Source organism: Cervus canadensis, chromosome 5 (genome assembly GCF_019320065.1).
Source record: "Cervus canadensis isolate Bull #8, Minnesota chromosome 5, ASM1932006v1, whole genome shotgun sequence".
NCBI lineage: Eukaryota > Metazoa > Chordata > Mammalia > Artiodactyla > Cervidae > Cervus > Cervus canadensis.
Window position 1 is genome coordinate 3742013 of NC_057390.1, and position 239459 is coordinate 3981471.

Below are 239459 nucleotides of genomic sequence, written 5' to 3' on the forward strand. Positions count from 1 at the left end.
TCATGGCAAAGTGAAGAGGAAAAAGTGGAAACAGTGACAGACTTTTATTTTCTTGGGCTCCAAAATCACTGTGGATGGTGACTGCAGCCATGAAATTAAAAGATACTTTAAAAAAGAAAAGATGCTTGCTCCTTGGAAGGAAAGCTATGATAAACCTTGACAGTGTATTAAAAACCAGAGGCAGGCATCACTTGGCCAACAAAGGTCTGTCAAAGCTATGGTTTTTCCAGTAGACACGTACAGATGTGAGAGTTGGACCATAAAGAAGCCTGAGTGCTAAAAAATTGATGCTTTCAAGGTGTGGTGTTGGAGAATCCCTTGGACTGCAAGGAGATCAAAACAATCAATCCTAAAGGAAACCATCCTGAATATTCATTGAAAGGACTGAAGCTGAAGCTCCAATACTTTGGTCACTGGATGTGAAAAGCTAACTCACTGGAAAAGACCCTGATGCTGGAAAAGACAAGGCAAAAGGAGAAGGAGACAGCAAAGGATGAGATGGTTAGATAGCATCACTGACTCGATGGACATGAATCTGAGCAAATTCCAGGAGATAGTGGACAGGGGAGCCTGGCATGCTGCAGTCCATGGGGTCACAAAGAGATACAACTTAGTGACTGAACAACTGCAGCAAGACTCACCAGGAATAAAAGGAGAGGATTCAAATCAATAAAATTAGAAATGAAAAAGAAGTTACAACAGATACCACATAAATACAAAGCATTTTAAGAGAGAATACAAGCAACTACAGGCCAATAAAATTGACAACCTAGAAGAAATGGACAAATTCTTAGAAAGTTACAAATTTTAAAGACTAAGCCAAGGAAAAAAGAGAAAATACAAACAGACCAATCACAAGTACTGAAATTGAAACTGATTAAAAATCTTCCAACAAACAAATAATCCAGGATCAGGTGACTTCACAGGCAAATTCTATCCAACATGCAGAGAAGAGTTAACAGCTACCCTTCTGAAACTCTTCCAAAAAAATTTCAGAGAAAGGAACATTCCCAAGCGCATTCTACCAATACAAGGCCACCATCATACTGAAATCAAAATCAGACCAAGATATCAAAAAAAAATCATAGGCCAATATCACTGATGAACATAGAAGCAAAAGTCCTCAACAGAACATGATCATATTGAATCTAAAAACACATTAAAAGGATCAGACACTATGATCAAGTGGAATTTATACCAGTGATGCAAAGAGTTTTCAATATCTGGAAATCAATCAGTGAGATACAACATCGAGAAATTGAAGAATAAAAACCATATGGTCATCTCAATAGGTTCAGAAAAAGCTTTTGACAGAATTCAACACCTATTTATGATAAAAATTCTCTAGAAAGGGAGCACAGAGGGAACCTGCTGCTGCTGCTAAGTCACTTCAGTTGTGTCCGACTCTGTGTGACCCCATAGACGGCAGCCCACCAGGCTCCCCTGTCCCTGGGATTCTCCAGGCAAGAACACTGGAGTGGGTTGCCATTTCCTTCTCCAAGGCATGAAAGGGAAAAGGGAAAGTGAAGTCGCTCAGTCATGTCCAACTCTTCACGACCCCATGGACTGCAGCCTACCAGGCTCCTCCATCCATGGGATTTTCCAGGCAAGAGTACTGGAGTGGGTTGCCATTGCTTTCTCCGATAGAGGGAACCTACCGCAACATAATAAAGGCCATATACAACAAACCCACAGCAAACATCATTCTCAACAGTGAAAAACTGAAAGCATCTCTTCTATGATCAGGAACAAGGCAAGGATGTCCACTCTTAACACTTTTATTCAACATAATTTTGGAAGTCCTAGCCATGGCAATCAGAGAAGAAAAATAAATAAAAGGAATCCAAATTGGAAAAGAAGAAGTAAAATTCACTCTTTCCAGATAACATGATACTATACACAGAAAATCCTAAAGATGCTACCAGAAAACCACTAGAGCTCTTCAGTGAATTTGGTAAACTGGGAGGATACAAGATTAATTAACAGAAATATCTGGCATCCCCATACACTAATAACAAAAGACCTGAAAGAGAAATCAAGGAAACAATCCGATTTACCATCACATCAAAAAGAATAAAACACCTATGTAAGGAGGCAGAGGATCTGTACTCAGAAAACTGTAAGATACTGATGAAAGAAATGAAAGATGATACAAACAGATGGAGAGATATACCATGTTCTTGGACTGGAAGAATCAATATTATGAAAATGATGACACTACCCAAAGCAATCTACAGATTCCATGTAAACCCTATCAAATTAACAATGGCATTTTCCACAGAATTACAAAATATTTTACAATTTGTATGGAAACATGAAAGACCATGAATAACCAAAGTAATCTTGAGAAAGAAAAACGGAGCTGGAGCAATCAGGCCCCTGACTTAGGATTACAAAGCTAGAGCAGTCAAAATAGTATGGTACTGGCACAGAAACAGTATAGGTCAATGGAACAGGTAGAAAGTCCAGGGATAAACCCATATACCTACGGCTACCTAATCTATGACAAAGGAGGCAACAATATACAATGGAGAAAAGACAGTCTCTTCACTAAGTGGTTCTGGGAAAACTGGATAGCAAATGTAAAAGAATGAACACCACAGACAAAAATACTCAAAATGGGTTAAAGACCTAAATGCAAGGCCAGATACTAAAAAACTCCTAGAGAAAAACATAGGCAGAACACCCTGACATTAATTACAGTAAGATCTTTTTCAATCCACCTCCTAGAGTAATGAAAATAAAAATAAAGAAAGGGGACCTAGTTAAAAGTTTTTGTATAGCAAATGAAACCATAAACAAAATGAAAAGATAACCCTCAAAATGGAAGAAAATATTTGCAAATGAAGGAACCAACAAGAGATTAATCTCCAAAATGTACAAATAGCTCAATATCAAAAAAGAAAGCAACTCAGTTAAAAAAAAAAAGCACATAAGATCTAAATAAACATTTCTTTAAAGAAGACAGATGGCTAAAAAGCACATGAAAAGATGCTTAACACATCACTAATTATTAGAGAAATGAAATCAAAACTACAAAGAGGTATCACCTAATACCAGTCAAAATGACCATCCAGAAACAATAAATGCTGGAGGAGGTGTGAAAAAAAGGGAACCCTCCTACACTGTTGATGGGAAAGTAAATTGGTACAGCTACTATGGAGATTCCTTAAAAAACTGAAAATAGCAGGGCTTCCCTCATAGCTCAGTTGGTAAAGAATCTGCCTGTGATGCAGGAGACCTGGGTTCTATTTCTGGGTCAGGAAGAACCCCTGGAGAAGGAAATGGCAACCCACTCCAGTATTCTTGCCTGGAGAATCCCATGGACAGAGGGTAAGCAAGAGTTGGACACGACTTAGGAACTAAACCACCACCAGCAACCATATAACCTAGCAATCCCACTCCTGGGCATATATCTGGAGAAAATCATAATTCAAAAATATACAAGCACCCCAATATTCACTGCAATGCTATTTACAATAGGCAAGACATGGAAGTGTCCTAAATGTCCAGCAACAGAGAGTGGATAAAGATGCGATACATATATACAATAGAATATTACTCAGCCAAAGAAAAAGAACAGAATTATGCCATTTGCAGCAACATGGATGGTCCTAGAAATTGTCATACTGAGTGAAGTGAGACAAACAGCACTGTAACACATACATGCGGTATCTTACATGATACAAATGAACCTATCTTTAAAAAAAGGAAGTTGTAGATGTAGAAAACAAATTTAAGGTCAGCAGGGAGTAAGTGGGGAGGGGAGACACTGGGAGATGAGGACGCACATACACACACTACTATAATGAAACAAATACGCAGGACCTACCGCACAGCACAGGGAACTCAGTACTCTGTAATGGCATGTATGGAAAAAGAAACCTACAGAGGGAAATACACACACACACACACAGCGGATTCATTTTATTGCACACCTGAAACTAACACCACATTGTAAATCAACTATACTCCAAAACAATTTTCAAAAAACAAAAATGACTTAAAAATAGTTATAATATAAAAAACAAACAAAAATATGAAAAATAACAACTGTTGGTGATATGGAGAAGCTGCAATCCTCATACATTGCTGGTGGGGATGTAAAATGATGTAGCCACTGTGGTGGAAAGTTTGGCAGTTCATCAGTTAAAGCTGGAGTTATCATATGACACAGAAATAAAACATGTCCACGTAAAATTCATTCATGAATGTTCATATCATTAGTCATAATAGCCCCAAAGTACAAACAACCCAAAAATTCATCAACTGATAAATGGTTAAATAAAATGTGGTATATTTATACTATGGAATATTATTCAGCAATAAAAAGAAATGAAGTACAGATGGATGCTACATATAGATGAACCTTGAAAACCTGGAGAAGGAATCCAGTCACAAAAGGTCACATATTACATAATTCTAAGTTTATGAAATGTCTAGAATAAGTGACTCTATAGACAGAAAATGTATAAGTGATTGCTAGGAACTGGGGTACCCAAGGAGAGAAGGGAATACCTGCTAATGGAGATAGGGCTTCTCTCTGGAGTGATATAAATGCTCTGGAATTGGACAGTGGTGATGGCTTCATGACTCTGTGACTACTAAGAGAAAAAAACTGAATTTTTACTTTAAGAGTGAATTTTAAGGTATTTGAATTTCTCCCAATGAAGCTCTCAAAAAAGCTGTAACTAAGAAAAGATAGGGCTCTATAACATAATTTGAGTTTCTTAACAAACTTAACTTTTAATAAAAGTTGTGGCACTTAATATACAAGTTATTGAAAAAAATCTATCATTTTCTCTTTCCCAATGAATAATATATAAAATAGACCTCAGTGATGTTCTGCAACAAGGACCAGTGCAGATGTAGAATTTTCACTTTAGGTGAACCTTTAAGAAAGCAAAGGGCTACAGAATACCTTGATTGCTCTAACTCCAGTGAACTGCAGACCTATGAAGAAGCAATGGCTCTTCCATCATTCTTCAATCCTGAAAATAAAACTGGAAACTCAGATTCATATCTGGCTCTACTGTATTATGTGACTGGAATAAAATCACTGTGATTCTAAACTTTTTCAAGTATTTCATAATTTTCAGTCTTGCCTTCTGAAGTCAACACCTACTGTTTCAGTTTGCTCTGAATCCTTTCCTTTTAGGATAAGGCCCACCACTCAACCAAGGTGATTCTGCCATGAATCACCAAATACAGTGCATAAGACCCAGCCCTGGCCAAGACCATGGGGTCCTGCCCCTTTTCCCACAGGGACTGGTCCAATTCAAGGGCAGGTGTTCCAGAGAAGACGAGTCCTTTTGTGGGATCTGATTAGTGGACCCCAGAAAAGGAGGTTATCTTTCTTCTTTTTGGATAGGAGACTTTAAGGATGTGTGCTTTGGCGGGGTGGGGGGGCGGGGGGAGGGCGGCAGCGGGGGACGGGACACTGGCCTCTTCCCCATTTTGGAGAGAGGGCCAGCCTGAAAATGAGGTCAGGAAACAGAAAAAAACTCAGGAGAGGGAGGCCAGAAGGCCTGGCTGCATAGTCCCAGCTTTGCCTAATGAGTGACATTAACGTTTCGAGGTTGTTACTGAATGAATCAGTGCAGGGGAAGCATTTCTTCACCAAGTAGTCAAACACAATTTATTTTGGAACTAAATAGTACAATCTGAATAAAAGAAAGTTTTAGCCTACACCTTCCAGACGGATATTTTCTCATCAGGCTGCATGCTGATTCTCACGGTCCCACCCCTGGCCTCCACAGTACTGAAAAAGGATGCACAAATTGTGTCATCTGGTTGAGAAGTCAGTGGAAACTAACAATCTTTCCGTTCCCTGTGCTTCAGAACAGTTCTTAAAACACATCTATTATGTTCTCAGCTCACAACTATTCAATTAAATTTTTATTCTAAGAATAACTTAGAGCAAGAGAATCATTTATACCTACTGGAAACCAGAACTCATCCATTTTCTTGTTTCATGGAGGAAAAAACTGGTCCACCTGAACAGATGTAACAAAAAGTATGTTTCTTATTTTGGCTTCTCTGGTTTAATGACCAGAGTCCTTTGTTGTTTTCATCTTGGTTTCAACATAGTAGTATCAATATCCTTTTCTTCCCCTGAATCTTGATCTGGCATCCAACTGAAAATAAATACACAAGTAAATCATAATTTGGACACCATAATCAAACACAGTTTTGGTAACAGGTGTTACTACATGAGAGGAGTAAACCAGCTTCCAGCATATCAAAAAGGCAACTGTCACAGCTCAGGGCAGGAAAAAAAATAAATAACAGAGGGAAAGATGGCATTAAAAACAAAAATTCCATTTATGGTCACAGGAAGAATTTTCTTCTTGAGTCCAACTTACATTCATCTTTTTTTCTGGAGTACACTCAATATACATTATTCTTCTAACAAAGCTGACTTTCTAATTAAGCTTTATTTCGGTTAATATTCAAGTGTTTTTAGCGTCTTTAAATAGTAACTGAGGAAAGAGCCGTGAGATATACGTAACACACAGCCATTCTGAGATGACAAGTCCTTAAATTGCTACCCGTCGGCCAGCTGCACGCTCTCTGGCGTAAGCCTCGCGGCACAGCCACTTCTCAGGTGGCGCCACGGGGTGGAGGCCCAGTCAGCACAGAAGGCAAGACGGCACAGTCAGTGCCACCCCACAGATCCCGAGGACTGGATCAGCTTAGAGCTAAACTCCATTAATGAGGGCAACACAGCCAGGTGGGGCAGGCCACTACTTCTTCATCTGAGCACTAGATACAGTGGCTAAGAGCCACATTTTCAAAAAGTAAGTAATCTTCAAACAGGGGGATCATGATCAGGATGATGAGATGCTATTTATTAAGAGGGCACAGCCAATTCAAACCTACCATCTCACCTTCACTGAGTTACATACCCATTGTTTGAAATATTAAGCAAAATTACCAGCACAATTTAAATCATTTTTATTTCAGGTTTTTGCCAACTGAAGTTGCAACAGTTAGTTCCTTACACTGGAGGACTAACAGTAAGTCCTAGTCTTGAAGAAAGGTGGCAAGATCTCTTAAATCTGCTAAAAAGTTCCCAATGCTGCTCTTTCTGAAGTCAAAGTGTGAGTGAAGTTCTGCCTTGTACTGATATTTAGAAATGGTCAGAAGCATGTTTACTTTTTACTCAAGATTATTACAAATGTCTGCAGAAGGCAGATAAACTGTGGAAAAGTTTTACATGTTCTGATTTCTTAATGTTCTTTGGAGATCAAAGCCTGAGCTTCAGGATGGGAATTAACAGGGAGTTTATTACAAATCCAGTCATTGTGATTAATAAGGACACCTCATCGCCTCCTACACTAACTGTTCTTTATGACTTCTCAATTATATAAACATGATTTAACATTCTTGAAAGGTCTAAAGGCTTGCATTTTACAAGGGTAACAAAACTGTGTGGGAGAAAGCAAGAAAATCCTCTTTTACTACATTAAATGACAGGAAAATATGGCAAAGAACTGTATCACTTGAGAAAGCATTGCCAAATTTAATCTCACTTTACACCTCCCTGGATCTGATTAGTTAGCAAAGTTTTTCTCCAGCCTCCCAGATTATAATATCCTATGTGCTCTGCTTCTCCTATCAACAAAAGGAAAGGGATTTAAGTGCTGCTGACCAATCAAGAGCATGTTCAAGTTAAAGTTGCTGCTGTTTTTAAAGGAATGTTCATTTTTGTGATTTCTTATTTTCTTTTCACAAAGACAAAGCTCCTGGTTCTATTCCAAAGACCTTTGTAGATCTTTGAATCAAAGAACACTAGAGTAGAAACCATGGGATTTGTGATGTCCTTGAGGCTGTTTCTCCACAGTTCATCACTACAGACTCAAACACAGGTGCCAACCTTCTAGTCACATCCACATGTAAGGCACAGGGCACACACTCTAGACCCCCACATTGTGGCTGTGTAACTGTCAAATGACCCAAATACACAGGGACCAACATCAATTTTTTTCCATTTGTACTTGCCAAGACCATGGTCTTAACTCTTTTTTAGAAATTTATGAAGTTCAGCTGCTGTGGTCAGCATAACAGAGCAATCAGCAGTGGGTTTCCATGAACCTCACATTAATTCACTGGGTGAGAAAAAATACATCTTTTTTTCCAAATGACATCACTGCAACCTATTTATAATTACTAAGTCACTCACATATTTAAATCCACAGAGCTAATTTTGAGCATAAGCTTTTAAAAATCTTTAGGCACTTACCATTGACCTCTTACACTCAAAAAACGAGTATTTCAAAGCCTTGCAGTTTCCTTCCTTCAGACACTGCCGGGGGGATTTTCCTTCCTGTGACACAAAAACAATATAAATACATGGGAAATTCTCTCACAAAGTACCAAAGTAACTGTCCAGTTTTGTTTTTTTTTAAGCTAAGCAAAAGGAGAAAACAGTAATTTATATAAGAAATAACTCATAAAAAAAAAGAAATAATTCATAAATCATTTTAACTGTCAGTACCTAAGGAGAAAAGGATAAAATAAAAAATGTGTAAAATAATTTGGGGGCACTTTAAGGATACCCTTGAATTCTTGAAAACACTGGTTTCCATGAGGCACTTTTCTTTAAAATGTTTATATAAAAATCTAGAAACTGAAATCTCTAGCTCCTTATGTGTAAGAAAGGAAAAGAGTGGAGGTGAAAGTAGTACTGGGGTTTCTTCAGTGTTTTTCAAACTTACACACTCAAGGAGTCCTAAAGACAGGGGAGATAGTGTGTGAGGCGGAGACGGAGGCGGGAGAGAGAGGGCATGCAGGTGAGAGCTCAGGAACACTGGGAGCGAAGGGGAGGGCCTTGTCCTGGAAGCCAGGATCAGCTTGCTTTAGAGTCTCCAGTTACATTATCCTTTTACACAAGCAAGTCTACCGGGAACACATCTTTGCATTTTCCCACCCCTTACCTTCACAGTCAAGTTCTCTATTCTGAGAAGCTCACTGAGTAAGAATTGGAAAAGGAAAGTGAAATTTTTAACAGAATTTATATATACTGGTGAGGGAAGATCTTGGGCTCAATGTGTAATTAACTTGTCTTTAAGCAGTGAAAGCTCATAAGAGCTTAAGAAAATTGGATTGAACCATTCCCTTTCTGCCAACAAGACAGGATATTGTTGAAGTTCACTAGCTGGTACTGCTATAAGATTAGTGCTATTTCTGACTCTTAACAAATAATAAGACTTTAAAAATCACACTTGATAAAGTAACTGTGAAAGCAGATAACAGCTAAAATTTAGTAGTATTTTAGTAGGTAAATCCCAGACAACCATTGGTTTTTCAGACAACCACTTGCAGCAGGTGGTGGCTGCGCAGAGCTGGAGTAGCCGTGAGGAGCTACCCCACGTCCAAGGTAAGAGAAGCCCCAGTAAGACGGCAGGCGCTGAGAGAGGGCATCAGAGGGTAGAGAGACTGAAACCACGACCACAGACAACTAGCCAATCTGATCACATGGACCACAGTCTTGCCTAACTCACTGAAACTAAGCCATGCTGTGTAGGGCCACCCAAGACGGAGCTGACTGTGGGTCAGATCATGAACTCCTTATTGCCAAATTCAGACTTAAATTGAAGAAAGGCAATGCAAAGAATACTCAAACTACTGCACAACTGCACTTATCTCACATGCTAGTAAAGTAATGCTCAAAATTCTCCAAGCCAGGCTTCAGCAATATGTGAACCGTGAAATTCCAGATGTTCAAGCTGGTTTTAGGAAAGGCAGAGGAACCAGAGATCAAATTGCCAACATCCGTTGGATCATCGAAAAAGCAAGAGAGTTACAGAAAAACATCTATTTCTGCTTTATTGACTATGCCAAAGCCTTTGACTGTGTGGATCACAATAAACTGTGGAAAATTCTGAAAGAGATGGGAATACCAGACCACCTGACCTGCCTCTTGAGAAACCTGTATGCAGGTCAGGGAAGCAACAGTTAGAACTAGACATGGAACAACAGACTGGTTCCAAATCGGGAAAGGAGTACGTCAAGGCTGTATATTGTCACCCTGCTTATTTAACTTATATGCAGAGTACATCATGAGAAACGCTGGGCTGAATGAAGCACAAGCTGGAATCAAGATTGCTGGGAGAAATATCAATAACCTCAGATATGCAGATGACACCACCCTGATGGCAGAAAGTGAAGAAGAACTAAACAGCCTCTTGAAAGTGAGAGCAGAGTGAAAAAGTTGGCTTAAAGCTCAACATTCAGAAAACTAAGATCATGGCATCCGGTCTCATCACTTCATGGCAAACAGATGGGGAAACAGTGGCTGACTTTATTTTTGGGGGCTCCAAAATCACTGCAGATGGTGACTGCAGCCATGAAATTAAAAGACGCTTGCTCCTTAGAAGAAAAGTTATGACCAACCTAGACAGCATATTAAAAAGCAGAGATGTTACTTTGCCAACAAAGGTCCGTCTAGTCAAGGCTACGGTTTTTCCAGTGGTCATGTATGGATGTGAGAGTTGGACTATAAAGAAAGCTGAGTGCCGAAGAATTGATGCTTTTTGAACTCTGGTGTTGGAGAAGACTCTTGAGAGTCCCTTGGACTACAAGGAGATCCAACCAGTCCATCCTAAAGATCAGTCCTGAGTGTTCATTGGAAGAACTGATGCTGAAACTGATAATCCAATACTTTGGCCATCTGATGCAGAGCTGACTCATTTGAGAAGACCTTAATGCTGGCAAAGACTGTAGACAGGGGGAAAACGGGACGACAGAGGATGAGATGGCTGGATGGCATCACCGACTCGATGGACATGAGTTTGAGTAAACCCCGGGAGTTGGTGATGGACAGGGAGGCCTGGCGTGCTGCAGTCCATGGAGTCACAGAGTTGGACACAACTGAGCGACTGAACTGAACTGAACTTTTCCTTTCTGGCATTATTTTTTCTTTTGGATGGTTTTGGTCACTGCCTCCTATAAAACGTTACAGTAACAATTTAACAGAAGCAGAAGAGATTAAGAAAGGGTAGAAAGAACACGTGGAAGAACTATACAAAAAAGGTCATTATGACCCAGATAACCACAGTGGTGTGATCACTCACTTAGAGCCAGACATCTTGGAGTGTGAAGTGGGTCTTAAGAAGCATTACTATGAACAAAGTTAGTGGAGGTAACAGAATGTTTACCTACTGAAATACTACTAAATTTTAGCTCTTACCTAGCTCACATCATAAGCTCCTTACTGGAAAATTCAGGCTTAAACTAAAGAAAGTAGGGAAAAACACTAGACCATTCAGGTATTACCTAAATCAAATCCCTTATGATTATACAGTGGAGGTGACAAATAGATTCAAGGGATTAGATCTGCCTACTAGATTCTTAAATGAATGATGCAAAGAAAGAGAGGAAAATAACAGAATGGGAAAGACTAGGGATCTCATTGATGAAATTGGAGATATCGAGAGAAGATTTCATGCAAGGATGGGCACAATAAAGGACAGAAATGCTAAAGACCTAACAGAAGCAGAAGAGATTAAGAGGAGGTAGCAAGAATACACAGCAGGACTGTACCAAAAATGTGCTAATGACCCAGAAAACCATGGTGGTGTAGTCACTCACTAAGAGCCAGATATCCCCGAGTGTGAAGTCAGTGGGCCTTAGGAAGCATCACTACAAAGCTGGGGGGGGGAGTGGTTCCAAGATGGCAGAGGAACAGGAGGGGGAGACCACTTTCTCCCCGACAGACACATTAAAAGATCACCTGCGTGTGGAGCAACCTCCACAAAACAACTTCTGAACGCTGGCAGAGGACCCCAGATACCAATTTCTCTGAAATTACATGGCACAAAGGATAAAGACGAAAAGGGAGACAAAGGATTTCAGGATGGAGACTTGTCCTGGGGAGGAATTTGAGAAGTTTCCACACAATAGGAAGACATCTCATAGGTGGAATCAGTGGGGAGCTTTGGAATCTCAGAGGCAGCATAAAAAAATCGCCACAGAAATCCTTCCGAAAGGCAATTACCAGCCAAGAAGCAGCTCCCATGCTTGCAATCCCACAGTGAGTGGGGCTGGGTACAGAGGTGCGTGCTGCACGGTCGGGCCTTGGGGAAAAGACCGGGGTTGAACGCCATGAGGACTCAGTGAGGGGACCAGCGTGACAGAGCACAGACAGAATGGGGAACCCCAAACAGAGGGACAAAGAAAAACAGGACCTTTCCCTCCGGAAGGCTCCAGTGCCGCACCGTGACCCCTGGCGCACTCAGAACAAAGGGTCACACCCTCACAAATAGCAAAGGAGAGCTGCTGTTTGTGGCTCTCCCTGGAGGCAGAGAGACAGGCGCAGGACAGCCAGAGGCGAAAGGCAAAGGGCCACTGCAATCTCAGCCCCAGGGACCATACTTCCCACCAAGCACTGAGCAGGCTGCCAACCGCTCACCACGTCTTCCTGGGGTCCTGGATGGTTCACATCTGCCGGTGGTGTCATAGCCTGAGACTAGCTCCCCTGAGGAAATGCACAGCCCACGAGGGACTGTGCCCTCGCAGTGCCCCCGGGAGCCTGAGCAGCTTGGACTTGGGAGGTGCATGCTGCCTGGGGCTGTGGCGACCCCAATGTGGTCCATCCCCTGCAAGTGCTCCAGGCCAGTGTGTTTTGTTTGTAGCGTCCCTCCCCCTCCAAAGCACAGCTGAGCAAGTGAGCCCACATTAGTGGCCACTTTCACCCTCTCATCAGAGCAGAAAGCGGGAACTGAAGAGGGACCTGCAAACAGAGGAGGCCAGCCTAAGCAATGAAAAGCAGGGGGAACCGCTCCAGAGCTGGCAGGTCCAACAGATTAAAATCCTGCAGCTAAGCTGTGACGGTACATCTGAGGGGCAACCGCAGACTTTGAGAACAAGTACAAGCTGAATATCTGACACTGAACTGACCCCACACTACCCACAACAGCTCCAGAGACATTTCCAGATATGTTTTTCTTGTTATTATTTTTTAAGTTTTTATTATTTTTTAAATCCCTTTCTTATTATTATTTTATCTTTTTTCCCCTCTTTTCCCCCGTTCCTTTGCTTTTTCTTTTTTCCCTCATACTGTCCTAATATGCTTCTTTAGTACTCCTTTAACTTTTTTTTTAATAGCCTACTTATATCTTTCTTTAAAAAAACTTACTTTTTAAATAAATTCCACATTCTTTATTTTTATGTTTGACTCTGGCTTTTTGTATATTGTACTTTTGGGAGCCTAATTTTTACTTTAGGTTTTTAACTTTTGCTTTTTGAGCTTTTGTTATTAATTTTGTATCTTTGAGAGTCTAATTTTCAATATGCATTTTCACTTAGGGATTACTGGCTTGATTGGTCCCTTCCCTTTTGACTCCCCCTTTTCTCCTTCTGATCACCTATATCTCCTTTCTCCCTCTTCTCTTTCCTGTATAACTCTGTGAATCTCTTTGTTTCTGGCTGTGGAGAGTTGTTTCATCATTAACCTAGTGGTTTTGTCTTCTGTGCTGTGTGGCTGAAGTCTTGATGCTACTGTAAAAGGTGGGGACCAAAACCCAGAGGCAGGAGGCTCAACTCCAGAACTTTGGACCATAACAAAACTCCTGACCCCAGGGAACATTAATAGATAAGGGCCTACCCCAAAACCTCCATACTACACTGAGATCAAGCTCCACCCAAAAACCAGCAACCTCCAGTGTTAGACACCCCACACTAATCCTCCAGCAAAGCAGGAACATGACACTGAACATGAAGAAAAAAAAGGCCGCCCAAAGGTATACCAAACCATAAACTCACTACTGGACACTGCACTGCCCTCCAGAGAGGCAAAATCCAGCTCCATTCACCAGGAGACAGACACAAGTCACTGGGCCAACCCAACCCACAGGGAGCAGACTCCACAATTAAGAGGAACTATGACCCTCCAGCCTGCAGAAAGCAGATCGTAAACACAGAACACTAAATAAAATGAAAAGGCAAAGAAATACCCAGCAGGTGAAAGAATATGAAAAATACCACCAAACCAAACCAAAGATGAAGAAATAGGGATTCTACCTGAAAAAGAATTCAGAATGATGATAGTAAAGATGATACAAAATCTTGAAAACAAAATGGAGATACAGAAATGTAGACTAGAGACACAGATTGAGAAGACATAAGAAATGTTTAACAAGGACCTAGAAGGAATAAAGAACAGCCAATCAGTAATGAGCAATGTAATAACTGAGATGAAAAATACTCTGGAGGGAACAGTAAAGTAATTGAGGCAGAAGAAAGGATAAGTGAGCTGGATGATAGAGTGGTATAAATAAATGAAACAGAGTGCAAAAAAAGAACAAAGAATAGAAAGAAATGAGGACAGCCTTATACAGGATACAGGATAAACCCAAGGAGAAACACACCAAGACACATATTAATCAAACTAACAAAAATTAAACACAAAGAATAAATATTAAAAGCAGCAAGGGAAAAGCAACAAATAACACACAAGGGGCTCCTCATAAGGATAACAGTTAATCTTTCAACAGAAACTCTGCAGGCCAGAAACAAATGGCAGGATATATTTAAGTGATGAAAGGAAAAAGCAACCAAGATTACTCAACCCAACAAAGATCTCAGTCAGATTTAAAGAAGAAATCAAAAGCTTTACAGACAAGCAAAAGCTAACCAAATTCAGCACCACCAAATCAGCACTTCAACAAATTCTAAAGGATTTTCTCTTGACAGGAAACACAGAAAAGGTTTATGAAACAATAAAGTAAATGGTAATGGGATCATACTTATCAATAATTACCTTAAACATAAGTAGCTTAAATGCTCCAACCAAAGACAAAGACTGGCTGAATGGATACTAAAAAAACAAGACCCCTATATAATGCTGCCTACAAGAGACCCGCCTCAAACCAAGGGACACATACAAACTGAAAGTGAGGATGGAAAAAAGTGAGAAAAAAGTGAAATCCATTGTTTTGGGGCGAAATGCCCTGCAGATATCGATTAGGTCTGTGTGGCCCAATGTATCATTTAAAGCTTGTTAATTTTCTGTCTGGATGATCTGTCTGCTGGTATGAGTGGGATATTAAGGTCCCCCAATATTTTTGTGTTACTGTCAAGATGGAAAAGATATTTCATGCAAATGGAGACCAAAAGAAAGCTGGAGTAGCAATACTCATATCAGATAAAATGCTTAAAAAAAAGGAACTGTTATAAGAGACAAAGAAGGATACTACATAATGATCAAGGGGTTAATCCAAGAAAAAGATGTAACAATTATAAATATATATGCACCCAACATAGGAACATCTCAACACATAAGGCAAATTCTAACAACTATTAAAGGGGAAACTGATAGTAACACAAAAATATTGGGGGACTTTAATATCCCACTCACATCAATGGACAGATCATCCAGACGGAAAATTAACAAGCTTTAAATGATACATTGGAACACACAGACCTAATCAATATCTGCAGGGCATTTCACCCCAAAACAATGGATTTCACTTTTTTCTCAAATGTGCATGGAACATTCTCCAGGATAGATCACATCTTGGGCCACAAATCAAGCCTTGGTGAGTTTTAAAAAACTGAAATCATTTCAAGAGTTTTTTCTGATCACAATACTGTAAGATTAGATAACTACAGGAAAAGGAAACCGTAAGAACACACAAACACATGGAGGCCGAACAGCACGCTTCTGAGTAACCAGCAGACCACTGAGGAAATAAAAAAGAAGTCAAAACATGCATAGGGACAAATGATACTGAAAACATGGCAACCCAAAACCTATGGAATTCAGTGAAGCAGTGTAAGAGGCAAGTTCACAGCAATATAAGCCTACCTCAAGAAACAAAAGAAAAATCAAATCAACAACCTAGCCTTATACCTAAAGCAACTAGAAAAAGAACAATAAAAACCCAAAGTTAGTAGAAGGAAAGAAATCATAAAAATCAGCAGAAATAAATGAAAAAGATATCAAGAGGATAAACCAAACAGACAAACTGTTAGCCAAACTCATCAAGATAAAAAAGAGGGAGATTACTCAAATCAATAAAATTAGAAATGAAAATGGAGAAATTACAACAGACAACACACAAATACAAACAAACATAAACTACTATGAGCAACCATATGCCAATAAAATGGACAACTTGGAAGAAATGGACAAATTCTTAGAAAAGCATAACCTTCCAAAACTGAACCAGGAAGAAGTAGAAATTCACAAGCATGGAAAACAGAACTATAATCAAAAATCTTCCAACCAACAAAAGCCCAGGACCAGATGGCTTCACAGGTGAACTTTACCAAAAATTTCAAGAAGAGCTAATACCTATCCTACTCAAAATCTTCTGGAAAATCACAGAGGAAGGAAAACTTCCAAACTCATCCTACAAGGCCATAATCACTCTGATAGCAAAACCAGATGAAGATGCCACACACAAAAAAAGTAAACTATAGGCCAATATCACTGATGAACATAGATGCAAAAATCCTCAACAAATTCTGGCAAACAGAATCCAATGACATATTAAAAAGATCATACATCATGATCAAGTGGGCTTTAGTCCAAGGAAGTAAGAACTCCTCCATATTCACAAATCAATCAATGTGATACACCATATCAACAAATTGAAAGATAAAAACCATATGATTATTCCCATAGATGCAGAGAAAGCCTTTAATAAAATTCAAAACTCATTATGAAAAATATTCTCCAGAAAGTAGGCACAGAAGGGACATACCTCAAGATAATAAAAGCCATATACAACAAACCCACAGCAAACATTATCCTCAATGGCTAAAACTTGAAAGCATTTCCTCGAAAATCAGGAACAAGACAAGGGTGCCCACTCTCACTACTGCTACTCAACATAGTTTTGGAAATCCTAGCCACAGCAATCAGAGAAGAAAAAGAAGAAAAAGGAATCCAGGATGGAAAAACAGAAGTAAATCTCTCACAGTTTGCAGATGACATGATTCTCTACATAGAAAACCCTGAAGATGCCAGCAGAAAATAACTAGAGCTAATCAATGAAAGTAGTAAATTCAAAGGATATAAAATGAATACACAGAAATCCCTTGCATTCCTATACACCAACAATGAAATGAGAGAGAAAAATTAAGGAAACAATCCCATTCACCATTGCAATGAAAAGAATAAAATATTTAGACATACAGACACTGTAAAACACTGATGAAAAAAATCAAAGATAACACAAATAGATGGAGAAATACCATGTTCTTGGATTGGAAGAATCAATATAGTGAAAATGAATATACTACCCAAAGCAATCTATAGATTCAATGCAATCCCTATCAAACTACCAATGGTATTTTTCACAGAATTAAAGCCAATAATTTCACAATATGTATGAGCCACAAAAGATCCAAAATAGCCAAGCAATCTTGAGAAAGAAGAATGGAACTAGAATCAACTTTCCCAACTTTATACTACAAAACTACAGTCATCAAGACAGTACTGGCACAAAGACAGAAGTAAGATCAATGGAACAAAATAGAAAGTTTGAAGATAAATCCACACCTATGGACACCTTATCTTTGACAAAGGAAGCAAAAATATGGAGGAAAGACAGTCTCTTCAACAAGTGGTACTGGGAAAATTGGTCAGCTATGTTTAAAAGAATGAAACTAGGACAGTTGCTAACACCACACACAAAAATAAACTCAAAATGGATTAAAGACCTAGATGTAAGACCAGAAACTATAAAACTCTCAGACAAAAACAGACAGAACACTCTCTGACTCACCTCCCAGAGTAACGGAAATTAAAAAATAAACAAATGGGACCTAATTAAATGTAAAACCTTTTGCACAATGAAGGAAACTATAAACAAGGTGAAAAGACAGCCCTCAGAATGGGAGAAAGCAATAGCAAATGAAACAACTGACACAGGACTAATCTCCAAAATATATTTAGCAGCTCAATTCGAGAAAAATGAACAACCCAATCAAAAAGTGGGCAAAAGACCTAAACAGACATTTCTCCAAGAAGACATACGGATGGCTAGTAAACACATGAAAAGATGCTTGACATTTCTCATTATTAGAGAATTGCAAATCAAAACCACAATGAAGTATTATCTCACACAGACTGGAATGGTCATCATCAAAAAGTCTACAAACAATAAATGCTGTAGAGGATATGGAGAAAAGGGGACCCTCTTACACTGTTGGTGGAGAACAGTGTGGAGATTCCTCAAAAAACCAGGAACAGAATTGCCATGCAACCCAGCAATCTCACTGCTGGGCATAAACCCCAAGGAAACCAGAAATGAAAGAGACACAAGTACCTCAATGTTCACTGCAGCACTATTTACAATAGCTAAGACATGGAAGCAACCTAGATGTCCACTGGCAGATGAATGGATAAGGAAGCTGTAGTACATATACACAATGGACTATTACTCAGTTATAAAAACTAATGCATTTGAGTCAGTTCGAATGAGGTAGATGTACCTGGAGTTGATTACACAGAACGAAGCATATCAGAAAGAGAAGGACAAATACTGTATATTAACACATACATATGGAATTTAGAAAGATGGTACCAACAATCCTACATGCAGGGCAACAAAGGAGACACAGATGTAAAGAACAGACTTTTGGACTCAGTGGGAGAAGGCAAGGATGGGATAACTTGAGAGAATAGCATTGAAACATATATATTACCATATGTAAAACAGATGACTCATGCAAGTTTGATGCAAGAAGCAAAGCACCCAAAGCTGGCGCTCTGGGACAACCTAGAGGGATAGGGTGGGGAGGGAGGTGGGAAGGGGATTCAGGATGGAGGGGACACATGTATGTCTATGGCCGATTCATGTTGATGTATGGCAAAAATCATCACAATACTGTAATTATCCTCCAATTAAAATAAATTAATTTTTTAAAAATAAAAATAAAAACATAAGCAAAGAACAAACAAACAAACAAAAGCTAGAGAAGGTGATGGAATTCCAGCTGAGCTATTTAAAATCTTAAAAGATGATGCTATTAAAGTGCTGCACTCAATATGTCAGCAAACTTGGAAAACTCAGCAATGGGCAAAGGACCAGAAAAGATCAGTTTTCATTCCAATCCCAAAGAAAGGCAATGCCAAAAAATGTTCAAACTACCATACAATTGCACTCAATTCACTAGCTAGTAAAGTTATGCTCAAAATCCTTCAAGCAAGGCTTCAGCACTACATGAACCGAGAACTTCAAGATATACTAGCTGGGTTTAGAAAAGGAATCAGAGATCAAATTGCCAACATTCATTGGATCATAAAGCAAAGGGATTTCAGAAAAACATCTACTTTTTTGCCCTGGGATTTGCCCTGATAAACCTTTGACTGTGTGGCTCACAACAAACTGTGGAAAAGTATTAAAGAGATGGGAATACCAAATCCCCTTACCTGTCTTCTGCTGTCTCCTAAGAAACCTGTATGCAGGTCAGGAAGCAACAGTTAGAACCAGACAAGGGGAGAAAAAGATGGCAGAGGAGTAAGTGGATGTGGAAGTACATCTCTCTCCACGGATTCATCAGGAATACACCTTCAGACACAGAAGTGCTTGCAGAACACCAGCTGAGAGCAGGCAGAAGTACCTGACCACTGGGAAGGAATATATAGAACCACACAAAATTCGGTAGGACGAAGGAAGTAGGGGGAAAGACAGGAGAGTTAGGAGAGTTAGTAGGACTGGACCTGCCCTCAGTGGGTGGGGGAACTGAAGCAAGGGTCTGATCCCCACATCGGGCAACTCTTTGGGTGAGAGGAGAAACATCTGATGCTGAGAGTGAAGCAGCTGATCTGTGACAGTCTGACAGTCTAAATGGAATGAGAATCACACAGACAATCCTGGCTGTAGCCATACATACCCCAGACAGGTCCCCTAGAAGGCACAGTGGCTGGGAGCTAGAGTGCAGGGATTGTAGAGCAATCCCAGGGCGAGGATTTCTGTTGACTGTGGGGAGACAGCCCAAGGGGAAGTGAGGAGACTGTGGTGGAAAACCAGCCACTGAGGGAAAGCAATAAGCTCAGTCATGTGTAGGGGATGGAACCATCACCGTAGCATCTCTCTCGCCACACGCCGACACCAGCAGCTGAACAGTAGAGAGACTGGCCCTTCAAGCTCTCGGCTCAGGAAACAAGAGGAGGACTCCAGCCAGGGGGGTCCCTTTATATGTCTGACTTGAGGAGCTACAGAAAAGGACCCAAGCCAGAGAGCCCTCTAAGACGACCCACATGTAGAGGTGGAGGTAAAACCCAACTGACACCCAGGGCAGTGTGGCTAAGCAAAAAGACCCAAAACCTTCCCACTAGCTGTACAAACTGTGGACTAAATCCATACCATCGACTGCACAGACTCTGTATCCGTGGAATATATAAAAGGATGTTTGAGAATTCTCATAAAAGAAAATACACTAGTTCTGACAGCTGTGGACACTGGAGGTAAGAACACACAGGAGTAGGACCAGATTAGAGTCCGAGCTGCCCCCACAGCAGATCCAGACACCAGCCCAGCGCTGGAGTGCATCCTAGGGAGGCAAGGTGGACTGTGACTCCCAACGAGGGAAAGGATGCTGACAGCAGAGACTCAAGAAAGACATTTATTATTCTTATATGTTGACTGTTCTGTGGTTGCTTCTGGATTTTTTTTTTTCTTTTTCATCTGCTGTTGTAGCTTTTGACTTTATTAGCACTATTAATCTATTTAAGCTTTTTAGAACTTTTCTTAATCACAATTTTAATTTCTGTTACATACTTCTGCCTGTACATTGGCCTTTCATGGTTCTGTGGGGTTTTCTTTTTTTCTTCTTTTTTTCCCCTATCCTTTTCCTTTCTTTAACTTCAGCTTTTAAATTTTAAAATATTACTATTTCTTTCTATACTTATTACTTTGCTTTCTTTTCCTACTGTCTTTTCCCACTGCAGTTAATCTTTAATATGTCTTCTCCGCCTGCCTCTATTTAACACTGCATTTCTATTCTCTTTCTTTTTCTCACCATATTTGTTAGTTTGTTTTGTTTTTGTTGCTTCATTCCCCAGTTGGCACCTTGCTTTAGTTTTGTTTTCAAGTTTGTGCTTTAGGTTAGTTTTGTTCTTAACTGGTGGATATTATTTTTGGTTTCCTTTGTTCACGGGTCAATCCATTGTGCTTTTTTTTTTTTGGACCGTTTGGTTTTGTTTATGGGTGTATATTTGCGTATGTATATTCCATTATTTTAGTTATCAATTGCCTGATTTTGTAACTGACATTTGTCTGTGGTGTGTCTTTTGTTTCTCATTTTTGTGATATTTGTTTTAATCCCATTAAATGTCATACTATCTGTGGAATCTCCATTCCCAGCAAGTGATCAAGCCCTGAGCCTTTGAAGTGGGAGCACTGACTCCAAGACCCTAGACTACCAGAGAACTCATGACCCTAGGGAGTATCAAATAGTGAGAACTCTCACAAAGCCAACCACGTGTATACAAGACCCAGCATCACCCAACTGCCAATAGAACCCTGTGCAGGACGCCTCATCCAAACAACAAACAAGACAAAAATACAACCCAATCATCAGTAGACAGAATTATCACCTCACTCAGCCCTGCCATTGGGGTGGGGTAACAACTTACCTCCCTCTACCAGAACACAAGCACATGTCACACCCTACACAAAACTTACAAACCACTGGACAAACCTCAGGAGGGCAGAAACCAAAAGGAAGAAAGAATTCAACCTCAAGTCTCAGAAACAGATACCTCAAACACAATAAGTTAAAAGAAAAGAAAAATGAAAAGAAAGAGAAATACTGTGCAAGTGAAGAAACAACCTAGAAACACACAAGCCCAAATAAAGGAAGAGGAAGTAGGCAAACTACCTGAAAAAGAATCCAGGATAATGGCAGTAAAGATGATCCAAAACCTCGAAAGTACAATGGAGAAAATGCAAGAATCAATTAACAAAGACCTAGAAGAAATAAAGAATGAACATACAGAGACAAACAACACAATTACTGAAATCAAAAATACTCCAGAAGGAATCAATAGCAGAATACCTGAGCCAGAAGGACAGCCAAGTGACCTGGAAGATAGAATGGTGGAAATAATTGCCAAAGAGCAGAATAATGTAAAAGGAATGAAAATAATTGAGGATAGTCTCAGAGACCTCTGGGACAATATTAAACACACCAACATTCAAATTACAGGGCTTCCAGAAGAAGAAAAGAAAAAGGAAGGGTATGAGAAAATTTCTGAAGAGCGTCTAGATGAAAATTTCCCTAACATGGAAAACAAAATAGTCAATCAGGTCCAAGAAATGCAAAGAGTTCCACACAGGATAAACCCAAGGAGAAACACACCAAGACACATACTAATCAAACTAACAAAGATTAAACACAAAGAAAGAATGTTTAAAACAGCAAGGGAAAAGCAACAAGTAACATACAAAGGAAATCCCACATTTAACACCTGATCTTTCAGCAGAAAATCCGCAGTCCAGAAGTGATATACTTAAAGTACTGAAAGGGAAAAATCTACAACCAAGATTACTCTACCCAACAAGGATCTCATTAAAAATTGATAGCAAAATAAAAAACCTTACAGACGAGGAAAAGTTAAGATAATTCAGTACCACCAAACCAACATCACAACAAATGTTAAAAGGACTTAGACAGACAGGAGGTACAAGAGAAGAAAAAGATCTATAAAAACAAACCCCAAACAATTAAGAAAATGCCAAAAGGAATGTATATATCAATAATTACTTTGAATGTAAATGGACTAAATGATCCTACCAAAAGGCACAGACCGGCTGAATGGATACACTCAAGACCCATATATATGCTATCTGCAAGAAACCCACTTCAGACCTAAACACACATACACACTGAAAGTAAGAGAATGGAAAAGTATACTCCATGCAAATGGAAATCAAAAGAAAGCTAGGGAAGCAATCCTCCTATCAGACAAAACAGACCTAAAAGTAAAGAATATTATAAGAGATAAGAAAGGACACTACGTAACGATCAAGGGATCAATCCAAGAGGAAGACATAACAACTGTAAATATCTATGCACCCAATATAGGAGCACCTCAATCCATAAGACAAATACTAACAGACATAAAAGGAGAAATTGACAGTAACACAATAATAGGAGGAGACTTTAACACCCCACTTACACCAATGGACAGATCATTAAAACAGAAAATTAAAAAGGAAACACAAGCCTTAATTGACATATTAGACCAGATGGATCTCATTGATATCTTCAGGACATTCCATTCAAATGCATGAGAATACGCTTTCTTCTCAAGTGCACATGGAACATTCTCCAGGATAGACCACATCTTGGGTCACAAGTCAAACCTCAGTAAATTTAAGACTAGATATCAATTACAAGAAAATAACTAAACACACAAACACATGGAGATGAAACAATGTTTCTAAATCATGAACAGGTTACTGAAGAAAACAAAGGGAAATAAAACATTCCTAGAAACAAATGACAATGAAAACATGGTAACTCAAAACCTCTGCTGCTGCTGCTGCTGCTAAGTCGCTTCAGTCGTGTCTGACTCTGTGCGACCCCATAGACGGCAGCCCACCAGGCTCTGCCGTCCCTGGGATTCTCCAGGCAAGAACACTGGAGTGGGTTGCTATCTCCTTCTCCAATGCATGACAGTGAAAGTGAAGTCGCTCAGTCGTGTCCGATTCTTCGCGGTCCCATGGACTGCAGCCTACCAGGATCCTCTGTCCATGGGATTTTCCAGGCAAGAGTACTGGAGTGGGGTGCCACTGTCTTCTCTCAAAACCTATGGGATGCAGCAAAAGCAGTTCTAAGATGGAAGTTTATACAATACCCCCTACCTCAAGAAACAAAAAAAATATTGAATAGACAACTTAACTTTACACCTAAAACAACTGGAAAAAGAAGAAGAACAACAACAAAAAAACAAAGTTAGCAGAAGGAAAGAAATCATAAAGATCAGAGCAGAAATAAATGAAAAAGAAATTTAAGAAGCAAAAGTAAAGATTATTAAAACTAAAAGCTGGTTCTTTGAGAAGATAAACAAAATTGACAAACCTTCAGTCAGACTCATCAAGAAAAAAAGAGAAGAATCAAACCAACAAAATCAGAAAAGAAAAAGGAGAGGTTACAACAGACAATGCAGAAATACAAAGGATTATAAGACACTATTATGAATAACTATATGGCAATAAAATGGACAACGTGGAAGAAATGGATAGGTTTTTAAAAAAGTTTAAGCTTACAAGACTGAACCAGGAAGAAATAGAAATTATGAACCACCCAATTACAAGCACTGAAATAAAAACTGTGATCAAAAACCTCTCAAAAAACAAAACCCACGGCCAGATGGCTTCACAGGTGAATTCTATCAAACATTTAGACAAGAGCTAATGCCTATCCTTCTAAAACTCTTTCAAAAAATTGCAGAGGAAGGAACACATCCAAATACAATCTACAAAGCCACCATCACCCTGATACTAAAACCAGGCAAAGACAACATAAAAAAAGAAAATTACAGGCCAATATAACTGACAAACATAGATACAAAAATCCTCAACAAATCTCTAGGAAACAGAATTCAATAACACATTAAAAAGCTCATACACCATGATCAAGTCGGGTTTATTCCAGGGATGTAAGGATTCTTCAATATATGCAAATCAACCAATGTGATACACCACACTAACAAACTGAAAGATAAACCATATGATAATCTCAATAGATGCAGAAAAGGTCTTTGATAAAATTCAGCACCCATTTATGATAAAAACTCTTCAAAAAATGGGCAAAGAACCTACTTCAACTTAGTAAAGGCCATATATGATAAGCCCACAGCAAACATTATTCTCAATGGTGAAACATGGAAAGCATTCCCAATGGTGAAACATGGAAAGCATTCCCTCTAAGATCAGAAACAAGACAAGGGGTTCCACTCTTACCACTGTTATTCAATATAGTTTTAGAAGTCTGAGCTATGACAATCAGAGAGAAAAAAGAAATAAAGGGAGTCCAGACCAGAAGAGAAGAAATAAAATTCACTGTTTGCAGATGACATGATACTATACATAGAAAACCCTGAAGATACTATCAGAAAATTACTAGAGCTAATCAGTGAATTTAGCAGAGTCACAGGATACAAAATCAATATACAGAAATCACTTGCATTCCCCTATACTAACAACAACAACAACAACAAATCAGAAAGAGAAATTAAGGAATCAATCTCATTCACCACTACAATAAAAAGAATAAAATATCTAGGAATAAACCTACCTAAAGAGACAAAAGAACTGCATACAGAAAATTATAAGACACTGATGAAAGAAATAAGATGACATAAACAGATGGAGAGATATTCCATGTTCCTGCGTTAGAAATCAATACTGTGAAAATGATTATACTACCAAATGCAGTCTACAGATTCAATGTGATCCCTATCAAATTACCAATGGCATTTTTCACAGAACTAGAACAAAAAATTTCACAATTCATGTGGAAACACAAAAGACCCCAAATAGTCAAAGCAGTCTTAAGAAAGATGAAAGGAGCTGGAGGAATCAACCTTCCTGACTTCAGAATATACTACAAAGCTACAGTCATCAAGACAGTATGGTACTGGCACAAAAACAGAAATATAGACAAATGAAACAAGACAGAGAGCCCAGAGATTAAACCCATGCACCTATGGGTACCTTATTTTTGACAAAGGAGGCAAGAATATACAATGGGGCAAAGACAGCCTCTTCAATAAATGGTGCTGGGAAAACTGGACAGCTACATGTAAAAGAATGAAATCAGAACACTTCCTAACACCAAACACAAAGATAAACTCAAAATGGATTAAAGACCTAAATGTAAGACCATTACATTAAATCTCTTAGAGGAAAACATAGGCAGAACACTCAATGACATAAACCAAAACAAGATCCTCTGACCCACCTCCTAGAGTAACGGAAATAAAAACCAAAACAAACAAGTGGGATCTAATTAAACTTAAAAGCTTTTGCACAGCAAAGGAAACTATAAACAAGGTGAAAAGACAACCCTTAGAAAGGGAGAAAACAATAGCAAATGAAACAACTGACAAAGGATTAATTTCCAAAATATACAAGCAGCTCATACAACCTAATGCCAGAAAAACAAACAACCCAATCAAAAAGTGGGAAAAAGACCTAAACAGACATTTCTCCAAAGACATACAGATGACTAACAAATACATGAAAAGATGCTCAACATCACTCATTATTAGAGAAATGCAAATCAAAACTACAATAAGATATGACCTGACACTAGTCAGAATGGCCATTATCCAAAAGTCTATAAACAATAAATGCTGGAGAGGGTGTGGAGAAAAGGGAACCCTCTTGCACTGTTGGTGGGAATGTAAATTGATACAGCCACTATCTAAGATGGTATAGAGTCCTTAAAAAACTAGGAATAGAACCAACGTATGACCCAGCAACCCCACTACTAGGCATATACTCTGACGAAACCAAAACTGAAAAAGACACGTGTGTGTACCCCAATGTTCCCTGCAGCACTATTTACTAAAGTTAGAACATGGAAGCAACTTAGATGTCCATAGACAGATTAATGGGTAAAGAAGCTGTGGCACATATATACAATGGAATATTAGCCATAAAAACGAACACATCTGAGTCAGTTCTGAGGTGGATGAAACTAGAGCCTGTTACACAGAGTGAAGTTAAGTCAGAAACACAAAGATAAATATTGTACACTAATGCATATATATGGAATCTGGAAAGATGGTACCGATTAATTTATTCACAGGGCAGCAATGGAGAAACAGACAGAGAGAACAGACTTATGGAAACAAGGGGTGGGGAGAGGAAGGAGAGGGTGAGATGTGTGGACAGAGTACCATGGAAACTTACAGTACCATATGTACAACAGAATGCCAACGGGGATTTGCCATATGACTCAGGGAACTCAAACAGGGGTTCTGTAACAACCTAGAGGGGTGGGATGGGGAGGGAGATGGGAGGAAGGTTCAAGAGGGAGGGGACATATGTATACCTATGGCTGATTCATTTTGATACTTGGCAGAAAACAACAAAATTCTGTAAAGCAACTATGCTTCAATTAAAAAATAAATTAATTAAAAACAAAACAAAACAGAACCAGACACGGAACAACACACTGGTTCAAAATTGGTTAAGGAATACAACAAGGCTGTATATTGTCACCCTGCTTGTTTAACTTCTATGCACAGTATATCATGCAAAATGCCAGGCAGAATGAAGCACAAGCTGGAATCAAGATTGCTAGGAGAAATATCAACAATCTCAGATATACAGATGATACCACTCTAATGACAGAAAGTGAAGAGGAACTAAAGAGTCTTTTGATGAGGGTGAAAGAGGAGAATGAAAAAGATGGCTTAAAACTCAGCATTCAAAAAACTAAGATCATGGCATCCAGTCCCATTACTTCAAGGCAAGTAGAAGGGGGAAAAGTGGAAGCAGTGACAGACTTTATTTTCTTGGGCTCCAAAACCACTGTGGACAGTGACTGCTGCCATGAAGATGCTTGCTCCTTGGAAGAAATGCTATGCCAAACCTAGATTAAAAAGTAGAGATACCACTTTGCCGACAAAGGTCCATATAGCCAAAGCTATGGTTTTTCTAGTAATGTACAGATGTGAGAGTTAGACCATAAAAGGCTGAGCACCGAAGAACTGATCCTTTCAAACTGTGATGCTAGAGAGACTCTTGAGAGCCCTTGGACTGCAAGATCAAACCAGTCAATCCTAAAGAAAATCAACCCTGAATATTCATTGGAAGGACTGGTGCTGAAGCTGAACCTCTAATACTTTGGCCACCTGATGTGAACAGCCAATTCACTGGAAAGGACCCTGATGCTGGGAAAGACTGAAGGCCAAAGGAGACGGGAACAGCAGAGGATGAGATGTTTGGATGGCATCACCAACTCAATGGACATGAATCTGAGCAAAATCTGCGAGATGGGAAGAGAGTAGAGCCTGGCATGCTGCAATCCATGGAGTCAGAAAGGACTCAGTGACTGAACAGCAACAAATGTGGACATAAATTCTAATACTACATGCTCATTATCTTAAAATATTTTGAACAAATATACAGCCATTGAACTTATCACAAAGGCACTTAAAACAAATGGGACACATGGAAGCACCTACAGAAAGTATATTTTACAATTTAGAGAGGCAAGACTAAAATTTAACTACTTTAAAATTTCTTTTTGAACATCATACCCTCTAATTTGTCTAGTAACTAAACACCCATAAGGACTACTCCATTTAAAAAAAAAAAAATCAGAACTGCCCCAGATCAGTTCATCAGGAGATTAAAAGTAAACATAAGATATTCCTGCTAGGGTTTCCCTGGTGCCAGTGTAGGAGACAAGGGTTCCACCCCTGGTCCAGGAAGAGCCCACATGCCGAGAGGCAGCTAAGCCGTGCACAGCTTCTGAGGCCCAGACGCTCTAAGGCTGCTGCGTCTGGAGAGCAGCCCTGCTCGCCACAGCCAGAGAAGCCCGCGTGGCAGCGGAGGCTCAGCACGGCCGAAAATGAACACATAAAATGACTTTCAAACGAGACAGTCCTGTCTACACGGGCCTCCGACAGCAGGCAGGAGGTGTGCCCGTGCCAGTGTTCCCTGGCCTGTGAGCAAGTCACACCACGTGGTGGGGGTGACAGAGGGGAGCCGGGGGTGGTGCTGAGGGGCTCCACTTCCCAGGAACGTGAATGTACACACCGCCACCTGGGCAAGGAGACTGAACTTGGATTCTCTGAATCACGAGGTTTAATGACATTAAACTGTCAATACATGAGGGGGAAAAAACCAAAACCTTACATCTTGTTACTATTAAAGAAATAACAAATAAATAAAACATATACTGCTTATAAACATTAGCTTCACAAATCACTTGACAATATAAAGGAAGATCATGGAATCTTCCTAATCAAAGAGAGTTCCAATACAAAATGAATTAAGCACATGTGTCTGAGAATAAAAATGATTCTGTTCTATGTTAACTTTAAAAGCCCAAACAGCTATAATTAGGTGCTCTAAAATCTGAACAGCTTTAGTGCCAGTTCTCAACACTTCAGAAAAATGTTGATGAGGCTGGCTGGAGTACTACTTAAGAAGAAACACCTGGTGTTTAAATTTTGCCTGCTCGTCCATCATCAGGGACCTCCCCTTTAGCAGCTCTTGCACCACAACCCCACCAGTATAGTCACTCCCCAAAGCCTTTATTTTGCAAGCTCCAGTCACACTTCTAGTTTTCTCTGTGAAAAAAGTTACAGGGTACATCTACGGCATTCCTGATCCCAGGAGTCTTGGCCCCATTCCAGTTGTCATGTCTGCTTGGGCCCTAGATTTGAATGGTCATTTACTGGGTTGGCCAAAAAGTTCATTCAGGTTTTGCAATGGAATGATATGGAAAAACCTGGACCAAGCTCTTGGCCAACTCAGTAAGTACCACAGTGAACCTCAAAAGTGAACAGAGCAGAAAGCTTCTCTACACTATTCCTCTGTAATGAGGCTGCCAACAAGAACAATGTGGAGAGAGATAAAGGACTACAATTATACAAAAGACTGTAATCTATAAACTGATGCTTCCTTAAAATATATTTAAGATGCCATCTTTTTCACAAGCTTTCAACCCATACTGCCAACTGCCTAGTGGGAAGATCCATCTAGATAAAACACATATGAGAGAAATGTTACTTCATCTTCCTCCAACCCCTTAACAATCACTCTTTTATGGCTGAGCTGGATTAACCAGCCATTTTGCAGCTGGTTCTAAGTTGCAGCTGTGACTAAGTTCTAGCCAATGAAATATGTAGGGCACTGGAAAGTAAAACTTCCAAGTTGGTCCTTCAGGGAAAGTGGCTTGCCCACTCTCCCACTCCCTCCACCATGTTACCAGGCTTGATGACGTGGCAGCATGGCATTCTCAGACCATGAGTGTGAGTAACATCCTCTCTCTCATCATAGCACCTAACCCCACAGATCAACAGTGTTCAGATCCATGAAAGACAGGCTCAAGCTAGATCCCAATTACAGGCACAAGTGCAAAAGAGAGAATTCTCAATGGTATTTTAAGCCAGTGTTATTCCCGTCTCTGTAACATTTACCTGAATCTATAAACTAATTAATACACTCCCACGCTTATTTGCCTTCTGAGGTCAAGATTGGTGACTCCCAAACATGGCTGTGTCCAAAAGCCAAGCTGGGACACTTTTAATTTATAAGGGAGACAGGAGAGCAGTGGAATCTGTACTTTTAAGGGCTCCATCCCCAACGCCAGATGATTCTGATAAAAAGCCATCAATCAGGAAGCTGTTAATAGAGACACAAGGGAGATAACTTGTAGTTGAGTTTCCTGGGCACGGTTTTCAACCTTTTTGATCTCCCAGGAATCATAAAATCTTAAGAAGTTTATCTGAAAGACGCCTTCTGAATCTGCTTTTTCCTTGTGTCTCTTCTCCAGCCCCACTGGAGTTTACATCCTTATCACCATTACCTGGCATTTCTCTGAGCCCCTGCAGTTGCTGGACTCTCACTGCAGCCCCCAAACTAAATATTTTATGCTGAATTCTTCCCTAAAGTGAGGTCCAGCAGCTTTTCAGGTGGGCTCACTATCTGTCAAAAGACTGGGTTAACTTCCTTACTCAAGGAGCAGAGAAATCAAGAACCTTATCACGAATGTGGTTACCACACAGAGCAGGCACAGACTCGGCAGAATTTCCCTTGGTTCTGAGTCCCATGGGGAGGGGTGGGCTGGAGCTGCCAGTGACCCCATGGGAGAAGGGAGGATAACCTCCTGGATTTGCATAACTCAACGTTTTGCCTCACTACTGCCCCTTTACAGTGCAGTTGAAGTGACCATTCAGGATGAATTTAACGCAAACTATAAATGCACTTCCATTTAAGAGACTTTATAAATATAATACCACATTCTCCTAGTTGACCACATTCAGCAACAAAAAGGCCATGTACTCAATGGGGCCGAGGAACGTCTGTCCCTCATGTCCTGGTCATTATCTCTGCCTTCAGTTTTCCAGCTCCCCAGAGATCATTTATCTCGACGTCCCTGCAACCAGACTTGGCACTCAACTGTTTCCTAAGCCAACCCACCACTGCAAAAAAAAAAACAATTCAGTGTTCTCGTTATCACTAGTGTCCTCTTCCATTTCCAGAGTTTCTTTCCTCAGTCCTACTCTGTGCCCAAGCTCCTCACTCTGACACACCAGGGCCATCATTCATGGCAACCTTTCTCCCCTCCTCCAGCCCAGATTCTGGGTGGCCCTCCCACATCTCCCTGATTTTTCTGCACATGCTGTTCTTTCAGAGTCTCCCAACAACCACCAAAGCCTCCACTCCTTTACTCCATCAACTACTACTCAACCTTTAAGACTCACAGCAAAGGTCACCTCCTCTGATGAGAAGTTTCCAAACTCTCAAGCAAAATAAGCTGCTCTCCCTTGGGCACCTAAGACACTTTGCTCCTCTACTCATTAAACAAGTATTTACTGAAGCTTACACAGCCCTTCCCTTGTAGCTCAGCTGGTAAAGAATCTGCCTGCAACATGGGAGACCTGGGTTTGACCCCTGGGTTGGGAATGTCCCCTGGAGAAGGGAAAGGTTCCGGTTTTCTAGCCTGGAGAATTCCATGGACTATATAGTCAGACGACTCAGCGACTTTCACTTCACACAGACCCTGCCAACACCAGTGAACCAAATGTAAATCATGAATCAGCAGAAACACCAATATCATTGATGTCCAAATTTGGGTAGTTGTCTTTCCTTTGAAATAAAGGCAACTTTCTGAAATTACATCTCCAAATGCAAAAATAACCGCAAGCAACCTGCTGCATGGTGGGGGCACTGAGTGCAGCAGTGCATGGGACCTTCTGAAGGAGGTCTCCATCATCTTCATTACCTCCACCATAGTTTGGCCTCCGGTCAAACAGCAGGGAGGGAACACAGACCCGATCAGCAACAGAAAACTAGATTAAAGATTTACTGAGCAAGGCTCCACCCATCAGAACAAGACCTGGTTTCCCCCTCAGTCAGTCTCTCCCATCAGGAAGCTTCCATAAGCCTTTTATCCTTCTCTATCAGAGGGCAGACAGACTGAAAACCACAATCACAGAAAACTAACCAATCTGATCACATGGACCACAGCCCTGTCTAACTCAATGAAACTATGAGCCATGCCGTGTAGGACCACCCAATACGGATGGGTCATGGTGGAGAGTTCTGACAAAATGTGGTCCACTGGAGAAGGGAATGGCAAACCACTTCAGTGTTCTTGCCTTGAGAACCCCATGAACAGTAGGAAAAGGCAAAAAGATAGGATACTGAAAGATGAACTTCCCAGGTCAGCAGGTGCCTAATATGCTACTGGAGATCAGTGGAGAAATAACTCCAGAAAGAATGAAGAGATGGAGCCAAAGCAAAAACACCCCCCAGTTGTGAATGGGACTGGTGATAGAAGCAAGGTCTAATGCTGTAAAGAGCAATACTGCATAGGAACTGGAATGTTAGGTCCATGAATCAAGGCAAATTGGAAGTGGTTAAACAGGAGATGGCAAGAGTGAACACTGACATTTTAGGAATCAGCAAACTAAAATGGACTGGGATGGTTGAATTTAACTCAGATGACCATTATATATATTACTGCGGGCAAGAATCCCTTAGAAGAAATGGAGTAGCCATCATAGTCAACAAGAGTCCAAAATGCAGTACTTGGATGTAATGTCAAAAACGACAGAATGATCTCTGTTCCTTTCCAAGGCAAACCATTCAATATCACAGTAATCCAAGTCTATGCCCTGACCAGTTGCCTTCAGCTGAAAAAGCTGAAGTTGAACGGTTCTATGAAGACCTACAAGACCTTCTAGAACTAACAGCCAAAAAAGATGTCCTTTTCATTAAAGGGGATTGGAATGCAAAAGTAGCAAGTCAAGAAACACCTGGAGTAACAGGCAAATTTGGCCTTGGAGAACAGAATGAAGAAGGCAAAGGCTAATAAAGTTTTGCCAAGAGAATGCACTGGTCATAGCAAACACCCTCTTCCAACAACACAAGACAAGACTCTACACATGGACATCACCAGATGGTCAACACCAAAATCATATTGATTATCTTCTTTGCAGCCAAAAATGGAGAAGCTCTACACAGTCAGCAAAAACAAGACTGGGAGCTGACTGCGGGTCAGATCATTAACTCCTTATTGCCAAATTCAGACTTAAATTGAAAGTAGGGAAAACCACTAGACCATTCAGGTACGACCTTAATCAAATCCCTAACGATTATACAGTGGAAGTGACATATAGATTCAAGGGATTTGATCTGATAGAGTGCCTGAAGAACTATGGGTGGAGGTTCGTGACACTGTACAGAAGGCAGTGATCAAGACCATCCCCAAGAAAAAGAAATGCAAAAAGGCAAAATGGTTGTCTGAGGAGGGCTTAAAAATAGCTGTGAAAAGAAGAGAAGTGAAAGGCAAAGGAGAAAAGGAAAGACATATCCATTTGAATGCAGAGTTCCAAAGAATATTAAGGAGAGATAAGAAAGCCTTCCTCAGTGATCAATGCAAAGAAATAGAAGAAAACAACAGAATGGGAAAGACTAGAGATCTCTTCAAGAAACTTAGAGATTCCAAGGGAACATTTCAAGCAAAGATGGGCACAATAAAGGACAGAAATGGTATGGATCTAAGAGAAGCAGAAGATATTAAGAAGAGGTGGCAAGAATACACAGAACTATACAAAAAAGATCTTCACAATCCAGATAATCACGATGGTGTGATCCCTCACCTAGAGCCAGACATCCTAAAATGTGAAGTCAAGTGGGCCTTACGAAGCATCACTACGAACAAAGCTAGTGGAGGGGATGGAATTCCAGTTGAGCCATTTCAAATCCTAAAAGATGATGCTGTGAAAGTGCTGCACTCAATATGCCAGCAAAATTAGAAAACTCAACAGTGGCCATAGGACTGGAAAAGGTCAGATTTTATTCCAATCCCATAGAAAGACAATGCCAAAGAATGCTGAAATTATAATCAATTTCCACACAATTATACTCATCTCACACGCTAGCAAAGTAATGCTCAAAATTCTCCAAGCCAGGCTTCAACAGTACAAGAACCGTGAATTTCCTGATGTTCAAGCTGGATTTAGAAAACACAGAGGAACCAGAGATCAAATTGCCAACATCTGTTCGATCATAGAAAAATTAGAGTTCCAGAAAAACATCTACTTCTGCTTTATTGACTATGCCAAAGCCTTTGACGGTGTGGATCACAATAAACTGTGGAAAAAGAGATGGGAACACCAGACCATCTAACTTGCCTCCTGAGACACCTGTATGTAGGTCAAGAACAACAGTTAGAACTGGACATGGAGCAACAGACTGGTTCCAAATCAAGAAAGGAGTACATCAAGACTGTATATTGTCATCCTGCTTATTTAACTTCTATGCAGAGTATATCAGGAGAAACGCTGGACTGGATGAAGCACAAGCTGGAATCAAGATGGCTGGGAGAAACAGCAATAACCTTAGATATGCAGATGACACCACATTTACGGAAGAAAGCAAAGAACCAATGAGCCTCTTGATGAAAGTGAAAGAGGAGAGTGAAAACGTTGGCTTAAAGCTCAACAGTCAGAAAACTAAGATCATGGCATCTACTCCCATCACTTCATGGCAAATAGATGGGGAAACAATGGAAACAGTGACAGACTTTATTTTGGAGGGGCTCCAAAATCACTGCAGATGGTGACTGCAGCAATGAAATTAAAAGACGCTTGCTCCTTGGAAGTAAAGTTATGATCAAATTAGGCAGCATATTAAAAAGCAGAGACATTACTTTGCCAACAAAGCTCCGTCTAGTCAAGGCTATGGTTTTTCCAGTGGTCATGTATGGATGTGAGAGTTGGACTATAAAGAAAGCTGAGCACCGAATAATTGATGCTTTTGAACTATAGTGTTGGAGAAGACTCTTGAGAGTCCTTTGGACAGCAAGAAGATCCAACCAGTCCATCCTGAAGGCTATCAGTCCTGAATATTCATGAAGGACTGATGCTGAAGCTTTTAATCCAATACTTTGGCCACCTGATGCGAAGAACTGGCTCACTGGAAAAGACCCTGATGCTGGGAATGATTGAAGGCAGGAGGAGAAGGGGACGACAGTGGTTGAGATGGTTGGATGGCATCACCGACTCAATGGACATGGGTTTGAGTAAACTCCGGCAGCTGGTGATGGACAGGGAGGCCTGAAGGGCTTCAGTCCATAGGGTCGCAAAGAGTTGGACAGACTGAGCAACTGAACTGAACTGAACGGCATAATCCAGGTTTGCCAGTCGACTTTGAACCTCACTATGCTTCCCAGGTGGCGCTAGTGGTAAAGAACCCACTTGCCAACGCAGGAGACACAAAAGACATGGGTTCGATCCCAGGTCGGGAAGATCCCCTGGAGGCGGGCACGACAAGCCACTTCAGTATTCTTGCCTGGACCACCCCACGGACAGAGAAGCCTAGAGGGCTAGGGTCTACGGGGGGTCGCAAAAAGTAGGAAACGACTTACGGTATGCATGCTATCAGACTGGCTCCAGAAAAGACCTGTGGCTGTATTGAGGGAAAGAAAGCAAATTCTCGTCTCCCATCACAGCACCTAAAACCACAAGTTCAACGGTAGGGGGCGCAAGATACAAAGTGGTGAAAATAAAAAAGCTGTCTCTTCTACAGCATATCCTGGAACACACAGAACTCAGCCAACAAGTTCAGACCAGCACAAAGCAAATACAGCATCTATTCAGCCACAACTGAACTCAATAAGGAGGTTTCACGAGCCAACACAGTATGCCAGGTTCATGTAATTATCTGCTAATTTACTGGTTCTCATTTTCCAGGGCTCCAGAAACCTGTGATACTCTCCTATAAGCCTTCAGAACCCAGCAGAGCAGCAGCATTCCGTGTTTCAAGACCCGAGATGGTTTAAACTTTACAAAAACCCAACGGGGCAGCACCGTTTTCTCCAATTTCACCATTGGGAAGTCAGGTTCCGACAGTTGACTCGCCCAAGTTCATTAAGTTGGTGGACACCTAGGACCGGGAACTCGGAGGCACGACTCAGCCACCACTGGGGCCCGCCAGGGACTCTCCGCCAGCCTCGCTCCCCGCTTCGGGCCTCGGTCTTCCGAGCGCCCGGCCGCGCTACCTTGAGCACGCAATCAGACTGCAGCAGACACACGCCCAGATCCTCCTTCACGCCAGCGCACGCGCCGCCCTCCGGTTTGTCCTCGTAATACCGGGGCATGACTGCGCCTCCAGCTGGCCGCGGCCTCCACCCTCTCCTTCCGAGACGGCCCAGACTCGGGATGCCAGTCACGCCGCGGCGGGCGGAACCGGAAAAAGACCGGTAGCAACCACTTCCGGTGGGCGCGCTGCGAGAGACGTAACGCGAGAGGTATCGCTCGCGGCGTTTGTGGGTCACGTGACGCTACGCGCCCCCTACGCGGTTAACGTAGCGGGGAGGGAAGTTGGCCCAGCGGCTGCTTGGTCGGCTGCTGGGCGGTGGTGGCGGCCGTGTGTGAGTCCAGTGGACGCCGCCGCGGGTCTCCAGGTGAGGCCTGCCGACGGTCCCTTCTGCGCGCTACTCGGGCTCGCCGGCAAGTTTCCTCCGGCAACTTGCGGCCCCACATCACCCGGCCCTGGAGTGACCGCGCCCGGGTCCGGCTGCTCGGTCTGCGGTGGGGCTGCCAGACACCATCGCGGAGGCTGGTTACAGCCGAATTTCAGATAACAGCGAATGATGTCTGTATAGGTGTGGGTCTCACGCAGTGTTTCGGACCTGCTTGTATTACAAATTACTGTTGTATCTGCGATGCAGTTGTAACTGGACGTCCTGTGTTTTTATGCTCAATCTGGCCGCCTTACCGGAGGCCCCGAGCCGACGGGGAGCAGTTGGCGTCCTGGAGGCCTAGGGAGTGGAGCCCGACACTGGGCTGCCGGGGCGGGACATGGAGGCCGGCCGATGACCAGCGCCTTCCTGGCTTCAGACTGGTTGGACTGGACTCCCACGCTGTCGTTGCCCTGATGAACTATTCAGGAAGTAAAACACTATACGTTTCAGTTTTGCCTTGTTTTTACATCCCATGCTAATGAACGAGTTGCTTGTTGGTGAGGCGCTGATGGGACTTGCATGATAAGCCGTTTACTTTATCTCGTCGGGAACATCGTTTATGTTCGGCTTCAGCAAAGGCTTTTCCTTCAAGTCTTGATTGTTAGCACAGATGACAGGTGGACTTTTTGATTCAGACTGCCTGAGTTGGTTCCATCACTATCTGCTTCTGGAGAAGGGGTGGGAGGGGGTGGGGAGAGGTGGAGCAGGTCTGAAGATTGACAGATGTGAAGTGCAGAGAATGGGTGGACCTTGTGAAAGCGTTATTATGAAGGTTCAGAAGGCCCACGGGGCAGCCCTCTCCTGAAGTGCAGTGGGCAGTTCTCCAGCTCCCAAATCAGCCTCAAAACCAACTTTACTCTCTTTAGAGTCCTGCCTCTTCTCAGGGATTGGGTCCAAAATGTAAGGTGACTTCTCTCCTAAATAACTCACAAGAGGGGTGGTAGAGGCTGGCAGTTTCTTCTGATGATTTGTATTAATAATATAATCCCCCCCTCTTCTATCTAGGAAGATGTTACCAAGTACTTCGGTGAATTCCCCAGTGCAGGGGAACGGAGTGTTGAGTTCCAGGGATGCAGCCAGACACACAGCCGGAGCAAAACGCTACAAATACCTGAGGAGGCTATTCCGTTTCCGGCAGATGGACTTTGAGTTTGCTGCCTGGCAGATGCTCTACCTATTCACTTCCCCACAGAGAGTTTATAGAAACTTTCACTATAGGAAGCAGACGAAAGATCAGTGGGCCAGGGATGACCCGGCTTTCTTGGTCCTGTTAAGTATCTGGCTCTGTGGTAAGTGTTCATCTGCAGGAGAGTTGAGAAATCAGTTGAGTGTTTCAGGTTGGACTTGTCATTTGGAGAATCCTGTTGTCAGCATGCTATGGGTCATAATTTGGGGTTCTCTGAAGCCGTTGTCTTCCTTTCTGAAGTCTCCAAAATCTCACAGGAAAGAGAGTGATATTCCTCCTGACTTTAAAGGTCCCAAGCAGATGCCAGAGTAAACTGGTTCCTTGGAACTTTGAAAAGCACAGGACAGAGTCACTCCGTGTCTTTCAACCGCCGTGATAAATACATGGGGCTTCCCTCGTGGTTCAGACAGTAAAGAATCTGCCTGCAATGTGGAGACCCGAGTTCGATCCCTGGGTCAGGAAGATCCCCTGGAGAAGGAAATGGCTACCCACTCCAGTATTCTTGCCTGGAGAATCCCATGGACAGAGGAGCCTGGTGGGCTACAGTCCACGGGGTCGCAAAAGAATCAGATGCAACCAAGCGATTAACACTTTCACATTTTTCATAAATTCACTGATACCCAAATGCAATCTTACTGTGAAAAAGGACTGCTGAGATTGGAAATTACATTTCACCCTCAGTCTGATGCAGGGCTTCCCTGGAGACTCAGTTGGTAAATAACCTGCCTGCAATGCCGGAGAGCCAGAGTTTGATCCCTGGGTCAGGAAGATCCCTTGGAGAAGGGAATGGCAACCCACTCCAGTATTCTTGCCTGGAGAATTCCATGGACAGAGGAGCCTGGTGGGCTACAGTCCATGGGATCGCAGAGTCAGACATGACTGAGGGACTAACACTTTCACTTCTCACTTTCATCAGGCCCATCCAGAGTAAGGGTTCTGAAAGTACTAATGTGATCTTGAGAAACTGCTTTAAGTTCTCCAATAGTGCACTGAAAGGGTCTGAACCACTTTTAGTGTCTCAGTCGTGTCTGACTTTTTGTGACCCCTTGGACTGTAGCCTTCCAGTCTCCTCTCTCCGTGAAATTCACCAGGCAAGAATACGGGAGTGGGTAGCCATTTCCTTCTCCAGAGGATCTTCCTGAGCCAGGAGTCGAACCTGGGTCTCCTGCATTGCAGGCAGATTCTTTACAATCTAGGCCACCAGCGAAGCCCACCTTTAACTGGGTTTAAACATCTGAGTGCCTTCTCAGTAGTGGTTGTATTCTGAATGCTGGGGCTACCTGGGTGAATCACAGATACACAGGGGCCTCCTCAGTAAACATCAGGTATCTCAGTGGTAGTTATGTGTTCCAGGGCGATCTGTATTTCTTAATCAATTACATCCATTAATAAGATAGCTTAGGGGTTTTTGCATACCTGCATCCCATTCTGGAGTGGGCATCTGAAAGGCAGAAACCGACCTATATGCTTAGAATCTAGCAAAGTGTCTGAATGCATCTTGTAAATCTTTCTTGCAGTGTCCACGATAGGATTTGGCTTTGTACTGGACATGGGGTTTTTTGAGACGATAAAGCTGCTCCTTTGGGTAGTATTCATAGACTGTGTAGGCGTCGGTCTTCTCATATCAACCTTAATGTGGTAAGTACGGAAGCTTTGGTTTTTCAGATGCTACTGTAGAGCCTCCCTCTGTTTGCTTCAGAGAGTAGCTGATGGAAACTATATGAATTGAAAGCACTGATTGTGTCCGCCAGGATTACCATAACTCATTCTCCTGTGCTGGCACCTAGAGCAGAAAATACTCTTCAGGGGATGGTCCGCTTTGTCAAACTGCACCAAATAAGTGAACTGACGTCATGATTATGTTGTATTAACAAAATCCCTGATTTTGCAAAAATGTTTCACAGCCAATTCTGCTGAACTTGTCTGGATGATGGCACAGTATTCTGCTGCCTTGGTCAGCAGGTCATTTCTCGATGGGTAAAATGTGGAGGGTTATGTCATGAAATCTTTGAATCTTTGACATGAGATGAAGCACATGAAAAAGGATAGTTTTGGTTAAGCTTCCTTCCTGCTGAGACACACGAGTGGGTTTTATTTGACTGAGTTCTCAATCTGACTCTCTCTGGGTTTCCTGTACCAGCAATAGTGTGCTGAGTATCAATTTGGCATTTGATTTTTTCACGGGTGCTCTTGTGTGGTTAGTGGAAGAGGTGGACATGCAGGTGAGCTCAGCAGGGGGCTGGTGGTTGCTGTTGTGTATCAGAGAAAACACTGGAACCTGAGTTGCAGAGAGACCTGGGTTCAAATGCCAGCTCAGCCATTTACCCTGTTCTTCTTGGGAGATGGAAGTTAATTATCTAATTGTGAGGTATTTGAAAAACTTGTGCTGTGAAAAGCACCTGGCATACAGTCTGTGCTCAATAAATGATAGCTGTTAACATTTTGAGCAAGATTGTGAGATGCTAACTTCTGATGATACCAACCTGTTATTTTGCTTTGTAACTTCTGACCAGTCCAGTAGGTTTTGTATGTGCTGGGTAGTCAGAAAATGGAATGCACCCGTAATCTAAAATTCTAAGTGAAAATCACACAGGCATGTCTGACTCTTTGTGACCCCACAGTCTGTGGAATTCTCCAGGCCAGAATACGGGAGTAGGTAGCCTTTTCCTTCTCCAGGGGATCTTTCCAACCCAGGGATTGAACCCAGGTCTCCTGGATTGCAGGCGGATTCTTTACCAGCTGAGCCACAAGGGAAGCCCCTAAAATTCTAAAATCTGGCTTAAAAAGGATACTACCAACTAAGATGGCAGATAGATGGGGAAACAGTGGAAACAGTGGCTGACTTTATTCTGGGGGTTCCAAAACCACTGCAGATGGTGATTGTAGCCATGAAATTAAAAGACGCTTACTCCTTGAAAGTTATGACCAACCTAGACAGCATACTAAAAAGCAGAGATAGTACTTTGCCAACAAAAGTCCATCTAGTCAAGGCTATGGTTTTTCCAGTAGTCATGTATGGATGTGAGAATTGGACTATAAAGAAAGCTGAGTGCCGAATAATTGATGCTTTTGAACTGTGGGTGTTGGAGAAGGCTCTTGAGAGTCGCTTAGACTGCAAGGAGATCCAACCAGTCCATCCTAAAGGAGATCAATCCTGGGTGTTCATTGGAAGGACTGATGTTGAAGCTGAAACTCCAGTATTTTGGCCACTTGATGCGAAGAGCTGACTCATTTGAAAAGACCCTGATGCTGGGAAAGATTGAGGGCAGGAGGAGGAGGGGACGACAGAGGATGAGATGGTTGGATGGCATCACTGACTCAATGGACATGAGTTTGAGTAATCTCCGGGAGTTGGTGATGGACAGGGAGGCCTGGTGTGCTGCAGTTCATGGGGTCCCGAAGAGTTGGACACAACTGAACAACTGAACTAATGAAAAGTCTTCTGACTGGAGGAGGAGAAGCTGGAAAGAGTGGTGAGGCTGGGTGCAATTGTGTGGTCTGCGTTTGAGCAGAGGAAGCCCAGACTAGTGTGGTGATTCCAGAAGTAGAGGATGGTGGGAAAGAGGGGGAGCCCAGGGCCTCTAGGGTGGCCTGCAGGCTGTAGGCTTAGGAGTGCCCATGTGGGCTTTGGGTGCAGGTGCATTCCATGTGGTTCGTGCTGAGTTCAGGAGACTTGATGATAATGAAATAAAGGTACATTAGACACTGGGGGAGGGAACTTGGAAGCTGCAGCAGTCTGGCCAACATGAGGATGTGACTGGCATTCTTAATCTGAAGGTGAGAGAGGAGGACTCAGCTGTCTTTGAGCTCTCCCGGGAGGAGTGTCAGTGTTCTAGAGATGAGACCTGGATGAAGGCCAGAAGCCTGGGAAGTACCTGTTTAAGGGCTAAGCAGAGGGGTGGGGGCAGCAGCAGGACTATTGAATGGGAGCCCTTGGATGGTGAGCTAAACTCTTCTTACCCCATTCATTCTATAGCACAGTCTTGGCTCAAGTGGAAGGTGTTTTGGTAAGTTCCAGTTTGTTCTAGCAAAGCACTCGGATCTTGACATTTTCAGACAATTGAGTATAGGACTGTTTTATTAGTACTATAACACCTCTAGTTTCTTTTTCTATTTCCACTGTAGGCATAGCATTTTTCTTAACAGTATCTTTGAAATCACATGTAGAAGCAACCATCGAATTTCTGTAACTGTTTTACAAATCCTTTTTGTTCTTTTCCTTTGAAGACCTGTCTTTCTGTTACCTGGACATCTGTCTTTTCATTTATTCATCATTTAAAGGAACCATGCGACCATGCTGTGGAACAGAGGCATGAGCTTGAGTGATTGTTCTTGTGGCTGGAGATGTCGCTGGCCACTCTTTCCTTACTGGTTCCTCCAGTACTGAACTTTCCACAGTGGGGCGGGGGTTGGCGGGGTGTATGTGACCCCAGTCTTAGGCCGCAGACCTGTTCTCTATTTGTGTTCACTCTCTGGGTGATCTCATTCAAGTTCATGGCTTTTAATACCATCTGCAGACATGAATCTGTATATCCCCTGTGTGGACTGCTCCTCTAAGCTTCTAGACCTTCTCTCTATGCAGGTCCAAGCTCCTGTACTCACCCCTTCCTGCACCCAGATCACTCCTGGTGCAGCCACTCCTACCTCAGTGGCACCTCCGTCTTTCACTTGTTTTAGGGCAGAAGTCGCAGTTGTCCTTGACTAATCTTTTTCTCTGGTTCCCGCTGTCTAGTACTCAACTCTTGTTCCCACCTCCAGCTCCAGTCGTCCCCAGGCCAGCACCTCCGCTGCTGCCACCCTCTTCATCTCCTCCTCACAGTAACCTCCCTCTTGCCTCTTTGCTTCCATTCTTGTCCCCAGGGTCTGTTCTCAGACCGCAGCCAGAGGAACCCCATCAAAACAGTAAGTCAAACGTCCTTTTGGGAACTCCACAGTGACTTATTCCACCAAGAGTAAAAGCCAAACGTCTGACAGAAGCCACAGGGTCTATAAGATGCTCCTTATTCTTTTCCCATTTCATTCCCTGCTGTCTTCTCACCAGTTGCAGGTGCTCTGAGCCCCTACCCCATTCCTCAAGCAGGCCAAGCCCTCCCCCACCTCTGTGCTCAAGACTCCTCTCTGCTTGGAAGGCTCTGCCCCAGGGGTTCCCATCACTGCCCCTGGTTCTTTGCCCAGATGTCACTCTCATGACTCTCGTCATAGTTAACATTTCACCTGTTCAGTTTTTCTCCATAGGGCCATCTGACTGTATTGTTATCAATCCACTCCCACTAGATTGAAGGCAGAAATTTGTTTACCACCATATCTCCAGTGTCTGGAATAATGCTTGAGCTATAGGAGATAGTCAGTAAATATGCATGGGGTTAATTTTATTGTATTATAAAAGAAATGTTATCTTTTTCTTCAGGTTTATCTCCAATAAGTATTTAGTGAAACGGCAGAGCAGAGACTATGATGTGGAGTGGGGCTATGCCTTCGATGTGCATCTGAATGCTTTTTATCCTCTCCTGGTCATTCTGCATTTTATACAGCTTTTTTTCATCAACCGTAAGTAGCAGTTACTTCTAAACTTGTTATCAGAAAGTCTTCATTGTACCCACTGAAAAAAGATTCATTGTCCGTGTCTCTTCTGCAGATGTCATCCTAACAGACACATTTATTGGATATTTAGTTGGAAATACCTTATGGTTGGTTGCTGTTGGCTACTATATCTATGTAACTTTCTTAGGATACAGTGGTAAGTAATTGATTTTTTTTGGTTGACAACACTACAGGGAGGGAAGTTGTAACAGTAATACAATGAGCTTTTATGGAGCTGGCACTGTCCCTGGTGTTTTACATAAATTCTCCCAGTTAATCTTTAGTTATATAATACAGGTTTACTATTCCCCATTTTTCAAATGAGGAGACAAGCCCAGAGAGATTAAGTAATTTATCCATGGTCCCGTCTCTCCAAAGTGGCATAGCTGGTATATAACAAACTTTATAATTTCAAGGAACCATGTTAAACCATACTGATGCTCTCCAGGTTTCTTACAGGAACCCATGACAAGTTTCTTTTCTCCCAGGCTTTTGGGTTCTGGGTTACCAGCAGTCAGTCAGATGAGGAAAGGGTTGGGTCCAGTGTATGGGCATGTTTAAAACCTTTGCCATATTTTCTGTTTTATGATTGGGGGACGATTCTGAAATATTCTTCATTTTGTAAACATCTGTGTTGGTCCCGGGCCACCTGCTGGACTGGAGAAGCCTAGGGGTGAGAGGTACTGTGGATAATCACAGAAGATCAAGCCCAGCTTCTGCTGAGCTCAGGATATATTTATAAATTCATTATTCAATCCTGCTATCAGTTCATCTTTCATAGTATGAATGAGAACCATATTTATTTTTCTTCACATATGTTAAGAAATGACTGCTCTTAAGAGTTAAATTTAGAGATCTTATGACTTGTCAGTGTCATGTATTTTGGCCCTTTCCTTTATTGTCCCTCTAGATGATTAGGATCTTACTGTAAACCTAAGTCACTTGAACTCACATGTGACTCATTCCACTGGTCAGAGTGTCCCCTTGACTTTGTTAAGAACCCCCCACCCCCAAATTGTAACACCTTCTTGTTTTGGGCATTGGGGCAGTTCTGTCTCTAGTTCGGGGGAGATGGAAGTGGATTTGGATCACTGTCCTGGTAACTCCCTACAATTTAGAAGATTGTTTGGGCACGCTCAGTTTCAGTTTGGGGAGTACTTGTATGAGAAATACTTAGCTTTGAATGCATGGGCCATGAACCCACTAATAGGAAACCACAAGTGAGAGAGAAAGAAACACAGATATCTGGGGGTGGGTTTTATATTTGAGAGCTTCATTTCTTTCCTAAAGTCTGGGATACTAGTTGAGATCTCACCTTCTCAAAGTGGAGGTGTGACACTCCCTTAGTTGGGAAATCTCAAACAGCTGAAAGTTGGTTTTTTCCTATAACGTCACCCATCTCTGCTGGTACATTAAGATGGGAAGCTTCTGAAGCATCACAGGTTTAAACTCAGCACTTCATCCATTACTAACTGGCGATGCTGACTCTCACCCTAACCTGAATCCTGGTCCTTCTCCAGCACTGCCATTTTTGAAAAACACGGTGACTCTTCTCTACCCGTTCGCACCGCTCATCCTGCTCTACGGACTGTCTCTAGCACTGGGCTGGAACTTCACCCACGCACTGTGCTCCTTCTACAAGTACAGAGTGAAGTGAGCCGGGGGCCCCGGCGTCTGAGCAGCAGCAAAGTGTTGGTGAGGTGGTGATGTCTCATGAAACCTGTAAATAAACTATCACTGTAGATATCTTAAAGGTATGAAGTTTGCAAATTTGAAGAAGTGTAAATGTTAATACTTAGTACATTCCTTAAAACTAATTAAATGTACATTTCTACAATAAATATTTTTTAAACTAAAGTGTTACCTTTTATTCATAGTATTTGCACACAGAATGATACACAAAGTACTAAGGCTATGAGGAAAATAAAAAGGTAAAACTTTTTAACATAAATTATTTTTGAATGCCTGTCCACATGATAATAGTCATATGTGTCCCATCCCCTCCCCAACTGTTACTGACAAGGTACAGAGCCACCCCCATTTCTAACAGGCTGCATATTAAACTTTTATATAAGCCACAGGGTCTTAGTTTAAGCTTTAAAAGTCTCCTTAGGAATCACTGAACTACAGGCAGTAAATGTCACTAATAGCCATTATATATGCCAAAAAAAAAAAAACCCAACCAACAAAATGTAGTAGATTGAAGAGGCCCCCAGAAGCTATTCTTACTCCGGGAACTGTATAGCCACATAAGATATGAGTGAACCTCTGTTGTAACACTGATAATCAGGGTTTTAACAACTAAGGCTTTTTTTTTTCTTTCTTTCTTTAAAGACTTTCCAAAACACACAAATCTACTATTGTTTTCTAACTGAAAATAGTCCCGGTAAGCTATTATTATATATCAGTGTTAAAACTATAATAATAAAAAAGCTTGGTACTCATGAAGTTTTACCTGTTTTTTATTAGAAGGAGTCTTGAATTCAACATGGCTTTTTAAATTCTTTATTTCAAATACACATGAGCGGTTGTGGCACAGAGAAACAGTGATGAAGGCACAGTCGACGGGACCAGTTATCAGCTTCTCAGTTTTAGCAGCAAATTAGAAAATAAATAATCCTCCTTTGAAAATCCAACAGGACCTAAAATATTACTACAGTTATTACCAATCTGACCAATGAAGATGTTATAAGGAAAATATGTACAGTATATTTCAGGGGAGAAAAAATCTTGGTACAAGCTGGAAAAGCAGTCCTTCAGGCAGCGTCTCCCAGGGGTGCTTCCAGAGACACCCCAACTGCCAAGACAGCCTTTCCAAATGGAGTTTGTTCTCAAGGAGAAATGCTTTAGTCTTTCATCCCATAAATGAAACAGTGGTTACATTTAATCAGCTGATTTCTAAAATCTTTCTTAGAAAACACGACCGACTACACGGAAAATGTCAAATCTGCTGGCAGTGCGTCTTACAGTACTGTCGATGCCGGCCATCATTAAGGCTCTGAGACTGTGTCTTCAAAAGGTATTTCCACCCAAATTTCGGCAAACTGAGCATTTCGAACAAATAATGGAATGCTTATCAAACTCAAGTACCAAATCTTTTGACTCCAGGGCAATTTGCTAATCACTAATGCTCTGAATTAAATAGCCTTCCTCGTGTCCAAGAGTATGGAATGTTCCCCACAACAGACCATCCTTTTTCTAGAACAGTTTTAGCACCACAGTTCCTAACGTTTTTCCACACAGAGTGTTTCCAGTCCAACACTCAGTTTACATTTTTTTGAATACCATCTAAATTCTCCACTCACATACTCTGAAGCTCCAGCCCCTTCTGGTTTGTTCCTCTGGAAATGCTCTAGCTAGCACCCTAACAGGTGAAGCGAGTGTTTCAGGTAAGAAGAGTCAAGTTCCTGTATAGATATTGATGATATGGGTAAATAAATATAAAAAAGGCTTTTTTTTTTTAGTAATACTCTTGTAGTGGTCTCTTCAGCACTGTAGTTTCACATGCATTGAAGAAATAAAGGAAGCATATTAGTTAAGCCATATATATGTTAAGATTAATAATTAAAGATATACAATTCTCAAACTAAATCTCACACATTATAAACACTGCTCCATAGCTTAGAAATGTTTCCTTCTCTTTAGGACTTCAGATATGATTACGACTCAAATCTTCAACTTTTTGATAACTTTAGCCTCTCATTTTCTTTCATTCAACTTTTCTTATATCAGGGCTATGGCAATATAGTCAAAGAAGCACAAAAAATATGGATAAACCAAAATTAAAACAGCAATTAACAGTTTGGGAGCAGAAGTATTTTTGAAAATATATGTGAATTACAAAACGTTGTTTAGCACATATAGGATTTGATCTGTGCTTAGTAATACAGAGTAGATTATTTGATCTCTACACAAAGGCATACTTTTTTTTTCCCTCTTAATAGCTCATTTAAAATACCACTGTTCATTCTTAATAATAACTGACAGGCTCAGAACAATCAAAATCAACATAAAGTGACACTGATTCCAGGAAAAATATGCCTTACTAGATCCTGCTTCTGTGATGTCAGGCTAGCAGTTCCTTTATGAAACGTGCTACTAAGCTGCTCCAAGTTTTTGCCAATAACCTTCCAACGAAAATTAACAGGTCTTCGGGAGAGAATCCCAGATGAGACTTGGATATATAATCTGGTAGGACAAGACTTCATTCATGTGTTTATCAAGAAATAACCCAACTATGTGTAAAAAAAAAAATGAAACTACAACACTTACTAACACCATACACAAGAAATAAACTCAAAATGGATTAAAGATTTAAATGTAAGGCCAGAAACTATAAAACTTTTACAGGAAAACATAAGTGGTACACTCTTTGACATACATCACAGCAAGATTCTCCATGACCAACCTCCTAGAGTAATAGAAATAAAAACAAAAGTAAACAAATGGGACTTAATTAAAAGCTTTTGCATGGCAAAGGAAACAATAAACAAGATTAAGAGACAACCCTCAGAATGGAAGAAAAAAAAACAGTAAGCAAACGAAACAACTGACAAAGGATTAATCTCCAAAATATACAGGCAGCTCATGCAGCTCAAAACCAGAAAGACAACCCAATCAAAAAATGGATGGATGACCTAAACAGACATTTCTCAGAAGACATACAGATGGCCAACGAACATGAAAAGATGCTCAACATAGCTCATTATCAATGTAAATCAGAACCACAAGGAAGTATCACCTCATGCCAGTCAGAATGGTCATCAGTAAAAAACCTACAAACAATGCATGCTGGAGAAGATCTGGAGAAAAGGGAACCCTCTCGCACTGTTGGTGGGAATGTAAATTGATACAGCTAGTATGACAATTCCTTAAAAAACTAGGAATAGAACTACCACATGGCCCAACAATCCCACTACCAGGCATATAGCCTAAGAAAATCATAAATGAAAGAGACACATGTAATCCCAATGTTCATTGCAGCACTTTTTACAATAGCTAGGACATGGAAGCAACTTAGATGTCCATCAACAGATGAATGGATAAAGAAACTGTGGTACATATATACCGTGGAATACTACTCAGCTATTAAATAAAAAAAGACGCATCTGAGTCAGTCCTAGAGATGGATGAACCTAGAGCCTATTATACAGAGTGAAGTAAGTCAAAAAGAGAAAGACAAATAGTGTATATTAACGTGTGCATATGGAATCTACAAAGATGGTACTGATGAACTATTTGCAGGGCAGCAGTGGAGATGCAGACACAGAGAACAGATCAGTGGACACAGCTGGGGAAGGAGAGGTGGGACAGATTCAGAGAGTAGCATGGAAACATACACATTACCATACGTAAACATCAAGTGAGAATCTGCTATAGGACTCAGGAAACTCAACCCAGTGCTCTGTGACAACCTAGGGGGTGGGGTACAGTGGGAGGGGGTTTCAGAAGGGAGGGGACATGTGTATACCTGTGGCTGATTCATGTGACGTATGGCAGAAACCAACACAATATTGTAAAGCGGTTATCCTCCAATTTAAAAAATAAAAATGAAATAACACACCAGAAGGAATCAAGTAGGAAGACTTTTCTGCTTCACCTCTTTTAAACATCATATTCATTTTCTATTGCTGCATTAAATCATGGCAAATTTAAAAGCTTAAGACAACTCCCATTTATTATCTCACAGCTCTGTAGGCCAGAAGTCCAGGCAGACAGGACTGCACTCGCTGCTCAAGGTCTCACAAGGCTGGAATCCAGGTGCTGGCGGGGACCAGGCTCCTGTCTGCTGAAGCAGAGTCCATCTGCAGACTCCTTCAGATTGCTGGCTGAGTTCAATTCCTGTGGCTGCAGGACTGCAGTTTCCATTCCCTTGGCTGCCAGCTGGGGCCTCTCAGCTCAAGAGGCATTTCTCCTCATGTGGCTGCCCCCATCTGAAACCAGCCATGGTGTCTCAAGTCCTCCTGCTTTGAATCTCTGACTTCTGCTGACAGCCTGAGAAAACTCAGGGCCCACATGATTTGGTTAGCTGTTCCCAGATAATCTCCCTTTTGCTGTACAACATAATTATGGATAATACAGGTTCACATACACTCAAAATCTACAAAGTCACTGGGGGTCATCCACAGAAGTCTGGCTGCTACAAATACACACTGCTATTAATTAGAGCAATCTTTCCAAACATGCTGTTTGCATATAATCACACTTGGCTTCGAGGACAGCACTGTTGGCAGACAATTTTTTCATTACTAGGACACATTTAAGAGAAGACTTCACAGCATTGCTGAAGTTTTTCTAATTATTTACTGATGCAATTGTTGATCTAAAAAAGCTATAAAAGACATCTCCAACAGTTGAATTAACCTATACATACATGTCTACAGCCTGCATGCTAAATAATCCACGTGCATTCATGTTTTCCAAAGCTTGTCCTATCACAAGCTTTGGAACCTCAACCTCAAGTTGGAGATCTTACTGGACTCCAATAGCAGAGACAGTGACTGCCGTAAAGAACGCATGAGACTGAGAGCAAAGAATTTAGAACTTGATCTCAGAAACCTGGAAATAGGTCCTCAACTTTCTCTTCTCCCCGAAAATACTCATCATCATTTACACTATGATATATTCTGCATGTCTGCTTTTAGCTTCATGATTGCAACTCATTATTCTAAAATGATTCTAAAAAGGATTCTAAAATGTTCATATTAGCACTCTTGACACAGTGCTGTCCTATAGAATTTTCTGGGATGATGGAGATGTTCTATATCTGTGCTGTTTGATCCAGTGGCCACTAGCCAAGGGAGAGCCAGTGTGACTGCAGAGCTGAATGTTTTCTTAATTTAAATAGCTGCCTGGTGTCCAGTGGCTACTGCAGAGGACAGCAGAGCTCCAGAGACATCATGCCATAGGCACACAGAAAAGTAAAATTAGTCCCACCACTTGACACTTTTCCCCACTCACTCTTTGGGAAAAAGTGGTTCAGCGTCCATTCAAGGGCAAGTATTTCCTTTCTCTCTGTTCCAGGTTCCCTAATCTTCTGTCCCAATACTTCAGTCGCTAACATGATTCTTAAGGGCAACCACTAGAATTGCCTGTTCTTGGCAAGCTGCTAATTGTCTAGAGGAAATCAGGGGAGGAGAACTCAGCAAACAAGAGGCTCCATGGACACCTGTATAGCAGGGGATGGACAGGAAGCACGACGGACACGCTCGCCCATAGGCGCTTGACGTTTGGTCAGAGTGAGTACATGTCTGTGCACACACACCCCCCACAAAAAGAAACTAGACAGTTGAGACTCTGTGTGTGTGTGTGTGTGTGTGCCTAAGTGTGTGGCAAGGACAGCAGCTGAAGAGAGTTCAGGAAAAGGAAGAGGAGTGTGGGCTGGAAGAGTTGGTCCCCTCCCCCAGATCCTGCCTGGGTACCTGCCACGTGTCAGGCAGTGTTCTGGGCTCAAGGAGGCACTGGTAACAAATTCACAGGAAGGAAGGGGCGCACAAGGGAGTCCTTGAAAGATAAGATGTGGCTAAAACTCTTCTCAGGAACAGGAGGGATGAGCTAGTAAGTTTTCACCCTCAGCTCTGCAGAGCTGCCTGGATAAGGCTCAGTCTCAAGACATACACCCCGACAAAGGGCCAGGAATGGCCGTTACTGTCACCTCCCTGGACTCTCAGAGCATGGCCTTTCTTCCTCAAGTCAGAGTCAGCTACTTGGGAAGCAGAGAAACAAGGGGGTTCTAAACCCACCTCCAGATTTCCACCTCCTGACACTGAGTTGTTAGAGCAGCAATTTAGTATATGAAGCTGGTTCCAATGTTTTATAATGAGAGGCTATGCTTTTCCAGTGAAGTTTCCCTGCCAGCACTGGGCCAAGGAGAGTTGGGAAGAAAAGGTAAATTAAAGAAAATACAAAGTAAATTTTAAAAACCTTGAGGAAAATGTTTAACTGGACTTTGACATAAAAATAATCATTGTTGGCAACGTTTAAGTTTTAAATCAAGAACCATTCAAGTAATGGAAAAAATTGTACCCTATCTGTGTTTTCCATCCTTTTTCACTGCATGACCCTGTACAGAAAATAAGGCTGTTTGAAAGCTATTTGTTCAGCCTACTGGGTACAGGTGACACTTCTCCAAGCTAAAGGCAACCAGCTAGAACCTCCAGTGCCCAAGGCCTTAGCCATGGGCTATTCTGAAAGCCCAGAGGATTTAACCTCAGCACACCTGTAACTGCCTGCAACCCACCTGGGGACACCACAGTGATTGGGAACTGATGTTGATAATTCATAATTTTGTAAAAGACTTCCGTTAAGATCACTGACCGCCAAGGCTGATAATATTTTTGTCTACAGTAATGACATCATGTGGAATTGCAGGTTTAAGAGTAATAAATACTCTTTGGATGTGAATTTACTTACAAGTTCATATTGGAACAGAATAAATTATTTTGAAAAAACATACACCTGTTACAACACCTTTCACCAAAACCCCACCATTACAATTACATTTTTCTTTAAAATTAAACCAACTGTGCTCATACAACAGCATTACCTAGAAAACATTTTGTCAGAACTCAGAATGAGTGCAGACATAAAAGCATCAAGAGAAAATGCATCTAATTCACGGATTTTAGACAAAGATTAATACAGAAAGAAGAGTTCGTCATTTTACATATCAGAGGAAATGTAATGACTTCAGTGTGTGGTAATTTGGGTTGAAATGCAACACCCTTGCACATTAAAACTTATCAGACTGATTTTTTGTGGCTATACACCATACATAGTATAGTAAAATAACCCTCAAGAAGGACATTGGTCTTTAAAATCTTGGCTTTAAGGAATGACAAACGGCTTTGAAAATATTTTGCTCAGAATCATTGTGATTATAAAAGTACTTCAGTTAGGAAATCAATCTAGAATCATTCTTAAATGGCAGTGCATTTGAAAAATGGCATTAACTTGTAATGTTTGCATTTCCAAAGAAAAATATAGAAAGAACTTAAAAAAGCAAGGTAACTGGTTTTCAAAAAAAGTATTGAGTCAAAAATTTACTGCACAAAAATATGTACTTCTTAAGTGTTTCTAATAAATTAACTCCATAACATTTTAGGTATATTTATATATTTATATATATATAATCCCTGATCATCTATAAAAGAGGGTCTATAATACTAAAATAAATGAACTTCAAAAGTACCCCCTTCATAAAATGTATTTAACATTAATTTTTCTCAAATTTAATGAATGTAACAATATGTACAACTCTTATGTATTAGTATAATACCAAAATAGTACAAGTCATATTAACAGGCTGTCATAACTGTAAAACGTTTGAGTTGAGTTAAAACTGGAGGACAGCTTAGATTCAAATGAATATAACTATCCGTGGGAGATTCATTTTCCAAGTGGAAATATGACAATCATTTTATCTACAGTAGATTTCACGAGAGGTAGAATTCAAGTTACCAAAAAAACGTACGTGCTCAGCTGTCTTTAATCAACAAATTCACAGGGAAAAAAATGTGTTGGTTTCTTAGGAGATGGTCAGTTTGTGACTTTTTTAATATGGATCTGAAATACAAGATAGTGAACAGCATGATATGGCAATCAATTTTCAATTCGAAAAAGATCTTAAGTATGAAATCCAAATGTTGTAAAAAAAAAAAAATGTAGAATCTAAGCTGTTTCACTGATTTCATGTATTGTCTTACCTCATTAAGAATGGCCCAAACAGCAGAATTCTGAATAACTGAAAGTCGGAAGGCTGAAATGGGGTTTAGGCTGGGATCCACCATCCCTTCCGCAACACCGTTTACAAATTTCCCTGCAAAGGAAAAATCAACACTTGTTGGGGTAAGACCGAAACAAGCACACATAAACTATCAGTGATTTAAAGCAGGGAAAGAAAACACCAAAATGTTTCCAGTAGATGTTTTTACACAAAGAATGGATGAATTTTGTTTTCTTCCTACTATCTTTATTCCAGGTTTAAATTTTTCACAAAGTAGTACATGCTTTAAAACATGAGCAGCAACCTGTTTAACAGGCAGAGCTATAAAAAGTAAATATATTCTGACATCAACTAACACAAGTTTTTAGTAAAATATGACTTACAAGCCTTACAAAACATACTCCTCACCATCTCTCAGTCTGCTTTGAGGATTGAGTCAATAGTAACAAATTTCACTGCTTTAATTAGACACACACACAATGGTCGGCTTTGAGTGATTTCCAAGGTCAAATCTAGGAGGAATTAAGATATGATACATTTTCAAGGCAGGTCTAATATAAAACTCCATTATAAATGACAAGCTCATAAAGCTCTCCTGTAAGGATAAGAACCAAGACCTTCTAGAAAAGATAATAAGCTCTCTACTCTACTTTTCTTGCTGTGAGGAAACAGCAAGGAAACAAAAACACTGTTGAAAAAGTGTCAGAAAAATGGTTGTTTTGAGTCACACTGCTCTAAGCCAGAGATTGACAAACTTCCTAAAAACAGCAGATAGTAAATATTTTAGGCTTCGTGGCTCAAGAGGGCATTTGAGAATATCACACAGGTACTTGTATAGGAAAAGAGAAAAACTAATTTCCATAAAATTTTTATTGATGAAATTCAAAATTTCAACTAAGTATTTTATCTTTATTTATTTTGAAATTCAAAATAACTCAGTATCTTTTTTTTTTTTTCCTAATACAGGTGTACTAAGGAGAATGTAATTCCTTTTGGAGGAATTCAAATTAACTGGGACTCAAATTCAATGTTCCTTATCAAAACTGATCACAAATATTAATCTGTTAATGTGGATCTATAATGAGGCTTCTTTTTATGAAGAGATTTATTTTTCAATTTAAAATATTTTTCTCAATCCATATTTATTTACTATTAAACATTTGTGCAACACTTTGGTAAAGTAAAAAAAGTCCTGAAATAATTTGTCTAGCATTAAAAGATATGGCTTGTCCACTGACTTTTTAAAAAACTTTTATTTTAGAGCATAGCTGATAAATAATGTTGTGATATCTTCAGGGGCACAGCAAAGGGGCTCAGTCATACATATACACGTATCCATTCTCCCCCAAACGCTCCTCCCCCAAACTGCCACATAACATAGGAGATTTTGATATATCTTGAAGGTTTCCTTTCACACAGCCTAGATAAGATACTGCCAAATGATGTCATTAATCCAAAAGCACAAGATTTAATGGAGCATATCCATGACTTGGAAGGTGTCTGCATCAAATTCTATTAAGAGTCTTTTCTTCAAAAGATATCTACCTTATCATAACATTACAGATGAATCACTTTCAATCAAAGGTTAGGTGGAACCTCGTCAATTAGCTTGATATTTCTTGTAGTTTGGTGTCACCAAAGTGACTTGAATGCAATATATGTTTTGCACATAAGCACTGTTTTAATAATTTTAGGTTGAATTCACTAAGAAACATGATCAGGTCTGAAGCAAAAACTAATTTTCAAAAAGATAACAGTAGTTGAAGGCACTCAAAAACTTTCTCACTCGGAAAATTTTCAATTCTTATTCCAGAGCTTAAAAATAAATAAATAACATTTTATCACTGCTAAGCCCCAGAACTGCTGCTTGGTAGGGCAAGTCAGAATATCCAGTTCTTATTTCTGACAAAAATTCACAGAACTGTTGTTGAGGAAGTCAACGAGAGTGAGTAAAATTCACTGACAATACCACTAGTTCAATAAATTAATCATACGCGACAAACACTCTGTAAAGCATCTATTGACGCATAATAAGATAACCGTAGGCTTGAAACACCTTACGGTTTTCTTTTAACTTTTTATTTTATATTAGAATATAGCTGATTAACCGTGTTGTGATAGTTTCAGGTGCATAGCAGAACAGCTCAGCCATACATGTACATGTATCATTCTCTCCCAAGCTCCCCTCCCATCCAGGCTGCCACGTAACATTGAGCAGAGTTCCATGTGCGATACAGTAAGCCCTTGTTGGTTATCCATTTTAAACACATCAGTAAACACTTAGTTTTGCAAGCTTTGTAACTCTGTCCATCAAACCCTTCTCCTACACAGGTATTATTTTCACCACTATTCACTGTAACACATCCTAGCAGATTCTGCTTCAGGTTGTACAAATTTTGTGTCTTCTCAACTTGTTTGATGGAGAAGGCAATGGCACCCCACTCCAGTACTCTTGCCTAGAATATCCCATGGACGGAGGGGCCCGGTAGGCTGCGGTCCATGGGGTCGCTAAGAGTCGGACACGACTGAGCGACTTCACTTTGACTTTTCACTTTCATGCATTGGAGAAGGAAATGGCAACCCACTCCCGTGTTCTTGCCTGGAGAATCCCAGGGACGGGGGAGCCTGGTGGGCTGCCGTCTATGGGGTCGCACAGAGTCGGACACGACTGAAGCGCCTTAGCAGCAGCAGCAGCACTTGTTTGAAAACATTCTTGCCTGCACTTGTTCTCCACAGACTATTCGCAGAGGCCGATTCTTCAGTCACTTCAAACCTGGCCCTTTCTCCAAATAACAAGGCAGTAGTTGTTAACAGATAAGGCAGTAGTATCTGTCAACTCAAGCCAAAAAAAACCACTCAAATAATTTGCTTGCCTTTTGATTAACTGACATTGCTCTCAAGGTCCCCAACTCCTCAGTCAAAAGTTATTACTGAAAGTCTAATGGTCTGAAATAAGATTATTTTCTCTGTACACGTATCTCTGGCTGTTACAGCTACACACTGGTGAATGGTTTTCTTGCTTGCTAACATGGGAGCCACTTTGGTTAAAGCCTCATTAGAATCTTTTATTGTTGTGAAGAAACTCTCAGGGAGGAGATATATTTTAAATTTTCTAGTTTTTCTGACCATTGCTTGCCTGTGAGCTGGGGGTGTTGTTGTAAGTGGTTAGTTTGGTAACATATTCTTTAGTACAGTTCCTTTACATAGTAAACACAATGATCTGCCATCTGACTTTGTAAAAAGAACCCGCATTCCACCGTGTTAAAAAGCACAGCATTCAAAGTCCACTCTCTTCTTGTTTTTACCTGAAGGGTAATCACTGGTCATTTTTTTTTAAATGTCACAATAGAGTGATGTGTGTGGCACATCAAACACTGTCAAATTATAATGCACCAGTGCTACCGGTGGTACCCTGAGGAGCAATTCAAAGCAACGGGAGCACCACCTCCATCTCTCTGGCAACTGCTCGCTTATCTCCGCTGTCGCAGCAAAAAGACACACACAACCCAGAACAAATGAGCACGGCCATGCTCCAAGCAAACCGTTCATGGGCACCAAAGCTGGGATATTTTCTCATTTTTACATACCACGACATAGGACTATTCTTTTCTCAACCACTTAACAATGAACATAAACAATGAAAAACATTTCAACATTCTTTGCTCACAGGCCATTCAAACAAGCAGCTAACCCTTGTGTTGTTAAATTATGTGTCAATTCTAAAGTCTTAAAATACAATGACCAGGCTCAAAATTAGATAAGACACACTCAAGTTGAAAACCATGCTGGTAAAGTTTATACTCATTTTCTTGAATAACCATGTCTATTCTTGTTTTTAACTTAATTTTTATTTTATACTGGAGTGTAGTTTTTGGGTTTCCCAGGTGGCGCTAGTGGTGAAGAACCCACCTACCAATGCAGGAGATGTAAAAGATGAGGGTTCAATCCCTGGGCTGGGAAGATCCCTTGGAGGAGAGCATGGCAATCCACTCCAGCATTCTTGCCTGGAGAATACCACAGACAGAGGAGCCTGGCGGGCTGTAGTCTGCAGGGTTGCAGAGAGCCGGACACAACTAAAGCAACTTGGCATGCGAGCACCGTTGACTTACAGTGTTCAGGCGCACAGCACCGTGATTTGGTTCTACATCTACATGTATCATTTGCACAGGAAATATTCAACATGTGAACTTCCTAAGTAATGTTTTTATTAAAAAATTATTAATACTTGTTTCATAAAAGTATGTCCATATTTGGACTGGGGTAGGGACTGTATGCTATAAAAACAGTACTATTTAACATTTAATTAGGAAGTAGATTCAGGGCTGAAAAATACTGTGGGACTTGAAACATTTTAACTTATGAGATATCTGACCTCATCTGATGAGATCATTTAATTAGAAAAAATAATTAGTAAATTATAAGACTGGCCTCATTAAAACCCTCTCACCCAGCAATTTTATGCTGAAGAAATACTCTTGCATGTGCAGAAGGCATATACAGACTGCAGCAAAAATTGCAAATGATTTTAGTAGCAATGATTAGCAGACTGACTAATTAAATTAGGACATGCTAATACAAGGGAATATTAGGCAGCCAATTAAAAGAATGAAGAAAGAATAAAGAGAATGAAGTAAAGTTGTAGATAATGCAGTTGTGAGTTACTTCCATTTCTAAGCATACACTGGAGAGAAACTCTAGTACATGTGCATAAGTTTTTATACCAGCAAAAAGATGAAGACAAACTTTATGACCAAACAGAAGAACAGACAGTATCATCTCTGGAGTTCTATCCAGTGAAAATGAATGATCCATAGATGCACAGATCCACATGGTTGAATCTCACAATGCTGAGAGACAAAAAATTGTAGATTACAGAATGACAATCATTTATATTTCAAAATAAACAAAATAAGACTATGCATTATTCAGGGGTATATTACATGTGTATTAAAAGCACAGATGGAAACAGTAACCACAAAATTTAAGATAGTAGTTACCTTTTTTTTCTTTTAACTTTTTGGCTGTACCCTGGGGCGTATGGATCTTAGTTCCCTGGCCAGGGAACAAACCTGTTCCCATTGCACTGGAAGGCGGAGTTTTAGCCACTGGATGGCCAGGAAAGTCCCAAGAGGATTCTTACTACCTATCTCTTTCTCTGGTTCTCTCCGTCATGGGGTACTGTATGGGCTACAGCTTAGCTTGAATGTAGCTGCCAGTTTCCCGTTTACCATAAATCTCCAGCATATTCCACAGCACCCTTGGGCGTGAACTTCCCTAAGTTCTGTTCCAAGTCAGTCCCCTTCGGGCAAGCTGCAGAGCTCCCTGTTCTGGGGGCTGCCTCTCCCCTGCAGCACACCTCTGCACCACTGCTCAGGGTCCCTGGCAAGGACAGCAGCTGGGGGAAAGTGACATTCCTGATGTTCAAGCAGAGGTGTACAACCCCTGGGTTGGAGCAGTAGCCCTTCATGTCCTGCTGACTTCTCCCAGCATGAGGGGACCAGTGGGCAGGGAGAGGCAACGGGGACCGAGAATTCATGCCCTGCCATGCCTGCAGCGAAACTTTACCCTAGGAACGGAGGTGGGGTGGAGGAAGGCAGCCTCAGGTCTCTAAGGGTCTGGATAGAGCTTCTGCAACAGGGAGCTGGGGTTGGGCACAGGGAGACAGGTGCTGGTGGCCTGCCTTTCCTAGTGAGATGCCCTCGCCCTGGGGCAGGAACTGGCAGGAGGCAGACTCAGCAGTCATGGCTGGACAAGCAGAGAGGGGCTTCTGTGTCACTGAGCTTGGCCAGAGTAGGCAATGGTCAGAGCTCCAATGCCATAAATTCTTTTTTTTTTTTTAGATTTTTTGATGTGGACTATTTTTTAAATAAAGTCTTTATTGAAGTCTGTAACAATACTGCTTCTGTTTTATGCTTCCATTTTTTAGCCAAAAGGGATGTGGAATCTTAGCTTCCAGACCAAGGATCGAACCTGTATTCCCCTGCAATGGAAGGTGAAGTCGTAACTGCTGGACACCAAGGAAGTCCCTCTAATGCCACAGACCCGTATGTTTTTACTGAGATTCAGATGTTATAAGTAAATGGTTCCCCATTTGCTGTACTTTTATGAAAAATAACTGTTACCAGTTATAGTAGACTCACTAGAAGGTCTGTGAAGCCCCTCACACGTTTTTCCACTAAAGCATGCTTCTTAAGGGAGCAGATTGTTTTATATTCAGTTGAAAAAAAAATCAGTTGCTTTTGCTTCTGATGCATGCTTTTGTTCCACAAGTTTCTAGGTCTCATCGCCCAACAGTTCTCTTCTGGTTCTAAATATGTATGAGTTGATATTTTAGATGGCCATTATCTTCAAATTACTGCAGAGACATTTAATCATAAATGTCTCTATTTTCTATGCTACTTTCATAACCTAGGACATTCTCAGAAATTAAATAACTGACAGGTAATAGGATTAATAAATGTCTCATATACACAGCTAATTTTATGAACATTTATAGAGTGGGCTAAAATATAACCCAAATATAAAAATAATTAAACTCATCAATCCACTAAAATGACATAGAAATTAGTCAGGGTGTTTGCACAAGCCTTGTAGCAAAATGTGAATGACATTTGCTGAACATAAAGCTGCTGGAGGCCTTCCCTGGTGGCTCAGTGGTAAAGAATCCACCTGTCAGTGCGGGAGATGCGGGTTTGATCCCTGGTCCAGGAAAATCCTACGTGCCCCAGAGCAACTAAGCCCGTTGCCACAACTCTTGGGCCTGTGTTCTCCAGCCCTGTAACTGCAACTGCTGAGCCCACAGGCCACAACCACTGAAGTCCACGTGCCAAGAGCCCGCGTTCCACAAGAGAAGCCACCGCAATGAGAAGCCCACACATTGCAACTAGAGAGAGGCCCACTCTCTACAACTAGAGAGGGACCCCCACTCTCTACAACTAGAGAGGGACCCCCACTCTCTACAACTAGAGAGGGACCCCCACTCTCTACAACTAGAGAGGGGCCCCACTCTCTACAACTAGAGAGGGGCCCCACTAGTTATAAGAATGTATCTGTTCTGTATACCTACAATAGTAATTGACCAATATAGTCTCTTCTGCATACCACTAGGAAAAGAAAAAATTAATTTATTTTAAGTAAAAGAAAATATCTAATCATTCACTGAGTTGATATCTATCAAGGAACGGGCTCTATTATTATATACCGGGTAGCTCAGGTGATAAAGAATCTGCCTGCAATGCAGGAGACCCGGGTTTGATCTCTGGGTGGGGAAGATCCGCTGGAGAAGAAATGGATACCCACTCCAGTATTCTTGCCTAGGAGATCTCATGGACAGAAGAGCCTGGCAGGCTACAGTCCATGGGGTCGCAAGAGTCAGACACGACTTAGCAAGTGAACAACTATATAGCTGATTGTGTTAGGCACTAAGGCTAACCTTGTGGGACTTAACGAACAAACTGGACTTAGCAACGCACTCTGAGAACAGAACTCATGCACACGTAGGGGACTTAATGCACATATTTTCTGCTAACGGACAGTAAAGGGGTGTGGGACTTCAGGGTGTCTCCCAAGGTTGGACCAGGCAGCCAGATGAACGCTGATGGCACAGACCATGTAACCAATAAAGAAATGTCCCCACTGTAGACGCCCAGGGTAGACGGCCACGTGGCCTCCAGGAGGCTCCTCAGTGGGTATTCAGTAGAGACACACAGCTCAGGAGGGAGGCAGAGCTAAAGACATGAATTCAGGCACTCGGGTATTGTTGAGCCCATGAGAGGAGCCTGCTAAGGGCATCCAGCATGAGACTGCAGAAGGCGGCTGAAGATGGATTATCTGCCGGTGACAACAATGAAACAGCAGAGGAACCAGGAAATGAACCATTGCTCAGAAATCCTAGTTGGGTCAAGATAATAATAAAAGAATGTACTAGAACACGAGAACAATAAAAGAGTACACTGGTATATATAATCCTAAACCTGCTTAACATCTGAAAAGAACTTAAAATTACTTTAGGACTAGGTTCAGAAAAGGAAAGGACATTTTCCTAGTGTAAAGTGAGTCTTACCTATTCTGAAATAGCCATCTTCTAATCGTTTGTCTTTGGTTTCTTTGCTGATTTCCAAACCTTCACTCTAAAACAGAACAAAAACATGAATAATTACTTCCATTTAAAATAAATCTAAGTCATCAATCCATTTTATAAACATAAAAGTGACATTTGTGGCACAGCTACCTCTGAAGAGAAAATGCCATTTCAGTCTTAAACCTCAAAAGGCTTATCAATGCTAAGTGCTCTTTTCTCAAACCATCATCTGACTCTGTATATAATACACTGTTGGCTAGGAATTTTAAATTTTAGTTATTTCCCAATTTAGATCAATTTAATAGAATGCAGTTTTCTATTAAAAACAGACAGAAGTAAAGAACGGTGTGTTAACTAGGAAGATATTAAGCATCCCTTGTGAAAGTCACTCAGTCGTGTCTGACTCTGTGACCCCATGGACTGGTAGCCCACCAGGCTTCTCTGTTCATGGGATTCTCCAGGCAGGACTACTGGAGTGGATTGCCATCTCCTTCTCCAAAGCACTCCTAAAAACCCAATAAATTAATTTTCTGTATTATTCAACAGGCATTGAAACTACATGGTATTTTGGGATTCAAAATACAAACAGCAAGTAATTATTAACATAAAATAATGATTCATTTATTTTCCCAGTACAAATGTCCAAGAAATCTTCCAATAGGAAACAAAACAAAGGCTCTTTCTATGAATAAGGCAAACAGGACAATATACTAAGTGTTTCATATTTCCAAAAAGAGTCGGTATGACTCACCACCAAGGTCCTGCAATCATAAGAATTTTCTTTCATAAGCAAGAAGAGCCTCAAATCAAGTCTATTAGTATTGGTTCTCAAAGGAAGCTGAAGGGGAAACATAGTCATACCTTCAAAGGCAAAACTTCCACAGTTGTGTTGAGCAGAATATCCCCTGGATGTTCCTGGTTGCCACTATGAAACAAGTAACTGGAAAGACAAACATAAAAATAAGAATATGAATCAGACTTGATAAAGATTCGGGAAGATGGCCTTTACCTTAGCATAAGGTCGACACTGGAGTTTGTAATTACACATCACGTGTTCTGAATAGCTGCATGGATATTAAAAAACTAAGGAGGATACGTCAACTCCTCTGTCAGAGGGGCAGGCTTGCTGCTAACATAATAATGCACTTAACAGACCAAAAAAAAAAAAATGACGACCGTTTTTTGTTGCTGTTTATACTGCTTTAAATATATAAACTTTTTGATGGAAAATGACAATTGTAGCTGCTATAGAATACTACTGTATCTTTTTCCCCTATATTTGCTTATTTATTTGGCTGCATTGGGTCTTGGCTGCAGCACGGAGGATCTTTCGTTGTGGCACGCGGGCTCAGTAGTTGTCGTATGCAGGCTCAGCTGCCCCACTGCACGTGGGATCTTAGTTCCCTGACCAGGGTTCGAACCTGTGTCCCCTGCCTTGCAAGACGAACTCTGAAACCACTGGACTACCAGGGAAGTCCCACTACTGGATCTTGTATCAGACAAAACGTTCACTAGGACAGCAAGGAGTTGTGGCAAGCTCAGAGACTAGTTTTAGCCAATATAAATAATTTTGGTATGAACAGATAAAGTGAATTAACCAATTCCAAATATCAGAATCACTCCATTTGTCAATATTAACAAATCTTTGAATATCATGACTGATTACATGACATTGTTGTTCAATTGCTAAGTCCTGCCCAACTCTTTCTGACCCCACGGACTGCAGCACAAAAGGCTTCCCTGTCCTTCAGTATCTCCTGGAGTCTGTTCAAACTCATGTCCATTGAGTTGATGATACCATCTAACCATTTCAAATACTCTCTGGGTACAATGTTCTAGTGTTTTGATACTTTGAAAACCAGTGTGTACGTGCAAAGTGTGTGAGAGAGGGTGGAAGCTGAATAGGGCGCAAAGCATATCTAAGTCTAAACCGAAAACTTGAGCTTAGTGAAGTTCGGTGGTTAAAAGCTCATGCTAAAAAAAAAAAAAAAAAAGCTCATGCTAAGGAGTCAGAGGCTCCTCCCTGGATCTCTCATTTCCTAGAATTCTCACCTTGTGCAAGTTTCGTTAAGCTTTCTGAGCCCGTGTTTCCTCAATACAATCAGCTATTTCCATCTACCTCACACGGTTGTACCAGAAAGTTACTAAGAATTGACTAAAACTACCTTATATGTTAAAAATAGTGAGTAACAGTCACAGAATAGTTACGATACCCTTATAGTATGGTATTTGTGGGCAAGAATTTGGTTTTCAAATGTCACACAGACCAGGGGACCCTAATAAGAAGCTGCTTCTAAGCTAAATATACCAAAACTAACTCCCAGAGTTTCCAGATGAGGTACATTTTTTTAAACGCATCTTTGGCCCAGAATGTCATATAACCACAGGCCATTCAATAACTTAGCTACAGATGCCAAATCATGGGACGGGGAAGCCACTTCTTAGAAAAGAGCCCGTGGATATAATCTGGAGTTAAGACAGACTAATTCAGAGGTGTTCACTATGCAATTATTTATAGTGAAAAACTCCATACCACCTAAAAAGTTTAACATTGGAAGATGTACATGATGGTAGAACCACACAATGAGATATTGTACAGTCATCAAAAAACTGCATTGGCCCAAAAGTTTGTTCAGGTTCTCCTGTGAGATGGTATGGGAAAACCTGAATGAACTTTTGGACCAACTCCATACTTGTGAGTCACAACAGAGTATAATGGAAAATGTAAGATACATGAAACTACATGTAGACCACGGTCTTAAGGTCGAAAATACACAGAATTATCAAGAAAAAAAGGTGCCAATATGGTCATAATGGTTTCCTTGGGTTGTGATTTTTTCCTCAGTATTTTTTAAGATTTTTTTTTTTATGTGAACCATTTCTAGTTTTTATTGAGTTTGTTACAATATTGCCTCTGTTTTATGTTTTTTGGTCATAGGGCTTTTGGGATCTTAGCTGCCTGACCAGGGATCCAACCCACATCCCATGCATTACAAGGCGAAACCTTAACCACTGGGCCCCCAGGGAAGTCCCTTTCCTCATTTTCACACTTTAAAATTTTTGTATAATGTACACACGTTACAGAAAAAATATTTTTAACACTTTATTTCTGTATTAATAAATTTTGCTACTTCCCCTCTCAGTGAGTAAATTATGGCAAAAATCAAGTAATCCCTTTTTTCTATCCGAGGAAGGTCAAGAAAATTCTTATATACTGTTATTTTAGAAGACTTATGTTTCACTAGAAAAGTACCCACAATAGAGTCATCATAAATATTACTTCACAGAGGTTTACAGTAAATATATTTGTTGTTACTAAGTTTGATCTCCAATATATGAGCTCTTTAGCAGATTCTTTGATGGAACTGTTTTTATGTGCTAAAAATAAACCCATAAATTGGTTTCAGGCTATTCTTGTTGAAGTGAAAACTGTTGTTTCTAATTCTAGGATGACTCATGAAAATGTGGTGAACAATACCTCTCAGGGCAGAGTTCCACTATACAGTATAAAATGAATATTAAATAACAATAAAACCAATATTAAATACTCATATAAGTGAAAAATATTATTCATAATACTCATATAAGTGAATACTCATATAAGTGAAAATACTCATATAAATGAAAAATATTATTCATAAGTTTAATATGTTTTGCCAGTGATCTTCCCATTGCTTATAACATTTTTATGCTTAAATTTCTCTTTAGAAGCAGCTTAGAGTAAGAAAAGAAAATTAATAGCATTACATGTAGCTATGCATTGTTACTGACCACCTTAAAAAGAATTATTAAAGTGGTCAAATATTTGACAAATTCTAAAAATCAAATGGCCTTCACAGGAAAACATAACATCATATGCCACAGGCTCGGAAATTATATTCTATTCTGGGGATTATATGTAAGTATGCCGCAGACAGTCTAGGGAACACACCCAAAACAGGGGAAAGATGGAAGGAACTGTGACTGTTAGGTGAAAAATGGGAAGGAAAACGCCCCAACTTTTTCAAAGTGAACATAAACCCCAAATCACAGAAAAGGGTTGTAAGACACATGTACCCGTGTTCACTGCAGCACAATTTACAACAGGTAGGACATGGTTGCAACCTAGATGTCCACCAACAGATGAACGGATAAGGAAGCTGTGGCACATATACACAACAGATTATTGTTACTCAGCCATAAAAAGGAACACATCTGAGTCAGTTCTAATGAGACAGATGAGCCCAGAGCCTGTTATACAGAGTGAAATAAGTCAGAAAGTAAAAGACAAATATCATATCGTAATGCATACCTATGAATCTAAAAAGACAGTCCTCACAATCCTACTTGCAAGCCAGCAAAGGAGACACAGACATTTTGGACACAGTGGGGAAGGAGACAGTGGGATGAAGTGAGAGAAATAGCATTGAAACATATACATTACCATATGTAAAACAGATAGCCACTGGGAGTTCAATGTATGATGCAGGGAACCCAAAGCCAGTGCTCTGTGACAACCTAGAGGGGTGGGATGGGGAGAGGGGTGTTCAAGAGGGAGGGGACATGTATATACCTAACGCTCTTCATGCTGATGTATGGCAAAAACTATTACAATATCGTAAAGCAATTATCTTCTAATTTTAAAAAAAGAAAAAGAAAAGGGTTGTAACTCCCTCCATGGCATATACTAAAAGTCATCCAGCACTTGCAAAATCACTACCTAGGTATAGTCATACTCTGTTAAATTTATCCTTTCAGCCAACTGCTGGGCCGTCCACCAGCTCACAGTCAAATCTTAAGGGATATTCTAAGATAAGAGCAGGAAAACTAATTGGAGATTCTGAGGATGAGTTCTACATGCAAATATTAGAAATCTCTACTAGGGACTTTCCTGGTGGTCCAACAGTTAAGACTGCACGCTCCCTACAATCCCGCGGGCCACAACTAAAAGATCCTGCATGCTGCAACTAAGACCCAGTGCAACCAAGTAAGTTAATAGATAAAAACAAGTATGTTTTTAAAAATCTATACTAAATATACTTTCAGAAACACCAATAGAATTTATCTAACATACTAAATGCCAGTGTTCTACCTGGAAGCAACCCACCCGTGATATTACTGAGTTGCAGGAAATGTATTTTACGTGCCTGAGTGCTCAGTCACTTAGTCATGTTCCATGGACTGCAGCCCGCCAGGCTCCTCTGGCCATGGAATTCTCCAGGCAAGAATACTGGAGTGGGTTGCCATTTCCTTCTCCAGAGGATCTTCCTGACCCAGGGATCGAATCTTCATCTTTTACATCTCCCACCTTGGCAGGAGAATTACTAACTGCACCACCTGGGAAACTCCACATATTTTATAATCTAACATTTAGGACTCATTGGTTCCTTATATGTGTTACACAAACAAAAAAAAAAATTCTAACATAAATCACATTGTGAAGAAAAGGTCTAAATTGTAAGACCAAATTTTATCTCCATAAGGACCTACCTTTCCACATTGACTGGCTTGTCGAATTTAAACAGGATGTAGTCTCCAGCTACTGGGGTTATAGCCCAGAAGAAGTCCTCGCCCATGTAAGTCTTCTCTAGTGTGTGACCTTGGTAGACCTTCAAAGAAGTAGATACCTCTGCAGGGGGGTTTACATGGATTTTGAGCAGTAATGGTTTCATGTAATCTTTATCCTAGGAGGAAAGACACATATGCTATTAAACAACATACAGCTTATTTTTTTATTTGCTCAGAATCGCTTCTCTTTATTTCATTTTTATTGGAGTGTAGTTGATTTGCAATGTCGTGTTAAGTTTCAGGCATACAGCAAAGTAAGTCAATTATGCATATACATATATCCACTTCTTTTTAGAGTCTTTTCCTATCTAAGCCATTATGGAATATTGGCTAGATCTCCCTATGCCATACAGTAGGTCCTTATTAGTTACCTGTTTTGTTGTGTTTTTTTTAATTGGAGTATAACTGCTTTACAATGTGTGTTAGTTTCTGCTGTAGAACAGTGAATCAGCTATAACATACAGCTTATTTATATTTAAGGAAAACAATGACTACACATTAAATAGCAAATTGTCTGTGCATGAGAAAAATAAAATTAAATCACTAACCGTGAGTTTCTGAATTTTTCCTGTGAGTGAAGAATGCAGACCAACGTGTTGGAAAAGGGACGGTCTGAAACGGATTCGCAGATTTGCCTTCTGTCGATCACAGTGTTTCTAAATATTAAAGAGGAATGTTAGTGTTACATTAGAAAGTGACATCTTGTCCTCCTCTGAAAGCCGAGACTTCCTTTAGAAGAGTAAATATCAAAAAGAAAATCCAATTTCATCTCATAATTCCAAGTCATGTGTTATTTTTTAGGGTCCTTTTGGAGAAGTCAATAGATTTTCTACCAACTTGATAAATAGACATGATGCAGAAATTTAACATAAGCACTTCTGAGGGAAGAGATAAGGATTTAATTTCAACCACCTTTTACAAAGTGTCAATATCAATTTGGCTTTTAATATTAAAATGCACCCACCCTAGAGGTTTGGTTCAAATACACAAAATAGCTGCACAAAATAATACAGTGAAGAATTTGCAGATAAGGCCCATTTTGCTGCATCAAAGCAACATGAAAACGGGAGACAGTAAGTAGACTACAAGCAAGGAAACAGAGTCAAACAGACAAATCCACCTTGACACCGCTGAGGGACACCTAAACTTCAGCTCCAAGTGTCCCGTGGCCCAGACTTCAGATCACAAGCTGCTCTCGGGCGTGATCACACCTGGCGGACCCACAGCTGGCCAGGCTCCCGTGTTCACCAGCTCAGCGCTTCAGGACAGGTATGTCCCGAAGAGTTTCATAAACTCTTTCCATTTTCAATGACTTTTATAGGTTTTGGGTCAAGAACACAGTGAAGAAGACTAATGTAGAAGGCATTTCGTTGTGAAAAACCTCCACTAATTTTCTGCTAATTTTTCTCAAGAGCTTTACTTCATTAGCATTATTGCTAACGGGACAGTAGAGGTGAAATCTTATATATACAAACATTTTATAAGATAAAATTTTATAAATTCTTACTTACATATTTTAATTTTATAAATTATTAATAAAAATAAACAAAATTTATTCTTGATTAAAATTAATAAATTTTTATTTTAAAATTATAAAATAATTTTATAAATTATAGATTTTATTTACAGAAACATTAAAAAATTTTTTTTTACACAAACACAACAGTCACAAGGAAGGAGAGGAAAAGGAAGGGAGGGAGGAGAGGAGGGATGGTGGGGGCAGGCAGAGGCAGCAGGGTCTGAGGCCAACCCCATCACTCAACACACAGGCAAACAGGTCACACGTTTGGGCCTGAAGACTCAGAGCAGGTCCGTAAACCTTGGGAAGAATGTGTGAATTGTTTTTATCTCTTTTTTTACGGTGACACTAGTTTATAATACCAGTTTCATGTGTGAACATTATATTTCCACTATTTCCGCTCCCTTTACCCCTGCGCTTGCCCCGCTGGTAACCACTACCCTCCTTTCTGTATCGACATGCTTTTATTTGGTACTACTGGTGGGGAATGTAAATTGGTGCACCAACTATGGAAACAGCATGGAGACTGCTCAAAAAATTAACAATAATAGTTCCATGTGACCCAGCTATCCCATTTCTGGGTATTTATCCAAAGAACACAAAAACACTCATCAGCAAAAGCAGAGGCAGCCCTATGTTCACCATAACATTATTTACAATAGGTGTGATATGGAAGTAACCTAAGTACCCATCGGTGGATGAATGGGTAAAGATGTGCTGTGTATACACACACACAAATGGAATACTACTCAGACATATAAAAGATGAAATCTTTTCATTTGCAACAACAAGGATGGCCCTTGAGCGTATTATGCTTAGTGAAAAGGTAATGCTTGCAAGAGTCTCCTAAACCGCCCTCAAAGGGATGTGATTCTGGAGCAAGCAAGTACATGGTGACAGTTTTCCTTGACATCCTAGTGGAAGCAACTGAAATATTATGGGCCACAGAAAGAAGAGTGAAAGAATGGGTCTTCATGGTTTTAATTTTTATTTTCAGAGACTTTCACCTAACAAGCTCATTTTAGAACATAACCATGTATTAGATAAAACTGCATGGAAGCAATTAAATGCAAGTATGTTGTACAAATGTAAAGATGACATTAACGGTTCTGTAAACCCACAAGGAAAATACAGGTAAGGGCTTACATCATAAAAATGAGTTGATTGAATCAATTTCTATGTTCAGTCATTGTTGGAAAGTAGGCACTCTGCTATTTTGCTACATTCTATGAGTTGCTCTAAGAAAGTGGTTATTTTTTTTTAAAGACAGAGAATTCAACAATAGCTTACAAACACTGTTTGTTTTCAGCTACCTATTTAACTGCTTGTTTACAAAATCTGGTTCCCTAGGGGTCATCACTTTCACTAAATACATAAAATAAGTCTGTTCCATTCTCTTAAGAGATAAGACTTACTGCATCTTTTTCAGGGTTGCAGACTTTCACCCACAGAATATGGTCCAAGAGCCAGTCAATGGGTTTCTCCTTATAGAACATAAATATGAATTCCACAATCAGAGTGAGGTCGGGTGCTTGAAACATTTTACCTGAAAAGATACTCCCAATCAGTAACTGTAATAAGAAGCCAACCATCAGAATGACTTCAATGAGTGAAGTCCATGCAACAAATACACTGAAGCTTGTGCTTTCAACTATAAATCATTATGAATAATTGTCCCATCTCTCTTGTCAAAAACAAATTTGCTTTAGCTTAGTTGTCACCTGATATAAATGGAACTCTTGATTTTCTCTACTACAAAATCTATCATACCACTACCGGCTCAAAGGATTCAAGAAAAGATTGGAGATGTTTCCTTCATGTCTCATTAAACTGCTTCTCATAAAAAAGGAACTTAAGTTTAAATGAAATTTTAACTAAATTAATAAAAGCAAAACACAAGGACTCCTAATTCAGTCTTCACTGAAACCTTCACAAATATTTTTTGAGTTTTGAGTCTTGAGTTTTGAGATAAATGATCAACAAGGTCAAAGCCTCAGCCTCTAATATTTACAGATTTAAAGCATTATAGGAAGTGAAATATTATTCTCTGGTGTGTTTTCTAAAAACCCATAAATTTCCTTCAATCTTCAACTTTAAACATATTCTCTTTAGTTGGATGATTTAGGAATTTTAATGAAAAAAAACTTAAAAAAAAAAAAAACTTTTAAAATAAGCACCCTGACTAGTCCATGAAAGCACCCATGAATACAAATTAATGACTGAACAAGAACTTCATGTACTACACTGAATACCAGGAATTCCTATTTAAAAGCCATTAATGCAGCATTCTTTTTAAAAGGACCTCAATCTTGCAAAAGCTCTGGGCTTTAAAACAGGAACTAGAGGTGTCAGAGAAGGAACCAGATGTACTCCCAAGAACCATGGCTGGTTCTGTCAGCAGGGAAAGAAAGACAACAGGGCTGCCTTGCAAAACTCCAGAGTAAATACTACCATGCGAGACCTCTCCAAATACTACTCCGAGCTGACTTCAACGTTTTATACATGGAAGTCTACCTAACTTATTAGGTAGTTATTAATAACTACTTAAGTTATTAGTAAATTTCTTTAAAAGCAATCCGTTTCCAGAGAAAAAAAAAAGAGATAACCTTTGTAAGGTGAAAAAAACAGTCCAAGATTCTAAGAGTCACAGTTATTTTAAAGTAAATAAATCTGCCACTTTCCTTACCAATGAATCCCAGCTGGGAGAACTCAAGTATCATCCATTCCTCAGAAGAAAGTTGAAGTGCAAAATTTTTTATGGTGTTAAAGTAATTCTGTTTGACGATAATATCATCTTCAAGCTAAAGAAAGTTGAATAATCATATTAATGAATCAGAAAGAAAAGGGAAGATTTAGATGGGACACTCTGGAAAAACTCAAGTACACTTTTATAATAACAATCAAGAAAACAATGGTCAAAATGATGAAAATAAAAATAAATTTCAGGACTTCCCTGGTGGTCCAGTGGTTAAGACTGAGTTCCCAATTCAGGGGGCCCAGGTTATATCCCTGGTCGGGGAAGATCCCACATGCCTTGTAGTGTGGCCAAAAAAATAATAATAATTTTTAATAATAATAAAATTAAAAGGAAAAACCTAAAAAATAAAAAGAAATTTTATTAAAGGAAAATGAAGAAAATAAAATGGCAGATGCACACAGGAAATCAATAAAACCACTCCCTCACTATGAGAAATTACAAAACATTCCGTGATTTACTCATTTTGGGCCTTTTATGGATCCAACAGGATTTCACACTAACCTGTTTTCTTTTCAAAGGAAAAGAATTTTCAAGGCCTTTTCATTTTTTTTTTTTTACATAAATACATGTAACAAGTCATTTAAAAAGAAAAAAGCAAAAAAAAAATTTAAAAAAAAAAAAGAAAAAAGCAACCTAGTTTTCCTTCTTTACCTCCACCCTTCTAGTGGAGGCGACTAATGTTCAAGGCTGGGTGTGCACCCACTGGACACCTTTAGAATGCACAGACAACACAGGGAGCCAAGAGAGGTAAACCCACCTTGAGGCTCCCACCCACCTGTAGGTTTTTATTAGACTGGCCTTTTCCTCCTAATGTATCATGAATATCTTTCCAGGTTAATAAGTACATATTCAAAGCAGTCTCTTCAATAGATTTATACTATCCCCAGGGATCCATGGGCAAGTCATTTGTTTGTTCACAGGCAGACACTCAGGCCGTTTCTCATTCTTTGTCAATGCAAACAATGCTTACACTTCACATCTATGCTATTCATTTCTGTAGGATTGGTTCCTAAAAGTTCTCTTTTTATATTTTAAAAGATATCCTCAAAATAATTAAATAGCTGTAGCAACTCAGTGTAGCCATTAACCCCATGTGCTCTGCCATCACCACGGGTGTTACTGGCCAGTTTATCAGTTCAACAGAGATCGAGGATCATGAGTGTCTGCAAAGACTTCTTCCCCCAAATGTTCAGAGAATTTTAAAGTCACAAGATGATTTTTTTTTTTTACCTATGCATACATTCTTTTAAAAATATTCTTTACCACTGATGATTTTAATATCCCAGGAAAACTCTTCCTTTTTCTAGTGACATGCTATCATTTCCAGTTATCTGCTAAGTAATTTTTACTTATTTCAGTATTTGGGTTTTTCATAGATTTGAATCCTATAAGCTTTCTTCCTGTCTGTGAAGAAAGAGTAGCTGTATTTGCAAAGGCATGATTTTGACTGGGGCTTCCCAGGTGGCACAGTGGTAAAGAACCTGCCTGCCAATGCAGGAGATGTAAGAGATGTGGGTTCCATCTCTGGGTCGGGAAGATCCCTGGAGGAGGGGATGGCAATTGACTCCAGTATTCATGCCTGGAGAATCCCATGAACAGAGGAGCCTGGACATGACTGAAGTGACTTAGCACGCACGCATACAATTTTGACTCACCAGTATTTACAGAGCTTTGATTATGTTCCAGGCACAACCCTAAAGTCTGGGAACTCATCAGTAAACAAAAAGACAAGAAGTGTAGATGAAATAATTAAATGCCTATTTAAATTCAGTACACTAAACTTGGCTATCACAAAAAAACTCATTTTTATATTAAATTAGAAATATTGCTTTGTTCCACTCTCAGCAAACAACTTTGCTTTCTAAAAAGACTTTTAAAGATAATTGTAGATCATATACAGCTATGAAAAAATAATACAGAGAGACCCCAAATAATCCCAATACATCTTCTGATCTAGCTACAGCATGATATCACCATCAGTAAATTGACTCTGATACAACTCATCCAACTTATTCAAATCTCACCAGTTTTACACAGACTTAGGTGTGTGTGTGTGGTTTGTGTGTCTCTGTGTTCAGTTCCATGCAATCTGAACATGTGTCCGTTTGGAGGAGCACCACTAGAGCTGGGGTATAGGACAGTTCCATCACAGGGATTCTCACGCTACGCTTTATATTCACAGCCACCTCCCTCCCTTCCCCCCTTCCAAGCCTCTGGAAACCAAGAGTCTGTCCTCCATCTCCATAATTTTGTCATTTCAAGAAAGCTATATAAGGACTTCCCTGGTGGTTCAGTGGCTAAGACTCTGCCTTCCAGTGCAGGGGGTGTGGGTTTGATCCCTGGATGGAGAACTAAGATCCCACACCCCACAGGGTGCAGCCAAACATATATTTTTTAATAAATAAATAAGTTTTTTTATAAAGACTGGGTTTTTATTAATTTATTTTTGGCTGTGCTGGGTCTTTGCTGTTGTGCAAGCTTTTCTCCAGCCGTGGGACTCCTCTCTAGTTGTGGTGCATGGGTCTCTCATTGCAGTGGCTTCTCCTGGGGCAGAGCACGGGCTTCAGGAGTTGTGGCACCCTGGCTCACCAGCTCTAGGGCACAGGCTCGGCAGTGGCGGCACGCGGGCCTGGTCGCTCTGCAGCAGGTGGGATCCGCCCAGACCAGGAACCGAACTTGTGTATCCTGCACTGGCGGGCAGATTCTTTACCACCGAGCCACCAGGGAAGTCCAAAACCTGGGTTTTTTAACTGAGCGTAATTCCCCTGAGATCCAAAATGCCGCGTATCACCATTCCTGCCTTTTCATTATTAGACAGTCCATAGTATGGAGGCACCACACTTAATCTAACCAGTCACCTGCCAAAGAACATATGGGCTGTTTCCAGGCTTTGCTATTACGAATGAAGCTGCTATGGCCCTTCATGTATAGGTCTTTCAGTGAACATATGTGCTTCTCTGACATCAATGCTTCATCACAGCAAGACCCACTCTTGGAAAATCTAACATATACCTCATTAGTGATCGCTAGTTTATACAGGGAAGTGAAAACACAAGATGTAAAACACTGCTTTTGCACTATGTACCTGCAGAGTCTGAAAGAGGTGGAATATTACATTTTTGTTCCAATATTTAAAATGTACGAGGAGAAACCAAAAACTCATGGTGGTTGCCATGGGGGAGGGAGGAGACACGGGAAGACAACAGGGATAAAAAGGAGACCTCTGAAAACATATCTTGTTTCATATAAGGTTTGATTGGGGAATATTATACTTTTTACAGCTAAAAAAGAAAAAAACGCTAACCACTGAATACAAATGGAAATAAATGAACCTACTTTCATATCAGGTTGTTATTAATGTGGTCACATAATATGAAGAATGTTATCAACTGACTTTTAAACATGGAATTTTGACTATATATCCATATCAGGATATACTCTTCAGGAGGGAAACAAGAATAAAAGATTTTTAATTGCATTTAGTAGTTTAATTGATACTGTTATTTTGAAACTATTCTAGGTATTATTGTTGTCGTTTAGTCAGTAAGTTGTGTCTGACCCTGTGACCCCTTGGACTGTAGCCCACCAGGCTCCTCTGTCCATGGGCTTTCCCAGGCAAGAATACTGGAGTGGGTTGCCGTTTCCCTCTCCAGGAGATCTTCATGACCCAGGGCTTGAACCCACGTCTCCTGCATTGCAGGCAGGTTCTTTACCACAGAGCCACCAGAAAAGCCCATTCTAGGTATACTATAGAATAAAAGAACTATGTCATTTGGATAATTTTACTAAAACCAAGGCTCTGAATATAAGAGAAAAGAATATACATAAAATTTAAAAAAGTTAAATAAAAATATTATGATCTTACACTCGAACTGGGATTATCAATATCAATGTGATTTTTTTGTCCTCTGAGCAATAAGATGTTCCTTTCCTTACTAAAACACCCAGAAGCAAAGACACCACAATAGCCGTGAGCATCTCCAGTGCACAGACTGTGGTTCTAAACACTGTACGCCTCTAAAACAAACAGGACTCCTTTAAGGAATGGCTGCTTCTACATCTGGGACAGGAAATGTGCAAGGTGTGCCTGTCAATGAGGAAGTGATCCACGTGATTACTGGGCTTACAAGAAAAGAACACAAGGGCCCATTTGAAGAAATTCTCACTGGCTTAGGATGGGCCAATACAAGCATCAATACCAATAATGATTGCAGAAACTTCCCTGGTAGTCCAGTGGCTAAGTCTTTGTGATCTCAATGCAGTGGGCTCGGGTCTGACCTCTGGTCAGGAAACTAGATCCTTCTTGCCCACAACTAAGAGTTGTCATGTGCCACAGCTAAGACTGGTGGAGCCAAATAAATAAATAGATGAACATATAGAAATAATGATTGCAAAGACTGAGGCAAACCAAATCTAGTTTTAAAAAATATGAGTTCACAACAATACTTTAAAAATGGTCACCACTGTAGACTGCTAAAGTGTCAACTTAAAAATTAATAAAGAGAAAGAATCAAGCACTTAATCTTCTTTTCCTTTGTAAACTATTTTTCAACATCACCAAACAGTTAAGAAAGGAGAGTCCTTTTGCAGAAGAGCTCTACTTTTAAGAACATTACAATTTATAGAATTAGAAAATTATCAGCTGGCAACCTCTAACAAAAAAAAGCGATCTGGGGGAAAATAATTACAGAAGCTCAAACCATGCAAGAAATGGCTGCTGGGTAGCTTTTTAATAAAGGAGAGATGAGACGGACACCCCTACACCCATGGATTAAATCTCAGCATCACTAACAGTGGGACAAGCTGACACAGTGTGCAGCATGATGAGACACAGGAAGAACGGTGCAGTACCACCTACGAAGTGTCTGCATCACCAGACAGTTTTCCAGAAGACTGTCTTCAAGTCCAAGTCATTTGCAATAGAGCACTTTATGAATCTGGGTTTGCTGCTGTCACGGAAAACTTCGTTACAAGCCACAAGCAAAACAGTAAGGCAGGTGGCATTTTCTTTTCCCTTTAGATGTACATCTGTGATGACCACAGAGTAACCACTGAGTCTAAGACAGATCCACTGGACATTCTTAAAATTACCCTATTTGTCCAAACATTATGCCTCAGAAAAGGTGTGTATAGCATGTTAACTTCCCTGGTGGCTCAGAGGTAAAGAATCGGCCTGCCAATGCAGAAGACATGGGTTGGCTACCTGGGTTGGGAAGATCCCCTGGAGAAGGAAATGGCAACCCACTCCAGCCTGGAAAATCCCATGGACAGAGGAGCCTGTCAATGGGCTACAGTCCACAGACAGGGTCACTAAAAAGTCGGACCTGACTCAGTGACTGAACAACAACAATTGTACATTAAGTGACAGCAAAACACACTTTGATACAGTATGTACAGCACATTCCTGTTATAAAAAGGGTTATATTAAATGAGTTAATATGTGGAAAGCATAAAGTATAAAAAATAATGCCTGACAGAATAAGTGTGCAATAAATGCTAGTTCATAGCAGTTGTTATTATTATATCTCATATAATACTGTCATATCTCATATATTGACCTTGCTTAGGGGAAATTTTCCTTACCACCCTCTTTCTTAACCCTGTCCTTCCCTCAATTTCTTAAACGTGAATTTTCCTACATTCCCTCCCAAGAGCTTTATTGGTTCCATGAATTCTTCCCCTGGAAGAAAACTGAAAACAAATTTCAAAAGTAATACAGCTGCACTTTTTAATGCTGTATATAAAGTTCTTGACCATAATGTAAATATTTATATACTGGGCCTGGAACAAACAGCAAGGTTCAACCACAATAATATTGTGTGTGTGTGTGTGTGTGTGTGTGTGTGTGTGTGTGTGTGTTATTTGTTTAGTCGTGTCCTACTCTTTGAGACCCCATGGACCATAGCTCTTCAGGCTCCTCTGTCCATGAGATTTCCCCCAGACAAGAATACTGGAGTGGGTTGCCATTCCCTTCTCCAGGGGATCTTCCCGCCCAGAGATTGAGTCGGGTTACCTGCATTGCAGGCAGCTTCTTTACCGTCTGAGCCTCCAGGGAAGCCCACAATAATATTGGGGGTATGTTAAAATGCTTCAAAATTATTAGTAGTATTTTAAAATCAGACCTCTCTGAAGCATTTGGAGGAAACGCACCACCTATATCTAGGATACCGTGTTTTTATACACACAGCTGTTGTATCCTGTAACAGACATGTCATACCCTATCACCATTTCTATTTTTCATCCTGTGACTCAAGGAAGGGTTGGTTCATGCCCACTTGAATACAGCTGGCCCAACGTACAGCACCACAAGAGACAAAAGTCTGCCCTCAAGAAGTCCACCTTTCCACGTGATGCCAGCCCCATTCCTTCCATCTTTGGTTCCCTCCCCAGTCCCTGCCAACAGCCGCCTAACCACTTCCTTCCTAATTCAGGGACTCAGGGCTGCTTCTTGCCACTCTTATCCACACATCCTCCCAGCACCTAATAAACTTTTTATACTGAAAAAAACAAAAAAAAAAACAAAAAAAACCTGACACATTTCACGTGCTATATATCTCTCAGGGGTATCTGCACTTTGAACAGGGATAAAGATATTTGACTAAAGAAGTGAAATCCCAAGGCAGAAATTTAAGCTTAAGTATTAACTGAAGAACACTTGGAAGAAATAAGAGCTTCCTAGAATTACTTAAGCTGTTGCCCACCTGGCTCACTTAAAACCTGCATCACGATGGACTTACTGTTTTAGCCATGCTACTGAAAGTTGCACCTGTGTGCGTGTGTGTGTCTGCATTAGTCGCTCAGTCATGTCCAACTCTTTGTGGCCCCATGGACTGCAGCCCACCAGAACCCGCTGTCCGTAGGATTCTACAGCCAAGAACATTACAATAGATGTTGGCTTTATAATCCTAAACTCATATGTAAATACATCACTGCACAAAACAACTATCTGCCTTAAGACCACTTAAGACCATCCAGAGATAAACCAGGGCGTGCAGCTACAGAGCCCATGCTCTTAGTGATGTGACTGACCCTTCTGCTCTGGTACACTGTTATCATCTTAAATATTTTAGAAGGCTCATGCTTTTGAAACTTCATTTAATGAAAATATACCCTTGATATTACTTTTTCTTTAAAAAGTGTGAAAAAGAAAACTAAAGGAAAAACTTACCTGGATGTAGTACGTGCCTTTTTCCTGAGCATACATCATTAGAAAACAATAATCTAAGTTTTGCTTTGTTCTCCACCTGAAATAAAAATGATAAAAAATAAGTTAAGAATCAGACTCAAAGTTAGCAAAATAAAGTTAGATGTATATTTTATAATATATAACAATGTTATAACATATGCTATATATATATATCACATATATTGTGTATATGATAATATGATATTATACAAAATGTACAGTTATATATTGGCTTCCCTGATGGCTCAGTGGTAAAGAATCTGCTTGGCAATGCAGGAGACACGGGTTCGATCCCCGGATTAGGAAGACCCCTTGGAGAAGGAAATAGCAACCTGCTCCAGTATTCTTGCCTGGAGAATCCCATGGACAGAGGGGCCTGGGGGGCTCCATAAGGTCACAGAGTCAGACATGACTTAGCAGCTAAACAACAATAGTCATACATTAGATAGATAGGTAGACAGATAAATAAATGGATGGAATGACACATACATGGTATAACCACTTAGGAGAGAGTTGAAGAGAATTCACTTTTCTTTAAGAAGGCTTTATCAAAATACATTCTCAAAACCACTAATCCTCAAGATGTCCTGAGGGAAAAAGGAGTCTAATGTCTAGTAAGTTTGGGAAGGACATATATCTCTTTTCTAGAGACACATTAATATATTAGAAGCATTGAAACATTCAGCAATAAATAGCATCTGTTGAAAAAAGCTTTTAATTCTATATTTTCCAATTTTTCTTGACCACAGGCCCCTTTTTCAGTAATATCTTAATGTCTCCAAGAACCAGTACTTCATATATAGGTAAAAATGTTTTTTTAAAAAATCTAAAACATTGTATTAAAATTTACAATATTAGGTCCTTTTGGTGAATTCTTGGTAGCCTACAGAAACACGCTGATCAATGCTGAATAAAGAGAAGTGGTTCTTTAAAAGCCAGTTAAAAACACACACACACACAATAGAACTAAAGTTCTGAACCGCTGATCCAGAAAATACCTTATAAGCTGTTCTGAATTTAAAGAGTCTATTCACTGGGTTTTCTTTTTTTAAACAAACTCAATCCTAAATGTTTTAAGTAACATATTTACTGAGAGACAATTAACCAATTATAGAGACATATCTGTCTTTGTGACAAATTAACAACTCAAGAAATACAATAAATCTCTTCCAAAAACAGTATTTTCGTCCTTTTTTCTGGTTATGGACAATCCAAAAATGATGCTAATATCTCTTAGATTACTTTGTTTTTAACAACAACACAAGGAAAGCTTCTAACTCCTTCAATGTTAGAGATTTAGAGATAAATTAATTAATGGACTATTTTATTTATTGCAGTATGATTCTGCAGAAGACTATTACTGTTTTTATCACTTTTATTGAATCAGTTCTCCTTTATGTTTCATACAGACATGAGGTATCTGGGCTAACTTTTGAGTTATACTGAATATACTCTTAAGAAAAGTTATAACAGCACAGAGCAGCACAGTTATAAAATTCATTAGGTTGACCAAATTCAACCTCTCATCAGGAACTCCACAGAAATTCCAACCAAGTAATCAAAAAGGCATTAGCTCTCACTAATTAGTTCAACCCTAAAATGAAGCCACCAGCTTCCCTGGTGGCTCAGATTCTGGTCAAGAATCTGCCTGCAATGTGGGAGGCCTGGGTTCGATCCCTGGATTGGGAAGATCCCCTGGAGAAGGGAATGGCTACCCACTCCAGTATTCTTGCCCGGAGAATTCCAAGGACAGAGGAGCCAGGTTACAGTCCATGGGGCTGCAAAGAGTCTGGACACAACTGACTGACTTTCACTTTCAAAATGAGTAAAGTTTTGATAAACAAGGATGACATTTATGACATATTATACTCACAAAGGTGGGGGATTTTAAAAACCACAGGCTCACCTTACTCTTTCTTTAGAATCTCCAAATGTCTCCTTTAAGTTTGTCAGGTCAGGATAATAGCTTTCAGGAGGTGATATTATTTCCACCAAGCCAGAACTGATTTCTTTAGAAAATCTGTCATGAGAAAGGTTGGCTGAGTTATAGAAGTTCTGTGGGATTTTATATCTTAATGATCAACTTAGGTATTTAGCAGAAAAATAGACCAGTAAAGTATACTGCTATAGTCACAATGTGTTAAGTGAAGCAGCTCATCATTGAATTCATTTCTAGAAAATATAGATTTTTCCAATAGTAGAGTTTTGTTGTTGTTGTTTTTTTTTAAATAATGCTTCAAACAGAGTGAAAATACTAATATCCTTAGAGTAGCAGAGAAATTCCAGGCCAACTGCAGGGACTGAAGTCCTAAAAAAATCATAATTCTTAAAAAGCAATCAAGATGCCACAGAAAATAAGAAAGAAAAACAACCTAATGAATGTGTATGTATACCAATATACACATATGTTAGCAAAACCAGTTTTTTTCCATTTTCAGGAAGGCTTAGTTGTGGGATACAGACTGTATGTCATTTTAAACTAGTATTTCTCACCTGGGGGTGATCTTGTCCTGTGAGGGTACATCAAACTATGTCTCGATGTCTGCAGGTTGTGCAAGGATAGGAAAATTTGTTCTAACGTTTTTAAAATCCATCTTCACTGATTCAAATGTAATTTGCTTTGCATCTGCCTTCTTCCTTACTTCAGGTTTGCAAACCTCCACAAAATACAACTACCTGCCTTTACACAAAGGTTCCTGGTGCTTCACCGCCCTTTGTCCTGGGCTTGGCTTTCTTGCACGCTGAGGGAGGAGAGGAACCAACAGAATCCTTGCATAAGCCCCTCAGACAGGCCCACGTGGTCTGTGGGAAGGGGGACCAATGACCGCCTGGTACCTATATTTAAGGATCCTACACCAATTTGTGACTGTATAAAGGCTGCCAAGAAATTGAGCAATTGAGGGAAAATCTAACAAAAGCACAATTTAATCCTGAACTATGCATATATTTGTAAAAAAATCTCTGGTTTTAGCATACTGACAGACAAAGATAGAGCCACATTAGCCTAGATTTGGCAAACTCTTTGGCTTCTCTTTTGTCTTGCCTAAGTTACATAAAAGAATATGTCTTTTGGGGGCTACAACAGATACATTTCAATCAAGAAACCTGTGGCAGGACTAATTTTATGATATCACTATGAATTCTACAAGGGCAGTATTATGAAAACTAACGGTATCAGCGATGATGAGTCAGATAGCATCACCGACTCAATGGACAGGACTTTGAGTAAACTCAGGGAGACAGTGGAGGACAGGGAAGCCTGGTGTGTTGCAGTCCATGGAGTTGCAAAGAGTCAGACATGACTCAGCGATTGAACAAGAACAATGGTATCTGCAACTTACTAAGCTGTCCACCTATTACCTGCTATGTGCTCCACTCACAATAAACTATTAATAAACCTTTGCATATTTTTAGACATTATTTAGCCTTGAGGTTTGAAACTGCTCCCTGACTAGCTGCCCTGACAGCAGAAAATTTTTCTCTTGGTAAACAGAGGGTGAAAGATTTAAGTGATATCATTTAGTGTCATTATTATTCAGTCGCTAAGTTGTGTCCAACTCTTTGTGATTCCATGGACTGTAGCACACCAGGCTCCTCTGTCCTTCATTATCTACCAAAGTTTGCTCAAATTCATGTGCATTAAGTCAGTGATGCTATCTAACCATCTCATCCTCTGCCACCTCCTTCTCCTTTTGCCTTTCATCTTTTCCAGCATCAAAGTCTTTTCCAACAAGCTGGCTCTTTGCATCAGGCGGCCAAAGTATCGGAGCTTCAACAACAGCCCTTCCAATGAATATTTGGGGTTGATTTCTTTTCGGATTGACTGGTTTGATTTTCTTTCAGTCCAAGGGACTCTCAAGAGTCTTCTCCAGCACCACAGTTTCAAGGCATGAATTCTTTAGCACTCAGCCTTCTTTATGGTCCAACTATCACATCCATACATGACTACTGGGAAAACCACAGCTTTGACTAGATGGACCTTTGTCAGCAAAGTGATGTCCCAGCTTTCTAATATGCTGCCTAGGTTTGTCATAGCTTTTCTTCCAAGGAGCAAGTATCTTTTAATTTCAAGGCTGCAGTTACCATCTGCAGTGATTTTGGAGCCCAAGAAAATAAAATCTGTCACTGCTTCCACTTTTTCCCCTTCTATTTGCCATAAAGTGGGAGGACCAAGTGCCATGATCTTAGTTTTTTTAAAATATTGCCTCTCTCTCTACTCACTGTCTTTGAGGTTAAACAGTGTTATTTGATAGTGTTATATATGACATTCAAGTCTTTTCTATTTAAGAAAAGACTTTCTATTTCTATGTATTTCTATGAAATACACCAATGTATCCCATCAAGTAACCTGATATACATACATATACTGTATGATAATTTCTATCTAAAAGACCAGTGGTAGGTGGTCTAATGAACACTGAACTCCACAGAAAAATGAACTATAAAAGAAGGTATTTTCTTTTCACAAAAAGCAAGAGATCATAGTAACTAAAATATTTTCAATTCCATAATTAAGAACTTACTCTTTCTCCAGGTTGGCTACAACACCATTTACATAATCAGTATCTGTCTGGGAGAGAAAAAAAAAATTACACTAACATTCATGTTTCTATGTTTTTATATCTTTATTTCACATTTGACTTAACTTTTAAATCTGAACTTAAAGTTAAATAAATGATTAAAACATTCATTGGAAACACGAAATTTTCAGACAACTTATGGGATTTGCATAAGTTGTACTCTACTTTATGGCCCTGTTATATATCACTGAGTACTTACCAATACAATAAGCAGATTCTTAAGTTTTTATTGCTTTCAATTGTCTGTGTCTCCGTTCAATTCAGTAGAAAAAAGTGAGCACAGAAACTATTTCTACTTCTGCAACATCCAAACTATAAGTAGTGAATAAATACCAGACACAGCACGCAATAGGGAAAGAATTTCCACTTGGAATCATAAAATCTAGGTTCAAGATTTGTCTCCCGAGCTACCGGTCTATGTAATCTAAAGTCACTATGCCGAGCCTCAGCTTCCTACCCTATTTAAAAGAAAAAAAGAGTGGGAGGAGATAATATCTCAGAGACTATGACATTAAATGATAAAACTAGGTAATAAAAAGCTGTGTTATTCTTTATTACCATTATTATTTTATTTTTAGGCTGATAATGAGAATCCAAGTCAAGAGTGTGTTAACAATCAGAAAAAAAGTTTAACAAACCTGTCAACTTCTAAAGTATATACAAGTGGACAGCCAATACTCCCAAACACTTTTAACTACAGTGACAGCTTAAAATGCTCAATTGTTAAAAGGAATCAATGATATATATAGTATGATCTATGTTACAAAGACTGCCAAAACACTTCATACTTGAGGAAAACAAAACACACCTGAAAAGATAAAGCTTTAAGCCTGGATATTACAAAACCACTGAATTAAAAAAAAAAAAAAAAAACTGTTTTAGGGGAAGTCTTTTTGGAAAAGTATTTCAATTGTAATTTCTATTCATTGAAAGTAACTCCTATTTTATTGCTAAAGACATAAGAATGAGGCAACGTATTAAGAACATAGCCTTCAAATTCTTAACAAAGAATTATGGGAATACAACCAACACACAACTCAAAACCCTCCGTCCTTCCCCTACACAAACCTTCCCCTACACAAACACACCTCACCACTCATCAGGCTATGATTTTGGAGAACACAATCAATTCTGGTTTGTATAACCTTTAGTGAGTTTACTAATACCTGAAATTCTATTTGATAAGCATTTATTAAGAGCCAGTGATTTGCCTATCCAAGGAAATGGGAATACAAGACAAAGAAGAGCAGCTCCCTATCCCAGGAGGCCGTCCAAGAGGCTGGCCAAGAAGAATAGGCTTATGTAAACACAGATCTATCATATAATGTATAATAAAACACAAAATGCAAGTGATCCATATCTAAAAGTACACATAACCCTTATGTTGCACATTAACTGACATTAAGTAGTAAAAGATTCATTTAAAGGACTATATAGTCTTTGAGATTTTGGAGGCTTCATTGCTTTAAATTTAAAGAACCTTTTCCCTGAAATCTTTTTTATAAAGGTCTGTGGAGATTTTTTAAGATTTTTTTTTTAATGTGGATCATTTTAAAGTCTTTATTGAATTTGTTACATACAGCTTCTGTTTTGTTGTTTTATTTTAAGTTGAGAGGCTTTGTGGGATCTAGCTCCCTGACCAGAGATGGAACCCACCCCTCCTACACCGGAAGGTAAAGTCTTAATCACTGTACTGCCAGGGAAGTCCTACATGAAGACTTTCTAAAAGGTAATACTGTTACCCAATTATCAGAATGCATCTCTGAATCTATCACTGAAATATGTTTATTCCAAGGGTATGTAAGCGATATGATATGGTTGAGATAGGTGGTGGAAAAGAGTAGACATACATTGAAAAGAAGAAAGAGCATTTCCCCCTCTTGGAATATCAAGTCTTTTTTATGGTAAAGCAAAATTATTTTAATTAAAGCCAAAAGATGTATAAATACATACTGAAACATGGATGAACCCTGAAAACACTAGGCTAAGTGAGAGAAGCCAGTCACAAAGGACCACATACAGTTTATAACTGTACTTTTACAAACTGTCCAGAATTAAAAAAAAAATCTACAGAGACAGAAAGTAGATTAGTGGTCTATTAATTAGTGTCTAAGCCTAGAGGGAAAGCAGTATTAATGAGTAATGGCTAAAGGATGCCAAAATTTCTTTTTTAGGTGATAAAAAATTTTCTAAAATTGATTGAGATGATGGCTATAGAACTCTGATTTTAAATAGGTGAACTGTATGTTAGGTGAATTCCAAATAAAAATCAAAAACATAAAACCAAGAAAAAAGTTCAATGTAGAAAAAGAAGGATTTCAGACTGTGCATACTGAACTGTGGGTCAGCTTCTCTTAGGGATATATAAGGAAAAGTTTAAGAAGCATAGAAGCAGGTTCAAATAAGTCACTAATACTGACAATTCACCACTGTAAAGTCACATATACATAATAATTCATCAACATATATGCTTGGCTTAAGAATCAATTTTACCAGTAGTGTATAAATTAGATGAAATGAGAGTAACAAATTCCAATCTTTATCTTAAATCAATAATTTATAAATTATTCTTTGCCAAATGTCACGGCAGTAAGGAAATTTCGGCAGTCAAAATACTTCACAGAAACTTTTGATTAAACTCAATTAATTATAAAATATGTCACTTTTGAATATGCTATAGCTCTTGTGTTCTGTAATACTGCAAAGAACAAATATGTGAAACAGAAGTCTGAGTAAAAAGATACTTCTACAAATAAATTATAGAAACTTATTTATAATGGTCTAATGAATAAAACAGAATGTTAGAGGCAACCTCCTATGAAAAAATAAACATATCAGAGAATTTTAACAGGTACCAGCTGTAAAACAGTTACTCAGATGAAAAGAAGAAATTTTAAGCACTAGATCAAAAAGAACATAAAATTAAAAAGACTGAATTTTAAATCACTTGAAGGTAAAAACTGTCTTTAAAAAACTAATTTTATGTTTAAAGAACATTTTTTAAATGTCCTTTATATATGGACAGAGGAGCCTGGCAGGCTACGGTCCATCAGGTTGCAAAGAGCTGGACACGACTAAAACAACTTAGTACACACACACATATGTAAATTTACTACCTTCTACTCATTTCATTCCATAAATATTTACTTAGTGTCTACACCATAAGCAGGGATATTTATATCCACAGCACATCCGTATCGTCAAACTCTGAGCGCATGCATGCTCAGGTGCTAAGTCGCATCTGACTCTGCAACACCATGGACTGTAGCCCGCCAAGCTCCTCTGTCCATGGGATTTTCCAGGCAAGAATGCTGGAGTAGGTAGCCATTCCCTTCTCCAGGGAATCTTCCTGACCCAGGGATCAAACCCAGGTCTCCTGCATTACAGGCAAATTCTGAGCCACAAGGGAAACCCTTAGACAGGGTATGTGTAAGATAATCCACTGGAATACGTCACAGTGTAAATTTTTCTATTTTGGATATATTTTAGAGGGTATAATATACTATTATTAGTATACACGTGTACAGCCTGGGAGTATGGGATCAATGAGATGCTGAGCAGGAAGGCTGGGCTCGCAATGCTATACTGGGTGAGTCCTGGTGAGATAGAAAGGTTGAACTAGCCAAACAGGCCACCAGGTGGTAATGAAAATAGGCCACAGAAATAAGAATGCCATCAGCCACCTTTTATGGTTACCTTCTAAATAACTCCTGCTGGCTTTCCATCATTCCGTTGATAGCTTTCCTGCTGTCCTCTATCCTTGCTCCTAGTGGCTACATTTTCTTCCAGCTATGGGTCCCTTTTTTTGGCTCCTTGGCATGCAGGATAACAATAATAAATTCTTATTTGATACTGGACATCACAAATGGACAGGGCATCCCTGGGGGCTAAGTGGTAAAAAAAAAAAAAAAAAAATCTGCCTGCCAATGCAGAAGACGTGGATTCAATCCCTGAGTTGGGAAGATCAGCTAAAGAAGGAACTGGCTACCCACTCCAGTATTCTTGCCTGGGAAGTCTGGGAAATCGAACCAGTCAATCTTAGGGGAAATCAACCCTGAATATTCATTGGAAGGACGGATACCGAAGCTCCAATGCTTTGGCCACCTGATATGAAGTGCTGACTCATTAGAAAAGACCCTAATTCTGGGAGAGATTGAAGGCAAAAGGAGAAGAGGGCAACAGAGGATGAGATGCTGGATAGCATCACTGACTCAACAGACAGGAGTCTGAGCAAACTCCAGTAGATAGTGAAGGACAGGGAAGCCTGGCGTGCTGCAGTCCATGGGGTCATAAAGAGTCGGACACGACTTAGTGACTGAGCAACAATAAACAACTAAAAAGCTGGCCAAAATATATGATCCAGTTGTTCTCAGACAGTGGACAGCAGACTGTGCAGGATGGATCTCCGAAAGAGAACTGAGCATCACGATTGTCCCGACTTCTACCTGGAGACATTTCCAGATCATGTTGCAGGAAGGGAAACCTGAAGACAGCAGCTGGAGAGTGCAGAACAGACTTGCCAAAAGGAGGCTGACTGCTGCACAGAAAATGATGGTGCCCTTGCGTGTGTGTTGGGTGGGGATCCAGTGAGAATTCCAGAAAGATAATGTGTACAAGTGACAGAAGGATTAAAATGACAGGCATGTGCCACAATGGGTTGGCAGCTCATAATAAACTGCAGATCTACCAATGAAGGTAACAAGTACCACAGTTGGCTTGTAGTTTCTAAAATAGTCAAGCTGTCAACCTAAAGGATATCAGTCCTGAATATTCGTTGGAAGGACTGTTGCTGAAGCTGAAGCTCCAGTACTTTGGCCACCTGATGTGAAGAGTTGACTCACTGGAAAAGAATCTGATGCTGGGAAAGATTGAAGGAGAAGGGGGCGGCAGAGGATTAGATGGTTAGATAGCATCACTGACTCAACGGACATGAATTTGAGCAAACTCTGGGAGATAGTGGAGGACATGTAACCTGGCGTGCTACAGTATATGGGGTCACAAAGAGTTGGACGCAACCGAACAACTCAATAAAAGTCTCCGAGTTCATGAAACACAAGAAAAGCAACTATCATCAGTTCAGTTCAGTCGCTCAGTCATGTCTGATTCTTTGTGACCCCATGAATCGCAGCACGCCAGGCCTCTCTGTCCATCACCAACTCCCGGAGTTTACCCAAACTCATGTCCATTGAGTCCAGCTATCTCATCCTCTGTCGTCCCCTTCTCCTCCTGCCCCCAATCCCTCCCAGCATCAGGGTCTTTTCCAATGAGTCAACTCTTTGCATGAGGTGGCCAAAGTACTAGAGTTTCAGCTTCAGCATCAGTCCTTCCAATGAACACCCAAGACTGATCTCCTTGCAGTCCAAGGGACTCTCAAGAGTCTTCAACACCACAGTTCAAAAGCATCAAGAACTGTCACAGATAGAAGGAAATTAAGGAAACAGAATAACTAAATGCAATGTGATATTTTGGCTTGTACGCTGGAATAGACAAATGACCTTAGGTGGAAAAACATGGAATCTGAATCATGTCTACAGTTTGGCTAATAACAGTATGTCAAGGTTAATTTCCTGGTCTTAATTATTCAAATGTGGCTACATGAGTTATTAACATTAGAGTCAGTGCAGTGAAGGGGATATTCTGCATCACTTTTCCAACTTTTCTGTAATTCTAAAATTATTTCCAAATAAAGTATTTTAAAGTGACTTATTGGAAAAGACTCTGATGCTGGGAAAGATTGAGGGCAAGAGGAGAAGAGGGGTGACAGAGGATGAGATGGTTGGATGGCATCACTGACTCAATGGATATGAGTTTAAGCAAACTCTGGGAGATGGTAAAGGACAGGAAAGCCTGGCATGCTGCAGTCCATGGGGTGGCAAAGAGTTGGACACAGCTGAGCAACTGAATAACAACAAAAGTGCCTTCAAAGAAAAAAAAGCCAGTCAGGCATCTTTTCTACTTAAAGCTCTCAAATGACTTTCTACATCAGCAGTTTGCAAAACAGACCCACTCTTTGTTTTCATAAACTAAAACTTTACTGGAACACAACCCCACCCTTTTATTTATATATTGTTTCTGGCTGTTCGGGGGGCTACAATAGCAGAGTGGAGTAATTGCAACAGAGACTGAATGTCCTGCAAAGCCTAAAACATGTCATGTGGCTCTTTACCAAAAATAAAAACTTTTTGTCAGTTCTCTGCCTGAGGGTAAAAGTCACATTCTCGTGATGGCCTGGAGAGTCCTAAGCGATCTGGGCCAACCCACTCCTCCACGGCTGCCCACTGCTGAGCCCCTTACCTTCTCTGCTCCAGTCACAGAGGCCTCTCCACACAGGCTGGTCCACAAAATATGCCAAGCAGCACTCTCACCTCAGGGCCTTTGCACACACTGCCAGTCCACTTGGACTGCTCGGCTGCTGCACCCTTCAGGTCTTTGCCCAAAGGTCCTGATCACTCAAATAAACCATCCTTTGGCAACCTGGTACTTCCTTTATTATTCACTCTGATTTATTCTCCACAGCATTCACTACCATATTATTGATATGTATTTGCCTTTTTATCTGTCCTTGACAATGTAAGTTTCATTGGGCAGATGCTTTGTTTCATTCAATGATATGTCTAACACCACTGTTTTGGTAAATAACTACAAGCAACTTTTATAGGACATATAGATACACACACACACACACTTTCTTCCTGACCAGAATTTGTGTGATTTATAATCAATGCATAAGTATTTGTGTTGTGTGTGTGTTAGTCACTCAGGTGTGTCTGACCCTTTGCGACCCCATGGACTTAGTCCACCGGGCTCCTCTGTCCATGGAATTCTCCGGGCAAGAATAATGGAGTGGGATGCCATGCCCTTCTCCAGGGGATCTTCCCAACCCAAGGATCAAACCCAGGTCTCCCACACTGCAGGAAGATTCTTTACTGTTTGAGTTACCTTGGAAGCCCAACATCTTAAAATCTAGCTGCTATGACAACACTGAAATACAAAGGATCATAAGAGACTACTACCAGCAGCTCTATGCCAATAAAATGGACAACTTGGATGAAATGGACAAATTCTTAGAAAAGTATAACTTTCCAAAACTGAACCAGGAAGAAATAGAAGATCTTAACAGACCCATCACAAGCAAGGAAATCGAAACTGTAATCAAAAATCTTCCAGCAAACAAAAGCCCAGGACCAGATGGCTTCACAGCTGAATTCTACCAAAAATTTAGAGAAGAGCTAACACCTATCTTACTCAAACTCTTCCAGAAAATTGCAGAAGAAGGTAAGCTTCCAAACTCATTCTATGAGGCCACCATCACCCTAATTCCAAAACCAGACAAAGATGCCACAAAAAAAGAAAACTACAGACCAATATCACTGATGAACATAGATGCAAAAATCCTTAACAAAATTCTAGCAAACAGAATCCAACAACATATTAAAAAAATCATACACCACGACCAAGTGGGCTTTATCCCAGGAATGCAAGGATTCTTTAATATCCGCAAATCAATCAATGTAATACACCACATTAACAAATTGAAAGATAAAAACCATATGATTATCTCAATAGATGCAGAGAAAGCCTTTGACAAAATTCAACACTCATTTATGATTAAAACTCTCCAAAAAGCAGGAATAGAAGGAACATACCTCAACATAATAAAAGCTATATATGACAAACCCACAGCAAGCATCACCCTCAATGGTGAAAAATTGAAAGCATTTCCCCTGAAATCAGGAACAAGACAAGGGTGCCCACTCTCACCACTACTATTCAACATAGTGTTGGAAGTTTGGCCACAGCAATCAGAGCAGAAAAAGAAGTAAAAGGAATCCAGATAGGAAAAGAAGAAGTGAAACTCTCACTGTTTGCAGATGACATGATCCTCTACATAGAAAACCCTAAAGACTCTACCAGAAAATTACTAGACTAATCAATGAATATAGTAAAGTTGCAGGATATAAAATTAACACACAGAAATCCCTTGCATTCCTATATACTAACAATGAAAAAACAGAAGAGAAATTAAGGAAACAATACCATTCACCATTGCAACAAAAAGAATAAAATACTTAGGAGTATATCTACCTAAAGAAACAAAAGACCTATACATAGAAAACTATAAAACACTGATGAAAGAAATCAAAGAGGACACAAACAGATGGAGAAACATACCGTGTTCATGGATTGGAAGAATCAATATTGTCAAAATGGCTATTCTACCCAAAGCAATCTATAGATTCAATGCAATCCCTATCAAGCTACCAATGGTATTTTTCACAGAACTAGAACAAATAATTTCACAATTTGTATGGAAATACAAAAAACCTCGAATAGCCAAAGTAATCCTGAGAAAGAAGAATGGAACTGGAGGAATCAACCTGCCTGACTTCAGACTCTACTACAAAGCCACAGTCATCAAGACAGTATGGTACTGGCACAAAGACAGAAATATAGATCAATGGAACAGAATAGAAAGCCCAGAGATAAATCCACGAACCTATGGACACCTTATCTTTGACAAAGGAGGCAAGGATATACAATGGAAAAAAGACAACCTCTTTAACAAGTGGTGCTGGGAAGGCTGGTCAACCACTTGTAAGAGAATGAAACTAGAACACTTTCTAACACCATACACAAAAATAAACTCAAAATGGATTAAAGATCTAAATGTAAGACCAGAAACTATAAAACTCCTAGAGGAGAACATAGGCAAAACACTCTCCGACATAAATCACAGCAAGATCCTCTATGACCCACCTCCCAGAATATTGGAAATAAAAGCAAAACTAAACAAATGGGACCTAATGAAACTTAAAAGCTTTTGCACTACAAAGGAAACTATAAGTAAGGTGAAAAGACAGCCCTCAGATTGGGAGAAAATAATAGCAAATGAAGAAACAGACAAAGATTAATCTCAAAAATATACAAGCAACTCCTGCAGCTCAATTCCAGAAAAATAAATGACCCAATCAAAAAATGGGCCAAAGAACTAAACAGACATTTCTCCAAAGAAGACATACAGATGGCTAACAAACACATGAAAAGATGCTCAACATCACTCATTATCAGAGAAATGCAAATCAAAACCACAATGAGGTACCATTACACGCCAGTCAGGATGGCTGCTATCCAAAAGTCTACAAGCAATAAATGCTGGAGAGGGTGTGGAGAAAAGGGAACCCTCTTACACTGTTGGTGGGAATGCAAACTAGTACAGCCGCTATGGAAAACAGTGTGGAGATTTCTTAAAAAACTGGAAATAGAACTGCCATATGACCCAGCAATCCCACTTCTGGGCATACACACTGAGGAAACCAGATCTGAAAGAGACACGTGCACCCCAATGTTCATTGCAGCACTGTTTATAATAGCCAGGACATGGAAGCAACCTAGATGCCCATCAGCAGATGAATGGATAAGGAAGCTGTGGTACATATACACCATGGAATAACTCAGCCAGTTAAAAAAGAATTCATTTGAACCAGTCCTAATGAGATGGATGAAACTGGAGCCCCCTATACAGAGTGAAGTAAGCCAGAAAGATAAAGAACATTACAGCATACTAACACATATTATGGAATTTAGAAAGATGGTAACGATAACCCTATATGCAAAACAGAAAAAGAGACACAGAAATACAGAACAGACTATTGAACTCTGTGGGAGAATGTGAGGGTGGGATATTTCAAAAGAACAGCATGTATACTATCTATGGTGAAACAGATCCCCAGCCCAGGTGGGATGCATGAGACAAGTGCTCGGGCCTGGTGCACTGGGAAGACCCAGAGGAATCGGGTGGAGAGGGAGGTGGGAGGGGGAATCGGGATGGGGAATACGTGTAAATCTATGGCTGATTCATATCAATGTATGACAAAACCCACTGAAATGTTGTGAAGTAATTAGCCTCCAACTAATAAAAAATTAAAAAAAAAAAAATCTAGCTGCTAAAAACATTACAGGCCAAAAATACTTCTGAAGCACCAAGACAGTTACCTGTGATTTAAATTCAAGAATAGAAACAACTAATAATAGGCAGATCATCAGCAAGTCTGCAAAAGGCTTGAGCACTATACTCAATAATGGAAAAGATTGTGAAAAAGAACATATACATATATGTATGTATATATATATGTATCATTGAGTCACTTTGCTATACAGCAGTCATTAACATAATTCAACTATACTTCAGTTAAAAGTAATTAAATAAAAATAAAATGAAAATATAGAAATGATAAAGGCAATAAAACTAAGAGTTATCTTTGATCTTTTCAAAGAACTGACAATCAACTGAACAGCATAACAAGAAGTATTTCTACTTTACCTGATGGCCAGTGAGCTGGAGATCTCAGAGCGGGAGGAAATGGGGAACAGAAAGGAAGGGCAATGGGGGTGGGGTAGGAAGAATGAAGATAGGAGATTGCTGTTTAGTATAAGAAACCTTGAGGAACTTTTGGACTCTTGTGCGTATATAGCTTAAATGCACTTAGCTTTGTGCATATATAACTAAAACAAATTTGTCAAAAAAAGAAAAGGGTACAGAAAAAATTTTTCTGGTGTAATGCCAGACTACAAGTTAAGGGCACAATCTACTGTCTAATGGATTTTTTTTAATCTCCTCCAGTACCTTCCTCATTTTAGTACTTCGATAAATACTAGTTCAGTGAGTGAAAGATGACTTAGAGTGAAATCTGTTCTTTTGCCTCTATAGAAAAAGATGACAAACAGGTAACGATGCGAGTGTGAGAAAATGTTAAGTCTAGCGACGGCCACTGTTTCTGAGGACACCGCACACGTCGGGTGCTTTGGGGTGCAAGGAGGTTCTGAAGCATTCAGGTCAGAAGCCCAGACTGAAATCACACTGGAGGGTCTAACCAGCAAAGACTGAACCACTCACGCAGAGCTCACGCAGGAACACGGCGCTGACATCACACACTCACCAATGAGAGACAGGCAGGAATGCAAGCTCCATTTCCGGTAAACCAAAACTAACAACCAACATTCTCAAACTCTAAAGGAACCCAGTTTGGTTCCAGTAATCCAAGGTAACATGCAGAATCATGAAGACTAGCTATATTTGCAGGAAGCAGCCAGACTCTGTGGCAGTTACAAAGGCATGGTCTTTGATCAAAAAAATAAAACAAATCACCAATTAGCCTGTTCCTCCTCCTCCTATAAATCAGGAGTCTAGAGAAAAAAGCCATTTCCTTCAATGATGATTCATAAAGAAGGAACCAACACAGCAACTATGGAAAAATAAAAGAAAGAAAGAAGAGCTTCAACAAAACTTGTGAACAAAAGTAACTATGTCAATAGACACAAAACAGGTGAGAAATGAGGACCAAATACTTCCTCATTATTTTAAAAGAAAAACACACCCAGTTGAAGCTGTTGTAAAGCAACTGCAGATAGTAAAAATGATTGGAATGATTCTAAAATATACACAGAAATGCAAAAGACCTAAAGTCTCTAAAATAATCTTGAAAAGAAGAGAATTGGAGGACTTATCTGACTTCAATACTTCAAAGTTATAGTCATTAAGAGAGTGAGGAGTTTGTATAAGCATCAATCCACAGATCAATGGAATAAAACAAAAAAAGACCCACACTTATAGGATCACTGGATTTTCAACCAAAGCACCAAAGAAATCCAATGGGGAAAGGAAAGTGTTTCAATACCTGGTACAAGAGTAAATGACATCTATATAAGAAACAGTGAACTTTAACATGACCAAAAAATTACCACTAGATGGACTATAGACCTAAAGGGCAAGTTGAAGCGTGAATTTTTCAGAGAAGAAAATCGTTATGATTTAGGGGGAAGCAAGGGTTCCTTAAGTCATGGAGAGCAACAATCATAACAAAAAACATTGATAAATTAAACTTCATCAAAATGAAACAGTTCTGCTCACTCAGATAAGGCAAAAAGAGGCACAGACTCCCACAGATTGGGAGAAACACTCACAGGATCACATATTTACAAAGGAATGGCATCCATTATATACAAAGAACTCTGAAAAACTCAGCACCACTATCCAAATGTCTTAATGGGCAAGGTTCAAATAGTGATGGATAAATAGAGATGTGATAAATAAAAACACTAAGACATTAGTAGAATTTGGGTAATATGTAAATAGGTATTTACTGTAAAATTCTATCAATTTTTTTGTATGTCTTAAAGTTTTCATAATAAAAGGTACCATTCAAAAGTTCTTTCTGGAAATTAAAGAAGACCTGACTCTATATACGTAAAGAATATATCATGTGCCAGGGAAAATGATCCACACATAGTGGTTAAAATCAAGACATATTATAGCAAAATTAGTAGGCTTTAAAACTGAAAAAGAATCTTTTGGGCAATCAGACTAAATATGGATTACTTGTAGCAAAAAATAAGAAAGCTGGAATAACATCTGTCTAGTTTCAGCAACAGCACTATACTGCTCCCCTAACCTCCTAAGGAAAAAAAAAACTCCTCACACGAACCTTTTTTGAGGAAAACGAGAAAATGAACTTTAACTAACAGGTTTAGGTAGGCTACACAAATAAGTAGATGGGGTTTCTAGGCGGAGCTAGTGGCGAAGAACCCGTCTGCCAATGCAGAAGATGTAAGGGACACGGGTTCAATCCCCAGGTTGGAAAGATCCCCTGGAGTAGGAAATGGCAACCTGCTCCAGCATTGTTAGAAAAATTCCATGCACAGAGAAGCCTGGTGGGCTACAGTCCCTGGGGCTGCAAGTGGGACACAATTGAGCACACATACCAAGTAAGTAGATACACTATGAATCATGAGGACCAAACTTCTCATCGTTGGAGAAAAAGAGATAAAATTAAGGAACGATTTCGGAGGCTAGGATAAACCCTGTGGTATTGGGCTGTACCTACAAACAGATGCACACAGGATGTACACAGATGTACATATGTGTGAATGCCTGTGTAGGTATGCATACACATACTTCCTAGCTCTGGCCACTGAAAAGACCAGAAGCAATGATTCCTCAAGAACAAGGAGCATATCTGGAACCCAGGTCTTGGTTTCTATTACCATTCTCCAAAAAAAAAAGGGACCAGCTTTCTTGGGGATGTAATGTGTTGGCCAAAAGTTCATTCAGATTTTTTCGTCCATTATGGCCACTTAAGATGCTGACATTTGGGGAGATTGGCTACAGGATATCTGGGAACTCAGTATAACTTCTGCGATTTTCCTACAAGTTGAAGATTATTTCAAAATAGTTTTTAAAAATGAAATGTGAAACTTCCCCCCAAAATAACCAATGCAAAAAACAAAAAACCCCTACCAACAAGAAAATTTAAGAACACTCTTGGTCATCTCCTTGGTCAAAGAGGAAACACAAACCAAAATCACAGATGGTGCAGGGTAGGGGTAGGAAATTAATAGATACAAGGAATATAGCCATTTATAATAACTTTAAATGGACTGTAATCTGTAAAAACATTGAATCATTATGTTGTACACAAGAAACTATAACACTATAGATAAACTATACTTCAATTTAAAAAAATCATGGACTTAAGAATTGAAACATTTCACATTAGAACCTATGGGATACAGCGCTAACACAGTACTCAAAAGAAAATTTATATTAGTTCTTATATTAGCAAAAGGAAATAATAAATAGCAAATAATAAATCAGTAGCATCTGGGTCAAGATGTTTGCAAAGTATAAAATGGAACCAACAAAAGCAAAAAAAATTAATAGTGTTAAAAGCAGACATTAATAAATTAGAAAACAAAAGAGAGAAATAATAAACCTAAAAGATGGTTTAGAGGATAATAAATAAAACCAGATCCATGAGCTAACCCATTAAAGGAGAAGGGCATACAAATACAAATGCATAAACTAAGAAATTAAGGAGAAATCATCACAAAAAGAACAGAAGTTACTTTGCTCCACTCTATACAAAGCAAATTTTTAAACTTTTATAAAATGAACCACTTTCTAGGAAGGCATTTTATCAAAACTGACAAGAAACCTAAGTAGCTCTTACTGTTCTAATATGAAAATCTGCTAGTATTATATCATCTATGTAGAAATGGGGAGAAAAATAATACATCCATGCCTACACTCGTAGTACCTCATAAACAACCATCACAGGTGAGGGGGACGTGGAGACTGTCAACCTGAGTGATGTAAGTCAGAGAAGGGCACATACCACACGACATCCCTTACATGCAGAATCTAAAGAGAAATGATATAAATGAATTTATTTACAAAACAGAAACATACTCACAGACTTAAGAGAATGAACTTACCGTCACCAGGGTAGGGTAAGGGAGATGGAGGCGGGAAGGGATAGTCTTGGAGTTTGGGATGGACATGCACACACTGCTATTTTTAAAATGGGCACCAGCAAAGACCTGCCACACAGCACAGGGCATCCCGCTCAATGTTATGTGGCAGCCTGGATGGGGGCAGTGTGGGGAGAGCGGGTACACGTGTATGTGTGGCTGAGCCCCTACAAAGTCCACCTGAAACTCTCACAACATGGTTAACTGGCTAATGTCCAATATAAAAGCTTAAAAGAAAAACAACAGGCAAGGGGAACAGCCTTAGAGGAGAGACTTTTTGAGGTATATAAACACACATTTATAATTTTTAAACCATGTGATCCTATTACCTGACCAAAAAATTAACTAAGTAGCAAATGATTTTCCCTTGCAAGTAAAATATAGAACAAAAAATAAAAATCCATAGCAACTGGATCAATTCTCTCTGGTTATTATTCAATTTGTTTTCATTTACAAATTTACCTGCTCTGCAAATCCTGCCCATAGGCCTGCTAACCAACTAGCACTATCAACTCAATTTAAATCAAAGAATTTAAAGAAAGCATACTAAAGGTCTCTGGCACTCTGACTGTAAAACACACACTAGGATGTATACAACAGTAAAACTGGAAACTGAATAAAAAGCAAAACTGTTCTCACGCCAAACATTAAACACTCCAAAAAGCCAGAAATTCTCTAAACTCACCTTTTCAGAGACTACTTTTAGGTATTTTTCCAACATGATGAATTTGTTATTTCATTGTAGAATCACAACTTGAAATCTATTGTTTAGGAACTTAAAAATTAAATATGGCTTTCGGATTGTTTCTAGGCAAACAGGATCTTAGTTGGAACCAACAGAAATTGACTCAGGTAGAATAGTTAGAAAAACAATTTACTGAAGATGAGTGGTTAGAATTCACAGAAGCTCCAGTGAGGTTGAGGAACCAGGCTAGGAAGGTGGCAGAAATAAAGCAGGGCCGGAGCCAAAAATCACAGAATGGTCACAATGCCATAGCTTTCTGCTCCTCACCATCCATCAACAGTCGATGCTCTGGACTCTGCCCCTTAGTCCCTGGAGACCCCAAATCCACCACTGTCCATCACCAGAATGCACTGTCCACAATCTCTGCTTCTTTAGAAAAATACTGCTAAATATATCTTCTAATTTTTTGCTATTGGCATTTAGAAGTATAAACTGATCCACCTTAATAAATCCCCCTCTTAGTTCAAGCAATCTGCCTGTTTTGGAGGGGTTTTCCATGTCATCTGAAAAAAAATGAAGCTCCACACAAAGTCCGGGAAAGGAATAGCCACGTGGCTGAGCTTAGGTCACATGACTGAACGGGTCAAGCAAACATCTGGCATTTTTTAGTTTCCATAGTGGGAGGAAGATACTTTCTCTCAACAAGATTCATTAAATGGGGAATTTTCCAAAGATAAGAAAGGAACATAAAAAAATAATTTTTGCTAACATTCAGAGTATACTGTAGGAAAATATTCTGTCAGAAATGATCATGACAGAAATAATATTATAGAAATGATTGTGAAATAAGAAGAAATACCATAAATCAATAAAAAACATATACATAAAAATAGGAGGCATATAGACAACTAAGTCTCATTGGGATACAAAAATAAGAATTATATTCTAAGTAAAAGTAAACACAAGAATGAAAGAATGAAATAGAAATACCACCCTTGGTTGGTATCACAGATCCTTCAGAGCACGTGGAATTCATTCCTCTCTACTCTTCCTGCAATTTCAGAATGCAGTTAGTGAACTCTCAGTAATGCAACAACAGCCAATTGTTTGAAACCTTGAATTTTCCATAAATGTCTCATCAAATTAAACCAATGGACATTTAAGGAAAAACCATCAGAGAGGAACAAAGAAACAGAAACACAGCAAATGATTACTTTTCTGTCTCTCCTTTCTTCCCCAAGGGGCATCTTACAGTTCCCCACTTCAAGGAAAAAGCATGAAGAACAGAAAGTCCAACGAGGATGAAGAGACTATGATCTCCTTCACTGTCTATGCGTATTCTTGTCTAGTTTTTTCATTTCTAATTTTCTCCTCACATGTTAAAGTACACCCATGGTAATTCACATTTTTATAAAAGCTGAAAATGTTAGCAAAACACAAATTTACTTTGGCCAATTTACTCTAGGTTAATTTCAAATGGGAGAGTAGGGGACAGTTTCATAAAAGGGATGAGCTGGGAGCTGAAGGAGGAATAAGAAAGAAAAAGGAAGAAGCAACGTTTAGGGTGAGGAGTATCACAAAGGCAACCAAGGACATGCAAGGTCTGTGTAATAAACTGGCGGCAGAATGACTACAGCCCAGACCTACTAACACCATGGTGTGAAGTGAAGCGTGCTCAGTCGTGTCCGACTCTCTGCGACCCCATGGCTATACAGTCCACGGAATTCTCCAGGCCAGAATACTGGAGTGGGGAGCCTTTCCCCTCTCCAGGGGATCTTCCCGACCCAGGGATCGAACCCAGGTCTCCCACACTGCAGGTGGATTCATTACCAGCTGAGCCACAAGGGAATCCCACACTATGATGTAAAGAACCTTTAATAAGCAGACCAGAAACCTGGAAGAGAGGCAGTTTGGAGAAACCACATTAATTTAGTTATGGACAGATTAAGAGCTGCCCATAAAATACTTCAAATGATGTTATCAAGTCGGCAGTTGAAAGTAGAGACTCAAGAAGAAGCTAGAGATCTAGATTAGGAGCCATCCTACAAGACAATCATGGTCAGAGCCACAGAACACGCATTTGGGAATAGTATTAAATGAGTCCCAGGCTACCAGACACTTAGGTGAAAACTCTTAACCAGTGTTGAACCAAATGTGGCGATTAATAATTTTATACTGGGACTTTCCTGGTGGTATAGTATCTTCCAAAAGTGTGATCTCATTGCACCTCCCTGTAACAGTGTTGACCTCTAAGGCATTACTTCCCTTTTAAAGATGAAGAAACTGAGGCTGCCCAAAAAAGCTACCTGCTCCAGTGGCAGAATCCAGACCCTGAACACAGGTCATGTTACTCCAAACCCAGCATTATTATATCTTAGTGATCAGAGAAACAGCTACAGCAAAAGGGTCATGAATCTTCATCGTGGGTTCAAAAGCTATAACAAACCTAGCACATTAAAAAGCAGAGACATCATTTTGCCAACAAAGGTCCATACAGTCAAAACTATGTTTTTTCTAGTAGTCATGTACAGACATGAAAGGTAACCAGAAAGAAGGCTGAGTGCCAAAGTATTGATGCTTTTGAACTGTGGTGCTAGAGAAGACTTTTCAGAGTCCCTTGGACAGCAAGGAGATCAAACCAGTCAATCCTAAAGGAACTCAACCCTGACTATTCATTGGAAGAACTGATTCCGAAGCTGAAGCTCCAATATTTTGGTCACTTGATGCCAAGAGCTGACTCACTGGAAAAGACCCTGGTGCTGGGAAAGACTGAGGCAGGAGATGGGGGAGACAGAGGATGAGATGGCATTACCAACTCAATGAACACGAACTTGAGCAAATTCCGGGAGACAGTGAAGGACAGGAAAGCCTGGTGTGCCGCAGTCCATGGGGTCGCAAAGAGTTGGACACAACTCAGTGACTGAACAACAGCAAGTGTTTCTCTCTGTCTATAAGCTGGGTACAACTTTTCAAATGAGTAAGGATAGTTTTTTATTCTACAGTTTTTAAATTTTAAGGCTCTTTCCCTGATAAAAATCAATACAAGCTCTTTGCAAAAAAGTTCCAACCTTAGGTCCTCCCTGGTGGTAGAGTGGATAAGAATCCACCTGCCAATGCAGGGCACACAGACTTGACCCTTGGTCTGGGAAGATCCCACCCGCCGTGGGGCAACTATGCCGTGCCTCACAACCACTGAGCCCGCACGCGCCAGAGCCCACGCTCCCCACAAGACAGGCTACTGCAGTGAGACGCTCCCACGCAGCAACACAGACCAGCACGATCAAAATAAATAAACAGTCATTTTCTTTCATTTTAATTTTACAAAACTACATGGAATATAAAGTGGTTTCTTCCTATAATCCCCATCCTCAAGATATCTGCTACCAACAGTTTCAAGTCCAAGAAAATCTAAAAAGAGGGGATATATGTGTGTGTACACACACACACACACACACGCACACGCGCGTATAAAACTGACTTGCTTTACCATGCAGCAGAAACTAACACAGCAAAGTAAAGCAAGGAGGCTTCAATGAAAATTAATCTAAAAAATGGTTTCCAGTCTGTTTCACGAGACCATTTTCTCTATTCACTTTACCAATGCACATTAAGAGCTGTACGAATGCGTCATGTACTGGAATATATTTAAACACACACAATGTTTCTACTGGATCAATTTTTAGAAGCAGGATGTTAGCTCACAGAGGAAACCTGACATTTTAACAGCTATTGACAAACTGCTTTCTAAAGAGGTTGTACCAATTTCTACCGATATACAATCTGTGATTGACAAATTTGATTAATTAAAATGTACAATTTCTATAACAGACAAAAACATCATAAACAAAGCTCATGCAAAAAACAAACTGGACAACAGAGTTAATTAGACAGTCAGAGTTCACTTATATGAAAATTTCTTATAAATCAAAACTTACAAATGAAAAGGATGAGCAAAGGCTATTCAACATCACTCATTATTGGAGAATTGCAAGTCAAAACCACAGTGAGGAACCATCTCACACCCGTGAGGAGGGCTGCTATCGAAAAGTCTACAAACAATAAATGCTGGAGAGGGTGTGGAGAAAAAGTAACCCTCTTACACTGCTGGTGGGAATGCAAACTAGTACAGCCACTATGGAGAACAGTGTGGATATTCCTTAAAAAACTAGAAATAGAATGCAACCCAGCAATCCCACTGCTGGGCATACACACTGAGGAAATCAGAAATGAAAGAGACACGTGTACCCCAATTTTCATTGCAGCACTGTTTACAATAGCCAGGACATGGAAGCAACCTAGATGTCCATTGGTAGACAAATGGATAAGAGAGTTGTGGTAGACATACACAATGGAATATTACTCAGCTATAACAAAGAACGCATTTGAGTCAGTTCTAATGAGGTGGATGAAACTGGAGCCTATTATAGAGAGTAAGAAACAAAGTCAGAAGGAAAAACACCAATACAGTATAGTAATGCATGCATATGGAATTTAAAAAGATGGTAACGACGACTCTATATACAAGACAGCAAAAGAGGCACAGATGTAAAGAACAGACTTTTGGACTCTGTGTGAGAAGGCGAGGGTGGGATGATCTGAAAGAACAGCATTGAAACGTAAATTACCATATGTGAAATAGATGACCAAGCCAAGTTCGATGCATGAAACAGGGCACTCAACGCCGGTGCACTGGGACAACCCAGAGGGATCGGATGGGGAGGGTGGTGGGGGGGGGGGTTCAGGATGGGGGACACATGTACACCTGTGGCTGATTCATGTCAGTGTACGGCAAAAACCACCACAATATTATAAATTAATTAGCCTTCAACTAAAATAAATAAGTTAAAAAACAATAATATTATAAATACAAATGGCCCAAATATATATAAACCACTTAATCCAATAGACAAATCCAAATAGACAAATGAAACAAAAGCAATGTATATCATTACCGATCAAATTAGCCAAAATAAACTTAAAGAATAATAATGTTATCTCACAGAACCTGGGGACAGGGTACCAAGCTCTCTCCCAAACTGCTGAAAAGGGACATGAGCAGCTCAGCTTCTGCAGGGCATCTTGCCCAGGTGTGAACATTTAATGTATGTGGACTCCACCCAGTAATTCCACAGTTAGGAACTGATCCTCCATCAGTACCAGCCAAGTGCACAACCATTTATTTACAGTAATGTTCAGTGCAGTGTGAAAACAGCAAAGGTATGAAACAGTCTAAATCTGTCAATCAGAAATTAAATCAAGAATACTAAAAACCATACAGTGGAACGTTACAAAGCCATAACAATGATGGTGTGATAGCTATCTGTTTTAGCTTGGGAAAATGTCCATGATACTAAGAAATATACAGAACAATTCCATTTATATATATGTATACAGTCAGGAAAAATTTCTTAAGATATATGTATTTCATATTTCATATCTCAAGATGTATGTATTTCAAAATAGTGACAGTTGTTATATCTATATGGAGGAGTTAACAGGCAATTTTTCAATATACATTTCTGTAATGTTTTGAACAATATACATGTGTCTATTCTTTATATATAAACAAGAACATTTTCATTTAAAAAGAGACAGGAAACACTGAAAAGTTGGGAATCAGTGGGCCAGAATCGGATGAGGTTATAAAACCTTCTTATGTTCTGAAATTCTATATAATAACTGAGGAAATATTTATTCCAGGGTGCTTCTTCCTCATTAAAAAACTTGCTCAAGATTTACTCTTTCCCCATATCTTTGGAGGAGACTAAAATAAAAGAAACCTAGTATTTATCATTAACATGATGTTTGACTTTTCATTTTTGGACTTTTTAAAATTTATTTGTTTTTAAATGAAGGACAATTGCTTTACAGAACTGTGGTGGCTTCCACCAAACATCAACATGAATCAGCCATAGGTTCACAATAATGTGGCTGCACCTTGGGAGTACAGAGAAGAGGTAGGGAGGACAGAAATGATGAAAACCCCAGCCGAGGCTAAACCTTTCTCAGGGTTCAAAACTCCCAAAACACATCAATGCACATCTCCAAGTTCAGGTCCTGGAGCTAAAAATGGAGACTTGTTTGTAAAGACCTACATATATAATAATATCATCCAACTGACAACAGATATTACCATTCCTGGATTGTGAATACAGAAAGGAAGTGAATGCAAACATTACAAGTTAGATTTATATTTAACTGTCAGATGGAACAGACCACCTAACCTTTACTCATCACATTTTATACAAAAAGTTTATAAGAGCATATTCAAAATATGGCCTCAATTCTCACAGATTATATGTGATAAAAATATATATATATAACAAATAATTACCTCTCCTATGAAGACTACTATAACACAGTCCAACTTCTCTTCAGGATACAGATTATCAATAAGGGAATGAAGAGTTTCTATGAGGTAAGATTTAACTTCTCTCTTCACTGTAGGAATTCCCATTACTATTGAAACTGAAACAAAAAAATGATAATTATATTAAAAGACGTCACAAAGACAATGCAGAAAAACTACACTATTTCAAAATTATACCCTCTCAAGTGGATAGAAAGAATTGGGTGATCGAAATATACTACATTTCAGAAAGAAAAATAGTCAAAGATATGGGGCATACCTATTACACAATAATTCTTTTCCATACAGTTTCTTCATAAGAAAAGCAATAATGTCAAAGAACTGATAAAGATGAAAGACATTAAACCACACAGTAAAAATGGACAGTAAAGTGTAAACAACAGATTTTATGATACAACTAAAACTCAGAAATATTAAACACATCCTAAAAATTAATGTCTCACATGTTATGTATGAGGTGCCCTAAGGAGGACACAACATCCCTTCTGTGACTTTTTTTCCAAATTCATAACCTCAATCTAACCATGAAGAAACGTCAGACAAATACAAACTCAGGGGATACTCCACCAAGACCAGGAAAGAAAGGATGAGGAACTGTCCTTGACTGGAGAAGACTAAGGGGACCTGACAATTACATGAAATACAGGATCCTGAGTTAGATCCTGGGACAGAATAACAGCAACAATAAAATGACACAATCTGAGTAAGAGCCAAGGTTAACAGCATTAACGCTAATTTCCTGGTTTTCATCATCATACTACAGCTACATAGGTGTGAATATTTACAGAAACTAAGTGAGGTAATACGGAAACTGTGTACTATTTGTGCAACTGTAAGTCTAAAATTACAGTCAAGTCTACCATAACTCTTGTTTTGAAGCATTCTTCTGACATGATGAATACACTAGAGAACAATTTGGGCATGACGTGGATTTTATGTTGGCTTTTATACAATTTCCCCCCGGGACAAACACTAGGTGAGCACAGAAAACTGTACCCATGTGGACTGAGTTCAGAAAAGTGACCCAAGCCGGGTAAAAATAATGCGCAGCTGTCCCAGTCACTGCTCGCTGAGAACCACACCCGTCTATTTCTGGTGCTACAACTTTCCACCAGAATTCAGTTCACCCACTTTGCACCACTTCACAAACACCTTCCAAGCGGCAGTCCCCCTGAAGCCCACTTTAACAAGCAATCCTCAAGTCCTTTTCACAAGATATTGATAGAATATCATATTTATTGTAGTATTTATGCACTTCTCCTTCATTCAATATGTGCAACATTGTGCCACTGCTTTTATTAGCTTATCTTTTCTTCGTGTGCAACTGACAGTGGTTTTTGAGTGTTGTGATCCTAACCCCATTTTTGGCATTTTATGACACAATTCTGCATAGCACAGTAATATTTAGGAACACATACATTACAGTATTTCACAATGTTTTTAAAAATAACATCTTTCAAAGTCTTAGTATCCTAAGTGTTATATATCAGTGGAGAAGTAGCTTGCAAAATTTAAAATGAAGTTTTAATTATGTCACAATTTATTAGAGATACTATACTACAAAATATCAACTTTTTCCATAATCCAAATGAACTTTTTGGCCAACCCAATACTTAGAGGTCATAGACTTTTAAAGCTAGAAGGAGGCTTAAAGCTTATGGATCCATGATGTTACTACCAGGATTGTGCAATTCAGAATGCTAAGGTCCAAATAGCTTAAGGGAAACCCCCAAGTTTGAATACCATAATCGTCTCTCTCATTCTGGGCTGAAGAGTTTTCAAGGACTCAAAAAAAGGTGTGCTATATTTGTTTTGAACATACATATTGAACACGTTAAATTCAAGGCATTATTCTAGGTGTTAGGGATATAAGAGTAAACAACACAGATAAGGTCCTTGCCTTCATGGGACCTTTCTTACTGAACACATTCTAGAGGATGGAAAAAGATAAATAATTGTTAATAATCTTGATGTGAAGAGCCAATTCATTGGAAAAGACCCTGATGCTGGGAAAGAATGAAGGCAAAAGGAGACGGGGGCGGCAGAGGATGAGATGGTTAGATAGCACCACCAACTCAATGGACAGGAATCTAAGAAAATACCAGGAGAGAGTGGAGAACAGGGGAGCCTGTTGTGCTTCAGTCCATGGGGTCACAAAGAGTTGGACATGACTTAGCATTTCTGAACAACAACAATAATCTTAAAACGTGGCAATATTAGAAAGAATGTGCAGAGCACGGGGGAAGGAAAGGTACCTCTAGAGATAGTACAGTCACGGACAGACACTCTAATATCAACTGAGCTGGTAATTAATGATGAGAAAGAGAAGATGACGAAGACGAGGAAACAGCTGGGTGCTGAAGAGAGAATGGTCTTAAGGTAGTCACGCAACAGCAAGAACAGAACATATCCAAAGCAGAATGAGATTAGATTCAGAGGCATCAGTTCAGGATCAGATCACATATAACCTTAAATTTAGTTTTAGTTTTGTGCAAGTGAAAGCCATTGTAAGGTGGTAAGTGGGGAAGTGACAGTAACCAATTTGCAATCTTAAAAGGTTACCAAACTTTGTGGAGAACAGACACGAAAGTTTAGACGGCATGTTTAGAGAAGAAGCCATTTTTCCCCAATAGACTATTTTGGAGATGAAATAGAAATTCTTTAGTTTAAACCAAGGCACTCAAGGTCTCCAAAAGCACTAAAAAGGAAAGTACTAATTTCAACTAAATCTACAGAATTAAGAGTATCCGTGCCAGTGGTAATTCACAAAACACCATAAGAAAAGGACAGCTCTTTCCTGCCTTCTGGACATGTGGTAAGGTCCTCTTTGTGCATGCTGTGTGCTAAGTCACTTCAGCCGTGTCCAACTCGTTGCGACCCCATGGACTGTAGCCCACCAGGGTCCTCTGTCCATGGGATTCTCCAGGCAAGAACACTGGAGTATCACACCCTCCTCCAGGGGATCCTCCCAACCCCAGGATCCAATCCATGCCTCTCTGTCTCTGGCACTGGCAGGAGGGTTCTTCACCACCAGAGCCACCTGAATGGCGGGAGAACCTGGGGGGAGAGGATCTGACTAATGATGATGCATCACCGCCATGTGTAACTCACGTCCTGAGTACCTGGAACTGCAGTGTGAAATCTTTTCTGCCCAGCAGAGCAGCCAGTCACATTCAACATGGCAACTGCTCCATCAGCCTGGATCCGGAGTGGTCAGTGATGCATGAAGTCCCCTACTAACCCTAATGATCATGTACTTTGAGCAGAAATAAACAAACCTTCAATTACTTAAATTTGGGGGGTTGTTAGTTACCACCACATAACCCAGCCTGTCCTGTTTGCTACAATCCTTCTTCTATGGTTTACAAGGTAGAAAATGAATGCATTCTAAGGGGTAAGAGTTTGGAAGAAAAACGTCAGCAACATGAACAATAAGGCCATATCATCCTCCTAATGGGGGCTTCCCTCATGGCTCAGATGGTAAAGAATCCTCCTGCGACTCAGGAGACTTGGTTTCAAGCCCTAGGATGGAAAGATCTCCTGGAGAAGGGAATAGCTACTCACTCCAGTATTCTTGCCTGGAGAATTCCATGGACAGAGGAGCCTGATGGGCTACAGTCCCTGGAGTCACGAGCAGTTGGACGTAACTGAGCGACTAAGCACACACGTCATCTTGATGTAAGGAGCAAGGTGAATCGAGCAGCCAAACAGAAAAAGAGCCCCAGGGCTGGCCTAGGTGCTGTCCCACTGATTCACTGTCCAGTGTTCCCATTCAAGGATGAACTGTGCGTCTGTGATACATCCGTAATTCACTAGACAACCTAAAACCACAGCTGCAACTTACAACACAGAAAGAAACTCTCAGAGAAGGAGCTCATGGCTGCTGGGGGGAGGGATGGGGAAAATAGAGTTAGGGAGTTTGGGATGAACGTGTGCACACTGCGATATCCACAATGGATAAGGAACAAGGACCTACTGTGTGGTACTCAGTACTCTGCACAGAGGCATGTGGCGGCCTGATGGGAGGGGAGTCTGGGGGAGAATGGATACATACACAGGCATCGCTGAGTCCCCTCGCTGTCCACCTGAAACTGTCACACTATTAACTGGCTACACCCAAATACAAAATACTGTTCATGGGGTTCTCAAGGCAAGAATACTCAAGTGGTTTGCCATTCCCTTCTCCAGTGGACCACATTTTGTCAGAACTCTCCACCATGACTCATCCGTCTTGGGTGGCCCCACACGGCATGGCTCATAGTTTCATTTTGTATTTGGGTATAGGAATTAACAATGGTGGATAATTTCAGGTGAAAAGGGAAGGGACTCAGTGATATATACATATGTATCCATTTTCCTGCAAACTCTGCTCCCATCCAGGCTGCCACATAACACTGACCATTATATCTACTACTGTGGGCAAGAATCCCTTAGAAGAAATGGAGTAGCCATCACAAAAGAGTGCAAAATGCAGTACTTGGATGGAATCTCAAAAACAACAGAATGATCTCTGTTCATTTCCAAGGCAAACCATTCAATATCACAGTAATCCAAGCCTATGCCCCGACCAGTAATGCTGAAGAGGCTGAAGTTGAACGGTTCCATGAAGACCTACAAGACCTTCTAGAACTAACGCCCTAAAAAGATGTCCTTTTCATTATAGAGGACTGGAATGCAAAAGTAGGAAGTCAAGAAACACCTGGAGTAACAGACAAATTTGGCCTTGGAGTACAGAATGAACCACGACAAAGGCTAGTGGAGTTTTGCCAAGAGAACGCACTGGTCATAGTGAACACCCTCTTCCAACAACACAAGAGAACACTCTACACAAGGACATCACCAGATGGTCAACACCAAAATCAGACTGATTATATTCTTTGCAGCCAAAGATGGAGAAGCACTATACAGTCAGCAAAAACAAGACTGGAAGCTGACTGTGGCTCAGATCATGAACTCCTTATTGCCAAATTTAGACTTAAATTGAAGAAAGTAGGGAAAACCACTAGACCATTCAGGTATGACCTAAATCAAATCCCTAGCAATTATACAGTGGAAGTGAGAAACAGATTTAAGGGACCTATTTGATATACAGAATGCCTGATGAACTATGGACAGAGGTTCATGACACTGTACAGGAGAAGGGAACAAGACTATCGCCAAGAAAAAGAAATGCAAAAAAGCAAAATGGTTGTCTGAGGAGGCCTTACAAATAGCTGTGAAAAGAAGAGAAGTGAAAGACAAAGGAGAAAAGGAAAGATATACCCATTTGAATGCAGAGTTCCAAAGAATAGCAAGGAGAGATAAGAAAGCCTTCCTCAGCAATCAGTGCAAAGAAATAGAGGAAAACAACAGAAGGGGAAAGACTAGAGATCTCTTCAAGAAAATTAGAGATACCAAGGGAACATTTCATGCAAAGATGGGTACAATAAAGGACAGAAATGGTATGGACCTAACAGAAGCAGAAGATATTAAGAAGAGGTGGCAAGAATACACAGAAGAACTGTACAAAAAAGATCTTCATGACCCAGATAATCACAATGGTGTGATCACTCACCTAGAGCCAGACATCCTGGAATGTGAAGTCAAGTGGGTCTTAGGAAGCATCACTACGAACAAAGCTAGTGGAAGGGATGGAATTCCAGTTAAGCTATTTCAAATCCTAAAAGATGATGCTGTGAAAGTGCTGCACTCAATATGCCAGCAAATATGGAAAACTCAGCAGTGGTCACAGGACTGGAAAAGGTCCATTTTCATTCCAATCCCTAAGAAAGGCAATGCCAAAGAATGCTCAAACTACCCCTCAATTGCACTCATCTCACATGCTAGCAAAGTAATGCTCAAAATTCTCCAAGCCAGGCTTCAACAATATGTGAACCGTGAACTTCCAGATGTTCAAGTTGGTTTTAGAAAAGGCAGAGGAACCAGAGATCAAATTGCCAACATCTGCTAGATCACCGAAAAAGCAAGAGAGTTCCAGAAAAATATCTATTTCTGCTTTATTGACTATGCCAAAGCCTTTGACTGTGCGGATCACAACAAACTGTGGAAACTTCTGAAAGAGATGGGAATACCAGACCACCTGACCTGCCTCTTGAGAAATCTGTATGTAGGTCAGGAAGCAACAGTTAGAACTGGACATGGAACAACAGACTGGTTCCAAATCAAGAAAGGAGTACATCAAGGCTGTATATTGTCATCCTTCATACTTAACTTCTATGCACAGTATATCATGAGAAATGGTGGACTGGATAAAGCACAAGCTGGAATCAAGACTGCTGGGAGAAATAGCAATAACCCCAGATATGCAGATAACACCACCCTTAAGGGAGAATGTGAAGAAGAACTAAAGAGCCTCTTGAAAGTGAAAGAGGAGAGTGAAAAAGTTGGCTTAAAGCTCAACACTCAGAAAACTAACATCATGGCATCCAGTCCCATCACTTCATGGCAAATAGATGGAGAAACAGTGGAAGACTTTATTTTTTTTGGCTCCAAAACCACTGCAGATGGTGACTGCAGCCATGAAATTAAAAGACGCTTACTCCTTGGGAGAAAAGTTATGACCAACCTAGACAGTATATTAAAAAGCACAGATGTTACTTTGCCAACAAAGGTCCATCTAGTCAAGGCTATGGTTTTTCTAGTAGTCATGTATGGATGTGAGAGTTGGACTGTGAAGAAAGCTGAGCACCGAAGAATTGATGCTGCTTAACTATGGTGTTGGAGAAGACTCTTTAGAGTCCCTTGGACTGCAAGGAGATCCAACCAGTCAATCCTAAAGGAAATCAGTCCTGAATATTCATTGAAAGGACTGATGTTGAAGCTGAAACTCCAATACTTTGGCCACCTGATGTGAAGAACTGACTCATCTGAAAAGACCCTGATGCTGGGAAACATTGAAGGCAGGGGGAGAAGGGGACGACAGAGGATGAGATCGTTGGATGGCGTCACTGACTCAATGGACATGAGTTTGAGTAAACTGCAGGAGTTGGTGATGGACAAAGAGGCCTGGCGTGCTGCAGTCCGTGGGTTCGCAGAGTTGGACATGGCTGAGTGACTGAACTGAACTGAAATACAAAGTAAAACATCTAAAGAAATAAAATAAAACACAGTCATAAGCTAGCTAAGGCCACTGCTTCATGGAGTTTATAAATTGACAGAGATATCAACAGTTGTATCAGTTTTCTTCCACTTTCCAGCAAGTTTTCAATCGAGTACTTATTTCCTTTAAAAATCAAAAACAGCCTTAATTTGGCATTTCTTCAATTACTCAGTTTATATTTGTTAAAAATAAATTACTCATTGGAAACGCATCACAGAGCAAGTGTGTGGTTCCCTTTACTTGTAGACCTGTTAGATCTGTGGGAAAAACTACACAACCGCGCTGCCAAGTAAACTATGAAAAACCTAAAAAACATTTATTACCTTAGGTATTGGCATGTCCCAGTGATCTGTACTGCTCTAAGGTGTGGCAATGAAGCTAAAGGGTCAGATTCAGGGGGAAATTTGAAGATGCTATGCTCTGAAGATAAAAGAAGGGCTCACAGACTAAAGAATGTAGGTGTCTCTAGAAGCTGGAAAAGGCAAAGAAATGGACTTTCCTCCAGAGCTTCCAAAGGAAACACACTCCCATTTACACACTGATTTTAGGACTTCTGACCTCCCGAACTATAAGATCATAAATTTGTGTGGTCTCAAGTTGCTACACAGCAACAGGAAACTAATTCACCCATCTTTACCAGTAAACTACCTTATCCTCTGATCTCAGGTCAAATGTATTTTTCAAGACTAAACTCTTTAATTAATACTCTTTCTATTCATTCTCAAACTATCCTTTACATCATTAGCATTGTTCAACTGTACAATGGTTTATATAATTGGTTATTTGACTAAAACATTCTTCCTTTAGTAGAATGAGGATCACAAGACTAGGAATCACATCTGATTTTGTGTAACAAAACTCACACAAGTGTGCATGGATTTTTTTGGCTGCACTGGGTCTTGGTTGCAGCATGTGGGACCTTTAGTTGTGGCATGCTAACTCTTGGTTGAGGCATGTGGGATCTAGCTCTAACCCAGGCCCTCTGCATTGGGAGCACAGAGTCACAGCCACTGGACCACCAGAGGAGTCTCCCCACTTTTTCTTTTAACTTCAGCAAATATTTAAAGAATTACCCACTGGCCTCTACCAAATCAGTAATGCCCTTCTGATAGGTAACCTCTGGAGGGTCTTTTTTCAACCACCTTGCCCAGCACTGAGTGAGTCCTTCATCTGAAGACACGTGTGTTTCTTCAATCAAAGAAATTTTCTTCTACTATTTATTTGATTATTTCTCCCACTTACTCTCTTTGTTCTCTTTCTCAAATTCCTATTAGATAAATGTCAGAATGTTTGTCTGTCTGAACTCTTCGTATCCTTTATGTTGCATTCTAGAAGAACTCCACAGCCAGCTCAATCTTTCTGATCACTAAATTGATCTTTAGCTATATCCATCCTTACAACATGGAAACCTAAAATACAAATATCAAAATAAAAACACAAAGATGTCTAACTGATCCTTTTACAAATAGTCACTTATGAGCTGTCACTTCTAATCCCTCTGAAAATATGTCTTAATATTATACTCTGCTTGCTCTGTGAGTCATTGAGTCATTCATGATGTTGGTTTTCTTAAATATCTGGGAACCCTAGTTATACAAGATGGCCTCTGACCCATCTGCGCTTGCTGTGCCAGTTTACTGCAGTCTGCCTTTGTAAATCTGCGGGAGGATGGGTGGATGTGAGAATTCCTTTCTTGAGGAGGTCAGTAGCTGCCTTGACCACTCTTCTCCCTCCTTACCCTTAGAAGGATGAGCTGGTCTGAGTAGTGTTCCTTAATCAGCCTGACCTGGGAAGAACAGAATTGTAAGCAAAAAGCAGTTTTCTTTGATCTGAAACAACTGACGCTCCTGGGAACTTCTCTGGCAATCTAGTGGTTAAGACTGTGCTTTCAACGCATGGGGAGAAGGTTCAGTCCCACATGCCAAGTGGTGTGGCCAAAAAATTTAAAAATTAAAAAAAAAGGCTCACTGGGGAGTCCACACAAAAAAATTAATTAAAGTAAATAAATAAACTGAAGTTCTTTATATACAGTGCCTAGATAGGTTTTAGGGCTCCACAAAACCCCAGAAATTACATATAAAATTACTTTTCTAGGAGCATGTTTCTAAGTAGAAAGTTAATAGATTTCCTAAAATAACTAAAGGGTTCTATTACTTTAAAAATATTAAGAACCATTGCCTAAAGATTTAGGAAGAAAGATTTTTAAAGAAAATCTGCAGGTTTTCTTGGTTGTTTTTCCCCACGTTGTCTGCTTTTTCTATCTTTAGAAAACAGTTTCAGCTTAATAAGAATATTAACTACTGAGAGGCTGGTTGACTAAGATTTTATTATATTTATGATGAAAAAATCTTTAACAAATGGGATAGAAAAAGCAACTTCAAAAAAGAGAGAATGTCACATTCATGAAACAAGAAGAACTGACTATAAAAGAACCTATACGAGATCTTGGAGGTTTTCAATGACTTTAAAAATACTTTCTTTTGATTTGATTCTTATTAATAAATAAACAGTCTAAAACAACAAATGCATGAAATGGCTACAGCATCTTACCCAGATGGTGATTTTTTTAAAATAAACTAAAACTTTTATTAAAGTTCTATTAGTAAGCATATTGAATGCTACAAGATGCACAAATGGCTCTTTTGCATGAGGATGCTAGTATAAATTAATTTTATTTATATAATATACAAATACTTAATTTGCTTGTAACTATTTAAATGGAGACTATTCAACTAAGAGTACTAATGTGCATTTTTCTTTTTTTTCCTCTTATTTTTAAATTATTTTTTAATTAGATAAATTAAGATTTTTAGTTGGAGTTGCAATATCAACCTCTCAGAAATTAATAGAATGAAGAGACAGAAATGTAGAAGGATATAGTAGACCTGAAAAGCACCATGAACCAACTGAACACAATTAAGATTTATACAATTTTCACACAACAGTAGGATACAAATTCAAGTTCCCATAGACTATAAACCAGGAGACACTGGAACATATCCAGGGATAAAAAACAATTTTATAGTCTAAAGGTATTGAAATCATACAGAGTGTGTTCTTATCACTGTGAAATCACTATCAAAAGATATTTGAAAATAACCTGCATATTTTCAAGTGCAATGTGACATTCACAAAGAGATATTTGACTTAGCCACTGAAAGCCTCAGTGAAGTTAATACCACATAATACTCCAAGACACAATTCAGACCAGCAATGAAACTACAATAGGAAACAAAACAAACATACCTCCTGTTCGTCCATTTCCAATCTGTACGGCAGGTTGAAGGCTTCCTTCATTTTGCAGTAAATGAGGCAAATGATGATAAACACTTGGCACTTGAAGAGACTTTCTGCTTGTTAGCTCCTTTAATATCTTTAGAGTATCATCTGAAACACAGAAGGATAATCATTCCATGGTAATACCTTACTTTTAGATGTTACGGATGCTACCAAGACAGCAGTAAAAATGTATGAAAACCAAAAGAATTTTCTCTCCTAAATTTTTCTCTCATACTGTGGTGAGTGAGATTTCCATGGACACTTGCAACCAGAGTCTCACAGAGTCATGATGTTGAGAACAGTCTAAATAAAGCTAAATATGTGAGCTAAAGTACTATGAGAAGGTAGGACACGAATTCCTCATCTTTGTAATATGTCAGAACTTGAGTGCAAGGGGACAGACTTTAAACAAGTGACCCATTCATGAAAATGTAACAATAACAAATACAACAACCACCAGTAGCTTCCACTTTTTTATGCTACCACATTTGCCCAAAATTTCACATGGAAGATTTTTCTTTTAATTCAAGTACAATAATTTAAACAACACAAGTTAAGAATCTTTGGTACAGTTCATAACTTTCAAATCATTTTTCAGTTTTTATGAGAGGAACCAATGAACCATTTAATATAATATAAAAATAAAACCTTGACAGGATAAGGAATATCGTTTTCAAATTTCACTGAACTAGAACTTAACTTTTGACATAAGGAAGTAAGCAGTAAGGACTGGTAACCTCAACAATAATTTCATATAGAGCAATATGAAAACTCCATTAAAAAAAAAAAAGAAAACTCCATTAAAATATTCCAAAAATTCAGAACCGAAAATTCATAGAAGAAATGCAAAAGGACTATCATACATGAAATTCAAGTTTAATCTTATGTTAAAGCAACAACCTACAAATTATAAGACAACAATATTCACCTTCAAATTAAATTAGCAGATTAAATAATATATTAAATTGTGATGATAATATAATAAATGTTTCAGCTATTCAGAACAGCATCAAAAACCCTAAAACATTTCATCCTATTGTTCAGTGATTTCCCTTTTAGGAATTTAACTTTTATGCATTCAAAGCACCCATTGTAAAACTATGTCTTTTTTATTTCTTGTAAGTCATATTTAAGAGCACTAATTGCTTCAAATAGCGCAAAGACTCCCCAGAATTCAACTGAAGTCCATACAAGTCACAAGAGAAACAATCATAAACACCAAGTTAAATTTTAGCCTCATATTGTATGTTTTTAAAAAGATGCTGTTTCTTCACTATTGTCAATGAAACATATATAACTGAAATTTAACTGAATATTACTCTCTTTAAATCAAATTTAGCAATTAATAAAATTGTTTTATAATTAGCAACAACAGAAAGAGCTTGGCATGGTGATTTTTCTGTGTAGAGGTTAACAAATGCTGACTGATAAGCAACCGTAGACAGCTTTCAAAGAGAATAGTTCACATAACTCTCTGAAAATACAATCTTTCCATAAAACAGAAGACAGTGCCTGTACCTGAAAACTTATTCACGGTGTCCTTACTTCTGTTTGTTTCTGCTTCTACGCGCTTGAACTGCTGTACAATGGCGCTGAGCTCAGAAGAGCGCTGAGAGATTCTATGTTCAGCTATTCGGAGACGTTCTTTCAGAGCAAGAAATTCTCGTTGATAAGCAATCACTTTTTCTAAAAACAAAACTAGTCGTTAATAGTGCATTTCTTTAAAAAGACATAAAAACGCCATTATAATCAAAACTGAACCATAACATCAGAAATTCTAAAGCTGCATTTTTCAGAAACAGATAACTCATTTTTGAATTCACTGAGACAGAACTGAAAATAAAAAAGTCTGAACTAAGAAAGTGGTGACAAAGCCACCAGTAACACAGTGCTATCAATATCTGTAAGAATGTGAGCACTTTCTAATTAGCACTTTAGAAAGTTAAAAATAGGGAGAAAAAGACAACGTTTTTGGAACTAACACTTCAAGCATGATACCAACATCATTTCTTAAAAGGTACAGACAACCGTAAAGACCCTATTTGTATGAAAGTAGAGATGAATCATTGAAACTGATGATAATATATCTAATAATATAATGAATATAACATTTATAGCATAACCATCCATTTCCATAGGCTGTTTCTTCTGTACTTTCTATTCTGCAAAAATTCCCCCAGGCCAGACTTGGGTCAAATTCCTAATGCCTAACAAATCACTCAGGTAGATGTAAGACAATAACAGAGTCAATTATCTCAGGGACTTCCCTGGTGGTCCAGTGGCTAAGATTCTGCTGTCCTAATAATGCAGGGGGCCTGGGTTTGATCCCTGGTCAGGGAACTAGATCCCACATGCTGCAACTAAGAGGTGTAGCCAAAAACATAAACACAATTTTTTAAAAAGTCAATTACTCAAATTTGAGACAATCCCATGCCAGGAAAGCCTACTCTGGGAAATACAAGGGGATAAATGTAGACACTGAAATAATAGAACAAGAGAGCTCAAATATGATGTACCCCATGTACAGAGGCCCCAGGACAGAACTGGACACCAAAATCTGAGAGACTGCAGAAAAGAAACCATGCATTTATCTTGATCAGCAGCGCTGAAAGGGAGCTGAGGCTGGTGAAGCAATTTCCACAACCTCATTCAAGAAGAGAAATCAGAATGGTTTTGGCATCTCTATCAAGCTAATAGATAATCTTAGATAATCTAAGGCTACTACTAATTTGACATCTAAATGAAACAAATCTTGGAAAGACTACTTTTAATTAATATTGTAATCTCAGTTTGACTTAAGGATGGACTCAGTAAGAACAGAATTAAGGAACAGAAATCTGCCTGTTTCATAAAGCTAGTCTTAAAAACAGTCAGTTGCCTTATTCCCTGTCCCCTACATAAAGGACCACACAGTAAATATCGCCTAAGAATCTGGGGCAGATAATAAGGTCTCCCTGCTTAACTATCATGTTTCCTTGTATTGAACAATGTAAACAGCTTTACTTTCCTTAACCTGCTGGCTGTGGGAGGGAAGGAAGGAGGCAGGAGTTGTGATTAGGAAAGGGTATATGGGGAGTCTCAAGGTGCCAACAAGGTCCTAGTCATTGGCCTGGCTAGCGGTTATATAAAATTCATTACTATACATTCATGGTCTAGGTACTTTTCCATACATGTACATTCACAACAAAAGAAATGTTATACAAATACTATTCACAAACACAAAACTATTAACAATTATACTGTAAGAGGCACTCAAGAGTTATGTGATAAAAAACTATATGCCTAAAATATTAAATTTAAAAAATCTATAAGCCTTTTCCTAGAGCCTGTAATGAAAGAAAAAAAATTAACTCAATTATTAATTCTAAATGGGAAAACCCAATCTTGCAAAAAATAAAAAAGATAAACTCTAACCTAAGCTGAATAATAAATGCAACACCTTTCAAAATAGCAAAAAAAAATCTGGAACTTCACTTTTGACACGTCAATTAAATAAAGAATGTTTTTAAAAGTTCAAAAAAATCTAGAAGCAGTAATAGGGAACTTACTCTGAGATCAGAATGGACTATAAGGCTCTAGAAATGAAAACCATGGTGACTGCCAGGTGCAGACGGTGGGGACAAAGGCTGACCACACCAAGCAGACTGGGTCCAAAATTAACAGGCGTGAACTATCCTGTGAATTCTTCCCTCTTTACCTCTTACCCCCACAAGGCGCCAAGACAGTGGCTTCTAGACACCTGCCACTAATAAAGCATTAGAACCCTTGGAAGAAATAACTTTAAGATGAACTTGGAGCACCCTTGGGTCAAGTAAGAAAATGTTATTTTTTTTTAAAAAGCAGGCCAAAGGACTTCCCTGGTGGTCCAGTGGTTAAGACTCTGCACTTTCAATGCAGGGGGTTTGATCCTTGGTTGGAGAGCTAAGATCTCACATGCTCTGTAGCATGGCCAAATAAATAAATAAAGAATATACTTCAATTTAAAAAACAAGACAGGATATGTCAAAAGGACACAGGAAGCTCCCTGAGGGGCTCTCACTGGCCAAATTCAGGGCAATTTAAGTATCAAAACAAACACTGATGGTAATCACTTTTAACTTACTAAATAAAGTAAGAATCTGTAAGTCCATTTTAATAAATAACAATTAACAGATGACAGAAAAGTGTTTCTTACAGTGGAATGCCAGCTTATAAATCATGAAAAAAGGATGAATGTTAGAAAATCACCCCTTTGCAACTGTCCAAGCAATAACAGATTTGAGTGACAATCAAACATGGATGCAAGACAGAGAAAGACAAACACTGTAGGATACAACTAAATACAAATGACAATCCTGGATGGGGTCTGAAACAGAAAAAAAAAATAATAAATGCTGTAAAGAACATTACTGGGACAAACTAACAGAAGACAGACTACAGGGACACAGCCCAGTGACTTAAGACTTCACCTTGCAATGCAGGGGACGCAGGTTCCATCTCTGGTTAGGGAACTAAGATCCCACACGTGTCATGGTGTGGCGAAAAGATTTTTTTTTTTAAAAAAAAGAAGACTACAGAGTATGCAACATGGTGCATAAATTTTTAAAACCTGACACCTGACTGTCGTAAAGTAAGAGAATTCCCTGTTCTTAGGAAATAAAATTATTCAGGTGTAAAAAGGCATGATTTCTATAATGTACTTTAACCTGGTTCTGAAAAGAAACAAGTTTCTACAGATAGATAAAACAATAAGAGGCAACATGTTCACAATACGTAAAATGCATAGAGAAGTTATAATTTCCTCTTAGTTGAAACTTTTTAAAAAGTAAGAAGTTCACAGAAGTACAGAACAGACTTTTGAACTCTGTGGGAGAATGTGAGGGTGGGATGTTTCGAAAGAACAGCATGTATATTATCTATGGTGAAACAGATCACCAGCCCAGGTGGGATGCATGAGACAAGTGCTCGGGCCAGGTGCACTGGGAAGACCCAGAGGAATCGGGTGGAGAGGGAGGTGGGAGGGGGGATCGGGATGGGGAATACATGTAAATCTATGGCTGATTCATATCAATGTATGACAAAACCAACTGAAAAAATAAATAAATAAATAAAGGAAAAAAAAAAAATAAAAAGTAAGAAGTTTTTTAAAAGTAAGCAGGAGGATGGGATGGCACACAGGTTTGGTCTTTCAGCAGCTCTTTTGTGGTAGGAGGGATGTGGGCCTGAGGCCAGTCTCTGCCCTACATGCCTGTCTTGGTACTTTTGGAAACTACCTTCCCAGAGGTCAGCCTCACTGGCTGGCAGCCCAGCCAGCAGAGGAAAAAACCCCACTCCAAAATCCAATCTGCCTCCCCTACTTTGAGGTGAAGTGGCCATGCTTTTGAAAAGATGTCTTGGCTTGAGAGTCACACATATTTTCTTTCAGATTCAGATGCTACGGCTACTGTCACTCCACAGCATGTAGCTATGCAAGTGCTCAAAATGGGTCATTTCCCATCTCATTCCCATCTGTTCTTTGCTTCTAACTCCACCCTTTCATATTAAAAGTGTTCTCTCTTGGGAGTTTGGGATTAGCCGATACAAACTATTATAGAGAGTGGATAAACAATAAGGTCCTACTGTAGAGCAGAGGGACTTCTATTCAATATCCTGTGATAAACCATAATGAAAAAGAACACTAAAGAGGAAAGTGCATATATATATGTATGTATAACTAAGTCAGTTTGCTGTACACTGAAACACAATACTGTAAATCAACTACACTTTAATAAAATAAAACTTAAAAAGTGTTCTCTCCATGACCTCAGAGCAAGTCTGCACTACCCAGGTTAAGACTGTGCAGTAAAGCTCTCAGCTTGTCCTGCTTGGAATTCCAAGGGACACCACTGACTCTTGTGATCAGGAACGTTACACATGGTTTTCCTACAGTCATCCCTCCCAGCATATCCTCACTGTCCACCCAAACATAGCATGACCAGTGACTTCCAGTATTTTCTCCATGTGTATTTTCCATAGTACCACCTTACTCTCTTGGGGAGAGTGGCTTACCAGCTCTCAGAAGAAGTTCAAATTCTATCATAATAGGCGAAAAACTCCATCAAATTAGTGATATGTATTTGACAATGTCCTATTTTTAATGTTACTGACAAAATTTTTATTTTTGTATTTCTTTGAATCATTTCAATCAGTTTCTATAGGAGAACCTGGCAGGACACCATGAGGGAACTTTTTTACACAACCTTACTGAAAATCCCTGGTTTTGGTCACTGGTTTGTTTTTATTGAAGACTGAATCTAGCTTTTTTTTTTCCCCCTTAATTGTAGAAAAGCACATACCCACATTAGACATTGAAACTATAAATCACATTCTGTGAACCTAAGAATCTGAAACATACAAAATTTCTAAAGAAACCACTTTCGTTTCTTCAAATCAGTAAACAAGTCAGTTCTCCAATGAAGAGAGTAACTTTAGGTTTTCAAATTACTAGCTGAACCATATGAAATTGCTGGTATTTGAACATTTTTGACCAAAAAAATGGTAATTTCATACAGTTCAACAATAATAGCTTCAGACTCAACAATTTAATTTAAAAATTTATAAATAGTACAGATGAAAAGTTAACACAAAGAAGCACACTAATAAGCAATACCCAATATGTAGTACATAAAAGTCAAACAAAAAACATTTTTTTCATTGTTATCAGCAAGATGTTGGGTGGCACTACTTAATTCTATGAGCTAACATTTAAAAACTGGCTTTTTATGTTGAAATTAAAATTATCAAAAATTAATATACTTTTAAATTACTTAATTTTAGTATTTATTAAATAATAAAATTCTGGCACTGGAAAGGTTGACAAACCATCTGATCCATCCCTCTGTTCTTTGGTACTACACTGAACTACTTCATACAGAAAAAATTTTTCTTAAATATATGAAAAACTCCCTGTAACAGATTCTAAAATTTAACAAGCTACACACTTCAGGAAGCCATTGCTTTTGAAAACATTTTATTCCACATTCACCATTCTTATACAACCATTTTAAAACAGAAAGGAGAAGGCCTACTTGAAATTATGGACACTTTCCCATGAACAGATCTCTTAAAGAAAAAAGTTAAAGAACTGGATTCAGAAGATAGCTTAGGAGACTAAAAGCCTAGAAAAGTCAAAGACAGGAGACCGAATGAAATGGGCTAAAAGAACAGAATCTGAAGACATTTCTAAGGAGAATGGATAGCTAAAAATTACAAACAAGATTTGTCTCACTGTTTCTCTAACTTTTTTGGGCATAAGAACCACCAGAAAGAGCCTGTCAAACATAAAATTCTGGCCCCATCCTCCAAAGATTCTGATTCAGTAGGTCTGACATGTGTATGCTCAGTTGTGTCCGACTCTTTGTGATGCTATGAACTGTAGCCTGCCAGGCTCCTAGGTCCATGAGATTTTCCAGGCAAGAATACTGGAGTGGGTTGCTATTTCCTTCTCCAGTCTGACACGGGGCCTGAGAACTTCTAACATGCTCAGGTTGATGCTGAGCCCCTGGGTGAGCAGCACTGAGGGATCCACTGTCCTCAACGTAGGTCTAGACTCCAGCAGCCTGGAAATCAATGCTGCTCTGCTCCCCTACTTCCTTCTCTCCTCTGGATGAGATGTTAAGAGTTCCGAGGAGAAGAGGGGTTCATCAGAAAGTTTAGGTCCATGATCCTCAATTCAGGGATTTCCCTAGTGGTCCAATGGTTAAGAATTCACCTTGCAATGCAGGGGACGCAGGTTTGATCCCTGGTCAGGGAACTAAGATCCCCCATGCTGGGGAGCAACTAAAGAGCCTGAGCACAACTTAAAGAGTCCACAGGCCGCAACGAAGATCCCATGTGCTGCAACCAATATCGATGCAGCTTAATAAATACATAGTTTTTTAAAAAATTCTGAAGTTACACTGCGGACAGAAAGGATTTTGAAATATTCAGCCAACACCTATTTCCAAGGTCTCTCTTAAGAGTTACAGGAATGAAAAAGATCACTGCCTACTTTTGGAGTCTTTCAGTCAGAACCCATGATATAAACATGAACTGTGAAGATAACTTGTACCCTTCAAAACTCAAAAGGGAAAATGGGGCTCACAGATATATAGAATCATATATTTTATTTACATTAAAACAAAGAATATAATTCAATTTGTTCCCTTACATGATGTTTTCACTATGCTTATACAACAGGACCCTAAGTAGTGAATAACAGATATGCTACAGTTGAAAAGTCTTCTGGAACATGATCACTATTTGTAAGTTGTCCCCTAAAGTAATATAATATTAATGATGTCATTGAAAACAAAACAAACTTCCAAGTAGAGGTTTAACAAGTAAAAATCTATCCACTGACCTTGTAAAGCACAAAACCTTAAGATATAAAATAATGTTGCACATACCTATAACCCACACTTTCTTAGAAATATTAACTTCATCTAAATAGTTGCAATAGTTGCAATCACTTCCCCTGATTTCCCTTGAAGACAGGGTAGTCTCTTTTTGGCAATTTTGTATCAAGTCCCAAATTCCATTATCATTGTGAAATGAGAAGAAAAACAATAATCTGCATAACCTAGGATAAAGGTACTTAGCCATAACAACAGTTCTTTACTTCTAAAAAATATAAATGATTTTATGCAACCTGATTTTTCAAATTCAATAAGCCATAAGGAACTCAGGGTAAAAATCACCAGATGGTTATTAACTATTTTCCTTAAGAACTTAAACTTACTGGGGATGTTTTCCATAAAGGTGTCACTTTGCTCCCAAAAGGAAAAAAAAAATTTGTATTCTAAAATATAGGGGCTTCCCTGATAGCTCAGTTGGTAAAGAATCCACCTGCAATGCAGGAGACCCTGATTTGATTCCTGGGTCAGGAAGATCCTCTGGAGAAGGGATAGGCTACCCACAACAGTATTCTGGCCTGGAGAATTCGCAGAGTCAGACACAGCCGAGTGAAATATATAACGGTATATATTTTTCTATGAAGAATCTTTCAAGACAGAGCATTTTATTCATTAGAATCATCTTTACTTAAAAAAGAGAATACTGGTAATTAATCAATTCTACCCAGTGGACTGGCTCTCCTAATGAACGTGCTAGCTGCACATGACTACTCCTTTTATGCCCAATTTCATGATTTTTTCTTCCATCTCCTCACTTTCCTCTTTTCCTCATTTTCCACTTTTCCCCTTCCTATTCTTCTGTAAAACTCTTTTCAAATTCTTCTTCTTTGTGTCTTTTTGGACTTTTCATTTTCAACCACAAATTCACACCTCTCATTTCTCCTTTCACATATTTATGCTCCCCCATGCACCCCATGATATCCTTCTCTGTTGTCTGTTTCAAATTACCAAGGACTTTATTCTCCAATTGACGTAAATAGTCCACTTGCCTGGAGACCCTGACTTTGAAGTCTTTTATAATCTTTAATGAATACAAATGAAAATTTAGGATTTTTCCTTCTTGTACTCATCATGGCAAAGAGAAGAAAACTGCCAGAGGAAAATGTTTCATAATGATTAAGATAAATCAGAACATGAATGTGGAACTCTAAACTCTAACAATGTTGGTCAATTCAGTCCTAAAAGTGAAATATCATACTACAAATCTTCAGATGACAATATCCTAAATGACTTTTCTCAGGCTCAAGATGAGGATTTCCAATTACAGACCAAAACAGAGTAGACATATTTCTCCCTCTCCTTCACACTAAGTACAATGAAAACCCTGTACATTATATATTAAGCGTACAGAAAACTCTACACAGCAGGAAGAAGACAGCAGACAGAAGAGATCTTGGGACCCAATGAATTACATAACAGTGAGGGCCCTGAGTTTTCTTTTTGCTTCTTACATTCCAGAGTGGTGTCAGAGAAGCTGGCATCCTGGAAACACCAACGGGAGGGCACAGAAATGCCCCAAGAAAATCTCACTCTGTCTAGTCAAAGTCCAAGGATGACCTAGCAAGACAGGAAAAAGTTTCTACAATAACTGTTCTATTTCAGTCAAAGACTATGAGGAGGAGGAAAAAAAAAAGGTCCCATCTCTGCCCTTTAGGCAAAAGCCATGAAGGGAGCCTAGACGTCCACCCCTGCCTAACTGTAACAAGGACATGGACACACACACACACACACGCATGCACATGCACACACACACGTGGGTGGTAGCAGAGAGGACTGAGTGAGAGGCCAGGACTTCCATGACCTGCGCAGTGATGAATACCCGTCACCTGCAGCAGTGATGAATACCCGTTTGAGGTGTTAGTGGGACCTCTCCCACTGCCAGCTAGAGCGGTATCAGAAGAGGCCAAGTAAGAAGACTAGACTTCCATCCTCACCTGGTGGTAACAAGGTAACATTCCCTTTTTCCCTCCCAGAATGGTGTCAGAAGGGGGTCAGTGACAATGGACAAATTAAATAAGACCCAGATTCTCATAATATGCAAATGCCCTGGATACAACTGAAGTCACTTATCATGCTAGTAAACAGACAAATCTCAACTTGAATGAAGAAGGACAATCAATATATGCCAACACTAAGATGACACAGATGTTGGAATTATCTGATAAGGATCTTAAAGTAGCCATCATAAAAATGCTTCAACAGGCAAACTAAATAAATGGGAAAAAACAGAAACCTTAAGCAGAGAAACAGAAGATATAAATTATAAAACACAAATGAAAATTTTAGAACAGAAAATACAAGAGTTGAAACAAAAATCTTAATGGATGAGCTCAACAGAAGAACAGAGAGGGCCCCCAAAAATATTGGTGAATCTTGAGAAAATAATCAATATAACCCAATCTGAACAACAAAGAGAAAACAGACTGGAAAAAAAAATTAAGAGTCTCAGAAACCTTTGGAACTAAAACAAAAGATTTAAAATCTAATATTCCTATCATCAGAGTCCCAGGAGGAAAAGAGAGAGGGCAGAGTGGGAAAAATATTAGAAGAAATTATGGTTAGAATCCAAATTTGGCAAGAGACAAACCTTCGTAAAGATTCAAAAAGCTGAGAAAATACCAAACAGGATAAAGCCAAAGAAACCCATGTCAAAAAAATGCCACAAATAAACATCAAAAAACTAGGAACAAACAAAAATATCTTGAAAGCAGAGAGAAATGACACTAGGAAAAAAAAAAATTGAATGACTGCAGATTTCTCATCAAAAACCATGGCAGATCTTCCTCGAATTGTAATAGAATTACATCCTAATAAAGCCAGTGTAAGCTGAAAACATCATTAGTAGAAAATGCATTTAATACAACTAACCTACTGAACATCATAGCTTAGTCTCAGTTCAGTTCAGTTGCTCAGTCGTGTCCGACTCTTTGCGACCCCATGAATCGCAGCATGCCAGGCCTCCCTGTCCATCACCAACTCCCAGAGCTTAGTCTAGCCTACCTTAAATGTGCTCAAAACACATCAGCCTACAACTGGACAAAATCATCTAACACAAGCCTATTTTTTCACAATGTTGAATATTTCAGGTAATTTGTTGAATGTTGTACTAAAAGTGAAAAACAAGATGTTCGCATGGATACAACATGGTTGCAGGTATATTGGTTATTTACCCTCATGATCTCGTGGCTGATTGGGAGCTGGGGCTCACTCTTCTGCCACGGCCCAGCATTACGTGAAAGTATTATACTGCATATTCCTAGCCCAGGAAAGATCAAAATTCAAAGTATGACTTCTACTGAATGCATATAGCATTTGCACCATCATAACATCAAAAAGAAGATTCCTGAAAGTCCCTTGGACAGATCAAACCAGTCAATCTTAAGGGAAATCAACCCTGAATACTTGTTGGAAGGACTGATGCTGCAGCATCTGATGCAAACAGCCAACTCATTGGAAAAGTCCCTGATGCTGAGAAAGACTGAGGGCAGAAGGAGAAGAAGGCATTAGAGGGTGAGACGGCTGGATGGCATCACAGATGCAACGGACATGAATTTGGGCAAACTTCAGAGATAGTGAGGGACAGGAAGACCTGGCCAGCTACAGTACATGGGGTCGCAAAGAGTCAGACATGAGTGGGCAACTGATCAACAACAACATCAAAAAATCATTAAGTAGAACCATCATAAGTTGGGGGCCATCTTTACTGGAAAAAAAAAAAAGAATATCAACTCCAATTTCCCTATCTGGAAAAGTTATCCTTAAGCAATGAAGGAGACATCTTAGACAAAGAAAAATGAGTGGAATTTGTCATCAGCAAACCTACCCTGACATGATTGCTAGAGAAAGTCTTGAAAGAGAAAGTAAATGATAGAAGAAATCTTGGAATATCAAGAAGGACCAAAAAGAGCAAAAATAATAGGTAAACACAATAGATGTTTCTTCTGTTTTTGAGTTTTTCTTAATTATGTTTGACGACTGAAGCAAAAACATCTGATTTGGTTCTCAATGTGGAAGAAATTGTTAAACCAATTATAAACTTGGGAGACAAAAGGAGTTTTAAAGGAGATAAGGTTTCTACATTTCACATAAACTGATAAAATGCCAATCGCAGTAGACTATGATGTCACATATGTGCATTGTATACCTAAAGCAACCACTAAAATATCTACACAAAAGGGACACATTCAGAAAACCTATAAAAAAAAATTAATGGGATTTTTTTTTTAATGTTCAAGTAGCCCATAAGAAGTCAGGAAAAAGACAACAAAAACAAAAACAGAGAGGACAGAGAACAAAATAAAATGACAGACTTTAAGCCTAACATCACTAATCACATAGTATGTAAATATTCTAAATATACCAATTAAAAGAGGGATTGGAATAGTGAATTAAAATACATGATCCCATTATATGCAGTCTACAAAGTTGACATCCATAGCATGGAATCTTATTCAACAATAAAAAGGAATGAACTACTGAAATAGCCAACAGCTTGGATGGACCTCAATTATGCTGAGTGAAATATGTCGCTTTCAACAGGTTACATACAGTATGATTCCATTTATATAACATTTCCAAAATGACAAAATAATAGTGACAGATAACAGATTAGTTGTTGCCAAGAGTCAGGGATGGTGGGGGATGGAGGAGCAGGTGTGACTATAAAGGGGTGGCACCAAGGGAGATCTTTGTGATAATAAAACTTGTTCATCGTGTTAGCAGTAGTGGTTATAAGAATCTGCACATGCGATAATGTGACATAGAATTATACACACCCATAGTACCAATGTCAGCTTCCTGATTCTGAATCTGTACATTATTCTATATAACTGTCACAAGAAGTAACCAATAGAGGAAAATGGGTGAAAGTTACCTTGCATCTCTCTGGACTGTCTTTACAGGTGCCTGTATTTCTTTTTTTTTTTTTTTTTTTCAGGTGCCTGTATTTCTATAATTCTTTTAGTTTTTTAAAAGCAAAACAAAAAAGAATCAATGAATGAATAATCATTTCTGAAGACTAAAAGGAAGCACAGCATTTTCATCAAGTTAGTCATTCATCTCAGAGGACTTCATCACAATGAACCATAAGAATCCAGAACATCCTGTTTTGCTAAAAGTATGGGTAACAGAATTACTTTGTCTATGATGTGATTGTACAATGGGATTTACTGAATAGGTTCACAAGCAGATAAATGATAAAGACCTGTGGGCATACTAGAGTGATCAGAAAGAGAGGATATAGAAATGAAAAACTTCATTGGACTAATCATTCTAAATTTAATAATGAAAATGTTTTACAATCAAGGTGCAAAGAAGATGGCCATACTCTCTTCAACAAAATAATGAGCTACAAATGTTTTCAAAATTTTTGTGTTTTGATAATAGAGGTCCAGAAGAACTAGAAGCCATTAATGATGAACTAGAACCCATTAGATGTGTATGAAATCTGGAATTAGAATTTACTAGCAAGATGTGTACAAGGTTCACACCCTGTATTCAAAAGATATCGTCCATTTTAGTTTATACACCTGTCAAAGTAGAAACAGGAGAATATAAATTTGGCTTTGCTATGCTTAATTTCTTGTTAAAATTTACAACAGAGGTTTTTTCCACTGTCCTTTTATTCTTATTTATGTATTATTTACAAAATCACTTCCAATAAAAGTAAAGGAACAATGTCCAGAGGACCCAGATGGCAAACACTGATGTCTATTTTTCCTGGCAGAACGAGGACTTTTAAACTGCATTTAAGAAAAAGACCACTTCCCTCCATTCACAGTTCAACCCTTCCAGCGATATCTAGAGCAAACCTCGATGGACGGGGGATGGAGCCTTCAGAATCGCACGGGCAACACAGAAAGGACCAGAGGGCTCACCAAGTGTCCCACGATCCCCCCGCTCTGACAGTTTCCCCAAGGTCATCCACACGGTGAGGCCGGAGTGACACCTCCCACATCTGGGAAGGTAAAGGGGATGGAGGGGACGGCCATCCTCGTAGAAACTGCAGCGGCTGCAGGTCCTAAGAAAAACACCCACATCCTGAAGTTCTCACTTACAGGCTGAATATACCTCTTGACAACGCCCTGGGCCCCACTCATCCACCCTTCTGAATGCTGAGGCTCTTCATAGGCTCTGAAATGTCATCAGCTTTGCTTATCTTAGTGTAAGGCACGTACCTATCCTCATCTTCACCCAGATGCCATCGTAAGCCCTCATGTTATCCCCCATCTGGATCAGAACACAACTGCTCCCCATGCCTTCTTGCATCCCTGGACTATCACGTAGCATATTTTCTAAACTGAAAACCCTTAAATGACTCTCTGCTTAACTCTCCAACAGTCTCTCTTACTCTTGCCCAAAATCATGTATTGTGTCATCGTTCTCATACTGCCTGGAGTTCTCCAAATACACTAAGAGTTTTATCTCATGGCTCAGGCTTAACAGACCCACCCGACTCTTTCTTCACTTGATAAAATTCCATTCATCCTTCAAAATACCCTCAGTTATCTTCTCCTTGAAGCTCTCTCTTCAGCAATCCCATGGGCTGTAGCCCACCAGGCTTCTCTGTCCATAAGATTCTCCAGGCAAAAATACTGGAGAGGTTTGCCATTTCCTCTCTAGGAAATCTTGCCAACCCCAGGAAGGTATTTAGTAGAATGCCAGTGAACTAAGGCAAATCCTCTAAAATTAAAAAAAAAAAGTTCATAAGAAACTGATCAATGATATGCACAAAATCCATCATAGTATTAAGATTGAGCTAAAGATGGTTATTATATAATGGAATATTATGGACCTACTAAAAATCATGACATGGGAAACACTGGTGATATATTAAGGAAAAATGTACATTATACAACATTCACAGTATATCAATTACATTTTACTTATACTTAGTTCAGTTAGCTTCCAAAGTATTTGGTCTCAGAACCTCAACAGTTTATCGTTGTTGTTTAGTCGCTAAGTCGTGTCCAACTCTTTGTGGCCCCATGGACTGCAGCCCATCAGGCTGCTCTGTCCATGGGATTTCCTAGGTAAGAATACTTAAATAAGTTGCCATTTCCTTCTCCAAGGAATCTTCTCAACCCAGGGATCAAACCCGCATCTCCTGCACTGGCAGATGGGTTCTTTATCGTTGAGCCACCAGGGAAGCCCCTAAAGACCTTTTTTTTTTTTTTTAATGAATTATAACCCACTGCATGTTAACATAAAAAACACATCTATCAAAAATAACTATATTTTCCAAAATAAAAAATTTGGTAGAGTGAAATCTGCTCATATCTCTTTAATATTTGGCTTAAAATACAGCTGAATTCTTTTATCTGTTTCTGCTATTTCTTATGAGAGTGAAAAACCTAAAGCACCTAAAGCAACTAGAGAAGGAAGAAATGAAGAACCCCAGGGTTAGTAGGAGAGAAATCTTAAAAAATTAGGGCAGAAATAAATGCAAAACAAACTAAAGAGACCATAGCAAAAATCAACAAAGCTAAAAGCTGGTTTTTTGAAAAAAATAAACAAAATTGACAAACCGTTAGCAAGACTCATTAAGAAACAAAGGGAGAAGAACCAAATTAACAAAATTAGAAATGAAAATGGAGAGATCACAACAGACAACACTGAAATACAAAGGATCATAAGAGACTACTACCAGCAGCTCTATGCCAATAAAATGGACAACTTGGAAGAAATGGACAAATTCTTTGAAAAGTATAACTTTCCAAAACTGAACCAGGAAGAAATAGAAGATCTTAACAGACCCATCACAAGCAAGGAAATCGAAACTGTAATTAGAAATCTTCCAGCAAACAAAAGCTCAGGACCAGATGGCTTCACAGCTGAATTCTACCAAAAATTTAGAGAAGAGCTAACACCTATCTTACTCAAACTCTTCCAGAAAATTGCAGAAGGTAAACTTTCAAACTCATTCTATGAGGCCACCATCACCCTAATTCCAAAACCAGACAAAGATGCCACAAAAAAAGAACACTACAGGCCAATATCACTGATGAACATAGATGCAAAAATCCTTAACAAAATTCTAGCAAACAGAATCCATCAACATATTAAAAAAATCATACACCACGACCAAGTGGGCTTTATCCCAGGAATGCAAGGATTCTTTAATATCCGCAAATCAATCAATGTAATACACCACATTAACAAATTGAAAGATAAAAACCATATGATTATCTCAATAGATGCAGAGAAAGCCTTTGACAAAATTCAACATCCTTTTATGATTAAAACTCTCCAGAAAGCAGGAATCGAAGGAACATACCTCAACATAATGAAAGCTATATATGACAAACCCACAGCAAGCATCACCCTCAATGGTGAAAAATTGAAAGCATTTCCCCTGAAATCAGGAACAAGACAAGGGTGCCCACTCTCATCACTACTATTCAACATAGTTTTGGAAGTTTTGGCCACAGCAGTCAGAGCAGAAAAAGAAGTAAAAGGAGATCTCCGGGAGCGGCGGCGGCGCGGGGTGCGACCTCGGGGGCTGCGGGCGGCGGCCGGCTGGCAGGTACACTGATGCTGAAGTACTATGAGCTTTCACAACTTCTGGAAAGACTACAAACTGCTGGTGGTTATGGTACCTCTGATTGGATTCATACATTTGGGGTGGCAGAGGATCAAAAGCAGCCCTGTTTTCCAAATTCCTAGTAAGGACAACCTCTCTGAACCAGACACTCTGGCAATTACAAGTCCTAAGAAGAACCACCTCCCAGGGAAGTAGCAGGCTTGCAAGTTTCAGAAAGAAGCAGCTCTGAGTCAGAGCTTGAGCTAGAAAGAAGAGATGAAAAATAGCAGTTGGATCAGAAAGAACTGGCTGCTTGTAGCTGTGATTTCCTTCACAGGTGTCCATCTTGGGACGTATTTTATACAGAGGGCTGCAAAACAGTCTGTAAAGTCTCAGCCTGAAGGCAAACAAAAGAATTTGAATAATGGAGTAAAATAAATATTTGGAATTACTAAAATGTCATGATATCGATCATTATGTGCTGGTTAGCTTTATAAGCATGAAGCTCAGTATCTAATTTTACAGCCACCATGCTGTAAATCAGAACTCTGATTCCTGAAAGATAATCTTGTTAAATGTTAAAACCCTCGACAATACAATGAATAGGAAACTCTGGTTAACAAAATAAAAGCTTTCTTCACAAACTACCGCTTGCAGTAACATGTCTCGCTTGCAGTAACATGTCTCGTTTAGAAGCTAAAAAGCCCTCGATCTGCAGAAGGGAGCCCCTGACGGGCGAGCGCGCCGGGGCCAGCCTGGCAGTCTTGCGGGGCCTGGTCACGTCGTGCTACGGCCCGGCGGGCAGGCTGAAGCAGCTACACAACGGCCGCGGCGGCCCGGTGGCCACCACCTCCCACTCGGCCGCCCTCCTCGCCGGCCTGCCCGTCAGCCACCCCGTGCTAAAGGTCCTGACGGCCGCCGTGCGGAATCACGTGGCCTGCTTCAGCGACGGCGGCTTATTCACAGCCATCCTTTGCTGCAACCTCGTCGAAAATGTTCAGAGACTAGGCTTGACACCCACCACGGTTATTAAGTTAAATAAGCATCTTTTGAGCCTCTGCACCAGGTACCTGAAATCTGAGGTCTGTGCCTGCCGAATCCCAGTCGACTTTGGTAGCACTGAGATCCTCCTGAGTTTGGTACGCAGCATATTAACAAGTAAACCTGCCTGCATGCTCATCGCAAAGGAGATTGACCACATCAGTACTCTGATTCTGAGAGCCTTTCTGCTTACAATTCCAGAGGACGCCCAAGAGCACATCATTTTAGGAAAGAGTATAATTGTCCCTTTAAAAGGGCAAAGGGTTATAGATTCTGCCGTGCTACCCGGAATACTTATTGAAGTATCAGAAGTTCAACTGATGAAGATACTACCTATCAGAAAATCAGATTCCTTCAAGGTGGCAGTCTTTTGCGTGTCTTTGTCCGGAGACCTTTCTGATACTGGAGAAGGAACACTGTTGGTCAGTTACGGAGTTTCTCTTGAAAATGCAGCTCTAGACCAGTTGTTCAACCTAGGAAGACAACTGGTTAGTGACCATGTAGATCTTGTCTTGTGTCAAAAAGTTATACACCCGTCTTTGAAACAGTTTCTCAGAACTCATCATATTATCGCTGTAGACAGAATTGGAGTGTCTCTGATGGAACCCCTGAGTAAAGTGACAGGAACACGGCCTATTGGTTCCTTGGGCTCAATCTCTCCCAGTAGTTATGGAACTGTAAAAGATTTGTGTATTGCAAAGTTTGGCTGCAAGCATTTTTTCCATCTTATTCCTAACAAAGCAACTGTCTGTAGCCTGCTTCTCTGCAACAGAAATGACACAGCCTGGGATGAACTGAAGCTCACGTGTCAAACAGCACTGCATGCTTTGCAGTTAACAGTCAAGGAACCGTACGTTTTGTTGGGAGGTGGCTGTACTGAAACTCATTTGGTGGCATATGTCAGACACAAGACCCGTTATGAGCCAGAAAGCGTTCTTCGAGATGAGAGATGCTCTCAGACAGAGCTCCAGCTGATCACTGAAGCGTTCTGCAGTGCACTTGAATCTCTCGCTGGCTCCTTAGAGCACGACGGAAGTGAAGTTCTTACTGATGACAAGTATGGACACTTCTGGTCAGTTCAGGCCAATTTGCCTTCTGCTGTGAACTGGCCAGATTTGCCTTCCAGATGTGGCTGTGGACTCTACAGCAGCCAGGAAGAACTCAGCTGGTCCTTCCTGAGAAGTGCTCATCATCACCTCCCACCGCAAACCTGCCTTTCCCATGAAGCCAAAGGCTCAGCAGACACCCTGACCTTGGACTGTTTTACTGCAAAGCTTAGTGGCCTGCAGGTGGCTGTGGAGACCGCCAGTTTGATTTTGGATCTTTCATGTGTCATTGAGGATACAAACTGATATAATGTTACCATACAAAAAGAAAAGCTAGTGACATGTCAATAAAGAGAAATACTGCGTTTATATGTTCTCTCTGAAAGGCCTGTTCTCCATATTGAGACGGATGATTCATAAAATTAAAGATTTACTTATTTAAAGAAAAAAAAAAAAAAAAAGAAGTAAAAGGAATCCAGATAGGAAGAAGTGAAACTCTCGCTGTTTGCAGATGACATGATCTCTACATAGAAAACCCTAAAGACTCTACCAGAAAATTACTAGAGCTAATCAATGAATATAGCAAAGTTGCAGGATATAAAATTAACACACAAAAATTCCTTGCATTCCTATATACTAACAATGAAAAAACAGAAAGAGCAATTAAGGAAACAATACCATTCACCACTGCAACAAAAAGAATAAATACTTAGGAATATATCTACCCTAAGAAACAAAAGACCTAATACATAGAAAACTATAAAAACACTGATGAAAGAATATCAAAGAGGCACAAACAGATGGAGAAACAATACCGTGTTCATGGATTGCAAGAATCAATATTGTCAAAATGGCTATTCTACCCAAAGCCATCTATAGATTCAATGCAATCCCTATCAAGCTACCAACGGTATTTTTCACAGAACTAGACCAAAGAATTTCACAATTTGTATGGAAATACAAAAAACCTCGAATAGCCAAAGTAATCTTGAGAAAGAAGAATGGAACGGGAGGAATCAACCTGCCTGACTTCAGACTCTACTACAAAGCCACAGTCATCAAGACAGTGTGGTACTGGCACAAAGACAGAAATATAGACCAATGGAACAGAATAGAAAGCCCAGAGATAAATCCACGAACCTATGGACACCTTATCTTTGACAAAGGAGGCAAGGATATACAATGGAAAAAAGACAACCTCTTTAACAAGTGGTGCTGGGAAAACTGGTCAACCACTTGTAAAGAATGAAACTAGAACACTTTCTAACACCATACACAAAAATAAACTCAAAATGGATTAAAGATCTAAATGTAAGACCAGAAACTATAAAACTCCTAGAGGAGAACATAGGCAAAACCCTCTCTGACATAAATCACAGCAGGATCCTCTATGACCCACCTCCCAGAATATTGGGGAAAAAAAGCAAAAATAAACAAATGGGACTAATGAAACTTAAAAGCTTTTGCACAACAAAGGAAACTATTAAGCAAGGTGAAAAGACAGCACCCTCCAAATTGGGAGAAATATAGCAAACGAAGGACAGACAAAGGATTAATCTCAAAAATATACAGCACTCTGCAGCTCAATTCCAGAAAACATAAATGACTCAATCAAAAATGGGCCAAAGAACTAAACAGGCATTTCTCCAAAGAGACATACAGATGGCTAACAAACACATGAAGAGATGTTCAACATCACTCATTATCAGAGAAATGCAAATCAAAACCACAATGAGGTACCATTACACACCAGTCAGGATGGCTGCTATCCAAAAGTCTACAAGCAATAAATGCTGAAGAGGGTGTGGAGAAAAGGGAACCCTCTTACACTGTTGGTGGGAATGCAAACTAGTACAGCCACTATGGAGAACAGTGTGGAGATTCCTTAAAAAACAGGAAATAGAACTGCCATATGATCAGCAATCCACTCCTGGGCATACACACTGGAAGGAAACCAAGATCTGAAAGAGACACGTGCACCAATGTTTATTCGGCAGCACACTGTTTATAATAGCCAGGACATGAAGCAACCTAATGCCCATCAGCAGACGAATGGATAAGGAAGCTGTGGTACATATACACCATGGAATATTACTCAGCCATTAAAAAGAATTCATTTGAATCAGTTCTAATGAGATGGATGAAACTGGAGCCCATTATACAGAGTGAAGTAAGCCAGAAAGATAAAGAACAATACAGTATACTAACGCATATATATGGAATTTAGAAAGATGGTAACGATAACCCTATATGCAAAACAGAAAAAGAGACACAGATGTACAGAACAGAATTTTGGACTCTGTGGGAGAAGGCGAGGGTGGGATGTTTCGAGAGAACAGCATCGAAACATGTATATTATCTATGGTGAAACAGATCACCAGCCCAGGTTGGATGCATGAGACGTGTGCTCGGGCCTGGTGCACTGTGAAGACCCAGAGGAATCGTGTGGAGAGGGAGGTGGGAAGGGAGATCGGGATGGGGAATACATGTAAATCCATGGCTGATTCATGTCAACGTATGACAAAAACCACTACAATATTGTAAAGTAATTAGCCTCCAACTAATAAAAAATGGAAAAAAAAAACATTAAAAAAATATGTACAAAGACAGAGTCAGACATGAATATAGGTATGTAAGTATGTACATATGTGTGAGAAAAAAAAACAACAAAAATAACTATATTTTCCAAAATAAAAAGTTTGATAGAGGAAATCTGCTCAAATCTCTTTAATATTTGGCTTAAAATACAGCTGAATTCTTGTATCTGTTTCTGCTATTTCTTGTGAGAGTGAAAAAGAGATGTAACCAAATAACATATCAATGTTATTAGAAAAACAGTCTTAACTTCATAAATCTCCTGAAAGGGTCTCAGGAACCCTCATGGGTCCTTGAACCAAACTTTGAGAACCACTAGTCCAGAAACATGAAAGCTTACGTACCCACAAAGTTAACATTGCTCTAACTGCTACTTTCCATTGATTAGTACTTTATTTAAGATTTTCACGCAGCTACATTCTATTAAGTAAGACTGATCTATTAATCTTCTTTTTTTTAAGCTATTCTTTTCCACTACTGGCAAAAGGGCCCAGGGCACCTTTATCTGTGTACTTCATTAAACAATCAAGTCTGGAACTGGACAATTACTCACATCCTTAAAGTCTGACTGGCAGTATTTCTAAAGCAGCACACACACAAAAAAAAGTCAGTTAGCTAATGTTCTGGAATAACCCAATGTTCTCAATTTAGTCTCCACTAATATGTCAGCCATGAATAATATCCTTTCAGAGTTAAGAACACCTCAAGCACAGATTACAGACAACCTCTGAGCAGAATACATTTCCTGCTTTCCAACCTGGAAAAATGAGATTAGGAAACTGTTTTAGGAAATGGATGCTGGTCAACTGCGCTGAACATAGAATAACTGCCCCAGGCAAGTCCCAGGGCCAAAGCTGCCAACTTTAATATACAAACAAGAGCGGCCACTGGCCAACTGGGCCACTACACGGTAGCCCTCTTTAGTTCCTATTTTAAAATTAGGTCCTTATTTGTAAAATCTCAGATGTTAAAGACTTTTTTAAAAAAAGACGTTCAATATGGCAAAAAACTTCGCAATTTTATGTGTATGTATTTAGACCTTGAAGGCTTCCCTGGTGGCTCAGATGGTAAAGAATTTGCCTGCAATGCAGGAGAGCCAGGTTCCATCCCTGGGTCGGGAAGATCCCCTGGAGAAGAAAACGGCAACCGGTTCCAGTATTCTTGCCTGGAGGATTCCATGGACAGAGGGGTCTGGTGGGCTACAAAACAAGGGGTTGCAAAGGAGTTGGACATGACTGAGCGACTAAACAACAGCAACAACTTAGAACTTGAAGAATCGCAGGTACGGTGGTTCTCTATGCTGGCTGAGTTTCAGAATCACCTGAGGGAACATTTAACAAATGCTCAGATTGGAACTTCTCTGATGGCCAAGTGGCTAAGACTCTGATTCTATTGCAGGGGGCCCAGGTTCAATCCCTGGTCAGGGAACTAAGCTCCCACACGCCAACTCGGTATGGCCAAAAAGTAAAAAAAAAAAAAAAAAAAATTAAATTAAAAAAATTGTTTTCTTAAATGCTCAGGGGATTTTTAACTTATGGCATAAAAGACTGAGGGGGCTCACAAATTCAATGCTTTCTCCATAAAGCAACTATAAAGCTAAAAGGGTTTGAGGGGGAATCCCACCATTTCAGTGCTATGGGAAATCAACCAAAGACAGAGCAAGCTGAGAAGAACTTATTCATGAAGATGACGGCACTTCGGGGGAAGAACAGAGTAAGTCTCTGACTGTCTTGACAGCAGTTGCCCTCTTGCCTCCCCAGCTATACGACTTCAGAGGTTCAACAGGGCAGAGGTAGGTCTGGACACGCGCAGGTTCCCTGAGGAGTGGGGGGTGGGTGTGGGAGAGCGACTCATTCAATTCAGAGTGGTGTTGGTCCAAGTGTCATCTAGAGGCAGATGCACAAGGGGGGCCAGAGGCCGTGCAAGCCTGAGATGCTGTTCTTTCTGGGGGAGCACTGGAGCTGGGCACTGCAGACCAGCCAGAGACGGGGTGGGGAGCGCTGGGCACTGAGACAGCTATGGGGGCTTCCAAGGCTCTTCACATCTCCCAGGCTGACAGGGAACTATAAGCATGCACAACAGAGACCAGAGAGGGGCCTGGCCGCCCACACACACCTGCACACAGAGGAACGGAAAGAGGCCAGAGGAGGAGAGGAGAGCCTCAGGTCTGACTGCCCCAGCATCCACACGCACCACCAGCAGGGCAGGGAGCTTACTGCTCCAAGCGCTTGAGCACAACCTCTGAGCTGCCTGCGGCTAGGCACAGTACTATGCAGACATACATGCAATCCCTCAAGGAAACCAGGCTTAAAAATAAAAACACACCAAGACAAAAGTATAGAGCATCAGTACTCACACTGTGGAGACACAGACTCGAGAGATTTAGTCCAGTCAAGGTACTGAACAAATGAGCAAACAAAACCACTACCACCACTGTCAAGGGTAAAGAGGAATCTAGAGCTGCAGCAATATACTTAAGAGAAAAAAAAGCATGCTCAGTTGCTCAGTCGTGTCCGACTCTTTTGTGACCCCATGGACTGTAGCCCGCCAGGCTCCTCTGTCCATGACATTTCCCAGGCAAGAATACTGGAGTGGGCTGCCATTTCCTCCTTTAGGGGATCTTCCCAACCCAGGGACCAAACCCACAACTCCTGTGTCTCCCACAATGGCAGGCAGATAATTTACTACTGAGCCACATGGGAAGCCCAAGTAAAATATACAGTAGTCAACAAATATATGCAAGACAAGCAAAGAAGAAAGGAAGGGTGACCCACAGGGAAAGTGAAAAGTGTTAGCTGCTCAGCAGTATCCAACTCTTTGCAACGCTATGGACTGTAGCCTGTCGGGCTCCTCTGTCCATGGAATTCTAGGCAAGAATACTGGCGTGAGTAGCCATTGCCTTCTCTAGGAGATCTTTCCGACTCACGGGTCAAACCTGGGTCTCCTGCATTGCCAGCAGATTTTTTTTTTTTACTGTCTGAGCCACCATGGAAGCCTGGGTGGAATTAAACAGCAGTCAATGGCAATGTCTCTGAGTATTCCCAGATGTTGGATTTAGCAGATGAAGATTTCAAAACAGCTACTATCAAAGAACTAAACAAAACCACATCTGAAGGATTAAAGGGAAGTGTGACAAAATTGATGCTATGAATAGAGAAAACACAGAGGAAGAAATTATAGAACAAAATGGAAATTCTGGAGTTGAACAGTAACTAGGATGAAAAATTTGTGGTAGGGCCTCAACAGCAGATTTCTGGTGGCAAAAGAATGAGTGAATTTGAAGTTTGAGCAGGAGAAATTAACCAATCTGAAGAACAGAGAGGGGAAAAAAGGTTAAAGAAAACTGAAGAAAGCCTTATAATATGAGATATCACCAAGTACACCCAGACAGAGAGAGAAAATATGTAGAAAATCAATGGCTTTCCCACAAACTGAGGAACACAGGGGGACTTCCTCAATTTAAGAACATCTACAAAAATTCTACAGCTAACACTGAACTTAATGGTGATCAACTGGATGCTTTACCACCACGATCAGGAAAAAGGGAAGGATGTCTGCTCTCACTACTCCCTATCCAAGATTATATTGGAATGAAACAGGAAAAGGAAATTAAAAGCACTTGTACAAGGACTTCTCTGGCGGTCCAGTGGCTAAGACTCCACGCTCCCAATGCAGGGGGTCTGGGTTCAATCCCTGGTCAGAGAACTAGACCCTGCATGTCACAGCTAAGACATTGCCTGACACAACTAAGTTCCAAGATCTCACACACTGCAACCAAGACTTGGCACAGCCAAATAAATAAAAATGATTATTTTTTTAAAAAATAAATAAAGGTAATTGTACAAATTGAGAAGAAGGAAAAGTGGCTTTGTTTGCAGATGACAACTGTCTATGTAGAAAATCGCAAACATCAACAAAAAAAAACTCCTGAAAATAATAAGCAGTCATAGCAAGGTTTCAGGTTACAAGGCTAATATACAAAAACCAATTGCATTCTTATAGACCATCAACAATTGGAATTTGAAATTCAAAACACAGTACCATGTACATAGCAGTCCCCAAAATACAGAGATCTAACAAACTATGTCCATGATCTCTACGCAGAGAACTACAAAACTTTGCTGAAAGAAATTAAAGGAGATCTAAATAGATATTTCTTGATATCAGTTCTTCCAAATTTAATCTATACAGTAAGATATCTGTTCTCCCCAACTTAATCTACAAAGAAAAATCAATAAAGCCAAAAGTTAGTTCTTTGGTAAAAATCCTCCCAAAGGAAAAAAACCCAGGCTCAGATGGTAATGAATGCATGACTGGTTCAATATCATAAATCAATTAATATTTCATATTAATAGAATAAAAGATAAAAGAACATGATTTTCAATAGATGCATTAAAAAGCAATTGACAAAATTCAACAATTGGTACTTCCCTTGTGGTCCAGTGACTAAGACCCCCACACTCCCAAATCAGGAAAGCTGGGGGTTCAATCCTTGGTTGGGGAACTAGATCCAACTTGCCACAGCTAAGAGTAAAAGTTTGCATGCTGCAACTAAAGACCCTGCACGTTGCAACTAAGATCCAGAACAGAAAAATAAAATATTTTTTAAAAATCCAACACTTCTGATTTTAAAAACTATAATTCACATCATATTTAATGGGAACATGCCATTTTTATTCAATATTGTACTGGATTGTCTAGCCACTACAACACAGAAAAATGGAGGGTTGGGGGAGAGGGGAAGGAAGAAAGAGAAAAAGGAAGATAAAATACATTTTAAAGGTTTCTAAAGGGATAAAGGCAACAGGTAATATACAAGAATATAGGACTCCATAGCCATACTGGCTGCTAGAAGATAGTAAGAACATTTTTCTTTTAATTCAGAAGAAACATAATTTTCAACTTAAAATTCTTTACCCAGTCATCAATGAAGTGTGAAACTAGGATTTTAAAATATTCAAACACGGACCTATTCAGGAAGCTGCTGGAGAACATGCAAAGGAAAAAAGCCAAGAAAAAGAAACACTCAGGATCTGCAAAACTCTCCCCAGAGGGTGGAGGTGGTGATGCTTTATTCCCTCAATCGTGCCCAACTCTTTTGCAACCCTGCAGACTGTAGCCCACCAGGCTCCTCTGTCCATGGGATTCTCCAGGCAAGAATCCTGGAGGAGGTGACCATTTTCTTCTCCAGGGGATCTTCCCGACCCAGGCATTGAACCCAGGTCTCCTGGACGGCAGGCGGATTCTTTACCACTGAGCCACAAGGGAAGCCCTTCCCAGGAGGGAGACAAAGGGATAACGGTGACCGCAAACCCAAAAGCCAGTTCTGCAGAGGCCTGGTGTGTGACCAGTCCAGACTGGAGAAGGACAGGGAGTCTCGGGAAGGAAGTAACTGGGAAGAAAATAAAACTGATAACTTATCTGGTGTACAAAAAGATTTGGAGAGAACTACTGACAGACATATGGCACAGAGAACCAACTGGAATAAAACCGCACTCAGAAAATGATACCAGAATCAAAACTGTTTAACACCGGGGAAGCAAAAAGTTGTACACTAAAGGAAAGGTACACAAACAATACGTAGCTCAGAAGGAAGATATATGTATTCAGTCAAATAATGTAAATATGGTGTCATGATTTAGCTAAAAACTGTGATGTCATTACACTGAAGAATGAGAAAGAGGAAATCAGAGCTAAATTTTCATCTATAATAGGAAGTCCATATATCATGCCTAAAAGATGTCTAAAAAATTAAGAAAGTAGTATTATACACACACACATATAATTTATAAATATGGAACTGCCAAAAGAACAGCCAAAAGAACTGAATATATAATAGGTTCTTTTTAAAATTTAGGAGATTTAGGAAACTAAGAGACTAAAAAGAAATGAAACTGGATGTTAGTCTTCCAATATCACCTTTCAGAGTTATCAAAAAAAATTTTAAACTATGGGCATATTTTACTTTCATAAGAAATTTGACTCAATTTAAAAGCACACAACACATAAACATGCAGCAATAATACTGCTTTCACTGAAGGACCTAGAAAACACGACTGGGAAGATCCACTCTGCGTTACAGGAGGATGAGAAGCAGCAAAAACCGGAGAAAGTCACCAGATAGTAGAACTCGGAGCAGAGCCCGCCGAGAAGAGGAGCATGACGAGGATCAGAAGGCCACACCCTGGGAGAGCTGCTAGGAGGCTGAAGGCATTTGTGTACCAATTTCTAAGATCAGGTCACCAGCTGACATACTTGCTGGAAGGTGCCATGAGGATGGGCAGCCAGAGAGTACGGGACTGCTGAGCCGCTGCCGCCAGAACCCAGAGCAGATACAGTTGCGGCAAAGGGGGCTAGGGGAGGGACAGTCACAGGAGTAAAGAAGGCCAAGAACCCAGGGTTAATATTAAGTACTCAGGATGGAAGATGAAGATGAACTAGATCCTGGAGACCTCTGACATGTCAGGATGAAAAACTCAAACCCGCATATAAAATGGGTCTGTCCTCATCTTATACAACCTCTCAGCAGCATTCCAAATGGCTGATGACTTTTCTCCACCTGAAATCACTCCCCTCAAGGGAATCTTTCACACCACAATCCCCTAATATTCTTCCTACTTCACGGCTTTTCCTGCTGCACTTGACCTCAATGATGGAGTGTGCCAGGACTCAACCCTCTCAGTTTTCTCGTCCATCCCCACGACTCTCAGTTTGTCCATAACATGGACAATAACACTCAAACTTCTTTGTTTTTAGTTTTTGTATAGGAGTACAGTTGATTTGGGGGTTTGGGTTTGTTTTTTTTTTTTTTAATAGGTGTATAGGGCTTCCCAGGTGGCGCTTGAACTCGCTTGCAAATGCAGGAGACTCCAGAGACACAGGTTGGGAAGATCCCCTGAAGGAGGAAATGGCAGCCCACTCCAGTGTTCTTGCCTGGAGAATCCCATGGACAGAGGAGCCTGGTGGGCTGCAGTCCACGGGGTTGCAAAGAGCTGGACACGACTGAAACGACTTAGTACACATCACATAGTGGCTTTGCAACGCTGTGTTAGCTTCTGCTGTACAGAAAAGTGAACCAGCCATAGGTATACATGTGTGTGCTAAGTCGCTGCAGCACCCATGGGTTGCAGCCCGCCTCTGTCTGTAGGCTCCTCTGTCCATGGGCTTCTCCAGGCAAAAACACTGGAGTGGGTTGCCATTTCCTCCTCCAGGGGATCTTCCCGACCCAGGGATCGAACCTGCGTCTCTGGGGTCTCCTGCCGTGGCAGGTGGGTTCTAGAGCTACCTGGAAGGTCCCCTCTTCTGTGGACTTCCTTCCCATCTAGGTCCCCACCGAGCACTGAGCAGAGTCCCCTGTGCTGTATGTAGGTTCTCATTAGTTCCACACATAGTACCAATAGCATATATGCGTCAGTCTCACTTTCCCAACTCATCCCTCTTGGTATCTATACAGAAAAAAAATTTTTTTTTTTTTTTTCCGGCCACACCATCGCAGCTGCCAGTAACACCCAAATTTCTATCTCTGGCCTAAGCACCTCGTGTTTATCACAGAACTCACAGTGGCATCTCTACCCTACCCCCTACGCCCCCATCCTCTCCCTATGCCTCACCCGTGCTCGCTTTCCATGATGCTCTTTCAACACGCCAAGCTCGTTGTTGACTTGTACACATCCTGATTCTCCTGCTGGGACTCCCCTCTGCCTGCTTCTCCGGCCTCTTATCACTCAGGCCTCAATCCACCTCCGCAGAGAGGCCTTGTCTGACTACCTGTATGCAAACAGGCGGGCCCTCGGGTCCACGTCTGTCACTGTCCGACCCGTTCGCGTGTTTCACTGCCAGCATTAAGTCATCGAGTCTGCTCAGCTGCTCCACTATCACCGCGCAACCTCTTCCCACTGAGCATCTCTGTTATCCACAGGCACTATGGCAGCAAGGATGTGGACCCTGATGACCACACCTTGCTGACCACCACACTGCCAGTACCTGGTGAAACACTGCCTTGTCCACATTCAACAAACACGAGGTGAATAATAAATTAACTGAGCTAAAGAGACAAAAACAAGCAATCTGAAGAAAGCTACTTTCAAACCAAAGAGCAATGTGGCGACTGGGGTTAGTACATGGCCTTCAAGATTGAATTCATCACCAAGCAGTGAAAGCCGTTAACACTCATTGGTGCATTGTTCAATTACTCAGTGACAGTTTGCACATTAACTTCTGGCCAGGGTATCAAAAGAACACAAGAGGCATAGTTCACATGCAGGAAGAAACGTCCCTTACAGAAGGTGACAAGGTCATCTGCAGTGTTCTATTTCTACCTTACCTTTATCTTAAGTTTTCTGATAAGGAAACTCCAGTGATCTTTACTCTTTTTATCAATCAGGTGAGAAAGGGTACAGCTTATTTCCCTTGAGAAGAGAGTTGATTAACCTTCTAAATTGCAATCAACACACTAAAAAGTAACTTCCTTTCATGACTGCGTCAGCACAAGCTTGCCACCACCCAGGGAACAATTTCCCCTTCTTGCTGGTTATACTTCCTTCTTTAGGAATTAACTGCAACCCTGGGTCGGTTCTACGCAGAGTTTAATGAGTGCACCGGATCACAGGCTCTCAGGTACACAGGTTCATAGTGATTCTGAGAACCACTGAGAACTTCACTTCCCATCATGAGCAAATCAGTTTCCGTTTTGCTCGAACGTGGCCAGTCATTTCCTTTGTGCGTGCTAAGTCACTTCAGTCAAGTCTGACTCTCTGCGACCCTATGGACTGCAGCCCGCCAGGCTCCTCTGTCCACAGGTTTCTCCAGGCAATAATACTGGGGTGGGTTGCAACTCTTATCCCAGCCTGCTACTAGTAATAATAATTACCCCCTTGTTCATCGATTTGGACACTAAATTATATGATCACCCTAACTGTTGAGGAAATAAATGATGCCCATTAAAAATATTATCTACAGTTGAACAACTGATAAGTAATCTTGGAACACTCTGACCTTAACGAAAATCAACAAGCAATAAAACTCCTATGACTCAATACCAAGAATAAAGTGTATGCAAGCATTGAAATGAGGACTACAATGCACATGTTGAAGACGTCAATCAAATGAATAATTCAGAGGTTTTGCTATCATGTGCTAAACGTTGTCTACCGTGTATACAGGGACAGAAGAGTCAAGGCAAGTGTTGAATGAACAAGGATGGACATGTTATACAGCTAGTTCAGAAGAACTTGGACCAATCTTACTAAGAACAGAACAGTGTAAAAAATGACTGTAGAGTAACATCTGCAAAAATGATGGCGTAGGGAGCTCCAGGTGTTTATGGACCTCAGAAACACTGAAATGATGTGATTAAAGAAAAGACAAGATGCTATTATACATGACTTGTGTAGTACTGTTACACAGATCACTATACAATTTGTGTAAATGTTACGAAACACAAAAAAGTTATGTCTATACATACATATAATTTATGGTTATTAACATACATAAGTTAATGTATAAAAAGTGGACTAGAAAAGCACATAGACATGATATAGTTTGCCTGGGTCAAGGTAGGGGGCAGAGTAAAAAAATGGGTGAAAGATTTTAGAGAAGTCTGCTATGCTTTAATTATTAAAAGTTAAAAGACTGGAAGTAAATACAGAAATCTAGGGGGGATATTTCTGTATCATTCATTGTATTTTTTCTGTATACTTTGAAATTTTCAAAAATGGGGTCAGGTAGGGTGGGGACATGGTCACTGTCCTTTAAGAGACTCACTGTCTAGACTCAATCCTAGTTCATTTTTGCTGGCTGCCAGCAGTCACTGCTTCTTTTTATAAATATTCATGCTCTGAAAGTACCCAATTAACGTTTGTCCCCAAATGGCAAGTTCTGTAATTGACAGGATCCACGTTTTTGTCCTTGGAGGCGGAAAAACAAAACCTGTTTGCTTACATTTTACCTTCAAGCACTTCACCCAGTCTTCAGAATTTCTCCATGAAAACGAAAAGCAAAAAGAAAAACAAAAATCAAACCCAAAACAAAGCCAGAAAGTTAATGTGACTTTTCCAAAATCCAAGAGTAAGCTCTAAGAGAACCAAAGGCTCCAGGCTCTAGTTTTTATCCAATGATAATACTGCCATTGCTCCTTAGGAAAAGAAAATACTATCAACAGCATCTTAAGACTTTTTAAATATTCTTTACATTCACCTTGCCTTTCAGTTCTAAAAAGGAATCAAGTCCTACTCTGCCAGAGGAAGGCTGGTCATTTGTCATCTCCAGAGTTCTTTCTGGACCTTCTGTTAATCCAAATATTTAAACATTTGTTACAAGTCAAAAATTTCACACATTCCATGATACACCTGACCTTCATTATAACTCACTCCCTGAAAATGGTTTTAAAGTAACAAGTTCCACGGTGCAAACTTACATTTTCTAAATACCCATAAATCTTTTTGCCAGCTGCCTTAGGTTTACCTTAATCAACTCTGTTATAAACCAAACTATGTAAGTCAAGTCTAGGACATTCTCTGTGATTTACTCAATGTCAAGGTCCTTTCAGCTAGCACAACTGCAATAGCCTGCTTTTTAGGTCCATAATAAAAGGAAACATACTAAACTTGATGTTTGATAAAACACATTGACTATGTGTTTTATTTTCATCAAAATTCCCCAGATTTATGTGTCCTCTGCATCAGACCAATAAACCTAAAGTCTGAAAGTTTAAGATTCTGTATAATTATATCTGGGGAAAAAGAAAAGGTTATAACCATCCTAAACTACGGCAACATGTTTATATGTTATAAACAACTTTATATAAAGTTATAACAACTTTAATATACCAAAATAAAACCCAACATCATCAGTCAAATGAACACATACTTCTTCAGCAACCAATAACATAGACACTACAATTTAAACGGAATTTGCAACAGATTATCTGCATGACCTAAGTACCCTTTAACTAAAGGCAGAGTGAACTGACTTTGTAGCTGAAAAACAATCAAATCAAACTTGAGTTTTTCCTAAATTTCTTAAAATTGAAATCTCATACTCTCAAAGAAAATTCCAACATAAGTGAATAGGGCTAGAACATGATTAAATACTACCAAAGAACATAGTATTTTAGAAAAACCACATGAAAGGAGCCATATCAGGTGGCCAACAAAACGGGACTTCCAGAAGCTCCTCTGTGGAGACTGTTCTCTGCTGCCGTGGGCAGTGGGCTTCAGGTGGTACAAGCCACAGCATCAGACACACCCGGGCTTGGATGCTATCACTCCCCAGTCACATAACAGAACGGGATGAAGTGATTTACTAATTGCCTGGGTGTCTTCACGTCAAACATGGATTTCATACTCACTCATTTCCCTAGAACTGTGGTGAGGACTGAATGAGCCCATCAAATGGCATTCTTTACCATTCCCAAATGGCAACTCTGTGCTTATCTTCAGTTTTGAAACTACAGGCTTATTTCTCCTGAAACAGCAGCAGTAAATAGCAATTGTTGTTTAGCTATTAAGTAATGTCTGACACTTTTGCAACCCCAGGGACTGTAGCCCATCAGGTTCCTCTGTCCATGGGATTTTCCAGGCAAGAATATAGAAGTAGATTGCCATTTCCTTCTCCAGGGGATTTTCCCAACCCAGGGATCAGACCCACATCTCCTGCATTGCAGGTGGATTCTTTATCACTGAGCCACCTGGAAAGCCCAGGAAATAGCAGTAACAGAGATCTAATCAGTATTATTATCTCTCTGCAGACCACTTACAAATTAACAGAACCTTGGGTTTGTGTTAGTTGCTCAGTCATGTATCTTTGCGACCCCATGGACTGTAACCCACAAGGCTCTTCTGTCCATGGGATTCTCCAGGCAAGAATACTGGAGTGGGTAGCCATTTCCTTCTCCAGGGGATCTTCCTGACCTAGGAATTGAACCCATGTCTCCTGCTTTGCAGGTGGATTCTTTACCATTTAAACCATCAGGGAAGCCCACTGATTAAAAGGAGGAAAAATAGGAACAGATAAAAGATTTGGAGGAATGTTGCAGTTGTGAGACAATCTGAGATAAATTCAAATTATGAGAGGCAACAACAACAACAAAAAACTTTACAACAAATCTTGTTGTAAAGTTTACTTTCAAATCTTGAAGGTCAGGTTTTTAAACTTAACCTCCACTGACTTAATTAATCAACCACATGGTACTAGGGAAAACTCTATCATGGTTGTAAGGCACCAGACATTCAGTTTAGGGATATATTTCCTGGAACATTTAGGTTCTTTTTCCATAACACATACACAGGATTTGTGAAGAAACTTGTCTCTAAGTTTTTTTTTTCTTTTTTAAAGTACTTTGAAATAGCAATCAAGGCATCAACAGAAGTTTCTTTACACTGAAGATGCCCAGGATTAACAAAGAAGTAAATTCAAGTAACCACCACGTGAGGAAAGAGAGGAACTATTGACAGTGTGCAAACTTTTCCTAGGGGGCTTCCAGGCGGCGCAGTGGTAAAGAATCCAGCTGCCAATGCAGGAGACACGAGAGAGACAGAGGAGCCTGGCAGGCTAGTCCATGGGGTCACCAAAGAGCCGGACATGACTGAAGTGACGGAGCGCACACACCCGCTTTTCCCATCCCACACACGACTTTTCACATTCTCCTTTAAGTAACAAGTCCCAGGCTGCCTGGGTGCCCTACAAAACTCCAATCCTATCAGAATGCCTCTTTTGAGAGCTGGAGTTCATGAACATAGAACAAAGTCTTAGAGATCAATAAAACCTCATAAAGAAAGCAGAGGACAGCACCACAATGGGTTAAGCTGGAAAAACCAAGCAATGACCATCTCCTAAGAACAGCAGCAACACTTTTCTTCATCATGGGAGTCCTGCACGGGGAGGAGACTGTACCCTGACAGGTTCCCCAGTCCACAGGATTCTCCAGGCAAGAATACTGGAGTGGGTGGCCATTTCTTCATGAAGTCTTAAGGAGACCCAAATATTGGTCTCTAATATGATCCCTCCTGAAAGGAATTAGCACTCTTAAGGCACAACTTATTCCACACTTTCTATTTCAGAAAAATATTAGGATTGTCTGCAAGCATGGAAATTGGATTAAGAAAGCAAGCATGCTTCCAAAGTTGTCACAGTTTTAAAGAGATAAAGACATCAGCTTCTCCTCCTCTTCTTTTTTTTTTAAATCTTTTGGCCATGCTGCATGGCACATGGATCTTAGTTTCCTGACCAGGGATCAAACTCACACCCCCTGCACTAGAAGGCCAAGTCTTAACCACTGGACACCAGAGAAGTTTTAAGACAACAGCCTTTTTAAAAGGACCTTCAGTAGACAAGTTGCGACAGTAGAAGGAAAATAAATATTAAGTAGATGTAAACTCATTTTGTAAATAGTACTAAAAAAGAAAAATCTTCAGAAAAAGGTTGATATGACGAAAAAAGAGGTAAAGAATATATGGTTAATTCTTTGTTAATGTAAATAAGTAGGAGACTGTCACATAAAGCTGAGTATGTGCTTTTTCTAATAAAGCATATCTCCTTATGAAGTATGTATATAATTTTGTATCTATCTCTGTATACCAAGAAATGCAGCAGGGGGAGATTTTGTGCAAGCCCAAGAGTCTTCAGTCAACGTTAAGAAGTGTAACGAGAATGGGAGAGGGGAAGGGATGATCAGAACAATGATCACACAAAAAAGAGAAGAATGATTTGTCCTAAAATGATCACACTTCCTGACTAGATTCCCTCATCTCAGAGGAAAAAACTCCAGCTGGCCTTATAATCCGAAGATGCTAATAAAACATGCTTAAGTTTACAAACATGTCTACCAGGAGGACAATCAAAAATCGTACTGCAGACGGAAAATACCAGCATGGAAAAAACTAACACAACGAACAAAGGGTGTTTAAAAGGCCTTATTAACCTAACAAGGTATATTTCATTGCAAAAAATACCCAAGAGGATCATAAGCATCTCGGGTGTAAATAAAGCATCCTCAGAGAGGCAAGCAGGCCTGCCAGTGTAAGAGACACAGGTTCACTTCCGGGGTCAGGAAGATCCCCTGGAGAAGGAAATGGCAACCCACTCCAGTATTCTTGCCTGGAGAATCCCACAGACAGGGGGGCCTGGCGGGCTACAGTCCATCGGGTCGTAAAGAGTGAGACGCGGCTGAAGTGACTGAGCACACGCACGCTAAAGAAACAGGATATTTTACTGGAAGTAAAATGTAGAGAAAGTAATAGAACAATGACACCCTTCATCACGAACTCCTCCCTGGCCCTTCAGATCTCTCACCACCTTCCCTGCTACCACACTGGCTCTTATCATATCTGCTTCTGATCTACCAGAAGCTTCCAGTCTCTAGACTCTTCTACTGCCTCCATCCCTTCCTGCTTGCCGTCCATCCTTCATGCATCTGGGCCTCTGGTCCATCAGGTCAAATGCTACTACCATCCAAGGCTTCTCCGCCACCTGCACACGCCTTGGTTCATCACAACATCCACCCTCCCCACTACTGCAGGGAATCCAATCCTCCTGTTACCGAACTCCTATTCGATAGGAAACTGCTCTGCAGACAATAAATACTGAAATCTGCTGAAATGAAGATGGGATTCACATGCCACCTCTCCTTCCTCGTGGCTAGAAAATATCTCATCATCTCAATTGGGGAGAAAGTAAAATGTCTGATGTGAATATTTACTACTTTTTAAACTGCAGAAATAAACTTTAAAAAATGAACAATGATTACAATCTGCTTTAACACGTTATCGACTGGGGGATTTTGCAGAAATTAATGCCTGTGGCTGTGATAAGTCTCCGGTCAATAATGTGGTAAGTCACCTTTCAGGTTCCTATTGAAAAAGTATGGAATAGAGCCTCTAAAAAACTGGCCTACCTTCTGTCTTCTGGTTTTGAAAACTAAGTATTAAGTTAGACAGGCAAACAAAAAATACTTCAGCAAAAAAAAAAAAAATTTCCTGCCTAAATAAGGTATTTAAATCTTAATCAAATGTTAATCAAAACCATTCTACCCTCAGACTTTCACGTTTACAACAGAGGACAACTCCAGTTTTCTTCCAAAAAATTAAGATCTTGATTTCCCATGATCTGGATAAAAAATTAAGGCTAAAATTAAACCAACAAATAAAAGCCTCTGTAAGCTAGATTTCCCCTACTCAAGGCCCTGCACAATGCCTGGCAGAAAACATGTACACACACAAATACTGAATGAATGGGAGATGTATAAAAACCATATGCATATGTCCCTGGAGAGGAGAGTAGTTGGAAAACTTATGGTTCATCCACACAATGGAGTATTATGAAATTGTTAAAAAAAAAAAAAAAAAGCAATGAAGATTATTTCTATGAAATGAAGTGACATGGAATGATTCCCAGCATACACTGCTAAGTGAAAAAGCAAGCGTTATCTATGGTGTGCTATCCCTCATGGAAGAAAGCAAAGGATATGGGAAATGTCTGTGTATCTGCTCATGGGTGCCCCAAGAAATATAGGAAGGAAAAGGCCAGAAAATCATGGGATTATTTACCTGCAAAGGACAGGTGGGAGCAGTGGAGAAAAAAAGAAGGGATGGAAATGGGGCGGAAGGAATGAGAACATTTCTCTCAGGACACGTTTTTTTCCTCAACTGGTGAGTCTCAGAACCAAGAAAATGTTTCACATATCCAAAATGTACATGACTGCAATTACACAGGATATAGGGGAAACCCAAAATAGAATATTCACAGTAATAAATGGACCTATGTGTGTTATAAATAAACAGTATAACCACACTGAGGAGGAAGTGACTAAAACAAGGAATAAGGAACTCTGCAAAATATTTGACTATATAACTGCGAAAGTAAATACAAAAAGAACCATGTACAAATAATGTTCCTTTTCACTTGGGTATGGGTTAGCAATTCTGAAACTACTAAGAAAAGAAAGTGTAAGACGCTCAATTGTGTCTGACTCTTTGCGACCTCATGGACTGTGTAGCCCGCCAGGTTCCTCTGTCCATGAAATTCTCTAGGCCAGAATACTGAAGTGGGTAGCCATTCCTTTCTCCAGGGGATCTTCCCAACCCAGGTCTCCTGTATTGCTGGCAGATTCTTTACCGTCTGAGCCACCAGGGGAGACCAAGAATATTGGAATTCGTAGCCTATCCCTTCTCCAGCAGATCTTCCCGACCCAGGAATCGAACTGGGGTCCCCTGCGTTGCGGGCAGATTCTTTACCAGCTGAGTTACCAGGGAAGCCCTTGAAACTACACACACACCCTGAGATTTAGCTAATAATTACTATATTGGGATATTAACAGCCATGTTTTTTTATGGATATAGGGAAATGTGGAGACAAGAATGAATACTATAGCACTGGATTAAAGTCAGAGGGGCCAGTATAAACTCATGGTGGTTTTATATATATATATATATATATATATACACACACATATACATACATATATAGGTTTCCCTGGTGGCTCAGTGGTAAAGAATCCAACTGCAATGCAGGAGCCGCAGGAGACTCAGGTTCGATCCCTGGGTCAGGAAGATCCCCTGGAGGAGGCCGTAGCAACCCACTCCAGTATTCTTGCCTGGAGAATCCCATGGACAGAGGACCCTGGCAGGCTACAGTCCATAGGATCACAAATAGTCAGACCCTACTGAAGCAACTTAGCATGCACACGCGCACACAGAAATAGCCTTGCAATGTCCACTAAGAGGGACAAGGAGTGCTGGTACCACAAAGGAACGAGTCCACCAAGACTCCACTCCTCAAGAAACTAGAGGTTCCTTAACAAATGATGAGTTCCAGGGCTGGGGCAGAGAAAATACAAGGTGATCCTGGACCACTTTATGGCAACAGAAAATTAAAAATTGCTCAAAAAATGAATGGAGACTAGATAAAGATGGTGGTTGCACATTATGAATGTATTATTCACTTTAATAAGGTTAATTTTGTTATGTGAATTTCACCTCAACAAATTTGAAATTGAAGCAATGCTTACGTCACAGAAGCCACCTCAAAGAGCTCCCAATGGCCACCTCTGGACAATCTAACGATAAAATAATTAACAGCTGTTAAGGATTATAACCCATAGGACAAAATACATACTCATGAGTTCACACCCATACAATAATAAATAAACAAATGAGAGAGAATAAACATCTCTTCCTTTCAGTCAAGTTTCAGTTAATAAACACAGAAGGAGTGATGGAAACAGAAAATCATATTTGGCAGAGGGCACAGCAGTAACTGTTGCAGACAAAAATCATCAATACTTGTTCAAACCTGTGAGCAAACGTATGCTGAGAAGCAGGACGTCTGCTTAGTTTTAAAGATGCTTTCACAAAACACTTATTAATTACAAAGGAAAAAACAGTAACTTTACAGGCGAGAAGCTTGGCAGACTGCACTTTAACCGAGTGAGCAGGGTTAACATAACCAGTGATAAGACCTGTCAGCTTCAGGCACCTCCTGATATGAGGCACTAAGAAGAATACAGTGTCATTTCTCTGGTATTCTCACCAAAAACGCATTACCTCGGTCTAATCGTGAGGAATAATCAGATGAACTCCAGTTAGGGAACGTTCTACAAGGTAACTGACCAAATCACTTCAAAAATGCTGAGAACAAAATAAGGAAATTTTCCATGGAGGAGGAGGCTTCTAGGAAGATGACAACTAAATGCAGTGTGGGGTCCTACTCTGGATCTCAGAACAGAAGAAGGACATTAATGGGAAAAAGCTGGTGAAGTCAAAATGAGGTTTGTAAATTAGTTAACAGTCTTGTATCAAAGTGAATTTTTTGGCTTAGAAAATTGCACTCTGTGTTTATGTAAACTGTTCATATTAGAGGGCATAAGGGAACTCTGCATACTACTGTGCACATTTTTGGAAAATCTAAATTTCAGAATAAGAAAGTTTAAAAAACACATTATTCTTTAGCTTATTAATTTATTTATATATTTTTTAGCTGTCTCCCCTCTCCTCCCAGTCCATGGGTTCACAAAGAGTTGGAAACAACTGAACAACAACCTCTCCTCCCTTACACTACAGCAGGATTATTTCTGATATACTCACTAAAGTAACCCAAACTTCTAACCATGCCTGATACACAGAAAGCACTCAAGAAGCACAATTACACAGTTTGGGTGAGCCGGAACCATGAAAGGGCTTCCCTGATAGCTCAGATGGTAAAGAGTCTGCCTGCAATGCAGGAGACCTAGGTTCGATTCCTGGATTGGGAAGATCCCTTGGAGAAGGAGATGGCAACCCACTCCAGTATTCTTTTTTTTTTTTTTTTTAATTTATTTATTTGACTGCAAAGGGTCTTGGTTGCAGTATGTGAGATCTAGCTTCCTGACCAGAAGTCAAACCCCAAACCTCTGCATTGAACATAGAGTCTTAGCCATTGGACCACCAGGGAAGTCCCCCACTCCAGTATTCTTGCCTGGACAATTCCATGGACAGGGGAGCCTGGAGGGCCTACAGTCCATGGGGTGGCAAGGAGGTGGACACAACCGAGAGACTAACACACAACACACACAGAACCATGAAAGCATACTCCAAATCCCAGATTTTCCATTAATTTTCTTTATATTCTATTTGAAAGAAGATTTCTACTTGAAAGAAGCTACCAGGTGTCCCTGGTAGCTCAGCTGGTAAAGAATCTGCCTGCAATGCAGGAGACTCAGCTTTGATTCCTGGGCTGGGAAGATCCCCTGGAGAAGCGAACAGCTACCCACTCCAGTATTCTGGCCTGGAGAATTCCATGGACTGTATAATCCATGGGGTCGCAAAGGGTCAGACACAACTGAGCAACTTTCACTTTGCTTTTATTCCATAAAGAAAAACTTAAAAAATCTACAAGCTCTGGTTCACTGTTTTGTGTCCAATGAGAATCACAATTTTAAATAAAATGATATAAAAATACAGAGACCAGATACAGCAAACAAGATATGACTTCTGACCTTCTCAGGCTCCAAGGCTCCACCTTCAGTGCGGTGTGCTGAGAACAATGGGGTCCCCACAGACCTTCCTCCAGCTAGTGAGGCAGACAAGGCTGCCAGCCCCTTCTCCTTAACTAGGGCTCAGCTCGTAAGGTGGGGGTGCCACCCAGACAGAAGTCTGTCTTTTGTTCCCACCCCACCTCCAGAGCCCTGGCTCCAGGAGGAAAAGTGGGCCCTAAAACAAATAGTTCCTAATTTTTCCCAAGGAAATCAGCTTCATTTGCAGCAGAGCACAGAGCTGTCCACACTAAGAGCCCTCTGAAAGACAAGAGGTTGGGGTGAAGGGAGTGGAGAGAATCGTGGATTTAATGAAGAGGCGGCCTGTGCTGTGGGCATCTGTGGCTAATCGGCTAAAGAGAACCAAGGAAAGTGACAGCTAGGAGCCTTCCTGTGGTCAGAACAAATATGGAACACTGAACTCAGGAAGTTTCTCCAAGGGAGTCACAAATGGATCAGCTGGTAGCAGAGTGTATGTTCCAGTGCCCTGTTATAAACAATTAGCCAGTAATTAGTGTAGTGGTCACCGAGGAGTCATCCCAGGATGACTGTGCGTGCACCCAAATCATGCACCCCCATCCCCAGGGGAGCACCAACAGAGACTTAACCTTGAGGGGGTGAGAAGAAGGGCAGATTTCACTAAAATAATCCAGCCAGTCATTAAACAAATAGACAAATATTAATAAACAAGCCCTGAGGTGAGGAGGAAGTACCCAGTGTTACTAAAATATATTACCTAAAAAATGTGCAGTGTCAAAAAATTATGATGTGCAAAAATATAGGAAAGTAGGACCCATACACCAGAAAAAAAGCAGGCTGCAAAAACTGCCTGTGAGCATAACTAGATATAGGATTCCAGATAAATACCTCAAAGCAGTCATTATAATTATACTCAGATCTAAAAAAAAAAAAAGCTCCACTAAAGAAATAAAGGAAGGTATGACAATGTTACATCAAATAAAGAATATTAAGAAACAGCAATTTTAAAAAAGAACCAAATGAAAATTCTGGAGTTGAAAAGGCGAATGACAGAAAGGAAAAAGTCACCGGAGGGCTTCAGCAGATTGGAACCAGCAAAAGAACAAACCAGCAAACCTGAAGACAGATCAATAGACACTATATGAGATGAAGAAAGAGGGAAAAAAAGAACAGAGCCTCAGAGAAACACTGATACCATTTTACATATCATCCTAAATGGAATGGGAATACCAAAAGGAGGCGAAAGGTTGAAAAAAATTCAAAGAAATAAATGACTGAAAAAACACATCTACACATCTAGATGCCTACTACACATCTAGGAGGCAAGACCCGTAAAAAGATACATCGTGGTAAAAAGGATGACAGTCAAACACAAGAGAATCCTGAAAGCATCAAGAGAAAAATGATTTATCACTTACAAGGGGGACCCCAATAAGATTAATAGCTGACCTCTCAGCAAAAATAACAGAGGCTAGAGGCAGTGGATAACACAAAGTACTAAAACACACACACACACACACACAAATAAAAAACCCTGTCAACCCCCACATCCAGGAGAGCTATTTTTTTAGAAAATGAAAATAAAATTCACACATTACAAGATAAACAAAAATTGACAAGAATTCATTCCTAGCAGACTTGCCTCATAAGAAATATTAAGGGAATTCCACCAGGTTGAAAACAACTGATATGAGTGATTCAAATCCTTTCCCTTAATTGATTTATAAACTTCATAAAATGATATGTATATAATGCATTGTTGACTCTGTAACACATGGGAATGTAATAAAGTTGCTAAAAACAGCACAAAAAAAGGTAGACAGGGGAAAAAAGCTGCTATGTGCTAAGGAAAGAATAACAGGTGGTGTAATGATTAATAATTGTAACAATGTATTGCTGGGTTTATAACATTAACAGATGTAATGTGTGTAACAACAGTGTCACAAAACAAAGGAGAAAAGGAATAGAGCTAAATAGGAGTAACCTTCTATATATTACTAGAATTAACTAGTATAAACTCGAATGTGAATACAATAAGCTGAAAGGTACACAGTGAACTCTGGAATAATCACTAAAAATACCCAAAAAATAGTGAAAAATGTCACTAACGAAATGAAAATGCTACATTAGAAAATATTCAATCAATGCGAAAAAAAAGTAAAGCAGGAATACAGAAATAAAAAAGACATGAGACATGTGAAAACTAAAGAGTAAGATGGCATCTGTAAATCAAACTGCATCAGTATCATATAAATGTAGATGAATAAGGTCCAGTCAAAAGGTAGACACTATGAGGCTGGATTTTTAAAAAAGCATGATCCAATTACATGTTATTTACAGCAGACACAACAAATGGTTAGGGGACAACTGGACAGTCACATGCAGAAGAACGGAATGGGTCCTTTACACCACATACAAAAATTAACTTAAAATTGATTAAAGACCTAATGTAAGAGCAAAACATGCAGTCCATGGGGTCGCAGAGAGTCGGACATGACTGAGCAACTGAACTGAACTGAAGAGCAAAACAAAGCATAGGAGAATTTTCATGATCTTAGATTTGGCAGTAGATTCTTAAACATGATGCCAAAAGGACAAGCAACAACAACACAAAATAGACTGGACTTCATAAAAATTTAAAACTTCGGCACTTCACAAAACACCATCAAGAATATGAAAAGACGACTCACAGAATGATAGAAAACATTTGCAAATCACATTCCTCACAAGGAGCTTGTATCTAGAAAGAACTTTTTCTTTTTTCCCTTTTTAAATACTGAAATACAGCTGATGTACAATATGTTAGTTTCAGGTGTACGACATAGGGATCTGACAATCAAATACATTATGAAATAATCATGACAAGTCTATGACATTACCATACAAAATCAGTACAGTATTATTGGCTATTTTCCTTATGCTATGTTACATTCCTATGACTTAACTGTAAGCCTGTATCATTGTTGAGTATGATGTTAGCTGTATGTCATACACAGCCTTTATTATACTGAGGTATGTTCCCTCTATGCCCACTCCGTGAGAGTTTTTATCATAAATGGACATTGAACTTTATCAAAATATTTTTCTGTATATGTTGAGATGATCACATGACTTTTATCCTTAATGTTTCTAATGTGGTATATCATGTTGATTGGTGAATATTAAACCATCTTTGCACCCCTGGGATAAACCCCACTTGATCGTGATGTATGAAACTTTAATGTATTGCTGATTCAGTTTGCTAATAATTTGTTGAGGATTTTTACATCTATGTTCATACAGGATATTGGCCTATAATTTTTTGTGCATGATATTTTTGCCTGGTTTGGGTACCAGGGTAGTGCTGGCCTCATAGACTAAATTTGAAAGTGCTCCTTCCTCTTCAACTTTTTGGAATACTTTGAGAAGTATTTAAATGTTTCTTTAAATGTTTGATAGAACTCACTTGTGAAGCTATCTGATCCTGGACATTTGTTCTTTGGGAGTTTTTTTTTTTTTTTTCTTTTAATTACTGATTTAACTTCATTAAGGTAATCAGTTTACTCATATTTTCTATTTCTTACTGATTCAATCTTGGAAGACTCTATGTTTCTAGGAATTCATCCATTATTTCTAGGTTGTGCAATTTGCTAACATACAAATTTTCATAGTAATCTCTTACATTTTGTATTTCTGTAGTATCAGTTGTAACTTCTCTTTCATTTTTTATTTTATTTGGGCCTTCTTTTATTCTTGAGGAGTCCAGCTAAAGGTTTATTGATTTTGTTTATCTTTTCAAAGGACCAGATCTTAGTTTCTTTCATTCATCTCTGCTGCTGCTTTTTTCATCTCTATTTCATTTACTCCCACTCTGATCTTTATTATTTCCTTACTTGTACTAACTTGGGGCTTTGTTATTCTTTTTCTCATTCCTTTATGTGTAAGGTTAGAGTGTTTGAGATTCTTACTGTTTCCCAAGGTAAGCCTGTATTGCTACACACTTCCCTCTTAGAAATGTCTTCTCTGTGTCCCATAAATCTTGGAATGCTGTGTTTCCATCTTCATTTGTCTCAAGGTATATTTTTATTTCCTCTTCGATATCTTCAATGATCCACTGATTGTTTAGTAGCATATTGTTTAGACTCCGCGTATTTTTTTTCCAGTAGTTGATTCCTAGCCTCATACTGCAGTGGTCAGAAAAGGTGCTAGATATGATTTAAATCTTCTTAAATCTTCTGAGACTTGCTTTGTGACCTAGCATGTGATCTATCCTGGAGAATATTGATTACATGCACACTTAAGAAGAATGAGTATTCTGCTCTTTTGGAGTTGAAAGTCCTATATATATTTAATCTATCTGACCTAATGTGCCATTTAATGCCAAAGTTTCCTTATTGATTGTCTGGATGATCTATTCACATTGATTTAAGTGGGATGTTAAAGTTCCCTACTCAGTATATTGTTAATTACTCCCTTTATGTCTATTAATAACTGCTTTATGTATTTAGGTGTTCCTATGTTGGGCAACCCATGGACAGAGGAGTCTGGCAGGCTACAGTCCATAGGGTCATAGAGAGTTGGATGTGACTAAAATGACTTAGCATACTTTTTTTTTTTTTAATTCCACCCCCTCATTTTACATTTTTGATCTCATCTTTTATATATTTTTACTTTGTCCACTCCCTAATTATTGTGTGTATATATTTTTATTGATAGTTTTATGATTTTACTAGCTTTGTCTTTTAATTAGGTATATAGGTGGTTGATCCACTACCCTTACTGTATTTTTGCCTTAGAATAAAGAATTCTTAAAGTTTAAATTTTTTTTGAATTTTTAAATAGGCAAAGACCCTGAATAGACATTTTTTTTCTGAAGAAGATATACATATGGCTAATAAGTACATAAAAAGATGCTATATATTATCAGAAATGCAAATAAAAACCATAATGATACACTACTTCGCTACCACTAGGACAAGTAGACTCCAAAAGCCAGGAAACATGTATCATCAAGAATGTAAAGAAATGGTAACCCTCATATCCTGTTGGAGGAAATGCACAATGGCCCAGCTTCTTTGGGAAAAAAATCTGGCAGCTCCTCAAGTGATTAAATATAGAGTTACCACATGACCCAGCAATTCTACTTCTAGATAAAGAGAAATGAAAATACATGTCCACACAGAAACACGTACATGAATGTTAGGTATCCCTAAGGACAGGGGTCTAAGATGTCCAGTTTCTGGATTGTGCCTGACCAAAACAGGAAATTCATTAGGAGAACCAACCCCCCTCAATACACACACACACACGAGTAAGACATGCAATTACTCTCATCCCACTCTCACACCTGCTTACAACTTTCCCACTGTGCTTTCCACATACTTGGAATTCTGTCTCATTTTTTTATGTGAGAATCCAGTACACCCTGCAGAAACTCGTACCCTGGCCTGAACTCCAGCTTTCCTAGTGGAGTTACTGATATCTTCCCCAAATTATGACAATCCTATGGACCAGCTCATTTATTCTTTCGAGTGGTCAGTGAAGACCTAGGATAAATATGATAGGGACCACCCTGAGATTACCAGCTAAACCCTTGGACAGTCCTGGAACCCAATCTGCCAACCACAATGAATATAATTCCAAAGCACAAATATGCCACACTCTCTCAGAGCTTCATGAAAGTAAAGGCAGCTCCCTCTACCTGCCAGGCCCACTCTCCCCTAATCTGCCTGGTCTCTGCTCTTCTGGGCAGCAGACAAACAGCTAAGAGCATCATCTCTGGAGCCAGCTTGACCGAGTTTAAACTTCACTCTTCCACTTAATGTATGACCTTGCCAAGTTTCTTACACTCAGCCTTGGTTTCCTCATCTATAGCAAGTGAGTAATCATACTTCCTAGAGTTGTTATGAGGATTAAATGAGACTATGTTATTGTCTCATAACATATAACATGCACTCTGCTGCTGCTTCTATCTCCGTCTATCGGATGGTACCACATTTTTTTACTTGCACCTTCCCCCACTGGTCCCTGAGATTTCCAAGCTGTGTAGTTTCTTCTTCCCCTTCATATTCATAGCACATAATATAGAGATAGGCACAAGGTGGGTGCGGGAAAAGGCAGTGATGCATGCAGGAAAAATGAAAACTCTGAGTCCAGCAACATCCAGCAATTACGGAAACCACGCTCTCAATATAAAAAGCAGAGCATGTGGCTTATGAGTATACAAGAACTAAACATCTGAAATGAGGCCGGCTCTGGAAAATCCAGGCTGACTGCCAGAACCATCTAGAAAGAATCCAAATGCTCAGCAGTTAGAGTGGTTACATAAACGATGTCATTAAAGCACAGGGGATTTTACATAAGCACGACAGGAGACCTCTGCTGATACCTGAAAGAGTTCAGACGAAACACCACGGAGAAAAACATGCACAGGAGGATTACAGAACTGCTCAGAGTGATAACCAAAGAAAAGAGACTGTGTGTGTGTGTTTCTAGTACTACATTCTGCTCTCTAATACCACATTCTTTCACATTCTGGTGACAAAATCTGTATATTCTTTTTAATTAATATTGATTCTAAAGACAACCTAACACACACAAAAATAATGCTTATTAATGGCTTTACATAAGAAATAAGATAGATGGAATGGAGATTCCAAAAGTGTTAACGCTTTAAATAAGACACAGTTAAAAGGGTCAAGTTTCTGGTACTATAACTTTCTGGGTAGATAAGTTTCCTGATAAGAAAAAACTTCATTTACTCTTATGATTAACTCTCTTATTTTCTAAGTCATCTTTATTTAAAGCCAGTCATCTGTTCTGCTCTCGTCAGGGCCAAGCAATAGTTTGATTAACTACTGTAAGTTCTTCCTAAGTAAGTCTTCTCCTTTTGGTATGATTAAAAAATGAAATCTAAAAATGTATATATTTGTCTATGAAGAAGAAAGATCTTCAGTAAGTGTTTCATTCATTTCCCCCCCCAAAGAATGCCTTCCAAAATTAGACCCCAACTCAGAGAAAGAGAAAAACAATACTAAACTTGCTCAAAGCATAGAGTACATTTGCCTGCTTATATCAGCTTATTTCATGAATACATACACACCGACACAGATATATACATATCTACACACACACCAGAGAAAAAGTAATAAGGAATAAAGTTACCTTCATGCAAGTCAATAATGCCAACAATAGCACCTTTTGATAACCAGGTGATAACTACTACTCTACCCTGACTCAAACAAATGTCCATTCTTCTTGCCATTAATATTTCCTAGACTAATATGAGGAAAAGAGATATGTAAAAAGAAGAGGTAGAAGACTTCGCTGGTGGTCCAGTAGTTAGGAATTCACCCACCAATGCAGGGGACATGGGCTCGCTCTCCGGTCTGGGAAGATCCCATAAGCAGTTGCACAGCTAAGCCTATGAACCTACCTGCAGCCCGTCCTCTGCAACAAGCCACTGCAAGAGGTCATGCGCTGCATCTACAGTAGCCCCTGCTCACTGCAACCAGAGAAAGCCCACAGGCTGCAATCTATGTGGCTGCAACTAGGGCAGCCATATACAAACAAATTATTTATTTAAAAGTCTACAAATAATAAAAATAGGGGTAGGAATTTACTGTAAACATTTTCCAAAAAAAGCAAAGAAATGCATTATCCTTCAATACAGTTCCAATCTCTAAACAGATAACCTTCCTTAAAAACACAGTTCAATAGTCTCAACAGAATTAATTTTTAAAACTTCAGATCGGAATTTCTCCTCACCCACTTCAAAAATACTTTTGCCTAAAGAGCAACCTATCAACACATACGATTTAAATCATTAACTACACAGCACCAAATCATTAGGATAATCAGCATACAAATTTCATGAAGCCACTGTGTCCTTTTAAGTGTTTCATACAACATCCGGTACTAGGAAGCTTATTAAACATTGATGATGTTTAATAATAAAAAATAAAACGCCAAAATGAAAGTCTTCATTACTGAACTTGGCTGTCATTTATAATACAAACCGCTGATGAGCATGTTTCTACAAGAGCAATTACAAGAAATCAAGAAACAAAGCAAACCCCATTCAAATGAGAAATTTTGTCTCCTCTGTCCAAGAAAACTGTTTCATTTCGGTGTCAGAAAGAAACTGGCAGGCCGCCAGCAGATAGCATGAAACAAGCAGACTGTAGGGGCATTTAACTCAAGAGCGTTTATGCACCGTTGACAAAGCAAAAAACCAACCTCATTCCATGAACGTTTTCTGGAGACGTTTTCCTTACCTTTCCCATTCTGCCATGTCGTATACCAAGATAAAGTGAGGAACGAGGTGATAAATGCTAAAACAGTGGCTACAGTTCCATTTCGGAGCCTCATCTCATTTCACCATCACACTGGTTCATATGTTTACGATGATAACCAAGACTGTTTCTTTTTATCCTGAAGTCAAGCAAACCCAGTACTCCTGGCTCAGGGCCAGTTGAAACAATCAATAGGAGAGGTTCATTTCAGATGCTCAGCAGAACTAATCTGGCAGCCACACCATCCACAATTACTATTCAGGACTGTCTGCACCGTCTTCATAGGTGGATGCTTCTTTCTCCCTATTCAAGGGGAAAAGAGAAAGAAAAACTTGCTGAAGGATGCACAATACTGGTTTCTTCATTTATCAGTCACTGTTACAAACAGATTCTTGGCTGGGCTACACTGTATCTGTAGATTACCCCCCACATCCAAATGACTCATGTGATAGCCTAGAGTGATGTGGTTCCTCTCCTCCAGGGGAAAAAAGCTTTCAACTCTACTCCCTGCTGGTTGGTTCTGCTGTGTCTGTGGAAAGAGAGTCACGGTTACTCATGTAAAGGCAGGCGAGGTGGGGCCCATGAGAACCCTAATGATCACACAATGGTTCCTAAGTAACAATCTTCACTCTCTACAATCCTCCTATTGCACAATGATAGTTAATGGTTCAAAATTTTTAAAGAAAACAGACTACAACTTACAAGGGTCAAAAGCCCTGGGTCCTAGATCCAGCCCCACCATTACTTGCATGACTTCAGGCATGTCAATTTTCTCAGCTTTGTGGTTTCATCCAGGAACTGAGAAAGCTAACTGTCTCGGCTCCTCCTGCTCTCATAAATAATAAAAAGGTTACAGTGATGACCGCTGCCGATCATCATCATAAGATAAATGTCATTTTTCCAACAATTAACCTGCTCCCCAGGTGTAAACTGGGATTATTTTGGCATTTTGAAAACATGACAATCCAACCAGGATACCACAGGACCCAGGATTAACCACTGAGCATTGCTTTAACTCAGGAAATCTGGAGATCACCTCCATCTAGCAGAGCTGTTCAGAAAATGGAATGAGGTGGTCTAGTGGTCGAGAATCTGGGTCACGGGTTGGATCCCTGGTCTGGGAGGATCCCACGTTCCGCAAAGCAACTGAGTCAATGCACCACAACTGCTGAGGCCACGCGCTCCAACTACTGAAGCCTGCGAGCCCTGGAGCCCAAACTCCCCACAACAGAAGCCACCGCAATGAGAAGCCCGCACACCACAACTAGAGAGAGCAGCCCCCACTGGCCACAACTAGAGAAAGCCCACTCGAAGCAACAGAAACCAGCACAACCAAAAATGATAAACCTTTTAAAAAGGAAATAAAATGAAATCATGTCCCTGGAAGTACTTAAGCACAGTGACCTAGTACAATTCTAGGTTCTCAATAAATGTTAACTGTATTAATAAAAACAAATCAAACAAAACCAAAAACCTGCAGCCAGTCACTGGTTTAGGCCTCTCTGCACAGAACCAATTTCATTCCCTCGGGGCATGTCAGGCCAGACAAGATGTGTGTTGATTCCTGGTGGCCCCAGGGGACCACGAGATGCACTTGGCAATCCACTCAGTGTCACTCCAGTAGGATGAGTTAATGCAACTCCAAAAAGGCCTGGGAAGCCCGAGGAACAATTCTCTCTGACTAAAGCAGCCATCTGTAGGCAATTCAGAAATGACCATCTCAGCTGGTTTGTAAAACTGACCGTTGCTAGAAACCTCCACTAGTGAGAAAAGATCATCTGGATTAATAACGATGATGACAGACACTACAACCCACTGAGCATTTCCTCAGGTGCTCGGAATCTTCACAAACTCCCTTGAGGCAGGCACTGCTAGCCCTACTTTACACATAATGAAATGAACCCAGAGAAGGAACCCTAATTTGCATGACTCCAAAGTCCAAGTTCTCATCTCCCACCCTCTGCCTCTCTGCACCGCAGTCCTCTGAAAGAAAAGAAGCTCCAGGGGTAGTACTCTAAGCCTCAGGTTACACTGGAGAATCTTCCCAAGGTGTTACCTTTACCCAACAGTTTAAAGTGTGAATTAAAAAAAAAAAAAGACTCTACAACGAATATGGATCTATTATGGAATAAACTGCAAAATTCACAGGAAACTTCAAAGTTTCAACTTAAAACCTGAATGAATTTCTCACTTCCTGTACCCTGGGCTGGGCCCTCCTCTCCCTGACTCACACCCAAGCAGCCTGTGAACCCTCCTTGACCAGCAGCTCTGCATTATTGATATAATACTCTAGAGGCACTGAACTTTTCTACTTCCTTGCTTCCCCTTACTCTCTGCAATCAAGAATTTCCAAAGATACTCTCACGTTCAAGTTATGATTATTTTCTAAAACCAAAGTTATTCACCTAACATATCCATGTCAACAGTCTTCACGGTGAAATCCCAGAATTTCAACTCAATTCCATAAGTGTCTAATATGCTGTCTTATTAACATATCAATAAGCACTCAAGGGACTTCCCTGGTGGCCCAGTAGCTGACTCTGTGATCGCAATGCAGGGGGCCGGGGTTTGATCCCTGGTCAGGGAACAAGGTCCCACATGCTGTAACGAAGACTCAGCACACCCAGATAAATTTTTTTAAAGCACTTGATAATGATTCTGGTTATAAAAAAAAAGAAGGGCTAACTCAGTGAATTATGTAACTTGGAATTTTAATTTTTTCATGGCATTATATGAAGATGCATATAACTTTTTGTTGCTATAGCCCCATCTGAGCCCCACTTTACTTCAAAAAAGATACTGTCCTGATAAGAGATCCAGAAGTATACATATTATTAGAATAAACATTCAATCAGTAATCACAGGGAAGGGGAAGTGAAGAAGTAGAAAATGAAGGATTTTTGAAGCACAGTTTTATTAAATACTTATTTGTATGAAAGTCAGTATAAACGGGTAGACAGACAAGTAAAAGTGAATGAACTCTATAATGAAAGTAGATTATAGATACAGTATTGGTAACATGAAAAACAGAAGGAATACTAAATATTGGATCCAGGAAGTTATTCATCTCTGGTTTGAAGAAAATGCTTATAATTAACTCTACTAACAAATAGGACCTGAAATTCGGCAGGAGAAATACGAGGGCATTTTACTCAGAATATTGTCATACATTTTTAATCAGGGTTTCCACACTAATGAAGTTTAGTTGCACCATGAAAGAGCAAAACCAGTGATCCCTACGTTCTCAAACCAGGAGAGGTAGTTCAGACAGCCAAGAGCCCTGTGGGTTGACTGACTACCTAAGGCAGGAGAAGTGACCCATATTTGTTGTCAGCGTCCACACTCACAGAAATTTCAATCTAACACCTTGACGCTCTCTGAGACTATCACTTAACACATCGGAATCCTTAACAACAAAAAGGCAGTGGCTAAAGTTACTGGTCATCTTCTTTATCCTGACAAAGATGTTTGGAACTTTCAACTCCAGATCTCAGACTGGAAAAAACCTGTTTTATTAACCGTCTTTTAAGGGCTGCAGTCATATGTTATTATTAGATACCTAACCTTTGATTTTAAAGTGTTCTCCGAAATAGTATGTTCCATGGCTAAAAATGCTTCACATATTTCACTGCCATTCCAGACAGAACAGGGGTGCCTGAAGGAAAGGCACCCTTATGAATACCATGATGTAAGCCCTGTAACTTTATTCATCGCGGTTTTGTTAAAATCCATTGGTTTTATATTTATAATAGGATTTCTATTTTTCCTTAATACAGCTTACATAACTTCATCATCCTGTGCGTTTTCAGATGTACACGGTCCGGGCTAAAGAAACCTTTGTTAGGATAACCTGTTAATGACAGTGTTGTTGGTTTTTAACATTCAGAAAAAGAAAGATAAACCATTAAAAGCATATTATTCACTTCTAAATTTAGCGTCTAAATTCAAACGAATGACGTTGCCATTTTCTTTGGCCAGAAGTCGTCCGGCAGCAAAAGCACAACAGCAAAATATACGGAGCGCGCTGAAAACAGACACTGCGCCTGCTTCTATTTCGCAATCCGGACTGTAAGCAATGAACGGGCTCCAGAGAAACACTCGCTGCGAGAAATAAAAAGCGGGCGCGCGAGTGGTCTGCCTGCCAGCTCATAAAACACGCCTTCCCGCTGCCACCTGGTGCTACCCTCGGGGGGATCACCTGGCCCCGACCCGAGGATCCCACTCGCAGCCTCCTCGACAGCGGGGACCTGAGGCCTGGGGATGGGGGTGCGCTTACACATACGACCCGCAGATCTTGACTTCGTAGGAAAATTCGCCAGAACGGTGCACGCCTCGGGAGCAACCCCGGCCCGCCTCGCCCCCGCCCCACCTGCCCCGCGGCCCCGGGACGCCGCCGATTCCGGGACGGGCGTGAGCCATGGGGCAGTCCCGCGAGCAACTCTGCCTCGCCCCCCAAACCCCCACTTTCCTTCACTTTGCCCCAAAGTCGGCGAACCCCGCCGCGCCACGGAGCGCCGAGAGCGCACCAGGCGCCCAGCCGGCCACCGAGAGAGCGCGCGGCACCGAGGGGCTGCGGCGGCGGCGGAGCGGGGCTGACGGCGCGCCCAGGGAGGCCCGGCCAGCGCCCGCCCCCGAGGCCCAGCCCGCCCGCGCCCCGAGACGGCCCCGCACAGCCAGAGGCGCACGAGCTCCGGGCCCGGCCGCGGCGCCCGCGGCTCCGTTACCAGCAGGTGGATCTCCCGCGACCCGGCGCCGCCCCTCCATCCCGCGCCCTCCGCGCAGCCGCCCTGCGCCACCCCACCGAAGCTGCCCGCACGCCGCCGCCGCGAACCCCTCACCCGCCGCCGGCGCTGCCAGTCCTGCCGCGGCCGCCGACGAGCCGCCACCGAGCAGCCGCCGGGCGCCCCCGCCTCCCCGCGCGGCTCCGCCCCGCCGCCGGAGCGCCGCGGCCCCCGCGCCCGGCCCCGCCCGGGACCCCGCCAGCCATTGGCCGCCTGTGCCGTCCCCCGGGCGCCCCCGCGCGGCCCAGCCGCCGGCCGGAGGCCCGCCCGGTTGTCATTTAGGGGCGCCGCCTCGCAGCCTGTACCGTTCTCGTGAGATCTCCCCGCTTCACTCACTGTCACCGCCGGGTCTGGACCAGCGTCTGGGTCTCCGGCCCGGGCTCTGAGCGCTCGGCGGCGCCGGGCCGCCACATCTGGCTTTAATCCTCTCGGGCGTGTGCGCGGAGGCCGCTCAAGCTGCCAACAAAAGGCCCCGGGGAGCCCCCGGCCTCCGCCTGGCGTGCGACCCGACCACCCGGGCTGCCGCGGCCTGAGCGCCTTCCCCCAACTGCGGTCCCCAACCCGCCGTACCCCCCTGGGCAGCATTCCCGGTGGCCGGTCCCGGGCCAGCTCCCGCCCTAATCCAGCAAGCTTCCGAGGCTCCGCGGGTCCAGGGGCCTCACCCACTGTCTCTGGCCCTCGCGACATCCCCACTAATGGGCACCGTTATCCTCAGTTTACCGACGAAGAGACCAGGACTAGCTTTAGCAACTAGCAAGAAGATAAATAAACTAGGGTTTAAATGCAGATCATTTGAGTGCTAAAGCTTCTGATTTTCCCGCTACACCAAGCTCTCCTGTCCCTTTCTCAGGAGCTCCATGTCCTAATCTATCACCATTTCTGTAACGTTGGAGGTTAACTTGAGAACCAAATAGATAATCATCTATTGAGAGGTGTGTGGTCTGCCTGTTTTTTTTAGTATCGTTGGGTACTAGGACTTGGGTTAGTAACTGGCTTGAGGGCCAGATTTCTTATAGTCTATGACTAAGACAATTCCTAGTAGCAAGCTGGCAAAAATTTCATGACCTGATGTAAGTAATAAAGGCTGAAACCTACTCGGATACAACCTTTGATACATTGTTTGATATATCTTGTCTGACATATCTCTTGGGAATGGAAAGCCCAAAGCCTTGTTGTACAATGCTCAATGACAGGCAATTTCCATGCAGAAGAAAGCACTAGCATTTAACTAAACCATGTCCACAAGACTGGCCAAAAGATTAAATAGCCCAGGGAGCTCCCCATTCTATGGGAAGGAAACTGGAGGCCCTGAGAGATTAATAGTACAAATACTAATAAAATACAGGACTTCCCCGGTGATCCAGTGGTTAAGAATCCACCTGCCAATGCAAGGGACACTGGTTCGATCCCTGATCTGGGAACTAAGATCCCACATGCTGCAAGGCAACTAAGCCCATGCGCCAAAACTACTGAGCCTCAGGGCCACAGCTGCTGAAGCCCAGTTGTCTCGAGCACTGTGATCTGCAGCAAGAGAAGACACTGCAATAAGAAGCCCCAGCACCGTAACTAGAGAAAGCCCGTGGGCAGCAACGAAGACCCAGCATAGGCAGAAATAAATAAATAACCCAATACAAACTGATACAAACAGTGATGGAGGCTCTAGTAAGTGATTCAACCAGAATTCAAACCCAGATCTATTTGACTGGGTTTGAGTCCCTGCAGCATTCCTGTACCCCTCTGCTTATATCTTCAGCAGCTGACAAAATCTTGTTGAGTGGATGAATATTAAAAAGATACATTTCACTCCACTTTCCCCATTTTTTTCTCTCTCAGGAAGGAAATGAAAGCATTCAGAAACTTTCTAGAAGCAGAGGCATATGTCACAGAGAAAGGACAGCTGCAAAGGGCAAGCTTCAACGATGGACTCAATGGGCTTATCCAGGAAGACAGCAGAATTCCCCCTGGACAAAGGTTAGTGGAGAACTGACATCAAAAGACAAAAAGCAGGACAAATAGAACCACCTTCCTTTGAGGCTCTTCTTGATAGCTTATTGCTACTCCATCTGGCAGCAGGACAGGTTTCAGGAGAAATCTGATGTCACAGTTAAACTTGTCGTAAACCAATCACCTTTAGCTCCACAAAGTCTGGATTTCAGTTTGTTGTCCTAAGAAATGAGAACTTCACAGGATATACCCCAAGGCATGGGTTAGAATGGATTTGTCATTCACCTTCACTTTGCAGAGTACGTGATCCTCGATTTTCCAATCACTTCTGTCCTGAGTGGCTCAGATGGTAAAGAATCCAGCTGCAGTGTGGGAGACCCGGGTTCAGTCCCTGGGTTGGGAAGATCCCCTGGAGAAGGGAAAGGCAACCCACTTCAGTATTCTTGCCTGGGGAAATCCCATGGACAGAGGAGCCTGGTGGGCTAAAGTGTATGGGGCCGCAAAGAGTCAGACACGACTGAGCAACAAACACTTTCACACAAACTCCACTGAGTCTCATCTAGTTCTTTTCTTCATCTTTTCTGCAAAGATTCTTTAAGATGTTTTTTTGTGTGGGCCATTTTGAAAGTCTTTACCGAATTTAGTACAATACTGTTCCCATTTTACGTTTTGGTTTTTTGGCCCCGAGGCATGTGGGACCTTAGTTCCCCGACCAGACCAGCGATCGAACCAGATCACCCTGCTTTGGAGGTCAAAGTCGTACCCCCGGACCACCAGCGAAGTCCCTGTGATGTTTCACTAGTTCCATTATTCTGCAGCTTCTCTTTTTGCCTTCTCCTGGCCTTTAAGTCCACACAATCAGTGGAAGCTGGGGAGGTATCTAGGCTAAAAGTTCTGCCTGTAACTTCACCATTCTACACTCTGTCTCCAACAGAACTGTGATGTGGTGGCTGAGTTCCTCAGATGTGTGGAGGCAACTGGTGCCTACCCATAGGTGCTCCCAGACTGGTGAGACAGGTGCAGAAGGAATTAGACCACAAGCAGTGCCAAAAGTCAAGTAACTGGGACAGAAGACAGACCAGGGCCCTCTACCAGATTCTCAGGGCGGGGAAGGCTTCCTGGAGGCGATACCTGACCTAAAAGCAGAGTGCACACAGGAAGCTGATCTTTCATCGCTTTGATGGTGAGTAGTTTTGGTGGGGCCATGCCTATAGCAATCAGCTTCTAGGAAATCAAACACAGGATCTTTAGTTCTTTTCTGCTCCGGTCCCCTCCGTGCATGAACAATAAAACTTGCATCATTTTATGAACGTTGGTGAATGTTGTGATCCTGGTTTCTTGGCTACTGGGTCAAATGGGATCTTTTTCTTTTCTTTTTTTTTTTTTTTGCAGTTGTAAAACCTTCATGAGAATCACATTGGAGGGTCTTCGCGGTTTTGTTTTGACTTTTTTGTAAATGGCTCATGCAGAGGTGTAAAGACTCTGATAGTCTCTACTTTTATGAAGACCCTGATACTGGGAAACATTGAAGGCAGGAGAAAAAGGGGGCGACAGAGGATGAGATGGTTGGATGGCATCACTGACTCAATGGACGAGTTTGAGCAAGCTCCGGGAGATAATGAAGGAGAGAAGCCTGGCATGCTGCAGTCCACAGGGTCACAAAGAGTCAGATACAACTGAGCGGCTGAACAACATATACAGGTGACAGGAGCCCTCCCATTTTTCCTCCTAAATTGTGTGTTTTATCCTTTAGTCTAGAAGCTGTAGGGGCACTAGGACCTGGCCGGGCAGTAAGAGTTCATTAACTCTTTCTTAGCCACAGAGTGTTTCAGGCAGAGTGCACACAGTATTTCTGCTGTGTAATCAGACAGGGCACATGAGGTCCAAGAAATTAATGGGAGAATTCAAACAGAACTAACCACCATATTTAATATTCAACTCTAGGTGGTCATTAAGGTTTATCCAGATGAAAGACAGCAGAGAGCTAGATTTAAATTTTTTTTTCATTTCTACATGTTCTCCCCACACCTTTGCTCATCTCTTTGTGAGAGAACCCCTGAATGATCCCTTTCCTGTTTGTCCACATTCACCGCCTCGGGGTAGACGTACCTATAAGGTTATTCAACAAAAGCCAGGCTGTGTGGCTATAGGATTGTGGAATTATAAGCCGGTGCCATACTGAACGGGCTTCCCAGGTAGCCCTAGTAGTAAAGAACCCACCTGCCAATGCAAGAGACTTAAGAGATGTGGGTTCAATCCCTGGGTCAGGAAGGTCCCCTGGAAGAGCGCATAGCAACCCACTCCAGTGTTCTTGCCTGGAGAATCCCGTGGACAGAGGAGCCTGGCGGGCTACAGTCCATGGGGTCACAAAGAGTTGGATACGACTAAAGTGACTGAGCGCGCACCAAGCCATACTGAAGTGTTGTGGCCAAATGGTGTTTCCACACATGCTCGATGGCATCACCGACTCGATGGACATGAGTTTGGCTGGACTCCGGGAGATGGTGCTGGACAGGGAGGCCTAGCGTGCTGCGGTTCATGGGGTCGCAAAGAGTCGGACACGACTGAGCGACTGAACTGAACTGAACTGAACTGAACTGACAGGGCACTGCAAAACACTTTTTTCAAGAAAATCCCCAAACAAAAGGGAATCCAACTATCTTACTGGGAACTGGTGCCCTCAGCATGCCACGTGGCAGGAAGTTTAGAAGGCTTAGAGAGATCTCTCTTTCCTTCTAAGTGACTTGGCCACACCATTAAAGCTGACTCACTGGTTTCATTGTATTTGATGTATATTCCAAAGGTCGGATGGAAAATAATTGTGTGATAGAGGATTGCAGAGCCTTGGGGATTTTTTTCTTTTTTCACTCTTCCTCTGTGAATTTGGTACTTGGAAAAGATGCTGGATCAACAGCCCTGCATCTGAAATCCATTCATACATGAAACCAATTGAGCAGCTCAACTGTGCTTACTCCATCAATACATTTCAAATGGGATAAAAACCTTTACTTGAATAATACACTCAGGACCATGACTGTCCAGTATTAGGCTATTTGGAGTTCTGGATAACAGGACAACATAATCTGTGTCATCTTTTTCATAGATCTAGTGCTTCTTTACCCTTTTTAATATCAACTGATTTCCTAAAGGAAATCAACTCTGAATATTCACCGGAAGGACTGTTGCTGAAGCTGAAGCACCAATACTTTGGTCACCTGATGTGAACAGCCAACTCATTGGAAAAGACCCTGATACTAGGAAAGACTGAAGGCAGAAGGAGAAGAAGGCAGCAGAGGATGAGACGGTTGGATGGCATCACCGATTCAATGGAAATGAACTTGGGCAAACTCCGGGAGATGGTGAGGGACGGGGAGGCCTGGCATGCTGCAGTCCATGGGGTCACAAAGAGTCGGACACGACTTGGTGACTGAACAACAACAACTGAACACAACTCTGCAAGTGTCATCAGCCATGGACCAGACAGGAAAGAAAGAACGAGAAAGAAAGGAAGGAAGGAGAAAGGGAAGGAAGGAACTATTCTAGTTTTTTTTGGATGGAGGGAATATTACACAGGAAATTGATTGCAAAGGTGTTGGAAGGGTTGAACGAAGAAAGAAGGGTCACAAAGAGCAAATAGAATGCAGGACTGATACACAAGGATCAGAGGCTGCTAGTGCCCCTGGGTGGACACTAGGAGATTGCGTCTGCTGATGCATTATTGGAGAACTATTGCTATTGTTCTGGAACCCTGAAAGATGCTGTCTTAGCCTAGGTGGCTGGACGCAGGAATCACTCCACAACCCACTGTTTCTGCAACTATTGGCAACAACTTCCAACAGCTGCCACAGTGTTGCAGGCAGAAGCAGGAAGCTTCTCTCCTTCCTCTGCCTTCTAACCTCCAGCCACTGCCTTCTATGGGCAGCTATTATACTAACAGAAAGCCCATTCCAGGAAGCCCAGCAACTGTAGCCGGCTCACTGGCAACTCCAGCATCACACAACAGAGGATAGAGTGGCAGCCACACGGAGGCTGAAGACAATGGGTAAACAAACAAATCGGTTTTCAGGGTAAAACACTGCGTCAGGCATTCTTTAAAGCGAAACCAGAGCTTGTCCTGGAAACAAGAGGGAATGGAGCCTGGCAGGTCTTTCCGCCCCAGTGGGACTTTTAGGAACTCTAGAAAACACCTTTCACATTCACAACAGTCTTCTGCGAGACTTGTCCACATGTCTCGTGGCAGCCATCTTGATACTGTCACTAGGAACGGGAGACTTTTCTATCAATCAGGGATGCTGTATTGAGCCCTTCTGTGATCAAGGGTTTAGAAGACACAGAATTGTAAAATGTGGTCTCGACTCTCTAGGAATTCACAGTCTGGTTGAAGGAACACACACAACTCTCCTCATCTCATGCCTGCTTGCCACAAGAACCATATTCTAGTCTCTGTCCCATAAGCCCAGGGACACCATCCTGTACCATTCTCTGCCTGCACTGTATCCTGTTTTTTTCTAGCAACTCACTCCACAGCCCTACCACACCGCCCTCTATGGCTAACATTCTTTTTTCTTCTAGTATCTTTATTTTTAGTTGGAGGATAATTGCTTTACAGTGTTGTGTTGGCTTCTGCCACACATCAACGTCAATTGGCCATAGGTAGACACATGTCTCCTTCCTCTTGAATCCCCCTCCTACCCAACTACGTTGTCGCAGATACGGCTAACATTCCTCAAAATTCAGCTTGATGCCAATTCTGCAGGAGGATTTCCCTTTCCGCCAAGACTGGGAGAGGGGCGCACTGTAGTCTGTTCCTACTCCTACCAGTGGGTCTATCACACTGGAGTATCACCCTGAGTTCCCAAGCTGGTGTTAGTTAGAGGAAGGGCACGCTTCAGTGCTTCTCAGCCTTTGAAGTGTTTGGTTCAGATCTGGGCAGCTGGAACCTTCCAGTTATAAGCAGCCTGGGAGTCATGGCAAATATCATTATCTCTGTGTTTTATTTAGTGAAAGAAAAAAAAAAGCTGGGCAGCACCAGGTATAATCACCTGCTGACTTATCTGCCTCATTCATTCAGCTGTTACACTGCTCGAGGTTAGGGACCATCTTGTTCATCACATGGGGACCACTGCCAGCATTCTCTGACAGAATGAAGGAAGACTTTGTGGGAGAGAACACACTTGCTCTGAGCCTTGAGAAAGGGTGTAGGATTTGCACAGATGTAGGGGGAGAAGGAGATCAAAACAGTCCATCTTAAAGGAAATCAACCCTGAATACTCATTGGAAGGACTAATGCTGAAGCTCCAATACCTTGGCCACCTGATGTGAACAGGTCTTTTCATTGGAAAAAGACCCTGATGCTGGGAAAGATTGAGAGCAGGAGGAGAAGGGGGACAGAGGATGAGATGGTTGGATGGCATCACCAACTCAATGGACATGAACCTGGGCAAACTCAGGGAGATGAGGAGGGACAGGGAAGCCTGGCGTGCTGCAGTCCATGGGGTCACAAACAGTTGGACGCGATGACTGAACAACAACAACAAAAAGGGGGGAAAGGAAATAAGCATTAAATGAGAAAGAGGGGGACACACACAGAGGGCGATGTGCCAGTCTTCATGGTTACCTGGGCAGGGGGGTTAACAGAGATACCAGGGGGCACAAGGCAGGAGATGAAAACTGTACAGAATCTCAGGCTTTGGTGAGAGGAAGACACTGAAGATTGCAGAATATAAAAGCAACATGGTAACAAAAATCCTCAAGGCCAATCCTTATGTCATTGGCCCCAGCTACAAAGTTGCTGTGGTATTTTTACCTGGGTGAGAAAACAATGTGTCTTATGATCAGCCAACAAATATTTGCTGGGCTGCTATGTCTGCCCTGTCTACATACTTTCACTAGAGGCTCCCAGTAAATATTTGCTCACTGCTTTGTTTTTGCTTCCTATTTTAAATTTCACACTGGCCTAGGATCAAAATCACAAGGCTTGGGACTTCCCTGGTGGGCCAGTGGTTAAGAATCTGCCTGCCAAAGCAGGTGACATGGGTTCAATCCCTGGTCCAGGAACTAAAATTCCCACATGCCGTGGAGCAACTAAACCCCTGCTCCACAACTATTGAGGCCACACACAGTACTGCAGCCTGCTCTGAGACAAGAGAAGCCACTGCAGTGAGCAGCCTGTGCACCCCGGCTGGAGAGCAGCCCCCGCCCGCCACAACCAGAGAAAAGGCCACATGCAACAATGAAGACCCAGCACAGCCACAAATTAGTAAACAAAAATTTTAAATTATTTTTAAAATCTCAAAGTTTCACATAAGACGGAGAGTAGAGAAACACATCAATCAGTGGACAAGCTAACTTTAGTGTCTCAGATGCTACTGAAAGTGTCCCATCGCTTCAAAAATGTAAGAGAGTGAGAGCTAAGGTGTCTCTTCAGGGAAAAGAATCTTCCAGAATTCTGAACACTCCACTCAATAGCCTTGCTCAAGTTGGTCTCTATAGAAGGCATTCGGGAAAGTAGAAATGGTGTAAGAAATCAGGAATGTCCTTGGAATAGAAAATCTTGGTGCACGGAAATGTCAATGAAACATTCCAAGACAGCCTCCACAGAGTGTTTCGTAAAATTAATTCTGTCAGAACTCTCTACAATGCTTTTGGATAGCAATTTGCTTTGTGAATTTAAAAGTGCTTATTGAAGTGACACATCATAAGACTGACCCGCCTCTGGCTCTGCATGGGAAGGCATGGAGGGGCCGCAGCATGTATCTTATCCTGGAGGTAATGGAGAAGTAAGCAAATCCTTCCCAGGCTAAGGGACAAGGGAACAGTTTTAAAAGAGGTGCCTGAACATGCTTGAGTGCAAACACAGAGGCCTCCTTCTAGAGGAGCTCAAGTCTTGTGCCCACTGGGTTCCTGTTCCTTTTTGTTGTGGGGAGGTGGGGCAGGCCTCGTTCTCAGCCTTGAACCATCTTCCTTTCCCTAGATGCTGACTTCTTTCACCAGCTGAATACTTGCCCCATCCTTCTATCATTGAGAAGCTTCTGTTCCTGTTGGTTTTCCTCCTAAAGACTCCAGCTTATCTAAAGCCTCCCAGGTGGCTTTGTGGTAAAGAATCTGCCTGCCAATGCAGGAGATGCAAGAGACGCACGTTGGATCCCTGGGTGGGGAAGATCCCTGGAGGAGGGACTGGCTACCCACTCCAGTCTTCTTGCCTGGAGAATCTCATGGACAGAGGAGACTTGCGGGCTACTGTCTATGGGGTCACAAAAAATCAGACACAGCTGAGCAACTAAACAACAACAAGGCTTCCACACACCAAACCAGCTAAATGAGTATTGAGTACTCATGATCCTATTATTAATCAAGTGATACACAGGTAGGCAAAAAATCAAAAGTGCTGATTCATAACAGTGAGATAGATGGCCCAGCTGTTTTACAGACTACCCGATGTCCCAGGACATAGGGCCCTGACACATGGACCTCTCTGTGGGTGTGACTTAAACAGAGCTGAGACCAAGGGGACTCATCAAATCTCTTCTTCAAACATCTTTGAAACAAAGACATGTAGTCTCATTTGCTGTCAGGGCAGAAGTGGAGACAGGAGATGAGGTAGGCAGAAGCCATGAGCAGAGAGGAAGAAGCCGAAAGATTAAAAGTAAACAGAAGTGGGGGCTTCCTGGGTGGCTCAGTGGTAAAGAATCCGCCTGCCGGTGCAGGAGACACAGTTTCGATCTCTGGGTTGGAAAGAAGCCCTGGAGAAGGGAACGGCTACCCATTGCAGTATTCCTGCCTGGAGAATTCCATGGACAGAGAAGACTGGTGGGCTATAATCCACGGGGCTGCAAAGAATTGGACATGACTGAGAGACTAAACAGCAACACAGAAGTGAGTCCAGAAAAGGGTCAGAGCAGCAGGTGGGGGAGGAGCAGAGGCTGAGGCAGGGGCAGGAGCTGCCTTTGGGACCCAGCGGCTGTGGGGAGCGGGTACCTGCTGCTGACAGGTCAGGGACAAACAGACTTGAACTTGTCCATGAGGCTACAGGTTTGAGTTCCTGCTCTTCTCAGAACTTTCCATCACATGACTTTGTACAAAGGGCAGAGCAGAGGGGTCAGGCGTTTGGGGAAGGCAGCTCAGGTCTTCATAAATAGGACTTGATCACTGTTGTTGTCACTTTTTAAATGTTTTGTGGCCATGTGCTGTGGGCGATGAGGGATCTAGTTCCCCGATCAGGGATGGAACCCATGCCCCTTCAGTGAAAGTGCAGAGTCTTAACCGCTGTGCTGCCAGGGAAGTCCCCAGGACCATTGTTTTCATGAAAACTGAGCTCTCAAAAAATGACATATGCCCATTCAAATCGGAAAGCTAAAACACTCTGGAATCAAAGACATAAACAGGCTCCTTAGATTATCCACAGTGTCTTTTGCTCTCCGTTACGCCATACTCCTGTCACCTACTAGCTGAAAAAAGTAGGTTGCTATTGTTAGTCACTTAGTCGTGTCCAACTCTTTGCGACCCCATGGACTGGCCACGGGATTTTCCAGCCAAGAATATTGGAGTCGGTTGCCATTCTCTTCTCCAGGGGATGTTCCCAACTCAGGGATCAAACCCATTTCTCCTGCAGTGGCAGGCGGATTCTTTACCACTGAGCCATCAGGGAAGCCCGAAAAAAGTAGGTAGTTATACTTATTTTCAGTTTGAAACTTGAATTTAAGACAATTGAGCATGGATTGATGGAGTAAAGAGACCAAGATGCCAAACCTCATCAAGGTGGCCCAAGATGCAAGAAAGGTAAAGTTTCAATCAATGTGTGACTTACGGATATACATGTCTTAAACCATCTTAGAGAGGACAAAAATAACCTATTTCTAATTGTGATGATCACAGTTTCCCCATTCTGTTAATCCTCCCCAAACCCAGGACATGAGATTACATGGATAAATCCTCTTGCATTTCAGCGTTTATAGAACTCCCTATGGGATATGTGTGTGTGTGTGTGTGTATTTTTTTTTATCAGTTTTCTAATTTTCCACCCTGAATCCTATCTTACTGGCCACATTTATGTTGCCATTCAGCAACAACAGAGAGGCAGGGAGGGTGATGCTCAGCAGTGTTGGAGAATGGAACCCTGACACTTCTAGCAGGATGTGGCACTGTGGGTTTCTAATGAAAAAAAAAATCTAAGAACTGCTCCCAGATAATGGAAAAATAAATTGGAATTGTATTGGGAAAGTGCCCAAAAGAACTTGCCTCAAATGAGAATTGAGTCTTTATTAGAAAAATCTGATAAAGAGGGAAGAAAAAAACTCCCTTCCCATCATCTAATGGTCCTTATAATTCACCGTTTCATTGCCCTCCTCTAAAGGCACATTACATTTTAGTGTCTGTCAAATGTTATTGTAATTGTAAAGGTACCTTCTGCCCAGAAACCTGAAATAATTTCTCCTTTCAAGTGAAAGCCTCCACTTAGTGGGGAAAGTATGTGCCAGTTTCTTCCTCTTCCAAGCTCTGGGGAAAAAAGTTATCATCATCTTGGCCTCTACAGAAAAGAACAAATATTTAGGAAGCTCCTTCCTCGTGAATTTTGGCATTTGCCATAGTTGCTATCTGACAATGGATCGTATTTCCTTCCTGCTGGACAAATATTTGCGGAGGGCTTACTGTGTTCTGGCACTGGGCACCATCTGGCCCAGACTGAATTCAGCCCTTCCGTTTGTCTGGGGTGAGGGGCTAGAACAAGAAATGAGGCTGCATAGAAAGACTGGGGCTTGGGGTCCCCTTTTTTGCAGGGGGATCCCAGGGGGAGGATTTGGCACTCGCATAAGGAGTTTGGGATGGGGGTGGGAGGGAGGGTCAAGAGGATATTTATATATATACTTATGGTTGATTTGAGTTGTTATACAGCAGAAACCAACACAACATTGTAAAGCGATGATCCTCCAATTAAAAACATTTAAAAAAATTTTTTTAATAAAGAGTTTGGACTTAATTCAGTAGATAATGTGAAGTCACTGGACATTTTGAGAATGACTGGTCAGAGCTAAGGGTCAGGAGATCTTCCTGGTGGCAGCCAGGGCAGTGGATGGCAGGGGAGGGAGGGTGGCTCCTCCAAGTGAGAACTAATTGGCCCCAATTTAGGGCTGTTACAGGGACAGGTGGGGTTTCGCTGGTGGCTCAGATGGGAAAAGAATCTGCTGGCAATAAAGGAGACCTGGGTTCAATTCCTGGATTGGGAAGATTCCCTGGAGAAGGGCATGGCAACCCACCCTAGTATCCTTGCCTGGAGAACCCCATGGACTGAGGAGCCTGGCAGGCTACAGTCCACAGGGTTGCAAAGATTTGGACACAACTGAAGCAACTTAGCACACACACACAGGGAGAGGTGAGTGGAGGAAGGCAAAAGTTGCGTTGAGATTTTGAGGCCAGAGATGGGGCTGATGGCAGCTCTCCAAACCAAAGCAGAGAGCACAGGGAAGGAGATATTTAGGAGTAAGATGACTTGACCCTACTGGACGAGAGCTGTTAAGAGACACAGAGGTCATGCTCTATGGCAGGAAGGGAACATGAACGTTAGAATATAAGAGAAAGATCAGGTGACATCAGCAAGATCAGGAGGGATGAGGGGTAAGTAGAAGCTATTGGGGTTTACCAGCTGGGTCACCAGCCACCTTCACAAGGGACATTTTAGAGGAGTGGCGTCAGAAAAGGCAACATGGCCATTTGCCAAGGATGAGTGGGTGGTAAGGAAGTGAAGACAGTCTGGACTGTGTTTTGCAGCATGGTGTGAAGTAATTCTGGTTTTATTTCTAAGATCAGAAACATCTGGAGAGCAAGAAGGGGATCTAAATGGTAAATCACGATCGCCCCCTGTCACAGGCTACCTCCTACTGAACATCCCCTTCTGGATTTGCCAGCCCAGCATTTTAAAACCATTCTCCAGGCCTCTGCTATTTTTCTATAATTGCAAATAAGATTGAAATAATAGTAAATATAGCTAGCACCCCCAGAACATTCATGTTCTGTCAGGCATCCCAAGAAGAGACTCATACATATTAATTAATTTAATCTTCATGACGACCCTAAAAGGTTGAGACACTGATTTTACTTCTTTGACACAGGAGGAAACTGAGGCAAGAGATTTTAATTAAGTTGCTTAAATTCACAAAACTAGGAAGTAAGTGGGTTTCCCTGGTGACTCAGTGGTAAAGAATCCACCTGCCAATGCAGGAGACGCATGTTCAATTTCTGGGTTGGGAAGATACCCTGGAAAAGGAATGGCAACCTGCTCCAGTATTCTTGCCTGGGAAATCCCATAGACAGAGGAGACTGGAGGGCTACAGTCCATGGGGTCGAAAAAGTCAGACACAACTTAGCAACTAAACAACAACAACAGGAAGTAACGGGGCTAGGACTCAGTCCTGACAGCCTGCAGGCATCTGTGCCCTTGTTTATGACGTTGGCCTCCACCAACCACTGCAAAACCACTTAAAGGAGTCCTAGGAATTGTGCAAAAACTAAACACAATTGTAGAAAACATTTTGTCATTTTGTTTATCTTAGCAAATGCACAGGCTAAGTTTGGCACCACTTGTTTCAAGGCAAACAGCTATGCAGGTGAACTGAAAAATATGCCAATATCATAAGCCCAGAACTGAGGGCTCTTGGAACTAGGAGGAGCCCTAAGTCACCTCTGATCATTCTTTTTACTTGTACATAAAAAGAAACCACCATCCAGAGCAGCAGAGCATCTGGGTCAAGGTCATATACCGCTAAGGGCCAACTAAGACTGGATCTCCATATTCCGAGTCTTTCCATGCACCCAGAGGAGGTTACCTGGGGGAGATGGGGAGAGGGGTTTGGTGAGAGAGGAAGAAGTGGCAGGAAGTGCAGCAAATCTGCACCCCAGAACCCAGCTCAGAGTGAGGGTGACTGGTACTGACCTGTCCACAGGCTGCAGCACCCCTCAGGCCTTTCCTTGAGTTTACATGTTCCTTTCAGCCATTTGGCCTGACTCCTTCTCTTATTCTCTCCAAAACTCCCACCCCCAGTCCCACTTCCACTCCCTACCTCTGGGTCCCACAATCTGCACCCAGATGTTGGTGAGGCCCTGGCACACGAATGCTTTAAGACTGACTTTAAATTAGTTAATTAATGAAACATGCACCTCTATGTTCATAGCAGTACTATGTACAATAGCCTAGGCATGGAAGCAACCTAAGCGTTCATCGAAAGATGATTGGATAAAGAAGCTATGGTGCATATATACAATGTAATATTACTCAAGCACAAAGAAGAATGAAATAATGCCATTTGCAGCAACATGGATGGACCTAGAGATTATCGTAGGAAGTGAAGTAACCCAGACAAAGACAAATACCGCTATGATATCACTTATATGTGGAATCTAAAATGTTATACAAATGAACTTATTTATAAAACAGAAATAGACTCACATAGAAATCAAACTCATGGTTACCAAAGGGGAAAGGAGTGGGGGAGGGATAAATGAGGAGTTGAGATTAACAGACACATACTGTTATATATTAAATATTTAACAAGGACCTACCATGCAGCACAGGGAACTGTATCAGTATTTTCTAATAAACTACAGTGAGAAAGAATTGCTGTTGTTTAGTTCCTAAGTGCGTCCAGCTCTTTTGTGACTCCATGGACTGCAGCCCACCAGGTTCCTCTGTACATGGGATTCTCCAAACAAGAATATTGGAGTTGGCTGCCATTTCCTTCTCCAGGGAATCTTCCCAACCCAGGAATTGAACCCAAGTCTCCTGCCTTAGCAGGTGGATTCTGCACTGCTGAGCCACCAGGGAAGCCCATGAAAAAAAGAATATACACATATAAATCTGAATCTCTTTGCTGTACCTCAAAAACCAATACATTGTAAATCAATTATACTTCAATATAAATAGCATTTAATTGATCTATAGATAACTGAACAATCAGAGGAGAAACATGCAGAGGAAAAGTAGTTTCATGGATCTCCTCTAGATCTACTAGGGAAGCAAGAAAATAACCTCAGCAGAATCCTCTTGGATCCAACAAGACAAAAACACGTGACTTGAACTGTGTCATGTTGGTCCTGGCTCTCTTTAGGATTTGTCTATTTCTTTTCAACATCGAGGCTCTGAGTATCTGAGCTGCAGATGCTACCTTTCACCTTCTAACGGCATTTCATCTCGCTGCCAACAGTGCAGCAGTCCTACGAACACACTACATGAGTGTCTCTTGCAAAAACAACTTTCCGCCAAAAACCTGACTGTGCAAACATGGCTGTTCCCTAAATGGCCCCACCCGCAGACTGAGAAACAACAAGCACATTTTGCAAAATAACGGCCTCTCCCCAAACTGGTACAGGTTTTTGGGTGCGGTTAAATCTGAAGTAGGAGAGGGAGAAGTTATCACTACTCAAGATCATCTTTGGCATTCAGCTTGGAGACGGATTTTATGTTGAGGCCATTCTTCTGTATGATTAAATTAAATGACTTATAGAAAATATATAAAAAAGAAAGAAAAGAAAAGAAAAAAAAGAAAATATAAAAACCTTACTTTCCACATTACAAAAATGTCACTTGTTTCCAGCTTGAATTTGAGACTCTATAGAATAGGCCCTTATTTATATGGGTTTGATTTTATGGACACTGGGGGACAAAGATACTTTTCTTGATGATTAGTATACTTTGTTATGGCATATCACTCAGTTTAAGGTTTCTCCCTTTGTTCATTATCTTGATCTACAATCATTGTACAATGTATAACCACTCTACAGTGATTCTACAATGATAATCATTCTACAATGTATATGTGTGTCAAATCACATTATACATTGTACTTTTGTATTTGTTTAAACTGGATTTTTCTTTTAAACTGTTTATTTGGGAGTTTTTTTGGTCATGCTGCATAGCATGTGGGTTGTTAGCTCCCTGACCAGGGATCAAACCTGTGACCCCTGCTCTGGAAGCTGAGTTTTAACCACTGGACTGCTAGACAAGTCCCTATACATTTTAAATATATACAATCATATTTGTCCATCATTCCTCAATAAATTTTTTGTTTGTTCTTTTAAAGTGAATGATCCTAGCAAGGACCCTGCCTTACACCAAGATGACACAGGTCTGTGGACCCAGACAGGCATCCAAACAAGTGACAAGAGCTGAGCTGAGAACGTGTCCCACTCAGTCACCGTTCTGCATGACAGCTGGCCTCAGCCCCTGATGCAGGAAGGCAGGTGGGGGTGATGGGGCGGGGCGCACAGGAGGGCACCCAGGGTGTCTGAAGGGGCGGTCACCGCACAGTCCGGCCAATTGTTGTCTCCTGGGGACCCACCTTTTCACAAGAAGCTGAAATTCTGATTCTCATGTTAATGATCCTATTTTAAACTAGCAGGAGGACCAAACAAGACACATTTTCTAGCCATATCTGGTTTGTGGACCTTGGCTTCCAACCTCTGTGACACCCTCTTAGTCATCATTGCCTTGATGTGAACAAGTGATTGTGGTCTTTGGACTTAGGGTTTCCATTCAGTATATGTGTTATACATGAATTTGTGGTATATATTTTAATAATGTGCATGTTACATATTAGAATGTATGTCTTATATATTCTATATATATTACAAATGCATCTATATGCACTATATTGCTCAGTCATGTCCGACTCTTTGCAACCCCATGGACTGTAGCCCACCAGGCTCCTCCGTCCAAGGGATTCTTGAGGCAAAAATACTGGAGTGAGTTGCCATGCCCTCCTCCAGGGGATCTTCCCAACCTAGGGATTGAACCCAGGTCTCTCACACTGCAGGTGGACCTTTCCTGTCTAAGCCAACAGGTAAGTCCATATATATATATATATATGTATATATATATATACACATGCACACACATATATATAATGCTCTATTAAAAAGAAAGAAAAGGTATACATATGTACGCGAGTCTGAAAACCATCTTCTGCGGGATACACCAAAGTGTGGAGGGGTGTGTTTCCACTTTTATCTTTACGTTTGCCGAATGGACAGTTTTCCCCAGGACCACAGACTCCCAAGTCTGACAGGTCTTTCCAGTGTGATTTCCAGCCCCTCTCAGCAGCACTCATCTCTGCCCGCCCTTTCTGAACCCCTTCTGCTCTGCATAGCACCTCACGATTCTGCGCCTTTCCTCCTTGAAGCCTGTTGCCCCTTCCTTGTTCCCTCTTGGACTTTATACCGCGTCCCGCCCGTCAGGTCAAGGGACCCAAGGTCTGGTCCTCGGCCCTCGGCCCCTCCCTCCCCGCCTCCCTGCGTGCCCTCACCCTTTCCACCAGCGCCTCCTCCATCTGTGCTTCCGCCCACCCTGCAGAGCGCAGTGAGCCAGGACCCTGACTTGGGCCAGGTGGCCACATCTTCACCTGATTGTCCCCTGACTGTACACCAGGGCTCTCTGTAAGTGTTACAAACTGGTTCCTGTCCTTGGCCTTTCTCAAACCAAGGTCATCATCTTTCTCCAAAATACATCTCCTCCTCCTATGTCTCCACTGACAGCGGGGCTTGTGGACGACATGGTACCCTCTTGCTCTCAGGGCCTGAGGCTGGAATCTCAGACTCGGCCATGGTCCCTCGCCCCTCCCCATGTCTCCCCTGCACTTGGGGTCCGCTGCCCACTCCTGTCTCTCTGCCTTTCACAAACTCTCCAGGTGTTTTGTCTCATTTCTCCTGTCTCCTCATTAGGACCAGCCCTGGGGACCTCAGCCTCTGACAAAGTGTTACAGAAACCTCTGCAATGGAAAACAAATGTAAAAAGAGGACAATATCTGGGTTTTGTGAGGGACTGAAACCAAGAACTAGAACCGAAAACCGAGGTACATCCAGAAATAAGAAATTAGTCTTTATAGGAGAGGAGGACTGGGGAGCGGAGGGTGTGTGGAGTGCTCCATCTACTGTAAGGGGTGAGCCCCAAACGCCGCAGCCTGGCCCTCACACCTGCCCCCGATCTGCAGCTTCCTGCCTCACTACCTCACCTCACGGTACTTTCCCTCAAAAGCACCATGAACAGGAACTTCCCTGGTAGTGCAGTGTTTAAGACTCTGCCTTCCAATGCAGAGGATGTGGGTTCCATCCCTGGTTGGGGAACTAAGATCGCACGTGACTCAGGGATACCGAGCCCATGCACCACAGCTACAGGGAAGCCCACGGTTCAGCTCAGTCCAGTGCAGTCGCTCAGTCGTGTCCGACTCTCTGCGACCCCATGAATCGCAGCACGCCAGGCCTCCCTGTCCATCACCAACTCCTGGAGCTTACTCAAACCCATGTCCATCGAGTCGGTGATGCCATCCAGCCATCTCATCCTCTGTCGTCCCCTTCTCCTCCTGCCCCCAATCCTTTCCAGCATCAGGGTCTTTTCCAATGAGTCAACTCTTCGCATGAGGTGGCCAAAGTATTGGAGTTTCAGCTTCAGCATCAGTCCTTCCAATGAACACCCAGGACTGATCTTCTTTAGGATGGACTGGTTGGATCTCCTTGCAGTCCAAGGGACTCTCAAGAGTCTTCTCCAACACCACAGTTCAAAAGCATCATTTTTCGGCACTTAGCTTTCTTCACAGTCCAACTCTCACATCCATACATGACCACTGGAAAAACCATAGCCTTGAGACGGACCTTGTTGGCAAAGTAGTGTCTCTGCTTTTTAATATGCTATTAGGTTGTCATAATTTACTTCCAAGGAGTAAGCATCTTTTAATTTCATGCTGCAATCACCATCTGCAGTGATTTTGGAGCCAAAAAAATAAAGTCTGACACTGTTTCCACTGTCTCCCATCTATTTCCCATGAGGTGATGGACCAGATGCCATGATCTTAGTTTTCTGAATGTTAAGCTTTAAGCCACTTTTTCACTCTCCTCTTCACTTTCATCAAGAGTCTTTTTAGTTCCTCTTCACTTTCTGCCATAGGGTGGTGTCATCTGCATATCTGAGGTTATTGATATTTCTCCCAGCAATCTTGATTCCAGCTGTGCTTCCTCCAGCCCAGCGTTTCTCATGATGTACTCTGCATAGAAGTTAAATAAGTAGGGTGGCAATATACAGGCTTGATGTACTCCTTTTCCTATTTGGAACCAGTCTGTTGTTCCATGTCCAATTCTAACTGTTGCTTCCTGACCTGCATACAGGTTTCTCCAGAGGCAGGTCAGGTGGTCTGGTATTCCCATCTCTTTCAGAATTTTCCACAGTTTATTATGATCCACACAGTCAAAGGCTTTGGCATAGTCAATAAAGCAGAAATAGATGTTTTTCTGGAACTCTCTTGCTCTTTCAATGATCCAGCGGATGTCGGCAATTTGATCTCTGGTTCCTCTGCCTTTTCTAAAACCAGCTTGAACATCTGGAAGTTTACGGTTCACGTATTGCTAAAGCCTGGCTTGGAGAATTTTGAGCATTACTTTACTAGCATGTGAGATGAGTGCAATTGTGTGGTAGTTGGAGCATTCTTTGGCATTGCCTTTCTTTGGGATTGGAATGAAAATGGACCTTTTCCAGTCCTGTGGCCACTGCTGAGTTTTCCATATTTGCTGGCATATTGAGTGCAGCACTTTCACAGCATCATCTTTCAGGATTTGAAATAGCTCAACTGGAATTCCATCACCTCCACTAGCTTTGTTCCTAGTGATGCTTTCTAAGGCCCACTTGACTTCACATTCCAGGATGTCTGGCTCTAGGTGAGTGATCACACCATCGTGATTATCTGCATCGTGAAGATCTTTTTTTGTATAGTTCTTCTGTGTATTCTTGCCACCTATTCTTAATATCTTCTGCTTATGTTAGGTCCATACCATTTTTGTCCTTTATCGCACCCATCTTTGCCTGAAATGTTCCCTTGGTATCCCTAATTTTCTTGAAGAGATCTCTAGTCTTTCCCATTCTGTTGTTTTCCTCTATTTCTTTGCATTGATCACTGAGGAAGGCTTTCTTATCTGTCCTGGCTATTCTTTGGAACTCTGCATTCAAATGGGAATATCTTTCCTTTTCTCCTTTGCTTTTCCCTTCTCTTCTTTTCACAGCTATTTGTAAGGCCTCTTCAGACAACCATTTTGCCTTTTTGCATTTCTTTTCCATGGGGATGGTCTTGATCCCTGTCTCCTGTACAATGTCACGAACCTCCGTTCATAGTTCATCAGGCACTCTGTCTATCAGATCTGGTCCCTTAAATCTATTTTTCACTTCCACTGCATAGTCATAAGGGATTTGATTTAGGTCATACCTGCATGGTCTAGTGGTTTTTCCTACATTCTTCAGTTTAAGTCTGAATTTGGCAATAAGGAGTTCATGATCTGAGCCATAGTCAGCTCCCGGTCTTGTTTTTGCTGACTGTATAGAGCTTCTCTATCGTTGGCTGCAAAGAATATAATCAATATGATTTTGGTGTTGACCATCTGGTGACATCCATGTGTAGAATCTTCTCTTGTGTTGTTGGAAGAGGGTGTTTGCTATGACCAGTGCGTTCTCTTGGCAAAATTCTATTAGCCTTTGCCCTGCTTCATTCCGTACTACAAGGCCAAATTTGCCTGTTTCTCCAGGTGTTTCTTGACTTCCTACTTTTGCATTCCAGTCCCCTATAATGAAAAGGACATCTTTTTTGGGTGTCAGTTCCAGAAGGTCTTGTAGGTCTTCATAGAACTGTTCAACTTCAGCTTCTTTAGTGTTACTGGTTGGGGCATAGGCTTGGATTACTGTGATATTGAATGGTTTGCCTTGGAAAGGAACAGAGATCATTCTGTCATTTTTGAGATTGCATCCAAGTACTGCATTTCGGACTCTCTTGTTGACCATGATGGCTACTCCACTTCTTCTAAGTGATTCCTGCCCACAGTAGTAGATATAATGGTCATCTGAGTTAAACTCATTCATTCCAGTCCATTTTAGCTTGCTGCTTCCTAGAATGTTGACATTCACTCTTGCCATCTCCTATTTGACCACTTCAAGTTTGCGTTGATTCATGGGCCTAACATTCCAGGTTCCTGTGCAATATTGCTCTTTACAGCATCAGACGTTTGCTTCTATCACCAGTCACATCCACAACTGGGTATTGTTTTTGCTTTGGCTCCATCCCTTCATTCTTTCTGGAGTTATTTCTCCACTGATCTCCAGTAGCATATTGAGCACCTACCGACCTGGGGAGTTCCTCTTTCAGTATCCTATCATTTTGCCTTCTCATACTGTTCTTGGGGTTCTCAAGGCAAGAATACTGAAGTGGTTTGCCATTCCCTTCTCCAGTGGCCACATTCTGTCAGGCCTCTCCACCATGACCGTCTTGGGTGGCCCCACACGGCGTGGCTTAGTTTCATTGGGTTAGACAAGGCTGTGGTCCATGTGATCAGGTTGACTAGTTGTCTATGACTGTGGTTTCAGTCTGTCTGCTCTCTGATGCTCTCTCTCAGTGCCTACCGTCTTACTTGGGTTTCTCTTACCTTGGACGAGGGGTATCTCCTCACGGCCGCCCCTCCTGACCTTGAACGTGGAGTAGCTCCTCTCGGCCCTCCTGCGCCCGCACAGCCGCCGCTCTTCGGAGGTGGGGTAGCTCCACCCGTCCGCCGCCCCTGACCTCGGGCGTGGGGTAGCTCCTCTCGGCCGCCGCCCCTGACCTCAGAAGCGCGCCGGCTGCGACGGACCGCGCAGAAGCGCGGCCGTGAGGAGCTACCCCTCGCCCAAGGTCAGGGGTGGCGACCGAGAGGAGCTACCCCACGTCCGGGAAGCCCGCACACCGCAGCAAAAGGTCCCACATGCTGCGATTAAGGCCTGAAACAGCCAAGTAAAAAAGCAAAAATTAAAAAAAAAAAAAGAAAAAACACGTATCATGAGCATTCCTGCTTCTCCTTCCTTGTACTAGTCAGAAAATTATGATTTTAAATCATAAGAGTTGTTAACAAGAAAGAGCAGGCCCAAATGGAGTCACTTGTTCTCAGCCCCATGTCAGCAAACTTTGTAACTAATTGCAGTCTCAGCTCCCCTCAGAATGTAACCTTTAACCAGTCCGCCTGGAATTACCTGGTTAGTACTACTGAGATAATCTTCCCAGCAGGCCCTTTGGTCCCCGTAGGATGGAGACCTTGCCGGAAACATTGCCTTCTTCGATAATGATTTCTTTTTTCTGTCCTCTTTCTACCTTTGAAAACGCTTCCTTTCCGGTGTCTGGTGGAGTTCCTTCCTATTTTCAAGTGGGATGCTGCCAGGTGCACAAATTATTTAAAAATCCAAGGACTTCCCTGGTGGTCCAGTGGTTAAGAATCCACCTTCCAAAGCAGGGAACAAGGGTTCAATCCCTGGTGCAGGGAGATCCCCACACACTGTGGGGCAACTAAGCCCATGTGTCACAGCTTACTGAGGCCACACACTCGAGACCCTGTGCTCTGCAACCAGATAAAGCCTGCACACCGCAATCAAGACCCAGTACAGCATTTATATATACACAGATACACAAACACACACACCAAAGATACCAAACCCAATTTGATCTTTAAATTACTCAGTTGAAATTCTGTTCTTTAACAGATCTGGCGGCAGCAGCGGGACCAAAGAAGATTTCCAAGGGCTCTGGGGAGAGTGAGAAACACAGAGAAACAACCCCTTGTGGGCTCACTCTCTCTCTCTATTTCCGGGGCCATGGTTAAGCTCCCTCTCCATTCTGAGTTCTGCTCTCTTTGGATCAAGTTCTCCCATTGAATTGGTTTCCCAGCCCAGGGCTTAGCAGGTCAGCTGGAGGTAGAAGGGAGCTCCATCTGGGACCTTAGTTGCTAGCCTTGGTTCAGTCTGCAATTCCCCATGTGTTTGCAGTCTCTTTCCCAGTTCTAGCCTGCTTACTGGTGTCTCCTGGGTTAGTCCACGCTGGGAATTACTGGTGATGTGCCTGGCCTTCTCTTGGCCAGGCTGTAGGAACATCTTGTGGTTACTGCTGGTGTGTTAAAGTGCACATTTGTCTTGTTTTGTGTGGATAAAGGCTGTCATTAATAAGAATGTACGCTCATTCGCTCAGTCGTGTCCAACTCTTTGCAACCCCGTGGACTGTAGCCTGCTAGGTTCCTCCGTCCATGGGATTTCCCAGGCAAGAATCCTGGAGTGGATTGTCATTTCCTTCTCCAGGGAATCTTCATGACACAGGGATCAAACCCACATCTTCCGTGTCTCCTGCGCTGCAGGCAAATTCTTTACCTCTGAGCCACCACTAGTTTGTAGTGTTAAGAAGGATCTCAGAGGCCAGAAAGCCACAAACATCGGTGGGCATGGATCAAACACTTAAAAGCCGTTGGACACTTTGACACCAAGCCCAAAGATGCCTGTGTCAGGATAGGCTGTTCACAGAACAGGTTAGACACTGGGTCACCTGCCAACCTCAAGAAAATGTGTGTGTGATGATGCGTGCTGTAAAACACCACACCATCCCCTGATCACACAACCCTTTGAGGGATTAGTTTCTCTCTGAATAACCCAAAGACTTAGTTAATGGGACCCTCAAGTGCCCCCACTTCTGGCACTCCTACTTATTTTATGTCGAAAAACTGTGGTCCCAGAAGCTACAAACAGCTTCAAAAATGGCCCCACACTTACTAAAGACAACTTAGAATTTTGTGTCCTGAGAACTTAGCCTGGTAACTGTCAGGTTGGGGACCCAAAATTATGACTGGACAGAGATGTGGGTTGCACCCCGTTTGTGGCTAAGGGTCCTAAGAAGCTACTTACCAGCTCTCAGGGGAATTACACCCTAGAATTATAATGGCCACCAGGAGGAATGTTCCAATTAGGTGAGATCATTTAAGAAGTGCATTTAAAAATAAGAGTTTCCGAATTAAATGAACAGAATGAGCTACTTTTTTAATTGGTATGCAAAATCTTCCAACAGGCTTCAAGATTCCAAAATAGCTGCATCGAAAGATTCATTGTAAAAGGCTGAACGGGACTTCCCTGGTGGCTCAAGGATAAAGAATCTGCCTGCCAATGCAGGAGACATGAGTTTGATCCCTGGTCTCCGAAGATCCCACATGCTACAGAGAGCTCACCCCTTGCATCACAACTACTGAGTCTGTGCTCTAGAGCCCAGGAGCTGCAACTGCTGAGCTCATGTACTGCAACTACTGAGCCTGTGCGCCTAGAGCCCTCGCTCCACAAGAGAAGCCACTGCAATGAGAAGCCTGCGCATCACAGCTAGAGAGTAGACCCTGCTCTCCACAGCTGGAGCAAGCCTGTGTGCAGCAATGAAGACCCCGCACAGCCCAAAATAAGTAAAATTAATAAAATTAAAAAAAACAAAGAGTCTCCCCTCCAGTGCAGAGAACATAGGGTCAATCCCTGGTTGGGGACACGGACTTCCCGAATGCTATGGGGAGGCTGAGTCTGCACACCACTAGAGAAGACTGCGTGCTGCAACCGAGACCCAGCACCGCCAAAATCTCTACAATAGAATAAATAAATAACAAAACCCAGTTCCTAATTTCTCAGGAAAAAAAAAAGCTGTTGATAAATTCAAGGTATATGAGACACCTAAAAAGAAAGGCTGCAAGACTGAAGTAACCTCTATTGTTCCCTGCTAGCCTCCTAATTTTAGCACTCGTTCTATTAATAGTAATTGTGGTCTAAACTGCCTTTCCACCAGAAAGAGACTATTTAAACAGTTACCTTTATTTATTTTCAAAATTGTATTTATTTTTTAATTGGAGGATAACTATTTTATAATATTGTGGTGGTTTTTTGACAAATATCAACATGAGTCGGCCATACATATACATGTGTCCCCTCCCTTTAAAATAATACCATCTGAAGCCATAGGACATTCTCTTCTTCATCTTTTACTCGTTGGTCAAAGGCCAAACCAAGGGCCAGAGTTTAAAAATTTCTTAAACTCAGGCAGGATCTTTAAAAGTATTTGTAAATGGATTACTTCCTGAGATTAATGGATAGATTTTTTAAAAATACAATAAGATGGGAGGCAGGCCATTGATCTGACTGAACTAAGACCCTGATAGGAATTTTTGTTTTCAGGCCTTTTTCCCTAAACTAAAATAAAACAACCTACCTAGAGGGAAAGAAACTAACTGGGGTTAATGTAATTAGACCAGTAGATCATTTATGGTATCATTTAAGTTATAACCCAATTCCATGAGGCATTAGAAGCAAAGCTTCTACAAAACCATAAATGCAACTCTAGAAGCAATTCACAGCCCATTTATCTTTACAATCCACCGAACCTCATTTATTCTTCTCAAAATGCCTGTACACATTATAAAAGATCAGGATATTGGAAACGAAATTGTCCTGTACTTATGAAAAGGAAGAAAAATGTTAACTATAATTATCCTAGATTTCTAATGATAGATATATATACACTCCAAAACTCTGAGAGAAAAAACTTGCATTCTTTCTCTGTTCCCTGAACTTGTAAATCTTATCATGTCTTTGAAATGTAAACACAGTCCATGATCTCTGGAGACTGAAGGAAAAATAAAAAGGGAAAGAGGCATTTTAAAAATACCAACTGCTGTAAATGTTCCCCTGCCACATCCTCCATAAGATGACTTGTCCACAGCAAATATATATCTTAAGTCTTCTTCACGAATAGCAAAGAAACATTAGCCATCTGAGTGGATAAACTTAGCTAATCCCAACGGCTATTTATAAACCAGTGAGTTTTTTCATTGTTATACTTGATTCATGGCTAAAATTTTTGAATGAGCATTATAAGATCTCTGTTTGTACATTTATGATGTATGTTTTTCTATGGTTTTTCCAGTAGTCATGTACGGATGTGAGATGCAGACCATAAAGAAAGCTGAGCACCGAAGAACTGATTCTTTCAAACTGTGGTGCTGGAGAAGACTCTTGAGAGTCCCTTAGACTACATGGAGATCAAACCAGTCAATTCTAAAGGCCATCAACCCTGACTATTTATTGGAAGGGCTGATGCTGAAACTCCAATACTCTGACCACCTGATGTAAAAGAGGGGACTCATTGGAAAAGACCCTGATGCTGGGAAAGATTGAAGGCAAAAGGAGAAGGGGGAAGCAGTGGATGAGATAGTTAAATAGTATCACAGACTCAGTGGACATGAATCTGAGCAAACTCTGGGAGAGTGAAGGACAGGGCACCCTTGGCGTGCAGCCGTCCATAGGGTTGCAAAGAGCTGGCCACAACTTAGCGACTGAGTAATAACAAATGTTTTCAATACGGTATTTTTCTACTTCTGAATGGTTACTACAATTAATTTGTAAAAGAGCTCTATTCAATTGGCTTAAACAAGCAAGCACCTATATAAATTTACTAGTCATAAAAACTTTCAAAAATATAATAGAAACGAATCCAAATATTTTTCAAGTTCACATGATCCAGGATGATTTTCAATACATAAAAGCAAGTTTCTATTTGTTGGTTTGATTAATACAGACATGTCTTTGGAGTTATCAGCATTAAGTATAATGATTTTATTCTACCTACGTTTACTAAAAGTCAAATAAGCCCATGTTATCTCTGCTATAGGGACTTCCCTGCTGGCTCAGTGGTAAAGAATCTGCCTGCGATGCAGGTGACCTGGGTTCAATCCCTGGGTTGGGAAGGTTCCCCTGGAGAAGGAAATGGCAACCCACTCCAATATTCTTGCCTGGAGAATATAAAATTTTTCAGAAAAAAATACATATAACTTGAAATGATGGCTAACTGCTTTAATGTCTCATGAAATTTTCATGAGTAATCTAAGTATGTTCATTAAGAACAATAGATATAGATGAGATAAAAGGTTTTAGATGAACTCTTTAGTGATAACTGTTTCATATGTCTATTTACATAATTTCCCAAATCTCTTTGGTAACTTACACCATTAGTGTTTTCAGAGTTAAATTAAATGATGGAAATTCACTGAATACTTGGATTATTTCCAAGTAAGATAAAATAATGAAATATTAATTACTGAACCCAGGTTTATTCATTTTTGGCTTCCTTTTATAGAAAAAGTAAAGACATTTGGGATTATTAGTAAGCATGTTCTATAAAAATTGTACTATGAAGAGATGTATTTGTAGAAATTATTAAAATTATTTCTGAATTTGCCAAGTCACAGAATGCTACAGGTAAGAAACAGTTCAAAATTGTTTACTATTTTATTTTCACTAGAAATTAAGGTTTATGAGGGTTAAAAAATCTTGAAAAAATTTAATTATTTCTAGTTATTAGAAATAATAAGGGCAATAGCTCTGTATGCAAAGAAAGTAGAATATGTGTTTGGCCAAAAGAAGATATAAAATATGGAGGTGTGTCTTGTTAAGGAAAATGAAAATAATTTTGTCCTACAACAAAGTTGGTTATTTCAGAATGTGAAGGAAGAAAATGAAGGAAAAACTATAAACAGAAAGTTGAGAGGAAAGAGAAAAAGAAAAAAAGAGAGGGGGAGAAAAGAGGAAATCTCATGTGGTCAAGTTGGCTAAAAACTGAATTGTTATGACAAGAGTTTAAAAATTAAACCTTAATATCAGTAGTGTACTTATAGAAAGCTAAAGCTTAAGTTTCCCTTGTTTGCTAAAAGGACAAATGCTTCTTGGACTATTGATCAGCTCTTGATAAGAGATCATGAAAGGTTTTCCTTCACCTTCTGGATAGCTTACTTAGAAAACAAAGATTTTTTGTTTTACCAAGTGTCTTCACCAGGTCTTTGATTAATTTAAAAAATTGAGTCTTCTTGATATTAAAAGAGCTAAGTTTTACTCACAACTATGTACTCTCCCACATATATCTTTGAAATCTTTTGTTGCTATTTTAGTTAAGTAGCTAATTAAGTATATTTCATAATGATCTGTGATCCTATTTAGTCAAATGTCCAAATCTTTTTTTATAATTTTGAGAAAATTGCCCAAATTCAAATTCTAAATGAAATCTTTTTTGACCTAGAAGTAACCTTTTGATTTTCCAGAAGGACCCTGGAACATCTCAGAAGATTTGTTCTCTCTCTTTTATAAAAAGAAGGATACTAAAACAATTAGGCTTATTTGATTTGTTAAATTATGTGAAAGCTTTATCAGACAAGTAATGCTAAACCTTCTTAGATTATATTTGTGGGGATATACATTATTATTATAAATGTTTCAGAAATTATATGAAATTTCTAAAATTCTGGTATGTCCTGATATAATGCTATTGTCATAATTCTAGTTATTATCTTAAAATGCTGTGCTATAGAAATAACCAAATTTTTTCTGTCAATTCCACTACAATGAACTTTCATCAAATCTTTAACAATGGCCATTTTTAAGAAGTCTTTTGTCATTTATAAAGAGTTATTGCTTTACTCTGATGTTTTTGCAAAAGTGCTTCATCTTCATGAGGATTCATGGTAAGAATTTTTGACAACTACAGGTTTATCATAAATGGAAGATCAAAAAACTGACCTGGGTAAGAATTTCCATAACTAATAGACAAACTGGATTCAAGCAGAACAAAAACTGGTAACACGGAACTGAACGAACTGAGGAATATGACTATAACTTTTATGACTTTTTGTTTTAATATATTGCTGGTTCCTTAATGTTTTGCTTTTCTGGATTTAAGGAAAGTTCTTCTCTCATGCTGTGTATGATTTACAACAATTTGATAAAATGTATCTTTGTAAAGTGAAAATCACTCAGTCATGTTCAACTTTTTGTGATCCCATGGACTGTAGCCTGCCAGGCTCCTCTGTCCATGGAATTCTCCAGGCAAGAATACTGGAGTGGATTGCCATTCCCTTCTCCAGGGGATCTTTCCGGCCCAGGGATCAAAAATGGGTCTGCTGCATTGCAGGCAGATTCTTTACCATCTCAGCCACCAGGGAAGCCCATACCTTTGTAAGCAAAGCTGAAACAGTCACCTTTGTCCCTCCCTGACACCTTCAGAATTTGGAAGCTCTTAAATACCCTTTTCATGGCAACATAGTTATTTGTATAAATTCAGTTTAAAAATCTGTTCTCCTTGTAACAGGACACAATTGGAAAAACTGGTTATATTACCAAGGCTTTCACAGAATTGTCATATTTGAGAAAGATACACAGAGGCTCAGTTATGACCTTTAAGAAACTAAGATTGACTTTTTGGAGCTAATAAGAACCCTTGGAAAAACTGACCTGATATCTTGCGTACAAGGTTCTGGCAAAGTAATCATAAAGAGAATCTATATGGCCAGTCGCTTTTCTTGCCACACTTATGTAATCAGACCAAGTTTAACGCAAACAAATTAGTTTTATGGTGATTATCTTTGATAAAGAAATGGGGGTAATCGTAAACAGAAAAATTATATTCGTACCTTTGTCTACATTAGATTCTAGGCCTGATAACTTTCTTTGAGGTTTTGATATATACCTGTAAATTGGAATGGATCCTAAATTCTAGTTTCTTCAAATATCTAGCCAGGACTCTCCAAACCAACTTTTTCAGTCTTCTCCCACTCTTGATTTGGAATCAGTAAGAACAAAGATGGGCTTCCCAGGTGGCACGAGCGGTGAAGAACCCGCCCGTGCAGGAGATATGAGACACGGGCTCGATCCCTGAGTCGGGAAGTTCCCCTAGAGGAGGGCATAGCAACCCACCCCTGGAAAATTCCATGGACAGAGGAGCCTGCCATGTTGCAGTCCATGGGGTCACAGAGAGTCAAACACAAATGAAGCGAATTAGCACGCACACACACGAACAAAGACGGCCCTTGACTTTCCTCGGAAGAGGCGAGACCAGGTCCTCCTCATCCCCAGATGGCAGCCAAACTTCAGGGATTTGAACTTCGGATACACACTTTGATTTCTGTCCTGTGCAGACCCTAGAGACCTCTGAATCAAATGGATGGGGGAGAGAAATAACTGGCATCGATGTAGACTGCTTTGTCCCAAGATGCTGAATCAAGACTTCATTCTTTAACTAAACATGAAACACTTTATTCTTCTCTTTTTTCCCTTTACACTGGCATGGGCTTAGAAAGATAACACTACTTGTATCTCCCAGACCACTGCCAGTGAGGCAGGGGCGGAACCTCCAGAATTTAGAACTTTTGATTTCAGGCTAGAAGAAAACCTAACTGAACTGTGGCTTGAAAGGGAAAATGCAATAATCCCTGGGTGAATCCATTCACAGTGTCACCTGAGCGGAAGTGGTTTGTGCCCTGACAGGATTTATCTTTGTCTGTGGTGCTTATCACTCTCCTTGAACCTATGAACGTCCAGACGCTGTGCACGGTCAGGCAATGACCTTGAGGTTCTCTAACTGTGCCCCCATGCCTGGTGCTAAGTTGCTTCAGTAGTGTCTGACTCTCTGTGATCTTGTGGACAATAGTCGGCCAGGCTCCTCTGTCCATGTCTGGCTCCTCCTGGCATGACCAACACCACTTTCTCCACCTGGATTAACATTTCTAGGGAGCTGGAAACTCACTTACATAAGATCACCAAGCAAGCCCCTTGGCTTTAAAGGTGACTTTCATTGAAGCCTTTCTTTGACTTATGTGACTTTGGTCAGTTTGGGTCTTAAGGACCATGGCTCTGAAGTGCACTCCAGACATTGGAAATTCTTCTGCTTATAATAACTATAGCAATCTTTGGTGCACCATAGTCTCTCAAAATCTTTAAATGCACATTTGCAGCTGCCGAGCACCAAGCAATGACCTCCCTAAGAATGGAACATCAGTAAATGAATGAAGACAATGACCAACTTAAACACGGTAAACCTGAAGTCATGGCTTGTAAATATCACAGAGACTCAGAAGAAAAAGGACCGGATCTACAAATACACACAGAGGATCAACAAAACCTGTGAGAACTACAAAGCAGCAGATAAGAATGCTGCTGAAGCTTTAAATTTTGACTCCATCTCTCAGCTAAGCTGAGTGTCTGAAAGAAAGAGAAGATAGTCATTGTTTAGTCACTAAGTCAGGTCCTACTCTTTTTGCAACCCCATGGACTGTAGCCTACCAGCTTCCTCTGTCCATGGAATTCTCCAGGCAAGAATACTGGAGCAGGTTGCCATTTCCTACTCCAGGGCATCTTCCCAACCCAGGGACCAAACTCGTGTCTTCTGCATTGGCAGGTGCTGTCTTTACCGCTGAGCCACCTGGGAAACCAAAGAGGGGAATTGTTAAAAGGAAACAGCAGGCCTGAAATGGAGTCACTGTGCTAAACCCCAAGTCAACAATATAAGACTTGACACCTAAGCTAACTGCAGTGTCAACCACTCAGGAATATAAACTTTAACCAATCCATTCGGAGTTAACTGGTCAGCACCGGTGAGGCAATCCACCTGATGGGCCCTTCCATCTTCCTTAGGAAACCTTGCCTGAAACAATGCATTCTTTGCTAATAATTTGCTTTTTCTGCCCCATTTATGCCTTTAAAAACTTCCTGTTTCTACAGCTCACCTGAATGCCTTCCTATTTTGCCAGGTGGGATGTTGTCCAATTCATGAATTATTTAATAAAGCCAATTTGATCTTTAAATTTACTCAGTTGAATTTTTATTGTTTAGCAGGGGTCTAATGCAGTAAAAATGTCTCAAAAAAGAAATGTAACCACGCAGGGCCGTATAGGGTCTTCTCGGACCCCTCCCTCACCCCCAATGTCCTTTGCCTGCCTCTTGTCTGTAAGAAAACTTTAGACTCCTAGGTCTTCCCGGAGTTGTGAAGAATAATCGTAATCAGAGAAGTGAGAAAATGCAGAAAGAAAGGAAAACAGTCAAGATGAAATAGTAATAGTTTAACCATTAAAGAAAGTCAAGAACCTTTGTTTCCTCCTCAAGGACTCTAGATAATATTCTGAGCCATGTCCTTTGAGCTGTTTTGCAAATACTGAAACGCCACAGGATGGAAGTTAACCCTCTGCTCCCACAAGCACATACACCCCAGACCGGTTGGACCAGAAGGTTGGTAGTGTTAACTGCTGGTTATCTCATCACCAACCAATCGGCTGGTTGATTGGTCAACTCCACCCCCATCTTTAAAAACTATTCTCTAAAAGCGTCAGGGAGTTCGCTGCCTGGACTCCTTGTTTGGCGCCTACAATAAACTGTGTCACTTTCCTTCATCACAACCTGATTTCAGTAGATTGGCTTTACTACACATGGGCAAGTGGACCCAAGTCAGGTTTGATAACAAAAGTGTATCTCTTTAAGTTGAAGGCCTCTTTTTCAATAAGACAGATGTAAAAATGAGACAATATATCTGAATCTTTCTAGAAAACATGCTTTGGTTTATAATTAGACTATATGGCATAGAGGTTTCTCCCACTACAGACTGAATGGGTCCTAGGAATGAAGGAATTCTCTCTAATGGGCAGCAGTTCTTGTTTTGTTTAACAAGAACTCTTGGGGCAGAAACACATAGTTGCCTATTCTATGCCCTCCATTCTTCTTTGCTAAGGGGACCTAAATTTTATCGGGAATGACAATGTGCCCAACTAAATTAACACATTCCCCAATCTCCCTGACCAACAATATGATGAGTTTCCTGCCATTGACAGTCAAGCAGAAATTGTCAGGTAAGGCTTTACCTTTGGCTTTTCCTCCTTCCTGCTGTGTGGAATGTGAGCCTGCTGGCTGGTGCTTTAGTTCCTATTTTTATGACTATGAGGACAAAGGCCTCATCCACAGAGATAGGAGAGCTGAGAACAAGGTGGAATCTGGGTCCCCAGTACTTAGTGAAGCTGCCACACCTCCCTTGAATTGCCTAACTTCAGATTTCATATCATTTAAAAGAAAGGAACCGAATAAACTGCCCCTAATCAGTGGTTCCCAAAGGGCTGCCCTTTGGACTCACCAGAGATTTAAAAATTATTGCTTCCTGGATCTCACTTCAAAAGATTCTGATGTAACTGATATGCAGTATAGTCCAGGCATGCAGTTTAAAACAAACAAAAAGCAACTTTAAAGCTTTCAGACGATTCTAGTGTGCAGCAAATGGCGAAAACCATTGCCCTGCTTTGTTTAATGCAGTGTTTTTGCTGGTTTTAAATTTTGTTGTTTTTTTTTACAAATTCAATAGCCCACAGATACAAGCTTGTTTCACTAGGGAACTGCCTGCCCTCAGGCTTGCCGTGTGTTTCTAGTTAGAATGATAACTGGGCGCTGTTGATGTGAGCACACAAGATAATACCTAGAATAGAAAAAGTGGTGGTTGCACAAGCTAACCAGGGCCAATAAAACAATAAAACTTTTAGAGAACAAAGTAAGAGAGAATAAAGAGAATAACTTCATGACCTTGGGGGCAAAGATTTCTTAAACAAAATATAAAAAGCACTAGCCATAAAAGAAATAATCAAGAGATTTCTCTTTTCACTTTACTTTCATGAAAATTAAAAACTCCTGTTCACCAAAAGATACTGAACAGGAAAACCATGTGTGGGAGAAGATATTTGCACTAACCCTGATATTCAGAATATACAATGAACCTCAATCCATCAATAAGTAAGAGGAACAGCCCAATAGGAAAATGGGCAAAAAAGAAAGAAAATGGGCTAAAGACTTGAACAGGCACTTCATGAAATACAGTATCCAAATGGCCATAAACTTGTGAAAAGGTGCTCAATCTCATTGGTCATTGGGAAGATGGAAAGTAAGACTATAATGTGAGGCCACTCTCTACTCACTGTATAATGGTGTAAAATGACTAAAATGAATAAGACTGACAATATCAAATGTTGCTGAAAATATGGAGTAACAGGAAATCTCCACACTGCTGGGGTAATTAACACCATTACTTTGGAAAACTGTTTGACATCATCCAAAACAGACAAAATCTAAGTCTTAAATCTGTTGCAGGCCCCTTCCAGGGCCTGAAACTGGGCTCTTGTCTAACACTCGGAAATGAATTGTCCGAGGAGACACATGTGCTAACAAAGCAAGAGATTTTATTGGGAAGGGCACCTGGGTGGAGAGCAGGAGGGTAAGGGGACCCAGGAGAACTGCTCCGCCACGTGGCTCACAGTCTCAGGTTTTATGGTGATGGGATTGGTTTCCGGGTGGTCTTTGGCCAATCATTCTAACTCAGTCTTTCCTGGTGGCGCACGCATCGCTCAGCCAAGATGGATGCTAGCAAGAGGGATTCTGGGAAGTGGACGGACACGCGGTGTCTCCTTTGGACCTTTCTCGAACTCTTCCAGTTGGTGGTGGCTTATTAGCTCCGTATTCCTTATCAGGATCTCCTGTCATAAAACAACTCATGCAAATGGTTACTACGGTGCCTGGCCAGGGTGGGTGGTTTCAGTCAGTGTGCTTCCCCTAACAAATCTTTTGAAGGCAGAAATGTGAAAGAATTTTTGAATGTCTTCAGTAAGGGCCCAAAATCCCCCTCCTCACCCCCTAATTCTAAATACTAAAAAAGGAAGGAAGGAAGAAACGAAGGAAGGAAAGAAAGAAAGAAGGGAGGGAGGGAAAGAGGAGGACAAATTCTGCAAGCTTTGACATGAGTAAAATTTGTAGGGCCAAATAAATTGTACACTCTGTTTATAGTAATGGTACACTGCAGTGCCGCCTTGGTTGGAAACTGGCAATACCATCCAGTATAAATTATAAAAGGTCTTTAGGAACATACCCCCAACATCAAATCCAATTCTGTTGTCCTTGCTCCTATGGGCAACATGTGACCCAACTTCACTATAATCTTAGGACAATTTCACTGCAAGTGGTAGAACCCAGCTTTCCTGGTGGCTCAGCTGGTAAAGAATCTGCCTGCCATGTGGGAGACCTGGGTTGGATCCCTGGGTTGGGAAGATCCCCTGGAGAAGGGCATGGCAACCCACTCCAGTATTCTTGCCTGGAGAATCCCGTGGACAGAGGAGCCTGGCGGGCTACAGTCCATGGGGTTGCAGAGTCGGACATGACTGATCGACTAAACCCAGCAACAGGCAGCACCCAATCAGAAGAAAATTTAGCAAAAAGGGGGATTTGGGGGGAGACTGCTAGGTCACAAGCTGTGGGAGATGAGCCTCAGAAACAGCAAGACACAAACACCCCCAGGGTGCCCTCCCTGCTGGCACCACACCTCCGCAACCGCAACTCTGTCTTCCTGCTAACCACACACCTGCCGCCAACTACAGAGTCCTGGGTTACAGTTTCCTCCATTGGGAAAGACACTCATTTCTTTCTGGTTTCCAGTTTCAAAATTCCAGAAAGGGAGGGGTCATGACTCTCCTCTGGCCGGGTGTCCATTGCTGTCCATTTGTCGGTGGCTGGGAGGCAGGTTTTCCAAAGACCTGCTCCTGAGTTACGGTGAGGATAGGATGGGCATGAGGGGAAGCAATGACAAGAACAGGGAGCCCCTGGTGACTGGGCCACATTCACTTTAGGGAAATTTAGATTTTATCATTACACACCAAGGTATAGGACTGTGTTGTTCTGTAGGACCCTTTCTCCAGTGCAGCCTCTCTGGGGACTAGAGTTGGAAGAACGGCAGCCACAGCCCCCAACCACTGTGCCCTTGGGGGTTTACCCACAGAGAGTCTGGGATGCCTAAAACAGGAGACTGTCACACACCATAAGCTATACACTGACACTCAAGCCATGGGAAGCTACGAGTGCCCAGAAGACAAAATGTTAAGACGTCAAGATATGCCTGGCATCAGAACATGTGGACCATGCCGGGCACCCTAAGGCAGAACTCAACAAGTGCTAGATGAAGCCCAGTTACAAAGTGTGGGGCAGCAAAAGTGTTCCCCAAACACCAAAGGCACGTCAGTGTATGTTGCCCAACACAGAACATGGAAGCAAAAATGTGTGCCTGCAGACAAGAAACACAGCCTCTGAACGTCCTGTATCCTCAAAAGTGGGGATCCAGCTGCTCCTCTGTTCCCTACAGAGAATTTTGAAATCTTTATGTTGGCATTATTAGCTGCAGAAATCTCAGAAAATCCCACAGGCTTCAAGACTGGGTGGATAAAACTTTTTAAAAAACTTATATTATTAAGGCATTTGTTTATTTTTATTGATGTATTTGCAATGTTGTGTTGGTTTCCACTGTATAGCAAAGTGATTCTTTTATATGTATGTATAATTCATTTTTATATTCTTTTCCTTTATGGTTTATTACAGGATATTGAATATACTTCCTTGTGCCGTACAGTAGGACCTAACACTGTTATTTACTAAGCTGTGTCTTTCTCTTTGCGACCCCGTGGATTGTAGGATGCCAGGCTCTCCTGCCCATGGAATTTCCCAGAGAAGAATACTGGAGTGGGTTGTCATTTCCTTCTCCAGGGGATCTTCGTAACCCAGGGATCAGACCCACATCTCTGGCATTGGCAGGAGGGTTCTTTACCATTGAGCCCCCTGGGAAGCAAAATCAGCTATATGTACATGAAAAACTCTTAAACAACAGATTCTGTGCATGCTGGATCTCAGTGAACAGCAGTGTAACTCTACACTTTGTATCATGTTTCTTCTACCAACTAGGAGGATTTTACAAGGAAATTGTTCTTCCTGCGTTGCTACCAGGAGACATTCTGTGGCAGAACCCAGTCTGATCCCTGCCATCATCAAGGTTACAGGTGCTCCTGGTGTGACCCCAGAGGGTACAGACATGGTGGACAAGCTGCTGCATGCCTGGGTTTCCACATGAGTGGAAGCTAACGTTGCTTCACACAGTGTTTCTCAATTCATTTCCTGAAAAGACAGCTGTCTTCTTCCAGTTCCTTAAAAAGTGCTTTAGTATCTTTTTAAAAATATTTATCTATATTTATGTATTTGACTGCACTGGGTCTCAGCTGCAGCACACAGCATCTTCAGTCTTCACTGTGACATGCACGATCTTTAGTTGGGCCAAACGGGACATAGTTCCCTGACCAGTGATCGAACCCAGGCCCCCTGTACTGGGAGCGCGGAGTCTTTGCCACTGGACCACCAGGGAAGTCCCACAAGTGCTTTAGTATCTTTTCCAGCTGTCTTGTAGTTCTCACAATGTCGACTTCATCAATAGAGAAATGGTCTGGATCTGCTCTCTATGGACAGTAAGTCAATTTGTGACTTTCTCAATACTACAGAGACAAATAAAAAATAAATGGCCTGTTAGACTCAAAAGAGCCAGAGACGTCACTGAATTCTACATGAAGCTTCTGGTTACTTGAGGGTTCCTCAGACCCATGGGACCTGTCATCAAACACACAGTCCTGGGCTGAGTGGGGGAGAGCATGAGGGAGCAGTGGACCCTCACCACAGAACAAGTCCCAGAAGTGGGAGAACGTTCCCACAGATGGCGGCATGTGGGACCTGGGAGCAGGAGGGGCGGAGGATGCTAGGAGGTGAGTAGGACCTGCGTTAACTGTTTAGCGCCGCCTTACACCGAAGGAGAGGCCTTCTGGACTCTACCCTGGAATTCCTCCCTTCTTCTCTGCTAAACTCCTGCCATCTTGGCAACGACCTGGCCTTGAAAGAGAGAAAATACTGTCTTACAGATGAGGGCATGTAGTTGGTAGAAAGTCATTACTGACTCCTGTTCATGCTGCCTTTCCTTTCGAGGTGTCTGGAGGCCTTTGAGAAACGAGGAGACGACACAGAAAGCAATAATGAAGAAGAAAAAGAATCTGGAACACAGAATCTGGAGTACCAAAGCAGTACATTGATAACTAAGGTTGAAGATCATAATTGGTATACATGTTACACGCTGTGCAAAGAAGGATGAGGTATAAGAGAGGACCAGGGAGTGTGGGAGAAACAGGGATGTCCCTTCCTGTGAAAGGCCACCCTGCACACAGGGGAACAAATAGGATCAGAGATTATAAACAGTCTAGGTGAACTGGACCAATGGAAGGATTCATTCAGCGCTTACATTTAAAAACTGGGAGATTTGCACATTAAAATCTGGGAATCCGGCTTCTCGTGAAAAATCAGAAGGTGCAATAGCCCAAGACACGCGTCCTCAGAAGGCAACAATCTGTGCTGGGTCTGCAAGGAACTGTCTGGAAGGATGGGACAGGCAATCTCCTCTTGGACAGTCCCCAACACCCCCTATCATCTGACTCCTTTTTTAAAATAGATATTTATGTCTTTATGGCTGTGCTGGCTCTTCACTGCATGCACAGGCTTCCTTTGTTGCAGAGCACGGGCTCTAGGAACGAGCGCTCAGTGGTTGTGACACATGGGCTTCGTTGCTCCGTGGCATGTGGAATCTTCCCTGACCAGAGACTGAACCCATGTCCCTTGCATTGGCAGGCAGATTCTTAACCACTGGACCACCAGGCAAGTCTCTCATCTTACTCTCTACCACTGTGACTTCTGGGCCCCTATAGCACATGAATTTGTTATTCCTGACTAGTATATCTGAAACATTAGATGAACAATTAGAGGATGATTCTGTACCTGCAACAAAAGGCCACTTATGCAGTCCAGCCTCCACTCGTTCTCATGGCAAGAGGAGCATCATAAATCAATTCCGTACATTATCATGACTGTTTTGCTCAGGGGTATCGGGCTGGCTGCTGAATGAATCCATCTGTCTCTGGCAGCTGGACAAGGAAGCCTAGTTGCAGTGGCCAGCCTTGCACTGTGGGCCCCCTTGGAGGACAGAGTGGATTTTAGGATGGTGTGTCGACCCTGTACACTGCTGCTCAGCTCCTGGGGGGTGGGGGGCAGAAGAGGAAGTTGGGATCCTGTCCTGACATCAGCCTTCAGCATAAGGGTGCTGTGGAGGAATGCATGAATAATTTACATCACAGCCAGACCATGCTCAGCAAGCCTCAGTGGCAATGAATTAACCTTGTGTGCACTTCCTGTCTGCACGTCAGTTTCTTTTCCACCTCATGTCTGTGGTGAGCTTATGAATGAATGCATTCTCTGATGCCTCTGCTTTCGGACAGGCAGTCTCAGGATCCTGGGCTGAGCTTCCAATTGCTGACTTGCCGTTTACAAACTGTACATTATAAGATTTCTAATAACACATGACTTTAAAACTGCCTCTGCTAAAGAGGAGTCTGGATGGAAGTGGAGAAACAGTGGTTCTTTTAGAGTTTCTGAACACGTGTGCATGTGGGAATCAGGAGACCTGGGTGTTCTGGTGGGAGAAAGGAGCGGCGGGGGGGCGGGGGGGTTCGGTGGGAGGAAAGCAAACATTTCAAGAACATTCTCTGACTTGGGCACTTTACATATGTTTTCATTGCTTATAGCACTTTATAGTGGTGACGGACAGGGAAGCCTGGCGTGCTGCAGTCCGTGGGGTCGCAAAGAGTCAGACATGACTGAGTGATTGAACTGACTGATAACATTTTACAGATGAAGAAACAGGTCCCTCCAATGTGAATCCCTAGAAATAGAATGTGCATCACATTTGCAACTTCAGATTTTCCACAACAAGGACCTACTGTATAGGACAGGGCACTCTACTCAATACTCTGTAATGAGCTACATAGGAAAACAGTCTCAGAAAGAATGAATATACACGTATGCATAACCAAATCATTTCACTATACACCTGAAACTAACACAACATTGTAAATCAACTATACTACAACATAAAATATAAATTTTTTCCCAGTAACCACGTTTTCAAAAGGTAAAAACAGAAGTAAAATGAGTTTTGATGATATATTTTATTTCACTCAAAACTCCAAAATAGCTCATTTAAATATGCACGTGCAAAGTCATTTCAGTCATGTCCAACTCTTTGTGACCCCATGGACTATCACCCCTCCAGGCTCCTCTGTCCATGGGATTTCCCAGGCAAGAATACTGGAGTTGGTTGCCATGCCCTCCTCCAGGGGATCTTCCCGACCCAGAGATTTAACCCGTGTTTCTTACATCTCCTGCATCGGGAGGCAGGTTCTTGACCACTAGCACCACCTGAGAAGTCCCTTTAAATAGTGTGAAAAATTATGACTGGGATATTTCACTTTATTTTTCAGATTAACTCTTTGAAGTTCAAGATGGAGCTCCCATTTAGGGCACCTTTCAGCGTGGACCGGCCAGAGGAAAAGTGCTTAAAAGCCACGCGTGCAGCAGCAGGAAACCGTACGGTCCTGGGCAGGTGGGTGCGCTCAAAGCTGCCTGACCTTGGGCAGATTACTTAATGTCTCGGGCTTCCTGTTCCCTTATCACAAAACCTGTAGGATAGTAGTTGGACTTTGCCCAGCTCACACATGTATGCTCAGTCCCTCCTGGTTTTATGACAACAGATTAGCAGGACAGAGTGGTCATTGTGTCACAGAGGCAGGGAAACCACAGGTGCAGACAGATGGCAAAATGACTTATGTGACATAATTCCGAGTCGAATCTGAAATGTAGGTGACACGGTTTGTGAAAGCCAGTTTTCACAACATGTGGACAGTGGGTCACGCCTAAGAGTATTTGAAGCCTGGTCAGTCCCTCCACCCCTCGGTACCCCAGGGGGCTTCCAACAACCTGTCAACTGGCCTTTACCCGGATAGGAGGGTGCTGACACCACCAGCCATAAGCACTTTCTATGAGACCCTGGGGAGATGACAACTGCTTTAACCTTATCACAGGACTCTGTAACTTCTCTAAGATTCGTGTGTCGATATTTGTTGACAATGATGATTGTGCCAAAGCAAGAAGGCATGTGCAAAAATGCTGCATGCAGGCTGTTTGAACAGCTTTTCTGTTTTATTCAGACCAATCAGGCTGAATTTCTAATATGAGTATTCAAAGAATTGATGCTAGTTAGCCAAAATCTTCGGCTTCCCAGGTGGTGTTAGCGGTGAGAAACTACCTGCCCATGCAGGAGATGTAAGAGATGCGGGTTTGATCCTGGGTCGCGAAAACTCCCTGGAGGAGGGCATGGCAACCCACTCCAGTGTTCTTGCCTGGAGAATACCATGGACAGAGGAGCCTGTGGGCTACAGTCCATCGGGTTGTAAAGAGTCAGACATGACTGAAGCGACTTAGCACACAATGCAAAATCTTAGCTAGAGAAAGCTAACTAGAATGAGAATTTATGAAAAGCAGAATATCTTCGCTAACCAAAGGGGAAGTTTATTCTGATAAAATCAGGTTGCTAAGGTACAGAATAAGATGCAACTTAAAATTATCACAAGAAGAGACTTCCCTGGCGGTCCAGTGGTTAGGACTATGCCTCCACTAGGGGGGGCCTGGGTTTGATCCCTGGTCAGGGGACTAAAAGCCCACATGCCATTCAGTGCAAGCCAAAAATTTAAAAAAAAAAAAAAAATTATCACAAGAAGAAATAGCACAGAAGTGAGAACTTGCCTTTGGACCAAACAAATTCCCTCATGTCTTGGTTTTCCCACCTTTTTCACCGTGACTTTGTTTCCTTACTTGCAAAGTGGGGAAAGTATATACCTTCCAGAGATAAGGGGTGAAGTTAGATTCTTAGCATGATAAACGTTAGCTCCTCTTTTATCTACATTACTGAGAATAGATGCGGTGAAACAGTTAAGAAAAAAAGGCAAAGACTTTTGCGATTTTGAGTGCTTTTGCCTTTTTGGGGCTTAATTCCTTTGAATAAAAAGAAATAATTGTTTCTCTGATTAGGCAAGTAACACATTGATTGTTGGATACTTAGAAAATACAGAAACATGTATTTTTAAAATGACCAGTAATTCTACCACCACCCAGAGATAAATACTGTTAATACTTTTGGTTTGGTCATAAGCATGCCTGAATGCAAACATTTTTATTTCTTTTTACAAAACTGGAATATTATTACAAAAAAAATGTTATAGCACAATTTTCACTTGTATGCTTTTATTTTTAAGAAATTCTTAAATGTTTTGGAATTTCTCTTATTTTAAAAATATTGTGTGAGAAATGACTTAATAGTTACATAATATTTCACTATCGGGTGCACCATATTTTATTTAGTCCTATTTTTGGAAAAGTGGGCTGTTTCCAAGATTTTCAATATAGTAAGTCTGTGTGATATTCTTGCACACAAATTTGGGGGCACATCTGTTGATGTCTTTAGGATAAATTCCTAGCAGTGGAATGAAAAATTCTAAGGGTATTTAAGAGGTCCTGACACAGTACTGGGCTTCCCTGGCGGTCCTCCAGTCTTTTTGCTGGGAAAATCCCATGGACAGAGGAGCCTGGAGGACTACAGTCCTTGGGGTCACAAAGAGCCAGACATGACTGAGCAATTGAAAAGCAGCAGCAGCAGACACATCACTAGATCACCCTTCTGAAAGAATGTAACCACCGACAATGACTCTCCTGGGGCCAAAGATCATTTTTGTACCATCTGGCCTCAGACCCAAACGATCAACTCCAATTTGAAAGCAATAGATGTGAATGGATGAGTTGTAGGTATGTATAGGAGTTCTAGCTTTCTATGAGGCTGGATATATTATTTCCCAACTTTTGTAATTGGGATGCAGGGCTCAGAAAACTGAGAGTGGGCCAGACAGTTTCCAGAGATGAGAACTTCACTGAGAATGGGAAGCACTTGTCAGCTCTGGGATCAAATATAGGATTGTACTAAGAATGTGGAAGGTCCTTACAAATGGCAAGATGCTGGGTCGGTTCAAATTCTCTAAGGGGAACCCGTTTGCTCTAGACGACTTCCGCCCTTGGCAGATGAGGCTTCTGGCTCTATGCCTGCTGTAATCAGCTAGAAACAGGGCAGCCCGGAAAAACAGAAAACCAGGCTGGGGGCGCTGGAAGACAAGGGCCTGGGGGCTGGAGGAGCAGGAGAGGAGCTCGGGGCAGGAAAAGCTATGAGAAGGAGGCACTGGGTCTGCGGTATAGCCACACCAAGAGTCTGCTGGAGACTAATGACAAGCTTTCCACCTTTACTCAACATAGTTTTGGGAACGTCCCTGGTGGTCCAGTGGTTAAGAATCCACCTTGCAATCAGGGGATGTGGGTTTGACCCCTGGTTGGAAGCTAAGATTCCCACATGCCACGGAGCAGCAGTTACTGAGCCTGTGCAGTCTGGAGCCCACTTGCTGCAATGAAAGATCCTGCATGATGCAACCAAGACCCAGCGCAGCCAAATACATAAATATGTTTTTTAAAAACACATCGTTTTGGAAGTCCCAGCCACAGCAATCGGAGATGAAAAAGAAATAAAAGGAATTCAAGTGGGAAAAGAAGAAGTAAAAATGTCATTGTTTGCAGATGACATGATACTATACACAGAAAAATCCTAATATGTGGAAAATCCTAAAGATGCTACCAGGAAACTACTAGAGCCCATCAATGAATCTGGTAAACTTACAGGATACAAAGTTACTACACAGAAATCTCTTGCATTTCTATACACTAACAATGAAAGATCAGAAAGAGAAGTTAAGGAAACAATCCCATTTACCATCACATCAAAATAAATATACCTAAGGAGACAAATGACCTGTACTCTGAAAACTATAAGACGCTGATGAAAGGAATAACTAATTAGATTTTATTATTGTAGTGTAATTGCTTTACAGTGTTAGTTTCTGCTGTACAACGAAGTGAAATAGCTACACACACACATGGATGCCCTCCCTCGCGGACCTCCCTCCCCACCCCACCCCGGCCCCTCCAGGTCGCAACAGAGCACCAGCTGAGCCCCCTGTGCCGTCCAGCAGCTTCCGGCTAGCTGTCTATTTCACACGTGGTAGTGCATACATGTCAACCCTGACCTCCCAATCCATTCCACTCTCTCCTCCCCCACCTCCGGGGGGGATCCACACATCCATTCCCTACATCTGTGTCTCTATTCCTGCCCTGGAACTAAATTCACCTGTACAATTTTTTCTAGATTCCACCTACATGCATTAACACACAAAATTGTATGTGAAGCACATCTTGACAAAGCTGTACTTAAAAAAAAAAAAAACAAAACAGGTTGGCAATGTTCTGAGGACAGAGACAGCATCTGAACGAGGCTGAGGAGGGAGGAGGGTGGAATGGGTGAGGGGCTGGGGGAGGAGCCAGCCACGCTAAGACCCCCTCCTCTCTGAAGCATCCTTTGCCCCTGAGACTCTGTTGGGCACCATCTCCTGTCTCCTTGCCTTCCTGTCATTGTGCCTGCCTGAGACAGTTCCATGGAATCAGATACTTCCTATTGGCTCTGGTTCTGGAAACTGCAGAGTTGTTCAAAGCCAGGCTCAGGAGTCAGAAAGACCTGGGTTTAAGGAAGCGTTGTGACGCCATCACTGTGATACTGGACACATTTGGTAGCCTCTCTAAGCCCGTTTCTTAAGATTGGGGTAATATCTATTTCAAAGAGTTGTTTTGAGGCTTAAATGAGGTAAAGCTCAGAAGGCTGCTTGCTTTGTGTCTGACTCACAAGCCAGTGTTTGAAGGAATGTTCTATCTGGGAAGAAGAGAGCGGACAGATTCTAAGGAAAATGTCATCACGGAGGAAGCCAGAGTCCTCAGAACATGGCCTCAGTGGTACTTATTTTGGTCACCTGGTTGTGTTTAGATGGGTAAAGACATGGGTGTCAGCAGATGTTCCTGACAGGTGAGGTGTTACTAAATTACCAGTTTCCCCTAAACAGAAAGCAATAAACAGTAGCTGAGCCAAGGCTTAAAACTCAACATTAAAAAAAAAAAAAAACTAAGATCATGGCACACAGTCCCATCACTTCATGGCAAAGAGATGGGGAAAAAGTGGAAGCAGTGACAGATTTTATTTTCCTGGGCTGCAAAATCACTGCAGACAATGACTGCAGCCATGAAAAGAAAAGAAGCCTGCTCCTTGGAAGGAAAGCTATGGCAAACCTAGACAGTGTATTAAAAAGCAGAGACCTCACTTGGCTGACAAAGATCTATATGGTCAAAGCCATGGTTTTTCCAGCAGTTATGTATGAATGTGAGAGTTGGCCCATAAAGAAGGCTGAGTGCAGAAGAATTGATGCTTTTGAACTGTGGTTTTGGAGAAGACTTTTGAGAGTCCCTTGGACTGCAGGGAGAGCAAAGCAACCCATCCTAAAGGAGATCAGTCCTGAATACTCATTGGAAGGACTGATGTTAAAGCTGAAGCTCCAATACTTTGGCCACCTGATGTGAACAGCCAACAGATTGGGAAAGACCCTGATGCTGGGAAAGATGGAGAGCAAAAGGAGAAAGGGGTAGGCAGAGGATGAGATGGTTAGATAGTATCACTGACTCAATGCACATACATCTGAGCAAACTCCGGGAGGTAGTGGAGGACATAGTAGCCTGGTGTACTGCAGTTCATGGGGTCATAAAGACTAGGACACGACTTAGTGACTGAACAACAACAAAAGTGCTTGACATTCAGTATCTTATTTGCTACTTATAACAATAGCTCTAAGTCACAGATGAGGAAATCAAGACTCACACAGCTAATCATTACAACAAGGCCACGAAACACTCTTACAATGTGTGCAAATCATGTACTAACTCATCGAATCCTCAGTATCCTAGAAGGAAGTGTGATATTGTGATTTATAAGAAGTAAATAATTGGTCTTGTCCCTGGGAGCACAGAGCTCCCCCACTGAATGAGCGTTGAGAGTGAAGGTGTCTGCAGCTCAATTCCAGAAAAATAAATGACCCAATCAAAACATGGGCCAAAGATCTAAACAGACATTTCTCCAAAGAAGACATACAAATGGCTAACAAACACATGAAAAGATGCTCAACATCACTTATTATCAGAGAAATGCAAATCAAAACCACAATGAGGTACCATTACATGCCAGTCAGAATGGCTGCTATCCAAAAGTCTACAAGCAATAAATGTTGGAGAGGGTGTGGAGAAAAGGGAACCCTCTTACACTGTTGGTAGGAATGCAAACTAGTACAGCCGCTATGGAGAACAGTGTGGAGATTCCTTAAAAAACTGGAAATAGAACTGCCATATGACCCAGCAATCCCACTCCTGGGCATACACACTGAGGAAACCAGATCTGAAAGAGACATGTGCACCCCAGTGTTCATCGCAACACTGTTTATAATAGCCAGGACATGGAAGCAACCTAAATGCCCATCAGCAGACGAATGGATAAGGAAGCTGTGGTACATATACACCATGGAATATCACTCAGCCATTAAAACGAATTCATTTGAATCAGTTCTAATGAGATGGATGAAACTGGAGCCCACTATACAGAGTGAAGTAAGCCAGAAAGATAAAGACCAATACAGTATACTAATGCATATATATGGAATTTAAAAAGATGGTAACAATAACCCTACATGCAAAACAGAAAAAGAGACACAGATGTATAGAACAGACTTTTGGACTCTGTGGGAGAAGGCGAGGGTGGGATGTTCTGGAGAACAGCATTGAAACAAGTATACTATCAAGGGTGAAACAGATCACCAGCCCAGGTTGGATGCATGAGATAAGTGCTCAGGCCTGGTGCACTGGGAAGATCCAGAGGGATGGGATGGGGAGGGAGGCGGGAGAGGGGATCGGGATGGGAACACATGTAAATCCATGGCTGATTCATATCAACATATGGCAAAAACCACTACAATATTGTAAAGTAATTAGCCTTCAACTAATAAAAATAAATGGAAAAAATAAATTAATTTAAAAAAAAAAGAAGTAAATAATTGGTCTTGTCCCCAGGAGCACAGAGCTCCCCCACTGACTGAGCCTTGAGAGTGAAGGTGTGTTTTGTTATATTAATGAGGTGTTCAGCTTTGTATGAGAGGGAGACCCAGGGCCTCTCCCTGCCCCATAGTTATGAAACACACTTAGGGGAGAACTCAACTCCATGCTAATTTAACAGTTATTAATAATTTATAACACTTGTTCCTCAAGGATTGTTTTTCCACGGTGCTCAGAGCTCAAGAATTAGAAGATAATAAAATTTTAGCATTAAGATAAAACTGGGTTAAGAGCTTTTCTGCCTCCATTTTAGGTTATAAAGTAATAAACAAAGATGCCCCTGTAGGCTCCCATGTGCAAAACTCTAATGCAACCATGTGAATCAAGAAAATAGTAATAAATTAGAAGAAAATGATCATCTGGTACACAAGGAATAGATTATTAGAGTAGTAGGTCAACATAAAGAACCTGAACGGGACAGGAAGGGGCTGGTGTCCAACGCCAGCTCTGTTGCCTGCAGTGATGTGTGACCTGCAGGTCTGGATTTATCCTTTCAGCAGGTGTCCACTGGGCAGCTGTGACTTGACACCGGCTGGGCTAGTCTCACCAAAATCAAGGAGATGCCTTCCGTGTGTGGTCCTCACCCATCTTCCTGCCCTTCCCCTCTTTTAAAACAATTCCAGGGACTTCCCTGGGGGTCCAGTGGTTAAGAATCCACTCTGCAATGCAGGAGATGCAGGACTGATCCCTGGTTGGATAACTGAGATCCCACGTTCCACAGACCCACTGTGCCTTCTTGCCGCACCTAGAGAGTCCATGCATCAGGAGATTCTGCAACTAAGACCCAACGCAGCCAAATGTTCTTTTAAAAGTTGTACAATTTAAAAAAAAAATCCATTTAGAAAAAAAAGGTAAAATGCAAATACTTTTACTGCTTGGGGCTTCCCTGGGACTCAGTGGTAAAGAATCTGCCTGCAATGCAGGAGACCCCGGTTTGATTCCTGGGTCAGGAAGATCCCCTGGAGAAGGAAACAGCAACCCACTCCAGTATTCTTGCCTGGGAAATCCCATGGACAGAGGAGCCTGGCGGCTGCAGTCCACGGGGTCAACTGCCCGGCCTTTCCTACTTGGAGGCTCTAGTGCTGATGATGCTGGCAGCCTCTTGGCCCTGCTGCTGTTTTCTCTGAAATGAAGTTATCAGTCGCTCAGTCATGTCTGACTCTTTGCAAACCCATGCACTGTAGCCTGCCAGGCTTCTCTGTCCGTGGGATTTCCCAGACAAGAACACTGGAGTGGGTTGCCATTTCCTTCTTCAGAGGATCTTCCCAACCCAGGGATCAAATCCACATCTCTGGCATTAGCAGGTGGATTCTTTAATGCTGAGCCACCAGAGAAGCCCTAATTGAAATGCTTGCACCTGGACAAACACTCATTTCCTTGAGCAACAGAATACAAAGAAACTACAAGGAACTAAAAATAACTTAGCACAGTCAGTTATGAACCATAAGATAAAAGGCCACAAACTAACTGCCAACTCTGAGCTAAAGCAGGATCCTGGCATGCCCCCCTGCACTCAGCACCGCCAAGGGGGCGGGCAGACCATCTCAGCCTCCCCTCCAGCTGGACCCACTGAGCCACAGCCACCCTCACCCCATTTAAGGGACTAGCCCACCCCCACTCAGGGAGCAAGCAAGGGCACCTGTTACTTGTTTTGCTACTTGTGCTGTAGCCCTGAGCCTCAAAAAAGCCTTGCCTGAATTCCTCTAGGGGCCCACTTATCAATTTCTATTGATTAAAGAGTCTAAGGCAATGTGGGAGACCTGGGTTCAATCCCTTGGGTGGGAAGATCCCCTGGAGAAGAGAATAGCAACCTGCTCCAGTATTCTTGCCTGGAGAATCCCCATGGACAGAGGAGCCTGGCAGCTTACAGTCTTCAGCTCAGTTGAGTTCAGTCACTCAGTCGTGTCTGACTCTTTGCGACCCCATGCCAGGCCTCCCTGTCCATCACCAACTCCCGGAGTCCACCCAAACCCATTTCCATCGAGTTGGTGATGCCATCCAACCATCTCATGCTCCGTTGTCCCCTTCTCCTGCCCTCAATCTTTCCCAGCATCAGGGTCTTTTCCAATGAGTCAGCTCTTTGCATCAGGTGGCCAAACTATTAGAGTTTCAGCCTCAACATCAGTCCTTCCAATGAACACCCAAGACTGATCTCCTTCAGGATGGACTGGTTGGATCTCCTTGCAGTCCAAGGGACTCTCAAGAGTCTTCTCCAACACCACAGTTCAAAGCATCAATTCTTCGGCACTCAGCTTTCTTTATAGTCCAACTCTCGCATCCATACATGACCACTGGAAAAACTGTAGCCTTGACTAGACGGACCTTTGTTGGCAAAGTAATCTCTCTGCTTTTTAATATGCTGTCTAGTTTGGTCATAACTTTCCTTCCAAGGAGTAAGCATCTTTTAATTTGGTTCCTGCAATCACCATCTGCAGTGATTTTGGAGCCCCCAAAAATAAAGTCAGCCACTGTTTCCACTGTTTCCCCATCTATCTGCCATGAAGTGATGGGACCAGATGCCATGATCTCAGTTTTCTGAATGCTGAGCTTTAAGCCAACTTTTTCACTCTCCTCTTTCACCTTCATCGAGAGGCTCTTTAGTTCTTCTTCACTTTCTGCCATATGGGTGGTGTCATCTACATATCTGAGGTTGTTGAAATTTCTCCCGGCAATCTTGATTCCAGCTTGTGCTTCCTCCAGCCCAGCGTTTCTCATGATGTACTCTGCATATAAGCTAAATAAGCAGGGTGACAATATACAGCCTTGATGTACTCCTTTTCCTGTTTGGAATCAGTCTGTTGTTCCATGTCCAGTTCTAACTGTTGCTTCCTGACCTGCATACAGGTTTCTCCAGAGGCAGGTAAGGTGGTCTGGTATTCCCATCTCTTTCAGAATTTTCCACAGTTTATTGTGATCCACACAGTCAAAGGCTTTGGCATAGTCAATAAAGCAGAAATAGATGTTTTTCTGGAACTCTCTTGCTTTTTTTTTTTTTTTTCAGATGTTGGCAATTTGATCTCTGGTTCCTCTGCCTTTTCTAAAACCAGATTGAACGTCTGGAAGTTTATGGTTCACATATTGCTGAAGCCTGGCTTGGAGAATTTTAAGCATTACTTTACTAGCAGGTGAGATGAGTGCAATTGTGCAATAGTTTGAGCATTCTTTGGGATTGGAATGAAAACTGACCTTTTCCAGTCCTGTGGCCACTGCTGAGTTTTCCAAATTTGCTGGCATATTGAGTGCAGCACTTTCACAGCATCATCTTTCAGGATTTGAAATAGCTCAACTGGAATTCCATCACCTCTACAAGCTTTGTTCATAGTGATGCTTCCTAAGGCCCACTTGACTTCACATTCCAGGATGTCTGGCTCTAGGTGAGTGATCACACCATCGTGATTATCTGGGTCGTGAAGATGGGGTCCCGAAAGAGTTGGATGCCACTGAGCAACTAACACAAAGAGTCCAAGAATCCAGTTTGGTAACAAAACAAAAGCACCATACAAGGGGCTTCCAGTTCTGTTGACGACCATCACCCCATGGAAAGTAAACCCCACATGACCTGGCATCAGCATTTCCTTTTATTTCCTCTAGAGCCAGGGTCCCCACCCCCTGGTCTGTGGCCTGTTAGTCCCTTTCCATCACTCCTCGAATTACCACCTAAACCACTCACCACCACCCCCAATTGCCACCACCCCGTGGAAAAATTGTCTTCCATGAAACCAGTCCGTGGCGCCCAAAAGCTCACCAAATTGCTCACCGCAATGCTGTAATTATGTTTCTTCCCGAGGTGCTTGTCTTCCTCACCAGACTGCAGGACAACAAGCCCATCTCCATCGCCACTGTGTGCAGCTCAGGGCCTGCGCATCAAATCCTTTCAAAATGCAGTGCTCTGAACGCTCGTGTGCAAATCCATCTCCGCACCTTCCCGCCCTGCCCAGGCGGTACGTGTCCTCCCCTGCCTTCTCAGCTGCTCCTATTTATCCATCCCCGCGGGCCTTGCATCCACTTGCTCTTCTCAGCTGCTCCTATTTATCCATCCCCGCGGGCCTTGCATCCACTTGCTCTGCTGTGCACCTCCCGGCACTTTGGTTTCTAAGCCGAGCTGGTTTGGATCCACGGCGCTAGGCTTCTGTCCTGTTTGGCTTCATCATGCAAGCAGCTGACTTCAGAGAAAAGTGGAAGTCGACAGGAAAAAAAGGCCTCATTGTCTCACGAGGAAGCCCACAAATCCACCTGAGCCTGCTGTCTTTTCTCCTTTCTGTCTGCCAAGACGACTGCATCACCCTCTTTCTCCACAGTGTGCTATTCTCAGTCCTCCAGTGGTGTGCTGGAAGATGTCTAACAACTGGCTCTCTGGGGCTATTGAAAGCTCTGATGTGTAGAGGTCCCTGATTTCTGCGGTGTCAATACTCCCATCACGGCCAATTTCAAGCTCCCAACTTGCTATCTCTTAACGCAGAGATGGAAGAGATGCACAGAAGCATGTCATCTGTGTTATTCTCACCCTGTGGACACAACTTCCCGGTGGCTCAGTGATACAGAATCTGCCTGCCGGTACAGGAGATAGGGGCTCCTGGGCTGGGAAGATTCCCTGTAGAAGGAAATGGGAGCCTGCTCCAGAATCTGTCCAGGAGAATCCCGTGGACAGAGGAGCCTGGTGGGCTACAGTCCATGGGGTTGCAAAGACTTGGACACAGCTGAGCAACTAAGCATGTAGCACGCAATCTATGCTCTGACTTTCTGGACACAGTCTGGGTATCCTAGAATTCACTTCAATCCCATCACTATCTCTCTGGAGGTAGAGTCACAGCCCTCAAGCTCAGGGCTCAACTCCACAAGACTGCCTCCAATTAGACTCCAGTTACCAGTCACAGGCCTGCTGCGCTTCCACGTACTAGCCGTCAATCAGGGGCTCCCACGACGGCCTCCTCAGGGCCAACAGACTCGCAGATCTCAGGAAAACCGTTTCCACGTGTTTGCCAGTTTCCTATAAAGGACGCAACTCACAACCAGCTGGAAGAGATTCCTGGAGCGGGGGTATGTAGAGTGGTGAGGGGAGGCATGGGAGGGGGCACACAGATCTCTCCTGCCTTCTCTTGAACCCCGCCCTTCCCTTGGTGTGTTCACCAACCTGACAGCCTCCAAAACCTGTTGTTCGGGTTTTGTGGACGTTCCATGTTTGATTAAATCACTGACTGTCAGTGACTGAATGTGACCTCCACCCCCTCCTCTCCCGTGCAGTGTAGGGATGAGGTTGAAAGCTCCAATCTCTCTCTCTCTTTTTTTGGCTGCATCCCAGGCAGCATATTAGTTCCCTGACTCGACCAGGGATTGAACTTGAGCCGCCCCGCTCCCTGCATTGGAATTGTGGCGTCTTAACCACTGGACCACTAGGGAAGTCCTGAAAGCTCCAGTCTTGAATCTTAAGGTTCATTCCTCTGGCAACCAGCCCCAAACCTCCAAGAGTCACTTTATTAGCACGAACTTTGAGGTGGGGCTTGTGCTGAATGATGATAGCTGCTCCTCTCACCCCACTGGGAACTTGCAAGGGTTTTAGCAGCTCTTGTGCCAGAAACAGTACAAAGACCAAATACACATATTTCTTACTATATCACAGTATTTCAGGGACGATGGCAGGAAGAGCAGATCTGTGCAGGGATGTGGTCTAGAGCTGCAGGTGTTTACTGGGAGTCCGGAGATGCTGAGGAGGTTGATGGGGCCAGAGCAGTGGCCTGGGATGCAGGGACCAAGCTGTCAGCATGTGGATGGTGGTCATGTCATATAGATTAAAACAAAAGCTTTTCAGTGGGCTTTCCTGGTGGTCCAAATGTAACTGTAAATGTGGTTTCCGTGGTGTCCGGCTCTTGTTGCGTCTGACTCTCTGCCTCCTTATGGACTGTAGCCCGCCAGGCTCCTCTGTCTTTGGGATTCTCCAGGCAAGAATACTAGAGTGGGTTGCCAGTCCCTCCTCCAGGGGATCTTCCCTACCCAGGAATCGAACCTGCGTCTCTTACGTCTCCTGCATGGGCAGGTGGGATCTTTACCACTAGTGCCGCCTGGGAAGCCCCCTGGTGGTCTAGGGATTAGTAAGAGTCCACCTGCCCATGCAGGGGACATGGGTTGGACCCCTGGTCTGGGAAGATCCCTCATGCCGTGGAGCAACAAAGCCCGTGCGCCACACCTACTGAGCCTGTGTGCCCAGAGCCTGTGCCCTGCAGCAAGAAAGGCCTCTGCAGTGAGGAGCCCGTGCACTGCGGCGAACGCAGCCCCGCTTGCTGCAACTAAGAAAGCCCGCATGTGGCTACAGAGACCCAGTACAGCCAAAAATAAGTAAATAAACATTAAAAAAAAAAATACTTTTCAGGAATTTTTCATGGATTTGAGAATAAGCTCAACTAGTGAATTTTCTCTGCACAGTGCCCCTCCTCCCCTCAGCTCACGTGGGGCCTGGCGTCATTTCTTCTGCCCCCGTGAGCCCCTCCTGTCTGCCCTGAGGGGTCCCCTGTCCCTCACAGCAGTTGTCACGCTGAGTCACCACACCAGAGGCCACAGGACCCGACCCCTCCCTGAGTATCCCCCTCCCCACCCCGTGTGTACCAGCGCCCGGCTCCTGGTGGATGATCAGTAAAAAGAAGACGTTATGAAATCAGCTTCCCAAGGCATGGGAACCAGCCCCAAAGGATGAAAATCCCAGTGTTGCTGGTGTTGGAAACGTCTGGTCCTGGAGTCTTGCCAGTCTCTCCTGGATGCTAAGAACTGTGTACTCAGGAGGCATGAGGGCATTCAGAGATGCCAGGCTCCCAGGGATGCCAGGAAATGTACCTGCTTGTTTCCTCGATGGCAGCCTCCTTTTCTCCAGCCCAATTTCAAACATGTCCCAAAAGCCTGACCCCTCGGTGAGACCGTCCCCAGCCCCACCCTGGGTAAAACACAGCTGCTATGGCCCCGCGCTTGCCAACTCTCTCCTGGGATTGTCTTTGGAGCACAGGCTCTAATTTAGTAGTATTTTTATATCGTGCATCCATTTATGGCTTGGTTGCATACAGCAAAGCGCTGAAGCGCCCCTTCACGGGAGTGACTGTGAACTGCTTGGGCAGGGAGACGAGGAAGTGACCTTGGGATTTAGATGTTGGTACGAGGCCTTCTGGGCTTCCCAGGTGGCGCTAGTGGTAAAGAACCTGTGTGCCAATGAGAAGACTTAAGAGACATAGGTTTGATCCCTGGGTTGGGAAGATCCCCTGGAGGAGGGCATGGCAACCCACTCCAGTGTTCTTGCCTGGAGAATTCCATGGACAGAGGAGTCTGACTGGCTGCAGTCCAGGGGGTCACAAAGAGTCAGACACGACTGAGAGACTTAGCACGCATGCACACACACGAGGCCTTCTGGAGTAACTCAGGGATCCCCTCGGGAGAGTCACAACCATGGTGACAGGAAAGAACGCCCCTTTATTCCAGATTTACAGTACAGGACTGTGCTAAGTGCAGAGCAGAACAGAACTTGTCACGTTCCCCAAACCAAATAGGGGTCAGCTATTCAAATCAGACGTGAACCTCTTCTGGAAACATCTTCATAGACACGCCCAGAAATAACATTTAACCAGGCATTGCGTGATCCAATCAAACTGACACATAACATCCACTCTTCCCGGAGGCCATGGTGTTCTTTTCTCCCTCAAAGGGGCTGAAATAAGTTAGACTGTGTCCACTTTACACTATTATGAAATGCAAACCAGTGAACACACACATCCTTTGGAAGTTTTGAAACCAGTGTCCCAGCCCGGTGTCCCTGCCTTTCATGACACCAGCCCCAAAAGTACTAAAAGGGCAAGCCAAGCAGGGAGGGCTCGCAGCTGCTCTTAAAGCGGTGCCTTGTTACTGTTGTTCAGTCACTAAGTTGTGTCTGACTCTGCAACCCCATGGACTGCGGCACGCCAGGCTCCTCTGTCCTTCACTATCTCCCAGAGTTTGCTCAAACTCGTGTCCATTGAGTCGGTGATGCCATCCAACCATCTCATCCTCTGTCGTCCCCTTCTCCTCCTGCCCGCAATCTTTCCCAGTCTTTTCCAATGAGTCAGCTCTTCATATCAGGTATCCAAAGTATTGGATAAGTCCTTGCAATGAATATTGAGGGCTTTCCTTTAGGATTGAGTGGTTTCATCTTCTTGCAGTCCAAGTGGTACATTATAGGGGAAAAAAAACCAACTTTGGTTTCTTTCTTTTAAGTAACATTCTCAGCAATGTGTTTGTGCTTTTGGGGCAGGGGACATAAATAAATATTGTGGAAAACACATTTGCATACCTTCCAAGGTCTCAATCATTGCAGCAGATATCAAAAGCTCCAGAAGACGTCAGCACTAAATCAAGGGACTTCAGAAATGCAGTAATAAATCTGTAGTCGAGCCTTTCCAGAAGGAAAGTGAACAACAAATCAACTGGCCTCACATAGTTCATTTATTTAATTTACCCTTTGGATTTATGAAGGGATCCAATTCATCTAAAGATGCTTCATTAGAGGTGGCTGCTCAGATGGATTTTCATTGAGAACATAAAGTTCCCGGAACCAGTGACTCACATCTTATATTTTTGTGCATCCTGTTCAGCCCCTTGAGCCTAGTTTTCTCCAACTCAGAAGGTGCAGGGATTAACCCATTCAGCACCTTTAGGGGGACACTTACTCAGTGCCACTGAAACTGTTGACTTCAGTTTCAGCTTTCTGGGCTCATAAAATGATCAATAATATCCACAGACAGGGGAGGGAGGAAAAACCAGTTCTACCTAACGAATGAATAACAGTCTTTCAAACACCCCTAGAAAATGAAGAATCGCTTACTCTTTAACCTGGGTTAAAATTCTGTCTTGGAGACCTCTCCAAATTAGCAAATCTCTTTTTTAGAAGTACTATTCTGGAGCTTCCCTGGTTGGCTCAGTGGTAAAGAACCCACCTGCTAATGCAGAAGACATGGCTTCTCTCCTTGATCTGGGAAGATCCCACGTGCTGCGGAGCAACCTAGCCCCTTGCACCACAACTCCTGAGCCCATGCTCTGGAGTCTGAGAGCCACAACTGCTGATGCCCACATTCCTAGAGCCTATGTTCTGCAATAAGAGGAAGCCTGCACACTGCAAGTAGGAGTAGTCCCCGCTTGCTGCAACTAGAGAAAAGCTCATGTAGCAATGAAGACCCAGCACAGCCAAAAATAAATAAAGAAAATTATATAAAAAAAGAAGTACTATTTCTTCTATTCAACCAATGGAAAACTATTTCTGTTTTATGAGATTATCCATATTGTCTATTTGTAGGAATTATTTGGTTTAAAATTTTGCCAAAGGTAAATTGACCTTGTGTATTTCATCCTGTGGACAGATGTACTTTCTGGCTTCAGGGTTTCTGGGTTGCCTCCTTCCCACAGTTCCACTGAGAATGCTATGAAATGGAGTTGAAAATGGAGTAATTCCACGAGAGAGCTGAGAGTGGTACCCAGTGGCAGATTAAATTTTGATATACTTCTGGAAGGTGGAGAGGACATGTGCTGACACTATTAAGTTACCCACAGCAGAGTGGGCCACAGCTCAAAAGATGCATCAGAGAAAATGGCCTGGAAACAGAGCGCTCATCTTTGCTCCCAAAGATGCTGAAGTTTCAATTTCACAGACACAATCCACACTGGTGAAAAGAGGGGCTGAAATTAAACTGGTTCTATTGTTTGTGCAGTCACTGTCATGTCCAAGTCTTCGTGACCCCATGGACTGGAGCACATCAGGCTTCATTGTCCCTCAGTATCTCCCAGTTTGCTCAAACTCATGTCCATTGAGTCCGTGATGACATCCAACCATCTCATCCTTGGCCACCCCCTTCTTTTGCCTTCACTCTTTCCCAGCATCAGGGTCTTTTCTAATGAGTCGACTCTTCACATCAGGTGGCCAAAGTACTGGAGCTTCAGCTTCAGCATCGGTCCTTCCAATGAATATTCAGGACTGATTTCCTTTAGGACTGACTGGTTTGATCTCCTTGCAGTCCAAGGGACTCTCTCAAGAGTCTTCTCTGGCACCACAGTTTGAAAACATCAATTCTTCGGCGCTCAACCTTCTTAATGGTCCAACTCTCACATCCATACGTGACCACGGGAAAAACCACAGCTTTGACTAGACGGACCATTTTCAGCAAGGTGATGTCTCTGCTTTTTAATACTCTGTCTGGCTTTCCTTCCAAGAAGTAAGTTCTATAAAAGTCTCTGAAGAACGACAGCCCCTCTGGGCAGTCCCCTCACAGTTGCAACTCCGGATATTATTCCTGCTAAGTCAGCAGAGCTGCCCTGAGAATGACGTGGTGGGGGTGGGTGGGTTAGGGTTAGGCCCCAGTGTGGATGTTGGCACCCCACTCCTGAGGAAAGTCCTCCTCATGTAGGACTTTGTGCAGGTGGGAGGGACCAAGCATCTGCTTCCTGACCGTGCGTCCTAAAATTGAACCTATCAGTTTGAATCTCCAGGGACTCGGTCTTCCTGTTCTGGAAGGAGAGTCTGGGGAGGAAAGGGTTCTGCATGTACAGAGGTATCCACAGTGCACATCCTCCTAGATCAACCAGTCTGGTTTTCATCCGTAAATACAATGGGCAACCAAGATAGCCTTGAGGAAAACCAACAGCTTCAAAGAAGGGGACCAAGATGAGGAACCTGGGGATGGATCCCAGGGGAAGGAGAGAGAATTCAAGAAATGGAAGTCTCAACGTAGATCAATGGAATAGAGTAGAGAACCTGCAATAAATCCAAGCACTTATGGTCAATTAACCTCACAAAGGAGGAGAGAATACACAGTGGAGAAAAGACAGTCTTATCAATAAGTGGTGCTGGGAAAATTGGACAGCTACATGTAAAAGAATGAAATTAGAACACTCTCTAATGTATATTTTTTCATACAAATATAAACTCAAAATGAATTAAAGACCTAAATGTAAGACCAGAAACCATAAAACTCCTAAAGGAAAACAGGCAGAACACTCTTTGATATATATCGTAGCAATATTTTTTTATCTGTCTCCTGAAGTTTAAATACAATAGGAAGTAAACAAATGAGATCTAATTAAACTTAAAACCTTTTGCACAGCAAAGAAAACCATCAACAAAACAAAAAGACAAGTTACTGAATGGGAGAAAATATTCTAATGATATGACCAATAAGAGGTTAATACCCAACATATACAAACACATCATACAACTCAACATCAAAAAGCAAAGAACCCAGTTAAGAAATGGGCAGAAAAACTGATCAGACACTCTTCCAAAGAGTAAATGCAGATGGCCAAAAGACACATGAAAAGGTGATCAACATCACTAGTCATCAGGGAAACGAAAATCAAAATTAGAATATCACCTCACACCTGTTGGAACGACTTTCATCAGAAAGGATACAAATAACAAATGTTGGTGAAGGTGTGGAGAAAAGGGAACCCTTGTGCGCTGTTGGTGGGAATGTAAATTGGTGCAGTCACTGTGCAAAATAACTAAAAATAGAACTGCAATATGATACAGCAGTTCCACTCCTGAGTATATATCTGAAGAAAATAAAAACACCGATACATGCATCTCAACATTCATGGCAACATTATTTATAATAGCCAGGATATGGAAGCAACCTGAGTAACTATCAAAAGATGAATGCATACAAAACATGTGAGAGATATAGATACAGATATAGATATATGATGGACTACTACTCAAGTCATGAAAGAAGAAGGAAAATTTCCCCTTTGTAGCATCATGGATGGACTTGGAGGTATTGTCCTAAGTGAAATAAGTCAGAAAAAGACAAATATTGTATTATATCACTTAAATGTGGAATCTAAAAAGTACAAGAAACCAAAGAATATAACAAAAAAGAAGCAGACTCACATATACAGAGAACAAACTACAAACTACCATGTATAAAATAAGCTACAAGGATACATTGTACAACATGGGGAATCTAGCCAATCTTTTATAATAACCGTTCAGTAGGTAAAGAATCCGCCTGCAATGCAGAGACTCAAGTTCGATTCCTGGGTTAGGAAGATCCCCTGGAGAAGGAAATGGCAACCCACTCCAATATTCTTGCCTGGGAAATTCCATGGACAGAGGAGCCTGGTGGGCTACAGTCCATGGGGAAGCAAGAGTTGGACACGACTGAGTGATTAAACCACCACCATAAATAGAATATGGGCTTCCCAGGTAGCATTAGTGGTAAATAACCCATCTGCCAATGCAGGAGATGTAAGAGATGTGGGTTCGATCCCTGGGTTGGAAAGATCCCCGGGAGGAGGGCATGGCAACCCATTCTAGTATTCTTGCCTGGAGAATCCCATGGACAGAGGAGCCTGGTGGGCTACGGTCCATAGGGTCATAAAAGAGTTAGACACAACAGAAGTGATATAGCACGCATGCACATAAAGTATGTCAATGAAAACTCAATTACTATCAAGTTAAGAAGAAAAAAGAGAATTCAATTTGAGCCAAACTGAGGATTACAATCTGGAAAGCAGATTCTCAGACAGTCCTGAGCACTGTTCCTGCCTGTTAGAAGTCAAAGGCTTAGTTGTATATCAGTATGACATACTGATATTTTACATAAAGGTCACGGACAATACATAATCCAGGTAAACACATATAAAGTGAGTAGCAAGTCACCATGAACCCCTACAGAGTTGGGAAAGAAGGCCATTTTAGAAGTTACATTTCTAGCCTCAGAAGAAAGAAAACAAAAACTTGTCTTTATGGTTGAACAGGCACGCCCATCTTTGGGGAGCTCTGGTTAACATATAATGCAGATACACTCTGCACACTGTGGGGAGAGAATTCAATGTTCAATTTTTTTCTTGTCTTGCCTTTAAAATATAAATTTTATATTATCAAGTATAACCTTTAAAAATTGTGAATCATTATACTGTATACCTGTTACAGTTTCATGGGGAAAATGTCACACAGAGTTCTGAGACTTATATTTCTTTCTTTCTTTTTTTTAATTAACTTTTTATTGAAGTATAGTTTATATAATACTGTACATCAACTATACTTCAATAAAAATTAATTTAAAAAAGAAAGAAATATAAACCTTGGAACTCTGTGTGACATTTTCCCCATGAAACTAGAATAGGTTAATCTGAAAAAGGAGCAGGGAACAAGACTTCTTGAAGATTAATGATAGGATTTTCAGGATAAGACTGCAAACTAAATAACAGTAGGATTTTGAGTATTTGTTGGAGTATAACCAAAAAAAAAATTCACATGGCTTTGATTCTGGGAACATTGCGGAGATGGATTTAGTCCCAGAGGATTATATTTATTTCTCCAATCATACTACTTGGTTCTATAGTGATTGACATTGATTAATACATAGTTAAAATGTTATAAATGCAATTTTTAGACTCAACTTCTCATGGATCACCAAAGATATAATTAATTTACAAAGTGAATGCAAACATTATAACAAGGGTATTGTAAGTCGCATTGAAACTTAAGAGCAGTTGGGCAAGGATTGGGGAGGAGTATAAACAAGGGGATGATCAAGAGGAATGGTGTCTTGTTAATGGGAAAAGAAACAGCAAAAATCTTCTTTTTATCCCTAAATTACATTGTCTCTAATCACAATGCATGTGACCTTGAAAATGGATTACTTACCATGGAAGCCAGGAGAAGATATAGAAACAGGAGTCTGGTTGGCTGTTTGCTTATTTTTTTTCCCAACAAAAAGCCCAGTTTTCCAGAAGGTCTTTAGAAAATCAGGTTTTGATTCATTCTTCATCACAATCTTATAAAAAGTCTTTTTAAATCAAAGGAAGGACAAGTGAGAGAAATTACAGAAAATAGGGATTGTAAATAAGACACTACTGTCCAGCAACCAAATCATAAATACTGTTAGAGCCCAGTAGACTAAGGACATAGCATAGGAATGTTTACAAGTGGCTGAAAACAGCCTCCAGTATTCACAACTTACAGACTGACACTTGTTTACTGGGATAAAACAATTCACTACACCATGATCTGAAGTCACAATGAAGCTATAGATGGAAAAGTAACAATCTTGGAGGCATTACCTCTATGTTGGGGTGCCTTTGTTGTTGTTTAGTGAGTAAGTCGTGTCTGACTCTTTGTGACCCCATGGACTGTTGCTGGCCAGGCTCTTCTGTCCGTGGGATTTCCCAGGCAAGAATACTGGAGTGGTTGCCCTTTCCTTCTCCAGGGGATCTTCCTGACCCAGGGACTGAACCTGCATTGGCAGGAGGATTCTTTACCACTCAGCCAGCAGGGAAGCCCTGGAGGTGCTTTTACTCTGACAGAACTCCCCTCCTCCCCCGCCAGTTTCTGGCTTTTGATTCATGAAAGCAACAGGAAACACAAATCAGATTTGTTTGTTTTCTTCCCAGGGTATTGTGTTAATTAAAATGCCAAAGTAGGCTTCCAGTTTCAGCTCAGAGATGTAGACAGCTTGAAATAGAGTTGTTACTGCATTCACAATAAGCAAATACCACAGTAGACTACAAATTAATGACTTATCTTGGAGCCACTAGAGAACTGAGGTTGCAAGACAAACAATTTACCTGAAATCTGGAGACAGATGTTTGCTGGGAGAAACAGGACCCAAGCATTTGTTTATCTAGAACAGAAGCTACTGAACACTGTATAGGTCAATATGATGGTTCAGCTAGAAATTTCTAACAAATTGCTAACAGCTGAGAGGAGGCTAATATAAGAGAGTTGCAGTATTTCCTCCTGGGAATTCTACCAGGTGACGACAGACAGGATTAGGAGAGATTTCTGAGAAAACTTTCCTGTATTACTAGCTGAGCGAGGGGACCATTAGCCACTGACACACTTGGCAGACTCACATCCTGCATCTTCCCTAGTTCTCTAGGGAAGTTCCTAGTTCCCTAGTTCTAGGGAAAAGCCTTAACATGCAGAGGGAAGTGTGACAAAACCTGTACCCTAAGTTCACTAGTGGAAACATGCTTCAACTAGGAAAGAACAGAAAAACAAAACCTCTACCCATGAAGGAGGGACAGGAATACTTGTGAAGGTTTTACCTCTGAGACCCAGGTTGACAGTGTTTCCTAAGACTGAGGCTTAATCAGAAGATCAGAGAATGAGCCATCTACCCTCTTCCCTCACACATGCTAGCAAGCATCCAATAAAAATAATGGCAGAATAAAAATCACTGTAGATGGTGACTGTAGCCATGAAATTAAAAGACGTTTACTCCTTGGAAGGAAAGTTATGGCCAACCTAGACAGCACATTAAAAAGCAGAGACATCACTTTGTCAACAAAGGTCCATCTAGTCAAGGCTATGGTTTTTCCAGTGGTCATGTATGGATGTGAGAGTTGGACTATAAAGAAAGCTGAGTGCCGAAGAATTGATGCTTTTGAACTGTGGTGTTGGAGAAGACTCTTGAAAGTCCCTTGGACTGCAAGGAGATCCAATCAGTCCATCCTAAAGGAGATCAGTCCTGGGTGTTCATTGGAAGGACTGATGTTGAAGCTGAAGCTCCAATAGTTTGGCCACCTGATGCAGCTGACTCATTGGAAAAGACCCTGATGCTGGGAAAGACTGAGGGCAGGAGGAGACGGGGACGACAGAGGATTAGATGGTTGGATGTCATCACCGACTCAATGGACATGAGTTTGAGCAAGCTCCAGGAGTTGGTGATGGACAGGGAGGCCTGGCGTGCTGCAGTCCATGGGGTCACAAAGAGTCAGACACGACTGAGGGACTGAACTGAACTGAACAGCAGGGAGGTGAGGGACAGGGAAGCCTGTTGTACTGTGGTCCACCGGGTTGCAGAGTCGGACATGACTTGGTTACTGAACAACAACAACAGTAGGAAGAGCTACTTGAGATAGGTTCTCTCTGGGTAGTAGAGGAAGACCCAAAACCAAATGGGGAACAAAAATTCAGAAAAACTCACTGACAAAGTAACCACACCATAAATATAGATAGCTAGAAGACTTAAAGCCTCTAGTGCAATGAAGGAAGCTAAATCAAATAGAAACTTAAAATCAGCCCACTTCCTGACTATATTAACACAACTCACCACACTAAAGTCCTAGGCAAAGGAAAGGTAGGTCTATCTTTGAATATTAAAAAAAAAACACAACAAAAACACACTTACCTTAATATCTATTGTCTTATTCAACATTTCCAATTTCTAATAAAAAATTATATGCACCCAAAAAGGCAAGAGACAACATAGTCTGAAGAGATGAAGCAATCATGAGCACCAGACTCACAAGTTGAAGATCAGACATTCATTGTGATTAATATTTCAAAAGGCCTAAAGGAAAAAGTAGATAGCATGCAATACCAAATAGGTAATCTCAGTAGAGAAATGGAAACCATGAGAAAGAATTAAATGGAAATGCTAATTTTTTTACACACACACACAAACCCGCAGTAACAGAGATGAAGAGCACTTTTGATGGGTTCATCATTAGAACTTATTGAACTGAATAAGGAATGAACTTGAAGAATTCAATAGATATTACCTAAATTGAAACCAAAGGGGGAAAAAAGTGAAAACAAGCAAAAGAATAGATCATTTAGTTCTAACATAAGCATAATTGGACTCACAGGAGAAAAAAGAGAAAATGAACAGAAGATATAACTTGGGGGGAAAACAAGGCTGAGAACTGTCCAAAATTAACAACAGATACAAAAGCATAGATCCAAGAATATTAGAGAAGAACAAGATAAATACCAAAACCAAACATACCTAGGTGTATCATATACACACTGCTGCAAACCAAAGACAAAGGGAAAATCTTAAAGGCAGTCAAAAAAGCAAGAATACATGGGACAAGGGTAAGAATCACGACAGACTTCCTGTCGGAAACCATGCAGCCAGAAGACAGTGGATTAATATCTTTAAAGTTCTGGGAGAAAAAAAATCTCACAATACAAAACTCTATACCTAGTTAAAATAGCCTTAAAAAATGAATGATATGAAAATTCAAAACTTTCTCAGACAGAAAATTTGAGGAATTCATTGCCAGCAAACCTACCCTTCCATAATTGCTAAAGGAAGTTCTTTAGGCAGAAAGAATATGATAAAGGTCAAAAGAGTATCATAAATAAATGAAGGTTAAGTAAAATCCTTTATTTTTATTTGCTCCAAAAGATAACTATTCGGCGCCGTGGCGGACGCGGGGCGCGCGCCCTGCGGCTCAGCTCGGTCCGGGCCATGGAGGCGCCCACAGCCCGCCCGCTGCCGCGGCTGCCGCTGCTGCTCGCGGCCTGCGCCCCGGCGCCGGGCTGCGCCTCCTCCGACGCGCCTCCGCTGGTCAACGAGGATGTGAAGCGCACGGGGGACCTGAGCAGCCACCTGGCCGAGGTGACGGCCGAGGTGGTCCTGGCGCGCGCGGGCGGCGGCTCCTCGCCCCGCGCCGCCTCCTTCCTGCTGGCGCTGGAGCCCGAGCTGGAGGCCCGGCTCGAGCACCTCTGCGTGCAGGTGAAGGGAGAGGATGAGGAAGAGAACAATCTGGAAGTAAGAGAAACCAAAATTAAGGGTAAAAGCGGGAGATTCTCCACAGTCAAGCTCCCAGTGGCTCTTGATCCTGGGGCCAAGGTCTGTCATCGTGGAAGCCGTTTATACCCACGTGCTTCAGCCGCACCCACCCAGATCCCCCAGTCGGAGAAACAGTTCGTGGTGTTTGAGGGGAGCCATTACTTCTCTCCCTACCCAACCAAGACACAGACCACGCCTATGAAGCTCGCCTCCCAGAATGTAGAGAGCTACACCAAATTGGGGAACCCCACACTTCCTGAGGACCTCCTGGATTACGGACCCTTCCGCGACGTCCCCGCCTACAGTCAGGACACGTTCAAAGTGCGTTCTGACAGTGTGGAGATTTCTTTAAAAACTGGAAATAGAACTGCCATATGACCCAGCAATCCCACTTCTGGGCATACACACCGAGGAAACCAGATCTGAAAGAGACACGTGCACCCCAATGTTCATCATCGCAGCACTGTTTATAATAGCCAGGACATGAAAGCAACCTAGATGCCCATCAGCAGACGAATGGATAAGGAAGCTGTGGTACATATACACCATGGAATATTACTCAGCCATTAAAAAGAATTCATTTGAACCAGTTCTAATGAGATGGATGAAACTGGAGCCCATTATACAGAGTGAAGTAAGCCAGAAAGATAAAGAACATTACAGCATACTAACACATATATATGGAATTTAGAAAGATGGTAATGATAACCCTATATGCAAAACAGAAAAAGAGACACAGATGTACAGAACAGAATTTTGGACTCTGTGGGAGAAGGCGAGGGTGGGATGTTTCGAGAGAACAGCATGGAGACATGTATATTATCTATGGTGAAACAGATCACCAGCCCAGGTTGGATGCGTGAGACAAGTGCGCGGGCCTGGTGCACTGGGAAGACCCAGAGGGATCGGGTGGAGAGGGAGGTGGGAGGGGGGATCGGGATGGGGAATACATGTAACTCCATGGCTGATTCATGTCAATGTATGACAAAAACCACTACAATATTGTAAAGTAATTAGCCTCCAACTAATAAAAATAAATGAAAAAAACAAAACAAAACAAAGTGCTTCTGAGAACAACGGCCCATTCCTGCCCATCACCAGCATGACCCGCGTCATCGAGGTCTCCCACTGGGGCAGCATCGCCGCGGAGGAGAACGTGGACCTGAAGAGCACGGGCGCCATGCTGAAGGGGCCTTTCTCGCGCTATGATTGCCAGAGGTAGCCGGAGAGTGGGGTCTCCTCCGGCAGTTCTTTCAAGGTGTGGGCTGTTGGGGCTGGACACTGGGAGACACTGTGACTGTCTAGTCAGAGAGAGAACTACAGCCCAGCTTCAGTCCCTGGTCGGGGAACTAGCAGCACAGCCCCCCACCCCCCACAAAAAAACCCATTCATAAAGAAAATGGGAATAATGGAAAAAGGAAAAACAAAACCAGACCCTAGTATTGCTGACATATATTTCTTTTTTCTTATAATATGGTTTTTAAAAAGCATTTGATCGTATTGCAAAAAAAAAAGGTAACTATTCAAAGCAAATACAATAACAATGAAATATGTTTTTATAGTATATGTAAAAGTTAGATTTATGATAACAATGGCACAGAGATAAGAGGGAAGAATTGAAAATATACTTTTATAAAATCCTTATAATACTTCTGAAATAGTATATTATTTGAAGAAAGACTCAGATTATTTCAAATGTATATTATAAATTTTAGGGCAGAGATTTAAATTTTTTAAAATTTAAGATATAATTGACATATTAGTTTAAGGTATATAACATAATATTTGTATATATTGCATAATGACCACCACAGTAAGTCTAGTTAACTTGCATTGGGCTTCCCAGGTAGCTCATCAGTAAAGAACCACCTGCCAAATGCATGAGACATGGGTTCTATCCCCAGGTTGGGAAGTGGCAACCCACTCCAGTATTCTTGCCTGGGAAATCCCATGGACAGAGGAGCCTGGTGGGCTACAGTCCATGGGGTCGCAAAGAGTCAGACATGACTGAGCAACTAACACTTTCACTTGCGTAGTGAAATCATTTATCTTAATCACCTCTTTAAAGGTCTATCTCCAAATAGTCACATTCCGAGGTACGGGGGTTAAGACTTCAACAGTTGAATGTGGGGACACAATTAAGTCTATAACCCAGCAGACCCTGGGAAGAGACCATATACAGAAGAGAGCCCTGAAAACCAGCTACCGGCTGTGCAAAGGTGGCCAGTGGATGCACAGAACGGCAGTCTACCAGAGCAGGAGTTGCCAAGACTTCCAGGATCCCTGGGTGACCCAGGACACGTCTGGCTCCAGCCTCTGCCAGAAAAGCCTGCTCCCAAGTTGGCACCTTTGAATTTAGTGCCTTAACCCCCAGCCTTTGGGAACTTTCCAGGTGCTCAAAGCATTTCAGCAGCACCAGTGGCATGGCGATCTGAGGCGGGGGCCCCTGGGGGCTGCCCTGCACTCGGCAGGGTTGTGAGCATCCAGACCCTGCCTCCTGCTGGGCCCTCAGGAGAGCCTGGGAGGCCCACCAGGTGGGAGGGACTGGTCCTTACGGGTGAGCTGGTAGATGAAGTGGGGGGAGTGGGCGACAGTGAAAGCAATCTCTCATATTCCCTCCCCCTCCTCCTTTGGAAAGAAAGATGGGGCAGCTCCTTTTAAAGGCTTCAGCTTCTCAAAGACTGGGTTTATTTTGCCTAAAGGACTCCCTGATGACTTGCCTCTAGTTTCCTTCATCTCAGTAGCAATTTTGTTATTTTCCTAAGTTTGATAGCAGAATTCTTGTCCCTGTGGGGAACCTTTCAGGGACAATTTGTTGTTGTTGTTGTTTTTACTGGATGGTGAGCTAAATAGTGACTTTCTGTTCCCCCCCCCCCCCAAAATGTAATAGCAACTGTTGAGCAAGGTTCTTGGCAGGGAGGTTTGTTTGAGCTCAGGGGCGTACAGGTCTAGAGGTCTCTGGTCTCTCTGCAGATATGTCTGGGTGCTCTTAGGAGAAGTCAGTAAGCAAGATTTTAGAGGACACCCCACAGCCAGCCCTACTGTTATTGTTTTTGAGAAACTTCTGGGCATTACAAACACATCTCTCTTTTATCTCCATGTTAATGAGGATAATTTCCCTATGGAGGAGTCAGGAAGAAACCTGGACCACGTGGATAAAGCAAATGTCAACCACCGCCTGAACACCTGTGCTGTTCCCCCAAACACACTTGCATTATTTCTGCTACTTGGTCCTGAAAAGCCTCTTTACTAGAGATTATTTTCATCTACCAAGGAATAAATTAGTATCTGTCTCCACATGAGAGTTAAACAAAACCGACCAGAAGATTCAGGGCTGGGGTGGGGGGAGGGGCAGGTCTGCATCTCTCCCACCATCACATGCATCTCTAGAGAGGACTGCAGAGGACCATCTTCTGATTGGCTGGTTCCACCTGGCTTCCTTCTCCGGGTAGTAAAAAACTTCCAAAATGCTCTGGAAAACTACATTCTGCATAAAAGTCCATTGGGGTTATTTTCTAGATGATTATTTCTTGGTAATAATTAGTATTATGCTCAGTTACTCAGTCATACCTGACTTTTTGTGGCCCTGTGGACTGTAGCCCACCAGGCTCCTCTGTGCACGGGATTTCCCAGACAAGAATACTGGAGTGGGTTTCCATTTCCTTCTCCAGGGGATCTTCCCAACCCAGGGATTGAACCTGAGTCTCCTGCATTGGCAGGTGGATTCTTCACCACTAGGCCACCTGGAAAGCCCACAGTAATTAGTATTAAGAGCAATGTAATGTAATCTATTAGAAAACTAATGTGAAAGGCCCCACCTTGGATCACTACGTGTTGTAGATCCAGAGCTGCTCCAGGCTGGGGAGGCCACCCAGTCCAAAGTCCTTTCCAGGGCGGACACAGGTACATCATCCTGGAGGGACAGCCATCTTCCCTCTGCTTGCTTACTTTGGGTGTCAGGGAGCTCACCCTTGATCGGGCATCCTGTCCAATGCTAGACAACTGTGAGTGTTAAAACATTTCTTCATTTGTCCTTCTCTTGAACTTTCATTTCTGGTCTTGGTTCATTCCCTGGAGTCATAGTAAGTCAATTCTATCTTCTTTCTTCAAACAACCGGATAGGCTTAAAGTAGAGAAAATTTTATTCATTGAAATTCCCCTCAGTAAGATGACTCCATTTGTTTTGGAGAAATTCTGTTAAGCTGCTTGGAGGGTGAGTGATTGGAGGGACCAAGGCAGGTCTGATTGTTGTTGTTCAGTCGCTAAGTCGTGTCTGACTCTTTGTGACCCCAGGGACTGCAGCACGCCAGGCTTCCCTGTCCTTCACCATCTCCTGGAGTTTGCTCAAACTCATGTCCAGTGAGCCAGTGATGCCATCCAGCCATCTCATCCTCTGTTGCCCCTTCTCCTCCTGCCCTCAATCTTTCCCAGCATCAAGGTTTTTTTCCTATGAATTGGCTTTTCTCATCAGGTGGCCGAAGTATTAGAGCTTCAGCTTCAGCATCAGTCCTTCCAATGAATATTCAGGGTTGATCTCTCTTACAATTGACTGGTTTGATCTCCTTGCTGTCCAAGGGACTTTCAAGAGTTTTCTCCAGAACCACAGTTCAAAAGCATCAATTCTTCAGCACTCAGCCTTCTTTATGGTCCAACTCTCACATCCATATATGACTATTGGCAAAAATATGGTTTTGACTATATGGACCTTTGCACTTGAGATAATCAGGAGCAATCTGGGACTTCCCTGGTGGTCCACTGGATAAGATTCTGTGCTTCCAATGCAGGGTCCCGGGTTTGATCCTTGGTCAGGGAACTAGATCCCCCATGCCACAACTAAATATCTGGTGCAGCCAAATAAAAAAAATGTAAACTTAAATTTAAAAAAATCAAGAGCAATCTGTCCCACTGGTGGGGGCGGACTATGGGATGAGGAAGCTAGAGAGGCTGCTTCCCCTCCAGGAGACCCCCATCCTGGCCCCAAATATTTAATAGGTCTGACCAAGACAAAGAATGCCAGGTGTGCCTGGATTCCTTCTGCAGACTGTCAAGGGGCTAAGTTCTCTGAAAAGATAGCAACAACCAACTCCCTAAAATGCACTCAATTGGAACAGTAGACCCAGGGCAGGCGGGGGAGGACGTGATTAGGGCACTGCCATCACAATGGGGCCTCCCCTCGCAGCTGGATCAAACTGGGGAACTCCTGGCTCTAGGAACAACAGCAGCCCACACATGCAGGCATTACATCCTGTTGGAAGCCCTGGAAGGTGAGGTGTGCTTCACAAAGATCAGCAATTCTCCTTCTCTCCTGCAAGTTCACTTCCTTCCACACATGAACACAGTCCTGTATGTCCCTTGTAACCAACTAACCACAAGCCCCCTGCTGGCCACACACATCTCCCACCTCTCAGTTCAGTTCAGTTCAGTCGCTCAGTTGTGTCCGACTCTTTGTGACCCCATGAATTGCAGCACGCCAGGCCTCCCTGTCCATCACCAACTTCCGGAGTTTACTCAAACTCATGTCCATCGAGTCGGTGATGCCATCCAACCATCTCATCCTCTGTCGTCCCCTTCTCCTCCTGCCCCCAATCCCTCCCAGCATCAGGGTCCTTTCCAATGAGTCAACTCTTCGCATGAGGTGGCCAAAGTATTCCAGTTTCAGCTTCAGCATCAGTCTTTCCAATGAACACCCAGGACTGATCTCCTTTAGGATGGACTGGTTGGATCTCCTTGCAGTCCAAGGGACTTGCAAGAGTCTTCTCCAACACCACAGTTCAAAAGCATCAATTTTTTGGTGCTCAACTTTCTTCACAGTCCAACTCTCACATCCATACGTGACCACTGGAAAAACCATAGCCTTGACTAGATGGACCTTTGTTGACAAAGTAATGTCTCTGCTTTTTAATATGCTATCTATGTTGGTCATAACTTACCTTCCAAGGAGTAAGCATCTTTTAATTTCATGGCTACAATCACCATCTGCAGTGATTTTGGAGCCCCAAAAAATAAAGTCTGACACTGTTTTCACCGTTTCCCCATCTATTTCCCATGAAGTGATGGGACCAGGTGCCATGATGTTAGTTTTCTGAATGTTGAGCTTTAAGCCAACTTTTTCACTCTCCTCTTTCACTTCATCAAGAGGCTCTTTAGTTCCTCTTCACTTTCTGCCATAAGGGTGGTGTCATCTGCATATCTGAGGTTATTGATATTTCTCCCAGTAATCTTGATTCCAGCCTGTGCTTCCTCCAGCCCAGCGTTTCTCATGATGTACTCTGCATCTCCCACCTCTAGTCATGGCCATTTCCTGGCTCCCATTCACACTTCCTTGATGACTCAGCCATAAAGAATCTGCCTGCAATGCAGGAGATGTGAGTTCAATCTCTGGGTTGGGAACATCCCCTGGAGGAAGAAAATGGCAACTCACTCCAGTATTCTTGCCTGGAAAATCCCATGGACAGAGGAGCCTGGTGGGCTGTGGTCCATGGGGTCACAAAGAGTTGGACATGACTAAAGCAACTGAGCACGCACACACACATTCACAACAATAGTTCTCGACAGTTGAGTGTCGCTCTCGTGTCAACAGGCTGGTTGGCTTTGACCCACTCTGCCTGTGCCTCTGCTCTCAGTGTTCTACTGAAATGGAAAAGGTCACCTATACCTCCATGTTCCCGGGGTCAGGGATCACCCTCATCCCCGTCTCTTGGAGGATACTCCCCTACACAACGTATGCCTCCCTCCTGCCAACACCTCCTTCACTTGCCTCCTCCTCCTTCACAGACCCTCCCTGCCTCCACTGCTCGCTCATCTTTCTGAGGATCTACAAGTGTTGGCCAATCCTCAGGCCAATTCAGGGACTCTTCTCTCCTACTTTCAGACCTTGCATTCCTAGCCCATCTAATCCTGATGACGTCTCAGTTTGTAACTCTATTTTATATTTCCCCTTGCAGGTGTAATGGGAATCGCATTAAGATGTCCACAACTGAACTCCCTTTTGGTGGTATATCACCCCCTCCCCGCCATTTCTGTAATGATACGAGTCATCAGGATCTTGAAACAAAAATGTAGGTAGGACCACCACCTCCCTGGTGGTCCAGTGGTTAAGAATCTGCCTGCCAAGGCAGGGGATATGGTTCCATCCCTGGTTGGGGAGCTAAGATTCCACGTGTTTTGGAGCAGCTAAGACCATGTGCTGCAGCTACTGAAGCCCGTGTGCCTAGAGCCTGTGTTCTGGAACAAGAGAAGCATTGCAACAAGAAGCCTGTGCATTACAGGAAAGAGTA

The 239459-nt window shown here is 41.4% G+C and overlaps 5 protein-coding genes across 10 annotated transcripts; 3 read left to right on the forward strand and 2 right to left on the reverse strand.

Annotated features, from left to right (window-relative positions):
• Window positions 1–5611: 5611 nt before the first annotated feature.
• LOC122441399 (cytochrome c oxidase assembly factor 5) lies at window positions 5612–36418 on the reverse strand. The gene is made up of 3 exons (XM_043467890.1): window positions 36223–36418; window positions 8246–8329; window positions 5612–6137 (listed from the first exon to the last, which is right to left on the reverse strand). The coding sequence occupies exons 1-3, from the start codon at window positions 36319–36321 to the stop codon at window positions 6096–6098; spliced, it is 225 nt and encodes a 74-aa protein (XP_043323825.1). The 5' UTR covers window positions 36322–36418; the 3' UTR covers window positions 5612–6095.
• A 55-nt stretch (window positions 36419–36473) lies between these two features.
• Window positions 36474–45310, forward strand: UNC50 (unc-50 inner nuclear membrane RNA binding protein). 5 transcript variants are annotated; one of them, XM_043467887.1, is made up of 6 exons: window positions 36474–36627; window positions 37693–37976; window positions 39391–39511; window positions 43281–43420; window positions 43509–43610; window positions 44974–45310. In XM_043467887.1, exons 2-6 carry the CDS (start codon window positions 37697–37699, stop codon window positions 45108–45110), a joined length of 780 nt encoding a protein of 259 aa, XP_043323822.1. In that variant the 5' UTR covers window positions 36474–36627; window positions 37693–37696; the 3' UTR covers window positions 45111–45310. The 5 variants fall into 5 exon arrangements, with proteins under 5 accessions (XP_043323822.1, XP_043323824.1, XP_043323823.1 ...); XM_043467889.1 differs by lacking the exon at window positions 36474–36627 and adding an exon at window positions 36647–36828; XM_043467888.1 differs by lacking the exon at window positions 36474–36627 and adding an exon at window positions 36845–37116.
• Window positions 45311–45942: 632 nt separating this feature from the next.
• On the reverse strand, window positions 45943–168372 carry MGAT4A (alpha-1,3-mannosyl-glycoprotein 4-beta-N-acetylglucosaminyltransferase A). 2 transcript variants are annotated; one of them, XM_043467882.1, is made up of 16 exons: window positions 168295–168372; window positions 163439–163759; window positions 116106–116273; window positions 114555–114695; window positions 104174–104307; window positions 82791–82837; window positions 80174–80287; window positions 78250–78325; window positions 71010–71124; window positions 69739–69869; window positions 67353–67460; window positions 66727–66920; window positions 62119–62197; window positions 61240–61306; window positions 53158–53270; window positions 45943–53017 (listed from the first exon to the last, which is right to left on the reverse strand). In XM_043467882.1, the coding sequence occupies exons 2-16, from the start codon at window positions 163530–163532 to the stop codon at window positions 52991–52993; spliced, it is 1608 nt and encodes a 535-aa protein (XP_043323817.1). In that variant the 5' UTR covers window positions 163533–163759; window positions 168295–168372; the 3' UTR covers window positions 45943–52990. The 2 variants fall into 2 exon arrangements, with proteins under 2 accessions (XP_043323817.1, XP_043323818.1); XM_043467883.1 differs by lacking the exons at window positions 45943–53017; window positions 53158–53270; window positions 168295–168372 and adding an exon at window positions 53295–53689.
• LOC122441396 (McKusick-Kaufman/Bardet-Biedl syndromes putative chaperonin-like) lies at window positions 132198–133927 on the forward strand. Its single transcript, XM_043467881.1, has one exon. It carries the CDS (start codon window positions 132200–132202, stop codon window positions 133910–133912), a length of 1713 nt encoding a protein of 570 aa, XP_043323816.1. The 5' UTR covers window positions 132198–132199; the 3' UTR covers window positions 133913–133927.
• A 37003-nt stretch (window positions 168373–205375) lies between the features above and the next one.
• On the forward strand, window positions 205376–233404 carry LOC122441313 (dolichyl-diphosphooligosaccharide--protein glycosyltransferase subunit 1-like). The gene is made up of 5 exons (XM_043467695.1): window positions 205376–205416; window positions 205634–205745; window positions 208050–208133; window positions 231796–232496; window positions 233284–233404. Exons 1-5 carry the CDS (start codon window positions 205376–205378, stop codon window positions 233402–233404), a joined length of 1059 nt encoding a protein of 352 aa, XP_043323630.1.
• Window positions 233405–239459: the final 6055 nt, after the last annotated feature.

What these genes read in the sequence shown, in the direction of transcription:
- LOC122441399 (XM_043467890.1), bottom strand. Translation starts at nt 36,321, where the DNA reads ATGCCCCGGTATTACGAGGACAAACCGGAGGGCGGCGCGTGCGCTGGC. An exon ending in AGTCTGATTGCGTGCTCAAG is followed by an intron (nt 8,330 to 36,222) that starts GTAGCGCGGCCG and finishes TTTGTGTCACAG; the next exon opens with GAAGGAAAATCCCCCCGGCA. An exon ending in TTGAGTGTAAGAGGTCAATG is followed by an intron (nt 6,138 to 8,245) that starts GTAAGTGCCTAA and finishes ATTTATTTTCAG; the next exon opens with TTGGATGCCAGATCAAGATT.
- UNC50 (XM_043467885.1), top strand. Translation starts at nt 37,207, where the DNA reads ATGATAAGCCGTTTACTTTATCTCGTCGGGAACATCGTTTATGTTCGG. An exon ending in GTTAAGTATCTGGCTCTGTG is followed by an intron (nt 37,977 to 39,390) that starts GTAAGTGTTCAT and finishes TCTTTCTTGCAG; the next exon opens with TGTCCACGATAGGATTTGGC. An exon ending in AACTTTCTTAGGATACAGTG is followed by an intron (nt 43,611 to 44,973) that starts GTAAGTAATTGA and finishes GTCCTTCTCCAG; the next exon opens with CACTGCCATTTTTGAAAAAC.
- LOC122441396 (XM_043467881.1), top strand. Translation starts at nt 132,200, where the DNA reads ATGTCTCGTTTAGAAGCTAAAAAGCCCTCGATCTGCAGAAGGGAGCCC.
- MGAT4A (XM_043467882.1), bottom strand. Translation starts at nt 163,532, where the DNA reads ATGAGGCTCCGAAATGGAACTGTAGCCACTGTTTTAGCATTTATCACC. An exon ending in GACATGGCAGAATGGGAAAG is followed by an intron (nt 116,274 to 163,438) that starts GTAAGGAAAACG and finishes TTTTGTTTTTAG; the next exon opens with AAAAAGTGATTGCTTATCAA. An exon ending in TGGAAATGGACGAACAGGAG is followed by an intron (nt 104,308 to 114,554) that starts GTATGTTTGTTT and finishes TTTTTGTTTCAG; the next exon opens with TTTCAATAGTAATGGGAATT.
- LOC122441313 (XM_043467695.1), top strand. Translation starts at nt 205,376, where the DNA reads ATGTGGGACCTGGGAGCAGGAGGGGCGGAGGATGCTAGGAG. An exon ending in GCAGTACATTGATAACTAAG is followed by an intron (nt 205,746 to 208,049) that starts GTTGAAGATCAT and finishes GCTCCCATTTAG; the next exon opens with GGCACCTTTCAGCGTGGACC. An exon ending in AACCGTACGGTCCTGGGCAG is followed by an intron (nt 208,134 to 231,795) that starts GTGGGTGCGCTC and finishes TTGCTCCAAAAG; the next exon opens with ATAACTATTCGGCGCCGTGG.